At 48.7% G+C, this 279815-nt stretch overlaps 11 protein-coding genes and 1 pseudogene across 21 annotated transcripts; 8 read left to right on the plus strand and 4 right to left on the minus strand.

Annotated features, from left to right (window-relative positions):
• Positions 1-599: 599 nt before the first annotated feature.
• POGZ (pogo transposable element derived with ZNF domain) lies at positions 600-40219 on the minus strand. 5 transcript variants are annotated; one of them, XM_067313221.1, is made up of 18 exons: positions 39839-40219; positions 28311-28435; positions 15789-15964; positions 14701-14809; positions 13578-13757; positions 12465-12671; positions 11583-11692; positions 10828-11162; positions 9873-10027; positions 9255-9355; positions 8161-8307; positions 7051-7185; positions 6321-6493; positions 5574-5714; positions 4879-4938; positions 4424-4536; positions 3528-3552; positions 600-3414 (listed from the first exon to the last, which is right to left on the minus strand). In XM_067313221.1, exons 2-18 carry the CDS (start codon positions 28432-28434, stop codon positions 1845-1847), a joined length of 3861 nt encoding a protein of 1286 aa, XP_067169322.1. In that variant the 5' UTR covers position 28435; positions 39839-40219; the 3' UTR covers positions 600-1844. The 5 variants fall into 5 exon arrangements, with proteins under 5 accessions (XP_067169322.1, XP_067169321.1, XP_067169318.1 ...); XM_067313220.1 differs by having other exon boundaries at positions 7051-7182; positions 13464-13757; XM_067313217.1 differs by having other exon boundaries at positions 13464-13757.
• An 11239-nt stretch (positions 40220-51458) lies between these two features.
• Positions 51459-71185, plus strand: LOC106484821 (methanethiol oxidase-like). 2 transcript variants are annotated; one of them, XM_013943094.2, is made up of 12 exons: positions 51459-51650; positions 58714-58767; positions 59876-59988; positions 61206-61391; positions 63017-63137; positions 64179-64361; positions 64462-64640; positions 65695-65773; positions 68243-68364; positions 68550-68642; positions 69680-69798; positions 70452-71185. In XM_013943094.2, exons 1-12 carry the CDS (start codon positions 51647-51649, stop codon positions 70612-70614), a joined length of 1416 nt encoding a protein of 471 aa, XP_013798548.1. In that variant the 5' UTR covers positions 51459-51646; the 3' UTR covers positions 70615-71185. The 2 variants fall into 2 exon arrangements, with proteins under 2 accessions (XP_013798548.1, XP_067169446.1); XM_067313345.1 differs by lacking the exon at positions 51459-51650 and adding an exon at positions 58123-58142.
• A 12880-nt stretch (positions 71186-84065) lies between these two features.
• LOC106484815 (methanethiol oxidase-like) lies at positions 84066-90695 on the plus strand. Its single transcript, XM_067313103.1, has 11 exons — positions 84066-84069; positions 84913-85025; positions 85799-85984; positions 86528-86648; positions 87242-87424; positions 87744-87922; positions 88342-88420; positions 88763-88884; positions 88985-89077; positions 89744-89862; positions 90533-90695. The coding sequence occupies exons 1-11, from the start codon at positions 84066-84068 to the stop codon at positions 90693-90695; spliced, it is 1362 nt and encodes a 453-aa protein (XP_067169204.1).
• Positions 90696-96220: 5525 nt separating this feature from the next.
• On the plus strand, positions 96221-103293 carry LOC106484816 (methanethiol oxidase-like; annotated as a pseudogene).
• Positions 103294-104575: 1282 nt separating this feature from the next.
• On the plus strand, positions 104576-111283 carry RFX5 (regulatory factor X5). 3 transcript variants are annotated; one of them, XM_067313429.1, is made up of 10 exons: positions 104576-104716; positions 105787-105917; positions 106739-106772; positions 107251-107333; positions 107539-107664; positions 107902-108018; positions 108511-108592; positions 108957-109158; positions 109443-109540; positions 109811-111283. In XM_067313429.1, the coding sequence occupies exons 2-10, from the start codon at positions 105799-105801 to the stop codon at positions 111023-111025; spliced, it is 2076 nt and encodes a 691-aa protein (XP_067169530.1). In that variant the 5' UTR covers positions 104576-104716; positions 105787-105798; the 3' UTR covers positions 111026-111283. The 3 variants fall into 3 exon arrangements, with proteins under 3 accessions (XP_067169530.1, XP_067169531.1, XP_013798571.2); XM_067313430.1 differs by lacking the exon at positions 104576-104716 and having other exon boundaries at positions 105862-105917; positions 106739-106899; positions 107255-107333; XM_013943117.2 differs by lacking the exons at positions 104576-104716; positions 105787-105917; positions 106739-106772 and adding an exon at positions 106815-106899.
• A 1209-nt stretch (positions 111284-112492) lies between these two features.
• PI4KB (phosphatidylinositol 4-kinase beta) lies at positions 112493-149341 on the plus strand. Of its 3 annotated transcripts, XM_067313441.1 has the most exons (13): positions 112493-112583; positions 113169-113291; positions 121142-122111; positions 137616-137660; positions 142514-142741; positions 143381-143608; positions 143886-143995; positions 144346-144450; positions 145080-145203; positions 145340-145605; positions 145828-145960; positions 146338-146458; positions 147534-149341. In XM_067313441.1, exons 3-13 carry the CDS (start codon positions 121170-121172, stop codon positions 147713-147715), a joined length of 2484 nt encoding a protein of 827 aa, XP_067169542.1. In that variant the 5' UTR covers positions 112493-112583; positions 113169-113291; positions 121142-121169; the 3' UTR covers positions 147716-149341. The 3 variants fall into 3 exon arrangements, with proteins under 3 accessions (XP_067169542.1, XP_067169544.1, XP_067169543.1); XM_067313443.1 differs by lacking the exon at positions 137616-137660; XM_067313442.1 differs by lacking the exons at positions 112493-112583; positions 113169-113291 and adding an exon at positions 119397-119415.
• Positions 149342-149878: 537 nt separating this feature from the next.
• ZNF687 (zinc finger protein 687) lies at positions 149879-184817 on the minus strand. 2 transcript variants are annotated; one of them, XM_067313440.1, is made up of 9 exons: positions 184737-184817; positions 161024-163281; positions 157633-157811; positions 156610-156786; positions 155213-155375; positions 154391-154693; positions 153893-154005; positions 153357-153498; positions 152191-152739 (listed from the first exon to the last, which is right to left on the minus strand). In XM_067313440.1, the coding sequence occupies exons 2-9, from the start codon at positions 163259-163261 to the stop codon at positions 152266-152268; spliced, it is 3789 nt and encodes a 1262-aa protein (XP_067169541.1). In that variant the 5' UTR covers positions 163262-163281; positions 184737-184817; the 3' UTR covers positions 152191-152265. The 2 variants fall into 2 exon arrangements, with proteins under 2 accessions (XP_067169540.1, XP_067169541.1); XM_067313439.1 differs by lacking the exon at positions 153357-153498 and having other exon boundaries at positions 149879-152739.
• A 1181-nt stretch (positions 184818-185998) lies between these two features.
• LOC106484829 (putative PIP5K1A and PSMD4-like protein) lies at positions 185999-213158 on the minus strand. The gene is made up of 26 exons (XM_067313104.1): positions 213054-213158; positions 210263-210393; positions 209729-209846; positions 209341-209493; positions 207812-208111; positions 207017-207222; positions 206275-206358; positions 205230-205278; positions 204756-204840; positions 204313-204450; positions 203293-203422; positions 202261-202341; positions 199930-200014; positions 197241-197320; positions 196514-196534; positions 195868-195901; positions 192617-192858; positions 192393-192533; positions 191565-191679; positions 190027-190113; positions 188714-188782; positions 187864-188079; positions 187660-187768; positions 186983-187114; positions 186634-186701; positions 185999-186352 (listed from the first exon to the last, which is right to left on the minus strand). Exons 1-26 carry the CDS (start codon positions 213141-213143, stop codon positions 186185-186187), a joined length of 3132 nt encoding a protein of 1043 aa, XP_067169205.1. The 5' UTR covers positions 213144-213158; the 3' UTR covers positions 185999-186184.
• A 14321-nt stretch (positions 213159-227479) lies between these two features.
• On the plus strand, positions 227480-230797 carry VPS72 (vacuolar protein sorting 72 homolog). Its single transcript, XM_067313434.1, has 6 exons — positions 227480-227782; positions 228732-228884; positions 229282-229399; positions 229557-229736; positions 229839-229980; positions 230235-230797. The coding sequence occupies exons 1-6, from the start codon at positions 227666-227668 to the stop codon at positions 230623-230625; spliced, it is 1101 nt and encodes a 366-aa protein (XP_067169535.1). The 5' UTR covers positions 227480-227665; the 3' UTR covers positions 230626-230797.
• A 646-nt stretch (positions 230798-231443) lies between these two features.
• On the plus strand, positions 231444-236767 carry TMOD4 (tropomodulin 4). The gene is made up of 10 exons (XM_013943092.2): positions 231444-231545; positions 232185-232331; positions 232537-232693; positions 233707-233829; positions 234515-234604; positions 234990-235120; positions 235717-235824; positions 236041-236184; positions 236303-236447; positions 236574-236767. Exons 2-10 carry the CDS (start codon positions 232209-232211, stop codon positions 236594-236596), a joined length of 1044 nt encoding a protein of 347 aa, XP_013798546.2. The 5' UTR covers positions 231444-231545; positions 232185-232208; the 3' UTR covers positions 236597-236767.
• A 1152-nt stretch (positions 236768-237919) lies between these two features.
• On the minus strand, positions 237920-240702 carry SCNM1 (sodium channel modifier 1). Its single transcript, XM_067313187.1, has 8 exons — positions 240567-240702; positions 239436-239506; positions 239195-239283; positions 239025-239122; positions 238855-238949; positions 238467-238639; positions 238190-238322; positions 237920-238117 (listed from the first exon to the last, which is right to left on the minus strand). The coding sequence occupies exons 1-8, from the start codon at positions 240615-240617 to the stop codon at positions 238018-238020; spliced, it is 810 nt and encodes a 269-aa protein (XP_067169288.1). The 5' UTR covers positions 240618-240702; the 3' UTR covers positions 237920-238017.
• Positions 240703-241701: 999 nt separating this feature from the next.
• Positions 241702-244083, plus strand: LYSMD1 (LysM domain containing 1). The gene is made up of 3 exons (XM_067313188.1): positions 241702-242104; positions 243205-243458; positions 243608-244083. Exons 1-3 carry the CDS (start codon positions 241937-241939, stop codon positions 243762-243764), a joined length of 579 nt encoding a protein of 192 aa, XP_067169289.1. The 5' UTR covers positions 241702-241936; the 3' UTR covers positions 243765-244083.
• The last annotated feature ends 35732 nt before the right edge of the window (positions 244084-279815 follow it).

Raw genomic sequence — 279815 nt, forward strand, 5'->3', positions numbered from 1 at the left:
AGGATAGTAACAAAATGGTGTTACATGTACTTCAGATGTTGAATGATGGCTGAATTGGGCATTTCTTAGCCTTATTATTTATGATACTATTTCATTTTAGAATAGTATTTACTACTACCTGAGATAAACAACTTGATCCATTAAGCTCTCAGATGAGAGCAGGGGAGATCCCAAATAAAGATAAAATGCATTAAATATATTTATTCAGTAGAATATTTTATTAATGACTTTTTCAAACTTTAAAAAAAACTCAATCAGGAGAGTAGGTTGTTCCATTTAACCTACTATATAGTTAATAAAGGGCAATCAGGGGTTGCAGAAGTGTGAATTGGTCAGAATTCTGCCTCAACTGTTAATGACATGTAAACACATTTAATTACTATCCCATCTCTGGGTTTCTTCAGGACATGCTAAACAACTCTGTGTCCCCTCACCAACAGAAAACAGAGAATCCAGTCTGCAACCTGGCCACATCTCTGAAATACAGCTCATGTGTCCGGTTTGGTTTCTTGCATGGTTCAGAGGAATTAATTCTGCATTTTATATTAAGCATTAAGCTATCACGAGAGTTAAATAGTTCTTCATAATAAAAACACATGTTTATAAATCCATTTCCCTGGTTTTATTAAATGTTCCACTTATGTACATTTTAAAGATGAACCATTTACAGGTCTGCACATGCTGCCTCCTGCTTTCCTTAGGTAATAGGGAAGGTTTGCAAAACCTCTATGGAAACAGAAAGGTGCAGGTGCTTCTGATTTCTGTATGTCAAAATGCTTTCCGTCTATACCATAATACATACAATTAAAAAACCCTCAAACATGCAAATTGTAGAAAAATTTAAGCTGGCAGTGAAAAATAAAAACAAACGTCTTCTTTTTGTGCACATCACAGTTTGTTTCATTAAATCAGATTTCTAATTCTAAGGAACGTAGTGTCTGATGCCACTGGTTAAAGCAGGTTTATCAACTACTAGTAGTTAAAAGGTCAACGTTTAATGGTCCATACAGTTTAACTCCCATCTACTATACAGGAAGATCAAGACAGACTTGACTTTCCTCTTCCATCATGTACCCTCTGTCAGTAATTCTTTGGAGCAAGGTGGGTGTCAGATGGTTTCCAGGTTGGAGGAATGGAACCATCACACACAGTGTCAGAAAGTCAACTCAAAATCAAGAGCTTTGCTTTAGCACTGCACCTAACTCCCTAAATGTGGATCTCAGTTCAACCCCAGTTCAAATTCTAAAGGCTCCCAAGAATCGTTGCTGGCATTGAACAGGCAAAATTCTTTCGCTTGTGTTTTTACCCCATGTCAAAATTCACAAGCAAAATAATTACTCATTAAAACAAAAAAAACCAACTTAATGGCCAATTATAGAAGGTTCACACATTAGGCAGTAATTCGTATCTAAATTTACCACAGAAACCAAATCTCTGGGTCAAGTGTTAAAAAAAAAAAAATTAATTAATTACCTGTGTTAAGACAACCAAAAAGATTTATATACTGGTTCATTAGCTACATATTTTTTTCCTTTCTTTAGAAATGGTCACATTGACAATGTATAATTCAAAACATTTCTGCACAATAAAAACAGAAAACTATGATACAGTGAGGTAAAGAAAACGCAAAAATATTCACCCACAATATATTTTCAGAAAATACCAACACAGTGATTTTTCTTTTAAAAAAGCACAAAACTTATAAATGAACAGCATAAATGGCTATTTATCTGAGTGATCGCCTACGAATTTCCTAAACCCACAAATCCACAGGGAAGTAATGGTCTCATCCAACATTTATTTAAAAAATAACCCTTTCTGGATCATGATTTGCAGATCAGTGCTCAGATTTCCATCAGATCCAAATCAGCATCTTCAAAGCCATAAAAGGATTCAGTCTCACTTTCCCCTTCAAAGAGCTGATGGAGGATTTCTGGGTCTGCAGATTCCTCAGCCTGGGTCCTGTCCTGGACCTCAGCCTCCTCATCCTGCTGCTCGTCACTCAGCTTCAGCTGCTCCTCTAGAGAGGCAATCAGCTCCTCCTGCATGTCAGCATTGCGTGTGGGCGAGTTGGCTGTGCCATCTGGACCAGGCAGCACACTGGCCACCAGGAAGGACTGCTGCACGAGTTCAGGGGAGTCACTAATGACTTCCAGGACCTCTGCCAGCCAGCATAAAACCAGCTGGAGAAGTATGTCCGAATCACATGTAGAGTCCGCCATTTCCTTGGCTTGCTCTTTCCACTTTTTATGCAAGAAATTTTTCACAGTCCTTTTTATACAAACATCTAGAGGTTGAATTTTGGAGCTGCAGCCAGCAGGGACAACAGCTGGAAGAGTGCTGGATGCACTCAGCAAAGAAAGTACTTCTTCCGATAGGTGTGTTCGGTGACAATCCAGCACTAGCATGCCCTTGCTGTTCTGACACTCTGTGTGCTTCTGCCACACTCTGGATGACCACAACTCCATGATTTCATCATCACCGTATCCGTTTTCCTTTGCTTCCAACATGATAGATTCTGGCACGTTGGCAGGCTGTTGTACATGACCCCTGTAAAAGACTAGTGCTGGGAGAACACTACCATCAGCAAGGATAGTGAGAACAACATCACACCAGGGTTCCCCGGTTCCCACTGTCTGCAAAGCATTCTCCTTTCTGTCATCACTGCTCAGCACCTCCACATCAAGGAAGAGAGAGATTTCATCAATGGCTGCAATCATGGAGAGAGGCAGGTCTTGAGTGTGGATTTGCCGCTGCACAAACTCAATGAAGCAGTTGGCATTTTCCTCTACATCTTTGGGGAGAGGGTGAGCTACTGCCCTTCGGGTATGTGTGCTGAGGTTGTGCCTTAACATGAACCTCACTGCCCACTCATAAGAGATCTTGAAGCCACCTTCAAGGGATCGGCCAATTTTGGTTGCTTTCTGGAAGAGAGTCTCCTCATTTACGGGCAGCTGCTGCTCCCTCTGCGTGAGGACCCATTCTGCTAGTTTCTCTTCAGCCTCTAAACTGAGGTACTTGCCCTCTGACAGAGATGCTAAGTTCTCTTCTTGGAAAGCTTGAAACCTTCGTAGCCAACGCCTGATGCGCCTCTGGGGATTTCGGAAGTGCTCTGCTGCCTGTTCAGTGTTGCAGCACAAAGCAAACAGTACAACTCGCAGCTTTTTCACTGACAGCTGCTCCTTTTTGCTCGCAGGTTCAGGCTCCTTTATTGGCTGTTCATCCTCTTGAGCATCAATATTTAAGCACTCCTCCTCCTGGCAGACTAGAGGTCTGTTGTAGGCTGCTGGTGCCAGTTCAGGCTCCAGGTCATCTTTCGCAGATAACATGGACTTTGTTTTCACAGTAGCAGCTTTACTTGGGGAATAGGTGGGGCATGTATTCTTCATGCTTTTGTCCTGGGGCTGGATGTGCCTTAAAGAGAGAGAACACAGAACCTTCTTATAAACCAAGAAAATAAAACTGTTGAGAAGAAAAAAAAAAAAAAGAAATAGATGATGGCAGACAAGTGTTTACAAATAGTTTACCTGGAATGTGAAATCCAAGTAGGCCCTGTTAAAGAAAAAAAAAAAAAAAGAGAGAGAGAGAAAGAGAGAGAGAGAGATTTGGAGCTTAGCAAACAAACAAAAAGCACAAACAAAGAAAAAAAGTCATCTTAGAGAGATGAGTAACAGTATCCCTATATTGTCTGTTATTCAAAGCATCCCAATATGCTGCAAAAACAACTAATATTCATCCATCCATTCAAACCCCCACCTCCTCCCATAGAGGACTTGCGCTTAAGTAAAGCCAAATTGGAACTAGTATATGAAAACTTCTTATCAGCACAGAGCAGCACTAAACAGCAATCATTAGAGACAAACAGCAATCATTAGAGACAAACAGCAAAACTCCATGTGCCTTTGAAATCACACAAAGAGTTTAGGTAGGAAAGCTCAAGTTTGGCCAGATCACTGCAGGCAGTGCCCCAAAGTTTTGCAAACTGCCATAACTCACAAGAATGGCTGGAATGCCAGTTTTAGGCCCTATTCAAATTCCAATGTCAGGAGCTGCTTAAGGCCTCTTGGTGTCACGGAGGTACAATGATGTCTCAGAGGAACAGAGGAACTCACTGAAGCCTCTGCATTATCTCTCCCTGGGAAGATCTCATGAGAGTGTAGTTACTAGTGACACAGCTGAACTCCAGAGTTGAGTGTCATTTAAAGCTAAACTCTCACATCTCCATAACAATGAAGACACATTCAGGCAGTTACAGAATGTCCATAGCACCACCTTTTACAAACATTCAGGATTCAGTAAGCGCTCAGCCAAATGCTACACTTTGAAGTATTTGATCTTGAGTCTATGAACGGATGTATTATGTCCTACTCTAATCTTAGATTTCAAATTATTGCAATTTTTCTGCTCCTTTTCAAACTCCTACCTCGGAAAATAATGTTACTAAACTCATGCGATGGATTGAAGACCAGATGTTTTGCCATTGCGTCACCTTCAGATGTTACAAAGAGGCAGGAGGAGCAGGACAACTTTACACCACTGGAAAAAGAAAGAGAAAGAAGTGAGCTTAGTGTAAGTATCATATATGAAAATATGTATAGCCTCCCTGCCAATGATTAGAAAAAAAAAAAATTCACCCTCCAGTGTATACAGGCAGTGCCCCCTCCCTGAAGCAACAAACTCCCACTGGAAAGCAATGGGAGTCTCAGGCTCCCATCAGGCAATACATTGTTCTTAATTCAATATATTTTTCTATGTTGAAAAAACACAGCGCAGCTTCTTAAGAAGCAGATCATGAAAGAAAAGAACAGAATTGAAGGGGGGGGAGCAAGCACTTCAGATTCCCAGGTAATTAAAATAAGATGACAAGTTCTCCATTACCAGGCGGTATAGTTTTTAAACAAAGCCAAGTATTTTGGACTCTTCCGAGGAACATGATTGCTGCAAGACAAAAGAGTTTATTAAACGTCAGAATTAGTCTGCATATTTAAAGAGATATAAACACATGCAAAATACAGCATATCTACTCAGATAAACCCAATTCTGGTTTTAATAATATTTTGTCTGCCAATTTTGCTTTCAAGGAAATGAAAAACCTGTGTCTAAATGGAACAGCTTGGTATCATTTCAAAATGCACAGATTTTGGAGTAACTGTTCTGCCATCCTGTTCTATGGTCTATGTGTGGTCCTGTACAGACTACAGGCTTGTAAAAAGGATGGCACGATCATTTTTAATCTAAGATGAAAATTCTGCAAGACATCCTAGAAGCACTGAAAAGGTCAGTTCTTTGCAGCAGCATGAAGTACACACATCATTAGCTATGATACCAGTACTTTAGAATGAGTCTTTCAGCTCTTGCACTCAGTTTTCCCCACCTCCTTTGAAAGCCATCACCTGTGTCTGCTGTTAACAAAATGCAACATGTCTATAGAGTTTTACAAGCCACTTGTAGTAAATTGGAATTTCATGATACCCCTTTCTTGCAGCGTAGGGGACAAAGACATAGGGGTGCTACTGCATTCAAGAAGAAGGAATTTCTACTACAGTGTTCAAAGAAATATTTTTAAGACGTACTTGATCATGTGGTTGGCGTAAGCTCTGGAGCAGCAAGTGCTATAACGACATAGCGAACAGTGAACGTAGGTGGGAAAGTGGTTTGGAAAGTCAGGTATTTCGAAGCTGCACTCCAGACAAGTCTGCCTCCCCAAGACACTCCTGAAGATAAGAGGGGATATTTTCATCAGTGGCTGCACAAGGATCTTCTGAGTTAAAACAATCATTAGCACACAGAAAAGAATTTAATAACACATATAAACTTCCAGAACAGTCTGCAGTCAAACTGGTCCTATCTTCAACCCTTAGCTACCTAGGACACCTCAGTGCCAGACTTAACATTCCCCACTTGCTGTAGCCAGGAGTACTTGATTTAAGAATGGGTCAAAATTGCAGAGGGCCTCTGGATTGTGGTTAAAGAAAAAAGAAATTTAAGACAAGGTGGTGGAACACAGGGCAGGCAGAAAACCTTTAAGGAGATTCCATTCTCTCTATAAAAATGCTTAGCTAACTCTAGATTTCAGAATTTCATCTTAAGGGCTTTCATAATATGACTTAATCCTGGTTTTGTGGCAAGCTAAATTCTCCCGGCAAAAAGACTTCTTGGCAACTGGTGAACTTGTCCAGTGCCAAGGAGCAAATTCCCCATCATTGTGGCATTAAAAAAAAAAAAAAAAAAAAGAGAGAGAGGGAGGGAGGGAGGGAGGGAGAGAGAACTGCATTTCCTTTAACAACTTTTAAATTTGAAACTTAGCAAAAAGTTCTGACATTTTCTTGACCGCTCTCTTCTGGACATTCCTCTGGACAGGTGGGTACAAGAAGATGGGCTGGGGGTCTGTAGAAGATGTCAGTGGAGTGGTTTCCTGCCCAGTGCCCTGGGGCATATCATTTGAAGATATTGGCACTGTCCGTGGCTGTCCTCTAGATGCCCTGATTGTAACCTGCAAAGAACAGATACAGCCATACCTCTTAACACAAGGGCAGAATTGATCCATCCAGATTCCGACTCCTCCCTTTGAAGTAGTCATTAAGAGTCTCAGCTCTTAGTAGAGAATAAACAGGCACTCCTAGAACACAATTCATCACTTCCAAGGGCAATACAAGTACAGGACATAACTTGAGCCCCCAAAGTGTCCATTTTTCCCCTAATGACTACAGAGGGAGTCCCAACAACTAGTTCAGATGCAAATGCCTTCACCTGTAGATATATTAGTTCAGGGAGTTTAATCTCTCTCACGTGCCACTTTCAGCTCCAGGCTCTCTGGCTTACTGTTTCTATGAAGAGACTGATCAAGTAAACATATACCACATGGACAGAATACAAAGTGTTACTTTGTCCCAGTGACTGTGGTTTTTAAGTGATGCAGATGCTGCAATCAGTTTTGCAGCAGTAAAAGCTGCTGGAGGTTTTAGTGAATACACACTGATACGGAAGCCATAGGTGCTTCCCAAGGAAACAGAGGAGGACCGAGGACCATGATTAACTTGGATTTCTTACCTTGGTTCCAGGTTTCAATCCTTCTAGTTGTTTGGGCTTTCTGAAAGTTTTGTGGTGCTGCAGCTTGTGTTCTATTTTATCCTTGGCAAATAGGAACTGCAGTCTACACTTGTTGCAATGATAAACACTCTTCTTCTAAAGCAAATGCAAATGAAATATAGTTCATTTTAGAGAAGCAGAAGTCACAACACAGCAGGTTTGGGTGGGAGTGTTAAAAAACAAAACAAAACAAAACCACTTTCCCCTCTTGAAACTAAATCCATCCCAGGTTTTTAAGCATCAGAAAAATATCATCTTAAAACAACAAGTTACACTAGTAGTCAGTGATACTTCCAGTGTGGAAAGTGCTCCCATCACAACATCCCCCTGCATCTTCATTTTTTAGATCAGCAGGCTCTGCAGAGACACCAAGACTGAAAGTGCCATGGAACAAGTCTTACCCAGCTTGTTTAAGCCAAAGTAAGGCATACTAGTGGAGCAGTGTGTGGGGGCAGCATTCCTTCAAGTTGCCTTGCCTCTACCTCTTCTGGAAATCAATGAAGGACTTCAAGGACAATCAATCCGGCACTTGTTAAAAGCACTACATTTCTATATTCTGAAAGAATGCTTCAGCTAAACCCACACAAAATATGTTGTCAATATAATCAACATATATGGAAACAGAATGCTGAGCTATGAAAATGCATTCATTTGTGTACACACAGTATGACTTATTTTCTGGAGATAAAAATTTTAAATCCCAAATGAACACAGGACTCACTATTGGTTAATCATCACATGAAGCAAACAGTCCAGCAAAACATGCTTTTTTGTGCTAAGTAACAATAATCAATGCTACTCCCAAATGGAGGTGGGGGAGGGGCAATGCTTCTTTTCTTTAGCCCAATCCCTATGAAAATTCTGGAATGAGAGCATGTAAATTGCATTTGTTATGGAGTGAATACAGCATCTATTTAAAACACTCTTTCAGCCAAGTCCCCACCTGCTCCCCAGCACACGCTTAACTGTAATCATGTGCTTAACATCCACCGAATCTAGTGAACCACCTTAAACAAAAACAACAGCAACAAAAAACATACACACAAAAAGGCTGCAACCTTAGCATAGTACCTGATGCCTCATAAAATGCTGTTGGAAAGCATTGCCATTTTTAAAGACTTTGAGACAGTAAGGACAGAGCAGGTGCCGCGTGTCTTCATGGATCATTCGGAAATGGCTATCCACTTCAGAGTAGAGTGACGAACGATACTGACAGACCTATAGGAGTGGACAGAAACAATTAACAGTGAAGTAACATAGGAATCTATCTCACATCTACCATTGCAATATGGAGATCTTTACTGTAATGTCCAGATGCCCAAAGATATTTATCAATGGAGTTTAGGAACCAGGTCCCAAAGAACCTGCTAGCTTATTACAACTGTAAGATACCAAACCAAGTAGCACATATTCAAAGCAGTCTGGATAAAAACCACAACACTGACACCACTCATACAAAAAAGAAAGAAGTGACAATTCAAACTCTGGATCCAAGAAAAAAAAAAAAGGGGGGGGGTAGACAGTCAATACAAAGCAGTTAGAATATATTAAAGAGCAATTTTTTCAAGCCCAATGTAAAACAGAATTTGAAACATAGTCTGTATCAACAGAACATATTTTAGAAGTTTACTCTCTTCTGTGTTTTTTTTTTCTTTCAGTAGGATAGCACTAGGACCTCTAGGCAGAAAGGACACGCTTAGAACCAATGCAAGCATAAATCTCATGATAACAGAGTGACAAGAGAAGGTAACAGACAAGCAGCATAATCTCCTCCAGAGTGACAACTTCTCTTTATGGCACAGCAATTTGCTTGCGGGTCCCAGGAGGAGAAGAAGAAGAAAGAAAGAAAGAAAAAATAAAAAAATGTATTAGGCTCTGCTTCCAAAGCCTGGATGTCACCGGGACTACACAAACGTCTATTGAGGTGATCCAGCTTCACAGTGCTGGGAACAGACAGCAAACACTCCGCTGCTCATGCTGCCCTAATAGCTGCTGGACTCCAAGGCCATACCATTAAAAAAGCGGCAGGCTCCATAGAACTTTCCCATGGGCCAAGTCTATTATTTAGACCACTATGAGCCACACACTTTGCTGAAAAGTGCCAGATTTCCTCTTATACTCTAGGATGCATTTATGAAGTCCAGCTCCTAAAACACTTTCAGTACCTGACAAACATAGGGCATCTCCCCAGGCTTGTGAGTATCCTTCATGTGCTGTAGGAACATTGGTTCACTCTCAAATGCCCATTCACAAATCTTGCACTTTGCTGCAAGAGAAAGGAAAAGCAAGTAACAACTTGGGGGAGGGGAGGGGGAGGAGTTAAAATATATACTACAAGTTGCAACAAGTTGCTTTGATAACAGTCCCTTTATAAAAAAAAAAGTAAAGCATTACTAGCGCTCAACACTTTGAATTGGGTACACAGAAAAAACATATTCCGAAAGGTTTCCAAAAGGCAGCAAAAGTTCCACCCACCATTTTATTTAAGAGAATAAGTAGCAAGATGTCCTGGTGAGGCAACTGCAAGTGATTTTAAAGTCAAGTGCAGAATTTCATTTTTATCAGCAGGTTCACCAAAATGTTACTACTGAGCTTGTTCTTTAAAATATTCTTGACAGTTAAAATTAATCTGAATAAACATTATAGTATAGATGGATTTTTCTACTGGCCTACAAAACAAATGCACTACAGCAGCAAGGCGGAACAGATGTGTCCTTTCTCTAAAGACTTAAAACAAGACAGACCCCCTTAAACCTAAGCACACAACAGCAAAATCAACTTACTTGTTGATTCATAGGGACTGTGAACATTTTCTAAATGACACTGTAGCTGAAACGGAGTGGAAAACTGTCTGTAACAATGCTGACAGATGGTATGGACATCTACTTCTCCATTCTGCTGATCCAGTTCAACATGGTGCTTCATATGATTCATAAATCTTATGGAGGTGAATAGAACGTGTGTGAGCATACATCTAAACATTGTGCATCTGTAATGCTGAAAGCCTCATGAACACTACATCAGAAACTTTTAAACTCATATTAGCATCACTTTTATCTGCACAAAGTATTTAACAATAAAACTAAAGTAACTGTGGTTCCAAAACACTGTTAGGATCAGTTTCCTTCTTGCTTTTCCTATCAAAACCAAGCAAAAACTCCTTCTATCCAGAGACCTCCTGCTCTTCAGGAGGAGCTAGAGAAGAGATCTGGCAGTACAAGGGCTGTAATAGTTGCTTTTGAGCATTTCTGGCCCTAGCAGGGAATGCTATTTGCCACGATAAGGCATTTCAACTTAAAAGAAAAACCACTATTCCAGTTATTTCAGTAAGAGAACATAGTGGCTGGCTGGGAAGAATACACTCTATTTTTACAAGAAGATTTTCTCATCAGCTCCCTCTATTGAAACTGTATTGAATAAAGATGAGGAGAGCAGTTCTTCACAGGAAATAAAATTCCTTATCATCATCTAGTAAGACTAGTGACAAGTAAATGAAACTTCTCTGCTGAAGAATATAAATGCTATTATTCTAACCATGCAACCTTCCAAAAAATTTTTCCCTGACTCAACTGTGAGATAACAGACAACTCATCTCACCTTTTTCTGCTTCAGTTCTGGGCTTAACCTACTGCATGGGGGAGCTGTAGGACTTGAGAGATTGACGCTCACAACTCATTTTAACTTCTGCAGATTAGAGGCATTCAGAACATTTTTTGTGGCACATCACATTCCTCTTACCGTATGTTGTTCTTTAGCCTCTTGGTGCAGTGCGGACACCTGAAGGAAGTCGGAACCTTGGGGAAGTTCAGCAGCTGACTCACTTTGCCACCATCTCTGCCATAGTAGAAATCATCCACTAACATAATGAGCTTACTTTGGGATGAGTCAACTACATTTTCATTTGGCTCTGGAGCTTTAGCAGGTGGGGATAGTGCAGGGATAGGAGTAGAAGAGGGTGGTGAAGCAACAGCTGTATTTTTTTCTGGAGAGGGAGGCTTTGCAGATTGAATATTTGGTTCAGGCTCTAGAGATTTTCCTTTCTTGAGGAATTCAACCATTTCAGGGCAGCAGTACTGAAAGAAAGAAAAGCCACATGAAACATCAGACTGAATCTAGGAAGAACATATATATACTATTAAGGGTAAACAGGCAAAAACTAACCAGAACTAAGAGACAGAGCAACTCTATGAAACTCTTAAGGAAAAAAGTAATGCAGACTCAATATTCAATTTTCTGTGTTGATTCTTTACTGGTAAAATTAGAAAACAAATGCACCTTCTGGCACTAAAAGGACATAAAACTGAGGTCCTGCCTACTTGCAGTGAGGGATGCTGTGGAAGAACTTCCATAGGCCTCTCCTTTGCCTCTCACTTTCCCCTAACCATATTCTTCCTTTTAACAGAAGTCCATGATCTAGGGAGAAGAACTATTCTTTGCACTCCACAATCACGAGCAATTATGAATTAACTGCTCATCTTAGAATGGTTACTTACACACATATGTCCTCTTAAAGCTTCAGTGACTCGAAACTGGGCATTGCATCTTGGGCAGACCTTCCTGCCACCATCTTGCAAATCAAATGTGGGAATAGGAGATGAGCTGACTGTAACAGGAAAAAAAAACCAAAACAAAAAAAATAGAATCCTTACACTTCATCTTAATGCTAGGTGATCTTTTTGGCGTACTGAAATACTTTAGTTTCTAGAGCTGTACTTTAAGTGCTAACTAGTCTGGAAGAAGAGGCATGAAAAAAGCAAAAGTATGCAAACTCTTGATAATCCGTATGATGAAATACACCCCCACTAGCTAGAATAACAGGAGTGTCTCAGAACTATTTTAAAAAAAGGAAAATCTGCTCAATTCATCTCCCCTTCTTCTTCAATCAATTCTTTGGTTTCCTGTCCCCATCCACCAGCTTAAATGCCTCATATCTTCATCTCCAGCAGTGAGTAGAAAATCAGAATCTGGATGATACAAAAGGCACCTTAAAGCAACTTTTAAACTCCCGAACACCTTAAGAAGGTTCTTCCTCTGGAAGAAGAGAAGCAAAGATTTTATCCTTTTGCCTCCTTGTGTAGAGTATCTCTGGTGTGTGTAGATAATTTCCATAACAGGATGCGCAGCAATCATTTTGAATGCAAAATAATATAAGCAAGCAAAGATTCACAAACAAAATAGTCACTGGATAAAATGTACAGATAGCTAGTACACAGAAACTAACAGCATAGCTCTCTAAGTGTTTATCCCTATTATGAAATCTCAGTAGTTAAAAGTTAGTATTTTTTTACTCCGGAAAATAAATGTTTGGACACCTGTACGTTTCTGGATTCTCAGCAGAATCAATCAAGTTATAAAATAGCTGCTGCAGACCATACCTTTTAATGATGAAGATGATGATGATGACTCTGAAACACTAGATCTCTGGGACCCGTGCACGGGGCTGCTGTTAGAAACCACAAGTGGGCCAGGGCTCTGGCCTAATGAAGGAATGGTATTCAGGGTATTCACTAGCTTAGCAACCTCATTGCTGTTCTCACCAGTCACTCCAGGTCTCTTTACAGTCACAAAACTTGCAATACTCACTGCCAAGAGAATAGACAATAGAGAAACAAATTAGGAATAAGTAAGATCTGATGCACTATGTGAGACCCGCCCCCACCTAGCACACCTCATCTCCTGTTCTTCTACCTTGAGTCTTCAAAGATGATGACTAAGCCACCAATTCTGATATCCAGTGACTTGAAGGCTGGTGAGAGTGGTAAAGAACATTTCCCTAACCTTCTGGTTACGCTCTAAGATATGAGCCATGTCCCATGACACAGGATATTGATGGTCACAAAAAGTTTATTTTCTTTTCTAAATGCAGTTTTATATGATTATGACCACTTAAAGCTAAAAATAGCCTGACTACTTGTTGTGTGAAGAAGTATTTTTCTTTCTAAATTGTTTGTCACTATTCCTGAGCAATCATTTCACTCATGAATTCAGCCAACATTAAAAAAAAAAAAAAAAAAAAAAAAAAAAAGGTTAGTTTCTGCTTGTGTTCATCATCTGTTTAACTTCATCTTTCAAAAAATACAGGTGATTAACGAACAGTATTTTGCACTTTGGGGACTTTTAATTGATGAACTCAGAGCATTCTGCAAAGCAGAATTTAACTAGTTTTCAAACCAAACTGGACACTATGGCAGAATTATTTTCATTTTCCATATTGGTAAGAGAGATGAAGGGTGAGTCAGTCACAGAGGCAAAAATAGAACCCCGGAGTTCTGACTCAACTTCTGTATTCTAGCTGCTAAGCCATATGTTTGAAGATCAAATTATAGACAGTGTTATACACTTGAGTCCCCTTGCTTTTCCATGACAAATCTTACCTAATTTGGGGTTAGTAGCTTGACTGGACTGCCCTGGCTGCTGCACAGTTAACTGTCCAAGTGTTGTTGGCTGCGTTGAAGTAGGAGTTGTGGAGGTGCTGGGAGTGGACTTACTTTGCTGTTGTGCCTGGGACTGTGGTACAGTGCTCCTGATGGTAAGCGTGGCCGGAATGACTGTAGTGAAAGTGTTGGTGGTGGGTCGGACCGGCATGGTTGTACCTGGTCTCACCTGGGCCATTTGAGAGAACACTTGAGGAACGCCAACTGTTGGTTTAACAAACTGGGTACCTGGGGCTTCAAAAACAAACAAAGTAGATTACTTAAACTCCATTCCTTGCTGAGAAATTTCTGAGTGCAGCCTATTTTCTGTCACTGTTGAGCTCCTAAAATTCCCAGTATTTTCAGTGGAAGTTGTAGAAGCTCAGCATCTTAATTTCCCTTCCCAAGTGGAATAAAATTGAACATGGATGCAGACACAGTGAAAACTGTATTTACAGTGATTGTTAGGTGGAATTTTCAGGCACAAGTAATTTATGAGCTTAAATCCTGATAACTTTCATAGGGCTCACAGTCCTAGTCACCAGGCCTAATGGAAGCTCATGGCCTTTTATGACAGAACAAGAGTGATCCTATAGATAGGTATTAAAGCTTGTGACGTGAGGCTTTGGAGATTCATTTTGGGGAGAGTGAAAGGTGACTCGATCACTATGCATGGTTGCTTTGTTATGAGGCAGGTATCCAGTGACATATAGATTTTTGACCTTGCTGACGGTGCATGACAGGATCTGGTAGCAGAAGTTAGCATTAGAAAAATCCTCCTCAGGGTGAGGCTTGGTTTACAGACAGTAAGGGGACATGATTTGGGGAGATTTTGAAAAGAAGAAATAAGGGTGGTTAGGAGCTTGTCATAGTCTGGGATTTTAGAAGCAAGTTAAATGGCTTTTTGAAGAGGCTAGATCATATGGAACTGAGGCAGATATTCCTTCCAGCTGGAAGTCCCCTACTCTGCAAAGCACTTCAATACTATGATCAAAGTGCCTACTCTCAGCTGTAAAATGACTTGCAGAATTGGTACCACAGATAAAGAAAATCCCAACTACTACAGAAATGGAAAAACCCCTTCTTCAGAGCTACCAGATATGCAGGTGAAATAGACTTCAAATACAGATTTTTTTATTTTTGCTAGTCTAAAAAGAAATTTGACAGAAATGCAGCTTTAGTTTGTTTCAGCCCTTACCTGGGACTAGGGTAATGGGTCTAACTGTTTGACCTTGCTGTACATTCAGAACAATTCCAACTTGATTCATTGTGTTTTGTACAGGTCGCACATTCCTCACAGGAAATCCCTGCATTTAAACAGTACAGTTATCATTAACATATTGAACATATTTCAAGCACTTCCAGTCTGAGCTTTCTACACCTTAAACACGTTCCACCCCCAAACAGACAAAAAAAACCACACGCAGCACTATCATCCACAAGATCAATTGAACTACAAGGCCATACTGTTCTCTGCCACTCAGCAGACCAGCACCTCAAACAGCAGGGCCACCTTCCTTACCATACTCTACAGCATTCTGATACACAGCCTCCACTCTCAACCTTTCCTTCCCTAAGAACCTACAGAAATCATCTTCCAGGTCTTAAACAACTTAAAGCCATATTTGAGGCAGAAGTGGTTTTCTGGGATAGAAGAAGATAGATTTCAAACAACAAAATAGATAATTTACCTATTTTGTTAATAATACTTCAACAGTTGCAACATGCTAAGATAGAATTTCGACTTTCTTCTCTCCCCCTCTCTCCCTCTTTTTTTTTTTCCCAAAGCAGAAACTCTGGTAAATGCACATACTTCTTTTGTGGGAGCGCTTCCCTAGGCAAATGCTCAAAGACAACAGCGAGCATTTTAAAATTTATCTGTATGCTGCCCAAGAAAATAAAACAGACACATCTATAAATAGTAAGTATCTAGCAAGGTCAAAGCCACACAGAGTGGACAGACCCATCTCACCAGTAGGGCGTAGGCCCTACTGGTAAGACATGAGCATGCTACAAGTGAGAGACAGCATGAAGTCCCATCAGACCTGTGCTGGCTCCACAGGACCTGCTGAGGTGTGGAATGTGGCCAGTAAATCTACATTAAGTTTAAAAAAAAAAAAAAAAAAAAAAAAAGCAGATTTCAGCTCAAGTGTAACATCCACCAAGGTGCACAAGACAAACTGAAACAGGCATCTACTATTTCTAAAGGGAGAATTGTCTTCTTGCACCAGATCTCCCTTCTCAGGGATTCACATGCACAGAAATGGGGACCGCAAGGGCACTCACCTGGGTTGTTATGAAGATCGGCTGGCTGGTCACTGGAGAATTCGTAACATGATTGGCATTCTGCATGACCTGTACAGGCCGTAATACTGGCTGGGTTACCATTGTGCCCAGACCTGAGGTTGGGTTCTGGGTAAGGATTAGCGGCTGTCCACCTTGCTGAACAAGCGGATTGCCAGCTGGAAGAAAAACAGAAATATAACAAAGAGTCATATTTGCCAAGTAAAAATCTGCGCTTTCCTCACACACACAGCTGGCAATTTTAGTCCTCAGAATTTCATCGACTTATCTAAAGCACGCTTTAGAAATAGATTTTTGATAATATCCAACCCTTCTATACATTGTTTTAATATTCATATTTAGACTAGGATTTTCAAAGGTGCCTGGAAACTAGGCGTTCAAATTCCTTAGCTTTGAGCAACCTCAGAGCTTGACTACTCCTGCTCCTGCACGCTCTTCGAACACATCTGCAGCTGCTAAAAACATTACGCATGTTTTTTCCTAGTCCCATTAACTATAAAGTGAAAATTCACCTGCTGGCAAACACTAGGAAAACTTACGCTGAACCACTACAAGCCCCAGCACAGGATGTGTACCTGCAACACTGAAAGTTTCTGAACAGCATTGCTAATCACAGGCAGTCAGGGACATCACAGTCTGAAGGCCTCAATTAACCAGAAACCAGGAGGTAACAAGAATTCTGAGGTAACTTAAAAGTTATTTTCAACAGTCTCTGACAGAAAGAGAACTATGGGACTGAACTTTCATGAAATGCCAGGCAAACTTCAACTTTAACACATGAAGGAAAAAAAAAAAAGAAAGAAAACATCTGAATCATTTTGAAGTCATGATGTACAATCTGTGCCACAAGAATATCTTATAATGGTTCGAAGTGCTTGTTCTCTTGATTCAAGAGTGAGATGTCCTGCTTAAAAAACAAAAGTTAAGATGGGGAGGAGACAGTACCTTGTAACCACTAGAGTCAACATCCTTGATGTTGCACAATATATGAATTATTTCAACACAATTCCTTTGGTCTGAGAGTTGTTCACGTAACTGCAAACAACTAGGTTACTGCAGCTTAGCAAGTTACCACACATCAGCTGAGACCTGCTAACTAACTGTGCAGGTGCTCCTACCTGGCTTCACTCAGAAGTAAAACGTCTTAGTTTAAAACATCTTAATAGTATTTTATACTAAGGGGTTTTATTTAGTATTTGCTCATTTGACAATTACTTGCCTTACACTAAGCAGCAGTAACATCACTTCTTGCAATTGTGCTGACACATCTATAGAGTCCTAACACTGGTGTCACCAACTGTCACGTCCAGATGGATTTTCATTGTATACTTTATTATGGACCCACTGCTTATAGATACAATTGTCTGACACTTCTGTTATGAGATGCTGTCCTCAGTTGCACATTGTTTTGTGACATATTAACTCCTCAACTTAAAGCACCCCATGACTACTGTTAAAGTTACCTAAAGCTTTCCATTTCAGGCAGTCAAAAAGGTATCCTACAATTTTGTAAATTGCCAAGTTTTCTATGATGGAGATCTGCCAGAATGATTTTTTGTGGTAGGCTGCAGAATTGTTCAGTCATTAAAAAAAAAAAGCAAGCTTTACTTCTTCTAGTACTTTTTTCTCTTATTATATTTTCCTTATAAGTTCTAGAACCCCTAGAACTTTTGTGTTGGATCAGAGACTGGGCAGTTGACCAAGGGGCTTTCATGACTACTAGAAGAGTATCTACGGCTGTCCCCATAAAAATCCAAACAATCCGATCACTTTAATCAGCCTCTGATTATTTTAGTTTGCATCAACTCAGCAGACACTTACTAATGGTTGGCTGTGTCCTTCAGTCAATATCTCATTTGTCCCACATGTACTCTCAGTTCCACAGGTTCTTACTTGCCAACCAGAGCAGACTTGCAATATTTGCACAGAATGAGGAAACAAACCCAGGAATATTGCCCAATTGCTTCTGGCAACCTGGGGGCTCATGTAGCACTAAAACAAAGATCAGAAGAATTTCCCATCTACTGCCAACATTTGCTGACACCCAAGAGATAGGGAAGGAATTAAAAGGAAAAGAGAAGAGAGAAAATGACAGGAGGAGACTGAAAAAACATGCTAGCGAAAGATGGAGCAAAGTGGTCTACCACCACCAAAACGCTACTACCAACAAATACTACTGATGCTCAGCAGAACACCCTCCACCTCATTCCTCTTCAGTGGCCAGTCCACTGAAGGATGGCCACAGATCTCTGCTATTGGCCACCACATTAACTCAAGTCTGTGCTGTGGATCAAGGCAAGAAGTAACTATAAAGGTTGCCTATTGCAGTTGTCATACACCCTCTGACAACAATTAATTCCTTGATCATGCACCATATTTTCCACTGAATCCCCACCTCAGTGCACAGAATGGAGGATGGTCAGGGAACAAATCAGAGCTATGTAGAAAATGACAAGATGTCTGCACATGCCTGACTCCTGTATTGTATACAATGGGAAGCATGTAGCAAAGGAAGCAAGGGACCATGGAAAAGAGGGGTGATTTGGTACTTAAGGTTGTTGACTGTCACCCAGAAAAAAAAAAAAAATTGTATCGCTTGTGCTTCCTACTAAGCAATTTACCAAAAATTTTATTTTTTCCACTAGTAGTTACTACATCTTCATTTCCCAAATGCCTACTACAGATGACATGGGCCTGGTCTAAAAAAAAGCCAGAAGCCGATAACAGCAAGTGTTTGACACATATGAAATGTGTTCCTTCTTTTAAGCACCACGAAAAAAAAAAAAAAAAAAAAATCAGACTATGAACATTTCAAGTTGAACTCCAAAAATGAGCAGGATACTTCATCTGGCTTCAATTCCTTCTTCCTCCCTACCATTCTTCCTCACAAAGTTAAGCTCATTCATGTATTTATGTTTGTGCACCACTTGAACTGTAGTGAGCAATGTCACAGAAAATCTCATAAGGAATTATAATACCACATCCAGGCATGAATAGTGTGCAATAAAGAAGGCCCAGGGCTACACAGTGAACGATGAAGATAAAAAGTTTTGAATAGCTACCCATTTGGTCAGCCACACTGATCCTGTGCACTGAATGAGGCAGAGGTCCTGTGGAAAAAACAGTATATGATCATGTAAAGACTTATATGTACACAAAAGGGGCCAAATTACGGCTGTGTGGTAAGCATATTGATTTGAATTCTCCAACAAAATGCTGCCATCATCAGCACCCAAATAAAGAAGTATTTCATGCAGTCATGTTGACAAGTCCCTAAAGGGTCTTCTTCAAATCATTTCTTAAGCAGTATGGAGAGGTCCGTGCTGAGAAAAACAGAATCCTGACTACACATCGACACTAAAGATCCCATTGTACTGCTCATGCAAGAAGAATTAACTTTGGTGTGATGGCCAAAACCAGCTAGGCTAGAACAGCTACTTATCCTACAAGAACACTAGGTCTCTGTGATGTTTTGTCCACATATTTTCTATTTTTTTTCAGAGCATGTATGACGTCTTACGCACAAGACCAGAAGGATGAAATTGCATGTGGCTCAGGGAAGTGTAAAGAAAAAAATAAATTCCTCAATCCTGCTACTAATATAAGCAATGTCTTGAGGACAAAGGACTTCCAAATTAGCAGAGGGAGAAGAGATAAAAGAAGCTTCACAGGAATCTTCCCACTGTAGACTTGTAGTACAGTATGACATGAAACTGACAGAATATCCAGATTATTTCAGGGTTACAAAATGGTCCAACATTACTGAAATTACTGATGTTAAAAAGGAAAGGCATGCTATGCCCAAACAGCAAGTGTTTGCTATGCAACTGTGTAAGTCCAGGAAAAGAACTCGTGCTGTGTGACAAAATGTTCTGACCCAGAGGCAAACAGCTTCTTTTAATGAAAGATTCTTTACACTGACAGTCTGGATGCTGCCTGACTGGCAATCCTCAGGGTATATGATCCAAATATTTTCATGAAGATTATATTAGGCAGAAACAGTAAGGTGATGGAAGAATACATCAAAAGGTTCAGATCCAAGCAACACAACTGCGTGACCCACACTGCATCCTGCCTAGTTTTTCTAGTTCCTTAGCAAGGGAACTGGTGGAAAAAGGATACATCAGTTCCCACTTTCAGAGCATGAAAAACAATATCCATTAGCAAGCATAACCTTAAATTGAGGCAGAGAATGGAAATGTTGAGAGGTCATAAAGGCTGACAGCCTATCTTGGACCATTTTCTTCTTTAGGATCAAAAATAATGAACACAAACCCCATTATGCCTGAACTCTGAGCATGTCTCCTCCAGTTTCCCAGATGAAAAAGATGACATGCTTCTTGCCTTTGCAGTCTTATAAAGGTCTCTGAAGAGGGACAGGAAAAGGATGGAAGGGGTGAGTAGAAACTAGAGACAAATTGACTGAATTTGCAATCTTTAAAATTCACAGACGTAATCCCTTCACAATATTCCTGAAAATAAAAAGATGATTATCAAAGAGAAGAGACAGCAGTTGAGAAAAAAGAAAGGGGGGGAAAAAAAAACAAAAAAAAACTTTGGACAGTTGTATCACGTTCTGAATATTTACATCCCACCCAGTATCTGATGAAGGCCCAATCCAGGGCATCAGCAGATCATTTTCTCCTCCTCAGTGGCACCAGGGTGTTATTTGGCTGACAAGGAGCACACAGTCATCCCCAAATCTTTCAAGGAATGGAGACCTTGCCAAACGCTGAAAGTCTGTGACTGCAAATGAGAGGTCTTTCATTGTCCCTTGAACTTCCATGAGAAATCCTGAAGACTGAAGCTATGATGACCTCGTGGTTAGTACAGAGGCCACTGTGTAGCCTCAAGTGGAGCGTGACAGGTTTCCAACTCCTTCTGGCGCTCCTTGGGAGTTTACAAATCAACTGGGAGGACTTGCACCAGCTTAACAAACAAAAGATGACATTGGGTTTAAGTCCATTTTAAAGTAGAGACCAGCTGACAAAGATCTTCTGGTCAGGTCAGTCCAATGATTTTTGATTCTTTTCTCTCAAATGTGGGCTTGGTAGGTCCCTGCCATGTTGATCTCTCCTGAAATGCTATCATTACTAGACAACACAACAGCAGAAGCATATATAAATACTCTAATTCCTTACCAGAAACCGCAGGTTCTTTTCAGTGTGGTCAGGATGGGCACAGTTGTATGCCAATTTTTTTTTCAGGCTTTGGTAGACTTTCATTAGTGAGACTGATAAGCCTTCTGGTGTAGCATGTCCAAGAGCGTGCAGTACTTCTCTTAGATTGTTTCCAAGGAGATTTGTAAGGTTTCCACAGGTCCTGGAACACTTTAAACTCACCAGCCAAGACAGATGTGCATAGATTCACTATTTCATCTAGGGAGAATGAGGAGACCATGGCACAAATCAGCTGCTGGGAAAGAACAAATTATGTTCTTCTCTCTTCTCCTCCTGCCTCTCAAGTGTATGACTTTCCAAGTAGCTCGCTGGAAACTGCTTAATTTGCTTCTTTGAGGAGTGCGATTTAGACCTAAATGCCAGTTGATGAAGCAAGCTTCCTGAAGTATGCCTGAACATTTAGTCCTGGACAAAGTGATCCTTGTGAATCCTAGGCCTCTTCCTACATTTCTTGAACTCCTCCTTGACTTTCAGTATGCTACCAGGAAGGGAGAATGTAGACATGTAGAAGAGGAGTTTCCTTATCCTCTCTCTCAACTACGCATAGCAAAGACTCTCTCCTCTAAAGGAGATGCCACTCTCATCAGATGTGGCCTGTCTGTTCACAGGAAAGGTTGCAACTGGCAAAACTTCTTTAACCTGACACTCCAGAAACCCCCATGCAGATGATCTGAACTTCACTGCTGAACCTTCCAAGAGAAGAACACTAGTGCTAGGCCCATCAATAAGTTACTTTGCAGTGTAAACAACAGAGGTGCTGAGATAGGAACCTCAAAGTAGAGCGTACCAGTCTATTGCTACAGAGGCCATCAGTGCCAAGGCTCCCATCACTGAGACAATTAACACCAGAATCAGTGATAAACAGTTAGGACTGATGTCGGCATGCCATGATTTAAGGTCACCATACATTTGGACTTTGAATTCAATAACTAAACCTCAACAGAGGCCTTCTCAGGCTTACAGAGGGTAGACAGTAAGCCTGGGATGACTCATTTGTTCGATGACTTTGGTCTCAGACGAATGGCCCTCATCAGCAGCCAGTACTGATAGCTGGTAGACAAAAAGGAGCAATGTAGGGACACATCATTAATGCTTTAACGGCAGGTGATTTGGGTATCAAGTGGAGTCAGCTCACCAGGGCATTCTCAGAGAAGTAAATGCATTACTGGGGCCTGGTGACAGACACTTTTAGGTATCTGAGGAACCTTTCATCAGTCTTATGAGAAGCAAGTTCAGGTGGCTTCCATGCACTCTGAATCCATTTCAAAGTATGACGGGTACAACACTGCTCTGGGACATATCATTCAAGACACAGTAGGCACAAGGAGCAAAACTAAGAGAAGCTTCTGCTGTAACACTACTGCCTAGATGAAAGGCTAGCTGAACTCAGTGCAAACAAACCTATATAATTTTTCCCAACAAGTGTAAGAGAGAAAAATAATACTAAATGTTATATGGAGTTTAGAGGAAAGAGGGGTCACAGGGCAGTATGCAGAATAGGCATACATTGCAAGCATCCTGTCACGTTGACACAGGCAGTAATTTAAACTGGACAGAGTCTTCTCATTTCCTATCCTAAACTGATTTAACTATACACTGTTAGGCATTTGCTGCATATGAAATGGAAGCACAGTATCTCCTTGTATAATTTCTATATTTTCAGCACAAAAAGTGCTTTGTGATTCTTGTGGCAAAAAGAATTGCAGGAATGTAAGTTATATTTTTATCTGATGGTGGAATTATTAAAAACGAGTCAAGCTGTCAGGCTGACATGCAGTGTGGCACCTATCTCATTTTCTTGTCAACAACAACAGTCTTTTTTGGGTAAGAGGACACTGTTGAAACCGACAGACATATATATTATAACCAGCTAGCTATGCAAGTATATATAACCCATAAGAAAGAACCACTTTGAGTACAACACAGGTATAGCTAAAAACAATCAAAGGAAATTAAGAAAAGAAAGAATTAGGCCAAATGTCACTTCAAATATATTTAGCTTTCAGTAATTTTTCCTTTTATGTCCCAGTAATTTGAGACATTTTAAAACTAAACTGCAGGAAACAATTCAGCTCCAGCAGAAAGATGGAAAAAGATAAGCTAGAAGATACTTCCATCTTTAGCTTTGAAATTCTATTTCTTGATTTTTGGATGCGAGTTCATTTAAATCCAGTCCACTATGCTCTTCTGCTCTGCTTGTTCAAAGGAGAGGTGATGTTTTGTGTATTTCAATGTTAAATAGTACAACACCCCGCATGAGAAATTCTGGCACATGGTTTGCTAATGTACAGTCAATTAGCTTTAAGGTTAGGTATTTACCAACATGGATGCTGTTGTTTAAGGAAAGGATAAATTTTAGGCCTGCAGGCTTGCACATGGCAAATTATATCCTAGAGGGAAAAAACAAAACAAAAAAACAACAAAACCTTACACTGAGAGATGGATAGATTTAATGAGTCTTTTTCAACCCTAACTTGGAAGTCTTTTTAATTAAATGTAAAACAAAATGCAAGATGACAGCCATGAGCATAAAAAACAGATTTCTGAAGGCTGGGATGACTCCAGACATGGCTCATTTCATAAGCATTCTACATAGTCACAACTTAAACTGGGATCTGACCCTCAGTTACTGGGCCAGCAAAGACTGCAGGGACTGAAGAGGTAACAGATGTCCCTGTGGCACTTTGCCACTCAAAATCCTCACTGGCAACAAGCCAAAAAGGATTCCCCTGCAAGTCAAAGTCATGTCATACGAGATGGCAGTGGCTTAACAAATACAACTATTCCAAGAAGAAAAGGCCATGCTGTAGGCTGAAGAGTTTTATTCGTATTGGTCCTAAAGTTAATGGGCCAAGCTATCCTCTGCTGCATCAATGTAATCACAAGGAGAATTTACTCCACCACAAAAATTAAACTGCTCCAGAGATATGCAAAAAACAGGCATATTTCTATTCCCCCCCCCCCCCACTTAAAGAATCCATCCCAAACCACTTAATGTCTATCACTAAATTAAAGAGAAAAGCCATGTGGAAACAACCAGGAATACCTAACACATGTTCCTAATGCCTACAGAGATTTCATCTCCACTCCAATGGACACAAAAAGCACAAATATAACCCACATCATCCTTATACTGTAATATACAACCTTAACTGATGTTGACTGCTTTGTTTCAACAATACTAAAGGAACTAACCAAGCTGTGAAGTCATAAATTCTGTGCATTTGGAAAGTAATTTTGTTTTGAGGCTGTAAACGTCATTTCACTCCCACCTGTCTTCCAAAGGATACTGACACATGCTTTTGAGATTTTCAGAATTTTTCAGTAATCTAAGTATAGTTTTCTGACCAAACATTACCTAAGAAATTCTACAAACCCTAAGATGCTCCAATACACAGAAATGCACTGCGGGGCATACAGAGATCCAACCATGCAATACTGCATCATGATCTGAGAAGAGGGCAAAATAAGCACAGCTCCTACAGTCCTGGAAGACATCAATGGCCTACCCAACAAGGCAAATCCTGCATAAGCAAGAGAGACCAGCAAAACTGCACTCACTGCTCAATTCACTTCCACATTGGTAAATTATGATGAAATGACATTCTGCAAGGCACACACAGAAGAAAAAGGACTGTCGAAAGTGATAGATTGAGTCACACCAAATGACAATCCCTACCTGACTGATGTTTTTAATCTACAGAGTAAAAACCTGAAGGTAGTATTTCCCCAACAACTACCACTAATTCTGTTTGCAAATCAGAATTAGAAAAAAAGAGAATTGTAGGTAGCTATGCCTATTATTCCATTCCTCTAGGACAGGCTACAGTGACAAGTATCTGGAAACATACTACCAGCTTTTCAGGGCAAGGAGGCTACTGAGTACAGTAAGGAACTGAGCCACTAGGAAAACAATTCTATGTATGTGTTACAGTTCACAGAAGTACAAAAAAGGAATTTCTAGCTAGCCTACAGCAGCAGTATACCAGCAATCTCTCTAAACCTCTAACTTTCTCAAAGTCCGAAGAGACTGCTGGGCATAGTCAGACTATGCAGCAAGGAACTGAGAAAGGAAGACAAAACCATAAGATTTTGTCTTCTTTTTCTAACCTTCCTCACTTCCTTTCTCAAATCAGATGCTGGAGCTCTGATTCCCAAGGTAAGAGCTTACCATGACTCTTACTTTTAAGACAGCCAAAGATAAATAAATAGAAAGGAACAAATAAGAAAAATTGTTAGACTGTTGCGATTCTGTGCAATCCTTTCAAATTTAAGATGTGACAAATGCCTGGAAATTAGATTCCTGTATGATTCCCATTGGTTCTGAGGGGATTTGGGAAACATTTGGATAACGGCTCCTAAAGAGATATATTTGAACTTGCCAGAAGAGTATCAAAATATTTTACTGATAAATATATTGCTATTAGCAGATTTTTTTAAAATAGCCATGCTCATTTTGCTTTTTTAACTGTTAATCTAATTAGCACATTGATATCACAAAGCCTTTATTAATTTCTTGTAATTGATTTAGAACATCTCTCAGTTCACTTTTTATTAGTAGAGTTATGAAATACTGATCACAGGCGTATTAAGTAGTGATATCTGCAATACACTTGGAGTTGAAGATATTTTTAAGACTTCCCACAAATGTATCATCATTTCAAATAATGTAAAAAGAACCTTTCTCATTACTTGTGTTTCTGATCAAATTATATTAAAAATGGTATGTGGCAACTTTTTAGTTAGTTTGACAAATGTACTTGTACAGCTCCTTAATCCTAAAGGATCCTACAGCATTTTCTATTTCAGTGTATTAAATTAGTAAGTTATGCAGAGAGATTGCTTATGCTATCTCTGAAATGAAGCAAGACAACTCTAATAGCAAAAAACCCCCCAAATTTAAGAAACAGAATTATTCACCTTGGAATTTGGCCAACACACCAGTTTTAACACATCTCTTGCAAAACACACCACAGTGCCCCACAGTGACCATGAGCAGTCAGGACCTTGATTTTACATCTTACCTAAAGGGTGATACTGCCAGTGATAATTTCCAGTAATATGTAAGGACACTGGATTTAATTTTGAACAGAAAGAAACCAACTGCTACTCACTGTAGTCCCTGCAAGTTTTCACAGGACTTCCACCCAAATACCAACCTGACACCTTCCTGTTCAGCTCATGAAAACTCATATGCTTGCAGCACAAGACAGTGTGACTACAAGAGAGCCTCACATTTCCCCTCTGCACCCCAAAGCATTCTAAATACTGAAGGGATTTCTGCTTACCATTGTTGCTTGCAAATAGTGTCACTAGTGACTTCTTAGCACTGTTGCTATTTTGAGCCCCACTGCTACTGACTGACACGGCAGTAGAGAGATTACCACCTGTGGACGCATGGGCAACAACTGACAGAGGGGCAGAAACAGGCTGCAGACTCACTGAAACTGCCAGAAAGGAACTGCATAATCATATTTAGAGAAAGAGAGAGAGAGTGAGCACAATTTGTTTGTAGAGACACCATAACAGCATGCGGCTTGGCTATAGGCCATGCAATCATACCAAGTAAAATTTTTAACTTCAGACAACAGTCTACAGCCACATCCAGCTTCCTTAGGCCTGTATTTTATACCAAACAGCCCAAGCAAGACAAGCTATTCAACTAACTCAAAACCACTGTCAGTTTTATGCCCATTCCAACTCATCTATGAATGAATCTCTTTCTCCTTACTAATATCCTTCTACCTTGGCATCTCTACTAATTTATCAAAGCAAACTCCTTCTAATCTTTTTCTGGTAGGAAGAGCAAGAGGAAACACAGGGCAACAGCAGAAGTGTATTCTTCCCTAAGCAGAAACAGCCAAATTCTACTCATCTCTAAATATCAACTAGCTTTTTAAAGCCCCAAATGTTGACTACTTCCACAAACACCCTTTGTTTACCACAAGATGTGCAGAACAGCTACTGCTAAGAAGTTAAAAACACTGACTACCAAAAATGCTTCCAGAGCACTTCATGCAAGGATTGAAATTTAGGATAGCCGCCATCAGAAACACAAGAGAGAGAATGAATCACTAGTGTTATCCCTGGGCCTATAACAAGACATAGTCCCTTTTCTATTCCAAATATTAAGCTGATGCTTTGCTTGATCTTGACCAAATAGCCAAGAAAACGCAATTCAAATGGCTAAACAAAAGCCTAATTTATTAAACATGCCAGTCTACTTCATCCACACATGTAACTAGGATAAGAATTCTTTTTCCCACACACCAGACTCAAGTAGAAACAAAGGGAAGAATCAAAGGGATAGTGAATAAATTTTTTTCTGAATACAGTCATGTTTCATTTACTCCTGAATTTTAAATGCTCATGCTGAAGTTTTGATTTGTATAACATAGGTATATGCCCAATGGCCCAACTCATTGTGTTGATACCAACTGAAACCAACAGTCAAAAAATACCATTTTTATGTCCTTCCTTAGTTAGGGGTTCCATTACACACAGAATGATTAAATATTATCTGAAAAACAAAAAGCCTCCGATCTACAAATTATTTCCTTTTATGAGTCCAAATTTCTCATAAAAAAGCCAGTGGATAAGATACGCTGATCTACACATTAAATACAAACTCTGAACATCAAAGTTGCACATCTTTCAATTTGCAGAAAATGGTCAAAAATATCAGCTAAAACTCATGACACCAAATCATAGGTTAAAGAAGTAACAATAAACTAGTTGTAATCTCACTGGTTTGACTACGTAAGCTAAGTTAGGGGAAACACAATTCATCAAATACCTGACTTCCTCCTTCATTTCAGAACTGCTGGAAGAATCAAACTGTTCGTCACCACTGAACGTCGATACGCATTAAAGTACTTTGTAAAACAAAAAGTATTATGCTGTTTTTCTTTTATGTGCATTATAAATCCTGTATTTTTAAGGAACTACTACTTTGGCTGTATAACATAAGTACCTGTTAACCAAAGTTCCCGCCTCATTTTTTAATAGGACATCCTTGCTAACACCTACAAAAATCTTACTTCTCACATACAGAGAAAGAGCTCCATTTCCCACCTCCCAGACTACTTTTTAGAAGGACAGCTAGCCTACAGCAGTATCGCCACAACATCAGCTCTACCCAGCACAAGAAAAGCTCTGATCGCAAATACAGAGATCGAAATTTGTTAAATTATTCATTAACAGTTTTTTTTTTTTGTTGTTTCAAATAAGATTACTTACTGGATAGGATATAAGCAATCACTGCAGTTTCCCTTAAATATAACACCCATAACTTGAATAATTCTAGACTAAAATACTTAATTACCCGTAGCAGTTTTATCAACCGAATTATAATCCTCAACAACAGAATCTTCAATCACATCACTGATTTTCTGCCATGGTTCCAGCTCCTCCTCCTCACATTCCATAAAAAGGTCTGTATCCGCCATTCTGTAAAGGGAAAAGAAGAAAAACCTTTTACTGGAAAAAACTGTTTTGTCAGGCAAAAAAACTCTCATTATAAAAATAATTGTAATTCCAGCACTACTTACAATGTTTGTATTTCCCAATATTCCAAAGAAAAAATTTGAGCTGTGTATTTTCCAGTTCCTATTTATTCCTCAGGTTATAGAGCTGAATCCACATTCTAATTTAATCAGTTGTGTTTCCTTTGCAGAAAGAAATCTGTGAAGTTTCCTCCTGCAAACCCTTGTTTTTGCCTTAAAATTTCAGTCTTTATGCCTCTCCTGATAAAGCCAAACCTAACAGCCTGAAATCAGAAGTCACTGCCCCATAACCCATTACCTTTAAACAAATAAAATCAGGCTGAAAGAATGAAGAATTACGTTTCTGCTCGATCTTTGGTTTGGAATATTCTAGGACTATTGCCAACATGCATATGACAAACAGAGATTGAAAATTCAAGCTTAGATGAGTAAAAAATGTGCGTGCAAATGTGCAGGCAGTCCTTGGCTAAGCTCAGGCTCCTCCTCTAATCAAACTCACATATATTTCATCTCCTGTACATTCCCATAGCCCTGTCACAATGAACAATTTTCTCTAGTGTCAAGTGTCCTACAGGACACCTCTTCTCAGAGGGTAGGAGAATTATCAAAGGTCTCCAAAAAGCTTTCATCAATATTATACTGATATCTAATCAATAAACACACATTTCCAATCACACTTGGACAACTTTCAAGCCATCAAGCCAAGTAAACTGAAAGAAGCTTTCTTACTGAACTAGTTTTGTATTGCTTCATTTAAACAGGATTTGGCTGTTTCTAAACTTTGATTCTAAATGATGCTTATGCAAAATTTTAATTCTGCTTAATAATACACTTAGGAGTCTTTAACTAACACTGGTAGTTCCAAAAGCTCAACTGCTTTTTTTAAAGAAACTAGGGATTATAATCAAGACACTACAGAACCTGAATTTCCTCATTTCCCATATGGGTTATAGCAAAAAAGAATGATTCTTTCCAACTACTACAAAATCACTAGAAAGGACTGAGAGCTGAACAAGTTCTGTATTCCAAGTGAATAGGAATTAACATGTCTAGGAGGGATTTTGCTCTTCTTGATTACATTTTGGTGGCAGAAGAGACTGTTATGATTGCATTTTGTCATCTCTACTACCATTTGACAGCCATAAAATCTGATGAGAAATGTTCCGAAACAAACTGGCCAAAATAAACAGCTCATAATAAAGGACAAGCAAGAAAATAATCCAACTCATTTTCAGACAATCTGTGTTTTCAATAGCCACAGAAAACAGTGCTGACCAGAAGGCTTAAACACAGAATAACTTTAAACTGTTGAAAAACTTAAATACAAATAGTTTTAAAATGTAAACTGGATTAAGTAATCACAGAGCAATTAAATAAAAAAAATCTTATATCATTAAGCTGTGCCTTCCCTTCTTATCCTAACACAACCATAATTGTGGCCAAACAAAAGCTGAGCCTGCTATAAACTTCGGTTTGTAAATCAGTCTAAAGCTGGATTTACAAGAGTGGCTGCTAAGACTGCGTGCTACCACTTTGTGCAAATGCAATCTTCAATTTTCATTTGGCTGTTGTGCCACAATACCTGTAAAACACAAAACCATGCTCATCATGAATTTCCTGCAATCCAACATAAGCCAAAACAAAATTCTGACAAATGCTGATCTAAAGTAATTGCCTCAGCCAGGAAAGTTTAAAAACAGTAAGAATCCTAAATACTTGTTACTGTTTGCTAAATCCAAAATAGCTAGTAATTTTTTAAGCAACATATGCAGTTCTTTGTGCTCCCTTCAGAAACAAACACAATCTCTTACACTGCCATTTTTCTGTGCTTTGTTTGGCTAAAAAGGATTTGCAGAACTTACACTGTTATGCTGTAGTAGCATTATGATATTTTACTAACAAAAACTCATTTATGCTTGATTATACAAATACACATAATTCTCATTTTCCAATTATAATTTTGAAACATTATATTATTCTTAAAACAAATATTTAAGAATGGTATTTAAAGGAAGCCCATCGCACCACTTATGTTCAATAGTTGACCTTCTTCTGTTCCCCACTTCCCTCAGCATTCCTATTAATAAAATAGCAAAGGTCATTCATCTCATTCTGCATGCAATTCTGAACGACTAGTACTGCAATTACTTCTACGAACTTCTTAAGATATAAATCAGTAGTTCCTTTTACTAAACTGGTTTGCATCTATTCACATACTACCAATTTGAACTATATGTTTAATATAGCTACCCCCATGCCTCACAATTTTTTGTTTTTATATTTACTGTATCATTTAAGATTCTGCCTTGAAAACATTTATGTACAATTTCACTGGTGATCTCTATGGAACTGGATTTGCCCTTCCCTTATGTAGGCCTTAAACAAACAAACAAACAAACAAAAAAAACAAGGCCCAACCCAACTCTCAAATAACTTCTATCAAAACCAGCTCTTCTACTCTTTTCTTTTTTTGGACCTGAAGAGTTTACTTAAATTGAGGGTACTTGTGGGCTCCTTCAGGTGGCAGGAGAAACCCTCGGTAGAGAAATCTCTCTGCTGCAATCCTGTTAATTTACAAGGAAAGTAAAAAGAATCCTGTTTCTCTGAACATGGGTGCAACAAAGATGATTTCTTTACTCAGTGCTCCAAGTCCTTTTCAGCCAACTTTTAACCCCCAAAGCACTCTTTTTTCAGGGTTTTTAGATGACCTTCCTTCTTCCAGCTGTCTCCCTAGCTCTCTGCTCTGCTATTCTATTGAGGGGTACAAGCACATCTCCACGGCTGTCTTTGCTTTGCTCTTATCACCCTTTCACAGCATTCATTATGAGTTGGAAAAAAAAATTTAAGTGACAGGAAGGCCAGTAACAGCTCCAGCTTGTCATGTTGGCCTGTGGCATCCAGTACTGAGTTGTCAGCAAACAAAGAGACATTTAATGGTTCCTCATTTTTAATGATGAGAATATGCTTTCTATGCCATAACACTGCCTCGAGCATAACACTAAGACAGACACAGACCAAGCAGAGAGTCCAGAAGAGAGCTACAAAAATAATCAAGTTTAGAAAATGTGATCTTCAAGAAAAGATGAAATGACCTGGAGTTGTTTAATCTACAGAAGAGATTACTGAAGCATAATAATCATCTTCAGATACATAAAAAACTGCTGCAAAGTGGAAAGAAATGATCTGTTCTCCACATCTGTAATAGAAACAAGAAATCAAGGGCTCAAATTGAAGAACAGAAGATTCCAAGCTAGACATCAAAAAAAGCTTCTAGGAATAAAGAACTGCAACAGACTTCCCAGGAAACTCATGGAATTTCCACCTCTGGATGCCTCTGAAAACAGACAGAACTGTAAGAAATGGTACATGTAATACTGGGGAAGCAACATAGATTAAATGACTTCTTGGAGGAGCCTTCTGACTCCATTTTTCTACAGTACTGTGCACATTCATGAACTGAATTGGTATTACCGGGTACTACTACAAAACAGCAGAGTATACTTAAGTTGTTGCCACTGAAGTTTACACCAGTAAAAACAGTTAAATACTCCTAATGGATAACTCCTTTCATCTTGCTGAATCTACAAAACATTACTAATGAATATAACACTTAGGCCAAATTATCCCAACCAAACATATCCAAACTCCTGCTCATGAATGCTGTATAAAGCAGTAATTGTTTAAATGTGTCCGTTGAACTTTTCACACAAACATCTGCCTAAAACTGCTCTGTTTAGTAAAGAAAATTCCTTGTCACTGATAAGGGGGAAAAAAATAGCCAATTGATTAAAAAAAAAAAAAAGTTAAGTCTCTTACTTGTCAAATAAAATTATATTACAATAATTTGTGGGGGTTTTGTATACTAATAATTCTAATATATAATTAACCAAGTGTATTACATTAGGCTTCAATACTCCATTAAATGAATTAGACCAGTGCTTTCATAAATCTAAGCAAGAAGCTATGAATGAGAAACCTCCACCATCATCACTTACATGGAGAAGGAGCACATTTATGAATTATTTTTCTGAGGTATGTCACTAATTCTGTTTCTATTAAAAAAAAAAAAAAAATTCATAGCACTCATTCTATATTACCTGCATGCTTCAAAGACATTACATTTCAACCCTGGTGAGGCCACATCTGGAGTACTGCATCCAGTTCTGGGCTCCCCAGGACAAGAGGGATGTGGCACTACTGGAGCAAGTCCAGTGAAGGGCTACAAAGATGATTAGGGGACTGGAGCATCTCTCTTATGAGGAAAGACTGAGAGAGCTGGGCCTGTTCAGCCTAGAGAAGAGAAGGCTGAGGGGGGAATCTTATCAGTGTGTACAAGTATCTGAAGGGAGGGTGTCAAGAGGATGGAGCCAGACTCTTTTCAGTGGTGCTGAGAGACAGGACGCGAGGCGATGGGCACAAACTGAAACACGGGAAGTTCCATCTGAACATGAGGAAAAACTTCTTCACTGTGAGGGTGACAGAGCACTGGAACAGGTTGCCCAGAGAGGCTGTGGAGTCTCCTTCTCTGGAAATATTCAAAACACACCTGGACGCGATCCTGTGCAACGTGCTCTAGCTGACCCCGCTTGAGCAGGGGGATTGGACTAGATGATCTCCAGAGGTCCCTTCCAACCTCAACCATTCTGTGATTCTGTGACTAGCTTATTTATTTACATAAAACCTGCAGTATGTTAAGAATGTTATTACCCTCATCTTAAAGGCGGGAAATTGAGTTCAGTGAAATTAAACAACATGCCCAAGATTCTGCTGGAAGTGGGTGGATTAGTCAGAAATAAAACTCAAAATGCCCAGCTCTCGTTCACTTAATTAACACAAATTCAAATATTGTATTAAAAAAAAAAAATCTGGATGACATGATATGACAACAGATTCCAAGAAATAAGGCTCTGAAATATAAGTTCATGCTAGAGATCTGCTTAGCAGGGAAAAGAAAGAATCAAAGAGCCTTAAATATTATTTTCTCTGCCTGTTAGTACAAACTTTTTTTATAATTACATGACCTTATCAAAAACAATCAAGAACTCAGATGAAGATCTTGAACGGATGACCATCAGAACTGATCCATAACTACATATTCCTACTTTTCAATAGTCATCCCTCACAGAAACATCCAGAAAAAAAAAAAAAAAATCTATGTAAAGCTTCTAGGACAAAGCTTCTCTTAGCTGGCAAAAGAATGGTGACGCTTACAACAGTAACTATTTGTCTGGCATCATATTACTTCATGCCAAACAAGTAACAGTGCCTTAATACTATAGTGATGGACAGTCTATAAATAGTTAGGATAAATAACCTGATCTATTAATTAAAGCATACACATATGTCTATGTAGAAAGGTTAAAACTACAGAGGAAGTCTTTGCACACATTGTAAAAATATATTATTCAACACCTCATAATTATTCAAGAGACGCAAAGACAAAATGCTAAAGAGATTGTAGTTACAAGCTTCTTTTGACACTAACTTGCATTATGCGCATAGCATTTCATCTGTTCATATCAACTGAACTAAGAAAATGTCTTCTCTCTTCTGTAATGTAACAGCTTTGTTTTTCAAAGCTTTGATCTTGAATATTTTTGTATGCAAGAAGCCTTTGCTCAATAAAATGATTAATCCCAATGATAAATACTCTACATTTAGCTTTTCAGCACATAGCTGTCAGATGCTTGGTTGAAAATATGGATGCTAAAAAATTCCCCCCAAATTACAAATTGTTCTAGATATACCACAAGAAATAAAGCCTTTCAGACTGAAAGGTGTTTTCTTCCCCCTCTAGCTGAAAATGGGAGAAGACCTTCAGGGAGCGAGCCAATATATTTTAGCTATATACAGATAACTGGCAGAACTGCAAGATAGAAACCTTTTTTTTTTTTTTTCCTCCTGTCAGCTGATGCGCTTTATGCTCTTTGTTACGCATAGAGGGAAAAAAGTCAACAGTCATTAAACTCTTGTATTAAAAGGCTGGCCATTTGATAACATGTTCTGATCAAAGCGATTACCATTACTGGGGAGAACTTTTTTTTTTTTGCATACAACCAGACAGATCAACTTATGAGAAATGGAGAAATCTGTTTCTTTCCTCCTATGCATCACTGCAAAAAAACCTACCTGACTCCCTTATAATTTCAACTGAATTCTGGAATCTGGTCTAAGATCCAATTGTATTTATTTACCAATGAACAACTTTCATGTAGTTAGACAGATATAATCCCTACAGACTGCCATTATTGTCTCAAGAGAAAATGACGAAACAGCTAGAAAGGATAAAACATTTTACCCTGGTTAAAACATTACTGGTACTTCCAATCTTCAAAAACATGTCAATAAACAAAATACGTATTTAATCCAGGGTCTCCACCTAAATGAGGTGGCAAGCAAAGGATTCAGTTTTCATAATGCAAATTTTAACTCGATAAATTCACTGACTTACAGTGATGTAAGTGTCAGGTCCCAAATGTTTTCTATTATCTAAAGCACCTGTGGATAGCAGCTTTTACATGACAGCTGCAGAGTAAGGCAGCTGTGCCTCATTGAAGTGATCTCTAAAAGATGTGTGGTTATATATTTACGGTTTCATTCACAGCTTGATATTATTTGACACAAAGCAAACAAGTTATGACATACATATGCTGTGTGTGCTTATATACACACACACACACTTCTTTTAAAAAGGGACTTCAGATTAATGAGTCGTTCACAGTGTTCTTCAAAATTCACATGATGGGATGCGCTATTCTTGCTGTTTAAGCTTCACTTTCTAAGGCTTTTAATTAAAAAAATATAAATAAATCAGTACTTGTCAGGGCACTGCTGGTGGCCCAATTTCTGCCTACTGGGTGAAATCATAAGCAATACAGTATTAAGGACATAATAGCAGGTCAGAAATAAGTATGTACTCCATTATGCAGGTGACTTGATAAACAAAAAGATGAATTTTGTTTAAAGACAGAAAAAACAGGAGAGAGAGAGAGACTGTTATCCCAGAATTTCACAACTTTCTTCCTACCACACCATGTTACCTGCAGAGGTATGAATATAGCCAGTTCACTAATAGAAAGACAGAAGGAATAATCTAAGTGTCTTGCTCAGATCAAATACAGAAAGCTTTATTAGAGCAGTGAAGGACCCAGGAACCTTAACTCCTATCTCTAGCTCCCTAGTCTAGACTTCAGTTAGTTATATTGCCTTTTTATAAGATAGGTATGAACTCAACATGCAAAAACATTTATACTCTATCACACACTGACCAGGTTGCAAATTAAGTCATTCTAATCAACAGATACCATCAATCCTTCACAAATCCTAATTTAAATTAAAGCTTTATTCACAAATACAGCTTCAAAAAAAGAATATGCATCTTCATGGGAATTTGCAATGTAAAAAACAAGCAAACATGCAGTTAGAATCAATCTAAGTATTAGCACATCACATTAATATGATAGGTTTTTTTGTTTGTTTGTTTGTTTTTGTTTTTTTTTTAAGACAAAAGTCCCAATTGACTCCATGGGGAACCCACTCACAGTTGACAATTAGTCATGAAGGACTAAATGAAAATTGAAGAAATAAAGGTAGGCCAGGAACACAGTTTATGAACTCTAACTTCAAAGATGGAACTTACATTTCCAAAAGTCTGTAGCTGACTAATTTCAATTTTAGCACCGGGGTGACTCCTCATGCAAAGCTTCCACTAAAGTTAACGGACCTTTTTCACCAATGCTTTATACCAATTTTGGACAGAGCTGGCATGAAGAAGCCAGAGAACAAAATACAAGTCCTTTGCAATATAGAGGCACAGGGAAACTTTGCAACAGCTCCTAGACAGAAAATATTGTGGGTTGGGGATTATAGGGAAAGAGGGAAATATACCCAACACAAATTGCATTTTACTGACTCTATTCAAACACAGAGAATGTAGCTGCCCTATGCTGCAACAAGAAGGTAGAAATAAGTTGTAGACAACCTATTTTCCTGATCCAGTATAGATTAGCTGTTGAAGATGTCATTGTAGCATGGTCATAATGCTATCAAGATATCAACCCTTTTCCCAAAATTCACTAAAGAAAAACATCAGTGTGAAAAATCTATATTAAGAATTAATTGACCCTTAAACTTTCTTGCCCACTTGCTAGAAATCATCCCCCATTCCCTCTCCCAAGGAGGGTCCAGAAAAGAAAATTAAAAAAAATAAAATTGAAAAATTTTTTTTCAAAGACATACAAACAAGCTTACGGAGATGTTTCCCTGCACTCTTTAAGACAGAAGTTAATATATAAATCACCTTCAGAATGCCAGCTTCTATTATGTCTTCCTTTCATGAATGTGCAAGCTAACAGAACTGCTGTCTTGTTTCTTATTTTCTCACTTAGTTTTGATTATATGCACTTAAAGGCAAGGAAGGTACCTTAACTTTTTAAGAACTAAGAAGCCTGATGATGTTACACTACATGTGAATGCAAATTAATCCTATGTGAAGGTTTCTGCTGTCAAGACATGCTGCAATCCCTTCTTTGAAAAAAAGGATAATGCTATTCAGTGGCTTTAATGACTAACTGGCACAGTCTAAAACTGATATAATCTGACCGATGAAAATACATATTGGATGGTGATTTCATTATTGTTTATATGGCTATTCATCAATAGCAACACCTCTGACAGAAGAGGGCAGGTAAAAAGAACCGTGCAAGTTGAATGCCAGAGATGAACAGTTACATCCTTCAGGCCAAGGTAAATTTATTTTTGTTGACTGATGTGGTTGACTTGACTTTGCTAGCTACTGAAATTATTTTAAAAGGCACATTAAATTTTCTATGGATACTATCATCTGAAGTCTTATGTCTTATTAAAGGCTTTGAAGTGTGCAATACCTACTAATTAAAGTGTATTATTATTACACACCTAATTATCATGATTATTATCTACCGTAAAGTTTGAACTGCAGAACAACAAAAAACATACTGCTTTCTGATATTTGTCTCTACAAACTGGCCGAACACTTTGGCATCTTTTGTGAACTTGGGACTACCCATAAACTCCAAGTCTGTGCTTCTAGAGTCCAAGAGCGTGCCTGTAGCAATGCTTGTGCGACTGGCTCTTTTGTGAGCAGTCAGTATATAGCACTCTACTAATTTCAATCTGGACACAGGCTCTACTTGCATGAAGACAGTTGTAGCTTCTCTGACAGTATCTAAGCAGCTGTGGGTATCACGCATACTAACAATGTAACCATATATATCCATAAGCACAAGACCAACCATAAGTAACACTTGCAGAACCCTACCCATAGCTAGAGCTTAAAGTAGCAAGGGAGAGGAAGTTCTTTGGGTGGGTAGATCCACTGGTCAATCTTATGTATGTTAATAATTCTACAATATAAAAGATGTGTATACAGTAAGCTAGACCTTACATTCAAAGATAAAATTTAACATCTGTAACAACCTCAAGCTACTAGATTGTATACACTGAAGTCTAGGGAAGGGATGATGCATAATTTGTATATCCTTGCAAAGTATTTCCTAAAAGAAGGAAGATTCCCCCTTCCTCTACCCTCACTTCTGATCACTCACTTGTGCCCCATTTGGCATGTCCTGGTGACAGCTGCAACTGCTGCCAAGTTAATAAAAATAAAGTGGTGCGTGTTGTCATGTATTGCGTGTTTTCTGCAAGGGTTTTGGGCAGCAGGATTCATGTCTCTCCCACATCTCCATACATGCTTTATGTCACAGCATAGATAAGGGGAAGAAGCAAGGATGCTCTAATGACAGCAGTCTAGGTTTCCCAGATACTAGGAAGAGCAGGACCATGGTAAGGGCTAGGCAAAAGGAAGGAAATGCATTGATGGTACCAAACATCTAATTTTTAATACCAGTAGCCTGAGGAAGCAGCTATGGGGTGTTTTCCATACAGTCTTTCAGTGAAAAAAGTCTTTCTCAAAAGGGAGAAGGGAAGCCCACTGAACTGACTTCCTGACCCAGCACACCAAACTGTGTCACTATGGCCTAGCAACGGGCCAGGCAAACAGGTAGATCAGGGCATGCTGCTGGCCAGCGAAAAAGTGCTGGTCAAGGGCAGCAAAGAATCCAAGATTTCTTTTCAGTATAATGGCATGAGGGACAGCAAGCAAGCACAGTACAAGGGCCTGCAGTCTAACAACAACAACAAAAAATTTCCCCTCTCTACACACTTAGAAGCTGATGTGCTTGGGAAGAGCCTTTTCCACTGAGCACTGGGGACAAGGGGAAGAAGTAACTAACAGTCTAAAGAAGACATGACTGTGGGAACAGGGTCCAACACTAATGTGGTGGCACCTGTCTTGTTCTGAGGAGAGCAAAGAGGACACTGAAGGGACAGGTGGGTGGCAAGTCAAGCAGTCCCTGTTCCCGAGCAGTCACTTGCTGCAGAGAGGGTTATCAGGCAGGTGAACCCAGATCCCCTCAGCCTCAGTCAGGAAGGTAACGTAAAGAGGGAGAATCACTCTCTGAAGGTGGAGAACAGGCAGGCCAAAAGGGGATTCTCTCACCCTCCAAAGAAGTGGACAGAGACTATCCTCGCTGTTAACTTCCCTTAAGAAGGGCAGAAAGGACATTTCTCTGGAGAAGGAAAGCAAAATCCATCCTCAGTTTTATTGTGGCTGCTAAGAAAGAGAGAGAAAAATAATCCCTGTGCCCAACATGGCCGCCCACCCAGGACCAGCCATGGGAAAAGGGGGGGGGTGGGGGGGGGGAAGGTAAGTAAGGGAAGATGCAGCCATCCCCTCCCCCGGGAGGGAGGATGGCAACCCTGCGTGAGCCTGCGGAGGGCACCGCTCAGCGCCGAGGTGTTTTGTTTGCGGGGCGGGGGGGGGGGCGGAAGGAGCTGCCAGGGCCGCTTCACCGCCTCCCCCCCCAGGAGCGTGCGGGGGGGGGGGGGGAGGCGCGGATCACTCCGCCTCCCCACAGCCCGTGCGGGCGAGCGGCGGCGCGGCGGCATTCCACCGCCCAGTGGGAGCCGCGGCGGCTCCTCCCCCTCCCCCGCCTCGGGAGCCCCGAGCCCTCCCTCCCGCCGCCGCCGCGGCGCTGGCGCTCCCTCCTCCCCGCCGCCAGCGTCTCGCGGCCGCTTTGTGTACGGCGCGCGCTGGCCCCAACCGCCGCCGCCGCCGCCCCCCCCCCAGTAGCCCCCCCCCCCTCCCCCAGACCCGGGCGGTTCGAACCGGTTCCAACGGTCACCAACAGCCCCGCGCGCGCTCGGCCCCCTCCCCTCCTCCCGCCACCCCCCCCCGCCCCGCCGCTCCCCCGCAGCCTGGCGGAGCCCGCCACCCCCGCCCCCATATAACGGACTGGCGCCAACTCACCTTCCTCGCTCGCTCCCTCTTTCTCCCGCCGCCGCCTCCTCCTCAGCCGAGGCTGCTCGCACACGCTCTTAAAGTGACACACACACGCCCCCCCGCACGGCACCGCTTTCAAGGCGAAGCGACCGGCAGGGGAGGGCAGGTGGCATGAGCTTCCCAACCCCCCCTCCCCACGGGAACCTCTATTATGATGATGCTGAGGAGGATTATTAATTTTTCTCTTGTAAATATATATATTTTTTTTCCGAAGGGGGCGGCTCCCCGCTTTTCTCCCCCCCCTGCTCCGTCAGAAGGAAAAAAAAAGAGCCCTGCGGGCTGATACACACAAGAAAGCACCCACGGACACACACACACACATACACACACATACACACACACACACAAAAAAAGGGGACCTGGCCGGCGGAGGGATATGGTGACGTCATTTCCTCTTGGGCTCCGGGGCGGCGGGCGGATTGGCGCGCGACGAGGTGACGTCACCGGGCGGCCGGCGCAACCTAGCCTGGCCTTGGCAAAGTTTGCGTGAGGCGCAAAGGCGGCGGGGCGGGCTCGTCCGCCTCCCTCCCACCCCCCCCCAACGCCTCGGCGGCGGCTGCTGAGGGGCCGGCGCGGCCGCAGCGCCCCCCGCCCCGGCCCCGGGGGAGCCGCCGCGCCGGGCGCCTCGAGGCCCGGCCTCCCCCGCGCCGAGGCTCTACCCCGAGGCCAGCGTGGCGCGCCCTGCTCCGCCGGCGACGCCTCGCCTCAGTGGCCGTCGACGGGGCTGCCTGGGGCGGCCTCGAGGCCTGGCTTGCACGCCCAGCGCCTCAGGGTCACCCGGGGCTGCCGGATCGTGGGGTGCTCGGCCGTGGCACAGGCGGGTCTGGCTGAAGTCGCCCCCCTGTAGCGGGTGTTGGCCTCGGAGGGTGGTCTGGCATCTCCCTTTGGTGCTTTTGCCTTCCATAGCGGCTCTCAGACCCGCTGGGTGCCGTAGTTACTGGCCTTTGGTTGGCCATATGGTGAGGACTCACTGTAGATGCAGTGATAACCAGGTGGTTGATGTTATAATTAGGACTGAAAGTCTTAACCATCAGTGCACAGTGTTTTTTGGGTGGTTACCAGTGTGGCCAAGAGTCAAGCCAGCTTAGTAGCTGTCTTGGAGAAGATGGGGAGAACTGTTGGTGTGGTTACAGGGCTGAAACCCATCGGCCATAAATGGTGACATGTTCAGTGGCCAGTGACATTGCTGGGATTCGACTCTGGAGCATGGCCAGTAACACTTATTAGTGGCTGTGTCTCAAAACAACCATCTGCAGAAGATACTTTCAGTGGTTAGAGAGATGTCCAGGGTCCAAAAATTTTGAGGCCTTTTTGATAGAAAGTAGAGATAAATAGCGTCATAGCCCTTCTATAAAACTCATAATTACATCAAAAGTTGGCACTGATTTCATCCTTCAGTGACAGCTTCAAGGGAGAGACAAAGGTCTAAACTGGATAAACTTCTCTAGAGCTTCTGTAGAGATTGCATAGAAGTCAGAACTGACGTGGCAATACAGACCAACCGTAGGAGCTGTCCACATAGATGTAAAGGCTTTGCTTAAGTGGATACTTAAACCCATGCCTAACTTTAAGTATGTAAACAATCCAAATATAATCAAAGCAACTATATAAATGCTTAAAATTATGCATTTGCTTAAGTACCATGCTGGATCAGTGCCATGTAAGTGTCCTGGGCTGTCAAGCAAACAGGTATAATCAGGGACTACATTTCTCTCTAACATAAATTTAAATGGTTTATATCCTTAATAATAAACATATTATTTTGAATAATTTAGTAATGCTAGGACATACAGCTTTTAACTGCATACATTAAAGACTGAATATTGAAGAGAATATGGTTAAAACCATATAATGGTTTTAACCAGATAATGCATGGTTATTATTAATAGTTAATGTATTTAACAAAAATACATGTATAGATTTTAGAATTCTGTTAACCTGTTTTCAACATCCTTGAAATGTTACCTTATTCATTCTTAAAAAAAAACTATTTAGGAATTTGGTAAGTAGTATATTTCCCAAATGAGCCCCCTTGTTGTGATATCCATGTGTTGCTAGAATGTGATTTATTATTCTGCGGTTCATTAAACAAGCACATTAATTTTCTTCTGATGATCTTCATGAGTTACCAGTCATTCTTCCTTCCGTTTACACAGTACACCAAGCTACTTCACCTCATGCTGGAGGGAAGTGTTTTCATTTGACTGTCTGTGTGTCATCTGTAGATCATATATATATGCAATGTGAAGGGCCACATTCTCTTCTGTGGTTATGTCACTGATAATAATAACAAATATTATTATCAGTAGTTATGCATTTGTATTCCTGATTGCACTTTGGAGTCTCTGCCTTGGATGAAGCATTATTTAATTATTTAATATAATACTAGCAGCTTTCACTGTCTTTTTCCAAAAATATCATCTGGAGAGAGAAGCTATGCATGAAAAGTGATTTTTTTCATTGAATGAAAAGGAAAACAGCCACTAATACTGGCATTGCTAGTGATGGAGAAAGTTAAAGTTTGTAACCAGAATTCAGATATCAATAACAACAAAGATTTACTGCTGAAGTTTTACAGTCCTGACTGATGAATAACATTTGTGTTCACCAATGAAAATACTATCACTCACTCATCTCGAATTTCCCAAATTTGATTTCTTCCATGTAAAGGCAATATTTCTTATACCTAAAGTGAAAAAAAAAATTGACCAGGGTGGTTTTGTCTTTATGCAGTCTGTGTACTGCAGATGCCAAATTCAAATTAAATTAATGACAGAATGTAGCTGTTTTAAATCACATCAGAAGTGGTGAGTTATTTTTCTTTTTTTTTTTCATTTACAAGTGGAACAGAAGGAAAGTTCTCTATTTGGGGGAGTACAATAAAATGAGATTTTTTCAGTTGCTATTGAAATGCATAAATTCACTAGGATAGCAAGACAGGAATCTGGTATTCTTGCTCCAAAAAGAAAGTTCCTTTTTATTTATGAAAAAATTATTAGTTACTTTTTTTTTTGCAGTATATAAGTAAACATTTGCATTTCATCTAATAAATAGCAACTGTACATGCATCTTGGAAATTTTACTAGATTTGCTGCACTACAGGTGTTTACATTGATGATCTACAACGAAAAACAAAAAGAAAACAAAAAAGTCTTGAAGTGCAAAGAAAGTAAGTATCTGTGGAAAAATAAAGAACTATTTTCCTTGGTGCTCATTCACCCAAGAAAAATCAGCTGTGTTCAGATCAGCATGCATGAACCAATCTAAGTATGACAGTGAAGCAGGTCCAGGTGTAGATCCCAACATAATCCTTACACATTTTCCTAATGTAATTTAAGGTTTAGTAAAAAGATTGATTGACCCACAAAAACTCAATTGATAAATTACATATTCCAAAAATAGTAAATTAGAATATTTTGTGTTCTGCTTCTGCAGGTTGCCAATGTTTTGGACATTTGCCATGTAAGGCTTTTGCCAGCGGTCTAAGATTAGAACCACGTGCAGCCTACTTGGTGTCAAAGCAAAAAGTGAAAAGTTTTCAATATATGATATTAGAATAACTGAGAAACTCTTTGCAAGGATGTACTTTAGCTCTGAAAGTGGAATAAGATGTAGACTTTTTCCAATTTTTAAGTATATTCAGAAAAGTTCAGCGTGGGGCTGGCCAAAAGAACAAATAAAGATATCCAGAGAGCAGAAATTTCCACTAGAATATGTTTGAATGAAACAAATGTTGAGAATGGAACTTACAATATGAAAACAAAATTATATATATGACTTTTTTTTCTTATGGCAGATGAGCTGAGCCAGATATGTGAAGGCAGACAGATGCTTATGCAGGAAAGCATGCTGGAGGCCCAAAACACTCGAGCTTACTACAATTAAGTCAAATTTTCTCTGATTTTTTCAATTCATTTGTCAGCACTTCAAGTGTAGGACATTTCATTGTTTCCTTTTGATTACAGAACTGTCTTTCCGTTTCACTTATGCCACTGAATTCAAACTTAAATTTAAGGTTTCATTATTATTCCTTAGATCTGAAAGTTTAAAACATCCACATGTTCTATGTTTTACTTACATATAAAGTTTTGAACTTTGCTATTTTTTTTTCTAACAAACATTGAAATAAATGTCTCCAGCTCTCCCTAAAATGCTTTTCCCAACCTCCCCTGGAAGCATCCATGAAGCAGAAATCAAGTGTGTTGTTTTACTTCAAAAGACTGGATGTGGGGAATCCTCCATTAAATGCTTTTCCTTAATATTTTGCACAAATGGGTCACTGTGATGCCTGAGGATACCTATTAATTAGTTCCATGTTCAATTTAATTCTCAAAAACATTATTACTCATGTACATTTGCAAGGTATAATACAGCATACAATTTTTTCAGCTAGAGTTATTGAGTTTATAGCTATAAATTTCTCCCTTCTTTCCAAATTTCTTTATGATAACTAAATTTGTAGAACATTTTTTTCCTTGGTCGCTGTTGTTTCTGTACAGCCTAGTGGATAGAGTAAGGGTAGGAATGAGTAAATAGGGTTTACTTAAGCCATCTTAAACTACATAGCTCCCAAATGTGCAAGAGTCAGTTACCATTTCTGTGTCTTTGAAAAGGTTGTTAAAAATCATTTTAAAAACCCTTAAATTTCTATCTCTAGGGTAAAAATCTGCCAGGCTGTTTTAACATGTTGCAGAGAAGCAATGAGCACAATTTATATTGTTTCTTCTTTGAGGATTCTTCAAAGGTTTTTTTTGTTTTTTAGGTTTTTTTAGTTAAATGAGCTATTACAATATGAGGTCATAGGGGAATTGATTAAAGTTGGAGGTATGCATTTGGAGTTGCATTTATAAATGTATTCCCTTTTGAAAACAAATGAACCCATGAACAAAGGATATCTTTAGAGTTCTTACTGAAGTTTTGGATCCCATTTGCCAAGAAGGTATATCATGATTACAAGCTATTATTTGAATGCATATTTGTGCAATAAGGGTAAATACTGAGGTTTTAGATCAAACCTTAGGAATTCTTTTTAAAAGGCACCAAACATTTGATCTAAGAAATATGGGCGCTAAAGAGCATTAGAGTCCAATTCTTCTGCTCATACAGATCTCTCTTCCTTATTCCTGAGAGAGCCTAACTGAGCAAGAAAGGTATTAATAAGGAGCATAATTCCTTTCTTTAAAAAGCTGCTAAGACATGGCAATATTTACTGACAGCTAATAATACTAGTCCTGAAAGAATGACAATATTATGCACAAAGTACAAGCTAATTACTCAGGCAAGTAACCTACCACTGCAGAAATAACCCACTCAAGGGAGGGCTTAATAAAAATAGAGTTAAAGGCCTGTGGCCTACAGGACTCTGGGATTTGGCCCAGGATCAAGATATTTCTCTGCAGGAAGCTGTTGTGGCTATAATAATGTCTGTCTTTTTAATCATTGGTTTTGTTTGTCTTGTCAAGTCCCAGCTGAGATTTCCTTTTACAGTTTCACTAAACATCTGGTTATTGTCATTTCATTATTAGCAACCTTGAACTAAAAAAACCAGACTTTCAAAGATTATGTAATTTCTTTGAATATTATGAAATGATTTAAAAATAATAAATATATAGGATTTTTCAGTTTTTCATTTCTATGCTTTCATCCAGGTCACACTCAAACTATGAGCTCTCCATAAGCATAAGGCTTAGAATATTACTTCTTAAAAGGAAAAATGGAAATTCCTTCAGACAGTATGATTGTGGCATTTAAGGATTTAATAGAAATCTCTATTGTAAGATTTGTGATAAAATTTGAAAGGTATCACAAGTGTCATTTATTGTTACATGTGTAGATACTTATTTTAACTCTGCTAATTGAATTCCCATATAGATAGTATTTTATGTAACAACTGAAGAACAAAAATATGATTTGTGAATATCAGTGAAATTTGAAGGCCATCAACATTTGCGTTGCAGATGATCACTTTGCTAACTTGACATCAGCTGATGCATAGAGGCCCACTTCCATACTGTTTTAAGACAATTTCACACTCACACTTTTCACTCTGCCTCTGAATTCACATAAGATTGGGATCACGTATCCATATAAATAAACTAAGAAAGATATTCTGAAAACTTTATTTAAAATGCATGGGATATTTCTAGCTTCTAGGCTAATTCTGACAACAGTGGTTTTATTTCAGAAAACAATACCCCTTCCCTTCCAAATTTCTCAATATTTTCATAATCTCGTGGTAATAATGGATACTCCTCCTTTGTTATTGTTTGTAAATTTAAAGTGCATATTCTCTATTTCATCATCTGACGCAGTATTGAAAGTACTTACTAACTATAGGTCTGTAGTAGACTTCTACGGAACTACAGTGCAAACATCCTTCCAATTTGACAGTGAGTCGTTTCATAGCTATTTTTGATTATATAGTTTTCTAAGTACTTTAATGTCAAACTTACTGTTGTTTTATATAAGCTATATGGTCACAGATTAATTAGCAGAAAGTTATGTGGCACAACATTAGACTTCTCACTCTATCAAGATACATGTTCTCCATTGCTCTTTCCCTTTTCATCAAAGTGTTCTCTTATCATAGAAAGAAATTAGCGTATTGCAATTTGTTCTTGATAATGTCATGTCATTTCTCTCCAAGGTATTTTTTCAGGTGTTTCATTGAACAACTTTCCAGGAATTGAAGTGGAGCTGAATGTTTTATGTTTCCCAGTTTCCCCTTTTGAAGGTAGGTTGTGATTGACTCTTTTCTGTCTTATGGAAACTAATTTTTCCTCTACAAATTCTCAAAGATAATTTCTAGTGTCTCCAATGACTCTGAAATGGTTGGGGTTGAGTTGCTTAAACTACATGTTTTCTATTTGGCCAGTAATTAGGTAGTCTTCATTTTTGGGTTCTCAGAAGGAAACATTTGCAGCCAAATTTGCAAAAGGGGTGAGTGAGTGGCATATGTTGCTATGAATAGGCTAAATGCGTTTACTTTTTTAAAAATGGGCATTCAAATTTAGTAACTGTTTTTGACCAAGGTAGCTGTAATTTTCCCATCTCTCAATTCAGCAACTTTCAAATAGGCTAACCGATGGGTGTTGCACAGGTAAATTTAATAGTGTTCATAGAATACTTGTATAGCAAGGTGCATCTACAGTAATTAACAATTTTGCATTTTGTGCTTTGTTGAAATGGGTTTTTTTTGCTAAGCTTGGGGTAATGCGCTAAATATTAATAGTTAAAAATGTATTAACTACTCATGAATTGAATTAGGTAAGTATCTTATGAAAAAATTATTGCTTGTTATTTCATAAATTAAGATTTATAGTGCATGTACGAAAGAGGATTGAATTTAATTTATATTGACATCCTTAATTCTAGCATTTACTAACTAAGCAGTGCTCAACTTTGCAAACACAATTGCCTTGTAATGTAGTTTCCTAACCATAATTCTGTACTGGGTCTTATTCTGCCCTCATCTCTGTAGTCTTCGAAGGGTTTTCCAGCTGTCCGTTGAAGGACCTGACTGTTGCTTGTCATCTCTGTTCTTTTTCTCTCTCATCCTTTTCAGAGGTGATTGAATCTGTCTCCTGTGCATTGCTCTGCTTTGCTGGGCTTTTTGTTTTACAGTTTTTGTTTTGTGTTGCATTTGTTTGGATTTCTTTTCTTTTGTCCTTTGCTTTACTACCGTTTGCACAATCAAGAGAAGAAAGAAATAACACTGCTGATCTAAATCCAATAGTCTTTACTAAAGCAACATTCTCAATGACATGTTTGCCTGAGGTTTGCAAGATTTTGCATATTTTGTAAACATTCATTTAAATCCACGCAGTGTTTTATAAACATTAAAAGGGCAAAGCCCTCGTATCAACCTGCCTACTTAGCCAAACACACAACAAGGAATTCTTATTTCTTGTATTCTTTGACAATGGCTTTTTTTTTTTTTTGTTCACATATTCTCATTTTGGAGAGAGGGTCAAATTATGTTGTTTGTATTAAAGTTATATAACTATAATGAAAATATGAGCGCAATTTAAAGGTCATGACCCTGCTCCTGAAGAAGTTTCGTTCTTCATACCATTGTGGGTCAACTTAAACAAACAAAACGCATAATTTTTGGTTGCTTAATTCCGTAAACATATTACTGAGTTCAAAAAGTCATCAGTAATAAGATAGACAGAACAATTGACAGATGGCCAGTTTGCATCTTGTCTGGGGCAATGAAGAACAAAAATCCTTTCTGAGACTGCAACTATTTCATATCTAATTATTTGAAATTTTTGATACATGCCCAATACAGTTTGTAATGGCTAATAAGTCATTATTTATACTGTGGTAATATATAAGGACCCTCAACTCAAGATGAGGGCCCCAAAATCCTATATATTATGCATACATAGTATTTAGGACATTAGATACATTAGAGAGTTTGCAGTTTATTATTTCCATTATTTCCATTCCACTTATATTGACATAATCTGCATAATTGTTGGTGGACCCAGCGTAGAGTCTAAAGGTTGTGTCCTATCCTGCCGTTATCCTGCCGTTATCCTGTCGACTATGCCAAATTTACTGTCACGCTACGAAGGTTAGATAGTAACAACTGAGACAGTAACGTGATAAAAAACTATGTTTACTTCCTCACGCAAGCTCTTAGATTAGTAACATCCATTAAAATAATGTGATTACTAATTTAGAAAGGATAACCTGAAATAATGCAATTACTGATTTAGAAAGGATAGCCTGAAATCATCAATTACTGATTTAGAAAGGATAACCTGAAATCATTGATTACTGATTTAGAAAGGATAGCCCGAAATCATCGATTACTGATTCAGAAAGGATAGCCCAAAACCGTCAGTTACTGCTCTAGTAATTGGAAGCACTGCTTATCCCTACTTGAAAGCTTTCTTGTTCACTCTCTTAGTGAGAGGACTCTCAACCTCGAGGAGTTCCCTTAACCCAGCATCCCAGGAAAAGGGGAGGGGGGGGAATACTCACGGTCCAGCCGGAGAGAATGGTCAGGTCACGTTCCCGTCCCTGCTCAAACTCTCTTAGCTCCCAAGTCTCCTTTTATACAGCTGGGGCTCTGGGCAAACACTGCTTTTGCTGACTTGTGCGAGTTTCATAATAACAGGACTGTTTGTCTGCTTGGAAGGACCCTGCTAGCGAGGCAAGACCACAACACCTCCATATTGCTTCTCCCCTCCCTGCAGGTCCATGCAGATTCCTCGGCCTTGTCAAGCGGCAGAGTTCTTTAGCCCTGTTAGCTCTTCTAGTCTGCAGCCTTGAGCGTATCAGTTGGCAGACTTTTTCAGTCCTGTTAACTCTTCACTCACTTGACAGGTTGAAAATAAAGAATTTACACATTATATCCACCTTGAAAGAATTATAGAGCAAACACTTGAAAATGGTAGATCAGAACATGAGGACATTCTCTATGTAATGTCAGCTGAGAATGAACTATACAAAATCTCACCAAGACTCTAAATAAAAAGAGCATTTGAAATATTGTGCTTAATACCTGCCCTTATTCAATATTGTACATGAAATCAGGTAATCTATTTTTAGTGAAAAGTTAAAGTGGGACAGGTATCATGTAGTTTAATGGTTCCATGTTTGTTTTGATTATGAAGAAAACAGTTCTCTGTCACATGTAGCACTTAATGGTACCTAGAGTAGAGGAGCTAGGCTTTTGAGGAATCTTTAGTAAGTGAAACAACAGACTAAATAAACCATCTGATCAGATTTTTTGGAACCAAATCAGAATTTATCTCAGCATAATCTGGAGCTCAGAAGTCATTAAAACGTATGGGGTAGAAACAAATATGTTGAGCCACGCACATTTTTTGTGCTGCTAGAAATATAATGATATATTACAGCCATCTCACAAGAGATACAGATGTGTTGATAAAAAGTATTCTACATTGTTAAGGTATGTTTACAAGTCTTAGTTATGATACTTTAATGAGATTGATTTCTAGATTGATACAGGATACGAAAATCAGGCCTGCACTTGCCAAAAGTGTTAACAAGAGTCTGAGCTGCAGCACAGGGTATCGTAGTAGTAAGAGCTGTAGAGAAACTGCAAACAGGTTATTAGAAGCAAGACTGTGAAGGACTAGATGAAAGTAGTCATTGCTACTCTTGTATTTTTTTTAATACTGTCCTATTTTGCTTCGTAGGTTTGATCTCAAGAGCAGTTTGTAAAATTTTCACCATGCTGTTCCTGGGTGCCCCCTTTCGCATGCAGTTCTTTTAATCTTTAGCTGCTCTTTTATAACTTCTCTGCTCGAGGCTGTGTCTGAGTGTTGTTCCAAAGCCTCCATATGTGGACAAAGTGATCATGGCCTTACTCTAATTCTGTGTTTATGATAGACATATCCCAAGTTGTGCAGTAGATCCCAGTTCTTCCCCAGTGGCATGAGATGCGAGCTAAGAGTACTAATGATTTAATACAATGTTATTTTGATACTGAACAATAATATGTTCCTTGTTGAGTCAAATAATTTAAACATGAGTTTAAAAAAAAAATATATTTTTGTTCTGAAGCAGTTAGCAGAAGTCAGCCCATCAAATGAGGAGAGCAAAACATGACTTAGATGGCCCATCATGCATTTGAAATATCTAAATACAACTGCAGAGTGCTTAAAAGAATACTTAGAGAAAAGCATTTCTGAGCAATGTTAGGTTAGATTAGAATTTGTTTGCACAAAATATTTAGCAAGCAGTCTGAAGTGGCAAGCAAATTAACAGACTGCATTTATCTAGTTCTTGTCCAGGAAAAAATGCTAAATTCACTAAATAAATGGTTAGTTATAAGTTGTTTGTCAGCTCTCTCTGACAATCCCTTGGCTTAAGGGAAGGAATTGCTAAAATAGTTGTAGTGTTTCAGAAGCATTTAGTCTTTCAGCTGTTATTGGTGGCTTATATAAAAGAGAGAGAAGAAATGGAACAGGGGAGTAAAATGTAGAATCTGCTCTTGTGAATGTTTTGGGGGAATGGCAGGTTAAGTTGCCTGCATTCTGGAAAAAATACTGTTCTTCAGCAAATCAATGGAAAACAATACACTCATTAGGGACAGTTTAGCAGAATCCCAAATGGAATAAAGAATGAAATCTAGATTTTCAGATGCTCCAAGGCAGCAGTCAGTCTTGAAAGAATCTTCCACAAAAAGTAATTCTGTGAAGTTTTTGTTAGTCAAATTATCTTTCCGTAGCTGCCTTGTGTAGAGGATCGAAGGGCCATAAAAATGTTAAAACATAGCTGCCTGCCAAACTAGACACAATTGAGAGCGCTGATCTGGTCTGGCATGCGTTGCCTCCTGGAGAACTTGAAATATTGCCCAAAATCAAGTGCTTTTAAACAGAACTGTTTCCCCCTTTACTGCTAGAAAGCATGTAGGTTTTCTCTGTATAAGGGCAGTTACTTGGGCACAGAATAGGCAGATAAACACATCTAGCATATAAGTAGGAGTATGTGGAAAGTCCACCAGAATCAGAACCAGGTGCAGCTCCCCAGGGCTGAGGAAGGGGGCTCAAGCAGAACTTCAGAGCTTCCTCCACTATTTCCCAGGAAGCAAACACTGAATTTCTGTCCACGTCCTCCCATGCTCCTGGCTGGGCTGGATCCTCCCCTTGGCAGTTTCTCTCCCTTGTTTTACCCGCCCTCTCACTCTTGTATATATGACCCCCTGGGAACAGCTTTTGCTTTGCTAAATCCAGTCCAGGCAGCTGCGCTTCCTGTTGCAGACACCTAGCAACCCTGAACTTCGGATCCAGCATGGGTAAGAGATCCTGCCAGCAGATCCAGCCTGGATCTGCTGGGGTCCTGCTCTTGTTTGCTACAGTTCTGCACTTCGAAAGCTCCAAACGACTCCTAAGCAGAGTTTAGTGGATTTGTTACTGTGGCAGACTAATAAGGAGAAATGTGGGGCTGATTTCCTCAGACTATTAAGAGGTTTTCGTTCTTTAAGCAGTTTAAAAACAGTGTGATTTTAAATAAATAGCTTTAATGCTTTCAAAAAATAGTTTTAATGCTGTCATTAATTGTCTCTTTTGTACTTCTGCATTTAGAAACTGAAATAAACACCTGGACTTGCTGTTCTTGTTGACTGTGAATGTGAAAGTTACTTTCGAGAAAACTGGCAGGGAACTAAGGACCATAATTTAACTTTTTGATTATGTTTTTATGATAGTATAATTTTTATAAACTTTATTTTGGATGGATGGACAGAAAATGGGGGGGGGCTAAAACAGAACTTTTTTGAATGTGAATATATTCTTATATAATTTTCAGGGCAGACACTGTTACATTGTGTTTTCGCAATACAGGATAAAATTACTTGAAAAATACCTTAGTATAAAGACCCTAATTACAAAGACAAAAACAATGACACTGACTCAGCAAAAATGACTAGTCTGGTATATCTGCCCAGAATGAATGATTACCTTTTTGTACTTTTGTAAGTACTAGTAGCACAAAGTAAACTATTTTGCTTTAGTTTCTTAACAGCCTTTAAGTTTCAATTTATAACCTGTGAAAGGGACAGTTTTGTCTACATTGTCATGACAGTCTGTAGGAAATAACTAGGGAGTACATAAAGAATAAGTTAAATACTGTACCTTAAAGCACAATGAGGGTGGTTGATCACAGGGCTTAGAAACGTATGCTATGCTCTTGGCCGTGTAGAAGATGAAGTCTTGGACTACTCTTCAAAAATTTAACAGAATCGTTAAAGTCTGCTTGAATTATTTGTTACTTGGAGAAAGATTTGCTTTCTAGCAAGAATGTTTGTTTTGTCTCTGTTCTTCTCTAAGGCCTGTATCTTGTCTTGTGTATAGTATAACTCATATTCTCATTTCTGTTTTTTCCAATTTGCATGTTTATTTCAACAGTTTAACTTGGGCACAATCATACCATAAACCAGATTTACCTCCCTTCATTTTTTTAATATGTCACTGTTCAACCCAGGCATACACCTTAACTTGATAGAACTTCCTGTTTACTCAGTCTCTGCAAAAAGCCCAGGTTGGCCTAGATATATTCCAGCTAGATTTATGTCAAACTGTTTAACACAAACCATGAAAAGTATCTTGCCTGTGTTAATAATTTTAATTTACTGAATTTACTATGAAAATGCACTTTATCAGGTAGGATAATTTTTTACAGTGCTATTATCTGTTGTTGTAGGTCTATAAGCCTCATTATGTAGACTACTAGTAACTCCAAGTTAATCTGAGTATAGTTGGCCTTCCTGTAGCTTCCCTCATGGCTTTGCATGTCAATTAAAAACTTCAGCACACTGATTATGTAAGTATAAATAGATTGGACTTTTATTTAAAAAAGATATGCACTTTCAAAAGTTTTTTATAAAAGAGCCTCCTAAATCCCACTTTTCCAATTTTTTTCTGGTGTTTATTGGCCTTTGGGATGATTTGTATTTTCCATTGTTTCTTTGCCCCGAGGAGCTCATAAGAGATAATCAGCACTTCTGAAGACTTTACAACCCTTGAAAAGGTGGAGAGGCATCTCTATCCTCTGTCTGACAAAAGGGAGCATTGGTATTTGGAGATGCAGTGCAACACATTGACTTGGCTCATGTTGAAACGGAGGTGTCTGGACTGCTGCTCTATGCTGCGACTGCTAGACTGACAGATTCAGTTCTCTTTCTTTGATTTGTACAGTATGTGATATTACTTGGCACATTGGTACAACTTGGTGCCCGACAAAACTGAGGGAAACAAAGCTTTTTTTTCCTTGACAATCACCTGAAAAAGTGTGGTGTCTTTGCCACCATCATAGTTCTTTTGACTTTTATGACATTGAGAATACTGCCCCCTTGCCTAAAATTTGATGAATGGATCAGCCGCAGGGAGTCCCTTAGGTGTTATGTGGGAAATTACAGCTTACATATATTCAGTTGTTGTAAATGTAGCAAAATATCTCCAAATATTGTTAATTAGCATAGAGTTTTCCAGAGTGGTCTATGGATCATTGGTGGTGGTTCATGAAATATTGGCCAGTTACCTCTAATTTACTGTCTCATTCTCCAGTAGGAAAAATACAGAGCAAAAGGAAACTAGACTGGATTCCTCAATTCCCTTTGCTCTCCACAAATAAGACTTGCTGTAGACAATGGTAATTAAAAGAATAGTGATATTTTATCAGCTTTTGGGGTGTGTATGCATGAAAAACAACTGCATAAGATCAAAGAGGAATGAGGTTTAACATGACTTTGTGAAAGAATGAAAATAGTACATTGAAGCAGTTAAAGCTAAGTGCATATGTTCTTATTGTTAAATTTACATGCGAGCAATTGTGATGGAACAATGTTCTGTGATGTTCTGTGATCTTCTCAACCAGAAGAAGGAAGTATACAGAAAGTGGAAAGGGGGACAGGCCACTTGGGAGGAATATAGGAACGTTGTCAGAGTATGCAGGGACGCGACGAGGAAGGCTAAGGCCCGTTTGGAATTAAATCTGGCAAGAGATGTCAAGGACAACAAGAAGGGCTTCTTCAAATACATCAGTAGCAAAAGGAAGACTAGGGAAAATGTGGGCCTGCTGCTGAATGGGGTGGGTGCCCTGGTGACGAAGGATGCAGAGAAGGCAGAGTTACTGAATGCTGCCTTTGCTTCAGTCTTTACTGCTCAGGCCAGCCCTCAGGAACCCCAGACCCTGGAGGCAAGAGAGAAAGTCTGGAGAAAGGAAGACTTTCCCTTGGTCGAGGAGCATCGGGTTAGTTTAGGCAAACTTGACACCCACAAATCTATGGGCCCCGATGGGATACACCCACAAGTGCTGAGGGAGCTGGCAGATGTTATTGTTAGGCCACTCTCCATCATCTTGGAAAGGTCATGGAGAACAGGAGAGGTGCCTGAAGACTGGAAGAAAGCCAATGTCACCCCAGTCTTCCAAAAGGGCAAGAAGGAGGACCCAGGGAACTACAGGCCAGTCAGCCTCACCTCCCTCCCTGGAAAGGTGATGGAGCAGCTCATCCTGGAGGCCATCTCTAAGCATGTGGAGGACAAGAAAGTGATCAGGAGTAGTCAGCATGGCTTCACCAAGGGGAAATCCTGCTTAACCAATCTGATAGCCTTCTCTGATGGAATGACTGGCTGGGTAGATGAGGGGAGAGCAGTGGCTGTTGTCTCCCTTGACTTCAGCAAGGCTTTTGGCACTGTCTCCCATAACATCCTCATGGACAAGCTCAGGAAGTGTGGGCTAGATGAGTGGACAGTGAGGTGGCTTGAGAACTGGCTGAATGGCAGAGCTCCGAGGGTTGTGATCAGTGGCACAGAGTCTAGTTGGAGGCCTGTAGCTAGCGGTGTCCCCCAGGGGTCAGTACTGGGTCCAGTCTTGTTCAACTTCTTCATCAGTGACCTGGATGAAGGGACACAGTGTACCCTCAGCAAGTTTGCTGACGATACAAAACTGGGAGGAGTGGCGGATACACCAGAGGGCTGTGCTGCCCTTCAGAGAGACCTGGACAGACTGGAGAGGTGGGCGGAGAGGAACCTCCCGAAGTTCAACAAAGGCAAGTGCAGGGTCCTGCACCTAGGGAGGAATAACCCCATGCAGCAGTACAGGTTGGGGGTTGAGCTGCTGGAAAGCAGCTCTGCGGAGAAGGACCTGGGAGTGCTGGTGGACACCAAGTTAAGCATGAGGCAGCAATGTGCCCTTGTGGCCAAGAAGGCCAATGGTATCCTGGAGTGTATTAGGAAGAGTGTTGCCAGCAGGTCGAGGGAGGTGATCCTCCCCCTCTCCTCTGCCCTGGTGAGGCTGCAGCTGGAGTGCTGTGTCCAGTTCTGGGCTCCCCAGTACAAGAGAGACATGGAGCTACTGGAGCAAGTCCAGCGAAGGGCTACAAAGATGATTAGGGGACTGGAACATCTCTCTTATGAGGAAAGACTGAGAGAGCTGGGCCTGTTCAGCCTGGAGGAGAGAAGGCTGAGGGGGGAATCTTATCAGTGTGTACAAGTATCTGAAGGGAGGGTGTCAAGAGGATGGGACCAGACTCTTTTCAGTGGTGCCGAGCGACAGGACACAAGGCAACGGGCACAAACTGAAACATGGGAAGTTCCATCTGAACATGAGGAAAAACTTTTTCACTGTGAGGGTGACAGAGCACTGGAACAGGTTGCCCAGAGAGGTTGTGGAGTCTCCTTCTCTGGAGATATTCAAAACACGCCTGGACGCAATCCTGTGCAAAGTGCTGTAGGTGACCCTGCTTGAGCAGGGGGGTTGGACTAGATGATCTCCAGAGGTCCCTTCCAACCTCAGCGATTCTGTGATTCTGTGATTCTGTGATGTAGAAAGACAGGGAAGGTGGACTTTGTGGAAGGGGGCTATCCACATGACAATTTCTCTTTAGAAGTGTGAGAAGTGCAGGAAAAACTCTCAATGTTTTTCACCTAGTTGGAGTTTGCAAACCACCTCTATGTGGTACAGTATCCCACTTCCTGGTATTCAAAACATTTGGTCAGCTGCCAGATTAATGGGAGATCTGGAATGTAATGAATAATATTAACATGTTTAAGCATGGTTTATTAACATAGCAATGTAAATATTATTGTTAACATGTTGCTACAAGATGGTACAAATCAATTTCATGACAAAACCCTTATTTTGTGTTCACAGATGAGCTTGGCATCTTTTAACAGGGAAAGATTTGCATCGTCTTCAGATATCTTGAGGCAGTTAGATACAATGGCTTGGAATAAAAGAGCATTTGAACAAGATCAAACGAAAAGGAGAAAAAAATGTGTTTGAGGAGAAGGAAAAGGAAATGTTCATCATCTTGCTATATGTTTTTCCTAGAAAAGAATTTGGCACAAATAATCTTTTTCTCAAAATAATCTGCAGAACACTGCATTTGCAATGCTAATTAAGTTGCAGTCTAATGCATCGTGAGCTCCTGCTAATTTAGGTGATTGAGAAAATTAGAATAAAGTTTAAATTATGGCTTTTTGTGGAACTTGGACCCAAATGGAACAAAGCAAACTTCTTTTTCTCTATTTTCAGATAAAATATTTCATAAAGAATGTGGAACTAAACCTAAAGTACTAAATTATTATTTTAGAGAAGATCCTGTTTTTAATGTTATGAACCTCAGAATGCCGTGAGTTGATTGCATGAAGCAATGACCAAGTCGTCTTTGCCTCCAAAGAAAGGCTCTGTAATTAAATGGGCGATGGAACTATCACTACCTCTATACCTCTAGTTGCTACAACCTTCTATTTTTAAATACAGTGGTATCAGAGAATGGCAAATATTTGGCTGGTTTCCTCATTTTTATTACAGACACTTGAGGCACTGAGGGAGGCAACTGTACTATGTCTTTGCTCCTGTCAAAATGTATTTCACTTCATGTCATATTGAAAAAATATACTGGCATCCTGATGCACAGTGCTGCTAAACTTTTATGTTTTAAACAGCTGATTATATGCTAATTCCATATATGAATGGAATAGAAGCTAGAATCCTCCTACATGGAGGAATGGATTCTGCAGGCCTGAAACTTTGTGATTATAGAAAAGTAGAGATTTATGTGCTTCACTTAAGCCTATAAACTTGCAAAATGTTGTATATGCCTTTTAAAGAAATATTTCAAGGTAATTTTTTTTAATTCTAGCCAGTAGTTTATTGATACAGACCTGAGCATATACATTGACTCTGTTAGAGTAGAAATTGCTGTATATGAGGCTGTTTTAGTATTTTTACTTAGCTATTGATTAGGATCCAAACTGGTACAAAGGAAACTAAAACTCTTTACAAGTAAGCTGAAACAGTTATAAAAAATTGCCAGGTAGTAGTTCTGGATGAATTAATTAGCGATCCTATTTTTTTGGAAGTGAACAGATTGCTTTCCAGATAGAGAAGGTTTAGATAACAGTTGCTACAGTTCCTATTCCCCATCCAAATTTTGAGGTTTTGCACAAAGAGACACCCAGATTTAGTGGTTGGTTTTGACTCTCACAGCACAGAAAAGCGTTGCTGCTTCGTCTTCTGCCACTTTAAAATGACTTGTTCTTCCCACCTAACAGAGAGCCCAGCCTTCAGCCAGATATTGTCCTTTCTTCTGCTTTGAGGGATTCCCTTCTTTGATGAAGTTTAGATTCCTTTTCAAGCTTCCTGAAATTATGGGTTCCCCACCAAGCTGTCTTCCATCTGCTGATTCATGGTGTAGATGCTGTGTTGGAAATGGTAAACAAGGAATGCAAGCTGGAATTCAAGGAGGGTTTCTGACAGCTGGAACGCTGATGGGAAGGCAGAGGTGGGGACCTGAGTTTCTAACAGAGAGGAGGTGGAATGGTTCATAATTCCCCTTCCTCCCATCTTTTCTGGTTGTCTGCAGTATTACCTCTCACCCAGGTTGTAAACCCGTAAGAATAACCACTTCAAGAATTTATATGCAGGAGAAGACTGGAGGCTTTCCAGTAATAATAAAAAGTGGTATTCAGACTGGTCAATCTATCTACTTACTCATCTGACTGCTTCAGCAGCTATTTCTAAACATTTAACACAATCAGTTTTCTTTAAATCCTAGCCCCTTGTCATATATGAACATAATGTGAGGCTGAAACAATTGTGAGGCTGAAATCTTTGAAACCAAGGCCCAAATTTTCCGTCATTTTTGAGTGTGGAGTGTCACATCTGGATTTCCAGAAACAGAACCTCAGCACTGGCTGGAGTTCAGTGAGACTTATAGGGGTTTGGCAAAGTAAAATTGGATCTGAGGTTTCTCAATCTATGAATGCAAAGCTAATGTCCTGTTAAGAAAAATGTTTTCAAATAACTTGGAGATTAAAACTTTCTTTTTCTTTTTTTCTTTCTCCTCAAATCAGCAAAATGTGGAGCATGTGGTCCAGGATATGCAACTCCTTTGCATGCCATGAAAGGCAAGTACTGTAACATATTTTCTGAAGTCCAGGACATCAGTAAAAGAGTTGTTTTCAAGTTAAATGAAGATCAAGTACATGTCTTCCGGAGAGGCTTATTGACTAGCAAGATTGAGAAAACTTTAAATATTAAAAGAGATTTTATTTCATGTTGGGCCCAACTCTGGGCAAAGCATACAAGCTATGTTATCATGAGTTAACTGAATTGCATTACTAAAGCAGAGTAGAGCTGGGTTTAAATAAATGCAATGGTATAGAATGCTAGCATGCAACAAACTGTTCTATTTCTCTATTTTGCAAAATAGAACTTTGCTTTAAGAATATTGGGGGCAACTTACTGTAATTTAACCTGAAAAGAATGTTCTATTGGTGTTTTTGGATGGAGACCTTTATAGACTTCCCTCTTAATCTCTCATGAAAACAAGTGTTTTTCTAGGATAGAAGAAGGAGTAAAAGAGGGAAGGGACTATAGGATATTCTGTGTGACATGGCAAGCTTTTCATCCACTGGTAGCTATAAAAAAGTTGCAGTCTGTTCTTCCTGGATGTGTAGTATTGCTGGGCTAAATCCTGAACCTCACCAAAGCCATTGAGGCATTTTACTGTAGTTTTTAGTAGTGTCAGAATGTCACTGTGAGTCTTAATATATTTTAAAAGTCTCCATTTTAGAAATTGTAATGAGTAGAATGTTGGCATAGATAGGCCCAAATCTGGGCCCTGGCGGTAGGGAGTTCCTGGTGTAACTGGAGAAAGGAGAGGTTTGACATAGCCTTATAGGTGGGAAGGTGGTCCCCAGCACTGTCCTTCAGGAAAACAGTTGCATTCCCAGGACCCCTCACATCAGTAGGACAAGGGGAGTGGAGAAGCCCCAGAGCTGAGTAAGAACTTTCTCCTGGCAATTTCTGAACTCTTCACTGCTCAAACTATATACTACTTAGCATTTCTCCATAGACTAGAAATACTGAGGTCTGGCTTCCTAGTTAGTAATGAGGAAGAATCCCAATTTACAGACAGAGAAAGTAAATCCCAGGACAGATTCTTGTCAGGTTTACCATAGCTTGCTGTGAAAATAATTTCTTTTGACTCATTAAACTTTTCTGCCTTGAAAGGTCCCCGGGAGGAGATTTTGTACTTGCCTTGTATCTACAGAAACACTGGGATAGAGAAGCCTGACTATTTGGCCACAGTGGATGTTGACCCCAGATCTCCACACTACTGTCAGGTACCTGTGTGTTGAATGGCTCTAATGCTCCATATCCTGTGGTAGTGAATATTTGGGTTTGCATTCTCAGCTTCTACTTTTACTTCTTGTCACCCAATTTGTGACCCTTTCAGTCATGAACTTTGGATCCCAGCCAATGTTTTCTTCTCTGCTCTGTATTTGACTTTTTCTTCTTTTTTTTTCATAATCACTTTCAAATAGAAATTTCAGTGTTGAGTATCAATCAAATCCTGTGTTGTTTTTCTTAGTTGGTTACTAAAAGCTAATATTTATCTTGTTAGTCTCAAGACACTTTCAGAGCATTTTTATGCTTAGTGTTTTAATAGTTCTCTTTGTAACACTATTGTTGATTTATATTGAGCATGAGTATTAAGCTCTAGAAGGTTATATTTCCTCAGGATGTGTCAGAGTTTATAATGAAGGAGCTCTGATACCCCAGGAAATTCTGTATTAGGCACTATGAAACTAATCCATTTACATCATAAATGGAAAGCTGTAGCTAGCTAGCTACCAATAGTACCAGATCCCAGTTATTGGTAAGCCCCTTTCTTTAAACTGCATTTAAACATTAAGTGCTTATATAACTCAAATAACTGAAGATATTTTGGATGCTCCAGCCCTGCAGTGTCTTTAAGGAGCAGTAAATCAGGTTTGACAACAAAGACTTTCATAATTTGTTCTAGCTACTGTTTAGGATTTCATTGCAGGGGAGTTGAGGAAACAAGTTTCTTAAAACGTTGATAAAACTTAGCAGGGATCATTCCACTTTTCTTAGTTATATAGAGGAGAAGTAGAGATATGAAGCAAGGGTGCAAATTAACATGTCAGTTTGCTACAGTCAGTCCCGTTTGTAATCAGGTAACTCTTGTAAAGCCAGAGACTTGTAGCCCGTGGACAATTGATGTATTTTTTTCTGTTGTTTTTTTTCTGTATCATCGTTCCATGTCTCCTTAATTAGATGGAGTCTTTTAAAGATTTGGATGAATGTAATAGCATACCACATTTTACAAATCCTATGCAATCATGATATCCAACTTTCTTTTCCCACTTTACTGTTTTAGCTCTGCATGTCTTGGGCTGAATCAGCTTGCTGAATAACAATTAGCAGTTTCCTTCTGCTCTTTACTAATTTATGCTTGGACATAAAGACTCATTTCTTTGCATAGGGGAAAAGCTATCTCAGACCTGAATCTTAAGTCTTGTCTTTGACTTTGTAGGTGATCCATCGTCTGCCCATGCCCAACCTTAAAGATGAGCTCCATCACTCAGGATGGAATGCCTGTAGCAGCTGCTTTGGGGATGCCACAAAGAGAAGAAATCATCTGATTCTACCAAGTCTGATCTCTTCTCGCATTTATGTGGTAGATGTTGGAACAGACATGCGAGCTCCTAGAATCCATAAGGTATGTTTAAATGACTTTAAGATGTCTTTTTACGTTTTTATTTTGGCCAAGAGATAGAGATTTTATGGATTGTAACATCAAATTAGAACAGGAGAATCAGAACAGTTTTGGAAGCTTTTGTCAAATGTTAGGAACTTGTGGGAGTTTTGAGACTCTTACAATTTATTGATAAATTACACACAAAAACCTTGCACTCAAGAAATATGAGTAGTTGCGAACACTGAAAATTTAGGCGGTTCCAGAACTCAGCCTGCCTGTGCAATATGACTTTCAGTCCAAGTGTTTGTGCACTATAATATTGTTTTTGACTGAGATCACAAAACAAACTCCTACCTGACACAGTCAACACATTCAGCTGAGCATTTATGAATTGTATTTTTTTTCAGAGATCTTAGTGAGTTCAAATTTGATTGGATTGTCAGTGAGCAAAAACAGATCTTTTCTATAAAGGACAATGCCTCCTTGATTTGTAATCCCTAGTTCCTAAACATGGTATATCTAGATCTTTTTTAAAGAAAATATAATAAAATATTTTAATATGGGGAAATTAACATTTTTTTGTTATATCTTGTTCTTGGAAACAACGGAAATTTTCCCAAAATAAAACTGCCACTGCAGTAATTCATTTGGCATAAATTTAGCTCTGATATAGACTTATACTTTGTGCATGTCTAATTGTTTATGTTCCCTTTACAGTCAGTGGAAAAAGAAGAGACATTGCTGGAGTGAGATTTGTCTAACCTATTTTAAAAGACTGTTTTAGGATGAAGGAATTGTGTCCTAAAAGTGTTTATTTCTTTTCACTGGCTATAAAGTAAGCTAGAGGATTAGTTTAGATGTAAACATATATACCCTCAGTGTCTTGTTCAGATGAATCCCACCTCAATGTGTAAAACTTCACTACAAAGTTACAAGTTTGGCAGAGACAAATTTAGTCTACTGATTAAAAAAGTCTTATGAAGACAGGTCATAATGTGGAATGCAAGGCAATTTTAAGTGGTCTTTTGTCTTGCTCCACCTGCCTGTAAATACTCTCATTGATAATCTTACAGTTTTGAGTAACAATGGTAACTAAGCAGTTCTTTAGAACTTTGCCAGACTTTAGCTATTAATGCAATGAAATAAACATACACACATACTCACACATACACACACACACACACACGGGTCTCTTCTTGTACAGTGAGTTTTGTTTCAAAGTGGGTCTCAGGCAAAGAGATCCACTCAACGATTTTTTTCCCCTCCTCTGAATTGCTACTACTCTAAATGAGAGCCGACATCTGAAAATTGCACAGTAGTGTTTCTCCAGTGATACTAATTAAAGCAAATAAAGATTTCACTGTCTTGCTGATGCATGAATTATCCATTTAACTCTTGCTATTTATATAATTGAGAAGAACAAATCTGTAATGTCATGGATGGTACCATCTTATTGGGCAGGTTAGAAAGAGGGAGGTGGCAAATACGCAAAAATCAGTGTGACCAAAGAAACAACTCCCCCCACCCACCCACCCACTCTTACTACTGCTTCACCACTCTTTGAAGCTTGAACTCTTAGACAGGGGTGGAATTGACATTCTGTACTAATCTGAACAAAGGTCTGACTATTCATATACTCATTTTAGATTGTTGAGCCAGTGGAGTTATTCTGGAAGGGTAATGTGGCTAATCCTCACACCTCTCACTGTCTGGGCAGTGGTGAGATTGTAATCAGCTGTTTGGGAGACCCTTCTGGCAATGGAAAAGGTATGAATCCCCTTCATGATGCAAGAAAAGTATCCACGGTAAGAAGTATTAGGCTCCCAAAGTATAGGCTGCAAAGCTAGAAACACTGTTAAGAACTCACAGTTCTTTTGTGCACATAACCACTGTAGCAGCTGGGAACCTAAATTGTTTATTTAACTCTAGAGTAAATACTTCAGTTAACAGGTAGGCTGTATGGACATTGCTCCACCACAGCAATTCAAACCTGATGTGGAGGAACCCATTTGAACTGTTCAGCTTCCGTGTCTCGGCCTTTCAAATGCATTACTAAAGAAGATCAGCTCTAGTGTTCATAACATGAACAAGAAACCCATTAACACTTCACTTGAGCCCCTTCAGCTCAGAGCTGAGAAGAATTGCTTTTGAACATAGTCTGTATTGGCTCAATACTTGTGATTTGGGCAAGAAAGTTTCTGTTACCAACCTAAATCCTCTTTTGTCTAATGAAGATGGCAATTCCTTTTTAAAACTTGCACATAAAGTTTGTTACCTATTCAGATGTAAAACACCTGACATCTAATAAAGAGAAATATTAGCTATTAGGGGGAAGATACTTTGGATGATTAAGTAGTGAACCCCGCTCCTTTTCAGAGGGTTTTCTCTTCTGCATCATGGGCAAATATGTTCTTGAATAAGATGTGTATTATGTGCCTGATCAAGGATACCAGTTGCAAACAGAGAAAAATTGAGGTGAATCCTCCAGGATCTTCTCTAAGACATCCCTTAGTTGAAATGTGCTCTAGGAGAGTCAACTGATCTACTGAAATGAGTCAAGCAGAAATAGAGCAAAACTGGAGCATAGAAAATTCATAAAAAGGTGGTAATGTTCATGGAATTCCCTTTATAAACCCAACTTTTATTTCATTTACTCCACCAAAGCAATACCAAAGGAATCACAAAATTTCCTTGAAGCATGGGATAGTAATTTACAGAATGTTTAGGAAATAGATGTTTTCATATTAATATATTACTTATCTTATTTAAAGCTGAAAATCTGTGTACAAATCTCTGTTTTAATATCAGGTGGCTTTATTTTGCTGGATGGAGAGACCTTTGAAGTGAAGGGAAATTGGGAGAAGGGGGAAAAAGTACCCTCAATGGGTTACGACTTCTGGTATCAGCCACGGCATAATGTCCTCATGAGCACTGAATGGGGAACCCCAAAAGTCTTTGCAGGAGGGTTTGACCCAGCTGATTTAGAGAAAGGTGAGGAAGTGTTTGTTTAAACTTCAAAAGTAAAAGTGATTGTTCTGTAAAGTTAAAATAATCTCTTCTTTGCTTATTTTTGTTTGATCTGATCCATTAGGTCATTACGGCCGCCACATTAATGTGTGGGACTGGAACTCTCATACCTACATTCAGTCAATTGACTTAGGGAAGAACTCTGTTCCTCTGGAAATTCGATTCCTCCACAATCCAGATGCTTCAGAAGGATTTGTTGGATGTGCTCTGAGTGGTGCAGTGCATCGTTTCTACAAGACTGAGGTAAATAATGAAAGCCATGACAGAAATGAAAGCTCAGACCTAATTGTTTCAGAAATCCACTGATCACTTAGAAAACAGTAGGATTCCAATTAAAAAAAAGGCTCCTAACTCTAGTATAATGCTAATCAAGCTATAGCATTGTGTCAGAGCAAACCTTTTAATGCCAGTGTGTGTACAAGCCAATGCAATGGCATTCTGAAGCTACTATCTAATCCCTCATCTTTGAACAATTGCAGTTGGTCAGTGTTTTGAGTATTTCTGCAGCAGTATTGTGGATATCCAGCATGCAAATCCTTCAGTAGCCTGTTTCTGAAAGGAAGCAAAGCTCAAAAATCATGGGGCTGAACTGTCAGTCCTACTCTCAACTCTTCTGCCCTCTACAATAACTTTGTAACATGTTGACCAATTTAATCAAAATTGGTGAATCATGAAAGTCTCAAAGAGTGGAAGTTCTTGCCAAGGATAGGAACATTGGTGATCAGGTAAACATGAGGCTCCCTAACAAGCACTCGCACAGAGGAAAAGGCTGCAGCATTAGCTCAAGATCTTTCTGGCCTGCAAACTGGCCAAAAATATGTGGATTGGACAGCTAATCAGAACATAATGTATACCTTGTTACTAGTGACAACATGTACTGCCTCTTGCTCAGCTAGTATTTGGGAGCACAGGGAGGACCTTAAGGTAGAAAAAGGAAGAGAAAGTGATGGGATCATGGACAGGGGAGTAGAGTTATTGCAGTTTTAGAGGGAGTGTGGAAGAAAAATAGGACACATTTATAGGAGACTAGCATTCTTTAGTTCTGCTGCTGATAGAGCAATCTGTTTGAGATGTTGTTTCATAGTATAATCATTAACACAGCTCATTCTCACTGGCTGTATACTTACCATCCTCACTCCTTGTTAACACTTAATTGCAGTGTATGTATCACCTCTGTACAGGGCCAGTTAAATATATAGTAGTATTTGCTTTTCCTACTTCTGTCACGTAAAACTGAGCCCTCTTGGCTAACATCAAAGCAATAATAGTGCTGTGTTCTCTCCTGTGCCTCCTGCAGAAAGGAGACTGGGCAGCAGAGAAGGTGATTGAAGTACCCAGCAAGAAGGTGAAGGGATGGCTTCTCCCTGACATGCCCGGTTAGTGTGAGCATGTTTGGGGAAGAAATGGCGTGTTTTCCTCTTCAGTTCCCTGGTGCACTGTAGCTTTTTGGAAAATCTAATCCTTAAATATCAAATGCTTCCTGTGTAAAAGAGCAAGTTTTTGTCTGAGTTCTCTGTGTACCACTTTTGATGTAACCAAACTAGCCACCAAGTAGGAGATCTTGTCAGGCCTCTGCTCCCACACTGGCTGCTCAATGCTTGAAGTCAGTCTCTCTAGAAAAGTACTTTGAGTTTTGGTCTTTCAGCATGAGCCCCATTGCAAGGGGGCAGGAGACCTGCATGGATGAACAAGTAGCTCCTGGCAAAACTAAACAGAAGAAGGAAGTGCACAGAAGATGGAAGCAGGGACAGGCTACTTGGGAGCATTATAGGAATGTTGTCAGAGTATGCAGGGATGTGACTAGGAAGGCCAAGGCCCATTTAGAATTGAATCTGGCAAGGGATGTCAAGGACAGCAAGAAGGTCATCTTTAAGTACATCAGTAACAAAAGGAAGACTAGGGAGAATGTGGGCCCGCTACTAAATGGGGCAGGGGCCCTGGTGACGAATGATACAGAGAAGGCAGAGATGCTGAATGCCTTCTTTGCTTCAGTCTTTACTGCTAAGACCCAGACCCTAGAGACCATGGAGAAAGTCTGGAGAAAGACTTTCCCTTGATTGAGAAGGATTGGGTTAGAGATTGTTTAGGAAAACTTGACATCCACAAGTCCATGGGCCCTGATGGGATACACCCACAAGTGCTGAGGGAGCTGGTGGATGTCATTGCTAGGCCACTCTCAATCGTCTTTGAAAGGACATGGAGAACAGGAGAGGTGCCTGAGGGCTGGAAGAAGGCTAATGTCACCCCAGTCTTCCAAAAGGGCAAGAAGGAGGACCCAGGGAACTACAGGCTGGTCAGCCTTGCCTCGATCCCTGGAAAGGTGATGGAGCAGCTCATCCTGGATACCAATTCCAGGCACCTGAAGGACAAGAAGGCGATTAGGAGTAGTCAGCATGAATTGACAAAGGGGAAATCATGCTTAACCAATCTGATAGCCTTCTCTGATGGAATGACTGGCTGGGTAGATGAGGGGAGAGCAGTGGATGTTGTCTCCCTTGACTTCAGTAAGACTTTTGGCACTGTCTCCCATAACATCCTCATAGACAAGCTCAGGAAGTGTGGGCTAGATGAGTGGACAGTGAGGTGGATTGAGAACTGGCTGAATGGCAGAGCTCTGAGGGTTGTGATCAGTGGCACAGAGTCTAGTTGGAGGCCTGTAGCTAGCGGTGTCCCCCAGGGGTCAGTACTGGGTCCAGTCTTGTTCAACTTCTTCATCAGTGACCTGGATGAAGGGACACAGTGCACCCTCAGCAAGTTTGCTGACGATACAAAACTGGGAGGAGTGGCGGATACACCAGAGGGCTGTGCTGCCCTTCAGAGAGACCTGGACAGACTGGAGAGGTGGGTGGAGAGGAACCTCCCGAAGTTCAACAAAGGGAAGTGCAGGGTCCTGCACCTAGGGAGGAATAACCCCATGCAGCAGTACAGGTTGGGGGTTGAGCTGCTGGAAAGCAGCTCTGCGGAGAAGGACCTGGGAGTGCTGGTGGACACCAAGTTAAGCATGAGGCAGCAATGTGCCCTTGTGGCCAAGAAGGCCAATGGTATCCTGGGGTGCATCAGGAAGAGTGTTGCCAGCAGGTTGAGGGAGGTGATTCTCCCTCTCTCCTCAGCCCTGGTGAGGCTGCAGCTGGAGTGCTGTGTCCAGTTCTGGGCTCCCCAATACAAGAGAGACGTGGAGCTACTGGAGCGAGTCCAGCAGAGGGCTACTAAGATGATGAAGGGACTGGAGCATCTCTCTTATGAGGAAAGGCTGAGAGAGCTGGGCCTGTTCAGCCTGGAGGAGAGAAGGCTGAGGGGGGAATCTTATCAATGTGTATAAGTATCTGAAGGGAGGGTGTCAAGAGGATGGAGCTAGACTCTTTTCAGTGGTGCCCAGCAATAGGACGAGAAGCAAAGGGCCCAAACTGAAACACAGGAAGTTCTGTCTGAACATGAGGAAAAACTTCTTTACTGTGAGGGTAACAGAGCACTGGAACAGGTTTCCCAGAGAGGTTGTGGAGTCTCCTTCCTTGGAGATATTCAAAAGCGGTCTGGACACAATCCTGGGCAATGTGCTGTAGGTGACCCTGCTTGAGCAGGGGGGTTGGACTAGATGATCTCCCGAGGTCCCTTCCAACCTCAACCATTCTATGATTCTGTGATTTAGGAATGGTCCTGGGAATGCTGATAGAGCCTGAACCTCCTTTGAGCAGGTGCTGGGTTTCCAAGGGTGATTGTGATTGTCCAACCCATATCTTAACGTACTTTTCTGAGACTACTATGACTAGAATTTTGAAAGATACAGCAGCTTGTTTGCTGCTGCTCCTGTCCATTTCCTGACTCTTCTAATGAATGTTTTCTTGAAGGTCTTATTACCGATATCCTCATCTCACTGGATGACAGATTCCTGTATTTCAGCAATTGGCTGCATGGAGACATCCGTCAGTATGATATCACCAATACCCGTAAACCCAAGCTGGTAGGACAGGTAAGCCAGCATCAGAAAAGCTGTTATGCACAAGGGCAGTATGGTCTTCTTTTTATTTATTTCTTTTCTTAAAGGAAGAAATGTCTGACAGTTACTCTTGAGTGAGAATTGTCACTATATAGCTTTCATGTTGCTTTGACATCCTGAGATCCTGAGTTCTTTCTCATACATTTCCTTGGTTCCAGGTGTTTCTGGGAGGCAGTATTACAAAAGGTGGACCTGTAACAGTAGTGGAAGACCAGGAGTTGCAGTGTCAGCCAGAGCCATTTGTGATCAAAGTAAGTTTCCTAACACACGTGTTATAATTTGTCAGTGCTCTGCTAATTCCCATCTGTTTTGAAATATGCCTACACCTCAACCAAAGGTGACAGTACAGCATGCATAACCTTTTCTGAGCTAGCTTATGTTTTGGCTTATAACTTGTCCTGCAGGTGTCACATTTCAGTGCGGACTTGAGCTAGTATACCCTCGTAAATGTTCTGGGTCCCTGATGGAATTGTACAAGCTGTTCAACTGTACTGAAACCTGTGTAATTATATCTTCCCTGCTGTTGTTAGCTAGCAAATTTAAAGCTGATACAGTGTGCATTCACCATACTGGCTTCATTTCTTCTGATGTGTCTCAACGATTGATAGTTGAAGCACTAAATTAGTAGTCATATACAATATATTTTGTAGTGTTTCTTTGTGTCTGTGTGCAAACTTTCAGGTAAAGAGTTCAGTAGCACCTGGCATTGTGATAAAAAAATGAAAGAGCATTAATTGTCTCTGGTCATTTTTGGTGTGCATTAATATTATCACTTTCAAGGCAGCTACCTACGGAAAGTCTTGTGGAACATGCAAGAACTGAATGTAGTCATGAGTAAGATTCACTGACCACCCAAGACAGCTTCAGGAAGTTCCATATACTCCTTTTTTTCATAGTGCAGGTTGTTACCTAGTTGCAGTGTAGACATCTTGTTTGCAGCAATGTTTTGCCAAGCACCTCATGCTTGATTTTGACTCTTCCATCCAAGTACAACAACCTGATCCCCTCAGTCCTTATTTTCTGACATTACCAGTTCTGTGAACTAAGCAGAATTTGTCTGAATTGGCTTTGAGACTCCCTGTTAATAAGGGATAAGATTCCTAATAAAACCTGTTCCCTCTCCAAGACAGGGTATTTGGGGCTCCTGTATCAAGGATTTCAGAGAGCTGGATGTTCCTCTAAGTAGCAGGAGTGCCATGCTGTTTTGTTTTTTCTTGCCATTGCATTTCCTTCATTTGACCTCTGCGGCAGCTTGTCTTGTGCACCTTGTTCCCTGTTATAATTTTAGGGGAAGAAGGTGCCTGGTGGACCTCAGATGATTCAGCTTAGTTTGGATGGGAAGAGATTGTATGTCACCTCCTCTCTCTACAGCGGCTGGGACAAGCAGTTCTACCCAGATCTCATCAAGTAAGAAAACTTCGGCTGTACAAGCCCGTTTTCAAGATGTCCTTGTTAGAAACAGTGATGTATGTATACCACCTGGCAGATACAGCACAGTTCCCAGCCAGGGACACTGATTCCAGTAACTTCTTATACACAGCTCACCAACCTAGAGGTGTCACCTACTGGCTAGAATCCATCCTTACTTAATGGGCACCAAAAACTCTGGGGCTGCACACACTATTTGGTATTGTTGGTTGAAATCACGATCTGTTTGGAGGTAGGTAAGAATAGGAAGAAACCATTGAGCCTGATCTAGCTTCCTGGAGTCCACAGTGCTTCCAAACTGCCCTTGAGTGTATCAGCATGACAGTTTATTTTTTGGAATTAAAGAAAGCAGAAGATGATCTTCCAGATGGCCGCAGGAGAGCATAGTGCAGCTTTCCCATTACTTGATAAGTAACAACATCTATTAATTTTCACTCGTTCATTGCTAATTTGAGGTTGCAGATTTCACTGAGGTGGTGTAACTCACTTTGGAGAGCTGCTAAGGCCTATTTTGAATCTGGCATTCATTTCCCTTCTATATTAAAAGAAGAGCAACCCTGCCCATATATGGAAGAGAAAAGCAACAAATGTGAATTCTTTTCCCAATGTCTGTTTTCTTGTCCCTTTTTCAGGGAAGGCTCTGTTATGCTGCAGATTGATGTGGATACTGAAAGAGGTGGATTGAAAGTGAATAAAAACTTCCTGGTGGATTTTGGGAAGGAACCTGATGGGCCTGTCCTAGCTCATGAGATTCGTTACCCTGGTGGAGACAGTACTTCTGATATCTGGGTGTAATTGTTTTATGAAGCTGTTTTCTTTGTTTCTTTTTTTTTTTTCCTTTTTGCTCTCTGTCTCTCTCCTCCCTACCCTCCACTTCCCTTCTGTAGAGGCAAATCAGTTCAGCATGAACCTTGTCCACTATCTGAATTTAGACTTCCATTAGGGGGAGCCACAGAAGCTCCACTTTCTTCTGATTCTTTGAGGAAGCCAAGTGGATCTTTCTGAACCATGATATAGATCTATTTCTCCACTACTTCCCTTTTCATAAAGTCTTGTATAATCACTATTGACTGCAGGTTTCTAGGCAGAGGTCACCAGTCTTTTAAGGATTGTTTGCCCAATGATGGTGGAGAAGCTGTTTCTAAATAACACCATAAGAGTATATTCCATGGGCTTGTCCTGGCGGAAGAGTGTCTTTTTCCTGCAAAGTTTAATTGCTGATAAAGTAATCAGTGCTTTACAACACACACAGCATAAAAATGGTGCATATCTAATCTGAAGCCACATGTTTCCATAGCTGGGTTACATTTTAACTCTTGTGCAGTGATGCTATAAAAAATCAACAATAAAATTGTTCTGCAATTCAGGTGGAGCCTCACATTTTTTTTCTTATTAACATTTCTGCTGTTTTTGTTACTTTCTGAAAGGATCTTATATTTTCTCCTCTTTGAAATAATGTCATTTGTCTAAAAATTCTTTGGTGAGGAATCTATTTTCACTGAAGCCGCCTTTGTTCCCATTATTGCAAGCAGAGCTTCCTTCTATCCTGTTTTTTTAAGACTGGAGAAAACTGCAAAAAACTTTTCTGCACAGTATGTCTAAGCCAGATGATGTTAACAACAGGTGCCTTTTAGTCTCTTGCTTTATGATTGCAAATTATTGAAGAGACAAGAACTCACAAACCTACTCCTTCTTCTATTGACAGTTCCTGATGCATCTTCCTGAGCTGTTTCTTGGGTCTGGTCCTCTTTCCTGTCTAGATCTGTTGCTTTCCTATCTGTGTCCGTTGCCAGTCTCTACCATTTCCTGCTGAGCTTTAGCATTGCCAGTTGTAACATTAGACTCACATCAGCAGTGTCTGAGAAGCAGCGTGTTAATGGGACTTCCTGATGGAGCCTTTTGGCTGTTTCTTCTGACTTTCCCTGTGCTGCTAGAATGAAACCCCACCTATCTGACAGATCTTACTTTATAATCCAGACTGCATTCTGTACATAGCTGCTCACAGTCTTGCCTAATATATTTGGAACTAGGCTTTGAGAGTTCCTTTTTGTGTGCTTTTAATGTAGGGCAGCTAGATTGCAGTCACCCCAGCCTCTTTGAAACCTGGGACAAGCAGTTCTGTTAGGACATTGTAAAGCCAGAAGGCTTTCCTGAATGGCAGGGGGTTGTAGCTACCTGCTTTTGCAGTAAAAGCCCATTTTCAGCAGCTTCTTAGAAATGGATGATGTTTAAATCATCCTTCTGCAAGGACCTGTGGTTTTCTTTGTGAAAGGACTGATTTCAATAATGGACTATACAGTGCTAACCCACATAAATGCTACTAATAAATATTCCATACTGAATGGGTACAGTGGGTGCTCAGTTTCTAAACAAGCTCATGTTGTCCAGCAAAATCATTTATTTGATTTGTTAGGAAGCAGATGGATGGAACAATACATTTGCTACCAACCAATAATACTGGAGGCCATATTTTTTCCTCAAATATTTCCAGCTATACCACTATGAGTTTTTAAAATGACAAAAAGTGCATGATTTTCCACATGGCCACGTGAGGGCAGACTGCAACCTGTCTTCATGCAATACAGAAATACAATGCAATACAAAAACTTGGTGTAGAACACTTCTGAGGGTGGCCCTTGGCCTCTTCTGGATCTGACAGTGTACTGCAGGATGACTGAGGTCAGTCATCAACTACAGTGGCACTCCAGTCAGGGTCCCAAACTGAAATCCAAGTTTGAAATGCCCCTGAATGCAGGTGTGTACAACTATTGAAGGCAGGGCTTGCTTCTATTCTTTGTAAAAGGCTAATGTTAAATGCAAAAAGTTGCCTAGATAAGGAAGAGAAAAGCAAAGTGTGGGAATCACTTGAATTAGAATATTATCCTGTTTTCCTAATATCTGCTAATCCAGACACTGGAAAAGGTAAGATCTGAGTAGAAGTATTCTAGTGATTCTGGAAAGAAATCTAGTGGGCCTTGGCATGGTCATGGGATCTGTGTCCATAGGTGAGATTCTGCTTTTAGTATGTGTGCCTGTTTGGGTCTACCTTATTGCAAGATGAACTTTAGTGTGGACTCACTTGACTGTACCGACACCACCTTCGTTGGCTATAAGGAGGTCTCTGAGGTGATACCCTCATGGCAAATGCCCACAGTCAATCAGAGGAATCCTGCTCCAGATAACCCACAGACTTCAGCTAGGAACAGTGTGCCATTGGAAATGGACCTATGAATTTCAGACACTAGCCAAATGCCTACTTTTCAGAGCATCTCTGAAAGGTGTTGTGAAACCTTACCTTATTAACTGACCATCCTCTCTTTCATGCCTGCCAAAGTGGAAGTGAAACATGAAAAAGCATACAGTGAAACAAAATAAATTGGAGGATGCAGACTTGGCCCAGATCTGTGGTGGATCAGAAAAGATGTTAGGTATTCGTTCAGTAATATTAAAGAGGCTTTACTGGCCAGAATGCATCCTTACTCAACAGGCACCAAAACCTCTGGGTCTGCCACATTATTTGATGTTGCTGGTTGAAACCATGGTCTGTTTGGAAGTAGGTAAGAATGAGAAGAAACCACTGAACATGACCTAGCCTTCTGGAGCCCATAATACTTCCAAACTGCCTTTGAGTATATCAGCATGAATTTTTATTTTTTTGGAATTAAAGCAGAAGACGATCTTCCGGATGACCACAGGAGGGCATAGTGCAGCTTGCCTATTACTTGATAAGTAACAACACTTCTAGTTTTCACTCATTCATTGGTAACTGGAAATTGCAGATTTCATTTATTTTCCTGCTACCAAGACATACCCAAGACAACTAACTGTGTTTATCTCACTAAAATGGGATGCGCATGGGATGTGGCTATGGAGGATCCTCTTGTATCCCTCCTGGGAAACCTGCATGCTCCATCACCTCTCTGAAATGCCTGTACACCAATGCATGCAGCATGGGGAACAAACAGGAAGAACTAGAGATCTGTGTGCGGTCACAGGGCCATGATCTCATTGCCATTACAGAGACATGGTGGGATAGCTCGCATGGCTGGAGTGCTGTCATGGATGGCTACGTGCTTTTTAGGAAAGACAGGCCAGGAAAGCGAGGTGGTGGAGTTGCTCTTTATGTGAGAGAGCAACTGGAATGTATCGAGCTGTGCCTAGGGGTGGATGAAGAGCGAGTTGAGAGCTTATGGGTAGGGATTAAAGGGCAGGCTAGCATGGGTGACACTGTGGTGGGTGTTTACTACAGGCCACCTGATCAGGAAGAGGAAGTCGATGAGGCCTTCTACAGACAGCTGGAAGTAGCCTCACGATCCCAGGCCCTGGTTCTCATGGCGGACTTCAACCACTCTGATATCTGCTGGAAAGACAACACAGCTAGGCACAAACAGTCCAGGAGGTTCCTGCAGAGCATTGGTGACAACTTCTTGACACAGGTGGTGGAGGAGCCAACAAGGAGAGGTGTGCTGCTGGACCTTGTACTAACAAACAAAGAAGGACTGGTGGAAGATGTGAAGGTCGGGGGCAGCCTTGGCTGCAGTGACCGTGAGATGGTGGAGTTCAGGATCCTGCGAGGAGGCAGCAGGGCACTAAGTAGGATCGCAACCCTGGACTTGAGGAGAGCAAACTTTGGCCTCTTCAGGGACCTACTTGGAGGAATCCCATGGGTTAGGGCCCTAGAAGGAAGGGGGGGGTCCAAGAGAGCTGGTTAATATTCAAACATCACCTCCTCCAGGCTCAAGAGTGGTGCATCCCTATGAGTAGGAAGTCAAGCAGAGGAGGTAGGAGACCTGCATGGATGAGCAAGGAGCTCCTGGCAAAACTCAACCAGAAGAAGGAAGTCTACAGAAAGTGGAAAGGGGGACAGACCACTTGGGAGGAATGTAGGAACGTTGTCAGAGTATGCAGGGACGCAACGAGGAAGGCTAAGGCCCATTTGGAATTAAATCTGGCGAGAGATGTCAAGGACAACAAGAAGGGCTTCTTCAAATACATCAGTAGCAAGAGGAAGACTAGGGAAAATGTGGGCCTGCTGCTGAATGGGGTGGATGCCCTGGTGACGAAGGATGCAGAGAAGGCAGAGTTACTGAATGCCGCCTTTGCTTCAGTCTTTACTGCTCAGGCCAGCCCTCAGGAACCCCAGACCCTGGAGGCAAGAGAGAAAGTCTGGAGAGAGGAAGACTTTCCCTTGGTCGAGGAGGAGTGGGTTAGAGATCATTTAAGCAAACTTGACACCCACAAATCCATGGGCCCTGATGGGATGCACTCACGAGTGCTGAGGGAGCTGGCAGATGTCATTGCTAAGCCACTCTCCATCATCTTGGAAAGGTCATGGAGAACAGGAGAGGTGCCTGAAGACTGGAGGAAAGCCAATGTCACCCCAGTCTTCCAAAAGGGCAAGAAGGAGGACCCAGGGAACTACAGGCCAGTCAGCCTCACCTCCCTCCCTGGAAAGGTGATGGAGCAGCTCATCCTGGAGGCCATCTCTAAGCATGTGGAGGACAAGAAAGTGATCAGGAGTAATCAGCATGGCTTCACCAAGGGGAAATCCTGCTTAACCAATCTGATAGCCTTCTCTGATGGAATGACTGGCTGGGTAGATGAGGGGAGAGCAGTGGCTGTTGTCTCCCTTGACTTCAGCAAGGCTTTTGGCACTGTCTCCCATAACATCCTCATAGACAAGCTCAGGAAGTGTGGGCTAGATGAGTGGACAGTGAGGTGGATTGAGAACTGGCTGAATGGCAGAGCTCCGAGGGTTGTGCTCAGTGGTGCAGAGTCTAGTTGGAGGCCTGTAGCTAGCGGTGTCCCCCAGGGGTCAGTACTGGTTCCAGTCTTGTTCAACTTCTTCATCAGTGACCTGGATGAAGGGGCAGAGTGTACCCTCAGCAAGTTTGCTGACGATACAAAACTGGGAGGAGTGGCGGATACACCAGAGGGCTGTGCTGCCCTTCAGAGAGACCTGGACAGACTGGAGAGGTGGGCGGAGAGGAACCTCCCGAAGTTCAACAAAGGCAAGTGCAGGGTCCTGCACCTAGGGAGAAATAACCCCATGCAGCAGTACAGGTTGGAGGTTGAGCTGCTGGAAAGCAGCTCTGCGGAGAAGGACCTGGGAGTGCTGGTGGACACCAAGTTAAGCATGAGGCAGCAATGTGCCCTTGTGGCCAAGAAGGCCAATGGTATCCTGGGGTGCATCAGGAAGAGTGTTGCCAGCAGGTCGAGGGAGGTGATTCTCCCCCTCTCCTCTGCCCTGGTGAGGCCACATGTAGAGTGCTGTGTCCAGTTCTGGGCTCCCCAGTACAAGAGGGATGTGGCACTACTGGAGCAAGTCCAGTGAAGGGCTACAAAGATGATTAGGGGACTGGAGCATCTCTCTTATGAGGAAAGACTGAGAGAGCTGGGCCTGTTTAGCCTGGAGGAGAGAAGGCTGAGGGGGGAATCTTATCAGTGTGTACAAGTATCTGAAGGGAGGGTGTCAAGAGGATGGGGCCAGACTCTTTTCAGTGGTGCCGAGCGACAGGACACAAGGCAACGGGCACAAACTGAAACATGGGAAGTTCCATCTGAACATGAGGAAAAACTTTTTCACTGTGAGGGTGACAGAGCACTGGAACAGGTTGCCCAGAGAGGTTGTGGAGTCTCCTTCTCTGGAGATATTCAAAACACGCCTGGACGCAATCCTGTGCAAAGTGCTGTAGGTGACCCTGCTTGAGCAGGGGGGTTGGACTAGATGATCTCCAGAGGTCCCTTCCAACCTCAGCGATTCTGTGATTCTGTAAAAAAGTCTATTCTGGAGTACCCATGACATGTGAGCAAGGACAACGGGAGATCTTATATCCCGATTGTTAGCTGGGAAAGCTATAGCATGGAGAACAGTTCCTGCTGAGGTAAAGCCAAATGAGTCATGATGAGAGCCACTGTCCAAGAAAAATTTTTGGTCTGCCACCTTGAGCTCCCTGCTTTTCAGGGGAAAACTGAACTCCTACTTCTGGGGCTAAGAGTGTAGGGAAGCGCCTTGTTATGTACAGAGAAGTGAACAGTGACTCCTTGGAGTGGAACCTGAAATGTTTAGGTAGACTGCTCAGCATAGGTAATCATTGTCTGCATTTCCATCACCACCAGTGGAGAAGAGTGAAATGTTTTTGTTTTGATTTGTTATAAGCTAGGAGTATGATTCATAGTACACGTAGGAACTCTTGAAGGAAAGTTGCTCATGCTTATCTTTAGGCAGAGGCACAGAGGAGATCATTTTCAGAGTGCATCTGCTGCAGTGTAAGTTGGCTGCCAGCAGAGAAAGCAGGTCCCACTTGTTGTTCCTCCCCAGCTGCATGTTCCTGCCGCTCCACTTGTGCCAGATCTAGTGATTGTACAGTTGCAGGAGGGGTTAGATAAATGAGCTGATCCGACAGAAAACTACGCTGCCAAAAAAGCGACTCACTGTCCATTGGCATGGCCGATTTCCCTGTGGCGGCACATGGCAGGGCCATTTGGTGGCAGCCTGAAGTTACTTCTCATTACACGGTGTGTGAAATCACAACCTAAGGATGTGGGTTTAGAGTGGGTTTGTCCAGTTGTAGCTGCGGGCTGTAGTGGTGAGGGGTGATAATCCCATAGTTCCCATGCTTCTGGTCACATAGTTCTGCCCCTTGCCCTGTGACTACTGCTCCAACAGAAAGCAAGTCACTTGGAGGGGAGAGGGTGGCTGAAATACCTGTGGAGGAGAAAAGGCAGAAGAATGCCACTGAGGAGGAGAAATGTGTTTGTGCTCTGCTGACGTTCCCTCCAGCAAACCTAGTAGCCTGTACAGTGTGCTGTTTTTCGAAGTCATGTGCTGAAGGACACAGCATCTACAAGTATGGGTCTAGTAGCGCTCTGACTTTTGGTTTGTGTCCGTTAGATGAGGTGATCGAGACCACCAGTGTGGATCGTAGCTTTGCATAGCTTACCTGCTTTTAATAATATTTGCCTCTGCCCTGCTGTGTGTTGCGTGCCACTCGTACCAAAGTTCTGGGCGCTCTCTCCTTCCATGTCCTGAGCATCCTAAGTGGACTCTTCTCCTCAGCTGCCTCCTGAGGCGTTCATGCCTTGCCACAGCCTATGAGCCAGCCCTCTGCGCGATCTGCTGCCTCAGGTCTACTTCTTGCTGCTCCCCTGGGGATCCACATCAGTCTGGGAGGCTGTCTGCCAGGAATCTCAGCTTCCTGCTCCCTTGCTGCTGTCCCCTCTGTGCTGACACGTGGTGAGCTCAGCTGGCTTTGCTCTGTCTTCACCTGAACCTACCGCTTCTCTGTGGCTGAGGCTGGGGACGGTGTCCATGGTGCATGGTTGACGATGTCTTTTGGGTCAAGTGTTGAGGGCACTGGAGGAATCCTATCTCTGGCCTTAAAAGGCACATTTCCAGAGCATATTTATTTAGATAGCTCTTGTTAAGGCTTTTGATGGCATGGGCTGAGGAATCCAGTTCCTGAAAGAACGTCAGACTTCAGCTTTGACATCTCCAGTGTCTTAGCTGGACGTATGCTGCCAAGAGAAGCAGGAAGTGCAAGTGACGGTGTTAGCCTCAATGAGTCTCTAGGGGCAGTCCCACCTGCAGTCTGATAAATGCTGCAAAGGCAGAAGTGGCTCCTTGCGTTAAGATCCCCTTTTCTCTCTGCCTCCCTGAGGGAAATAATTGTGCCTTTCATGATGGGTGGTGGATCACCTAGGCAGTGATTCACCACCCATCATGAAAGACAAGCGTCATCACTCAGGGTGTTAATGGTGGCATCACATGTTTTGAAGATGTGTCAACAAGGAAAAGGAACAAGCTGATTCTTCCGTGCTTAATTTCTCCCTGAATTTGTGTTGTAGATATGAGAATAAGCTTCCAGGATCCCAAATTATGTAAGGTATGCGTGAGGTGACTCCAAGACATGTCTCTGGGAAGAACACAGGAGCTTTTGGAAAATGATACAAGGAAGACAGGTTTTTGATTAACCCTCAACATTTGTGTATGCAAATATTAAACTAGGACTAATGCCTATTCACTTATAATGCAAGTTGTTTAAAAGGAGATCTTTGCTCAGATCCGCACAGAAGTTCAGGTAGGAATGAAAGGTGCAACTTGGGGCTGACTCCATGAATTTCAGATTTGCCAGCAAATGTCTGCTTCACAACGTCTCCAAGATAGACTGGATGCTGCCTATAGGCAGACTCCTTGCACGTCAGGCTCTTACTAATGTTCAGAGCTTCAAGCTGGCACTCTCTCAGTCACATCCTGGAGAAGCTAACAGTGAATTTTGTTAACGTTCCTGTACCACGTCACCAGCTTGCACATTAACCTCCAACTCCTGTCTTGCCCTTGCCATTTGAGGTGGAAAACTGCGCATTTTGACAGAAGGGTTGGATGGTGTGTTTTTTTGTCTTGCTCCTGAGGAGGGGAATGGACAAGTATGGAGTCAAGCGCAGGAGGGATCTGGAGCAGGGGAAGGGTCTGGACAATGTGCCTCTGCTGGCATCTTTTGCTGCGGCACTGGTGCTGACTACCCTCTTTGCAAACCCTGCTGTTCTTGTGGTGCCTAGTGCCTAGCTGAACTGTTTGACTCTGGTAGAAGGCTGCAGAGAGAGTATGGAGGCCAGGTCAAAAGTATAGAAAAGGGGGTTTTGAGAACCCAAGCTTGTGAGCAATGCTTAGATGTCCTGGGGTACCTCCAGTGTTACATGAGAGGGTCAGATGGGAAGAGATGGAACCGCCATCCTGGAGAAGTGGGGGAAGGTTAGACACTGCTCCTGCAGTCAAGGGAGTTGTAATCTGGGTGTTTAGAGGAGACCTAGTGTCCTTGCTGAAGCAAGGTCTTCTCCTGATGCATCTACTGTGTTATGCCAGGCTGCACCGGATTGCATAAGACGGTCATGCCCATTATCAAAATTATAGCATGTTCTTCCCCATCAGGGTTAGAAGTGATAGGCAGGAGGAGGGGAGGAGATTCCACCTTGGTGCGGGCTGTAACATCAAGCCTCTTGATTGCTTTTCCATGCCACGGCTTCCCCTCTCTGCCTGCAGCAGGGAGCTTTTATTGAGCTTGGTCACGATACTGATTTTGTTCTCCGCTAACCATCCTTTTCTTTCTTGCTGGTGCTGCTAAGCCTGCTCTTATCCTTCCTACTATCAGTTTTAATTAGAAAACATTACGCCCCACAGCTTGGTTTTGTGATGGATGCCGAGGACATCACCAAGGCAAACCAAATAGGAGCAGAGTGAGCAAGCAAACTTAGTTAATGAGTAGAAGACTAATGATCTTTTTAATTAGCAGGTGTGCAGGTGCAAGAAGCAGGTGCAGTGAGACATGCACATCGTGACAGCAAAAGCATGCACAGAGGCAGCAGCTGAGCACCTGAATTTGCCCCTAATGGAGCATGCCCTTCTCGTGCTTCCTCGGGCCTGGTTGTGCTTCATGCCAGCCAGGCAAAAAAGGTCCACATGAAATCAGGTACAACATCTGAAACTCTTCTTTTATTTTCAGTTGGGGAAATACGGGCTGTTCTGCTCACCTCAGACCACTATGAGTGAGCAGTGTTGAGCTCTTTCGAGTGAAGCAGAGAACGAGGAAAGGGCAGCTGTAGTCACTCTGGGGGGATCTACAGGCCCTGCAAGAGACAAGTCCCAGGCTAACGGGAGCCCTGGGCAGGCAATACTGAAGGCAACTGAAGTGCTGCATTTTACAGAAAAGGTGGAACCAGCTCTTGCCACATCTCTCTGCAGCAGGAGTTTCCTGTTGAAGGATGGGATGTGCAAGCTGCTTCAAAAACGGTTTCCCCAAGTCCCCTTTGGAAGCACATCTATGAAATAAATTCCTTTGTGAATACTCTAAAAGGGCTGTCACCGTTCGTAATCCAGAGGGAGAAATCCAGCAATATCCTGCTAGGCTTGCAAAGTGGTGCACAGCCCTAGGGAGGCCTCACTGTGTCCATCACCCTTGGAGCATGGTTGGCTCCATGCAGTTGTAATTGAAGGTTTTGACGCTGCCCTGAGTGGGGAAAGACAGCCATTGTTCAGCACTCCAGGTCTTAGGGCATTGGCCAGCCAGTCTTTGGTCCAGTGTGGGGGATATGTAGTGGTCTTTCATCAAGCCTCCGAGGGGTTTGGAGACGCTGGCATCTTGGACACATGCATATTATGCTTAGCTCCCAGAAGTCTGTTGTGTTATCTTGGAGTGCTTTAGTGTGCTGAAACGCAAAAAAGCAAGAGCAGCCGGTGTGATACCAGGTGGCTGTAATGCATCTCCCATGACACCCGTGGTTTCAGGAAAATTAAAGGATGACTCTGCACCCTGTGACCTCTGCCCCACAAACCAGTCGCATAATCCAGCTCCTTGACACATCGCGGCACCTCAGGTGGGGTCTGACATTTGGGAAACGCCATCCAGCCCCTCTTTTCCCACAGGTCTCTGTTAGTCTTTCAGCCCTGTGCCCCTACCTCAGATGATGATAGAATGTGCTGAGTTCTGCTCTGCCTTTTGCCTGAGATGTTTCTCTGGTGAGAAGGGGAGCTGTGAGGTTGCCCAGGCAGTCATGGGTCTCAACTAGCAGCTGAGGGGTGTCTAGAAAGCTTCCTCAGACCCATCTGAATGATAACCTTTCCCTGTCTTCAGCTCCTGTGTCCCCTGCGTTTGCCAAGGCAGAGGAAGAACCATGGTAGGTCCTCTGGCTGCGACTGCTGCTGCTGGGCTTGTAATTCTCATTGCTGGCCCAGAACTGCAGCTGCACTGTCCCATCAGGGCCTGAGTGTCTTTCAGTGGGCACTGTCCTCTGCTCCAAAAGGACATTGCAGCGTAGGCTAGTGCTGTGATTTTAGCTCACGTGCTGTCATAACTGCTTCCCCAGTGCTGCAGGACAACAGGCCGTCCTTGACTTTGGGCACTATGGCTTCTCTTGACCTCTCTTGGTATTTGCAGAGGACGTCATTTCTCTCACCATAGTCCCCGTTGTCCAGGATCTTGACTCCTGAAAATAAGCCGAGAAAATAAGGTTTGGAACCATTCCCTCACATTTTTTCCCCTCTCCCCCGTGATATTTTAACACCTTCTCCTTGTTTTGTAAAGAAACTTGACATACCGTGTAGCTTGTCAGTAACAACCGACAGTTCTTCCTACCAGCCTATTAACCATACACTGCCTGCATGGAAGTGTCTGGCTGTGGTAGGTAACCATGCCTTTTCCGGCTGGCTTTGCCCCTTGCCCTGCAAGTCGCTAGATGGAGTTCTGCTAAAGAAATTATGAGTTCTTCCAAGAACCTGTTGGCACCCTAAAAGACCAAGCATTTGGCTGCTCCCTGCGCCTGCTCGTCCCATGTTCAGAGAGCTCTTTGGAAACCAGAGAGTCATTAATTACAGCCCTAGCGAGATGGGTTACGCTGTCCTCTCTTCTGATAGAGATCTCCTGAGGGCTTCTTTAATGGCTCTGGCAGATGTTTCTGCATTCCTACATGGAGCAATTAATTACTCATCCCATGGAACTTGCCCACTGATTGAGTGAGCTCTTCCACAAGACATGGTGGAAGAACGTAAAGCAGTTGATGTTCCATGATGCCTGGCGTTTTCTTCCTGCTTTAGTTTGGCATCTGGCAGCAGTAAGGCTTGTGGAGGTCTCAAGAAAGGACCCTTCTTTCCAAAGCGCTTCTCCCCAGCCCTTGAATCCCTTTAACTGAGGTCTTCGCTGTTCCCACAGGTATTTTGTGGCAGTTGGTCCAGTTTGCATGTCATCCATCCGCACTGGTGCCAGGCAGTGTTAGTGTCTGCCATGGGGCTTTGCATTTTCATTGAGCAGAATGGCTAGCTGAGCACTGTTAATAATTTGTCCGCTAGCTCTCAGTGTCTAGCTACTGAGGGGATCACTGAACATCTTGGAGTGGATTTTCTTTCTCTTTCCCAAATGGAGGTTTTGATGCCTTCCCTCTCTTCCAGCTACCTGCCAGAGTGCAACCTGCCCCCCAAGGAAAACCCTGGGTGCACTTTCCCAGTGGCCTGATGGGAGGCCCACTCTCTGGATCCAGCCATTCATTGTAGGGTGTTCCAGCACCCAGTCAGGTTCATATTGCAAGCACCCACTGGAGCTGTGCTTTGGGGCAGTGGGCAAGGAGGGAAGACTGCTGTGGCCAGAGGCCCTGAAGCAGGCTGGCCATGTTCCTGTCGCTCAGAGCTGCAGTTCATCCAAGCAGCTGGGCATGGAGACATCTCTGTCATTAGTTTTCCATGGCATTATTCTACTTCAGTGAGGTAGGGAGAGTAAGTGGCTTATGCTTAGGCAAAGTCTGGCAGTGCCGAACTGCCCCCAGTCCTGCAGGTCCCTATTTTTCACAGATGGACTAACTTTCCCATATGCAGACGCAAACTTGAGAAGCAGCAGCCATATCTTGACCTTGTAAGTGCTACATCAATATGGCAGAGATTGTATTTCCTGAGGCACCCGTTTCTAGCCTAATGTGTTTCCTAGCAGTTGTTTGGGAGATGTCGGCAGCTCCTCAGAAGCTCCTGACTTCTGACTTCAGTGCTATAGGAGTCTCTTGCCCCCCTGAGCCCTGCATCCGAGTCCTTGGTCCCTGGAAGCTCAGAATGTTTTCTGCATGGGGAGAGGAAACTCTGGGCCCATCTTCGTGAGTTGATGGCAGGGGGGTCCATAGCTGCAGCTCAGTTCTCAGGCAGAGACGTGGCTTCTGTCAGGGTCCAGATGTCGGAGGTACCTTTGGCGGCCTCTGTGCGTTCAAGCCCCGTAATTTCCAGGAGGCTGCTGGTGGGGCCCATTATCTAGCTGCTCTTCTCATCCCTAGTGTGGAATTCGCAGCCACTGCACATTTGTATTGTGAGAGCCTGGGCTTGGGGCAATGGCTTTAATTAGCTTGTGTTTCAGCTGGGACATGGAGGCCTCTAGAGCGCAAAGAGGTCCCCTTGGAAATCATCAGAGCACCAGAATCAGATATGGGTGGCCTGTGTTTAAGGAAAGGACCTGCACGGACCAGCAGATTTTTCCCCTAGATTGGTAGCTACCAAGGCGGAAACAAGCCACAGCACTGGTCTGGCACCTCCCAAACGCTTAGGAGTGTTTGCTTCTCCCTTGGCAGCTTGCTTTCTCCTCCCCACCCCTAACACTGGTATATAAGGCCCCCTCAGAGCAGCCTCTGCACAACGCATCCCACTCCAGCGAGACAGACAGCAAGCTGCACCTTCAGTTCCAGCACCTCTGCTCTTGGCAAGAGTGAACCCGAAGACCTTCAGCATGGGTAAGAAATACTCTGCAGCCTCCACTCAGCCTCCAGCAGCTCAAAGCTGTCTAGCGTTGATTTATGCCTCCATGCTGCATCTTGCTCCAGCCACTGCCTCAGGGCTGCAGACATTGCATCCTGAAACTCAGTCCCACTTGCGGACCGGTAGCGTTGTGCCTGGCTGGTACGGAAGGTTCGTTTCCTCTGGTTACTATCCTGGTTCCAGGGGCTTATTTGTGCCTTGAAAAGCACCTTCCACTTGGCTGTAGCATCTGTGCTGAGGGGAGCCTTGCTTTCTTCTGGGGAATTGTCAGGGAGACGAGATCCAAAACTTACTTTCCAAAACTTACTTTCTCAGCCTTACTTTCCAAAAGTTCCTTTCCAGGCTAGACCTTTAGACCTGGTTATTAGTGTAAACTCTCTGTCCCTCCCAGTCGATGGGGAGGGGATCGCTGAGGAGCTCAGAAGATGCAGAATGGAGCTGAGCAGTGGTTTTATCTGTGAGCCACCCCCTGGTGGCTCTTTAAGGAGGATTCCTGTCTTTTGTCACTACTGCAACAAAGGCAGATGCTGGTCACAGAGGGCCCCCTCGAGAGCCAGGGTGGGAGAGGGTCCATCTGGTGGGACAGAGCCTTTTGAAAGGGCATCCTTAAAGGAGGTGGAAATCTCATTTTCTTCTTCTCTTCTTCTCAAATCAGACCGGTGCAGAGTTCAGTGCCAGACGTACACAACCTGCCCGGAAGCTGTGAAAGGCAAGTCCTCTCAAGCGTCTTCGGAATGGAGGGCATTTGGGAAAGAGCTTTTCTTTTCCATTCTGACTGATTCATGGCGTGTCTTAACACATTTTTTTTGGATAAAAAGGTCCCAGAGAGGAGCTTGCATACGTGACCTGTACCTACAGGGAAACAGGCATCGACCAGCCTGACTTCCTGGCCACCATTGATCTTAACCCCAGATCTCCACACTATTGCCAGGTACCTGTGACTAGACTCTGTTCTTCCCGGGCTGAGTGCTAGCTGCTGGCTCTGTGCTCCATAATGTCTCTAGATCCGGCACATTTACACTTTCTGCTGTTCCCTGTATGCTTGGCTCCAGCTGAATCATCTCCATCTCTGTGTCCCTGTGGACATGTCAACTGTGACTCACTTGCCAACTCATTTCCAGAGGATCTTGCTACTAGCGAACATTAGAGCCCATGCACTGAACCACCCTGTCAGAGGCTGTTCAGCATGGAAGATGGTCTCTAGTGGCAGATGGGTTCAGAGCAACCAGCACTTTTGCAGCGTTGAGCATGTTTCTATTACACTGCAGATTCAGAGGTGTTCTCTTATGCACTGTACCAACCTGTCTGCTCTCATCCTAAATGGGGAATCAGCACCTGCCTGCCTCCCAAGGTTGCAAGTCCAGGTTACCCACATGAACCAGAGCGGTCGTGGAGTCTCCTTCTCTGGAGATACTCAAAACCCGCCTGGACGCGATCCTGTGCAACGTGCTCTAGGTGACCCTGCTTGAGCAGGGGGGGGGTTGGACTAGACGATCTCCAGAGGTCCCTTCCAACCTCAACCATTCTGTAATTCTGTGAATAGTATATCTCTGAACTGATTAGCCACATATAGGCTTTGACCTATCCACAAATCTGCACCAGTGCAGGGAGCAGTGTTATCCTCACTAAGTAATTGCTTGCATTTAGGTCCCCTTTTCTCCCTGCCAACCTGAGTGAACTCTATTTCTGCCTCTGACTGCCTAGGTGATCCATCGCCTGCCCATGCCCAACCTCAAAGACGAGTTGTATTTCTCAGGGTGGAATGCTGGAAGCACCTGCTTTGACAATATCACAACGAGAAGGAACAAGCTGATTCTTCCCGGTTTGATTTCTTCCCGCATTTACGTGGTGGATGTGGGTACACAGTGCCGGGCTCCCAAACTGTGTAAGGTATGCCTGAGGTGACTCCAAGACAAGTTTCTGAGGAGGAGTTGGGAACTGGTGCTTCTGGAATAAGATGCAGGGAAGAAAGGTTCTCTTCACCTTCTCTTCCATTCTGATTTTAAGACCTGGCTCATGCTTCTCTTTCAGCTGTTTCCTTTCTAGACCAAGAAAGCCTTACACGGGATCTGGTCCATGTTTCTGATGATCATTTTGTTGCCTTCTCCATGCCTGTTTCGTGCAGGGAATGTCTTCTAGCTGGGAAGTCATGTCACACCTGTGCGTGACCCCCACCCAAATAGTGAGGTGGACCATCAAGCTGTCACAAGTTGGGTGTTGCTGCATTCATGTTTGTGTAAAGGAGAAGCTCAGAGGCATCTCTGCTCCTCTCTGAGGAGGAGCACGGTCTGTCTGGTGTGAGTTCCTGGGCAGAAAGCACTTCCTGCAAGTGTCAGAGATTTTCAGAAATCTCAGGTGGCCAAAGGCTCTGCCAGGGAGTGTGAAATGAGCTGAGCAATCAGGGGCTTAAGTGTGCGCGTAAACTTTTTTCAGGTGATTGAGCCAGTGGATGTCTTCTGGAAGTGTAACAAGGGCCACCTCTCTGCAGTTCATAGCCTGCCTAATGGTGATATCCTGATTTCCAGCACAGGAGATCCAGCTGGCAATGGAAAAGGTATTTTCCCTGTAATCATTCCAAGAGCGTGATTCTCATTAGAAAAATAACAACCCTCAAAACTTCAGACGTTCAAAATTTCCAATAGCAAACACAGAAGACTTGTTAAGAACTCCCAGTCCTTCTGTGCTGATATAAGAACAAAACCCGTCCACAAGCCTGAGGTCCAGAGTGGGGACATGAAAACAAGTGATGGAGAAGTACCTGGTCTCCTCCACACATTCAGCTATTTAATCTACCATTCAGTCACTTAATCTTAGTTAGGGGTTCATCCACGACCACTTGAGAATGGGGCAGGGGGTTAAGCCCTGCCAACATATGTAACCTGAGCCACCAAATGCACACTTAGGTGAATATTAAGTTGGGATCATTTTTGGTTCCAAACCCTTGTACTTAGCCCATATGGAAAGCTGTAATACACATCATTTTGCCCAACAAAAGCCACTTGGTAGAGCCTTTGCAGCTGAGTATCTCAAAGGAGAAAATCTTTTGAAGATCATGCTTGACCCTTTAAGTGAGGCTAACGCACAAAGCATGACATCAGTTTGGAAGTGAAGTGTGTGATCCGTTGTGCTTTTCTTCCCGTGCCACAGGTGGTTTTATTGTCCTGGATGGGGAGACCTTTGAGCTGAAGGGGAACTGGGAGAATGAGTGCGGAGTCCCCCCCAACGGACATGACTTCTGGTTCCAGCCGCGCCACAATGTTCTGATAAGCTCTGACGGATTAGTCCCCAAACGTGCAGGACTTGGGTTTAATCCAGATGACCTGAAGAAAGGTGAGGGGGTATAGGTGCAAATGGTCTTGGGAGGATGCCTTTGTGGTCGGGGAAAGGATTAGTGCTGGAGAAAGGGGGCAGGCCGAATTCTCCCAGAAAGGCCCATTTTGCAGGCACTGCTACAGGTAGTGCAGCGTCTGTCCTTAAGAGCAGCCGATCCCAGTCTTCCCCCACTGTTCCCTGGACTACTCAAATTCTTCTGCTACTCCTGGCTGCGGCTGCTGTGGCTCTCCCTGCCTGTTAGCCTTCTTGGGAAAGATTAGTCTACAGGGCTAGCACCACCTCTTCTGACTTGTTTTTTCCTTTGACCTGAAACCAGGGGTCTTTGGGCACCGCCTGAATGTGTGGAACTTGTCCTGCCGTACCCTCATCCAGTGCTTTGACCTGGGGGAGGACTCTCTGCCCCTGAAAGTTAAATTCCTCCACAACCCCGATGCTGCCGAGGGATATGTCAGCTGTGCCCTGAGTGGCATTGTCTATCGCTTCTACAAGAACGAGGCAAGTATTGTCCCACAGTCACGGGAAGTAACGCGAGACCCAATCATCACGACCTGCAGGGTGATTTAGAAACTCTGGAGAGAAATTCAGGGTCGCATCCTCCTGCTGTGTGTATGCTCAGAATGAACTGAGACTCTTCACGTGGCAGCTACACTTCTCCCATCAAGTCTGAAGGGCATCGGATGGGGTTCTTGTTTGAAGATCTTGGAGATTATGTAGAGTGGTGAATCCCAGCCTTGCTGGTGGTGTCAGAGGGTGCTGTCCCTAACTCTGTCTCCTCTTAGTGGGTGGGCCTTGTGTGGTGGCAGCCTTCCTAATGCAGATTTGCCTACCCGTGTGCGCGCGCGCGCGCAGTGAAGCGTTTTCACACCGAAATGCTCAGAAATGCTCACACTGTAGTGCTCCTGTTTCTTGTACAGAGAGACTGCTGGGCAGTAGAGGAGGTGATTAAGATACCGGCAAAGAAGGTGAGGGGATGGATTCTCCCTGAGATGCCAGGTTAGTGTGCCCTGATTCAAGACGAGTATGTGGGGGGGGGTTCTTTTGTTTGTTTGGGTTCTTTTCCTCCAAGAGCCTTAGGCTGTGCAGCCTGGCAAAGCCCACTCGCTGACCCTCAATGCCTTGCTGCATAAACATCACGGAAGGGTTGTCTGAGTGGCTGTGCACACCTCCAGAAATGTGCTGCTTCCCCAACCGGAGCCTGTTCTGCTTGGGCAGGTTTCCTGTAGTGGACTCACTGCATACAGAATGGCAGGGAGAGGTGTGAGCTGTGGCTCCGTGCGGCACACGTTTTCTGCTGGTGCTGCCTTATCCCCATAGCTCTTTGCTTCTCTGTCCTAGCTCTCACAGCCGACTCCGTCATCTCGCTGGATGACAGGTTCCTGTATCTCAGCAACTGGCTGCACGGAGACATCCGCCAGTATGACATCTCCAATTCCTGCAAGCCCAAGCTGGTGGGACAGGTAAGCCAGCACCAGAGAGGCTTCCTCCGTTGGGTTCCTTAGCAGTATCCAGTGGTGGTTAGAGGACAAGGCAACGTGTCTCCCTGTCCCTTGCTTACAGGTGTTTGTGGGAGGCAGTATCCTCAGAGGTGGGCCTGTAATTGTGTGTAGAGATGAAGAGCTGAAGTGTCAGCCGGAGCCCTTGGTGATCAAGGTGAGTTACGCGGCCTCTTTCCCCTGCTGTGTCCTTTGCAAATTGCCTCTGCTCTGCTAATTCTCTTCCCAGGGTTCCTGGGGGCAGTCTCCACTGCAGTTGCCAGTGTGTTTGCAGCGTTTAAAAGCCTGACCCCAGATGGTTTTAACCTAGCAAGCATGGAAAGCACAGGAGGGCAGTGCGGGCACACGAGATTCAGGCCGGTGCTTTCTGAGTAAATATGCCGGTGCCCTGGCATGTGGCGCAGTCCATGGTGAATTCTCTGTAGGCTTGTGCCTTGCAGGGTTCCTTGCTTGGGCTGAGTGGGTTGGAGCTAGCTGAGCCATGCCTGCCGATGCTGTGATCGCACTGCACTGCCTGGCCACAGTGAAGAATTCCCTTGTGTCCCATCCAAGCACAACAGGGGTTTTGCTGGAGCATGGTGGAAACATTCTCTGCAGCTGAAAGAGATCCCAGTTAACTCAGAGGCTGCAGGTTCTGTCTGTCAGGTGAACGTGCGCCTTGACCAGAGGAAAAGTTCAGCTCTCCTTGCATCAAGGCGAGCCCTGCTCCAGTGTCCCTGTTAGGAGGAGAGCCAGCTCTCCTGCTCTGCTTCTCTGCTCCTGTTTTGCTTCTCTGCTCAAAGAATGAGGCCAGTAGAGTCACTGCTCTCTGTTGTGCCTTCAGTGCAAGAGAGTGTACAGCGGTCCTCATAGAATGCAGCTCAGCGTGGATGGCAAGAGGCTGTACGTTACCAACTCCTTCTACAGCACATGGGACAAGCAGCTCTACCCGGATGCGGTCAAGTAAGAAATCTTCGGGAGGAGGGAAGTTGCAGCACTGTCCCTCTGCATGTGCAGTCAAGGCCCATTTGCAGGGCCTCCCTGTTAGCAAAGGGAGAGGTGCCTCATCCAGGGGGCTACAAGGACCCATTTGTGGTTGCAGGGAGACAGATTTTCCTAACCTCATACCCACAGCTTATTTGCGTTGAACTACAAAGGCAGCTGACTTGCACTCCTCTCTGGCTGGACGGGGTGAGCCTGCTCCCTGCGTGGAGTTGCGGTGCCATGGTTTTGCTTGGGAGAGTGTATGTTTATCAATCTCCTCCGTGGCATGAATCCATCCGTGGATCTCCTAGAGCCAGGCTATGCCTGTGCTGCAGCATCTCCCAGTGCAGCCACCAGAGATGTCTTTCTTAGCAAAGCTGATGATGATCTCCAACACAAAGGCAAGCTCCAGCCTGTCTTCACACCATGCCTAGTGGTTTACTCACAGCCATTGCGGATTCGGTAAAACCCCTAAACGCTGGCACATGCAGCTACTGCAACTGGGCCTCAGCTGTGTTCTCTGTAGAAGACAAGGTGTTAAAGAGAAAGCCTTTGCCTAGATAGGGAAGAGAAGAGTGAAGTGCAGGGATGTCCTGAACAGGAGCATGGTTTCCTTGTCCATAATATCTGCTCTCTTGTTCCTTTGCAGGGAAGGCTCTGTCATGCTGCAGATTGATGTGGACACTGAGAATGGTGGCCTGACCGTGAACAAGAACTTCCTGGTGGATTTTGGGAAGGAACCCTGTGGGCCTTGCCTTGCTCATGATATCCGCTTCCCTTGTGGAGATTCCACCTCCGATATCTTGGCCTAGGCCCCATGTGAAAGACTCCCTTCTTCTCTCTCTCCTTTAGTGCAGGTGTCAAAAAAAGAGTGTCGGGTAACTGGGTCGGGGGTCCCCATTCACTACTGGAATCTAAATTGCTGTTAACATAAGCTGCAGAAGCTCTGCCTTGTTGGGAGGGTTTGGTTCGGACAGACCAGTGAACAAAGCCACATGGCCTGGGATTAATCTTGCTGGACTGTGTATCTGAGCAGTGAGTCCAGGCACCCTCTGTGTTCAGTGCAAGGAAATCCCAGGGCATGGTTCAGAGCCCAGGGCGCTCACTCAGATATAGAGCTCTGCAGCATGCAGATGCCTGCCCACCCACCATTCCTTGCTTCCTGGCTACAGTCCTGTCAGACGGCTGCCCCGATGTTTTCAGCCTGTTAGCTATTGCTGTACCGGAGCCTGGTGGGAGACTGTTGAATCCTCTGTTGTGATTCAGAGTTTGCTCACATTTGAAAATGAAGGCAAAAGAAAGTCAAGCACCCACTCCATTGGAGTTACTGTTCTTCAGCCAGGTCGTTCCTGAATAGTCTTCCCCTGGCACGAGAGTGGTTTTGACTCGCGTGCCAAGTGTTTGGGCTGAGGTTGGGCCAAGTGCGTTGGAGCTGGAGGAGGGTGTGCATGTACTCTGAAAAGAGATGCCTGTTTCCTGACACTGCTTTGTACAATGGCTTTTGTATTCTCCTGCTTTAAATACTAATAAAACTGTTCTTGGCATCAGCTACATCTTCCCATGTCTTGTTTCACTGAACCTTTCTATATTGTTTTCAGCAGTGGTTAATGATGAGGTCAGGGTTTTGGAAATCCCTGAGACAGGAATATTGATTATGCATAGGTGCCTGTTATCCTGAATATTTCTAGTAGAAATTGTCTTTTGTTACAAATCATATTTTTTGTGCATTCCTGCAGGCACATGTTTCATAGGGGAACTTTGTCACCATTGTCCTGGTTTTGCCCCAAAGAAAAGTGCCTTGTCAATGCAGTGTAGCATTGTCATCACCCAAACCAACCATTCAGTTTTCATAGGGCTTTCCTCAGGATGGGTAAAAGGTTTGAGAGAACACATTTACTAGACACTCCATTGCAACCCCTGGCGTTTGTTAAGTGACTGACTTGCTACCGAGGAGAGCTTTGCTTTCGGTTTGATCAGTTCAGATGCATAGCATAGTCCCACATAGTGCAGGCAGAGTGGAGTTAGAGGATTCAGCTGAGGTACCCTGCATACACTTAATGCAGCGTAGGCAAAATGAGCTTAGTCCCATGGTAATGCTCAGTAGTCAGTCCTAACTCACTCTGAGATACACCAGTACGAATGAGATGATTGAGGTTTTTCTCAAAAGGAAGATGTAGTTGTTGGTGTTATAGATTCCCCTCCTCTTTGTCATGTGCTGTGTAGGTCTTTATATGTGGGTGTCAAATCCCAACCACACAAAGTAAGCCTGTTTGTTACACAGGACAGCAAGCACTGGCCCCCAGGGGCTCTGCAGGGGAAACCCTACTGCTCACCCACACATCTTCCCACTAGGCCCACTGGCCTTGGGCTTCTCCACCAGGGCGCAATTCGGAGACAAAAGCAAAATTAGTTTGGCGGTTGCAAAAATTAGGCTATAAAGAGGATCCTTTTGCGAGTTAGCCTTTTATGTACTTGCCTTGGAAGAAAACATCTTCATTTACTTCCTTCACACTTCACATGGACAAATGTTCTGCTACAGCTCTCCTGTGCACACTTACTGCTCCCAGGAGAAAAACAGGCCCTTCTGGAGAACAGTTTCATAGCTTTCTAAACAAGGTGTCAAAGAGGGCTGGGAGAAACAGCCCTCCAGGGTGTCCTTTTCTCCGCATTGGCTAGAGAGGACAAAGTTAGATGAGAGTTTCAGGCGATGCACTTTGGTTGAGAGGCATCCCAGGGCCGTTGCTCTCCCTGGTCCCACTCACTCGCGTGTGACACCCCATTCTGATCCTCTGGGGCTCTCAGTGACTTCCTTTTTTGAGGGGCTTCTCAGCTGATGTCCCTGGGGTTGGGGTGGTTTTGGAATGAGGTTCGTCTCCCCTTCCTTCGAATGTCTACAAAGCACGTGTCTCACTAGAGTTGTCGCCTTCTTTTTGTTGGCTGAGGGAGAGTCTGGACAACAGACATCCCTACATCGGCCTGCGGTCCAGATGGCAGGAGTTAGATGAGGTGAATACACTCTGGAAACCTCTCCTTGTGGTCAGGCTGGGCCCTACACAAGTCCATGCAGGGAAGGACTCACTTGCCCAATGGCTGCATTTTGGGGGTTGATGCAGAAGGTCTGCTGTGCCTCATGCTATTGACTGACCACCGTCTCTGACTTGCAGGTGGTCGCACAGTGAGGCAAGGACACAGCCTGGCCTTGAGCCTTAGCTGGGCCAAGAAGATCTTCAGGTGCTTCTTCAGCAATGCTGCAAAGGCAGCTCAGCTCCTCCTTCAGCAACGTGCAGTCCGGTTGTGCTCTGCCCAGGCCGAGATGGAGGAGGGCACATTTCTTCTGGCATGATCCAACTCTTTGGTCCTCTCGATGGCCTGTTCCCAGGCATTTGGGTCCTGGTTTCAGTATATCAGGGAGCGTGGGCCTTTCCTTCTCCTTGTGCGTGAGTTGTCCTGAGGAATGTGAAATGTGGGTGCAGCTGTAGCAGTGTGAACGTGCCTCACCTTGACAGGCAGTGATTTTGGGTGGCTGAAGTGGGATGCTTCGCCTGGTCCCTCTAGCGGTTATTTGGAAGATATGTGTCTCCCTGCACCCTTCAGGTCCTCTGCAGCTTTCAACAGCTCCCCTAAACCATGGGAACAGATGCCACTGGCCTCATCCCTCTTCCCCAAGGGAATAGCCCCATTAAAGCTATCTTGCCTGAATTGCAGCAGAGACATTTCTATGGAGGATGACTGGAAGTTGCATACCTACCTGGTCTAGCTAGACTAGTCCAGCTCGACTGTTGTTTAGCCTTGTCTTGACCTTTGTGTTTGTTTCCTGAGGTCCCCGGGAGAAGAAGCCTTCCCTGGTCAGAGGTATGGTGCGATACAGAGGGACGTAATGACCCTGTGCAATGTGCTTCTGTGGTGAATTGAACTCCAAAGAGCTCGGCATGGTGCTTGGCATTGAACACAAATGCAAGAGCCCAAGCGGGTGAGTGCGGGGCAGGTAGGCATTGAGCAAATGCCATCGCTTTGTTTGCTGGCCATCTTCAGGTCCTATGGGCACACTCTTTGAGCTGGCTGGTTTCTGAGTCTATAGCTGGGGTGAGCACTAGATAGGTCAAGGCAGCAACCTGCCTGCAAGGATGTGCCTGTAAAGGCCGAGCATCCACTGCACAGCCCTTACATGTCAAACCAGCTGACGCCCAACTTTACAGCCAGAAGCAGTAGACGACACTCTGACTAAGTTAGATGTGCCATGGGGAAAACATCATTGCTTCTGCCCTCCTCCCAGCCAGCAGATTAGCATCCCACAGTAAACATTCATCATGTAGTTAAAAGAAACCCAGTCCTCACTTTTCATTTTCACTTGTGATTAACATCTGCAACCTCGTAAAATTATCTCTGTGGTTGGGAATGTAGCGCTTGCCCATCTCTCAAAAGGGACACCTCATTAGGTCCATGGGAAACAAGACAGTGCTTCCAGTAAAGAATTAAGAGAAGCAGAAGAGCCTGCTTTCTCTTTATGGCTAAAAGCGCGTGTGCAAGAACATTTGCATTATGCAGTGCAGCCACAGCCACAGTCCCTACCCCTCTGGGAGGGGAGGAGGCTCTGACAGCACTGCAATAGCTTCCCTCAAAGTTTTCAGTGTTGTAAGAAGCTAAAAGGCTGCCCTGGTACCTCCCACACCCCTAAGCATGTGGATCCTCCCCTTGGCAAGCTTTTTCCTCCTTCTCCCCATCCAGCTCCCTATATATTTGAGCCCCTGCAGAGCTGCATCTTCTCTCTCGACTTGCTCCTACCAGACACAATGCAGGCAGGACCATCTCTTTCCACTTCTCATCAGCAGCTGAGACCCAACCCCACCTCCAGCACAGGTAAGAAATCTCTCCCTTGACAGCAACCTGCTCTCAAGAGAAGAAGGCTTGGGACCGATCAGTGACTTGTTGTCTAGTGGCTGTGGGCTCTGTTGAGTTCTCATAAACTCTTCTTGAGCTGGATCTTGTGGTTGTGTTACTGTGACACCTAGACAGCATAAGGTTAAAAAAAACATGGAGCTGAATGTGCTGTTTTCTCTAGCCAGAAAAGGGTTTCTTTTCTCAAGCTACTAAAAGTGCCAGGAAGCACTTAGGTAGCCTGATAATTAAAAGCCTTCTGAGCTATTCTCTCATTTATTTATCTGCAACTTGTACTCATTATACAAGCTGTACTTGTTATACTCAGAGGCAACATGGCAGGGAGTCTTTGGTGCAGAGTTTGGGTTTTTTGCAGGAGTCATTTAAGGGAAAAGGTGAAGAAAGCTGGAGGGATGGTTTCTTAGTGCTTCAGGTGGTAACATTTCCTTGGAGGAACAAGGACCCAAATACTGGTATCTTATGCTTTTCATAGAACGCACTGTCCTTGGAGACTGTGGGAGAAAAAAAATAAGAAACTGTCTCAGCAAAGCTGAGTTCTACAGTTTAACTGGAGGTTTTATTCCCTTTCCTCAGGCCTGCCATGCCAATTGGGGAAAGTTATCCTTTTGGTGGTGGGGGTTGTTTTCTAAGAAACTCTCCCTTTCTTCTGTTTTAAGGACAATTTTCTCAGCAGCTGTAAAGTCCTTTGGAGAATATGTCAGGTAGGGATCAAAGTGCCCCAGAGACAGCTGCAGCAGTGTGATGGGGGCTCAGGGGCTTCAGGGACCCCCCAGGACAGTGTTAGGGGCTGGTGAGGAGGCTGAGACCTTGAGCACTGAATTACTTGGGTGGAGTCAGGGCTCATCTTAAATGCAAAAGCTTTGCATTAATGGCCCTAAACTGAAGCACAGCAAAATGTGGCTGTCCCAAAGACGGTCAGGAGGAGTCACAGAGCAGAGCCCAGGGGCCAGTTCTCTCCTTCCAGGCTCCTCAGTGAGGGGATGCTGTTTCCCTGCTGCAATGCATGCACCTCAAAATAGCCACTTCACACACTTCACAACATAGCCCTCAAAGCATGAGGTCAGGCAGCTGAGCTCGGTTTCTCATCAGTCTTGGTGAAGTCAAAGAAGGACCCTACCTTCTCTGACCATCACTTGCTTTGCCACTGTCTGTAGAGGGTTGGTCATGTTATGGATGGGGTGGTGGACAGTGGGGTTGAGCACTCACTGAGCTAATCCAGAGCTCTCTCCAGGTGCTGCCCTTTGGGAGGGGGGGCTCTCTCCCACAGACTGGGAGTGTGTAGCTCTCACCACAGCTATTGGGATGTGGGGCTACCACATGGGCCTGCAGTTTCTCCAGCGAGGCACCCAGACCTGGTGTTTCCTTTGCAAAATGGGCATTAAAACAACTCGGTGTCATCTAATTTTTGTTTGGTTTTGTTTTTTTCCATGCAGAAAAATGTGGAGCATGTGGTCCAGGCTTCGCCTCCCCTCTGGATGCTATGAAAGGTAAGTCTGAAATCCAGGGCACCCAGGGAAGAGCCCTGAGCTGTCTGCAGTTTAGGCAAAGATTAAAATAATGCTTTCAAGAGGGTATTATCAATTAACTCCCTTCTCCAGGGCTCCCAGCAAGTGTTAGGAAAGCAGTGGTTTTGCTTCTGGCCTGTCCTGGGGCTGAACATCAATTGCATAATGACAGCTTGCTGTCAGAGTAAACTCTTTTAGGTTTCATGATGGCTTGGGATGGGTCACAACTCGCAGAAAACTCACTTGTGGCTTCACTGTGCAAAACCAAATTTTTAAGCTTCTCACAGGCAGTGGTACCATAACAGCCCTTTGACACCATCACTGAGAGCTAAACCCACTTGGATGTCCAGGGAAGAGGCAGGGCTGGGGAGGAAGGGGAGACCATTCTAATTTCTCTGGAGTCCCTCAGGAACATGGCATTACACTCTGCTCCTGATGGCTGGGATCACAACATGACATAGCCTCCTTTTATAAAAACCAGCCTCACAGGCTGCTTCCTCAACCATTTGGGCATTTTGCCTGAAAATACCTCTTGCTGCATTGCCAGAACACTAGTGCTATAATGTCAAGGGACCAATAACTGCATTGTCTCCCACTGCCCATCCCTTAATCCTCTTCTCGGGGGTTTAGAAAACATGCCCTTGAAACACTTGCCTCTGGCCTTAGAAAGCTCCGGAGCTTTTTTGGAATTACTCCCAAACTTGCGTGATGAAGCATCTTTAAACAGTCCCCCCAGGGTCGAGGGCGCTGGGGAAAGGCGGCTTCCTGTGCCTGCCTGCACTGCAGAATGGGCATCTCACTCTTTTTTGTGGCCACATTTTCCCAGGCTCTTTCAGGATGTTCTTTCAGATTGGTTCCTTCTTCTCTGGGGACCAGTCTCTTACAACCCAGTTAGGTCACTCTTGCTCTCAGATGTCAGAGTGGGGGGACGGGCCCGGAGTAACGATGAGTCTCAATATGAGTATGGTTGTTCTCCCTTTATTCAAGCTTTTACAGAGTATATATAGACAATGAGCAGAAGCTTGCATTAGTAACAATGCTACTATTGGTTAAGGCCCCCTGTATACGCGCGATGTGCCTCGACAGGATTGGTGTCGGGCGACTGCTTGTGTTACTAGCTTTGCGGTCAGAGCTGTGTGCTGCCTCCCCTTTTCTTGATGTCGACACCGGCGATGTTCCTGATTAGAGGAGACTTCAAGGACAGCAGCTTTCCCACACGCTGAGCCTTATTCTATGTAATCGTAGGCGGGATTGCTCACTTTTAACAGATCATGGCCCTTTTGGCCTAACCATTCCTCCACACTCAGAGACTTTCTACCTGTCCCAGGCAGAAGCTGCCTGGGGCTGAGCCTGCCCTGACTTCCCCTTTGGTCCTGCAGTGGTAGCAATACCGCCTGATAATCGAGGACACACCCCACACTGGTGCTACCTCAGTCTCAGCCAGATATGTCCCAGGGTTCTTTACTGGCAATGTCTGTGTTCCCAGCTGGCTCCCTTTTACATATTTCACTTCTCAGTGCAGTCCTTCTGGCAGGTCCTTGCTCTGTTCAGATGGCAGGGACCCAGCTGTGACCACATCCTTGGGGGTGAGCTGCCCTCTGCCAAGTGAAGCCCATTGTGGTCCCTCAACACCTCTTTGCGCTTGCCTGCTGAGCTGATCCTGAGACATCCTGGTCCATGGTTCCCACTCCTGAAATGTCCATGAAGCAGGCAAATGACAGCGAAGAGCTGAGTCTTTAAAACAACCCTGGGTGCTGGTATGGCTGGACTGCAATTTAAATTAATAGCAAATAGCACAAATCCCACTGACTCTGCTACTCTGACAAATTCCCTCAGGACTTTTGAGGTTCAGGCTCTATCTGGTTGTTTTGTGGTGCTGAGTAACTCCGGCATCTGTAAAGCTCTCCCATGCAGCCAGCTGTGGGATTGTCTTCCCAAGCGGGCAGCGGAGCTCCTCAGTGTCTGTTGGATGCCTCGGGAAAGGGCCTGGGATGTGAGCTCTTATAAAGGAATCATGTCGAAAAGCCAGCTAATGGTTTTGATCTGCTTCAGATCAAATCCAAAGGTCCCAGTTCACCTCTCTCCTCCTCAACATTTCTTAGACCAGTTCTTCCCCCCCTAGTTCTTGCTTTGGCAGTACTTCATCCCATGTACAACCACAAGCGAATACCACCTCCCCAATGGCAAGGCAACCATGGGAGACCGAATGCCCTTGCTCAAGAGCTAGGCAGCACTTGGAGCAAAGCTATTTTATAATATAAACTGCTAATCACCCCTTATACCATCACCCAAACAGGAGGAGTGTGTGCAACACCGCAGCGGCGGCTGTTCAGAGATGAGGGGTTGTGGTCGAGCAGGCTCACAAGCAGGGCTCTCCTGCACCGCTGCCTCATGGTAGATTTGCACTGCTCAGTATGACTGTACTGGAGTTACTGGGACTTTTTGCCTTTGATTTCAGTGCTGGCAAGCTTTTACCTTAGCCCTTCTCATGTATTTTTAAAGCTTCTCCTGGACTTGTGTAGATGTGATGGAAGTAAGACATGACATGGTTTCATTTGCGGGACCAATAGAACTGGAAGGGCTGGCATGTCCTCATGGTCACAGAGCGATCCCAAAGCTGTGGCCTTCTTAGAGACTTGGAGGCAATCTGGAGATCCAGGATCCAGAGATCCTTTCCAAGAGCAAGAACATCCTAAACCAACCAAGCCCAAATCCCCACGGGGCAGCCTCCTCCAAAGTGAGCACAGCCCAGCGCCTCTGGTGTGGTGGAGAGCTGCACATCCGACTGCCTGTGTGTGCCCGAGGGAGCCCACCAGCTCCCCACAGGGAGATCTGGTGTGGCCAGTGACTCCTGCGAGGCTCTTTTCCTGCTGGACATGCTTTCTGCTGATGCTCAGACAAAGTTTCTGTGTTGACAGGTCCCCGGGAGGAGATTGTGTATGTGCCCTGTATCTACAGGAACACCGGGAGGAAGAAACCAGACTTCCTGGCCACTGTGGATGTCAACCCTAAATCCCCACACTATTGCCAGGTACCAAACCCCTTATCTCACTGCTAAACTGGCCTAGCCAAATGGCAGCACACCAGCAAAGAGAAATATTTCAGTGTTCATCCCCTCACATTACCCAAATTTGCTGGCTCAGCCCTGAAGGCTGATGCCTGCCCTGCTCTTCCCAAGACTCTGAGCCTTCCTGTGCTTAGAAAATGTATATAAAATCCCCTTTACAGCCCAAAGATCCCTTGCACATCACCACTCACCTCCGTAGGGTCAGGCTTGCCCGAGGCATCCTGACGCTTTGGCAGATGCCCTGAGCTCCCTGGCCGAGCTGCGAGCCGGCACTCTGCAGGGGAAAGCCCAATTCATTCCTCATGCAACCAGGACTCGGACTTTGCAGGTGATCCACCACCTGCCCATGCCCAACGTGGGCGACAAGCTACACCACTCGGGCTGGAACACCTGCAGCAGCTGCTTCGGCGACATCACCAAGATGCGCAACTGCCTGATCCTTCCTAGCCTCATCTCCTCGCACATTTACGTGGTGGATGTGGGAACCAATCTGCGAGCTCCCAGGCTTTATAAGATACCTTGAAGATGGCATCAGTGCGTGTTAATGACTAGAGGATGGGAATTGTGGCTTCCTGCTGGGGTGATGGCTTGGTGAAGAGGCTTTGGGGTACATTTAAGAGCTTGGCAGGATGCTGATGTCTAAATGGCAGTACCTGAAGGCTGGGGAAGGTGATTGTTCTTCTGCTGATGTTCCAATGGTTGAGTTCTCCATCGAACTCCTGGAGACAGCCCAGGCTGTGACAGTGCATGTGAAATTCCCTGCAGGTCATCAGCTCCGAGGACGTGTTCTGGAAGTGTGACCTGGGTTACCCACACACCTCCCACTGCCTGGGCAGCGGGGAGATCATGATCAGCACCCTGGGGGACCCAGCAGGCTGCAGAAAAGGTGCTCTTCCTCCTGTAACCTCCCAGGAGAGGATGCCATGGCAGGAATAACACCCACACCCAGTGGCTGTCCTGGACACCTTGTCTGGGACTGTCCATCCATTTTTCAGACTGCTCTGAAATGAGTCGATCTGTTTGTCTTACAGCACTTAAACTGCTAATCTGGGTGATTTCCTCACTACCAAACATGCTTTTGTTTTTGCATCAGGCGGTTTTATTCTGCTGGATGGAGAGACTTTTGAGATCAAGGGGAATTGGGAGAAAGGAGACAAGATGCCCCCAATGGGTTATGACTTCTGGTACCAGCCACGCCATAATGTCCTGATAAGCACTGAATTGGGAGTCCCAAAATGCCTGGGATATGGGTTTGACCCAAATGATCTGAAGAAAGGTGAGAAAACATTTGTTTGAATAATCCAAGAGGGAGATGCTCAGCAGGACTTCAGTAAGGCCAAACTTCAATCTGCTGCCTTTTCTGTTGCTAGTGAAAGCTGAAAAACTAAAGGGTGTAGATAAAATTGTCCAAGACAGTTTGTCTATAAAGCAAATTTTACACCAGTTCCTAGAGATCACATAGCTTCAAAAAAAGAGAAGCCCAGCCCACTTACTGTGAATACTTCAGTTGCAAACTCCAGAAGTTCAACCCAAGATGGTCCATAAATGCTGCCATTGAGCTGCACTTGGTGTTGGATTTTGGCCATAGCGATGAAGGATGGAGCCCCATCAAAGCCCAGCCCACCCCCAAAGTTACACTGTCCTTCCCAGCTGCCTCCTGGCGAGATGGTTGCCTGGCTGGATACTGGGCACCTTCACGTGGCTTTTGCCAAAGCCCAAAATTAACCGAGTGTGCCAAGATGACAACTCTGCAGATGGCCTGGCCCTGTCCCCTGCTTGAGACTCTCCACCTCGCAGATCCCCTCTGACCCGCTCTGTCCATCCGCCTCACAGGGCGCTATGGCCGCTGCCTCAACATGTGGGACTGGACCACCCACACCTACATCCAGGCCATCGAAGTGGGGGAGGACGCGGTGCCCCTGGAGTTCCGCTTCCTCCACAACCCAGATGTGGCTGAGGGCTATGTGGGCTGTACCATCAGCAGCGCCATCCACCATTTCTACAAGACCGAGGTATGCGCTCCCGCAGGGCAGGGGACGTAGGAGACAACGGAGTTGGTGGAAAAAGTCGAAAAGATGAAAAGCCAGGTCCGTGTGGTGGTGGCTCCCAGTTACATGAGCTGCACAGCTCTGCAGAGCACATGTCCCACGTTAATGTCTTCCACAGCCCTGCTCCCATACGTACAGCCTCTCCGTCCTTTGCAACAACTTGTTGGCAGGTTGCTGTAAATGCATACAATCTCCAAAACTTTAGCTGGCTTGGGATAATCTCACCAGAGAACTTCTTCTGGCTGGCAGTGATTCACGCTGCAATGATTTCCTTGAAACAAGATTTATTTATATCTTTGTAGTGGGTTTATAACAGCTTAAGTAGCATCGAGCCAATACTCTTCTCAGAGTCTGTTGTGTGTAATGACAAACCATGCAAGCAGAGAATATCTTTCACCAAACCATCTAGGCTAGCTGAAAAATTAAGTTTTCAACCCCCAAAGCCCTTAGATCACGGAACCTCTGTTCCCGATGGCTCTGCAGAGATCGGGATTTCTGCAGCCAGCAAAGCAGCTGAGCTACAGCCCTGGTGACAAGCAGTGCTGACCACGGGGCGAGTAGCATCCATGCCAAGCACTGCACCTCATCTGGCCTCCAACCCTGCACTGAGCTCTGTCACGTGCCTTCTGCAGCAAGGAGACTGGGTGGCGGAGAAGGTGATCCAGGTCCCCAGCAAGAAGGTGGAGGGGTGGCTTCTCCTGGAAACGCCAGGTCAATGTGCTCCCAAGGTCCCCACTGGTGCGGGCTTCATTTGCTGCCGCTCATTTCATGACTCCGCCATGCCCTCCCACAGGCTTCATCACTGACATCTTCATCTCGCTGGACGACAAGTTCCTGTATTTCAGCAACTGGCTGCATGGGGACATCCACCAGTATGACATCTCCAATACCCGCAAGCCCCGGCTGGTGGGACAGGTAGGCCAGCATCAGGCTGTCTCCCATTGCTTTTCCTCTTGCAGGAGGGTGTGATCACCCCTCTCCGATCTCCTGGCTGCCCCCTCAGCTGCCCAAACCTTGGCTCTGCTTTCAGGTCTTTGTGGGAGGCAGCATCAGCAAAGGCGGGCCAGTGACTGTGCACGAAGACGAGGAGCTGCAGAGCCAGCCAGAGCCATTCCTGATCGAGGTGAGCTGAGTTGTTCCCCCAACAGCACGTTGCCATCCATGCCCTCCACTCAGTCCCATCTCCACCTGGACCAACATCAGCTGGGCACCCAGAGGGACAGCGACTCCCATAGATTCGCGAGCACCGGCTCCAAGCCAGTGCATTGGGTGGTGGCAACGCATGGGGAGGACACCCAGCTGGGGTTTCTGCTGTGCCAAGTTCCCCAAGAAGACCACACAGGCAGGTAATCGCATGCCAGCAGCACGTCTTGTTCTCCGTGTACTTCCAGGGCAAGAAGGTGCCTGGGGGACCTCAGATGATACAGCTCAGCTTGGATGGGAAGAGGCTGTACGTCACGACGTCCCTCTACAGTGCCTGGGACAAGCAGTTCTACCCTGACCTCATCAGGTAGGAGACAGCGTAGGGAGCCGATATTTGGGTGCTCATTAGAAACGTGCACAAGTGTTGACTGCCCAGGGCTGGTGGACAACTAGCTTCAGACACCAACACTTGGGCCACCCGCTCTGCCATAGCTCATCCTGAACCTGGGCCAAGACGTGGTGAGAGGAGCCATGCAGCCCCGACAGCCCCAATCCCAACCCCGCATCCGCTCTCTCGTCCCCGCACAGGGAGGGCTCCGTCATGCTGCAGCTCGACGTGGATGCAGAGCGGGGTGGCCTGGCTGTCAATGAGAACTTCCTGGTGGATTTTGGGAAGGAGCCCGAGGGGCCCTGCCTCACTCATGAAATCCATTACCCTGGTGGGGACTGCACCTCCGACATCTGGGTTTGAGCACCCTGAGGACCATGTGGGAAGGGGAGCCAGAGCCCTCCCAGCAGCAGCGTCCTGCGTCTCAAAACCCCAAGAAATTGTATATACACCAGGCAGCAATTTCAGGTTTAAAATAAAACAGCCAAGTTGTCCCCTGCACCCGTAGCTCGCCTCATTTCTAATTTCACGCTGTCCTATGTTTGCAGGAGCCATGAAGCAAATGTGTGGGAAAATCAGGGCCGCTAAAATGTCCTTAAAGGAAAAATCAGTGGGGGGGGTGGGGAAGAGCAGTGGGAAAGGGGCAGGAAGGAGGGCTAGTGGGCACGGAGATGCTTTTCTCTGGCCGCCAGCTTTCCTTGGGCCATTGCAAGAGGCCCATGACCACAGAGCAGGAGCCGAGGGGATGGGGAATTGGAAACTCCACCAACCGACTGTGGTCGCTGGCTTTTGAGGCACCAGCAAGGGAGAGGCAGCAGCTTCTCCGACAGAGCCCAGCATGCACGTGGCTGGAGGGGCCACGGCAAGAAATGCCCTCCCCAGCTCTTTCCCCAGGGTTGCGCATATATGCACGCACGCAGACTTCATGCACACAAGATACATGTACAGACAAGCACTGCATGTCCACTGCACATGTTGCACACTGCACACATTGCATGCATGCACACACACTGTATGCCTGCAGGCACATCACACACTGTGCACACACTTCATACACACACACACACTGCGTGTGCATGCACTGTGCGAACACATACACTGCACACACATGTACACATGCACATAGCACACACACATTGTATGCACACGCTGCATACACATAGCATGTGCACACACTCTGCATACACAAACACTGCATGCAGATGTACACACTGCATACATATGCACACACATTGTGGGCACTTACTGCACGCACATATATTGCATGCACATGCATACATTGCATGCACGTACTGTGTGAACACACACATTGTGCACCCATGCACACACACACACACACACTGCATGCATGCGCACGCATTGCGCGCGCGCACACACCCACACTGCGCATCTACTGCGCACTCACTGAACGTACACTGCACGCGCACACACCCGTTTACACTCGCGCTTCCTCTTCCAGCCCCCCCCAATCAGAAGTCTGTTACTAGGCAGAGTTCAGCTCGCGCCCGACCAGTCAGGAGCCCAGCCCCGCTTGTATCCGGGTAGGAAAGCCAGCAGCCACCAATCGCATTAAAGTAGAGCGGAGTATCCGGGCTGATCGGTGGTGCCGCAGCCAATCAGAAAAAAGCGACGAGCGGAGCCCGCTGCCGCGTCCCGGCGGGCCACAACACTTTCGGTTCCTGTTGCGCGTGGGGTAGCGGCACGTGGCGGGGACCGGACCGAACCGGACCGACCCAGCCTGGCATGAGGGCACGGCGGGCCGGGTCCCGGCTGTAGCCGCCCGCAGGTGGGTGCGGGGCAGGTCGCCTCGGTTCCCCCCGGCCGGTTCGGAGGGGCCGGGCCGGGCGGGGCCGGTCCAGGCGGTCCGGTCGGGGAGGGGGGATCCGGCGCGTCCCCAGCCCCGCCAGGGACTGCGCCCCCCTCGGGCAAGGCTGTCCCGGTGCCCTCCGCACCCCTGTCCCCTGCCCTGGCACCCCCTGTCAGGGTCCCCCGTCCCGGCCCCCCAGCATCCCAGCCCCTGCCCCAGGACCCGCGGGGACCTGCTGTCCCGGTGTCCCCCGGCATCCTTGTCCCCATGTCTCCGCGGGGACCTGCTGTCCCGGTGTCCCCCAGCATCCCTGTCCCCATGTCTCCGCGGGGACCTGCTGTCCCGGTGCCCCCCAGCGTCCCTGTGGGTACCTGCTGTCCCAGTGCCCCCCAGCATCCCTGTTCCCATGTCCACGGGGACCTGCCCTTCAGGTCCCCTCCTCAGCATCCCTGCCATGACCATGCCAGGTCCCTAGGACCTGCTCTGGTCCTTCCCAGCATCCTTGTCCCCCAGCTCTGGACACATCTGCTTCCTAGGACCCACAGGAACCTCTTCTTCCAGCATCCCCATCCCTCTGTCCTGGGCACACTGGACCAGGGCCTGCTCTCCGAGCCCCCTCAGCATCCCTGTTCCCTCTGGGTCCTGGTTGGGAAGCCAGAGCAGATCTCAGTCTTCATTGCTTGAAGCACCCTTCCTGGGACCGCCAGGGCTTTTTCCACAGCCCCGTCCATCAGTGGCTTGTGGCTGACTGATACTCCAGCCTCTTCCTGGGATTTCAACCCCTTCAGACAGACATGGGTGGGCATTCAGACCAGAAGGGATGGGGCTGAGAACAAACAAACCTCAGGGCTCAGCTGGGCCATGCATCAGCCCCACTCTACCCACGCTCCCAATTGCTGCATTCGTTCTTCCCAGAGCCCCAGCCTGGGCTCTGGCAGGGAGGGCAGGTGGCCAGAACTCAACCCTGTGGGTGCCTGTTGGTGCATTTATGACTCTGAAGGATTTGTCTTCCCTTTTTTGTTGAGTTTTTGGTTTCCATCCCCCAACAGCAACCAAATGTCATGGCTGATGAAGAATCGAGTGCCCGAGCCACCAAAAAGGGAAGTTTGTCACCTGACAACTCCCAGAGCAACACAACCGAGTCCAGCATGCTGCTGCAGAAGCTGAAGAGCACCATCTCGTAAGGGCAGCGCTCGCCTTTCTTGGGGCAGCTTTTCTTGTTAATCTGAGCACTAACAAATGCAGGCTAATTAATAAGGTTGATTAATTTGCAGCCTTGGGGACTGACAGGATACGTGTGGTCCTGTGCCTGCAACTTCCTTTATTAGCATTGGCACTGCAGAGTGGCATGACCTCAGGCGTGCCTTGTTAAGTCCTGTGGTAGGTGCTGTACAGACACAGAACAGTGTCCCACACTGCACTGCTGGTAGCTTGCTGCCCGTTTTGGGTGCAAAATCAGCTCAGGACTTTGCTGTAGCACAGAGAGGTCTGCTACAACCCAGCAGGATGTGGTTTTATGCCCACTGTGCTTTCACTGGATTGGGATAGAGCTTGCAGTGGTCCTTGCAGACAGACAACCAGACTGTTGGAGAGTGGTTGTGGGTGCACAGTGAAACCCAGAGCATCAGGAGAATAGTGTGAGTGCCCAGCAGGCCACACTTACACATATGCACAGGCAGACTCCAGCTCTTGGTACTCCATTATCCTCCTCTCAGAACTTGCTTCTGAGGCTCAGCTGACAGGTAGTAGTCTCCTGGGTGCTGCTGACCCTGGGAGCATGTATGGGTGTCCGGAAAGGCCTCAGGCTAGAGCTGCCAGGTGTGAGCACATCCCCTGTCCTGCTCAGGAACATGCCACAGTGGGTGTCCCCAAACAGTGTCCATTCCATGACAGAGGAGCTGGGCTAGAGCTGGCAGGTTGAGAAATTGCCCATGGCTCTGTCCTGGGCGCTCTGACATCGTCCTTCTCTGTGTTAATGGCTTTTGTCTCTGTCCCACACAGCAAATCCGTGCAGAACAAAGTCGACTCTATTCTGGTGAGTGCCTCTGCAGCGTGTTGTGCTGAGGGTTAGGGAATGACGTGTCTTCACTTCCCTTACGTGCTCCCACCCCTCTTCAAGTTGAACTGGGCGCTGGTTTTTACCCAGTCTCATTTCCCATCAGGTAAGAATCTGGCTGCAAGAGTTAGCACTGAGTAAGCACTAATTGTCCTGTTCGAGGAACAGCACCTGCTTTCCCCCAGCCCTGTGTGGGGGACAGAGGAATGATGAGCCTTTCCAGTCCCCTTGAGGGGCAGTTCCTACCTTGCTCCATGTGACTTCACTTACCCTGTTCCCTTGTGTGCAGGCTGTGTTAGTGCTTACAAAGCTGCTTTGGTTTAAATGCTCCATCATTTACTGCCATTAAGAAGGTAACGCAGACCACTGCCTACATCAGCTGTTTCTTCTTTTGGATCCTTAACCTTTCTTTGTCTCTGGTCCGTTCTCCTTTTCCCCATGGACCCTTTGACCGTAGCAAGATGTGCAGAAGTTCTCCGACAACGACAAGCTCTACCTCTACCTCCAGCTGCCATCAGGGCCGAGCCTGGGGGAGAAAAGGTGGGTGCTGGGGTGAAACAGGATCGTGTTTGTGAGCTTGGTCAGGAGAGCAGAGGCTCTTGGGATGATGGGTGGGAGATACGGATTGCAAGAGGCCAGGAGTGAAGAGTGCCACAGTCCTGTCTTCTCCTGTCCTGCTTACGTTGCCTCTCTGCTAATTAAATGTTTGTCTTTTATTGGATTGCCTGGGTTCCCTTTGGAGCAGCAGTAGCCTGGATCTGAGTTCGCTGAGCGCAGCCGAGTACATGCACGCATGCAACTGGATCCGGAACCATCTGGAGGAGCACACTGACACCTGCCTGCCCAAGCAGGACGTCTATGATGCATACAAGTGAGCACAGGGGCAGGAGCATCTCTTCCCCAGGGCTGCACTTGTCCAGCAAAGCCCTGCGGGGAGGTCAGTTCGGAGGGCAGTGAGCATCTGGGTTTGTTTGGGAAGGCTTTGCCCACTGTTGGGTACCTAAAATAAGCCATGTCAGTATGGAAAACTGGGTGCATCTGGAGGGCAATGAGAAGGGCTTGATGGTTTTAACCTGCAACTCTCTCTCCGGCTTTGGCTCTCTGGCAGGCGATACTGCGATAACCTCTGCTGTCACCCTCTCAACGCTGCCAATTTTGGGAAGATCATCCGTGAGATCTTCCCAAACATCAAAGCCAGAAGATTGGGAGGCCGAGGACAATCAAAATATCCTTCCACACACACTGCTGGCCTGGGAAGCCATGGGAGCCGGTCCCCAATGGTAGTTGGCAGTTGGATGGGCAAGCGAGAGCTGCTTGTTCTCCAGTGCTACGCGTTTATAAGTCTGTGTATGAGATGGTGTTTTGTAGCTTCTGGAGGGGGTCCAGTTCCTGGTTTTTCAGCTCCCGAATTTCAGCTTGGTTGTCTGAGCAAGGTTTCGAGTTGCAGGGTGTATGGAAAGGACGTGGCTGGACTTACTAGCAGCCTGGGGTTAGCTCACAGATGCCAGGAAATGCAACGAGCAGGGAACAGCCCAGGTTGGCTTGGGGCTGGCTACTGTCACCATCTCAAAGACGAGTCCAGACCCATTGGCTGTAGCAGGTGGCAGTGGTGTGAGCCCGGCAGCCGCATCCTTTCAAGTTTTAACCTGTTGCCTCTCGTGGCTGGAAAGCATTGGCCATGTTTATGTGGCACTGAAACACCTTAACCCTGCCAAACATACTGCTACAGCGGGATCCGGAGGAAGACGGTGGTCAGCTTGCCACCCCTGCCTAGCCTGGATCTCAAAGTGACAGAGACCGTAAGTCCTCTGGTGCCTTGGCTGTTTGAGTTTCATGAGCTCCTTGTGCTATTGTTTAGGTAGGATAACAGACCTCCTTGCTGCTGTGGGAGAGGTCTTACTCGTTATAGCTAATGAAGGCCATGGTTGGTGGTGGGGAACCCTCTTCTTTTGTGCTCCTGGGGGCTAGTGAAGCTGGGAGCAGGTTGTGCTCTGTCCCACTAGCTTTCCAAAGCGGTGGAAGGAGGACGTGCCTGGCCATCAGGCCTTGTATCACTGAGGTGCACGGCCTTGTGACTTGCTGGGGATAGCAGGATCAGGCCCTGTTTGCATCCAGGGAGTCCTGGCGGGTGCCATGAGGGCTCACAGCTTGTCCTACCAGCAGCAGTCGGAGCTGACGGATCTGGTGCAGTCCTACAACAGCGAGGTGATGGAGGCGGCCTGCGCCCTGACTTGTGACTGGGCCGAGAAGATCCTCAAACGCTCATTCAACAACATTGTGGAAGTGGCCCAGTTCCTTATCCAGCAGCACATCATCAGCTCCCGCTCAGCACAGGCCGACCTGGTCATGGCCATGGTGGTCTCAGGTGGGTCACCGGGGTGGGATGGAGCCGCAGGCCCCACAGGACATGGTGAGGGGAGGCCCAGAGAGCTCCCTCCATTGTGTTCACTTGCTGCAGAGCCCATTTGGTGTCCCACAGGAGTGTGGAGGGTTTGGGGCTGCAGGTGGACCCAGGCTGATGCCAGGGGACATGATTTCCCCCATCGGCTGCCCACAGAATGGCTGAGTTTCTCTGACCGCCGTTTGGCTGAGCACAGAGGGGCTCAGGGAGGGGTTGACTTCACTTGGCCACCTCCTGTGCTTTCACAGAGAGCATGGAGAAGATCCACCGTGACAGTCGGTCTCTGCTGACAGCAAAGAAGAATGGCCTGGAAACCTCGGAGAGCAGTGACAGGAGCCAGGGGCAGGTGAGACACGGTTCTACCACCCAGAGAGCCCTCAATTGGCCTGGCCAGATGCATTGGTGGTTGTTCCTCTGAGCCAGAGCAGGGCCTGTTGCCTAGAGAGGTGGGTTGGGAGCTCTAGGACTCCTGGGTTCCTACCTCAGGGTGGGGGCACTTAATCTTTAAACACAAGCAGGGAAGGCTTCGGGAGCAGCCCGGCCTGGTGTGAGGCTCTGCTGGGCTGGATGGAGTGCAGATGACATCTCTCCTGCCATCACCTCTCTTTGCCCACAGAGCAAGAAGGAGAGTGGCTCCAAGCCCTCTGTCCTGCCCCGGCCTGAGAAGAAGAAGCCCCCTGAGGCTCCCAAGCCCATGAGCAGCCCCCAAGTGAACGCCCTGGTCGCCCGCCTGCCCCTGCTCCTGCCTCGCATCCAGCCAGGGGACAGACTTGTGGCGACTGGGGCTCCGGCTGTGCGCTCGTCCCCTCCTGTCCTGGCCCCCAAAATCACAGCCACCCCCCTCGGGGGCACCGTCAAAGTGGCTGCCCTGCCGCTCCCGATGGGCACAACATCACCATCACTGCCCCTGGGCCTGGCCCCGGGGGTGAACGGGGCAGCAGGGCTGGTGAGCCAGCAGGCTGCTGTGCCCGTCATCAACATGCTGCTGCCCAATGTGCCGCCTGGCGTGGGCCTCCCCATGGCTGAGAGCCCTGCCAACCCCCGGAGCGCAGGTGGAGAGGGCCAGGGCCCCAGCCTGCAGGACTCACAGCGCCCCAAGGCCACCAAGCGTTCCCCGGAGCCACCCAGTGATGCTGTGCTGCAGAAGCGGAGGCGTGGGCGTCCGCGGAAGAAGCTGGACGAGGGGAACGCCCAGTCCCCAGAGGAGGCTCTGTCGGGCACTGAGGAGGCGGCAGGAGGGAGCGAAGCGCTCCGGCTGGGCTCCGCGGACAGGGCAGAGCAGGAGCAGACTGTGACGCAAGGCTCAGACATTTCAGCGGGCAGCCAAGGGGTGCCCAGCCCTGTATCTAGAGAGATGGGAGACCATTGCCACGGAGCGTCTCCAGGTGCCGAGTCCAGGAGCAGCACACCTGGTGATGGCACTGCCACCAGCCATGTCAGGGACAGCCTAGCGAAAGCCTCCCTGCCCTCCCAGGTGAGCGTCATCCAGGATGGCAGGTCCAGCATGAACGTCCGTGCCAGAACTGGCACCCGGGAGCTGGAGGAAGACATGCAGACAAGCCCAGGCAAGGCTGGGTCCCACCTGGATGGTGCTGCATCTGCAGTGGGGTCCTGTGCCGCCCAGGAGGGGAGGGACCCCTCTCCCGCCCCCTCACACAGCGACAGACAGGCAGAGGCCAGGAAAAGTCCCCTCTTGCTGCCCCTTCCTGCACTGCTGCCCGGGAGCAGCGCTGCAGCTGGCTTGCAGTGCTTGGACACGTCCCCGTGTGCCCTGGCGCCCCAGGGGGGCTCGCAGAGGCTGCCAGAGCTCCACACCCGTGATGCCAGTTAGGAGCCCAGCAGCACTGCCACTCTGCAGTCCAGGATGCACAGAGCCCACCGCCAAAGTCCACGCGCACCAAGGCTGCCCCCCCCCCCCCCCAGCCATGCTTGGAGTCCGCGCACACCTCAGTCACTGCTGCAATCAGTCACAGGCCAAATTCAGCACCTCATGGGGCGAGCGGAATTGTGGTGTAAAACTGCCTCTGCCGCTTCCCAGCTTGCAAGCACCATGCCTGCCCCTCCTGCGCCCTGGAATTAAAAACCAAACCGACCATGCCATCTGTGTGTCCATCTGTGACCCCAGCAGGTTCAGCAGCCTCCCTCGCTGCTCCGGGGAGTGTGGCATTGGGAACCATGCGCAAGGTGAAGGGCTCCCTGGAAAACATGCAGCATCAGCCAAACCCCGCTGTGGCCCCACGTCCTGCGCGGCCAGACCCTCAGCGTGGGTGCTTGTGCCACACAACGGTTTTAGTGCTCCTTGTACCCTTCTGTGTGACACCTGCGATTGCATGGCCACATCCCCCTGATCCTCGCTGTCCCCTCCCCACTGTGGCCTGTCCGTGGGGCTGCCGTGTCCCTGCTCCACCGAGGCCAAACCCTACTTCATTTTCCAGCTGCGAGGACCTGAGCCCAGTGTTGGGAACCAGCAGGAAGGGGGCCTGCACGCCCAACCCTGCAGCAGGAGCAGGTTAAACTTCCCCGTTGGCGGGACAAGGACCCCCATACATCCAGTGTCCCAGGAGTTGATGAAAAAGGGCAATTTTAGAGTGAAAATGCTGGTTATTGCAAAAGGGCTCCGGGTGCAGAAATGGAGCCACCCTCCTGGGGTTAGTGGGTGCCCAGGGGGTGAGAGCCCCTCTGCTACAGCCCCTGGCCCATACCACCCTGTGTGCCCCACTGTGGGGTGTGAGTGTGTACGCAGATGCCTGTGCACAGTGTGTGTGCGTGTCCCTGTCTTCTGGGAGGAGGGGGGGGGGGGGCCCTGTGCACTCTGTGTGTGTGCGCGTCTGTGAATGTATGGATCTGTGCACACATCCCTATGCACTCTGTGTGCACGGGTGCGTACCCAACTCCCTGTGCTCTCTCTGTGTGTGCATGGATCTGAGCATCGCGTGCGTATATGCAGATCCCTGTACGCTGTGTGCAACCCGCTGCTCCTTGGCCCCTGTGGATGCCGACAGACCTCGTTAAGTCCTGTTCCTGGTAGGCCCCGGTGCTGCCGAGCCGAGCCAGGCGGTGCTAGGTCCTGCTGGACCGGGCTGGCCCAAGCCAGGTCCCGTTGAGCTAGGCCAGGCCGTGCTGAGCTGAGCCGAGCCGGGCGGTGCTGGGTCCTGCCCAGGCAAGCTGAGCCGGGCCGGGCCGGGCCGGGCCGAGCCGAGGCGGGCGGTGCCGTGTCCCGCCGAGCCGGGCGGGGGCGCACGCGGGCGGCGGCCCGGCCCCGCCAGGCCCCGCCAGGCCCCGTCAGGCGGCGCCGCGGGCAGCCCGGGCGGCCGCGGCCTGCGCCTGCCGCGCCGCTGCTCCGCGCGGGGCTCGCTGCTCCGCTCCGCTCCGGCTCCGGCACCGCGCAGGTGAGGGCAGCGCCGCGGCCCGCCCGGGCTCGGCTCCGCCTCGCCCCCCCCCCCCCGGCTCGGAACCCCCCCGGGCGCCCTCAGCGCCCTCGGCCCTTCCCCGCCGGCCGCGCTGGGGCCGCCGGCACCGTGCGCCCCTCCGGGGACCTCCGCGGTGCCCCCCCGGCCCCCGCTGGCCTCTCCCCCAGCCCGGGGGGGGGTCCCGCGTCCCCACCCCGCGCCCGGCCCCCCGCGGCCGCTGCCCGGGCGCCGCCGGGTCGCCGGGGCCGCGCTCGCCCCGCAGCCCGCAGCCCGCCGCGACGCTCGGGCTGTGAACGGGGGGAGCCCCGGGGCCGGACGGAGCCCCGCGCCCGCTGCCGAGCGCGGGGAGACTCTCGTAGCGGCGCTGCGTGAAGGGTTTCCTCGGTTTTTCGGTTTCGGTTGGGATGCAAACTTGTAAACATCGCTAATAATCGTGCAAACAGGTCCGAGTCAGCGGCGGCCAACCAGACAGGTTTTTTAGTATAAGTTACACCTTTTTTCTTGTTTACGTACAAAAAGCATCTCTTTCATTTTTTTCTCCTCCTTCTCCCTCCCTTTGAGCAGCCGATACAGATCATCTCTGAGCACCCCACTGAGCCCACATCGCTGAAGATGAAGAGCCCACTCAGCTTCCTGCATGTGCATCCGAGCGGGGAGACGCTGCCGTGTGGGGTAGGATTACGCCAGGTATGCTGCAGCCGGGCAGCTGGGGGTTTGCCAGTCCGTATCCTGGTCATTCAGACCTTTCAGGTTAAGCACATAATAATCTCCCTGCAGCACAGGCAGCGGTGGTGGACCGCGGAGATTAGTGCCCTCTGTAAAGCCCTTGGTGTGATACAAACCTTTTTGGCTTCAGTGCTGACCTAAAAGCGCATCCCCTCTTAGGGAAAGGTGCAGCTTTGCTCCGAAACCACTCAGTTCTGGGGTGTAGGCTGTTTGGATAAGTTTTGTTAAATTCATTTTCTTTACACTATTAGATTGTCATTTCTGACCAGGCTTTACCAACCCGTTGAGCCAGCTGATGCCCCTTGTGCTTTGCAATTGCATAAAAAAAAAACTACTTAAAGACTGGAGATACTATGTAATATACTCAGTCAGTGGGCTATGGAGTGGTAATTCTTCAGGATATGGAGGTTGTATGGTGGATTAGTAATCTGTCAGTGCTTTTTTTTCCTTTCTAAAACTTCTGTTTCAGGTTGATAGTGAATACAGCCAGATGATTGATAACTTATATTTATAGTCCATTCACCAGCCCTTACTTCTTGTAACCCACAGTGAAACTTGGAGAAACAGCGTGGTGAAGTAACTCAGTACAAATGTGGGTGGAAATGCTGATTTCCAGCTCTTTCATGCAACTCTCTTGCCTTCCTTCTCTCAGTATTGCCTGGAAGAGCAGGGGTTTTTCACTGCCTCTGATGTTTTGAGCTCTCCTTGGCGACTTTGTCACTCTCTCTGCAACCTGGAGGCCATGTCCCACAGTGACTGCAGTCCTTGGTGCATGTGCATGCCAAGGGATCTGCTCCTGCAAAGTCAGCCATGGGACTGGGACTTCATCTGCTGGCTCTCCTCGGTGGAAATAGTAGTCTGACTCCTTGCCTGGAAATCTGAATATGGTTCCAGTCCTGGGCTCCTTAAATCATAGCAATTTGAAATCATGCAGTTCAGGTCTCTGTTTTTGGAACGACAGTAGATCAGCTGCTGCTGTTGTCTGCTGGCTGGAGATAGAGCAGGGACCAGGGAGGTGGGCTCCTGGGTTTTCTCCTTCACTTTCCCATTAACTCTAGACAGCCGATCTCAACCCTTGCTTTAGTTAAAGGCCCAGGCATTACTGTGGGTAATGACAGCATCTTTGAATTAAAATTGTAGATTTACGTACATAAATGAGTGTGGGAATGTTCAGGCACAAAGTACCTTGTGATCACTGGGAGGAGGAGGAAACTTCCCATGATGGCTGTGCCAGGACCACTTGCTTAAGGGTTTCTGCCTCAGGAGGGTTTGGTGCTGCTTGCTGTCAGGAACAGGTTGCTGGGAGAGGCCAGGTTTGCCCTCACCTGTCGAGGTTCTCCATGCTTTTTGCTGGATTGTAAGTAATGTTCCTCAGGGGCCGAGAGGTGAGAGAGCGACGGATGAGCACAAAAGGTTGGCTGTGGTTTTTTTAGTGGAAGAGTTGATTTCTAAGTAAATCACTGGATTTAACTTTTTCCCATGGGGTTATGTAATTTGCAGAGGAGAAAGGAATGAGGGAAGCGCACACAAAATCATTTTGGGGCTTGCAGGTTGTGGCTTTCCCTTTTCCTTTTGTGCTGTTGTCTCCTCTGCAATGTGGAGACTGTTGCTTTGCAGTTGGGAGGGCTGAACAAAAATTCTTAGGAAAGTTGCCACAAAGACAAAAGTTTAAATAGTTTGCCATGGACATTTGGAGTAGGGAGTTAGTGGCAAGCTCTCTCTGAAGGAGCTAATGGGCCAAGGAGTTATTAGGACTCAGCCTTTAGTATGTCATGTAATTTGTCATGGTTCCTGCCACATTTCTGCAGTGTCATTTTTATTTTGTTCCAAATTTAGGAGTAAGTAATTGTCCTGTTTGCATGAGCCCCAGAGCTGTTGCTATTTCGGTCATGCAGAGTCGGCTGAATCCAACTGAATAAAACGATGCCGTATGAAAGCATGGAGGGATGTGCAGTCCTTTAAACGAGAGCATTTTTGCGAGGTCAAACCCTGGAGCAAGCCACTTGTGCCCACTTCCCGAAGTGCCTGAGCTCCCATCCTGGAGTGGCGCGTTCCTGTCACCGAGCTGCTGAAACCGGTGGCAGTGCTGGAGACTGGGATGGATTTTGTGAGCTGCCTGTATTTGTTGCTGATGATCACTCTGCCTCTGGTGTAGGGCTTCCCTTAGCCCTTTTCCTTGCAACTTCGTGTTTTTGCTTTCCCTCTGCTGTCTATTCTGCTTGCTCTGCAGCGCATCCGCCTTTTGGGAGGAGAAAGAAGCTGCACTTTTCTTTGGGAGAAAAGTCCAAAAATAGTTTTGTTGTACGACGGGGCAGGTTTCTGGGCAGAGTCTGTCTCCAGGGCATGTCTGGATCCTGCTTTTTTTTTTTTTTTTTTTTTTTTAAAAACAGAGTGAGGTGCATATACCATGGATAGACTGAATCTGGTTCAGCCAAGTGTGAAAAATGGGTGGCAGTCCAGCTGTGTCAGTGTTGAGTTTCTCTTGGAAGGGGGTTTCGCAGAATCACAGAATGGTTGAGGTAGGAAGGGACCTCAGGAGATCATCGAGTCCAACCGCCCTGCTCAAGCAGGGTCACCTAGAGCACCTTGTACAGGATCGCGTCCAGGCGTGTTTTGAATATCTCCAGAGAAGGAGACTCCACAACCTATCTGGGCAACCTGTTCCAGTGCTCTGTCACCCTCACAGTAAAGAAGTTTTTCCTCATGTTCAGATGGAACTTCCTGTGTTTCAGTTTGTGCCCGTTGCCGGGCACCACTGAGAGTCTGGCTCCATTCTCTTGACACCCTCTCTTAAGATATTTGTATACATTAATAAAATCCCCTCTCAGTTTTCTCTTCTTCAGGCTAAACAGGCCCAGCTCGCTCAGCCTTTCCTCATTTCACACGTGATTCTTCCTGGGGAATGCTTCTTCCTCTTTCACTTTTCCTGTCCTTGGTTTCAGTGGAGCTCGCAGTCCCTTTGTGCCTCAGTTTCCCCACCCTTTAAGATGAATATCACCCAGTAAGGAGCATTGAGTCACTCCATTTGCAGAGGGACATTCAGCGATGCAGTGGCTCTCCCGTTAATGCAGTGAAGGAGAGCTGCAAATAAGTCTTGTTTCGGTCTTCAACACTGCTATAATATATTTTCTCCTGCCTCGTCCTAACTTATGTAGCTTTTTCGAAAGCAGAGCAAGATGTAGTAGTCCATCAGCACTGAGCAAAACAAAAAGTAATGCAGTGTAATAGAGACCAGATGTCTTAGTGAGTCTTCATCCTGTATTCTTGGTTGTTTGCCAGGGCTAATATTTCTTATTCAAGTCAGGCAGGAGTGAGACTTTTTTTTCTGTATAGCCACAGATCTGTTCCAGTAGATCTCCCTTTGCTTTTGTGACTTTTTGAAAGAGCTGTGCACTTGAAATGCTTCGCTGACACGTCGCTGCTTCATCAGTAGTTTCTGTGCTAATAGGGGCTTCCCTTGATTTTGTATTTAATCACCAATTGCAGCACAGTTCCACCACAGAGAGAAACTTGGCCGTTATGGCTGTGGGTGGAGGATGAACCAGATGAATTCAGCTCAGCCTGTTTTCCAGACTGTATTGCTTCATTGTGTGTAGCTGATGGTTTTTTTATCCCTGGTGAGACCAGTGATTTGGAGCCAGAGAGTTATACTGAGCCTTGAAGCTGCAAAGAGAGGTAAATAGTACATTGCAATATATTTAACAAATGATGATGTGAATCACAGAAAAATGTAGAGAGATGCAGGAGGTGGGGAATGAATTCCCTTACTGGGAATTTAGGGAGCACTAGGAGTAGAGATGTTTCCCCAGCAGGCTCCAAGCTGGCCCCGTTGCTGGGATGTTGCGAGTGTTTGAGGGGGCTGAAGAGCAAAAGCAATGCAGCACACTGATTTTGAAGCCGTGTCTGCAGTGGAGAGGTAACCCTACAGGCCTGTGGGTGGATTTGTCTTGCGCAGTTCCTTAATCCCGGTTTAACCCACTCAGCGGTCACAGGGGTCTGGCTGCCTCTTCCTTCAGTGCAGAGGTAGCAGCATCATGCATGGAGCCTCCTAATGCATTGCTCCCAAGCAAGCCTCACTTTTCGGAGGAATGTGGCGAAGGCATTTGGGAGTTCGGGTTGTCCATGAGGAATCACTGGTTGCATGACCACATTTTGAAGCATGGGTGCCTAGAAATAATCTAGATAATTTGTTCAAATCTGATTTAGATGACAGGTTGGATCCAGGCTTTCCCATGGATATTAAGGAGGTTTAGCTGTCCAGGACCTGGAGCATGTGCTTTCTTGCTACGTGAACAGTTCAGAGGAGAACTGGGACTTCTCCTGTGTATTTGAGTCTGTCTGAATAAATAATAAGTCTCTAAATATTTTTTTTTCTCCTGGAATTTGTGATCTGGCCACCTGTGCACCTCTCTCATCACTTCTTTAGCCCAAGGACCACCTAAGGAGGTGGGTGCTGTTGGGAGAGGAGGGGGAACAGTCTGGGAAGTCATCTCCCTTCATGGGCTTTTTGCTACATGCTTTATTGCTCCTTCCCTGTTTTGCATCTGATAAACATGTTTCAGAGCTAGTCTAAAAAAAACACCAGCTACTTGGCTGGGCTGAATAGTGGTCTTCACCGAGGAAAAAAAAAAAAAAAGGATTTACATCCTCACTGGCGTGCTGGACAAGAAAGAAGAATAAAAGGGCAAAATTGGTGAAACAGAGGCACAGTTAGCCTCTTTCTATCCCTTGCTGAAAAAAGAAGCTAAAGAGCTGAAGCATTTTGCCCCAGGCCTTGCAGCAAGGCTGTGGGAGCTGGGAACTAGTCCGAGGTTTCCTAAACTAGGAGGTCGGGTTTCCTTCCTTGCTTTGGGTAGCTGTTTCAAGTGAGTGTTTATGGGGAGAGAGATTTAGTGGGAACCCCCACGCTTTTTTTTTGTTTTTTTTTCTCCTCCCTCTACTGCCTAATGAGAAGGTTGTTGAAAGTGCTTCCGTGCATCAGACAAAACAGGCTGGGGCACTGAAAGCCCTCTGCGATTGCACTGTTAGACTGTGATATTAGCGAGGGATGACTGAGCAGCCGGGTGTAAAAGGTACTTTTGCACCCAGCGTGTGGCTGCTGATCTACGATGGTGACTCCGACAGATGTCACAGCTTTTTTTCTTTTTTTAATTAGTCAGCATTTGTCATCCCAGTTGCCTTCATGTGAACACTTTAAGGATTCCAGAATTGCTCAGAGAAGCAAAGACCTCTTGCATCTCCTTCCTTCCTTCCTTGTACCTGGTTTCATAGTGGGTTTCTCTTCAAATCTTTCTTTGCCGAATTATGCTAGAGAACATCCTTTTTTTTTTTGCAGGTATGGGGTTAATTTAAAAATTGGGGCGTTTGGGATTTTGTGGGCAAGGCAGGACTCACTAAGGAGGAAAAACAGTTTCCTTGTGTTTGCAGGATCTTTAGGATCTAATGACCACAAATATTTGAAGCATGCAGGATTTGTACCAAAGGGAATGGCAAGCACAGAGGAAAATGTTGTGTATTACTGCTGTGCAGACAGAGTGAAAGATGCTATTCATATTAATTCAAACTGCTGAACTTTGGTCAAGCTTTTTTTTTACCTAGTAGTTAGAGCTTAAGTGCTTTTAAAACAAGAGGAGGAAATCAGTCTCCAGAAACTGGCAATCACTTCTGGATCTACCTATGTTTTTACTCAGCTGTAGTATTTAGAAAGAAATGTCATGGATGTTCTTTCTCCTGTCTTAAGCTTCAGTAATTGCCCTCCCTTTTTGGCAGGCAGAGCTAGGCCAGCACGACACGAACTGAATTGTTATCACCGACAAAAACCCATAATAATAATAATAATAATAACCTGGTGCCTGAGAGACGGGGAGTCAAATCCCTCCTGGCTCCGCCATGACCTTGGAAATGTCCCCGGTGCCCAGTGCTGTGCAGTGATTGATACCTGAGCTGACCCAGATAACGGAAGTGGTGCGGTCCGGTTATCCCGGGACTCCGCCTGGCCCAGTTAGCCCCGAGGAGCGGCAGGATGCAGTGCGAGCACCTCCACTCCCTGTTTGCAGCTCTCACCTATCTTGGAACGGTTGTCAAGGTAATTGCAGGTAAAATAACAAAATACTTCAATCCCGTGATGTCAGCAGGAGGGAACCTGGCATTTGTCTGCTGCAGAGAGAGAAAATCATCCCGACGACTTTGGGTAAATAACCAGCTATTAAGACAAAGAAAATAGGATTGAAAGGCCTTTTCTCCCAGTGCAGAAACTTTTAGCTTGTAAGACAGAGTTGTACAGTAAATCTGCTATTTAAAAACTGTTTCAAAAGTGCCCCTTATTAGTTTGTTCCAGGATTATCTCTGGAATTTGCAGCCAGCGCTATTTTCTTTCTTAAGCCTGTGTATGCAGGTGCAGGGTGGGGAGCACGCGTCTTCTGCAAAGCTGTGACTGTAGCCATACGCATGCTTGTCCTCAAAAGGTTTATGTTACAGGCTAGCAGCTGAATCTAGTATTCACTCGGAAGAATAAACAGATAAAACAAGGTAATTAAATTAGCTGGGTAGTGTCTTGTTGCAAGCCTTGCAACCTGCCGGTGCAGGTTCTGTGGATGAAACATGGGCTTGGGGTCACACAGGGAACAGAGAGGCACAAAATTGTTCAGTGAACTTCTTCTCCAGAGACAGTAATTCCTTCCACCATGCTGGATGTGAAAAGCAGGAGGGAATTGGCAATCCGCTTGCAGTGCTTAACATTTGCGAAAGGCATTGTGCCCTTATGCTGATCACAAGCTGCCTTGTTGTATCGTATGAGCAATAAAGGAAAGCAGTCAGGACTGCAGTAATGATCTTAGATTGAATAGAGGGCCTTATTTTATTTTTAGAGGACAAGTTCACTTGGTGCTGGCCCTCTTTATTCACACTGGTTATCTGTAGAGATGCACTGCTGTGCTTTTTATCGAGCTGGGAAACCGGGAAGTGTTTTCAATCCCCAATTTATCTGACTTATTTTTAAAAAGTCATTAAGCGCTGATCGTCAGAGAGGGCTACATAATCTGGGCGTTGGTGTCTGTACTTTGAAAAAAAGGGCTGTTGTCACGGCAAATTTGGGGTTTGCTCTGGAGCAGCGTGCCATGGCTCTCCGGCTGGAGTGTGGGCCAGCACTTGCCTGCCTCCTGGGACCATTGGGAGATTTCACCTTCAAAATGCTAAGTATTGATATCAGCGTCAGTCCCAAAGGGAAGTTAAATGCATAAAAGCTGAGCACAGGGTATATTCAAGCAAGAAACGGAGCCCACCCGATCCCCCCAGCTGGGCCGGTGAACCTTTAATCCTGTTAGCCCCCGTGTAACCTGGCAGCAGTCCTTTGGGGCAGCATGTGGAAAACAACCTGGTTATTTTGCTTGCTCTCATTCTCTTTTTGGCTTGCCTTTTTTTTTTTTTATTTTATTGTCATGGTAACGGGGTGAGTGGAAATTTTGTGTAATGGAAAGAGAGCTGTAAGCATCTCTCAGCAAGTCTGAGTGGAAGGGGTGCTGAGGAGACCTTTAAAGTCCAACGTGGTCACCTCGGTGTCGCGCTGGCAGAGCTTGCATTGTGTACATTGACGTGGCTGTATGGGTCCGTTCCCCGTCTAGGGGTTGAGGAGGTGTCTAGAGGTTCCAAACCTTTGGAAAAGGTTTGCACCAAACATCGTTTCAGTGCTATATATCTTGAGGTATATTCCAGAGTGAATTCCTGCTTTCCCAGCCTCAGACCAGTGGCCGGCTAGAAGTGCTCTCCTTCTCAGACCATGCCTCTAATTCCTTTCTGTGTTGCTTTCTTTGCAGCTCTGAAGCGTGCAGACCCGCCACTGCTATGGGAGACTCTGTTGCAGACCTGGCCCTAGGGACAGGCTTGGATCAGGCGCCCAGCTCGGTGTCGCAGGGGAATGGCGGGACATCTCTCAGCGTCATCACAGAAGGGGTCGGGGAGCTGGCAGTTATCGACCCTGAGGTGGCAAAGAAAGCCTGTGAAGAAGTCCTGGAGAAGGTCAAGTTGATGCACGGCATTTCCTCGGACAGCTTAGCAAAATCGGCCGATGGCAACGAGGCAGAGCGCACCCTGCAGACTGCTGCAGATCTGGCCAATGGAGACATTGGAGAGGGCTGTGAAATCAAGTGCTTGGACGATCCACCCGACATGGCCTCAAGGATCCAGGAGGAGGACGAGACCACGGCCAACACGGTGAAAGTTGCCCGGAGGCGGCAGAAGAATAACTCTGCTAAGCAGTCCTGGCTCCTCCGCCTCTTTGAATCCAAACTCTTTGATATCTCCATGGCCATTTCATACTTGTACAATTCAAAAGAGCCTGGGGTGCAGGCTTACATTGGGAATAGGTTGTTCTGCTTTAGGAACGAGGATGTGGACTTCTATCTGCCGCAGCTGCTGAACATGTATATCCACATGGATGAGGATGTGGGCGATGCGATCAAGCCCTACATTGTGCACCGCTGCCGGCAGAGTATCAACTTCTCCCTGCAGTGTGCCCTGCTGCTGGGTGCCTACTCCTCGGACATGCACATTTCCACTCAGCGACACTCCCGCGGGACCAAGCTGCGGAAACTCATCCTCTCGGATGAGTTGAAGCCAGCCCACAAGAAGAGGGAGCTGCCATCTCTGAGCTCAGCACCTGATATGGGGCTGTCCCCTTCCAAAAGGACTCACCAGAGGTCCAAGTCGGACGCCACCGTTACCATCAGCCTGAGCAGCAATCTGAAGCGCACAGCCAGCAATCCCAAAGTCGAGAGCGAGGAAGAGGTAATGTTGGGGGTCCCCAAAACCAGCCTGCCTGGGAAGGGATGCCCACAGGGACATGCTTGTGTGGTTTGTTCTCATCTCGTATTTTCTTTGCTACAGAATTTTTATGCTAGTTACTACAAAGGGTAGAAGTTTTGCTTCCTCTGTGTCTAAGCAAACTGGTGTTAAAATTCCCACAAAGGATAATCACGCTAAGGAGAGCTGGTAGTCCAGCTCTAGTGATGTCTAGGTACAGGCCAAAGTTATACTTGTGTTTCGTACCTATACGTTGTTCTGTGCGGTTGTATAATGCTCCCTGCAGCCCCTTCGCCCCCATGTCCAGGGCATTTCACCTCCCCAGCTGCTTCTTTCATGAACCTTGCAAACCTTGACTCTGCCCCTCTGAGATATCTCTGGGAGGTTTATCAGGGAGGAATGCACAGATGGGTGCACACCGGCTGGGTTTCTCTTAAATCTCATTTCCACGGAAAGCCGGGTTCAAGGATACGTTGCTCTTGTCTGAGGCTTTTATCTGAAGGTGCTTTATGAGCGTGGGTGTGCCATTCCTCTGGTTTTACTTGAGGAAGTTGAGGCTCCAGAAGGGGAATTTTCTCGGTGTTGAAGGGAAGGGAGGGTGCTGGATGGCTTCGCAGATAAGGCAGAAAGCTGGATTAGGAGAAACAAGCCGATTCCTAAGCTGCTGAATTCCCACAGGATTTGGGCAACTAAGTTGGTGTCTCGGTGTTGCAATCTGCAGCCATCTGATCAGTGTTGAAAATCTCATTTCCTCCTTGTCCTGACTTGTTCAGATTTAGCAACAGGGAGGCTGATTAGGAGGTGGAAAAGGCCCTTGGCAGTTAAGTGTCGAGAGCAGGTTGCAGGTTCCTCTTCTGATGCCCAGGGCTTGCTCTGCCAGGGGTCAGACACTCTGAACCGGAGCAGACACACACAGAGATGCCAGTACCTGTTGATAACTGCAGAGATGTTGCAGTCGTTGCTAACACTGAGGTGATAAAAATATGATGAGCGTTTCTGGGTAAGATGGGCAGGGAGTCTCACTCTCACTGGAAGTTCTCCTTGCTGCACGGGAAGGTCATCAGAGGGGGTATGGAGGTGCAGCATGTAGAGTAGATCGTGTCTCTGCAGAAATTTTTCCCCTTGTTTGCTTCAAGGAAGGAGCTGAAGAGCAGTTCAGAGCCTGGTGAGGCTGATACATAAGATAGCTGGAGGCACGAACGCAGAGGTGAGGGGTAAAGCGACCATCGCAGTTACCGCCGAGGAGGAGAGGTCCCTCTGGTCAGGTAAAACTATCAGCTCTGCCCTGTCCCAAACGAGTCTCTGCTGCAAACGCCCTTCTGGATATCGAGACCAGAGCTGCAGCTGTAGTGTTTGTCCGAGGCTGTTGCCCTTGTCTACTGTGATGGCCTCCGCTTTTCAATTTTGACTTTTTGCATAGCTCCAAAATCGTGCAAAGCCAAACTTTCCCTGCTGGAGGGGCTTGGCTGCATGGAGGGGGCACTTCCAGTTTACGGTGTTGGGTGCTAATGCAGTTTAATGCCAAAATGAACCGGGATTAAATAGGTGAGCTTGGGTGTACCTATGTTACATATTTCCCAAACATGAATAGCTCCTGTAGGCCTTGTAGCATTTATTTTTAAATATTGAAAAGTTAAAGCTTTGCCACTGAGCTGTGATATCAGTGCATGCCGCGAGACCGTGCATGCCACGAGACCGTGCATGCACTCGCTGGATAGTGAATCATTTTGCTCGAGTGTGGTTTCTCACAAAGAAAATACAGATACATTAATTTCATGTTTGCTGATAGACTTTGGGAACAAAAAGTTAAGTAGCGTCCTTGATGGTGAGGATGTAGGGCAGGGGGGGAAAGAGCTAGGAGCTGAAGGTGTTTTTATTTTGCCACTTTGGTTTTAAAGAACTGATGTCTTCAGCATGGGTCTGTTGGACCGAGATGATGAGAAATGCAGGGCTGAGGCCTGGATGCTGAGCAGGAGAGGAGGACAGGGGTGGTGAGCTGGGGCTAAATGCACTAAAACAGGAGAAAATCAGCTCTGCTTTCCCTGTCTTGACTTGAAAAACTGAAATAGTCTCCGAGGGAGGTGGTTCACTTTGGCGGAAGGGATGGTTTCGCAGGCTCGGAAACAGGCTCGTTCGACCACGATCCTAAAGGTTCATCCCGGTGGGGCTTAGTCAGCGTTTCACCTGGCACCGCAGCCGCGAAAACCAGTTCCGTGAAACTCCTTCGCTGGGTTGTCCCTGTGCCCTGCATAGACAAGACCTCGCAAACCAACTTCCCTACTGCTCCGTCTAGACTTTAAAGATCTCCTGATGGTTTTCGTAATGGTGGAGTATTTCTTGGCTTTCCTGCCTTGCCTAAGATTCCCTCTTTCCCTGGGCTCTGCAGCATGCAGGAAATAGCTGGAAAGGGCCACAGGATCTGCCTGCCTGTAAAATTTAGTAAACACACATTTGGAAACAGACTTGAATGAGGTTTTAGAGGCATGAAGTATCATTTGTCTGGGCTGGAAGTGTTTTGTCCGGTTAAAACCACCATGCTCCCCGCGCTGGTGCTGCTCTCCTGCTAAATTCCCCACTGTGGCTGCCTGCAAGCCATGGGGTGCATGTCGTTCACAGGTGGGTAAATGAATCTTTTATGTTGCTACCCCTTGACTCTGGTCAAAAACAACCATCCGATAGAAAGCAGGATGTGCGGAGGTCTCTCGTGCTCACGCTGGCTGCAGCTGCTGGAATCATGGAAAATGAAGCTTTACATAAATTATAGATGAAAGCGGCACTGAGGATAGTTTCTCTTGGCAAGGTTTTAAATGTATTTTGATCCAGCGGTCTTGCAAGCTGTTTAAATGTTGTACAGCAATGGAGATACTCGAGGCGCTGCAAGAACTTTCATGGCCTCTGAATCTCCCTTAACCAACTTCCTGGACTTTTATTATTTTAAGTGCTTAATGTTATTGCCTAGGATTTGAAAGCAGCAATCCCCTCTGCAAAAGCACCTTCCTTGGAGCCAGCCAGCTGGTCGCCAGTTTGGCTCTCAACGTGCAGGAAAAGGAGCTGGACAAGTAAATCTGTGCTTGGGTAGCGCTGGAGCTAACTGTGAATTCCCTTCCCATCCTAAAAACTTATTATGGGACCATGCAGAACCTGTCCAGCCCTCAGCATCAATTCCGGCAAACTCAGGGCTGCTTTCAGCTCCGATTTACTTTTCCTTTCTTCCAGGAAAGCAGGCAATAGCCAACATACGTTGTACTGGGAGCAGCCCTTAGCTTGCTCCCCGCAACCTAAAGATTTTGGAGCAATAACCGAAGGGCAGTCCCCACTGCTCACCTGGGAGTTTTCATTCTCTTTCTGCCACTGTATTTCTGTCGCCAGTGTGTGCGCCATCCGGCTGCAGGTCGAGACCCCACCGCACAAGGCACTGTATGCTCGGAACAAAATAATCAACTTCTTGATACCGAGAGCTGATGAGAAAGGCTGAGGATGTGCCTTGGAGGCTCCTCAAAGCGAAAAGCAGCGTAAGAGATCATTTAGAGAAACAAATCGGCCTCCGAGACTTCAGTAATAATTTGCTGCTTTTCTCAAGGAGGTTTTTTTTCTGGCCGAGAGCAAGCGCCCAGCGAAGCAGCGGTCATGCGGATGGATGACAGGGCTGGTGAATCCCAGCTGTCCCCCTAGCTGCTCGCATTCAGCCTCCGACTTTGGTTTTTGTTGTGCCTCCAGAGAAACGTCCATTTCTCGCTTTGTAAAAACTGCAAAGCTTGAATGTAAAACCAAGAGGTCGTTCGTCTGGATTAAGGCAGGCTGCAATGCCTGAATCTCCTGGTCAAGCACTGTCTGAAATGTCTGGCCTTGCATTGCATTGGCCTCAGCCTGCTAATTTGTTGAGTATTCAGCTATACTTCTCTCTTTCTTTCCAGTCTGTAAAAAATGCCACATGCAACCAAGTCAAGGGTAAAATATTAAATTTCTTCAGCTGTCCTGTATTGCTAATGCAACATTTCAGTGGCACTGAAAACCTGGACCTGTTTTATGAACATAGATAATTCATATTCTGCTGCAGATCAATTCAGAATTCAAATAAGCTAGGCCTGGGGTGACAGTCCAGAAAGAGGAAAGGATCTTAGGATGGAAAAGAGTACCAGGTCTTGCAGAGAAGGCAAATATTTCTAATCTATGACTGGAGGCTGTTTAAAAGCAAAAGAAAATGAGGAAACTGTCCAGAAGAGCTGCAGCCAGAAGTGTCAGGCTAGCAATCTTGCATTTGGGGATGGATCTGAAACACAAAGGTGTCTCTCTCTGTGCTTTAATGGAAGGGCCTCCAATACCTTCAGTGCCTGGATTAGGTGAGTCAGACCCAAAGCAGGTATTAATACTATTAAAAATAAATAAATAAATCTGCATTCCTTTTAGAGCATGGTATATTAACACAATCCAATCAGTCGCCAGGCAGGCTGCCGCTGGGGGATTTGCAGTGCCGGCCAGCAGTTGCTGCAAAGGTGATGGGTAAGGAAGGAAGGCGTCCCTGGATGTGCTGTGCTCTGCTCTGAACAAATACAGTTCTAGGCAGAGATCATGGATATGAGTGCAGCTGCCTCTTTTTATGGTGGGGAAACTCAGCGGTTTGTTTTTTTTTTGTTTTTTTTTTTTCTGTTGCAGCAATAATACTTCAGTTTCTGTCTGTCTCTAAAGCTTTTCCTGTTTGTCTTCCCACTCCCAAATTAATGCTGCAGTATCTTTATGTGATCTGCTCTCCTCCCCACTGACTAGGGAGTTGGTTTATAATTCATCTATCCTACTCCTCCGATGGGCTTGTGGCTGTGTTTTCTCCTTCCTCCCTGGGGCACTCGTCTCCCTCTGGCCCCCTCCTGTCCCATGTTATCTCATTGTCCAGGAAAAGAGAGGCTTTTTCCAGCTTTTTCGATAACGCTTGCTGCCTTTCAATCCGACTTGCCTTGCATCTGGCGTTGCTGGGTCGGACGGACCCTTGCGAGACATCCCAGTGCTAACGTGGGAGGTTACGAGCATTAGAGTAATCCGTTGCTGCGGCACCTTCACAGCTCGTTGCTGTTGTGACCACACCTTGTAGAGCTGTTTGCTTTAGGTTTGCCTCTAAATATATTATACAGTCAGAGTGTTATTTTCTGATGGACCAATTGAAGGTGATCCAGCAGAGACTCTGTCCGAAAGCGTTCAGCATGAGCACAGGCGGTTCCTGCAAAGCCAGGAGTTGCTCCAGGATTGAATTTGTCCTTTTCCCCGCAGTTACCTGTGAATGTGGCGTTTTGTTTCAAATGTATAATTCTTTCTGTTGAGTTCTTTATGTTCCGGTTGTCACTTCATGATGCATAACCACGGTAATCACAGACAGGAGGGGTTTTATTGCAAGTGCAGGTGGCAGCATGGGCTTTGAATCCTCGTCAGGTTATGTGCCTGTAACATAATATCATGATATGGTTCTAATGTTGTGAATTTATTTTGCATTTGTTACCTTTCAGTTGGCCCAAAGGCATACAAAGCAAGAGAGGAACTTTTTGGCTGGTGTCGTCTTGCATCTCTCCGGCTTGAGAGATGGATTTAGCATTTCTTCCCCTCTTGGTTGGTTGTTGCTAGGGTAGTATTTTATTGCCGTCCCTGCTGTGGAGTCCAGGTGTGTCCACCTCCCTGATGCGTTTAATGTAGCTTTTGTCTTTAAATGGGCTGAGGCTGCTCCCCGTTGAATTTTCCACCTGAAAACCCGAGACCTAGATACGAGATAACTTGCTGTAACCTGATGCTTGAAGCCAAGCTGTTAGAAACCAGCGGAGAAGTGCTGCTTTATCCGCCTTCTCCTCTGTTGCTTCTCTTTTGTGCCTGGGCTATATGAATTGTGAGCCTCCAGGACAGGCTCCCCTCCTACAGCACAGCGCGAGTCAGTCCCGTTTGTGGTTTCTGTCATGCCAGTAATAACATTGTTACGTACTGGCTTTTGGGGCATGTTAGTGGCTTATGCACGTGCACAAAATGGGATTTGTCAGGGATGAGCAAATGCTTTTGATACACTAAATGCATCGCTGGTAGTACAAGGTGCTGGTTTCTTTAGCATTGCTTTGCTTGCTGATGGCTGACAAACCCATTTTCTTGTCCTCAGCCGTATAAAGCCACGGGCAGCAGTGAAGTTCCTGTTTTTCAGAGGCCATTTTCCTGCCACCTTCGCCGTGAGGTTTCGGTGAGGAGCAGCTGGCGGGGCAGCCTTTGGCTGTGCGTGGGAAGTCGTGTCCTGCTCCTGAGGTTTTCTGGCCCAGCCGCAGGCAGCACTCGCCTCCTGGAAGCAGAAACCCATCTGCCTCAGGGCAGCTGCTTAAATTTGGATAAAACCCTTTCTTTCTTGCAGCTCAGCCAAGCCACGTCTCCTGCTGACCCTGGAGGCAGAGAACGAAGGAGAGTTGCGCTTGGAGCAGAGAAAGCAGTCTTGTTATCTGATCACCTTCATTTCTGACTGGGTTTACAAAACCCAAGTCTTCCTGTGTTACTTTTTTTTCATCAAATCTCCATACGCCAAGCAGGATTTACTGTAAAGTTGCAGAGGGTTCTCCCCGGTGTCCATGCCAGATTTGTTGCACAAACGATATGTGCTTCCTTTGCAACATGCAAATGCGTTTACAGTGGTTCCTCCTCTAGGTCAGCTCTGAGCAGTGTCGGTGGCAGCGGAGCATTAACCACTAACCCGTTCCCTGTTCTCAGCCTGCTCTTGTGACATGTCAGGGCTGCAGCCCTGCTCAGCCAGCAAGAGAGGGATCCCTCCCTGGCAGTCTGCGTTCCTTGAGCCAAGTGAGGGCTGGCTGTATTTGCATTTTTGGGCATGAATTCTGCTGCAACGGTGCTGTAAGAAAAGCTAAGAGATGCTTTTTAGAAACACTTTCCAAAGATTACTCCCCTCAGAGTAAAAGCTGAAGCTGGTTGTGAGCTATTCCAGCCCTGCCAATCCTGATTTTTCCTGTCTGGCAGGCTTTGCAATCCCAAAGTTTGCGCTGTTTGCTGATACTCCAGCCTTTATCACCCCCACGAGCTGTGCCAGGGCCCCACGATTTGACCCCAGCCTTCCTGCCAGCATGGCAGGGTGTGGTGCTCATAGTGCCCTCCGCGGGAAAAGTCCAGGGCTTTCATGTTGCAAATCCTTGTCTTTAAATAATTTTAACATTAGGGCAGGTGTGCCAAAATTTATCGTGAAAATCCTGCGCCTGGATGAATCTGTTTTTATTAATTTTTTAGGGTTTAAAACAATGTACAGTTTAAAACAAGTGAATTCAAACCAGCTATGCTAAATGGAAATGCTTTTCTTTAGGCTCTAGCCTGAACCCAGAGCCTGCAAGCGCCTGCTCTGAACCGAGCTGACAGCACCGTGAGTCGGACAGACTTGCGTCACTACGTGCATGTGAACAGCAACGTTTGGCCAAACTGGTTCAACTAGTCCAGGAAAAAAGTTTAATTAGAAAGCTGCTAATTGAATAATGGGTTGGGAATCTAGGCTGGCTGCTGGGAGGGAGCGCTGGAAACAGCAGCTCCTTAAGCACCAGCCTCTCGCTGTTAACTGCTTCAGGCCATTTTGGCTCTGGTGATGGTGGAGGAAGAGTGAAGCTCTCAAGCGATTCGAGTGCTGCCCACGGTGTGGGGGTGAGAATGCTGCTTTTTTTTTTTTCTTTTTTTTTTCTTTTTTTTTTTTTTCACAGCCGCATCAGCAATATTTTGAGAAATGGCAGCAAGGGTTTATATGCAGATCTGTTTACATCTGCGTTTCTGCACAAATTCATACGTCAGCATGTACTTGCACATGATTTCTGAATGTGAAAACTGCTTTTTTTAGAGGTTGAAAGCCTTTCCCTCACTCCTGCCCAGCATGAGCTGCCTTGGACTTTTGCATATTAAAACCTCTTTGGGGCCCTGCCTTTACCAGTCAGGATGTGGAGGCGTGTGGCCTTTTACCTCTGTAATTGCACCTTTAGTGATGCTGGCAGAAGTGCTTTTTTTCTTTTTCTTTTTTTTTCTTTTCTTTTTTTCTTTCTGGTGGGACTTGTTTCCCCACTTTTCTCCTACAGTAGTGATAAGAGCAGTGCATTTCCCAGCGATTCACCTTCTGGAGAACGGTCTATCCCACAGCGGCTGGTTGCAGTGAACGCAGCGCTGCCAGATGTGCTGCAGTCCGACAGATGGGGCAGAGCTTGGAGCATCTTTTCTGCATCACCTGCTCGACTTTGGGTAGGATGTTCATCCGACTGCCTCAGTGTCCACATGGGCACAGTGACAACAGGCACAAGTTTGGCAGCCGAAGCTGAAAAGTCTGGTGGTCTGAGTCTCTTGGGCATCCTGGACTCGTGTCTTTTGGCTAAAGCTTTTAAATCCCCCCATAATGCAAACACCGTCGCAGAGCGGTTGCTCCTCTGAAGATCTCCCTTCATTTTGGTGTAGGTTTTTGTTTTTTGCTTTTGAGATGTCAAGTGCAATCTGTAGTATCCACATGGCAATCCATAGTATTCAAAAATGTTCATCTTTTGGATACTGCGCTGGTTTTATAATAGGTGCGAAAGTCCTTCTGTGAAGCATTTGCAGAAGCAAAAGTGTTGATATGAGGCAAGGCATGCCGAGCTCGCTTTCAGACACTTTACGAAGTTATTTTTATCAATACGATGGTATGTGTTTACCGGGTGAAAACTTGTGCTGAACAGCCTTAAATCTTAAGAAGGACCAAGAATTTTAGCCGTAAAAACCTAAAGCAGATCCTCAAGAAGATAAGCAGAGAACATAACTGCTTAGAAGGCTTGTCCCAAGTGCGGAGCAGAGAGTTCAGTAACCAGGAGCGAGCAGTCGAAGGCCACAAGTGACCATAAATACGCTTTGCACTTCAGATTTGGCTGAGAGAGTATTAAATGTTCAAAGCTTCTTGTTGCCTGGTGACAAATCTGGAAACTCGCCAGCAGCTGGCAAACAGCTCCTTCATATGTTGAGTTTGTGAAGGAGAGGAGTTGTGTTTTTGGCACACTTTGAATGTGTTCGTTTTCCCGCTCCTTCTAGCCTGCTTTTCTATGAAAATGAGTCTCGTGTGATCTGTGTCTCCTCCACCCCAGGAGGAAGTGTTGACCAAACACTGCAGAGAGGAAGGGGCCCGAAACGCACCGCATTTCTGCCAACTTTCGGAAAACTGGCAGCTGTATGGAAAGAGGAGATTTGTTTAGCCCATGCTGGCTGACCCACCACCGCATGCCTGGCGCCGAAGCAGCCTGGTGCCTGATGTTGCAGCCCTCAAGGGGCTGCGTGAGGTGGACAGAGGACATGGAGGTCCTCCTTCCTCCTCTTCTGGGAGGAAGGTTGTGGGGATGTAGGACACATCTGGAGGAAACCAAACCTTGCTGCTACTTCTCACAGAACAGCTATTATATGTTCACTATTACAGTTTTCTGGCTGACTGCCATAAAATTACCTCCTCTTCGCCTGGCCTTGCTCTAGTCTGGGGGAGATCATCAGATATCAAATAGAGAGCCCAAAACATGTCTGTCTTTGGGTTGCCAAGCTGGGGTGTAGATGAATGGCTGAGTTCATCCCTCCCTGATGGGCAGCTGGGGTCAGTGCCAGTCCCCGTGTGCTGCCCTGTTGTGTCCAGGTTGTGATGACCCTGACCCTATCGAATGCACTTGGAGGACAGTGCAGCTGACTTGGGTTTGGCCTCATTTTTTGCTGGCCAAAGAGTTTAGGCCAAACTGCCCCAAATTTACATGCTCCTATAGCTTTCAGTCCTTTGGAAGTGGAAGGACCGAAGTTGGCCATGTCCATGAAATAACATTGCTGAAAGTGAGGGCAGGTGAGGAGGAACACAATCTGAATGTGTCCAGAATTGCTGAGATTGTGCCAGAGGGTTAGACACTTTGTAAAAAAAGATGCACTTAATTTCCCCTCTCAGTTCATTATTCCTGTTTGCTAGATCCCGACTCTTAGGCTGAGCAGGTTTTGTGTCACTCATGCCACAAACACGATCCAAGATCATTGGCCAAACTTCCTTTCCCCTCTTGCCTTTTGACCACCAGTCTACAGTTGCTTCCACCTTGCTAAACATGATGGTGGCGTGTGTCATGTTAGATAACATTTGCTGCATTAGACATGTCACACGGCACCAGCTGCCGCTACCGCCAATCTCTAGAGATAACCACCTCCTCATGTCCTCATTCCTGTGTCCAAAACTTCTCCAGGCTGCGGAGCTTGCAGCCATCGTGTCAACTTGGGCTGAAACCTTGGCCTTTTAACCTCTTGTTCTGGAAAGGCAGCAGAGTTGCCGGTATCTGTCACAGCTCAAATAACCTGCTCGCCCTACTTGCATGTTCAGTCAGTGGCTTAGTTAATACCAGACTAAGAGCTGAACTGTTGAGGAACTTGGCTTGCCCTGTCAGGTAGATATCCCTCCCTTTAGTCAGCAGTGACTCATTTTCTGCACGATGGTGCAAATGTGGGTTGCATCAGTGCAAGCGCGAGTGCACTCTGCCTTCCTCCTCCAGGCAATATCATGCAGCGCATCCCTGGTCTTTAACAGTTGTGCATGATGCTTACCTGTGACAGCAGACGAGAAAGCCAGCAAAAGCTGGTAGCTGGTAACCTTTGGGGTATGATAGCGATATATGATTGCTGTGGAGAAATCAGGTAAAGCTGGCATCACGTTTTATGACTGCCACCTACACACTCATTCGCTGTACTCTGGCAACATGCCACCGTAGCCTCTCCTACATGTGACTGTTTCTGCGTCATAGTGATTTTTGGGCTGGAGAGAGAGCTCCTCTTGGCCCTCCGAGGAGATCCTCTTCTTCTCCAAGCCTCTCCTGAATTCTCTCTCCCATTAGGTTTACTGCTATCCCAGTTGTCTGTCTACTTGCTTCTGTCCGTGATAGTTATTTTCATAAAATCCTTGGTGTTGGCATGACAGATGTCAAACTGAGCAGCTAGTCTGCTTGTGTGTGTGTTTGTACCCTCTGTATCTTGTCTGCATGCTCTCCACACTCCTTGAGATGGGAATTCCTGTTGTCTTTGATGCAAAGGGTTCAGAAACACCTTCAAGTGGCTGTCAGTAAGATCTGGTGTCTCCATGGCCAAAGACTTCTATAGAGCTGGCATTTCCCTTTCTGAAGATCAGAGTCTATATTGGTACAAGTAGCTTTTAGTGTTTTATGTGCTCATACACTTAATGTAAGCTGGAAGCTGCCTGATACAACTTAAAAATTGCCAACATTGTAACGTGTCTTCAGAAAAATCAAAGCTCATGATCAAGATGTGGATGCGCCTGGAAAGCTGAAATACAACAGCAAGAAACCCCTGCTTTCTTGAATCCTGCCCACGTGAAATGATAGTTCAGGCTGGCCTAATTAGGCTGTCTGATGTGTAGGACGTGAGTTTGCTCTTTCCTACAAATGAGTGTCATCTTACCTGCTTTCCTAGATGAACAGTGCTTTGAATTGTCCTTCATGCCTGTGCTGCTTATTCACCTTCCTGGCTGATCATAAAGAAATCCAGTGAGTCAGATCCTCTGTGAGCATTGTGTTCAATGACTGCTGTGGTCCAGATTTCTAACTGGATGGGGTTTAGAGGTGGCTGATCTTCCTTTCTTCTGTCACTCTGGGCAAGCCTTTTTTTGGTGAGATTGCCGGAGTTGCCTTTTCCAATTCAGACTTTCTCTCTGTGGGGAGGTTGTTGCATGTGTTGCACCATGTGCAGCCATTTCTGTTCTAGCCTAACAGGTGTTTTTTCAGTGTATTTTGCAATTTGGGAATATATTTGAGACCCCACAACCACACACAAATGCAAATAAACCCTTTCTTTCGTGGGACACGCTGCATGTGGAACAGAAACAGTTGATTATTGAGGATATTAAGCTGATATAGCTGATGAGAGCTCTCCTGCATTGACAAGGTCCATCAAAAAAGACCACCTCTTGTTCGTTAGGATGGAATCTGAACATTGGACAAACTAAATTGGGGTTTATATTTCTGAAAGTCCTAGATGCCAGATTTCCTACAGACTCCTGGAGGCACCATTGCAGCCAGCTGGGCTCTTTTACATCTCGGGAGGCTAAATTCAAAGGCAAGGTTAGGCTCATGAGAGTTCACGAGCTGAGGGAAATCTGATGATTGGATCATTACCACGTCATTTGCCTCCTAACTTGAAAGTGTAAATATAGCGACACCTCTTAAATTTACCAAAGGGCTTTGGTTAAACAGTGTATTTTGCTGAGCCGCACAATTCCTATGTGGAGAGGTGTGTTCAGCTTGTACTCAAAGGCTGAGATTTGCAGAGCTGGAGTTCTTAGAAAAGGTTTGTAAGACACTTTTTAGAGGTTTCTGGTGGGATCTAAGTCCTTAAGAACAAGATTGTACGCAGTGAAGGAGGCTAGTTCTCATCCGTGCTCCTGTGCCGAGCCAGCGCGGGAACCTGTTTGTATGTGACCTTGAAAGTTGGGGGGATCAAATGCATAATTAAAATTGGGAGCTTGGTTTCTAAATCTGGGAGGAATTTGGAAACTCTGCCCTTAATCATTGCAAACTAACATAGCTTTAGTGCAATATGCTCTGTTTTCGAGCGTACCTTCCTCTGGACGGGATGCTTTGAAGTGTTCAGATATGCTCCCAGCTGCTGCCAGTGTTGGGAAAGGGACATGGAATATGAGTCTGGATCTTTCAAGTGGTGCCTTGGGCTTTTAGTCAGTGCTTCCTAAAACTCCACAGTAATTAACCAGCTGCCTGGGCCTGTAATTAGTGTATTTGCTTTGGTTTATATCTGTTTAAAAAAATTAAAACGATACTTGCTGTTTAATATCGGAGAGGAGCTAGCCAAACGTCGCCTTTCATCTCCCAAAAATTCGCCGCATCCTGTTGACAGCAACTCGGCTCAGGGGTAATTTCCAGCCTCTCGTTGACTCATCTGGGCTCCAGGTCTGTCCCGAGTCACGATCACTGGAGCCGACTTATTGTCTGACTAGGAAGAGTCTAGTGTTAACCTCAGCAAAAAAAGTTATCCCTGGGACGTGGAAGGAACATGTTTTATCGTCCTGACCCCCGAACAGGCAGTGATTTATTCTCCAGCCTGTTCTCGCTGCTTAGTGCAGAGGAAAATCTCATTAATGTATAATTCCAGGCATTGCGTAGTTCAGTTGCTGCTGACTTTCAAATGGATAATTTAATAATAATGCTGGATAATAATGCTGATAGATTTGCTCTGCAGCAAAGGAAATAAGAATGCTGTGAGATGATGAACTTCTAAAATCTTGCTTATTTTAATGGGAATTGAGAAAGGACTCAGCACTTTGGCTAAAATGTCTAGTGGGTGTATTTCTGAGGTGGAGAGTCTTTTCTGCTTAAGAGTGAATTGTGGCAAAATGGTATTTTTAAAAGCTTTTCTGCTTAATTTTTGAATTCTTAAATTCTACCATCTTACAGCCTAATTCCCTCATCTTCTGATTATAGGTGGTTAATTAAAGCATTTTTCAGTAGACAGCAGGGTAGTTTTGCTACTCATTGCCAGACAAATTCAATATAAAGAGCTTCTGTATAAAATACTTCTTGCTTTGTGGCGGGACTCTCTCTTTAAATGTGAATATCTGTTAAATTATTATACCAGCAGTCGCAGTTTGACTGAAGTCTCCGGCTTTTACCTGCTGCCTGAGTCTAGGAAAAATCCATTTAAAACAAAACAGGAGAAACTACCTCAGTGAAATCTCTTGATCTGAGAATAAGATTGATCCGAGCGGAGAAAGCCGATGGAAGCGGATGCCACTTGTGTCCCCATCGAGCTCTCCAAAAAGGAGAGTGCTTCATTTTAAACCTGCCAACTTTTTATGGCAGCGATTGGAGAGTATCAGTTCTTACTCAGTGCAAGTTTTAACCCCGAAGAGTGAGGTTTTGGCTCCACGCTAAAGCCGAAGTGCAGCACCGAAATGTTTCCGCGCTGCTTCCCTTCCAGTTTGTCCAGTGGTTCTTTGTTCCAGGAGAAAAAACAAAAAAGTTTTTCTCCTTCCCAGAGCAACTGCTTATTCGTCCTGCGGTGAAACCATTGTGCCAAATTTAAGGCGCCGGAATAGCTCATAAGTCGCAATGCAGGACTCCGATTCTCCCGGGGAATCTGAGGCTGGGAAAAACACTCGATAAAAGGGGGCAAGCTCTTCATTTGAGTCAGGAACAGAAAATCTGGCTTTGGCAGTGTGGCTGGTTGGTTGGTTGCTGCTCCTCAATATATGCCCGTATATGAGAAAATCCCTTATTAATATTCATACCTATGTAGTTTGCTTATTTTGCACTCAGTTTGCAAGCAAATATTTCTTTCTCGATGAGCTGGGCTAGGTCTCAGTACTGTTAGGGTTTTTATGTGGTCACATGGAAGCTATTAATTTAAATGCTGTTATTTCCTATAGTAAGCTTAAGCCTGGTGGAATTAGCATATCCCTGTAATTAACATGCTAAAAACAGCCCTGTTTGTTTCTTTTTGGGAAATGAATTATAAAACCAATTACACACAGGTCTCCAGGGTGTGAAGCTCCATTATCATCTCTTTTTGCATGAAAATAATGGATTTAGGGGTTTTAAGTGAGACGTTTCAAAAAGGCCGAGGTTGCTCTTTGGCCTTCGCTGAATGTTGTGTGGGAAGTCGCAACGGTGAATGGTCTGTGCTTGTGCCGTATTGGTAAAAAAAGAGGGTTTGCTGGATTGTAGAGCAAAACCACTTCTACAAAATACTTGCCTGCTGGTTCAAATTCCATCTCATCACCTTGATTATGGAAATAGTTGAATCATTAGGGTTTTTTTTAGTTTTTAGGAAAGTTGCCTTTGGAGGGGAATTTTATCCAGGGAAAAGACTGGCTAAATTGGGTCCATAGAAGAAAAATAAGTGTTTTTGAGCATGGTCTTGGGGCAGGGAGAACGTGCTGTAACCACAGCAGAGCCCAGCATGAGAGTCCCTGTCCCCATCAGCAGCTCCCGTCACTTCTGCAGCTAAATAGCAACAGCTTGTTTGGGCTAAAGAGTCAGCTGAGGTGAACCATAACTTTAGTTACAATTCTGGGGCTAGAAAAATGCTTTAAGGGCTGGAAATGAGGAAAAAATGTTGCTTTCTGGATATTTAATAATAGCAAATACTGATCTGCTGTGAGCCTTCTGGGCCCGGGAACCTGCTGGGTGTTCGGTAGCTCCGAGGAGTTGTCTCGGGATGGAGAGATCCATTGGATCCGGGAAATCCCAGTCACTTTGTGGAAGCATCCCGCGCCTGTGTGGTAAGCTGAGATTGCAGGATGTGCCGCTTCCCGTCGAAGAGGAGAAGGTAGCAAAATTGCTGTGGAAAAAATCCAAAGCGGTCATTATGAACCTGGAGCCTTAAACTATTGCCTCCTCCTCCCGCCCCCTTCCTCTCCTTTAATAATAAATAAATAAATAAATAAAAAAAACAAAAAGCAACACATGCAAAGCACCAACAAAAACCCTTTCATCCCTTTCCCAGGAGCTCTCCTCGAGTACGGAAAGTCTCGAGAAATCGTTCTGTTCCGTAAGTGGCCCGTTTCGTGCTAGCGCCTGGGCTGCCTGCCTTCCCTGTTACAGCAGCATTTCCTCTGTGCCCTCAACTACTAAACTCCCGGCACCTGGCAATGCCCCACGAGCAGCTCTGACATGAAGCCGTCCCCCATAATGTACGACTTTTTTTTTTTTTTTTTGCATTGCTTGAACCTGCTTTCCCAAAAGCAAGCCTCCCTGCCAGCGTTTTGCACCCGTTGCATGCACCCCGGTTGCATTCCCTGAGCTCTGGCTCGCTCTGCCCCGCGCAGAGGCAGCGGCTCTGCAAAGAGCTGCTGGGTTTGACCCGAACGTTCATGGATTTTCCTTGGGCTGATGTGGCTAAAATAAACCATGAAACCCCCAAAATGGACTGAGGGTTTGACCTCATCCATAAAAGCCAGCTAGGGAGAGAGAAACCCTCGTACTGAAAACCCAAATGCAGAGGCGGGGAGTCCCTTGGCTGCTGCTGCTGCATTTTGTTTGAGAATTCCCTGACCTTTGTGTCGTGTCAGTAGCGGATGAAAGAGGAAATGCTGTTTCCTTTAATTTTGACTTAAAAGTTCTCTGCCAAATGGGATTTATTTTGCTTTTTCCACCAATCTTTTTTTTTTTCCTCTGTCTGTCAAGCTGATTCTTTCAATCAAAAAAACAATGTTTGCCTATTAGAGCATTTTTCTTTTGAAATGAACTTTTTTTCTGCTTTTAATCAATAGCGTCTTTCTCATTTGTGTCATTTTTCCTACCTCTGTGTGCACATGTGTGTTCTCGGTTTTGGATTTCCTATGGGCTTCCACATGTTGCATATGTAGTCCATGATCAAAACCATTCACCCCAGGCAGCGAGGCTGGGAATTTACTGCAGTCCCTTGCGTGTCCCACGTCCTCCATGAAAGGGTTTGTCTGATGGTGAACCCCAGCATTTTTTAAAAGATATTTAATATATATATACCCAACTCTCTCATCCCTCTGCAGTCCTTTTGTGTCCTCAGTTTAATACCAAAATTTTAACACCTTTTGCCCATGGCTTGGTAAGAGCAAGATGCAGACAGAAACTTTGACTCTGTAGTCGTGTGTGTGTGTGTGTGTGTGTGTGTGTACACGTGTGTGTACCTGTATATATTTATCTACACAGAACATGAGGCTTTTCCCCCTAAGTCCACTCTGACGTAGGCTCTTTTTTTAATCTCCAATTCCACTGTTTTTAAGAGATGCCAAGGACGGTAAGGTGCTCTTCTCAAGAGCCAGTGCGTGCTAGCAGTTAGAGCAGGGGGTGGGAGGTTGGACGCCTGGGCTGGATTCCTGATTTGCTCCCTGACTTTAGGTAAGTTGCTTTTTTTTTTTTTTTTCCTTTTTCCCCCCCCCCCCCGTTCAACATAGTCTCATCGAAAGGCAAACAGCGACATCCCTCCCTCCAGTGGTTTTCTGGGGCTTCGTGTTTGCAAAATGTGGGCAGGTTCCTTGATCTGAGGGGACAGCAGGAGCCTTCTTGCAGCTCTGTCTACAGCGGCTGTTGTTGCCATCACATCGTTTGCTCCACTTTACGAGTTTGGGTTGGTGACACCTCGACCTTGCCGCCCGCTCAGCCTCACCCCTATCTCCATACTCCAGGGTCTGGGTGGTAGCAGGAGAGCTTTTCTTCTAGGCTTTGCTAACCCTGGTTATTTATCCAGTGCTTGAGTGTGGCAGACCGTTACTACAGCAACTCGGGCTCTTTGCAAGCATTTATGCCAAATTTATAAATCTGCGGCAGGCACCTGCACTGAGCTGAATTGCCCAGCCTTGATAAACACGCCTGGTAATTATTATTGACACTGATGCTGAAATCCCACTGGTCGGCAGCTAGCCAAAGGGGCTAGGACACCAGCTCTGCTCTGCCCCTCTGGGGAGTTTCCAGCTCTGAGCATTTCGGGTAGGTCCTGCTCCCCTAACGGGGTAGGAGCAAGTGAATGCAGGCAGCGGAAGGTGGGTACAGCCAAAATTTTGCTGAGCAAAGTTCTGAAATGACAAATGTGGTTGTTCCCCCCCCCCCCCCAATGCGGTCTGAGCAGGGAAACTGGGTAGAGGAGAGCTGGGGTTGCCCAGGAGTAAAGGACCAAAGCATGGCCTGTGACAGCCTGCCAGGGTCAGCCATGACTCCGGTGGGCTCGCAACCATCTCATGACGTTCGAAGGACAGGCAACAAGCATGGAGGATTGCTTTGCAGTGGAGAAAGCAAGGTATGACCAGGCATGAGAGGAGGATGTTATAAAAAGTAGGTGGCATAGGGAAAAAAAAAAAAATGCATCCCAACTGAAAGCCTTGTTTCTCAAGATGCTTAAATCTAGTGCAGGCAAAAGGCTCTGAAGCCGTCGGCCAAAGCAGAGCAGCTGGCTCAAAGTTCTGGACCAGAACCTGTATCACCCCGCTCCTCTGGCTCCTCGCACACAACCCGTGTCTGAGACTGGGTCTGAGTTTTCACCATGGCGGCACTGCCCGATCCCAGGAAGCGGTTTGATTCCCACCTCTGGAATCGGCACTGGGAGAAAGCCCTTCGTGGTTATTCCTGGCTTAACAACAGTGTGTGTCTTAACAAAACATAAATAAAAAGCCTTACCTAAGAGGCTTTTAAGAGTGGATATTTTTTTTTTTTCTTTCAAGCCCTGTTGGTTAAATGTTTTGCTGTAGTAGAAAGTAAATGGTAGAAAGTAAATGTTTATATTGGTGCTGAGTAATAAAATGGTCCTTCGGGTGGTCGGATGAGGGAAGAACGTGTCCCGTCCTCTGCTCCTCTCTCAGCTTCAGTCATCCGATATTAATGATCCAGTGCAAAACTGGGTTTGCTGTCATGGGCTTTCTGCAGCTCCTAGAGGCCAGACTTCCTGCAATCACTCTGGTCCCAGGCGACCTGTGTCGAGCTGAGGCCGTTTTCCAAAGTCGCCATGCCGAGCTTGGCAGGATGCATTTGGCGCCGCACGGGATGGGAAGGCTGGTTCTCAGCAGCGCATTTCTGGCTGGAGGAGCTGAAACTTGACAGCTTTCATCTGGGATGCGAACTGCAGAGGTGCAAAATGGGACGTGGACGGAGCAGGGAGCTGCCAGTGCCTGGGCAGCTTCCCTCCTCTCACTGTAAGGCAGGGAAGCCGATGCTTCAGAAAGAGTTTTGGAGAAGAAGAGATCAAAATGCCAAGCGTGCCATGGAAGGAGGATTGATTTCTGCTCGTGATATACGGATCAATACAGGTCTGACCCAAAAAGGAGGATTTTTGCTCTTGGCCCGCAATTGCATATGGACTCCTTGAATTTATTGCCTCTCCCATTGGGCACAATCCCAAATTCCCACCACATCTTGTATTAAGTTATTCTTCTGAGGCAAGCAGCACATGGAAAACTCAGTGTGCAGCAAGGTGGCACATGGCTATTTCTGTGACATACATCCCAAACCAGCTTTTACCAGGGAGCAAAAGGCCCTTAGAGGAGTGGCTACATTGCACCCTTTGGTGTTTCCACTGAAAACAGTGGGAGAGGAGGAGGTGTTGGAAAGAGCAGAACAGCCTTTGGAATACCTTTCTGCTTTTTGCAGAGATTGCAATAAGCTCAATGGTGCAAAGTGATCCTGGAGGCCATGGGTTGCTGGGGCACAAGGGTGGACCAGGTGGCAGCGGAGGAAGACTGCTGCTTTGAAGGGCAGGAGCTGGCGTTTCTGGTCTGCTCTTGGCTGCAGCCGAGGTCCCGGTGGGACCAGGCTCTCTCCAACCCACTGGAGGATGTAACATCAGCTGGTGCAGGGTTTTAAATATTCATCCTCTGCCTGGTAGGTGCAACAGATACCACTGGCTTAGATGCTGTGCAAATCCTTCTCTGGGTCCTGAGGACACCTCTGCCACACTCACTAGCATGGGAAGGAGAGCAGTGCTGCCCGACAGAGCCAGGTCAGCCTGCTCTGCAGGAGAGGACAGTGCTTACCCCCACGTTCAGAAGGATTTTTGATGTGGACTACAGATCCAAACGAATTCACACCTGCCCTTTCTCAGAAGGGACTGGCTAGACTGATCCTTCTCCTCTTACCATTCTTTTATTTTGCTGCGTGGCCTTTCATGGCTCCCCGACGTGTTTCTTTGCTTCCTTTTTTGCACGCTCCGTTGCTTTTTGCATGTGCGTTTCGAGCATGATTGATTGTACAGTGAGCACTTTGCAAGTTTAATTTCGCATCTTTAACGGCAAAAATCAACCCACAATTGTTTGTTGTTCCCATTTAAAAAGATGATTGACTGTGAAAAGCACAGCAGAGAGCCCAGCTTAACCCACAGGATACGGGGCTTGCACTTGCAGACTGTGGGTTAAAAGGGGCTTCAACAGTTGCAATCTGATTTCTGTAAAACACTCGGATTGAGGAATGAGCCAGGCTTTGCCTGGGGAAAGCGGGAGAGAGTACAGTTAAAAAAAAAAAAATAGTGCAAGGCTGGGGAAGAAGCCAATTCGTGCTCCCTCTGCTGGCTGCGGCCTCGCAGGTGCGCTGGGCTCTATCAGGGCTGGAAAAGCAGCCAAAAAGAGATTCGGGTATAGTGGGGGGATGTGGAGAAGAGAGTGCTGGGGAGGAGGATCTGTGCCCAGCACAGCAGGAGGAAAAAAGCGCTTCGGCTCAGCCTTCTGTTTCTGGATGATGAGCCTGCGGCTCTGGTCACGGGAGCATCATCTGAGTGCGGGAAGGGGGCGGGATGGGAAAAAGCTCTTTTTCTAAGTGGAATTTGTCCTGGTGGTTTCAGACTGAGGAGCCTGATGGCAAAAGTACCGGTGTCTTACCGAGCTGCCGCCTGTTTAATGCTCTCTTCCCCCCCACCCCCCTCCCCTCCTTCCTTCAAATTTTTAGCCAGTCAGACTTGCCCCGGAGAGAGAATTCATCAAATCACTGATGGCCATCGGGAAGCGCCTGGCCACTTTGCCCACCAAAGAACAGAAGACTCAGCGGCTCATTTCAGAGCTGTCGCTGCTCAACCACAAGCTCCCGGCACGTGTCTGGCTGCCGACGGCCGGCTTCGACCATCATGTGGTGCGAGTGCCCCACACACAGGCGGTTGTGCTCAACTCCAAGGACAAGGTAAGAGCCAAAGGCCAGGAGTATCAAAAGGTGGATTTTGGCCACGGCCCAGGTTCTGTTTGCCCTCCCTAGATGCCTAGCTAAATAAATATATTGCACGTGTGCTCCTGGCATCTGGACTGGGTCTGTCGTCGTGGCCTGGCTGCTACCACGTGCACGGAGAGTGAAGCAGGGCCGCATTGTTTGCTGCTGCCAGCTGGGAGCGATGGGAATCCACAGTAACTAAGAGGGAGAGAAAAATATCCTTGAGAGTAAAGATCCCCTGAAACTTGTATTGTAGAAGTGTCTGGGAGGTTCAGCCCTGGCCTGGTGGCTCTTCCAGATCTGCTGACAAGCACAGCCTTGCCCCCAATAGCATATCACAGAATGGTTGAGGTTGGAAGGGACCTCTGGAGATCATCTGTTCCAACCCCTGCCCTTGCTCAAGCAGGGTCACCCACAACAGGTTACCCAGGACCCTGTCCAGATGGCTTTTGAATATCTCAAAGGATGGAGACTCCACAAAGCAGAAGGTGGCAGAGCACGGACCAAGCAGCTGACGGATGCCCTGCAAGGCCTGAGAGCATCACACTGCCTCCTGTAGCCACTAAGTCCTTGCAGAGCCTGTGCCCCAGTAATGCTTGGTTTTCCTTCCCCCAGGCTCCCTATTTAATCTACGTTGAAGTACTTGAATGTGACAATTTCGACACAGCGAATGTGCCGGCTCGCATCCCCGAGAACCGCATCCGGAGCACGCGGTCGGCTGAAAACCTCCCTGAGTGTGGGATCACACACGAACAGAGGACCAGCAGCTTCACCACTGTCCCCAACTATGACAATGACGACGAGGCCTGGTCCGTGGATGACATCGTGGAGCTGCAGGTGGAGGTGAGGCTGGGGGGGGGGGGGGGCAGGCAGGGTTTGGCTCTGCACCACACGGTGGTCCACAGCCCCCCTCTGTGGGGCTCAGTCCCTTGTTGGGGCTGGGAGATGCTCCCAGGATCTGTCACAGCAGCATGATAGGATGGACAGGTGCTTGCACGTGGCAGCACAATCCTACCTTGGAAGGAGCATCCCTTTGGGATGGCAGACAAGTAGGAGCTCCACTTCATTAGCACAGGGAATGTGCCACTGTATCGCCTCTCACACACCTCTCCTCTTCCAGCTGCCGGAGATGCACACCAACAGCTGTGACAACATCTCCCAGTTCTCTGTGGACAGCATCACTAGCCAAGAGAGCAGGGAGCCCGTGTTCATAGCTGCTGGAGATATCAGGTGAGCTACTTTGGGCTGGTACAACCTCCTCTGCTCACTTGAAGAGCTGCTGGGAGCCATCTCACCTAAATGAGACTCATAGCTGTAGCTGTTCCCAGGCTCACAGTCTTTGCTGCCCTCATCCAGTCCTTGTATTTTCACTCAGATGCTGGCATCTTGCCTGCTGGTGAAGCAGTGGATGTGGCCCTGTTAAATGACCCTGGTTTGTGTTTTTCTCCGAGCAGGACTGAATCTGTGAGCTTTGTAAAAGGCTTTGAATCAGTCTTGCGTGTATGTGGTGATGGTGCTTTCCCACCGAAACTTTCTCCCTGGGCAAGCTGAGTTCGCTGCTTAACGGCTCTGTCTTGCAGACGGCGGCTCTCAGAGCAGCTAGCGCACACCCCCACGTCCTTCAAGAGGGACCCTGAGGACCCATCTGCTGTTGCCCTGAAGGAGCCTTGGCAGGAAAAAGTCAGGTACAGCTGGAAAGGGGCGCATGAGCGCTGGGTTGGTCACAATACCGTGAGGAGTTTGCACACCCTGGAAATGCCAGGAATGGGCCTTTGAGATTTGCTCAGTAAATAAATGTGGCCTTGACTTTAAGCTCTGATCATCCCCAAGGGAGGGAATATTGACTTAGGACACAGTGAACGGGGAAGCAGAGCGCAGCGAGCAGGCGGGTGAGAAAATCCACAGCTAGAGTTGCTGTGTATTTACTGCCTTGTTTCATGTCAGAGCAGTTTGGCCTGTCCCAAGGTAAACTCATCCGTGTTCCTGGCCTCCGAGTTGTATGTCCAACTCCCAAATTTCTCCTTGAGCAAGAGGGAGAGTGCCCTGGGTTTTTCTGGGCTCTGTAAGTTTGGGGTTTGTCTTGTCTGGGTTTTCATGGAGAGTCTGGGGATTCAAGGAGAGAATGGGATTAATTTCCTTCTGCTCTTCTGAGATGTCTTGTGGCTTAGATGAGATCTGATCCATAGTTTGGTCAGGGACTCGGTATGTAGTTGTTGCAGTCCTGGGCTTTCTTAGCCCCCAAATTCCTGTCTGGAAACCTGGCTGACTTGCTGCTGCCATCCCTTGTGCTCTCAATCTTACCCATTGCCTGCAGGAGGATCAGGGAAGGGTCACCCTACGGCCACCTGCCCTCTTGGCGCCTCCTCTCTGTCATTGTGAAGTGCGGGGATGACCTCCGGCAGGAGCTGCTGGCCTTCCAGGTCCTCAAGCAGCTGCAGGTGAGGCAGGGAGAGGCACTGGCCATGGCAGCTGTGGCCCTGGAGAGCCTCTTTCATGCCCTAGGCCCTGAGGGATTCTCTCTCTCTCTCTCTCTCTCTCTCTCTCTCTCTCTCTCTCTCTCTCCCTCTCCTGCAGTCCATCTGGGAGCAGGAGCGGGTGCCCCTGTGGATCAAGCCATACAAAATCCTTGTCATCTCCGCCGACAGTGGCATGATTGAGCCAGTTGTGAATGCTGTGTCCATCCACCAAGTCAAGAAGCAATCCCTGCTTTCGCTGCTGGATTATTTCCTTCAGGAACACGGCAATTACACTACCGAAGCCTTCCTGACTGCACAGAGGAACTTTGTGCAGAGCTGTGCAGGCTACTGCCTGGTGTGCTACCTACTGCAGGTCAAGGACAGGTGAGTCCCTGCGCACCAGCACAGGAGCAGTCGCAGTGTTGCTAACGTTGTCTGCCTGCTACCAGGACGCTTTGTTGTGTCCCCTCTGGGATCCTGCATATGACAGGGAAATCCTGGGAGCAGAGAGATGCCAGCTCAGAGCTTCCTGCTTCAACTCTGGGCGGGGGGAGGTCAGGCAGGTGTTTGCGATGCTTAATAGAAAGTTTCCCTTCTCTCGCTCAGGCACAACGGCAACATCTTGCTGGATGCAGACGGACACATCATCCACATTGATTTTGGGTTCATCCTCTCCAGTTCTCCGAGGAACCTGGGCTTTGAGACGTCTGCCTTCAAACTCACCACTGAATTTGTGGATGTAAGTGAGCCAGGGACACAACAGTGAGGGCCCGGGGGTGTGTGTGTGTGTGTGTGTGCTCTTTTACAGTTTCGGCTGGCACAGTCTGACCTTGGCAGCAGCGACAAAAAGGCTGGGGTGACACCAGTGACAGTTCTTGGCCAGCTCTGCGGCTTCAGCCCCCTCCCCCCCGCAGCTGAGCTGTTCTCAGGATCCAGCAAATGAGATTAAAGCTAGAGGGGCTTTGTTTGCTGTGTAGAGGCACTCAGAGAAGTGAAATTCCCTAAATAATCCCCTCTTGACCTTCTGGGTGATGATCCTTCTGCTTGAGGCATGCCGTTGTTCTGGCTTTTCTGTTCACTGTCCTCCACCCACACCACCTCTCCTTTACCTTCCAGGTGATGGGTGGGCTGGATGGGGACATGTTCAACTACTACAAGATGCTGATGCTGCAGGGGCTCATCGCTGCCCGGAAGCACATGGATAAAGTTGTGCAGATTGTGGAGATAATGCAGCAAGGTAAGGGGATCCTGCGGGCCCAGAGCTCAGCTTTTCACTGGGTGCATGCTCCTGGAGATGCCACATGCAAGTTGCGTTGCTCTGGGTTTGGGCAGGGCTCAGATGGTTTCTGTAGAAAGCATCACCCAAAAGCAGCTTTGTGACACGCCAAGCCATTAAGGAAACCTCTGTTGACCCTGATGCTCTTCCAGCCCCACACAGAGGACAGGAGTCAGCGAGTAACTGCGTGCGGGTCAGTTTGTCCTCCAGGTTGGCAGAGATGAGGTGGAGGAGGTCATCAGAGACAGCCCCATGAGGTAGCACAGGTTGGCTGTGTCAGCACGCTGACTAGAGAGTGGCCAGATAGGTCTCAGATCACGAGAGGTACCGGGCAGCCCATGTTAGGGTCTGGGAGCCACATGGGGAGCTCCTGGCCAGGGGAAGGTGGCTGGGGACACCAGCTGCCATCAGGTCCCATGAGACAAAGGGGAGCCAGTGTCCTGCCTGGCTGCATCAGCTCATCCTTGGCTCGCTGCTTGTGTGAGTGCTGTGCAGATCCCAGATGGTTTGGCCCCACTGAGATGGGAGTGTGGCGAGCATCATGGAGAGCTGGTCTGCCTGTGTATGGCCGTGTCATGCAGAGAATGTACGGCTGAGAATGTGCAGACACTTCCCTGGTAGTAGGAACCATATCCTTTTCCAGCATGAAGGGTGTTGGATACCAGGAACTTGTTGCTGCGGAAGGGACAGGGGTCAGGGCATTGCACACTCTCGCTGCGCTCCTGTGCCAGGGGAGACCTGTCAGCCACCATGTTCCTGGCAGCTGAGAAGGCACCAGTACTGAGCCCGGGTCTGCCCAAGCTGGCTTGTGAAAGTCGAGGCCAGAGCTGCGACTGAAAACACAAAATATGGCTAAACCCAGCTGGGAAAGTCCTGTGCTGCAAACCAGATTCGAAGCTGGCGATAACGGAAACCGCCCCACTTGAGGCCCCAGAGCCCTTCAGGGCTGCATGCGCCTCTGCTGGTCCCACCTTGCTGTTGGTGGGGCCAGGAGCTGCAAGGAGCCCTGCCACCTTGTCCCTTCCTCCCCTGGCAGGTTCGCAGCTGCCATGTTTCCATGGCTCCAGCACCATCCGCAACCTGAAGGAGCGTTTCCACATGAACATGACAGAGGAGCAGCTGCAGCTGCTCATCGAGCAGATGGTGGACGGCAGCATGCGCTCCATCACCACCAAGCTCTATGACGGCTTCCAGTACCTCACCAACGGCATCATGTGATGGCCCCAGCCCTCCTGCTCTGAGAACAGCTCTGCACCCTCTGTGGCACCCCAGGCCTGAACCTTGCCCCTGGGGACCAGCTCTGGCTCCTCAACGGTTCAAGGACGCTGAGTCTCAGCATCTCCCAGGGCTGCTTTCGCCAGACTTGGACACACACACACACACACACACACACACACAGCGCCCCCCCCCCCCCCCCCCGAAGAAAAAGCAAAACAACAAAAAAGGAAAAACCGATAGAGGCAAGGGGGGGGGGGGAAAGACCCACTTGTGGAAAAAAAAAAAAAACAAAAACAAAAAAACAAAGCAAAAATGATCATGCAGTAACTGTTGATTGTGTAACGTGCCCGCAGGGGTCCTGCAGCAGCCGGGAGAAAGCCAGCGAAGGGTCTCCAGACGGCGGTACAGCACCAGCCGCCCACCTTGGCCTCCTGTCAGTATTATGCCGGCTGGCCTGTGAACTCTCCGGTCGCGAGCCGACCGTTTCAGGCTGGGGAGGGAGGGCAGGGGAGGGGGGCCTGGCCCCTGCCCTGCGACAGCTGCTGCCCGCCCCCCTGTCAGCCCCTTCCCTGCATGTTCCCCCACTGCGGCCTCAGCGTTATTTGGCTCCCACCGTCAACCGCTTTCTTTCTTGCACCCTCTTGCCCACCATCCCCCCCGGGCCCACCTTTTAATGTAAATTGAATTTGCTGTTGCACAAGTGATCGGTCCCTGCACCAGACTCCAGCGCAGCCCCGGAGCGCCATCTGGCATCTCCAGCGTTGCTGGAGCTCGGCGTGTGCATTGCAGCGCTCCTGGGTGGCTGTGTGCTCTCGCACACCCTCCTTGCGAGCGCCTTTTTTGACTCTGTTCCAGGAATGTGGGACTGTGAAACATTCTCCCTTTCCCTTTTGCAATAATTTCTCGTCTCGCTTTGCACCACAGTGAAGGTCAAGCCTCGGCTCCCCGCCGCAGCCCCGTGCAAGGGACGTGTGGCTGTGGGCCAGGCTGGCAGAGGCAGTTGCCCCTCATATGCGTGGAGCCCCAGGGCAGCTTTGACCAGCAAAAGCACCGTGGTCGGGGCTGCGCTGGCCATGAGCAGCCCCAGGGAGTAAGGAGGAGGAGCAGGGCAGCGTGAAGTGCCTTCCACAGGGCCCCTTCACGCAGGGCGCAGTGCCCCGCGTCCCCTCCTGGGATCTAGAGCCTTTTGGTGGCCTCCTGGCATGCAGCAAAGGACAAGCTATTGCCTTGCCAGGGCCATGCAATTGTGGGGCAATTCCAGTGCTGAGCTGAGGCATCCCCAAGGGTTAACCCCCCTCCCCCCCAAAAAAGAAAAAAAAACCCAAACCCCACCATGTTATGCTGCCCAGCCTCAGGGCTCTGGGAAAGGCCCTTGGATTTTTTGATTTAAGTGCTGCCCCCCTGTCCCCCCACCCCCACTCCACCCCCCAAACCCAGAAGAAATCTCAGCCTGTCCTGCTGGTCAGATGGTGCCACCCCCGTGAGCCAGCGTGAGTGGGTCCTGCTGTGTCTGTAGCCACCACCACCACCCCCCCCGTATGTAACCTCCAATGTCCTCAGTCTGTTTGTTTAGCACTAATTATTTGTCCTGTTGATTATTTAGCATTAAAGAAAGAAAAAAAATTATTTTAAACCACTGTTATCCATGAGCTGGGCAGCGCTTTGGAGGCAGGTTGGTGTTTGCTGACACAAACCCCCCCCCCCCCAAGGCATTTTGGGTTGGGGGGAGGGGCACCAGCACCCAAAACCACTGCCCTTGGGGTCACAGGCAATTGGGGGGGGGGAAAGAGGAACATCTCCCCCACCCCTAGCTTTTGGGGGGGGGATTTAGTTGCCCCCAAACCTGATTTCAGCCCCCTCCAGGGAAGACCAACACCTCGGGGTGCAGAGGGAGGGGTTAAAAGACACCTCTGCCCCACGATTGGAAGCGGGACACCACCACCACCACCACCCTCCTCCCCCAGATACAAGCAGGGCTGGGCAAGTAACACAGGGCACAGCAGGGGTTAAACCACTAAAAGTTTAATTGCATTATTACTACAAGAATAAAGGATACCTGAGAGCCTCTTGCAGTGCCCGTATTTTTAATGTAGCATAATCAGTTTATACCCCCCCCAAAAACAGGTGTACAGACCCTCCCCAACTTTAACAGAATTCAATCTAAAGGCACTGAAGTGCTTGAAAACCAAGAGATTACAAAGCAATTTGTTTTGTTTCCTTCCTCTAAAACTCGTAGAAACTTTAGGTGCTTCTCTGGTATGAAACATCATTTACACGTTCACAGCCCCACATGCATACAGCTCTGCTGGGGAGGGAGGGGTCGGGGAGCTGACTCCCATGCCCCCCCCCCGGGTGGGGAGGAAGCAGGCCCAGGGACAGGGGGACCCCCAGCAGGGTTGAAGCTGGGCAAGGAGCTGTAGGAACTACTTCTTTTATTTTTTTTCTCCTTCTATTTTAAAAACAGCCCCCCTCTCCACCTCCTTTTGGGCCTTGCAGCTGAACCCACTTGCAACTAGGGAGGGGGAAATCACCCCCCCTTGCACTTAAAAAACAAACAAGACCCAGCAAACCATCTCTCCACCCCTAAGGGGGGGGTAAAAAAAAAAAAGAACAAAACCCAAATCACAACAGTAGTTTTTTTTTTGTTTTTTTTTTGTCACCTTTAGTGTATGTTACAACTTTACACAGCGTGTTAGAGGTTATTCACAAGGAAATAAGGAGGAGCCCAAAGTTAAGTTACTGAAATAATTACTCACACAAACACCCTACCCCAAGCACAGGCGCTAAACAAACAAAACGAGTAGAAAGTTTTTCTGGCTGTTTTTTCTCCTTCCCCGACCACAATGGCGGGGAACACAGGAACAGCCTCGCTCTGGCTAGCCCCGTGCTGAGCCCCGCTGCCAGCTCTTACTGTGGCCTGGTGCAGGCTGTGCACGCTCTCGCACACGCATGTGCACAGAGAACGTGTTTCACAGGGGCCGAGCGGAGAATGAGGCGCTGTATATCCACATGGGGAGGCTGCAGCAAGGCTTTGCACTCTGAAGCCATCATGGCCATCGTAGCTGCTGCCCCGGAGCCACTTGCTGCCGGGCCGAGGGGATTTCCAAGGAAGAGGAGCAGCAAATAAGGCCGAGTCCTTCTGCAGGTCGGGGGGGGGGGGGGAAGGGGGGTAGCAAAACCCTTAACCCTGGGGACCAGGGAGGGAAGTGGGGAGTAGCATTGAGTGACAACATTACCCCTTTGGAAAAGACACCCGAAATCTTGCTGTTAGTATCAGCATTTCAGTCTGTAACGGGATTTGGCAGAGCTCTTCCCTCCTCACCTCCATGCGGGGATACCAGCCCCAGGACCGGCTGCATCTCCTCAGCTCCTACACATTGGCGAGGACAAACAGACTCGTTGCATCTTCATTGGGGGTGGCCACGCCACCAGGGTTCGCAATGATCTCATCACCAGCTTATTGCTTCTGTTTCCCACTGCCGACCAAAACCAGCCTCTTATTCCTCCCTGCGGGGAGGTTGGGGCCTGGTGCGTGGCCTTCCCGGGGAGCGAAGCCATGCCCATGCCAACGCCAGTGCTGTCTCAGGTTAGTGCAAGCGGCAATGAGAACAGCCTCGTGCATCCAGCCATCGATGGGAGCTGGGACCAAACCGAGGAGGGGCTGAGAGTGTAGTGTGTCTCTCTGCGAAGCCAGGGACTAACCCTGAGTTTTCTCCCCGCATCTCCAGCGAAATACAAAATAAGCGACGGTAAAAAGGTAAAGAAAGAAGAAAAAAAAAGAAACAAAACAGAACAAAAAGGTGGTGGATCTTGCTGTGATGCTATTGTCAGCACAGAAGTCTCTGTCCTGGGATGGAGAGGTCTCTCCCCTGGGCCCCCAGGCCCTGCCCAGCTCGAAAGCTCCCAGAAAGGAGCTGCAAACCCCAGTGGCTGCCACCGCCTCAGCAGGATTCCCAGCATAGTGAAACACAGCTGGGGCGAATTCCCAGGACACAGGAGACACTCCCAGAGAAAGAGCAGACTCGGGAAGCGACCTGCCAAGCAGCAGTCCAAGGTCCAGGCGATGTAAAAGTCGAGATTGGAAGAGTCTGGGTGAGAGAGGTCACCTTCCCTCCCGGCAGACGTGAGTGACTGCAGGGCAGGCTGAGTCCCCGCATGACAACAGAGCAGCGGACAAACCGTTTGCCTCCATGTTCGATCTCCCCAGGGGCAGGGCAGCAAGTCTGGACTCTGCCCTTTGTCTGCTGTACAATAAGGCAGCCAAAATCTCACGTTTGCCCTGTTCTTGCTCACAAAACAGGGTGGGCAGAGCACCCAGTTTAGCAGGGATGCCAGCCAAGCAGATCCAGTGAGCCAGGCACGTGGAGTCAGACCAGATGTCATAAGCCAGGCTCATCTCTCTCTTCATGGCTACTTTATCTGACCCCATCTCAAAACATGGCCAGGAGGAGGGAGGGAGGAAGGGGGAGCCCAGGTGGGCACCGGCAGCCTCCACTGCAAAGAGCTGTGTGCTGATTATATACACGTCTTGTTCCCCCTCCGCTGGGGCCCTAGTTCTCGGGGCTCGCGTTCTGCCTGGCGCGGATGAAGGCCATGCCATGGGTGCGGAAGTGCGTTTTGAGGTTGAGCTGACTGTCAAAGCACCGGCCGCACACCTTGCAGGAAAGCTTGCCGTCAGCCATGTGCTGGACACCTCCCTCGAGGGGGCTCCGGGGCCCTGGCTCCTCTGTCTCGCCTGCTCCCTTCTTCTTCTTGTGGGTGATGAAGCGGTGGCGGTTGAGGGAGACCTGGGAGGTGAAGCAGAGCCCGCACTCCCGGCACTGGTGGGAGCTCTCATCAGTCCGGTGCTGGGGGATGTGTTCCTGGAAGTCGGCCGAGCTGCTGGCAAGATAGCCACACTTACGGCATCGAAATGGGGCCTTGCGGTCGCCCTTGGGGTTTTTTGAGGGAGGGGTGGTGCTGTCGGGCTCTTCGCTGCATGAGTCACCCTCGTCAGAGGACAACTTCCGCTTCCGGCTGGACACCTATGGAAAAGGTTCGGAAAAACTTTAATCAGTGCTCGATTTGAGCAGCTCCAGGCATTCCAGGGTGGCAGAACCCCAGGCTGCTCAGGAGTTTCCCAACACACTCCTAGAGATGGTATTTGCTGAAAAAGGCTGAATGGGGCAACTCCCCAGGTCTTGGCCAGCCCTGAGGGCTGTGGCCCCCTCAGCCAAGGGGCTCCTACAAGCTGCCTTTGACTTGCCGGTGTCCCTTGCACCAGGCCCTTTGCCCCTTGCAGCCTAGGGACAGCTCTGGGGCCACCCCAAGAAGACAATGCAAGTTTTGCATCTTCGTCCAATCCTACAGCAAGACTGATCCAGCCAAACTCAACCCCAGCCACCCTCCCTCGCTGCACTGGCAAGGACAGGCGGGAGCTAAGTAAGTTATGCCCAGACGGGGCCTGCACCCATTCAGCGGGTGCTGGGCCTCACAGCAGGAGGGAGCTGCCAGTCCCAGACACTGCATGATACGTGGAGGCAACAGCAAACTCGGATCAGGGCTCGCAGGGATGTCTTCAACTCTGCCCGAAACCTCCACAAGGCTCCAGCCCGCACAGATCTCCTTCGCGAGCACCCCAAGGGACTGGAGAGGCTCATACCTGCGTGGTGCCAGTCCCTATCCGGGCGATAACAACCTCCTGGCTCTTCGTCTGGTCAGTCACCTTAATCCCGTGTCGCACCTGGATGTGTTTCTCCAGGATAAGCCGACTGCTGAAGGTCCGTTTGCCTTCTGTGCAGTACCTGCAGCGTCAGAGTGGCAAGGCAGTGAAGCGATGCTCTGTGAGGCAGAGAGCCAAGCCCCAGGACAGCTCCAGCTGGCACGGCCATCAAGCCCTGGCTCCCCTAGGAAAGTTGGCTCTGACATCCTAACCCGTAATTCCCTCTTCTAACTACAAGAGTGCTCACCCATCCTCCCCTACAGGATATAAAACCCTTCCTCCTGATACCTCCCTTCCTTCCTACTTCCAAGACACCAGTTAAATCCCTCTTCACAGAGAGGATCCAGGTGTTCTGCCCTCCCCATTGTGCTTTAACCATCTACAGCTTTATCCTCCCCACAACAGCCTGGTTGAGGGAAAGCAAAGCCAAACGAGACCCCCTTTTCCCAGCCAAACCCAGAAGGTGGTGTGGGTACCGGCAGGGATAGACACGCTTGATCCCTTCGTGATTCACTCGCACATGTCTTCGGAGGCTGGGAGCAGAGCAGAACGAACGCTCACACAGGCGGCACGGGAACTTCTTCACTGACTGCAAGAAACAAAGAGTCAGGTGGGTACTGCTCAAGCAGCCAAGAGGCCAGGGAACAGGGCTTTCCACTAGAGTGGAGAAGCTGGCTGCTCTGGAAAGGATATGGAAATTCAGCACAGCCTCAGATTTCCTCTCCTTGACAAGTATCTGCCTTTGCTGTTCACAGAACAGGTAACATCCCTGCTCCCCTGCAGCCCAAAACCTCAATACGCCAGCAGACCCCTAAATTCATAGCCAGGGAGAAGTAATGTCCAGACCGAGGCAGACTATGCTCCCACCCCAGCACACAGGCATCCTGCCCTGCTGCTCTGTGCCATAAATATTCCCTTCCCACATTCCTGAGAGTTTGGCAGAGCTGGAGCTGTCACCCTGGCCTTCTCTTCACCTTGCCATGATCCTTCTTCATGTGAGAGACGTATTCATCACGCTCCGGGAACCAGGAGTGGCAAACGCCACATGTCCACCCGCTGCCCTTCGACTTGCTGATGGTGTCCGTCTTGCGCTGGAAGCGGCTTCGCTTCGTCTTGCGCAGCTCTGGGGAGCTGGGGGGCTCATCCTCCTCTGTGGAGGATGACGACTCCTCTGAAATCTTGGACACGGGGGTTTCAACAGGCTCCTGCTTGGGAGTGAGCAAGACGGCTGCTTTCTTCGCCAGGTCTTCCTTGGGCTTCTGGGGCTGATGAGTATTCTGGAAAGTGAAGACAAGAGTGTTGGCGGTTGATCGGGCCTGGAACTTTCTAGCTCAGGGCCTGCCCATCCTCAGGCCTCAGTCATGCAGAGAGACTCCCATTCCCTTGGCCTTTGAGATAGGGGTGTGGAGGTGACAAGGGGATCAGATCTTAGCATCCAAGCGCCTTGAACAGAGCTCAGGGCCCTGTTGTGTCAGTGACGAGCCATAATCCAGACTCAGAAATATCCCTGGTAAAGGGATGCTCCCACAGGGCATGTTAAAAACTCCAGTTTGGTCCCTCAAGCCCCACACAGTCACAGAGGTGGGAGTGTGGATCCCCCAACATCACAGGACCTCAACTCCAGCAGCAGTCAGGGCAGAACCAACACAGTGCAATCTCCCCCGTTCAGCCCTGACAGCCAGGGACTGAGGGATCCCCAAAAGCTCAAAGCATTGTGTTTATCAGGGGTGAAACAGGGCACTAAGAGGGATCAGTGGGTTGTGTAAAAAAAGCACTGAGCCTGGCCGTAGCATTACCTTGAGGTGCTCCAACATGGTGCGTTTCTGGGCGAAGAGCAGCGGGCAGTCTGGACACTTGAAGACGCTGACCCGCTGGTTGAGCAGATGCTGGTCAAAGTGGGAGGACAGCAGGGGCTTATGGGTGAACACTGTGTCACACATGGCACACTTGTAAATCATCCTGCAGGAGGAGGGAAGAAAAAACACAACAGTCAGCACAATCCAGGTGTGGAACAAGAAACCCTTGGAGGGATCCCTTTGGCAAGGAGTTAAGAGCAGCCCCAGGCATAGTCTGACCCCTGCCAAGCCATAGGAAGGTACAAAGGAGACGGATGCAGCTCTTGCACTGGTGCTGAGCACTTCCTTCAACTTCCCACTCACCTGATTTGCTCTCGGTTCACAAAATCACAGAATGGTTGAGGTTGGAAGGGACCTCGGGAGATCATCTAGTCCAACCCCCCTGCTCAAGCAGGGTCACCTACAGCACATTGCCCAGGATTGTGTCCAGACCGCTTTTGAATATCTCCAAGGAAGGAGACTCCACAACCTCTCTGGGAAACCTGTTCCAGTGCTCTGTTACCCTCACAGTAAAGAAGTTTTTCCTCATGTTCAGACAGAACTTCCCGTGTTTCAGTTTGGGCCCTTTGCTTCTCGTCCTATTGCTGGGCACCACTGAAAAAAGTCTGGCCCCATCCTCTCTACACCCTCCCTTCAGATACTTATACACATCGATAAGATTCCCCCCTCAGCCTTCTCTCCTCCAGGCTAAACAGGCCCAGCTCTCTCAGCCTTTCCTCATAAGAGAGATGCTCCAGTCCCTTCATCATCTTAGTAGCCCTCTGCTGGACTCGCTCCAGTAGCTCCATGTCTCTCTTGTACTGGGGAGCCCAGAACTGGACACAGTACTCCAGATGTGGCCTCACCAGGGCTGAGTAGAGGGGGAGGATCACCTCCCTCGACCTGCTGGCAATGCTCTTCCTAATGCTACCCAGGATACCATTGGCCTTCTTGGCCACAAGGGCACATTGCTGCCTCATGGTCAAATTGTTGTCCACCAGGATCCCCAGGTCCTTCTTCGCAGAGCTGCCTTCCAGCAGGTCAACCCCCAACCTGTACTGCTGCATGGGGTTATTCCTCCCTAGGTGCAGGACCCTGCACTTCCCTTTGTTGAACTTCAGGAGGTTTCTCTCTGCCCATCTCTCCAGCCTGTCCAGGTCTTTCTGAATGACAGCACAGCCTTCTGGTGTATCAGCAACTCCTCCCAGTTTTGTATCATCAGCAAACTTGCTGAGGGTGCACTCTGTCCCTTCATCCAGGTCATCAATGAATAAATTGAACAATACTGGACCCAGTACTGACTGGAGGACACCACTATCTACAGGCCTCCAACTAGACAGGGGACATGGACCACTTACTTGGATTGCTGGTTGCTGAAGCCGGGGTGTTGCGTGTAGACATGCGCGTGGGCGCTGGGGGCTGACTTGAATGCCATGGGGCAGATGGGGCACTTGTGAAACACCTCACAGTGGGAGGTCTGGATGTGGGACTTGATGGAGTTCACTCCGCCGAATACCACAGCACAGCTGGGACACCTGGAAAGGAAGGAGAGCATGAGGCAAGGGCTGCAAGACCAGAGAGGTAGAACAGCACTGGGGAACTCACCCTCTGCCAGTGGCTCACTGAACGATTACACCCCTGCCAGGAGATGCAACCCTGGCAGAGTTCAGAGCAGCTACTGAGTCACCGGTAAATGCCCAGCTGGAATTCCCCACATTTGCCAATGAAAGAAATGTACAAAGTTGCGTGCTGCTCCTTCCAGTCTTCTGTTTTTTGCTCCCCCTCTCCCGGCCACAGCTCTGGCTTTTAGTGTCCATGTCACTGCAAGCAGTGCAAGCCACTGCCTAAGTGTTAACAGCAAAGAGCAGCAGAGCACAAGGGCCATGTCCATTGCAGGGGACAGGACTTGGGGGACACTTGGGGGCAGGACAGGGGGCACAGGACTTGTGAAGAGTCTCTGCTCCCACAGACATATGATCCAAACCACTTCTGGGCTTTGGGAGACTCCAGTCCAAAGCAACCAGTCCTGCCCGTCACTGGTGGAGCCAGGGCCGAAGCAGCTCATCAGGAGAAGACTGTAGGAGGTCTGATGCTGTCACCCATACCTGAGTTCAAACCAGTGGCCAGGAGGCCCCAGCAGGAGGAAAATTCCTCAGGGATTAAAGGGGAGAGAGCCAGAGAAGAGAGGCAAAGTGGAAAATTCATCCTCAGCTCTGCACTCAACACCACCAGGGAGAAGGAATGTGGATTTCTGCCTCTTGTGCCAAATCTCCAACATGGGAACCTGCATCAGACTTGGACCCTCCACCTTTTTCTCTTGGGCATCTATCCTGGTTCCCTGTGCCCCAGGCAGGACCCGAATCCAGGCTGCAGTGTCCTACCTGTACCCCACTCGCCGGGAGAAGTGCAGGCAAGCCTCCTTCAGGTGGGTCTCGAAGTTTGCTAGCAGGAAGTTCCCGCCGCACTCAGGGCAGACATGGGGAGGCCGGTTCTTGTGCATCCGCTGATGGGCATTGAAGCTGCAGCGGTTGGACATGATCATGGGACATGTTGTACAAACCTGGGGGTAGAAGGGCATCGAGAGTTACAGCCTGGCACGCACCCATGCTCACAGAGCGCTTTTAAGCCTTTTCCAAGACAGACTGGGCCATTAAACAGGCAGGCTAACCTACAACACCCCTAACAGCCCAAATCCACCTGCCTCCAAGGTGACGGGGGAAGGCTCAGGCCATGCTCAGGGGGGCACTGGGCATGGGCCGTTCATCTGCAGGGCACATTTCAGGAGATAGCTGCTTGCACCAGCTTGCTGGGTGATTGTTGAGGCATTTTGCACACAGATAAGGTGCCTTTTCCAGGCTTTTCAGCACAGCTGGATCCCAGATGCTGCATTGCTAAGGTTAGCCAGGGACCGGCCGCTTTGCAAGGCAGCTTTATCAGAGGGAGTAGGGACTTATTCAAACCAACTTTCCCAAAACCTTTCAAAACTACTTCCACCTCCGCATTAGATAGGATATAGACATGAAGATGTTGAGGGGAGAAGCTGAAAACAAGGGCTCAAATAGGAGCTGCACTGACAGACTTGAGCAATAACCAGAGCAAAGGTGGGGCAAGCAAGGAAGGGAGCAGCAAGCTGGTGCCCACACAGGCGCTGCAAGCACTCAGCCCAGAGGAGGGACGTGGGAAAGGCCGGGCTTGGATCCTGCAGCAGCTTTCGGGGACCAAGCATGGATCCTGCAGCACAGGGAGGTGCAAAGGTGGCCTGGGAGCTACCGAGGAGCCAGAGCTGGAAGGCAAAAGTCATCTGTGAGGTGCCAAGCCACCTTTGGAGACTTGCATTCATCACTCACGGTGCCCACAGCTCCCTGAAACACTGCCCTGTGCTTGGAAACCACCAAAACCAAAGCAGGGCGGCATAAACACAGTCCAGAGCCAGTCGCTGCATGTGGCAAGCTGTCCAACGCAAGCCCCTGCCATCTCTCCCCCACAAGTCTTATCAAAACTTGGGTTCAAAGTGCTGCCAAGAGAGGCCCAAGGGTGATTCTGGCAGTGGGGAACAGCGGGGAGCGAAGGACTGGACAAGATACAGCAGCTAAAGCCAGTTATAGACAGCCCAAGAGGCAGAGCAGGTACAGGGTGACACTTAGGGAAGGGAGAATGTCCAAAAGGTAGCTGAAGTTGAGGAAGGGTCCGGCTGCAGGGATACGGAGGCATTTCAGATCTCAGTAGATGTGAAGAGGGAACAGAATAGGAGGAGAGGGAGGATAAAGACATCATTACACCATTGGACAACATCTGCCATGGGCCTAGATCCCCCCGGGCGCTGTGAGGGAGCGGAGCCCAATGCCAGAGGAAGGTGGCCACAATAGGCCGCTCCAGGGTATTCAGCGTGAGGCTTTTTACTCAGGGGAAGCGATGTTTACAGCTCACAGCTTCAGCTATCCCCATCCCTCACTGTGCTGAAGAAAGTCTCTGGGTCTTTTTTTAAGGAACAGGAGGAAGAAAAGCTGTTTGTAGGCGGTGTTGGTTTAGGGAGGAGTCTGTCTCGCGGGTACAGGGACAATGTTACTGTGACTAGGCGAAAGCTGTTAATAGATTTTGCCCTGCCAGCAACTTTGCTGTCAAATTTCCAAGCTCAAGCACTCCCCATGCCCGGGCTCCCTGGGTGCTAGAAGCATTATTCTGCCTGTATTCACAGGCAGCAGGTGCATGAGGGGAGATACAGGTGTCTTTCCCCCAGCACCAATCTCCTCTTCATTCCCTCTCACTGCTCCTGCCGCAGACCTGGACAGAGCCAGTGCTCCAGGCGGGATGATCAGAGCGAACGCCCCATCGCAGATCACTTTGCTACATCCTGTGAACCCGCCAGCCCTCAGCTTTGCAGCTCAAACCCTCCGTCAACACCAACATTGGGATAGGAGATGTGCATAAGAGATCCTCTCACATTAAAAGGATGCTTCCCATGACCTGGTAACACCTTAAACCATCTCAACCGTCTGCAGACAGGACATAAGGTTCTGGCAGTGTAACTTTTTCCAAGCTGGTTCCTTCAAGGGGGCTGCGGGTCATGCCAGACAGTGCAGGATTTGGCCATGGTTTGGGTCTCATAGAGACTATCCTAGTTTAACAGCATTCTTTTCAGGGGATTTGGGGGAGGGTGGTTCAGCTGTGCCACAGAAATGTCTTTTGCCTGACTGTCCCACATCTCCTGAGGCACAGAAAGCTGGGGACAATCCATATAAGCATGTGAATCTCAGCACTCTCGGTGACCTTCAAACAGAAAGCAGCCCTCCTCTGTAACAGCAGGCCTGTAATATCTGCATTTGAACAGCGTCCTGGCTATAGCAGTGCTTCAAAGTAAACAGAGTTACCAGGAAACAGCAAATTCCTGCTATGCAAAGGAAGCTGGGGGTCTGAATGATACCTTCCCTTTTGTCTGTTGGGAAAGACAAACGGGGTGCTGTCATGCATTGGACAACAGGACTCCTCTGCGGATCCCGATTTTCTCTCCTTGCCTTTTAAAGGTCATCTCTCTCCAGCATTAATCCTGTAAGTTTGCTGGATGTCGCCTGCCCAAACAAACCAGGATGTGTTGGCAGTAGCAGGAAGCACACGGGGTTTCAAGGTTGGCTCTCGAAGAAGGAGAAAAACACAGCCTGGTTTCTCCAGACTCCATTTGCGCTGCAAGCCCACAAAAGAGGAAGCAGTGCCCACAGCTCTCACATGGCTCTGCGAGGCCTCCTGCCTCCCTCCTTCCCATTGCTCTGCCCTCAAGGCGGCTTTCGCATCCACTGACAACCACCTCCATCCTGACACCTCCTAGGCCCGAACCGAACAGACTCTCATGTTTTCCTTCTTGCATGATTTTACGCTGAGTGGAGTAAGGCCTTGCCTAGCTCACATTTGGAGAGTCCTCCACTGCTGTCCCACAATTCCCAGGGCCCGTTTGTCCCGGATTTAATGTTTTAACTTCCCACTGCCCTTCCACAAAGTGCAGGTAGCCTCTGCTGCAAACAGGCCATGGGCTGTCACTCTTCATTGCAGTTTCCAGCCCAAAGCCAGTTCTGCCAAGCAGGTTTCCTGCAACACAGGCTGGAAAACACCCAAAAGGGGAAGGGATTTTGCCCTGAGGGTCGCCTAGTGAAGCCCCACAACAGCCAGGAGCAGATTCTCCTGGTACTCACCCCATCTCCCTCACCACCAGGTCATGCTACCTATCGCAGAGCATTGTGTCAGCAAGCTGAGAGAGGAGCCCAGCCTAGGCCACCTACGTACCGTGCTGCTGGTTGTTCCCGTGGTCACTGCCTGCTGGAAATGTGCAGCCAGTCCGGCTTTGTCTTTGCATTGCTCTTTGCACTCCAGGCACCGGAAGCAGCTATAGTTGGTTTGCTCCGAGCTGTTGCTCAGAGGGAGGATGGGGAGGTCCTGAGCCCCGTTGGCTGCAGCCAAGGCATCCTGAGCCACGCCGGCCACCTTGCTAGTGGGGAAGGAGGTCACCGAGACCAAGGGGGTGATGTCCGGCTGTCCGATCATTTGATCCAAAGCAATAGGCCTCATGACCAGGTGGGAGCACTGCATCACCAGGCCTTTGTCCTTGTGCTCCCGGGCGTGCAGGAGCAAACTACACTTGTTGAAGAAGACGAGGCGTTTGGTGCAGTGGTTGCAGGTTACTTCAATGCGCATGCTTCGCCGGTCGTAGTGGCGAGCCAAGCTCTTCTCTAGGGCAAAGGAGTCGCCACACTCCAGGCAGCGGTAACCAAACGGAGGCAGGGTAAGGCTCGCGTCGGCCGGAGGATTCAGGTTGGGTTTGTACGTCGGCAAGAGGTTTTTACTGTTGAGAATCTTGTTGAAAGCTTCCACAAGGCTGGACTGGCTCCTGGAAATGACCGTGCCCGCAATGGTTGGGGAAGGCTTCTGCGGTTGCACCATCACCACTGTGGTGCCATTGACTTTTTGGTTCGCTGTGGTGGTGATGGTGGTGGTCTGCGTCACCGTGCTGATGTTGGTCCTGGTGTCAGCTTTGGGCAGGGTCTGCGGCACCAGATTGATGATGTTCTTGGCCACAGCTTTGCCCGTCTTGGCTGGCAGCACCACGGATTTTTGCTGAGCCACACTGGCAGCAATCAGCATGGCGCTGCTAGCGTTCTGGATGGTGGAGACTGGCAGGACGGTGCCTTTGATCTTCGTGCCGTTGCCAAGCTGAACACTGACGATTTTTGGCCCCTCGATGGTTTTCAAGGGGCTAGAGAGCTCCAATTTCTCCTTGGGCATATCCAGCCCAATTCCGTCTTCTTTCTCTGCTGCAGCTGGATAGCCAGCACCCTCAAGGGAGGTCTCTTGAGAGCTCTGCTCAGTTGGCCCCTTGGTGGAGCCTGGCTCTGAATCTGAGGAGACCCTGGTTACCGTCCTGGTGATGCTGCCACAAGACGTCTTGATGGTTTTAATCCGCACTTTCAGGGGCCGCGAGGAATTGGAAGAAGGGGAATCATTATTGTCATCTTCCTCCTCCTCCTCCTCAGCACTGGACATACTCTGTGGACTTCCCATTGACTTCTCCAGAGCTTCTTGCTCTTCTTTGAGGGGGATGTTGTCCAGCTGCTTCGGAGAAGTGGGGAGCCTGGGGCTTTGCACACCTGGCGAGGAAGGCTTGAAGAACGGCTCCCGGGGGCTGGTGGGCGAGTGTTTCACTTCAGGAAGGTTGCTGGTGCTGCTGTCAAGGTTTGGGTCAGGCCAGGATGTGATGGGAGAATCATCCGCAGAGTAACGTACAGTGACTGATTTCAGATGGTCCAAGGGACTGCTGCCCAAGGCTGCAGCCAGACCCTTTGGGCTGGCTTCGTGGTCCACCTCTTCCGAGTCAGACTCCTCTTTCTTGATGCAGGGAATGGTAGTAGGGGAGTTGCTTGCACCCCCTGGCTGGCTGTTTTCGAAGGGCTGTGGGAAAGCTGGGGGCAGGCTCTCTGCACTGTCTCCCATGGGCTCTTTGCAGTCCAGTGATGGGGTGGGAGATGGGGAAAGGGAGGGCACTGAGAGGGATTTGTCTTTTGGCTTACACTCCCGGGGTCTGTCAATCAGGTTGGCAGTGTTGTCTTCATTGGGATCAGGGCTAAAATGGGAGAAGATATCCAGGGGTTTGGGGCCTTTTTCTTTCACCCAACACTCCCCATTGGAGGAGGCCACGGCTTCCACAGACCTGGAGGTGGGGGACCTGGGCATCTCGGTGGCCCCAAAGCCATTCTGCAGCAAGCGGGGCCCAATGACGTGCCCATCTTTACTGCGTCCATCCAAGGCATCGAGCTGCTCAGGACAGACTGTGTTCTTCACGATCACGCTGACAGCGGTGATGTCTGTGTGGGGGAGGACATGGTCAGGGGCTCCCGGCTCCCCAGGGACCTGCTTGATGTGAGCATCAGCTTCCTCGTGGCTGGAATGAATGGCCTCATTCGTGTCGATGTCAGGAATATCGAAAGCTGCCAGGAGGTCATCAAAATCTGGAGTTTTCATGTCACCCATGGTGGGGAATATGGAAGAGTCTGCAACACAGCAGAGAGAAATATTAGCACCGAGACCTGGGGATCAGATGAAGCTGTCACAGCACCCATGTGTCGTAAACCCACTTACACACTCTCTCAAGTGCCACAATCTTGCTACAGCCCTCTGCCCCTGCCCAGAGGGAACCGGCGTAGCCAGGACGTAGCTGAGCTTATAAACCCGTGGCAGAGGAAAGGATGGGAACCTGGTCCTTCCAAGCTCCATGCTAGCGTCAAAATCCCCATGCCTCCTTCCTTTGAACTCCAGCCCTGATCCCCTGGGGCAAATCACAATCCTCCTCTGCCTTTTTCACTTTGTTTATTTGCATACCATCATTTGATCCCCAGCCAGGCCAGCAGAAAGTTCAAAAGGATCCCAACGCCCTGGGAGAGCAGTCTGAAACCAAGGGATGCAGCTCGGCAAGGACAGCGCTACCCTGAGGCCAGAGCAATCGGCTGCATAAATACAAGGTGGAGAAGGGCGATTGGGGAACAGCTCCGCAGCAAAGGATCGGCGGGTTGCAATGAATCACCGAGTCGCAACCAGACAGCTGCAGAAAGAGCAAACGTCTCGCTAGGGGAACATGCGGTCAGGGGCATCCACCACGCAGGCATCGTCCTTCCCCTCTGCACCAGCGAGGCCTTCCCAAGGCCAACCGGTCTGTCCAGTGCTGGGCTGGCCCTGGAAGGAGGATACCGCTCACAAGGGAAGAGTCCAGACAGTAACAAGACGACTCAGACAACGTGGTCTGAGAGTAAGGGAAGAAGAAACAGGGTCTGATATGCTAGGCAAGGTTGAGGGGAGACGCGGCAACATGCAATAACGTTCCTCCCGTCACTGCAGGCTGGATAATAAATCCCAGGATTATACTGCAGCCAGGGAACATGGGTTAGACAGCAAGAAAGACTCTTAACTTCTAAGGATAACCAGGCAATGGATCCAGCTGGCCAGGAGGTTGGGGGATGTCCTGCATGCTGGAGAACAGCTGGACGCGTATCAGCCAAAGGGGGAGCAGATCCAAACAGCCTCTTGGGGATAGTTTTGGGGGTATGCTGCCCTCAGGGCAGGTAGGAAAGTTTTCAGCCATTTACATGGAGAGTGGATAGCTATTCATAATTATCATTTAGCAAAAGAAAAGAAACCTTCAAGTCAAAGGCTTTGAGCGAGCCAGCAGAAGGAAGGACAGACAGTGAGCGGCACTCAATGAACGGTCACATCAAAATCCTCTGGCAGTCACGGCCCTAGGGGACACAGCAGAACAGACCATGTGGGATGGATGAGGAAGACGCATATTGCCTCATATGGATAAATCAGCTTTTTTGCGAAAGTGAGGGATTCTTTCCTAGAGAGCCCAATTCAGTCAAATCAAAATCCACCAACTTTGACGGAAAAGTTCAGCTTGGGTGTCCAGCACCTGGGACTTAGAGCCCCACGCAGTTCTGGAAACCCTCGACTTTGCCACAATTTATGCCAAAAACAAGTCACTGAAACCTGCCAAACCACTGACAGGCAAAAAACCTGCAGCTTTTGTCTCCAACCAAACCAAAGCGTCCTAATGGGCTGATGGCACATGAGAGGCACCTTCAGCTGTCAGACCTTCAGATTGTATCATCTGTCACCTTGTACTACTGGTGGCTGTGGAAGGAGTAGTTGCGAGTCCCTGCTGTCGGACCCCGCAGCTGGCTACTGCACCAGAAACACACTGCTGCCACCCAGGAAGCTGCTGCCATATTCTATATTCATTCAATAAAGATTTAATAATCAGCTAATCCCTCCCACTATTTGTGAGAGGTGGGACGGATGGATGGATGCACAGCATCTTGATGTTTGCCAAATGGGCAGCAGCACCAACAAAGCTTGTTTCCTGAGGATCTCTCATGTCTAACGAGGGATGAATGTCGACTGCAGCTTTCCCCTTGCAGCAATAGCAACTCTCTCCAAACACCCATGTCCACGCTACCTGTAAGAGCCTTGTATCTTTGAGGTCGCAACATGTTCACCCCTGCCCCTATGCAAACTAGTGCAGTTCATTCAGCATCTAGGCCCTTTATCTCGGGTTGACTGCGATGCTGAACAGAAGGTGATGCTCCGATGTCCTGCTGGCTACAGAAAGGCTTGTGCTGACGGCTGCAGTCTGGCAGCACGCAGCATCCCCAGGAGAAAGCACGGCGGCGCAGGCCAGGAAAGCATTCCTTGCATTCCCACGCCTGCGTCCCTCAGGGGAAGGAAGAGGGTCACATCCTTGCAGGAGCTCCTCTTAGCCTCCACGGCCATCTCCATTTTGAAGACCCCCGTGACATATGTTGTGGGCTGGATGCTCTCTCATTTCCAAGAGCTCCATTCGCCAGCATTTTCCTTCCCCAAACTGGAGGTGGATCTCAGCAGGCAGCAGAGGAAGCAAGCGGAGCTGGGAGATGCCACCCCAGCTTGCAGGGGAGCCAGACAGTGCCAATCGTCTTCCCGGCAGCATCTGGCCTCCGGGGAACAACAGCTCCCACTGAGCCTGGGTTTCACATGGGATCGCAGCTCACCTTCACTTGCATCTGAAGCAAGAACTACCTCGTAGCAAAACAAAACCAGGCTACACAGGCAATTTCAGCCATAGCTATATCAGCACATCTTCAAACGCTGGATGTTAAAAGATTTTAGACATTGAGGGCGCCAACTGGCTCAGATCACCTTCACATAACATTTCTTTCTGTATTAAAACCTGCGCAATTAATTGTAAGTCTCCAAATCAGCTTTCATCCATGCTCTAACAATAGTAGCTGGCAACAAAGCAGTTTGGAGGCCAAACTGGGTTAAGAAACAGTCTTGGGACTATTCGCACACACTGTTTGGTTGGTCTTTTTCATATCTGCCAAACCCCCTCATACCTCCAATTCAGCTATTCTTGGGCTTAAGCAGGGCTGCAAGGACTATGGTGGTTTTCCTGACAGACAGCTTAGTAAGGAGGCTTAGTCTAGCTTTATTTTTAACTCTCACCATAGGTCACTCCAAGGGGATCTCCACTGGCTGCAGCATGGGGTCTGTGGGCCACCAAGGAATCTGCCACTCCATGGAGACACTCATATTTAAAATGCTAAGTGGCATTTCTACTGCCATCACTCCTCCAACCAGCACCTCTCTTAACATCGCGCTCCAGCAACGGATTCAGCAAAGCTGACTCATTTCTGCAAGATTTCGAGAAATTTGCACCACCTTATTAAAAAAAAAAAAAAAAATTCTATACAGCTCCAGAATGAGAAAACTAGCTTTCTCCTCCAGATGATGCAGGACTTCAGCAGCAATCTCAGAAGAAAGATGGGCCAGAAGGAAAAGCACCAGGCTTTAAAATACTAGGGGGGGAGGCAGATACCAAACACTACAATCCTGTTCCAGTGCTGCCATCTGGTTCCTCAGCACAGGATCTCTGCTGAGAACGGCATGATAACCACGAGGACATTTGTTTTTCAAATGACTTTTCTAATCACCGTTTAGCAGGATACAAATATTTACAGTAAAGCAGAGAGGAGCAGGTTGCTGTGCCAGAAAAGGTTCCCCAGAAGAAGAGAGAGAGAGCCCAGCAAAGCAAGGAAAATCCATGTCTGAGAAGCCACCTGGATTGTCAACGGGAGAGCACTGTGTGGAGGGATATACTACAAAGAAGGTAACAGCTCTGTCCTCAAAGTGACCTCGGGTCGGTGATGACGACAAATCCATCTTCAGCCTTGATGTTGCTACTTCCAGGGCCAGGGGACGGCTGGCTAGTGCTCTGGAGGAGGAAGGCCATTCCCGCACAGTCCAGCACCTCTCGCCAGGCGATACCCTCCACCGTGCCTTCTCCAGCAAAAAGAGACTGAAAGCACCCAGCTGTGAAGGAGAGATGCTCACCTTGCACAGAAGGATACACAACTGAAGGAATCCCACATGCCCGCACGTGCGGAGTAACTGTGGCTGGAATGCACAGGTCGAGCAGAGCCCAGCCACGCTGGCAGAGGCAGGGCTGCCCACAGCCGCCCTGGTCTGGGCACGAAGAGGTCGCTCCCGTCTCCGCAGCGCTGGTTTGCGTCAGCCCTGGCTCCTTTCGCCTTTGATTAAGGGAAACAGCGCTCTCGCGTGCTAATGCCACAAAGGGCCTGCCCAATGCTTGGCTGGGTTTGCCGCTGTTATTTTGTGCAGACAAGTCGCTCAGCGCCTGCTCTGCTGCACACCCTTATTTAGTTTCATCAGGGTCTCCAGTGGAGGGGAGGAATGAACCAAGCTGCAGCACTTCATCTCTCCGTGCTCATATACTGGTTTTAAATACATTGCACTGATCACCTTTGTTTTGTGTTTCCTTCCCAGTCCCCCACTAAAAAGTTTCTTGCTTTTTTGCACCCTGCCTCTATCTTGGCCAACCTTCTAGCATCCCTGCTTTTACAAGCAACACCGATTACGGATTCTCTCTCTCCCTCTCTCTCTCTCTCTTTTTTTTTTTTTAAAAGCTCACAGCTTCAAGACATGAATAAACTCATTTAAGAGCCATTCATAGCTTCCAGGCCTTCAGAGATGCTCTTTAACTCATTGCTTCCCATCAAAAAGGGAGGCTCCCCTTTGCAGGAGTCTCTGCACAGGACTTATTACAAGGGTATTTCCTCCCTGCTTGGTGTTAAAGGGAAGGTCTCCACCCCAGAGGGTTTTTTTGGTTGTTGTTCTTAGAAAACCTGAGTCTAAGATCCCCTGTTCAGCCCTCTCTGAGGATAGAGGAGAGTCGTGCTCTTGAATCAGTAACTCTTCAGAAAGAGGAAAAAGCAGAGATGGGAAGAGCTCAGCGTCACCTTAATCTCTACCAGGCTGACACAGGGAGTTATTTTGGTAGCTCAAAACACAACTATTTTCTTAGGCAAAAGAATTATTTTTCTTAGGTGAAGCAAAGCCAATGGGAGTGGGGCAGCAGGAAGGGAAGTGTATTTTTACCCTTACCAGCTTAAGTGGCGTTAACTGTGATGCATTACAGAAAAATAAGAGTTTACAATGTGGATCAGCTTCACACAAAGACACCCAAGGCATCCCACTGTGTTCAACCCCTCCAAATGCAGGTGGGGTGGGAAGGACCTGTTCATGGTCCTGTGGCTCGCAGAGCTGCTCTGATTGCCCCGTGGTGGTCACCGGTCCCCTTGCTGTACAGCGTTGGAAACTGAGGCACAGCAGAGAGAAAGAGTCAAAGATCCAAACCCTTTTTTGGAAAAAATCCAGAAAACCTCTCTGGATTCAAAGAGGACAAGCTGCAGACTGAAGGCTGCCGAACTTGTTTGCCAGCCTGCCCTGAACATCACAGCCTGAGTTTTAAATTAGAGGACAGCAGACTCCACATCTAAAAGTCCCCCAGTCTATTACCCTGTCTGCTACCAAAAACACATCAAAGGATGTAGGTCACAGGATCACCAGAGACTACTGATCCTGGCATTCCCTGAAAAATCATCCCACGGAGATGGTTTTCCTGACGCAAAACACAACCGAGCACCATCCACCTCTGCACCTCTTCTCCAGGGCTGCCAGCTACCACCATGGGTAGAAATCGCACACTGGCGAGCCACATGCTGTTTGCGAGCAGCTTCAATGGGTCACCCCATGTCGCACAGCCAGCAAGGGCTGCAATGGAAGCTGCCGGGTAACCCAAATCCCAGTTGAGAAACAAAGTCCCAACGGGCTCCTGAGCCCACCACCACTGAGTCACCTGCATTCCCTTTCCGCCCAAACCACTCTCTGCCTCCCCAGCCATCTCATGCCCCCAAGCTGTAACCTTTCAGCAGGTGACTTCTAAGGTCAGGAATGCCACACGTCACTTCTCTACAAGCTACCCCAAGGTTATGCAGGATTTCGAGCTGAAATCATCAACACCGCACTGAAACGAGCCCTTTCGCCAGCAAAGGCACGAGGCTAGAGAGACAGGCCTAAAGTTGAAAAGCAGGGCAGCTGCAGCCAGCTATTCGCATTAATATATACACACAAAAACCCTAGCAGAAGCAAGTCACACCAATAATCATCAGGCTTTCAGTTTCAGGCAGAAGGATATGGTTTCTGGTTAACCTGCTGTTCACAAAACCATCCCCGGCCAGCCTGGCTGCCCGGGGTCTGGATGCCCAGTGGAGACACGGCTCACACAAGGTTGTTCTTGCTTTGGATCAGTTGCGTAATCACTGTTCAATCCTACAAGGGACATCAACTGGATGCTGAGGTTGCTCTAACTGCAATAAACAGCCCAACATGCTTATTAAAGGCAGCACAGGCTCATGGCAGCACAGATACCCTGAATATAACAGTGTGTGGCTGGCACGCAGTGGAGACACATTTGAGCTGGTGTCTTGCAGGAAGGGTAAGCAATTTTAATAATGCTCTGCTGCAAGATTCAAGTTTCTGCCTTTTAGGAAACACGTCTGGAACGGCTCCCCGCACAACCATGGCAGAAATGGCTGGGCAAGAAACAAGTTTTCAGGTGCTGCCCCCCACAGCACAGAGCAAAGATGGTAAAAATCCACGAGCTTTGAAATCACCCATAAGGAAGTGCAATTCCTCTTTCCAGATCCAAGTCCACTGATCTTCAGCTCCAAGTCTGGAACAACCCAAGCATTTCTCCACCATATCCAAATAATACAAAAGTCAAGGACAGATCAGCTGGTCCTGGATAGTCCAAAAGCCCTTTGCACCATCTCCAAAGGGGACAGAAACACCATGTCCAGGCAGGTAGAAAGATCTGCCTTCCCCCATTTGGTCCTGCCAGCCCATCACAGCCTGAATGAGGTTTAAAAACATCAGCTGGAGAGCACAAAGATGTGCAGTGATGGGAAAGGAGGTGCTTCAGGCCTACTTCTGGGCTCTGCAGGGACTTGGGGCCTTGCATGCATGTATTCAGGGCCTCAAATCCCCACCAGACTCAGCTAAAAATGCCTGTCCTCATGGTGCAGTGCCTGGAGCAAGTTTCAGAGAGCAAATCTGCTTTTTGAGACTTGTGGAGTAAGAGCCACATTGCCAACTCACCTGCAGCCCCCACTGCAACTCCGAGTTGAAGAATAAAAGCAGGTAAATATGGATCAGAGTCTGCCACCAGCACATTAACCCCCAGCACAGAAAGACTGTCATCGATGAGGTCCCAACAAACCAACCTGAGCTCATATTTACCAATTCAGAAAAGCTGGCCCACAACTTACATCAGCTCCGTAATAATTGCTGAAATTCCACTGTCATCTTTATGGCTCTCATCTGCTTATTTAGGCTACCACAAAAAGATAAAATAATATAAAAAAAAAATTCTCCTCTTCAGGCCTGAATCAAGCCTGCCTTAAAAGAGCAAGCGGTTTTGCTCATTAGGAGGTCAGCTGTGTGGCTTGCTGCTTTTCGGAAGGACGCTGACACCAAAGCTGGCCACAGCACAGCACAGAGACGACACTACTCTCCCTTCCCCAGATTCCCCCTGCTTCAAACCCCCCAAACCAGTGCCAGACCTGGCTCATGCAGTGACGGGAGCTTGTTTTGCCACTCACCTACGGCCACGCCACATCCTCCGTTGCGCTCCAGAACCAGGCCCCAGCTCTGTGCGTCAGTCCTGGACCGGGTCCTGTTCAAATGCATTCAAAGGAACCTGCCCTTACCATCTGTCAGCCCTGCCCACCTCACCCCCCAAATCCCGCTGGCCCTCCTGCTCGCATCACTCAAAGGTTTTTTAGATGCAGGCTGCCCCTCTGCAACGGGCAGAAACTGCTTTTTGTGCCTTGGTATCGCAGGAAGCACCAGGCACCGTCGTCCTCTCCAGGCAGCGGGGCCAGCAAGGAGACGCCATCGTGGGGCGGACACAACGGCACACATGGTTCAGCCAAAACACATACTTCAGCCAAAAGAGACCCAACGCGGGGACTATTTCAAGGGCTTGCTATTTTTAAAAGCTGCTTTTCCTGTTTCCCTTCCTGACCCTGGCAGGGGGAATCGTTTCCCTGAGAGCCAAGTTTGCGCGAGAATGGCAAGAGAAACCGCCCCTCGCCTCCAAGAGGCGATTTTCAAATGAAGTTGTTCGGCCACGTTCACAAAACACCCCCGCGCCACCTGGCTCGCATACCCACGCGCACGGTGGCCCTGCCCGCCGCCGAGGCCAACTGGAGCGGCGGCGCTCCAGGCGTCACGTGACGGCAGATTAGCTTCCGAGGCACGGAGGAAACCTTTGACAAAGCCTGTCCCCGTGCTGCTGCTCCCAGACCTCGAGCTGGCGGCCACCCTCAGGGTGGAGAGATGCCCGGGGGGGGAAAAAAAAAAAAAAAAGGTTGGGGTGGTTATTTGCAGTTTGGGGGAAAAAAAAAAAAAAAAAGACGGGTTCACCTGGCCAGCAGACTGGGGGACAGGAGCAGAGCAAACTGCTCCCTCTGTTTTCTCCTAGGGCTGTTGGAGCTATTTTGAAACTGCTCCCCTGCTAAAAATCGCCAGCCTTTGTGCAGAGGAGCCGACGCCAGCAAGAACAACTGGTTTTAATGAGCCAAACAAGCACTGGGGGTTATATAACCTCCCTCCCCAGCTTTCGCGGCCAGTCTTTGGAAGAGGGGGGAAGGCCAGCAGGGGCAAATTCCCACAGCAACCAACTTGAAGCACCTGGCGCAGCTTTTCCACATTTCATTCCCTCCTTTCGCTCTCTAAATCTTGCTCAAGCCCTGTGTTCCCAGCAACTGGTGGAGAGGAGGAAAGCAAACCCTGCAGTAGCCCTGCTTTCTGTTATTTATGCAGCAGCCGGTGCTCATCTGCTCTCATTCCCTTCTCTCCCGGGGCAGCTCCTCCCGCCGCCGCGCTCCAGCGAAACAGCCACATTAATGGTCGACACAATTCCCAGCTGGTGCCGGCAAGCACTGCCGAGGGGAGGGACGACATCCGCAGCATCGGCCCTGACTCTGCCCTGCTGAGGTGTGGGGAATAAACGGTGCAGCGGCATCGTCTCCCTGCACCCAACAGGGCTGAGAATGGCACCGAGGGCTTTGCAGAGCCGCTAACCCTGGGGTTTTGTGGTTGAGAGAAATCGTGCAAGATAAAGGAAAGCTGCAAATTTATTTCAGAGTGAAGACCGTAGTTTTCATGAGTGGTGTCCAAGCTGGTATGAGCAGCCGTGGCTTTGTAGCATAAAGCCACTTTAAAATGTTTATTTTAAAGTTTTTATTCGGGCGTATTAATTTAAGTTGCTCCCTGCAACATGCACAGTTCCCTGCTCTAACCATTCAACCACTCCCTCTCCCAAGTGACAAGACTGTCTTGCTCCTCAGCGGGGGAATCTCCCAAACATAAAAATTTCCAGAAGATATCCAGATAGACATCTTTCCCCCAACACTTTGCCTTTAGTTAGCACACAAAACCCAAGAAGCTGAAACCAAGTGATGCAGAAGAGTACAATTTTACTGTCCAAATTGAGTGAAGGCCAAAAAGTAAACAAGATTACAGAGATGGGAGGATTTTAAGAGATATTATTAGTCTGACAGCAAACTATTAAAAAAAAAAAAACCTCAGAAGGATTGCTTGCTCAGAAAACATAGGTTGCACTGCTGTCAACCGAGCAGAAAACTGTACGCTTAACCTCCTGGAGTTATTCCCAGGACTTTGTTTATCTATCTCCAAACAGCATCTCCCTCTCAGACAAGACCTGGCGTACAGAAAACATCCTTATGAGCGCATGCTCTTGGTGAAGTTGGGTTTTTAGCCCCTTTGCCCTGTTATGCATGAGGAAACCAAGGCACAGAGCGATCAAGCAGTAAAACGCCGGCAACAGGGTGCAGACACGAGAAGTACAATGACAGCTGACACATGTGCAAAGCTTCATGCTGGATTTTTAGAACTGGCCAGTGCGCATTTCCCAGGGGTACACTTTCAAACCCAGATTATCCGAATAGCGACAAGTCCCCGCTGCGCCTGTCCAGCCTCTCAGAGTAATTAGCCCATTTGACCGCCGCACCAACAGAGCTGGACCAGCGGTAGCATCTCCGATTGTTTCAGGCTCATTTGAGCACCGAGGGATCCTACCCCACCAAAACCCCATACCTGTGGGAGCTACATCCTTCCCCTCTCGGCCAACAGCAGCTTTCTTGGCTTCTGTGCAGGCCCCAGCTAGGCTGGCTGTGGCGGGGACCACGCTCCAGCATCTAGCACAGTGCCGGGCAGATCCTCCAACTTCAACGTTCATTAGCCGGCCTCACTACTTTCCAGAACTATAATTAGCTTTGCTAATATAAAAGCCAGGAGGGATTCAAGCAAGCTTTGGAAGAGATAACACAGGTCAGAAAAGAAACAGAGGTTAACGTTAAAAATGCCTCTCACGCATCAAAAGAGCCTTTAATTTGCAGATCCATGGCCATGGAATTAAACCTCCCACACCACTTTTTCTCTTCCCCAGAGGGAAGGAAATGTCACTTCCCCCTCTTAAGGATGGGGGAAGCAAGCAAAGAGGAAAAGTATCAAGGGTAGCAAAGCAATTTGGGGCACAGACTGCACAGAGCGTGGCATCCCCATGTCCCTGGCTCACGAGGAGCTCATAGGATTTCTGAAACTGGTAGCCCCTGCCCCATGCCTTCCCACAGATGTCCGCTCTTGCTTGTCCCATGTTCCTCAGCAAACCCAAAATGCTTTTCCACCGCTCCCCATGCAGCATTTACACCTCCGATGATCCACCGAGTCCCTTGGCCATTCCCCGGGCGACACACCCCTGCTCCAACTAGCATCCACTTGCTCCGTAAACGCAGTCCAAACCCACACAGCCTATTGCCAAATCGCATCACCCAACCTCTTTTCCAGCGCGAGAGGTTTCTCTCTCCTGCCTCTCTGATCTCCTGCAAATTTGCTTATCTAGCAAGGCTTTAGCGGCGCAGTTTGCAAACACAGTCCCCATTACATTTCTGGAAAGGCAGTCACTCTGTGCCAGGGACCCAAGCCCGGTACTAACCTTATGGAAAGGAGCTTCACGATGGAGCGGAGAGGGAGGAAAAGCAAAAAAAGGGCGGTGGGGGGAGGAAGGGACGGAGAGTGGTCTCAGATTTCACATGTAGGAGAGGGTGTGCAGGGAGGGGAGAAAATGATAGAAAGGCAGGCTGGTTAAACAAGAACCAGCAACACGTCCTACTCCCAGCATGACATCATGAGGTCAGGGCTCAGCAGGGACGGCTGCAGTGGGAGGGGAGGCTCAGGGAAAAAAAAAAAAAAAAAAAGGAGAGAAATAAATAAAATAACCCAGCACCCAACTCCTCCATCTGCCAGTGCCGGGATCCAGCAATGCACCAGGGCCAAGCTGGCAGCCCGCGGCCAGGATCCACACACATGGGGCACTGCAGGCAGGGAAAAAAAATGGGGGCAGCAATAACGCACGGTAACTACCAGGATGCCAGGGCTCTGCTTACATCAAACCAGGTTTTTCAAACTCCTTTGACAATGTCTGCATCCTCTTAAAACCAAAATCCTCAAGGATTTCTGGGGAGAATCGTCTCTATTTCACCATGTAAACCCAGCTGGGTGAGAGTCATGGCCATTTCTGGGGAGCTTTTGGGCCAAGATGGGTTTGCATCTCTTGAAGCAGCAGCATCTGCAGTCTCCTAATCTGGGCCAGACTCAGATTCACCATGTAGGGAAAAAGGGGATGTCTAGTTTTAGGATTTTTAGAGATCCCAGAAAGGGGGAAAAACTCCAAACCCCAGACGCATCCAAAGGCCTGAGTTGATCAGTCTCCCCCCCTTCCTTCACCTTAATGGGAGTGTCGAAGCTTCAACGGCTCAGTTAAAAGCCAGCATTGTGAAGGTACGCTTATGACAAAGCAATTCAGCGAGCGTCTGAGCACTTTCATAAGCCATTATCTCTACGCCAAATCCCCCAAGCTCTTTCTGCTCAGGGGGAAAACCCACACAAAAGATCGGAGGTCCTGACTTTGGGAGATAACCTGCAATTTCCATTTTTTTAGCAGGGAAGCTGCCATTGGCAGCCCAAGTCCACCCAGACCTACCAAGAAACCCTCCAATGGGTACTTTGCCCTTTGCCCCCTTCCGGACGAAAACGCACAGCACTCGAAGAAAGAGAGAAACAACATAAGGTCTAAATTGTCTCCAGCTTACAAGCCAGAGCCTAGTCTTAACCAAAAGCACCTAACACTGCAAGAGGCAAAGCAGGAATGAAACCCAGGCGTCACTTCCACCATTTTCTTCATGCAACCATCCACGGTACGGAGGCACCAGCAGCTTCTTCCATGCCACAGAGAGGTGTGACCGCCCATTGCTTGCTCAGGAGCAAACTTCCATCTCATTTTTCACCCAGCAATCTGGGTCGCTCTCCTGCCCAGCGGGGCCTCCACCTGCCACATCCAGTTCTTTGTTCAGCTGTTTTGCAGGGTTATCACTCACCAATGGTATCATTTTTCTCCCCAGAGCAAATGCCCAGCTCTGCTTGATTTACTGACGATGCGGGGGACAGACATTTGCTTCACGCTTTCCAAAAAAGAGCTTGCACCTCCCTCATTCAGCCCAAACAAGGAAAAAGGATCATCCCCAAAAGCAATGTTTTTAGAACTGGCTCAGCATGGAGGAGAAGGGAAAACAGGGCCGGAGGAGCTGGCAGGGGCTACAGTAGGGCGAGCAAGTGAGGCCTCAGCATGCCAAAATGCAAAATCCTGCCTGCAGAAAACTCAGGAGCTCAGCACCTCCACAGAAAAAGTCTCCCCCAAGAAACACTCTTGCGCTCAGTGCATGACAGCCGTCCCCTTCCCAGGGTTTAGCCTGATGTTAAGCAGCAAATAATACTTGGCCATGTCAGAAAGTCAAGGTTTATTTGCTTCCAAGCACTCGAGAAGTGTACATGTCCCTGACATGCATGGACCCACGTGTGGGCTTTGGCACTCAGGCGGTATTTCCTGCAGTGGGAAAGCGCTTATAGCCAGTGTGGCTCCCACGTCTCGGCATTTCCCAAGTAACACTGCAAAGGGCTGGACTCAAAAGCAACAATGGCTGCAAGATTTAAAGGGGAAAAAAGAGCCACGATGCCCAGACAATCCTGGCAGAGGTTGCTCCAACGCTTGTGGCTTTTTTGTCATCTGTTGAAGGCAAATGTACGCGGATACCTACAATAATGACAAGCGCTGCCACTGAAACAGCTCCTGACAGGGTGGCGAGCTGATAACCCGTCACACAATGGCCGGTCTGTGCAGAGCAACCTGTGGCCGCACCTCACCACCACCCCGTCAGCGAGGCAAAAGCGCTGCTGTGCTTGCAGCCTTTGCAAGACGGATTTGATTTCCATCGATCCCAGCACCCGCTGCGGCTCACCTCCGGGCACAGGGGTACATCCTTGCCACAGGGCCACCCCAGCACGGCTGGATACATCCCCAATAGCTTTTATCAAATCAAGGTAGGAAACGTTGCAACATTGTTTTTGATGGAAAAAGCCACGCAGGTATTGAGGCCTCCAAACATGAGTATGGGCAGTGGGAGCTTGCCAAGACATTGGGTACACGTTCATCTTGGGCAACCAAAGCCCACCGCTGACCTCCTGCCTACCAGAGCCAGCTAGAAAACATGACTGGTGTGACACCTACCAATTTCATTTCCAGCTTCCTGCCCTTTCTGTTCTCTCCAACACATCCAGCCACACAATTCAGCTCCTGCTGGAATAAAATGCTCTTCTCCCTCATAACCTGCTTCTCCATTTTCACTGAGCTTGGGTTTTTTTTTGTTGGTGGTGTTTTTTTTGTTTTGTTTTGTTTTTTTAAAGAAACTGTGGGGTACCTCTCCAGGCTTAGCCACTTTGTCCCTCCATGTTCGTGGCCTTTCAAGGCCCGGGCTATTTGGCTTAGCTGGTTTCCATGGGGTCACTCCCTCTTCGGCTGTAGCAGGTCCCCTCTCTCCTTCATCAAGATTTTGGCTGCTGAACCGGCTCTTCCACAACAGTCGGCAAATAACCGGCACGCTTGCCGAGAAAGGCGCAGCCAGAAGCCCAAACAGATCTGGTTCATTCCACATTTTCCAGCAAAGCCCAGCTAACATGAAAGGAGAAGGTGTTTCACTGCAGCATGGTAAGATGCTTGGCGGCTCTTGCCAAGCCAGGCTATTAGCTCACTGACAGACAGGAAAAGAACGGTCACTTTAAGGCGCTCCGAGAGTTTAATAATTAATTTATCCCAATGAAATCTACTGCCTCTCGGGGAGGCACGCTGCCTTGCCCAAAGTGCAACCTGGCCCCTGCTGCTCACCCGCCTTGGAAAAGGCTCCTTCCTTCCCCCTTTTTCCGCTCATAGCGCATGAAAAGGCTCTCTGGGGGGACCAGGTAGAAAATAATACTCTGCCCGGGCACTCGATGGGCCATTTGAAACCCTCGACATTGTTTTCCCTGCTCCAGGCAGCAGTAGGAGATTAAAACTTCAGCCATTATGCGCATGTTTTGTGCTCCCATTGTGCTCCGCTCAGCCGTCCCTCCACATTAACATCTAAACAGGTCCCCGCTATTCAACCAGAGCGTGAGGTCTGGGGGCTCGGAGAAAAGCTCCAGCACCTCTCCCCACGGTGTAGCTCCCACCAGAGCTGGCTGCCCCTCTTCTTCCCCCGACCTGCTTCCCTCGGCAGCATAAACCAAATTTTACACTGAAGCAGCCGAGCAGAGCAAGCAGGACGTTTCCATCTGCCAGCCAGGAGCAGAGCAGAAACACAGGAGCTGGCAGGGATTTTTTTTAAATGGCCACGCCAATCTGATCGCCTGGTAGCAGCCGCTAAAGCTGTTGCGTGCAGTGGCCAGGCCTGCGTGACAAAGGCATCTCTGCTGGCCAGGAGCGTGGGGACAGCAGGATCTCTTCCCGCAGGGAAAATGCAAGCAGGCATCCTTCATACATGGGCGCTATTTTGGAATAAGCACATCCACACAGGGCTCGCTACCTCTACAGCTTATCCCTCTGTAGCTATTCCTGCTGATTTCCCCCGGCAGAAAATCCCCAAACCAAGGACTGCAAATGCCGTTGCTGATCCAGGTGGCGAGCAGCATGTCTGCACAAGCCAGCTAGCACTGTTTACGTTCAGCTCAAGGAGGAGGAGGAGCGTTGTTTGCAAACCCCTTCCTGGCTCCATTTCCGTCGGGAGAACAAGTCGTTGGGGAGCTAGGCCCAGCACAAGGCCCGGCCTTCGCCCAGCAGTTGCACCGAGTCTGTAAGCAGGTGCGATAAAGCACTACAGCCTTAAATGCCATCACGGCAATATGTGTATGCCGTGCTCTGCTGCCTGCCTCCAACTGCATCAACAAGGAGAAACTATTCCCCTAATAGAAATAGCTCCAATGATGCAAACACTGTGGCAAATCCCAGCCTCTAGACCTGGTGCAGAGGCCATCCTTGTGACCAGACCCAGCCCGGACATGCCTGACAGAACTGGCTCTGTGTGGGAATAAAAACCATGGGAGGGGGAGCAAGGAGCAGGAAAATTGTACTCAGATCAACAGACGAGGCCAGCAAAAACCTTAGGCAGCTGCAAAAAATGGGTTTTTGCGTTAGCACGTCTTACTCCAGTCAGGCAGAACACCAGCCACATCAGGGCACTCGGAGTGGCCAGTCCACATCAGGCTAAAGTCTATTAGCCAGGAAAACTCCCTGAAAACACCAAAAAACCCTTGCAGCTAAAAGAAAAGATTTCCAGCCATGCAGCATCCTCGGCTGCAAAGTCTCCCCGCTGCCTCGGATTTCAAGGAGGCTCTGGCTCTGTCCTACTGTTACCATTTTCAGGCACAGGCTCTTGGCTCCTGCACATTATTCACAGCAGTGCATCAACCCTCCCGGATATGGAAGAGGTATCTGTCAAGTTCAGGCTATCCCATCATTTCAGGCATCTCAAAACGCTTCGGATAGAAGTTAGGTCTCACCATCCCTTGCAGAGGGAAGCGAGACAGCCCTGGTTGACACACAGGGAAGCAAACAGAATAATCCTCCTGCCATGCACCCTCTCAAATTGATAGGCATGTAGGGGTGAGCCTGCTTCAGTCAAGACCTCCCTAAATCAATCCTGTCGACCACTCGCTTCGACGTGCAAAGAAGTTAAGTCAGCAGTGCCCAATACCCCCCAAAATAAACCGCCCTCCAAGGACGGCCTGGTGGTAGGAGCCCTGCTGGAGGCAGGAAAGACAGGTCCCATTTCCCCCCTCAGCCCAGGCTTGCAGGGCCATGGTTACACCTTCCTGACCTCAGCAAGCCCCATGGTCCCACCAGGGAACCGCCGTCAGTGCCAGGGCACCACCACTTGCAGCACTGCCTTCGCAACCGAAAAGCTACTCGTGGAAAAGCTCCTCAGCATGACCGCAGGGTTTCTGAAAGCCCGTTCCTCCTCAAATAATAGTAATACGTAAGCTGGCTTAGCGACTTGGACCCGGTGACAGGGCAGGGGATGTTTATACCTAAAAGACTGAAAAATCTGAACCTCTTCTCATAGGACAGATTTTATGATTGTTCTAATGGAAGCATATTTTGTTCCCCTTTTTCTATACACTTACTCTGTCCATTTAACCTTGCTTCTTAGGGTTCCTTGCCCCTTGTTTGAATTGCACAGAGCAAGAGCAAAACTACACCAGATCTCCCTGTAGGCACGGGGTGGGGGGGGTGTGGAATAAAAAAGGAGAGAGTAGCATTTACATAGAAATAAAAAGGAAGTGCTGGTGTCAGACCCAGAGCTGGCAGGGAGACACAGGGGCATGTATCAACACTGGAGCAAGCTGTGCTCATTTTTAAACTTTTAGTGGGTTTTGCGACAGCAATTGACTCTTTAAAATGACTGTGCAACTTCTAAAAGCAAGAGGCAAAACTAAACTCCACAGTGAAGTGGGGGGCGGGGGGGAGGACACAGTCTCTCACCAACACACAGCAAACACGGATCCCCCCCCGCCTGGATATTAATAGCTAACTCACAACTTTCACTGAGTTCAAAACATGCTTATTTGGGGAACCAAGCAGGAAACTCGATTCTTCCCCCCACAACCCGGTGCAAATCCACCAAAGCCGCCATGAATAGGAGCCCAGCAGTCCAGTGCCAGTGACACGGTACAGTCCCCGAGCAGAGCCCAGCTGCCATGCACAGGGATGACACACATCCTGAGTGGAGGCTGGTCGGGGATTAAATTCCCATACGTTTAACAGAATTAAGTCTCTACCATCTGCTAACTTCTGGAGATATCAAAACAAACAAGCGGTGGATGAGATCCAGCAAGCCCGACAATTTGGCCAGCCTGAAAAATTAAGTTTTTAAACACTGGCAGACATTTTTGTAGCACCGATCAGCAGAAAGCAGCCTTGATGTCAACACGGGGAGGTGGCGGGGGGGGAGGGGGGATGAGCCCCAGGCTCTGCACTAACATCTAGTGTGAGGTGCCTAAAACCCCTCCAGGGCTGTACATTACTGTACATGTTACTGTGTAACGCAGTTTTTGTTCCCAGATTAAGCACTGTAAACTGGATCCACAGTACTGTAGACAAGGGTTTCCTTGATTCAGCACAGACATTTCATGGGAGAATCGACAAGCTCTCCCCAAGCGTTCAGCCAAACAACGTCCACCTCACCTAGGCTCATTTCCACGTCACGATTCGAAACTACAGGCTGGAGGGTAGGAGCAACTTTCCCCAAGGTGACGCAGGGCAAGGTCCCATCCAAAGGTGAGCACAGACATTCCAGAGCAGACGTCTACACGGCTGCAAAGCACCAGACTCCTGCGCCAGACAGGCTGCTCAGTTATAACATACTTGGACGGTTTACCCCAGTGGCAAGTCACACAAAAACCTGTTGCAGTTTAGCCCAGCACAGTTGCAGAAAGCCAAGAGCGGTGGTGTAGACGCTCAGGGCGGAGAAGGGACAAGCTCCAGGTGGGAAAAGGAAACACAGCTCAGCCTCCTCACGCTTGCGGCATAAATACCCTGCCCTGACAACACCAAGAACAGCAATGAATGACCCAAGCACCACGAGCTTCCTCAAATGAACACTGCCATTTTCTAAAACATAGGGAAGGGAAAAGACAGCCCCCAAAGGTTCACAGGTGAGAACGGAGGCACAAAAGGGAGCAGCGATTCACCCAGGATATCCATGTTCCCAGACCAGCCAACACTTAACGTGATGCTTTTCCCAAGACCATAAGGCTGTTCGGGATCTAGAGCAGGTAATGACCCCTATTATGATCTCCAGCAGCATTGCCCAGCAGTGGGAGCATCCTTGTTTTTCTTCTGACATGACCTGCTGGGCTCATCCTTCCTCTGATGCTAAGCCACAGAAAAGACCTGTGTGCTTGGTAGAAGCACTTGGAGATCTCACAGGCAGTGCACACTATTAATAATTTCCAGCTAAGCCATCCCCCTGCCAGATTGAGTGCTCTGAGATTTTCAGAAAATCGAAACAGAGTTATCTCCATCCTGATGTGATTCACGCTATGTCATCATGCTGAGTTTTACAAGGTGAAGTTTCCAAACTCAGCCAGGACACCCCATTTATTCTAGCAGTATAAAGAGAAAATCTGCCATGCAGGATGCCAAAAGGAAGGAAACACAGAGTTCCCTCGCTCTCGTCACACACTACAACAGCCCCGCGCCATCACTGTGTTTGCTTGCTATTAGTACGTTATTATTTTTATAGCACCCAGATGTGTGCTTAGGTGCAAATAAATTAAAGCTCTACAAAATGTGTTGCAGGGGACAATCCCACATTAACAGAAGCATGGATTAGAATAGATGACCTAGAAGGACTTAATCAGAGGAGAATAAACCCAGAAAATTATAGACAGACTCCATTCCTGCAAGATGCTGAGCACCTCAGGCATTGTTAGTACTACCGCTCTCAACACCAGAAAGATCTTCCTGGTCGTCAGAGGAGTTTCTAAATACCTCCACACTCACACCACCTCTCCAACAACTTGACCCTCTCGTTTCTGCAAGGTCCCATTGATTTAAATTGGTCTCTGCAGGGTAATCAGGGCCCCAACAAGTCTCAATTCCTAAATGCACCCCTTAAACAAACCTAACTGTCAAGGCTATTGAACTTTTTCTCTGCTCACCTTTTAGAGAAAATCTCTTACTTTGAATAAAACTCACTGTGGGAAGATAATCACAGCACCCAAGGACTGCCTGTTACACAATTACATGCAGACAGACCAGCAGCAAGTAATTAAGGGACTTTTTGGGGCAGAGATCAAGAAAGGGGAGGAGGGAGGAAAAGAGAGAAACGGGGTTTGAAAGAAAACAATGCACTCTTACTACCAAACCAACCTCACTCTCACAAGCAAAAAACAAGAGGCCCTTAAGGAAGTGGCCAAGGCCCACAAGAAACAGCCACGCCGAAACGCTTGACTTCCCTGCACGAGGTTCATCCCCCCGGCCCACGACTCCTCTGCTTTCTCCTCTTCCTCCCCAGGCCTTCAGGAAGAAGCTCCCAGTGCAGGATCACCTCACTGCCTGCAGTACCAAAGCAGCTCCCAAACCTGTCCAGCCTCCCCCAAACTTCACGGAGCACCTCAAGAGTCTGCGAAGCAGCACCAAGAACCTCTCGTGAGTTTTCACTGCTCCCAGTTGTCCCCTGCTGGAAGTCAGGGTGGACCGAGACACTGAATCAGGACAGAGCCCACCTCTCCACAAGCCTTCTCCCAGCTCACTGCCCTCACTTCATTTTCTTGCATCTGTATCCACACCAAGCCCTCCTAGAGGGCTGGCCTGTGAGCTCAAACCCTCTCAACCATCCCAAGGCAGGGAGATAGCTAGCACAGGCCATCTTCTTTCTTCCTAAAACACAAGTGTTGCCATTATGAAGGCTGAAACAAGATCCTCCCCAAACCTTCCTTATTCTCTCCAAAACTAAAACCAGGACAATAGCGAGATCCTTCCTCCCCAAAACCTAAGCAACAAGGGAGCCACAGCACCCTTCTTCCAGGACATTGGGAGCGTGATAAGAGACTCAGGCACCTAATTCTCAACTGCCATCTTTGGATGTGGGTACATAGAGAAACCAAAGAGGCTCTGCATGGTTCAAAGCCAGACCAGCCTCTTATTCACACAGTTGCTCCTCAAAAACTGGAAGAGCAAGAAACCCCCTCCAGAAACCAGGGCTCCAAACCAAGACACCACCTTATTTGTAAGGTCCTTTCTGCCACATGGACTGGCTGAGGCCAGGACCCATCCCCTTATCCACCACATCCTTCTGGGAGGGCACAAAGAGATGCTTCCCTCCACATGGAGGGGCACATGCTTTAACCGTTGCCAGCACATGCAAGGTGGGGAGATGAAAGCTCTTCCAGGAGCTGGAGGGGAAGGATCCCATCCGTAAGCAGCCAGGAGCAGGAGAGCACAATGCCACTCCTCTCTTGGGCACGCACTCCTCCCAAAAGAGATGTGGGATGAGTATTACACCCAAGGAACCAGAGGGCCCACAGCCAGTCCCTCACTGAGCCATGTGCTGGCAGGGGAAGGCTGCCCCCGCTCAGCCCCCAGGGCAGGAGGGAAGAAAGCCAAGACCAGCAGGTCCCCAGAACTCTGGCAGGGTGTGACAGCTCCCCAAGTCCCAGAGCTGAAAGGGGGAAGCAGGACCATGCCCCCCCAGGAGCTGTAGGGGCACACAACCAGAACCCCCCAAGCTGGAGTAGGGTAGGGGCAGGATGAGACCCCCCCCCAGGAACTATAGGGGAGCCTGGCCAACCCTGCCCATTCCCAAGGCCTCCCCAAGAGCTGCAAGGGGGCATGGTCAAGCACCCCCACCGCCAGGGCTGGGGGAACATGGCCAGGTTCCCAAGAGACTGAGGGGGGGAAGCCAAAACCAGCCCCCCCAAAAGCCCCAGGGCTGGGGGAAGGGGTGTGACCAGGCCCCCCAGAAGATGCAGGGGGGCATGACCATTTATGCCCCCCATCCAGAAAACAAGGAGGGGGGATGAGCGCTACCCTCCCATAATCCTGGTGGGGGGGCGTTACCCCCCAAATCCTGGGAGGAATGACGACCATTAGCCCCCAAACCCTGAGGAGCGGAGGGGAGGACCATTACCCCAAATCCTGGGGGTGAGGGGTGACCTTACCCCCCCACACACACCGAGGGGGGAAGGGGTGACCGTTGCCTCCAAATCCTGGGGGGCAACCACTTCCCCCCCCTAACACCGAGTGAGGAAGGGAGGACCGTCATCCCCAAATGCGGGGGCGGGGGGAGAGCATTACCCCCTAATCCCGGGGAGCGGGGATGGCTAAGCCCAACCCCCCCGGGAGGGGATGAACCCTCTAAGGCGGAGGAGGGCGGAAGGGGTGGATGCCCGTCGCACCCCCACAAGATGCCGGAGGAGGTAACGGCCGCCCACATCCCGGGGTTGGGGGGGGCCGCGCCCAGCCCCGCTCAGACCGGGGCGGCCCGTCCCGCGCCCCGCGTCCCCCCCCGCCAGGCCCGGGCGCCCCCCGGCCCCTCCCCACCACGCCGCCCCCCCCCCGGGCCGGGGGGGCCTCTCGGGCCGGGCCCGGCAGCGGCGGTACCTGCTGCTCCAGGCAGGGAGGGGCCGCCGGCTCCCGCCCCAGGCCCCTCCGCGGCGACTGCTTCGCCTCAGCCACTTCCTGCTTCGCTCGCGCCCCCCTCCCTCCGCCGGCGGTCGCTCGCGCCCCGCGCGCCCGCCCCCCCCGCGCCGCGCCTTTGGCGGGGCCGTCCGTCACTCGCCGCCGCGCGCCTTCCCATTTGTCGGCGCGGCCGTCGCTCTCAGGCGGCCGCGGCTTCTCGCACTCTCCATTGGGAGAGCTGGCGACTACTCCGCGGCTGGGGCCCGCCTCCCGCGGGGTGTGCTCATTGGGGTATGGGGATGCCATTCAAAGGCTGGTCTACGCCCAGCCTCGCTGTCGCGTTTCCTATTGGTCGCTGGCGATGCCACACCCACGGGGCAGCCTCGCTGTTTATTGGCTGGCTGTTGGGCTCATCATACCAGCCCTCCCACTGCTGCTCCCCATTGGCTAAAGGAGGCTGTCCTTCAAGCAGCGATTCTCGCAGCTATTGGTCACGAGCGGTGTCCGTCTAGGGGTCTCCCTGTTGTTGCATGCCTATTGACCAAGAGGATCGTCGATCAACATGATGGCCCGCCCCCTCCCCGTCCAATTGGTTGAAGGCTCTCAGAGGAGGGCTGACTCCCATCTCCTATTTGCCAGGGATGCTGTCACTCAGGGAAGGGGCTGACCAGCCCACCCCACCCACCCACCCACAAGCTGGCGCGGGAATGTCAGGGCCTAGCCCCATTGGCAGAGAGCCCTGTCACACACATGCACCCCTCCCTCTCAGCTTTGCAATTGGCTGGTCTGCCTGTCTTTCATGACAAAGCCATGCCTCCCATGGAGCTGCATGGCTGTCACTCAATAAAAAAGTTCACCTCATCCCACCCTCCCCTGCTCATCTCCACCCCCCATTGGCCACACCCAGAGTCCCATGAACTAAAATGGTCCACCTGCTCACACTGCTGATTGGCTGACTCCACTGCCCATCAACAGTTCAGGCCACCCCTAGGGCTCAAGGTAAACAGTCCCCCAGCACTGGCAGGGGCTAGAGCATGGCATGCTGGGAGGTGGTACAGGGGGCAGGGCTTGGGCACCCAGGCCCCACCCCCAGGCACATGTGCATGTGTTTTATAGGGGAGGGGAGGTGCTGCCCCAGGGCCCAGTCCCCCCAGCACTAGGGACACTAGGGTAGTGGGGGAGCCCCTTCCCCCGACTCCCTGCCTGCAGGGGGAGCCCCAGGCCAGCCCAAAAGGGAGCAAGAACAACTTTAAATGCTTTTATTAACCTGTTACATCAAGAAAACCCAGCCCTACCCCTGTCCCCTTGTGGTGGGCTCCTCCACACTCGCCCCAAAGGCGACGGCTACGCTGAAGCTACGAGGTTACGTGGCCAGAACATGCGTGACCGACTCATCACCCACCCGTTAGCGAGACCCAGCCCCAGCGCTGTCATTTCTTCTCCTCCTCCTTTTTGTCCTTGCTCTCCTTGGAGGCCTGCGAGGCCAGGGAGCCCATGGCGTTGCGGATGGCCTCGTTGTTGGGGTCCACGCCGGGCAGGTTCTCCAGCACGCTCTGCAGGAACTCGGGGTCCTGCATCACGTCGTAGTCATCTTCCTCCTGCAGGGAGATGGACAGGAGTCGAGAACAGGCTGGTACATGGTTCTGGATGTGCCTCACCTCTCAGTGGGACAGGCTCTGCCAGGGAAAGGGTGGGTTCTAGTGACCCGGGAAGCTGAAGCTCATGGCAGGTCTGTAGCATGAAAGGACAGGGGCAGCCCAGAGCGAGGAAACTGACCCTGGCGCTGAGCACAAACAGAGAGGGACTCTCGGACGCTGGGAAGGCGTCAGGAGAGGCTGGGACAGGCCTTTCCAGATAGATCGGGATGATAAAGCATCACCTTAGTGGGTTCAGACGTGTCCATGGCTGTGCTGCTGTCTACTTCCGCTGCCTCTGCCTGGGCAAATTCTGTCAAGAGGAGAGAAACAGCTCAGGATGGAGGATTTACACACCCGCAGCCCCAGTCTGGACATGGTGGAAGATACAGGTTACGGCTGAGCGAGCCAGGTACATACCCCACAGGCATTCAGGGAGATTCAGGCCCTGCCCAGGTGACAATTCCCCATTTCAGGGCATGTTGGTGTGTAGGGGACAGCAGTTCTAGATGGATATGGAGGACTTGCCCCTTTCCCCTTGTTCTGGGAGAAGTCAGCTGAGAACGAGCTGAGCGCCGGCACCCAGCCACTCACCCGCTCCCTGCAGCGACATCTGCATGGCATAGGCAATTTGTTCCTCCTCTGTCATGCTGCTGAGGTCGGGCAGCCCAGCTCGGCCAAACTCCTGCTGAGTTATTGTCATCTTCAGCAAAGCATCGTCTGAATCTGCACGGACAAAACCCCGCACTCAGGAACTGTCCAGGAGAGCTGCTCTGCATTGCTAGGTGACAAGGGCAATGCCATGGCATGACCAGAAGCACAAGACCCCCTTCTGCTGTTGTAAATGCAGCCAAGCTGGGGAAGGGGACTAGAGCAGAGCAGCTCCCTGCAGCATTCATGAGAGACATGGGGATCTGTCTCCATTTGAGAACTGAGGGAAGTTTCAGAAGAAGTAGGATGTAGTTCCCAAGCCTGGATCTGCCCCAAATGCTGTGGCTAAACAGCCTGATTGGAGACAAGTTCAATGATTCAGGCCAGAAAGCCCCTCACGTTTCACCGTGGTGGATCTGGGAACTGCAAAGTTGCGCAGAAGAGCCCTGCCATGAACAGAACCCATATGTCATGGTGTCGGGGCAGCCCCACACCTCTGAGCGCAGCCACAGGAGCCCAGACACCCCTTCCCGCTGGCTGGATGTAGATGTGCTCCTTGGGGAACTTGCTGCCTCACCCTACCTGCCAAGGGCAGGTTCATTCCCTGTCCAGTTCATTACCATCCCCTCCAGTGGCTGCGATCCCAGCCTCAGCTGCAGAGGCGGCTGCAGCCCTCCTGGCCTCCTCCTCTTGCCGCTGCCTCTGCTCCTCCATGGAGACCCGCAGGGCCTGCGGAGACAGGGACAGCACAGAGATGAGCTGGGCAGAGCTCCAACAGACCAAGCTCAGCGCTCGCCATCACCCTCTGTCTCCTCATCGCTTACCAGAGCCAGTTCCGGGTCCGCGCTTGGATCCACACCAAACTCAAAGTCGCTGGCCCCGAGGCCCAGCATGGCACCACCCTCCCCAGCCAAAATGGGGGAGCTGATGAGGGCATCGGCTAGGCTCGGCCCCGGAGGCACTGTCACCAGGTGGGAGCCAGTCCCATCCTTGCCGTTTAAGGTGTTAATGAAGGCAGTGAGCTTGTCTGTGTTGGCTTCCTATGGTCAAAGAGAAAAGCTGGGATTAGAGACTGATCTGACTCCCTCCTCAGCTCTGTGAGGGACAGGCAGCAGGTTGCTCCACACACCCCAACATCCCAGTCCTCTGCTCGCTCTCCACAGCTCTCATGGTACGGGGGAACTGAGAGCTGTACAAGTGGCTCAGAGTTATGCCACACTTCACTCCTGGGGGTTGCCATCTGTTGCAGAGGCCCAGCAGCGGGTGGCTGCGCAGCCCTCCCAGCAGGAAAGCCATGCCTTGGCTGTATTATCCTCTCACAAGCTACTTTTCTCCCCGCGAACAAAAACCCCCAACAGCGCCCAGATCAGAGCAGAGCAACACGTGATGCTGATCCAAGACAAGGAGCGAGGGGTCAGAAATGCCACTCAGAGGCACATGAGTGGCTCTGGTATTTCCTTTAAGGAGAAAAGCATTCAACGATGCTTTCAGTGAAACGGGAGAGGTCTCTTACTCCTGACATTAGCATTTTTATTGAGACAGCTGCTAAAGAGACCGAGGTTCAGAGAACTGTTCGTTCTCTTCACTCACGTGCACGAGTAAGATCTTCAGGCTGGAAAGGATACAAAATCATGGCTTGGATCTGAATTACAAGGAACAGTAGAGAAGTCTCACCTCTTCTCCAAAATTGATTATGTCAACGTTGACTTTCTCTTTCTTAAGACGCTTTGCCAGTTTCACCAGCTGCAACAAGGAGAAACTGCAGCATTAGCTTTCCATGGCTTTGATTTCAGTTCTTAGATATATTCGGCTCATCAGAAACCAGACAAGAGCACTTGGGATTCACTCCTCGAGATGCGGAGCCCAAAATCTGAGCTTCCCAGATTCTAGCCCTCACAAGCTCCAGAGCTATCTCCCAGGAGTAAAGCATTTGAGACAGTCCATATGTGGGACAGGCACCAAACAGTGCCCAAGTTACTTCAGGGTGGCACAACTGAGGAAGCTCTTGTTGCCAGAGGAATTAACTGTCCCCATCGCTTCTGCAAAGATGCAAGCGAGAGCTTGGAGCAGGGAACATCACCTCCCCCCTGAAAACAGACATGTTTTTGACTTGCTCTTTCAGAGAGACTCAGAACGTCTGGATGAACTTTGTTTGCCTTATTTCAAGCGCAAACACACAGCACCTTCCTAATGTTCAGAGCTTTACTTCTGCTAAGGGATCCAGATATCTTCCCTTAACTCCTCAGACTAAAAGCTCACAGTGGTCTAGGTGACAGCAAGAAGTCAGGAGGCCCAGGACACAACAGAGGCTCCCTCAATAGACAGAGCAGCCTGAACTGGAGGAAGGAAGAGATCCTACACAAAACAGTGAGAGATCTGGATCTCTGTCCTTGGCTCAGGCCCGGCTGCGCCCATTCTGCCTGGCAGCTCTGGGCCTGCCTCAGAGGCTAAACACTCAGCCGACCCTGAGCCCTACGTCAAACGATAAACAAGGTTCTCTTTTGAGTGTAAGTGTATCACATTTCCCTGGGAAAGGAGCCAGCACTAATGCACCAAGTTCTTCGGAGAAAGCCAGTTGTTCCATTGCATCAGCCTTCTTCTATCCTTTGCAGAGATGCCTGAAGAACTGCATGGGTTGGGCTGCTCCTGTCTGCGTTAGGTTCCCCCCCGCACAGAAATACCCTTCACGCCTGTCTGGCTCAAGCTGTCACACTTCAGGCCCCAGCCCCTCTCCGTGTCCATTCCCCCAGGAGACAAGAACCCTGGCAGTGCCTACAACAGCCCTTCCTCACCCTCTCTATTCCTCCACACTCAGAACCGCTTTGCTAGCCAGTGCGTCTGTCAGGCAGTCTCCCTGCTGGCATATAAAGCCTTATTTTCAATACAGAGCAAGGAACTAACCAAAGAAGCCGATTTACAGTTCAAGGTATTCAAGGCAGGGTGAGAAAGAGACCCAACATATTTTCATTTGACTTGTCATTACTCACATCTTTCTCATTATCTTCTACAGGACTCCCAACAAAGGCAATGATTCGCATCTTGTGATTCTTGCCTTGACGATGTTTTAAAGCCAGCTACAAAACAAGAGTCATATGGTGCTAAGTGAGCAATTCCCAGAAAAGAGGAGAGGGCCATTAGTCACTTCTCTTGCTTTCAGGTGTATACACACAGGGAAATTTAGGCTAAATATCCAGGAAGACTTTTCAGTAGCAATTTTCATCAAACTGGGAGACAGCTGAACAGTGGAAGCCCTGAAGGAAGTTAAATCCACATCAACAGAGCAGCAAAGAACCAACTGGGCTGAGGGCAACTCGCAGTTTCTCCTCTTCCTCCCCAAACTCACAGTCAAGTCTGTTCTGTATTAGTGATTCACGTCACAGCGTTATGCTGTTTTTCATTGCAGCTGCTGCTCATACAGAGAGTTTCAGGTAGAACAGCCACTAATGATGACACTGTTGGCTGCTCCCAGTAGGGATCACTGCAGACTCAGTTTTGCACTCATTTTAGGCCTGCAGCAGAAGTGAAAGGTATGTTCATGTGACTGTAAGTCCACAAGCAAGCATGCTTTAAGGACCTCCCCTCTGCTGGAAGCTATGGCTCAGCTGGGAGCAGGTATGTGCTGCCGGTTTGTTGCTACCCAGTCAAGTAAGCTTGCTTAAAACTTCTTTTCCCACTGAGGAATGCTACTGTCTTAAAGTGCACTAACTAGATTGATTCAAAACAAAGCTTTCAGTGTCTTGAGATCAGAGGAGCTCTAGATCAAAGCTTGGAACAAGCTCAAGAGGCCTGATATCATGTCTTTTCCCTCCTCTGCAAGGGCAGAGGAGCCACGATGAGAAACATATTCCAGGACAGAGCAAAAAAACAGGACAAAAGGGTGACTGTGCCCTGGTGGAGAGTCCTCAGTTAAGGAGCCTGCTCTCCTTGGTGGGAAGGGCTGGACTCAGCACATCAGCTCAAGACATGCCGTAGTCAGAGTCTAGCTACAAATCAAAAGTTTGCCATCTCCCTCTAACGCATATTCCCCCTTTTTCCCCTTCACGAGATAGTCATGGGTTTTCCCCAACCCGAGCTCCAATACAGTTATTTCTCAGAGTAGCAGGTGACAGCTGAGCAGAATTACATTAAATGCAGCACCTTGGCCAAATTCCAACATGGGTTGTTTCAAGCCACCTGCCTAAATTCACTTTACATGTCCAGATACTGATTCAACGTCTTAAGCTGCTGTGCAGCGTGGCTGGATTTCTACAAAGCAGCTGCCAAGACTGATTCATCTCTGAAGCAAACTCTAGGACCAGACTATTAAACTACCAAGCTGTTACGTAGGATTTTCTAAAAGCTTCATCTGCATTTTGCATTTGGCAAAAACAAAATGATTTGCTCAGCACTGCTTAACCATAGAGGCAGAAACAGAACCATATTCCAGCCATCAGAAGGACAAACAGTTTAGCAGGACTCAGTAAGGCAAAAGGAGTTACAGAGAAAGGCAGAAACTCACTTGTGAGAAACCAACAAGACCACTTACGTGAGCAACTCTGATCCCTGTACAAAAGGTAATTTTCCCTTTGGGTTGCACCGTGTGTAGCTTTGAAAGGATCCGGCCTGTGTCTGGGGTGAGCGTGGTCAACACTTCACAGTTACTACAACAAAAATACATTTAAATCGGTGACCTTTTATTTGCAAAACCCTTCATTTCCTGTGGGAGTAAGAGTACCCTCCCTGCAGTAAGCCTGTAGCTCGTGGGTACTCCGAGAGTCTGCCAGCATTCAGCCTGGATGGGTCAGTGCGTACAGGGAGCAAGACTTTTAGCCTGGATTCCTAAAAAAACAAAGCATGTAATCTGTCTGTGTGAAGGCTTGCAAGTGTCTGTCCCAGCATCCTTGAGCCCATTGGCCGATTTTAACCAATTCCGGCCAAGAGGCAGCTCTCAAAGGCACCGAGTTCCTACAAGCTTCAGGAAAACAGAAGAAATGTTCTCTCAAGGCTGTCCACGAGCTGCAGTGACAGCTCAGTCGTTATTAGCCACCCTTTGGGACATAAGGCCTCAAGAGACAGGTCTGGAAGAGAGTTCCAGACTAGAGAGAAAAGCCTCTGAAATCCTTCAGTGTCATGATGCAGGAGTGAGCCCAACAAGCCAGACAGATGTCAGAAACCAGGCTTTCTCTTACCAGTCCTCTTGGAAGAACTAGTTTGGTTTTAGACTGTGCTACTGCTGCCCCATTTTGCAATAATCCCCTTAGTCCTCCCCCACACACTCTCCCACACATTCCCCAGCCCCCCCTCAGCATTGGCACCCGCTTGTTGCAAGACCTTGCATTGGCCCCTGAGGCTGGAGTCCCCCCAGCAGTCGTACTTGGCTAAGGTAATGAGCCCCACGTTGTTCTCGGGGTTGCTGCGGGTTTTTGAGTGGCACACAATGTTGACAGCATCTTGCTGGGCTTGCAGGCGAGTGGGTAAGAAGTCCCCATTTCTCATATACTCACTGTTGTCCACACTGAAACACAGAGAAGAAGGTATCAGCTTGGAAGCAAAGCAGGTGAGGCTTATCCCCAAAATGTGCTTTTCAGGATAGCACACCTGAGGTCACGCAGCTGGGGATGCACAGCAGGACACAAACACTTCCCAGAGGCAAAGGGACCTGAGTCCAGGCTACCAAGAGCACAGTGAGTCACCTCTACATTTCCACGAGTGTTCAGATCAGACCCATCCTTCGGGGAGGAGGGACACATCACAGGGATTGTCCTTTGGGTTGCAGGACAAACACTTGCAGCCCCACAATGGTCGAGGAGCCTGAGCCAAGCTGGAAGCTCCCACTCTTGCTGAAGAGCATGAGAGGTTGTTCTGGATGCTGCAGTCGCAAAAACTCAAGCCCACAATCCCCAAAATGTTCACATGCCTTCTCCCATCTCCACAGGGCCACAACAAAAACCTGCCAGGAGACACCACTCCGCCTTAATGTACATAGCTCTGCGCTCAACACTACTAAGGAGAAGCTTTCCTCATGACAAAAAGCAGCTTTCCACTCGCATGCAAATACATGCATGGGAGACCGCAGGGTTTCCAGGGCACGGGGAATGGACTGCAGAGCTCTTTGCAAACCCCGCTTCCAAGAAAATCAGCATCTCTGCTCCACGGGACAGCAGTGCGATGATCTTCTCAAGGCAAAAGGGCAACACTGCAATGAGTCAACCCCCCCCGAGTCACACAGTCCAGCTTCCTCACTCTAGCTTACAACACACGATGGGTGTCACGGCCTGGACACCAGAAGAGGCCCCAGGCACACACAACTGCCCAGGTTTATCCCCGTGCAGCACACAGGCGACACTGCCCCCCAGCGCCTAACTGCAGCAGCCACAACAAAACAATGCCGTAATTAAATCTCTACCTTCCACTGTTGGCTATCACAGACAGCAGAGAGGGGACAGAAAAACCTCTGCTCTTACACTGGCCTTCAGAAAAGCGACTCAAGAGAGAAGTATTAATTTAAATAAAAGCTTGAAAGCTTATCTCCGCCCCAAATTAAGACTTCCCTAAGCAGTACTTCCACATTTTCAGTTTTGACACCAGTGAGAACGTTTCTTTTTGAAACAACCGCTTGCTTGTTGTAACTGTTTTCCTGACACTGCAGCCATGGGTTCCCTGTCAGGACCAGCAAGTGCTGCTGGCACAGGGCTGTTTCTCCTCCTGTCCCATGCTGAATATCCCAGCACAACCTGTGCGCTGGCCTACGCGGCTGGAGAGCAGCAAGAAGGCAGCAGCACAAACTTCATCTTATAACGTGGACAAAGGCTCAAAGAAACAAGGTGATGTATGCCCAAGCTGTCTGAACTTCAGTTTACTGTTCACAAGGCTCATCACAACTTCCCGCTCTCCAGGACAACACAAGGAGTGGTGACACGTTTTAACACCCTTAAACACAAGTAAGCAGAGAGTTGCCTAGATAAAATACCAAGGACTTAATATACAGTCACCAAATCAGACTAAGGTAATATCTTTATCCAAACAATCACAGAAATATGTAGAGAGCTAAAGAAACAACAGAACCTGTATATATTTCAAGGATTTGCTCTACTGTGGCCTCCTTAACCATCAAAAACAAAAGGTATCAGATCTGAGAGGCTGTAGCTGTTGTGATAGTACTGACACATCAAAACAGCAGGTTTAGCACGTAATCTGAAATCAGTTTCCTGCTTCCAGCGCCGGTCCCAGCTTGCGTTCAGCACACAGGGCCCTTTTACCTTGAAACTGATGCTGAGCAAGAGTAAAACAGTAAAAGCCAGATTACAGCTGCGCTAGATGCAGCATCACTCAAGCACTAACCCCTTCGCTCCCGTCCCAGAGGCATGGGGTACAGCCCAGAGCACGAGCAGCTGGCCTCATTCAGGTAGCAGGTTACAGCCGCACAAAGCTGCCCCAGCCCAGGCTGGCAGCACTGGGTGCTGTAGGGGGCTGGGCCTGAAGCCCTGCCAGGTCTGCATCCCACCTCTTGGGTGTACTACTTTGATGTGGAATTTAGTCCAGCCAAGTTTACTGATACCCATTTGTTGTCCCAGTGCTGCCTGCTACCATATCACCCCAGCAGCAGCAGCTCTCCCCAACTCATTCTCCATCATCCAGCTTTCCTTCTGCTTACCAAGTGCCCCCTCACGCCCCCATTAACTCCGTTAACAAGAGCCTCTTCATTGTTGTCCTGCCTCCTTAATCCCCCTGCTTAGCCCAGAGCCTTCCCCACCAAAAGACCCCTCCTCACCCCAACCTGCCCCCTTTAACTCCCCCCAGCAATAATCTTCCCTCCCCACCTTACTTTCCCAGACAGCCTCCAACCTAAACTGCTCCCCATTTCACCCAAACTCTCTCCCAAGCAGCCACCACCCAAAATCTTCCCCACCATCTCGATCCCAGCACCCCAGCACCACCCCAGCAGCCATCCTCTCCCCAACCCAAACACCTCCCGCTACTCCAATTCCCCCTCCCAGCTCCCCATCCTTCCCTCCCCTCCCCACACACCTCCTCTCATATATCCTCTATCTCAAACTTCTCCTGCTCAGGCCCTGCCTTGCCCACTCCACACGCATCCCCCGTATATCCCCCAGGCCAAATTCCCCCTGCCCCAAATCTCTCCCTATCTAGGCATTGCCTTCCCCACCCCACACACCTTCCCTTGTATTCTCCACACCTTTCCTCTCCCCCCCCCCCCCACAGGCCTTGCCTTTCTCGCCCCCCACACCACACCCTGTGCATCCCCTGCCCCAAACCTTCCCCTGCTCAGGCCCTGCCTTGCTCATCCTTTGGTAACAACCCTACACATCTTCACCTATATATTCTCTGCCCCAAACCTTTCTGCCTCCACACAGGTCTTACCTTTCTCACCCCCCACCCACTTTCCCCTATATATCCCCTACTCCAAACCTCCCTCTACCCCAAGCCTCTCTCCTCCAGGCACTGACTTCTCCACCCCACACACGTCCCCCTACGTCCCCCTCACCCCAAACCTCACAGACCTTCCCCTATATATCACCTACCCCCAGACCTCTCCCCCCCAGGCACTGCCTCTCCACCCCACACACCTCCCCCTACCCCAAACCTACCTCCCCCCCCAGACCTTGACTCCCTCAACCCCCTCAACTTGCCCCTGCCCCAGATCCTCCCCCGTCCCCAACCCTGGACCCAGCCCTGCCCCCGGCCGGGATGACTCAGGGAAACGCGGCCGTGGCCCCCAGCCGGACGCATGGGCATGGAGCCCCGCCGCGGTGCGGAGCAGAGGCGGACGGGAGACGAGGGCAGGGGAAGGAAGGGGAGGCCACCCCAGCCCGGCCCGGCCCGCTCACCACACCATGGTGCTCTCCAGAACCATCTTGCCTCCTTCCCTCAGACCGGCCCGGGCCCGGCCAACAAAGCGCTTACCGATTGGCTCGAGGATTCCGGCCAATCCCCACCACCCGTCTTCAGAGGCGAACAGCAGCCGCAGGGCGCGCCGGGAGCTGTAGTCCCGGCCGGCTTAGAGATGGGCACCGGGGCAGGAAGTAGTTGCCGGGGGGGGGGGGGGGGGGGGGGCAGCTGGGGTCCTAACCCCCAGGGCAAATAAACCCCAGTGCAGCAGGGGAGGGGAGAGTTCCCCGGGGCTGAGAACGACCCCAAGTGACACTGAACGTGTGCCCCTTCCAGGCCTGGAGACCCTCCAGGACCATTCAGCAGCTTGTCCAGGGCTTGAACCCCTGTCCCAGGCATGGAGATCTTCAGGGGCTTGGAGACCCTCTGGGACCATCCTGCTACTTACCCGGGGCTGGGACCCCCATCCTGGGCACAGAGACCCTCCCAGCCCAGACCCAGCCTTCCACCCCACTGGCACAGTTTGGAAAATGGGGCCTTTCTACCACCTCTAATTACAGGGGGGAATACCCCCCCCCCCCCCCCAGCACGGAGGAGCAGAGACATCCACATCCTTCTCTACTTCAGCCTTTGCCCCTCACTCACCGTACTCTGTTGACTACTGAGCTACACGGGAGGCAAAGCAGATGAGTCCCACTTCTCCCCCCCCCCCCCCGCCATCCATGGAAAAAACAAGCCTGGACACTTTTGTGGGTTTAGTAGCATACCGTATATTGCGTCTCTGTGCAAGACAGGCTGAGAAGAGACAGCTTTGTTTTTCAATATCCATTTTAACAGCAGATGATGGCAAAAAACGTTACACAGTTAAAATGACAATATTCACGACACGGCACAAGTTGTTCCACGTGGATGCGCTGGACAGGGCAGATCCCTCCCTGTTCAACCGAGAAAGCGGCAACAGATCCTGTCGTGTGGAATCAAAGTGGCGTCAACACGGAGCAGGAAAAAAAAAAAAAAAAAAGAGGTCCGGCCTCCCTCAGCTCTCAATCCCTTTACCCAGCGTTTCTGTCCAGGGGCGCTGGGGACTGCAGCGGAAGATCATTGCACCCAGGAGCCAGGCGCGACATTTCAGCTGCTCCCTGCTCTTACTCGACTTGCCAAGCCGTCGGCAAGAGAACTGAAGCCCCCGTGATGGAGAAAAGCCACTTGAGTTTTTAAAAACGTTAAAACTAGTTACTTGCCACTTTTAAATGAAAAAAAAAAAAAAAAAAAAAAAAGCAGTTGTTCTGAAAAACCATTACAAAGCAGAGGTTGATAGTTCTGATATATAAATGCTACCCCCACCCCCCCATTTCCCTACTCACTGAATAACTATCCCCAGAATAAAACACTTAAATACAATTTCATAAATAGTAAATCATGAAAAAAATTGAGACTTTGTTTTCTTTCCTCCTGGTAAAAAAACAAAAAACAAAATATGAGTTAGGAGGGAAGATAAGAAACAGTGTCTAATATAGACAGTTACTTCAGCTATAAAGTGTAACCTGCTGGATAGAGTCAGAGGTAAAGGGGAGGGAGAAGGGAAGATCCAACAGAGACATTTCCAGTAGTCCCCAAGCTGATCTTCCTTCCAATCACAGGTCTTGTTGTGATGTTAATTGGCGTTTAAAGGTTTGAGAGCCCTTGAGAACCAGACAGCCGGTTACTGAACAGAGACTGTTCTTGCACTCCACCAAACCCCTCTGGATCTGGACACCCGGAATAAGGCCGTTCCACTTGGTCTTTCAAAAAAGTTTTTTTCTTAAAAAATATCAGCTTGTCACATCCACTTTAAAAGCTTGAAGTGGAAGGTGGGAAGAGACTTGGCTCTGAAACATCAACTAAAAAAATCCCCTTCTACACCACTACATTCTTTGTTTCCTTAGCAATCATTGCTAATTAGTATAGAAATCCCTTGCACTACTGCAAGGGCAAAAATTTCTAATTTTTTTTTTTTTTAATATACAAAAAAGAGGATGGAGGATTCTAACCCACTGGGAACACGGGGAAGACTCACTTCATTTCTTAAAAAAGCATTTAGTGAAAATAAAGATCAGGCCAACATTTGCTCTGAGATCTCTAGGTAAGTGTCCGCAGCCAGTGTCTGCAAGGCATCACCCCAGCCTTGTGCGCACACAATGGAAACGGCAACAACAGGACAATGCCTCCTTTCAGTTTTGTTTTTTCTAAAATCGGACACAAACCCTCAGCATCCTCAGGTTCGAGGTGCACCATACTTTTGCAGAGGCAAAAATCTGTCACAATGCATGGAACAGGCAGCCAGTTATGTAGGAATCTCAATTTCAAGCCATTGAGAGCACTGGTGTCAAACACAGCTCCACAATACTGTCTAAGATATAAGTGGAGTTATCAAAAGGGAGCCAAGCTATAAAAACTGTGAGGTTTTTGCAAGTGGTGTCCACAAAAGGACATAACAGCAAAGTGGAGGGCAGGGGAAGGGAACCGAGCAGGCTATGTTTGGTCCACTTGCTTAAGAAATACTGAAGGCTTAAAAGAAGTGTGCCCCTTACACAGATCTCTCTCCAGGGAATGGGGAAGGGACAAAAGGTTAGTCTAAAAAACGGGACAAAGCAATCCAAGACCTCCCTGACATCTTAAAAGCTTTGCACATTCAAAGTCCTCTGAGGAAAACACCATGATGAAGCACCTAGCTCTCCATGTCGCTGTCTCAGGACAGTGCAAGGTTGAGAATCCTGCAACCGAGAATGGCTGGTGGAGGGAAAAAACAAAACAAAACAAACTTCATCTGTGGTCAATATAGCTTCCCACTCCCCCTTTCTGCCTCTCTCACATGGGATACTTTTTTGGTGGAACACCAAGAAGCCTATTTATTAAAAAAGAAAAAAGTGACTACATTGCAGGAGTAAAAAGAAGTTGATATGACTGAATTCAAAGGAACATTTAAATTAAAAATTTGTTTTAAAATACAAAATAAAACCACATTGCTCTGTCGCAACCTGCCCCAACAAGGCTTTAATGCCCGTTTACCCCCAGGACTCTGAAGAGTTGCCCATTCTGGCCAGGTTTGTGATGCTGGCATCGTAAGCATCTAACTCCCTGAAAGTCAGATCAATCCCTTTTCCAGAGAACTTCAGCCCATGCAGAGCATTTCCTCCTCCTCTCAACAGCCTGCTTTGCTCCCACCAGGCTTCAGAGAAAGGAGGACACCACAGATACACAGTCACACCTTGAGGGCTCTGCTGTAAGGAGACTTCCAGGTGTCCGAGGCTCAGCTGTGCTGACTCGGTCTTTGTTAATACTATTCCACTAAGTGCAGACCAGCCTTCCAGCTTCTAGCTTTCTGTCCAGATAAGATTTCTAATAAAATAAAATAAGTCAGCAACAGGGGCTGAATGTTTGTCAGACTCCACAGACCACGCAGAGCACAGAACAATCTGCTTCCATCACAACTGTCTCGGTGTTGCTTCACTGTGAAGAGAAAAGAGGGGAAATGCTGGAGAGGAGCCTGCCCTCCTCTGAGGAAGGACAGCACAAGGTCTCCTTTGCCTTCCCCACCCTGGGAGAGGCAAAGTGAAGGGAGCTGTTGAGTTTAGTTGTGTTCAGGCTTTTGTACCCTTACCTGAACCATCCCCTTACATTAAAACAGGCAGGTCTGAGTATTTAATCATTCTCCACTGGAACACCAAGATGAGTCTGGTCAGATTCACCCAGTTTTATCTCTGCCATCAGACCCACTCTGCGACCTCAGGAAAGTGAACTGCCTCTGCTTTGCCTCTCTACTTATCTAATTTAAGGCTTCTGGAGGCAGCAGATCCCACTAAGAGCATGAACAGTGCCTAGCACAAGGCAGCCTGAGCCTACATGTACCAGAGGGGAACAAATAACATCTGCTTCCTGCTCTGGTTGAGTCACACACAATCAGCAATGCCAGTGCTCCTAGCACCTCTGGGGAGCAGCAGAACAAGAAGCCAAAGTAACCCCTGTAATTGTCTGTCCACCTACAGAGCTGCTCATTTCCTCCCTAAAAGGGAAGTACTCACAAAGCTTATCTCCGTTTCTTGCAGGTCTTCAAACTGTTCTCTCAGTTCTGAGGAGCACTCTGGTATGGAAGGCCCTGGGGAACCGCTGGGGAAACAGAAGGGAAGAGACCTGTAAAGCAGTTTTTAAAATGAGCCATCAATAAGTCACATTTCTTGGCTACCCTGCTTTACCCAGCAAACTGGAACATCCAAGCACTGCATAAAAGCTTTTGTTAGGCAGATTTATTACAGGGTCACAGGCAACATTATCCCTACTGGCCCAGGCATCTAAAACAATACGTAGAAAACCATTCCCCCAGTAAACATTACTTCAAACATTAGGAACAAGAACCTTTTGTCCAGCTAAGAAGCAACACCTCTTTACAGAAGTCTTCAAGCACATCAACATGAAAATGGTCCCAGCACTCAGCCCACCTGTGGCTAACACCCAGGATTTGTCACAGTCTGCTGGAAGTGGATTAATTGGTAGTACTCCATCTCCTGTTGCCAGCATGCAGAAGACATCAAGCTGTTAAGATCAGGTTACACAGAACCCCACACAGATGCCCTTGGATCAACAGCATCTGTTTAACCCAAATGGAGACACGAGTGACCTCACCAGGAGCACAAAACTCCATCTCTCTGCCTAGATTAAGCCTCACCTACTTGCCTGTTTACTCTCAGCTGCTCTGGCTACATCTTCTGTTGAGCTTTCTGACTAGTAACTCCCTGATTCTGACCTATGCAGAAATTAAAGGCAAGGATGCTCAGTGCTAGTTACAGTGCAAAAATTCCTTTCAAAGCTTGTGTAAGCAGCAGTATCCTAATGCAGGGCCAGGTGATCAGGTATAGGGCTTAAGAGAAAAAGAAATGCCCCTCTAAAACAGAGATCAATCTCGAACTCCTTGCCACAGGATGCCAGACAGCACATAGGGCTAGAAACTTACCTTCCCAGTGGCACATGGTGATGTCTAAGCATCTCAAACACCAGCACACTTCTGCCAGTGAGGTTAATGACAGAGCTGGGCTGCAAACCAGGGGAATCCCAACTGTTCTGCCCTTCCCATGATGAGAACAGGCTATTATCAGAACCTTGCATATGGAGGGAAATCTTCCTCACTTGTTCAGCATCACACCCACCTCTCTAGCCTTGGGCTCTACTGCCAACAAGAAGTAATCAGACCTCTGAGATTTGCTATGCTGGATCAGTCACTAAATTGGGCCAAGTAACTCCCTACCTGGGTGGCAGGACAGGGAGAACCAGCTCTGTCAGCGCTAAGCAACGGGTCTTGGCTGTCCACTTTGTGAGGGCACCCACACCTGCATGGTATTGCTTACACCACCATTAAGAGCACATCTTCAGCATGCAGCAAACAGGCACGTGGCAATGCTTCTGAGGACCTGGGGTTGTGCTGCAAAGCACAGGCTGAGGTTGTTGTAGCACAAAAAAGAAAAGGCTGAGCTCATGTTTCAAAGGCAGGCCTGGAGCAGGCCAGATCCTGTCCAGCCCCCACACCCACCCCTACAAGGGCAGAAGTTGAGAGCTGCTCTAGCTGGAGAGATTTCAAGTGACATCACTCTTCTTTGTACAGGGCTGCAGAGATTTAAGAGCTTTTCCTTCCCAAAGGGTGGTAAATACCCCACTAGCCAGGCTAATTCCACAGAGAGGAAGAAAATCCCTGTTTAAAGCCATTCAACAAGTTATGTTAGAAACCAGTAGTCTACAAACTGCTTTCATTCTTTGCTGGGTTTGCAGAACTCTACATATCTTCCAGGGCTGCAAAAGTGGATGGAAGCCTCTGACAACAGGCTTGCTTTTAGCAGCTCAGAGTTCAAGGGTCCTAAGGACCCCATGTGAAAAAGCACTGGCCTGTTCAGTGACCTCAATTTCAGTGCCACAGCCTGCTGGCACTTGTTTTTATGGGATGTCAGCAAAGAGCAACCACACACTCGTGTGCCTGCAGGCGTTGCCCTCCCCTCCAGAGGGGAACACAGCAGGCTTTGCATCTGGGGAACCACCCTCAGGAGTCAACTCAATGGAGCAGGCAGGTTTAGTCTTACATACCTGAGCAGAAAAGGATGCTCAGCACCATGTTGTATAAGGAGGACACCTCATCTTGAAAGGTTTTTTCATTCAGCCATTTTACAGCAAGCAAACACGCTAAGGATTGCTGTGTCTCGGCACAGGGCCCAATGTGCTGAAGTGCTGCATTTTAGGAGCAAACTGACTGTACAAGAACTCTGTAACCACCCGCCAGCAACAAGCACGAGGCCAAGTCTCAGAATAAGTCTCACTGATTACACCCTCTAGACAGGAGAAGGTTTCAGGCAAAGTCTGGTTCCTCCCCTCACCTAGACAAGAAGATGCCGGGAGCTGTTCTAGGCAAATCCTTTGCTGAGCTGTCAGCTTTATGCACTTGTACGCCCACTGACCTACGTAGAGATTGAAGGAGAGAGACCTGCAGTTAAGTAAATAGAAAGAAAGCCTCAGGCATGCTGACGTACTGGAAAGGAGCAGCTCTGGTTTAGGATCCCTACCAAGAAGTTTCCAGGTTTTAGAGGGGGAGTAAGAGGTGTTAATTATAAGTTAATTATAATTGTATCTTGTCTTCCTGTAGCTCAGGCAGAGCAGACACCTTAATCAGTGCCATTCTGCAGGATCAGGAGTAAGGAAAATGGTTTCCAATCACTTCCAGGAAGAGAAGTTAACACCTCAGAAAGGGATTGTCCTCTGACCACAGCTCCTCCTCATACCTGCTAGTCTTTCCCCTCTGACAACAAATGAAACATTCAAAGGCAGCCATAAGCTCCCTCACGGCTCTCCATGCTCTTGTTTCTGAGATATTTTGAACTGCACCTGCACACATCCCCGCAGCCTCCTCTCCCAAGAAATTGTAGGAGCTCGACGCTTATCAAATCACTAAGATGCAAGAGAGCCCAATCCTCTGAGAGGAGCAGCAAGCAGGACACTTTCAGGATCATCCAACACCACATCAATGCTCTTCACATACATTTTCAGAGTGACACTTTCACTAACTCGTTTTAATTAACACAAATCCTTCAAGTCCAGAACAAAGCCATTAAATACAGTACAAGGAACCAAAAGCCACTGCAACCCCCACACAGCCCAAGCAGAAGATGCAAGATCACATCATCTGTAAAGGACTGCACACAGGAATGGTGACACGGTGCTCTCCCCTTGCACATGCTCGAACTGACAGGACTGAACATGCTCAACACAAAAGGACCACTCAAACAGATATTTCTGCAAGCATGCCAAAAACCCAAACATCCCATAAAGCAACACAGAGCCCTCCCACAGCTCATGAACCTAACCTGCAGGAGCCACCGGCCTACCATGTGCTGGAAGAGTGACAGTCTTACCTATTCACAGGTGAGTTGAGGCCTCCGCTGCCCAAGGAAGAGGTGGACAGGGTCGTTGCGACAGAGTCGCTGTTAGCTTCATCTACTGGCAGTGTCCTGGGAAGGAGATCTGGACGACCAAGGTGGGAACCTGGGTTAAAGCACAGACTGTTCCATCATCACTTGTGTGGCACAGGTTCCCACACTAGCCATGGGTCGAGATCTGCGCTGGATCCCATCCAAGATGTCTAAAATACCCAAGGACAGAAGAACCAGCCCTGCATTCAGTTCTCTGTTCTGAATCTAAGCCTCCACAGTACTATCTAGTTCAGCTTCTCCACTGACTCAAACCCCGAGGGCCTGTGCTGTTGGGAACAGACCATACACACAGGGACTGCCACACAGTCTCAGCCAGTTTCCCATGTGAGTGGGGGCCACTGGATGCTTGGAGGAAGCTGAAAGATCCCGTGAAGACGGATGAAGTAGTACCTGGTCTCATCCTGGTTGTGAGCAAAGACTGGCTTTTACTGAAACATGAGGTTCCTCACCCTGTCCTGCATTTGATGCAACAGGATACTTGGAAACAGCCAAGCCCCTCCTCCTCCTCCCTTTTTTTAATCTTGTCAGTTTCTTTGTCTCAGCAGCTTCCTGAGGCAATTAGTTCGACAAGATAATTATGCCGAATGGAAAACCATCTCTCTACAGTTTTCTTCTCCTCTTCACATCAGGGAAATCGGGTTAGAAGGATCCTCCCAAGAATGCACCAATGGGCTGTGAGGGGCACAAACGAAGGGCTCAGGGCTCACTGCCCCTCTGGACCTCCTCGGCGCCCTCAAAATGCACCATGGTGTATAACAGGTTTTGGCCCCCATCTGGTTTCACACACCCCCAGTCCCAGAAAACAGGCCCCCTAGCAAGTCTGCAAAACAACAGGGAGGCGTCTTGCCCAGTTCAGGAGGCAGCAAGCTTTGATGACACAAATACAAGCTTAAGAGCAGCTTCTCTTTTTTTTGTTTTTGTTTGTTAGGCCCAGGCACCAACCTTGCTCCACATCCACCTCTGTTGTTACTTGTGCTTTTGTCTCATATGAGATGTGTGACAGGGAAGGCACCCCTCCTTGACAGCTCCTCCGAGGAACTGTTGTGCCAGACCGGCTCTTCTTAGAAGGAGAAGGCTTTACTTAAAGACAAAAACCAAGACAGCACTTTACTAACACATTCCTCTCAGTAAAAGACCCAATACAGCAACTTTTCAGTGACAGTCTGACATGAAGGCTGTCCTCTGAAGGAACATGCTAAATGATGAAACAGCTCCCGTAAGGTCACATCTGTGTGGCAAGAACAAACTGGGAGGAAGCAAGAGGTGACACAGCACAACAGACTTCCAAAAGCTCTTACATGTTGTCATTCATCTTCCCAAACCACAGCTGCCGAGAAGCAGAATTGACAGAGATTGTGGGGGTGCATCTGCACAGAGGTACTTACATGGTATTTTCTTGAACGCTGTGTTGCACATGAACCGTTGGAACCTTTCAGCATAGAAGCTGGGTCTGTGCACAGATACAGTGTCCTAAGAAAGTCCAACGGACAAACATTAATATGCAAATCTGAATTAACAGGTGTTCAAGGTTAATGTGAGCTTCTTCAGACTGTTAACATTGCTGTGTTGGAGTAGGAACAGTCAGGGGTTCTTGTATCTAGTGACTAGCAGCTGTGAGAAGCAGGTTAGATTCAGAAGTATGCACTGTATTCGGAGCAATCAAATACTTGTTGATGTAGATGAACAATACTATTAACACCCATGTTTTTGAGGGTACCTAGAGAGCATTCCTTTTATGTAAAGGGGCAACCACAGACATGCCTTTAAAATCCAGGATCCTATGCCCAGAAGGACCAAGACAGTTTAAAGAGACATTGGTATTACTGCTGAAAGTTAGAAGGTGTATTTTTGCTACTTACTCCGTCATGTACAAGGGCCTTCCAAGAGTGCTCCAACTTCTTGATAAATCTGACAAAGGAGAGGATTAAGAACAATTTTAACCCCAGGTCTCCATAATCTGCATTATATCATGCTCACTCAGTGCCAAGCCTGGCTTCTGACCACAGTGGCAGACACATCCCAAACTACTAATTATTTTGGCTTTAGATTCTCTTAACTACCCCATTTTTCTAAGACTGTTCCACAGACACCTGGACTGATCTCTGGGCATACCTGGACACTCTCACAAGGTGGGTGGTTTTGCTTTCCTGTCCCTGCCACACAGTCTCACACTTCCCTTATACCAGCTTTCCTCACTGCACCCTTCTGAGAGCTGACTCAGCTTATTAATTCAGTAGAAAACTGTCCTGTCTTTGCTGGCTGAGTGAACCGAGTGACTCTGAATGCAGGTCCAGAAAGCAACAGAGTCAGCATAAGGTGAGAGAGGACAGTTGGTGCAGAACAAGACCTTCCCCTTACGGCTGTTAGATCAGCCCCTCACATCTCATGAAACCACAGCTTTAGTGTTTCAGGGCAAGATACCCAAGGGGAGAGTTTCCCAGGCATAGTTAACATGGGTAGTTAATTTGCAGTGACTTTGATAGGGACTTTACATATGTAACCTTGCACATTTTGCATTTTAATAGAAATAGAAGTCTTGCAGCTATTTTTCGTTTCAGAGGGAGGAGTGGTTATAGCCATTTTAGGCCACCATCTATTTTTTCCTTGCCACTTCCTGCACACTCCTGGTGTACAATAACCACAGCACAGAAAAGAATTTCATGAGAATAAATTTATTCTGGGAACATGAAGTAAACACAGTAAACAAGACCCACAAAGTGATCCCAAAATGCCAATGCCAAACAAAAAAAAATAAAGAAATGAAGGTGGTTAATAAAAAAAAAAGTTTATTTGTGTCAAAACTATTTCTTGAAAGCCAATCTTGATACCCAAGCAAGGGCAAACAATGCTGTAAAGTGGACTTCACCCTTTGGTGATACACAGCTGTCATTAAAGGTTTCTTACCTGTAGGACTGCAACACATCAATGATGCCAATGTACAGAAGCAGTCTCTCCCCCTTCGCGTTGCGGGCTGGAATGCCTCCCATCCTAGAAAAGGACAGGGCAAAAAACATGAAACTATTTTCACACCCCACTACCTCTCTCATGCAGCCTGGCATGGGCTGAGTACTATGTAAACTATTTAACAAGTGTCAACATGCAGGAGGCACCTACTGTTGAGCTAAGAAACTGGAGAAGACAAGTCAAAGCAAAATGCTATTTTGGTAAGTTAGCTAAACCTCTAAGAACTGATCCCCTTTTCCCTCTGTATGCAGATTTTATTGAAGATGAGGATTGATTAATCCCAACTCGCCCATGAGAAGAGATGGAGAAGCAGTAAGTGCATCTACTACTGTCCATACTGAAGATGGCAGCTGGACTTTACAGGCCATTAGTCCAGCAAGGCAATCACTGTGCCTCAGAAACAGATGGAAATAATTGTTTGAAGCTGCAAGTAACCATTGGGCAGAGACAACTCAAAAGCCACCTGGAAATCCAGAAAGCATTCTGTACATTAAGGAAGAGGAATTGAAGCCAAATGCTTTGCACGAGAAGATTGGACATCAATACTTCTCTGCCCAGTGTCACAGCAATCATATACAGCCCAGTCTGCATCTAAATTCAGTCTCCATTAGCCAAGCTTAGATTTTACACCCCTCACTCCTCGCAATACTTTAGTGGAGCAGCAACACCAACACAGACTTACTGGTCATCTGTTTCTATGGTGCCACCTCGTCGGGCCTCTCCTTGGATAGATTCCATGGCTGTAGAATAGAGGGCCTTCTGGGCAGCTGGTCGTCGTGTATCAGTCTGGGATGTCCCATCTGCCATCGCATGCTCTCTCTGTGCCTGATCAATGTTATGGATTGCCACAAGCAAACTGTAATCCATGATTTTAAAACTCTGCAGGACCTGGGAAGGAAGTCAACAAAGGCTCATTCAGTGTTGCAAAAGCCCAGGGAAACTGTCAGAGCAGACAGTTTCACAAGTGTAGTCAGCATTTTTGCTGAGAGCCCTGAGCGTACTGAGGGCATGGCTTTTAATCCATAGATTGTGCACACTCATCTCATCTATAGGTGCCAAAAAGGATTACAGGAAAGACATCGTTACTCTTCTTGTGCAGACAGAGACCCAAGCTAGAAGACACCGACTTCTGCACAGCTACTCAAAGGCAGTTCAGAACTTGAAACTGGACTTAGTCTAGCAATCCTGCCCCTCTCCCAGCATCTTGCCCTACTCCAGAGCACAATCTTGGCAGAGGGAGGGAAGACTGCTTCCTCTCCCTCTAGAGGCTGTGCTGAGCTTAATTCAGACTGGAAGCATGGAAGGAAACTGTGCTCCAGGTCCTGTTTCTTGTCCATGCCACCACAAAAGAGAAAGAGGTTCTCTAGTCAACACCCCAGGCAGAAGCTGCAAGGATAGTGGCTGCTGCCCACTTTTCTTGGGAAAGGCTCAGGAAAGGGAAAGAACTCTCCATACTGCCCCTCACCCTTCCACTTACCAAACAGTCTCTCTGTAATGTTTTGCACAAAGCATTATACATGTCAGAGTCTAAGAACAGGCCATCAGGGATGTCCTGCATAAAATCCAGGTCCTTGTAGGTTGGGAAGACCTTCTCCCGCTCCTTCTGGGATGCTCGGCGTTTGTAGGTGGAGCCCTTCAGGTCATATTTGAGGTGCATTTTCACAGAGCGTGGCAGTAGGTTGTTCATCACGACAATGCGGATGTTCTTGCCCCCGGCCTGGACACAGTACAAGCCGTAGAACTTTGGCAGCAGCGTCCTTGGGTTCTGGTTCAAGTTCTGAAATGCCAGAGATGCAAAAACATTTTCAAAGCCATTCTGGTTATTCATGTGCCAGTTTGAGGAGTTATTTGCTCCTTCTTGTGCCTCTAAATTGAAACACAGCTGGCAAGGAGTTGAAGCAATTGCTAAAGAAGCTAAGAGGCAAGGTGAACACAGGGAACAGATGGGTGATGCCTACAATTATTAACAACCTCTTTGCAAAGCTGAATGGTTCAGATAAAGCTCACAAATGCAAAAGGAATTTGTTGCTCACTCACACAATCACCTGCCAGAGGCTAAGCCAGGGGATCTTCTTGATAGAGGATGGTTTTGTGCTTAGCCTTTTTAAATTTGGCACTTAGGTCAAGCTAAGCATATCAGGATAGGGATTGATCTAAAACTGATGGCTGCAGAAGACACTAGACAGAATTTTGAAGAAAAACAATGTGGCTCCGGGATACAGTCAAAGCAAAAATACTTGTGGGTCCAGAAGCAGTTTAGGGAATTCAGCTAGCAACCCCAACAGCATTAAAAATTCCAAGGCACTTCTGTAAATCAAGGATATCTCCTGGCTAAATTCCCATTCACAGAGGTGGCTTATAAGGGCCTGGCTGAACACCAAAACAGAGCAGTCAGATCACACACATATCACATTTCAGGGTGGGATCTGATTTTGCTCCAGGACCGAAAAGGCTTTTATTGCTATAACCACATTTATAAAATTAACATGCCTTTATTCCCAAAGCTGCTGCCTCTGTATACAGAAACTTTAAATCAGAGTTCATCAACAGGATACTTCACCTTTGCAGACAGACCCAAGTATAGCCCTGAGAACAGGAAGGGAAACAGAAGCGCAGCTTTGCAAGACAAAGTACCACGGGCATGACCTTGTGTGGCAACGACCTCGAGGCAGCAATAAGCAGTTCACAGGTGGTCACAAAGCAGCCCGCAAGCCTCTAGAAGAGTCCAAGTTACAAGGTGTAGTGCAAGACTCCTGTGCAGCACGCAAGGCTTGTGATACCCAGGTAGCCTGTGTTACTCAGCAACTGTCTTTGTCACCATCGACACTGGGCAGTTGAGACGGAAGAAGGATTGGCACCCAACTTTGCACAGCCACTCTCAGATCAAACACACAGATCAAACTTCCACACACATCTACCAGGCAATACGTAGCAACATCTGTCATGTTCGTGCCTTTGGGGACCCCTCTCCTAGCCTGCAGAGGAAGCCCCACCCAGGTGACTTACCATGTAGTAGCCAGGTAGCAGCTTCTGTAAGAACTCTGCCTCTTTGTGCTGAACCGTTTTGATGATAAACTCATCGTCACTGGATACATAGAAGAGGGATCCACTGGCCCCAGAGTTTGAAAGTTCAATGAGTGGATCATTGCAGAGTGAGTACTGACAAAGAGAGGATGAGAAAAGTAGAGGTGAAAGAGATCAACAGGAAACCTGAGTGCACGGCCTCTTCCTTTTAAACATTAACAGAGGCAAACCCTAGGGACATACACAGCATCCACCACTGTGCTTGCCATGGGGCCACACAGCGCTCCAAGGCACTGACAGGGCAGAAGAGGACAAACCACCAGTCACAGAACACGCAACAAAAGGGAACCTAGTCCAACCAACAACGTACCAGATAGTCATCCGGTCGGATCCCAAACAGCTCCCGGAAATAACGAAATGCCACTGGAGCATAGGTTTTGAACCGGAAGTCATTGTAGTGATGAGCTGGGGTCAGGTTACTCCCTTCACTGATCAAAGGGAGAAGCACACACACAAGTATTTGTATCTGAAAGGTTTCTTAAGAGACTGCCCTAGAAGCGATCACCCACTGGCTGGCTGGCTCTAACATACCCAAGGGCTAGAAAGCACCCACCCAAAAGGGACACATCTAGGCACACCCAGGAGCACACCGGCATTTGTTCACACAACCAACAGCCTGTCACATACAGGGAAGAGCCAGGGTTCTTCAAAAACAGGAGACAGCAGACAGGAACCAGAGCTGATCTGTAAGCAGTATGTCAAGTAGCTCTGCTCAGGAAAGCTGTGCTCCCACCTGCAGTCAACTGTTCGAGTTTGGTGCTGCTTCCTAACATGCAAGTAGGGTTAGGAACTAGTGCTGCTGCTCACTGTCAAGTACAGCAGAGAGGAGAACACAAGTGCTGACCTTGGGAAGAAAATACTTTCTACTACGTAGAAATCTTGCATGAGAACATCTCTTTCGGGTTTGGTGCTCAAGCTTCCAACTGTGTGTGTAATGCCCAGCTGAATGGCACCTTTCAAGGCAGATGAGGTTGTCTGGAGGGGCAGGAAACAAATGAGTTAGACATGATGTGGAGCAGCATATTGCAAACAGGTATGAATGGAGCTTCAAGAGAAGAAAAAAGAGCCACAAGTTTAAATCAGCTAGGGTATTTTACATCTACTGGCTCCAGCTTCTTTTATTTTTCTCATTGACTAATGTCACTTTGGCTGCCTTGTCCCATAGCAGTTTGAAAAGGGTGCATGGATGACTAGACCTCAGTAAGCTGTGATGACAGGATGTTGAAGCTGCTGCCAAACTAGGGAATATCCTATTCACCTAGGAACCCATCGATATCCCTGACCATATCCTACTTGATTCTTCTGCTCTGGGTGGCAGAGTTGTAAAAGACTGGAATCACCATGCAGCTGGTCCTCCAAAGACTGGATTTCCTCCTCCCACAGTGCTCCTCTCAACATCCTACAGTCAGAAGGAGAAGATATCCAGGGACAGGTTATCTTGTGCCTCCTCTGCGAATAAAACATGCTTCCTGTCACCTTGGTCTGTCAGGTCTCAGGATGACATGTTTTGAAGTTTGACACTCTTCAGCTTGGGCACAGACTCAGGTCTTCAACAGGGCCAGGCAGGCACAGTCACATGGCCAGCACACAACACACTTCTGCTCCAGCATTATCTCATCCCTCTGACTCTTTTGCTAGATTGTGGCCCTTTAACGCTAAACAGCTCACTGTCATTTTAAAATAAGGAAAAGCAAAGACATGAATTCCACTCCTGCATCCTCTGCACAGACTGTCCAAGAACAATGTAGGGCTGTGTTCTTGTAACAGCTACTTACATCAAGAGTGCTCTTCTGTCTATAAAGCACATGACCCCTTCTCAGACCAGAGACATGCCTTGATCCAGCTCGTGCTATGGGCTGTCCTTCCCTGAACAGCCAGCTAAGACCTGCCCAACATCCCTGATATTAATTCCCTGAGCATGGAGACATGAACTCTGCTGTAAAGCTTGCTGGAAATGTTGAGGCTGCAGAGCAGGTGCAAGTTGGATTTGTGTGCTGCAGCTCATGGATATTTCACTTGGCTTATACATAAAGCAACTGAATCCAGAACAAGATCCAGGACTCATGATCCAAATAGCTTGTGTTTTCCCTTAAGCTAAAGAAAGCTCAGCCCCCTACCACATGCAAGGAATCACTGTAGATCAAAGCATTTGGCGACAGAGGGATACCTCAATATCTAAGACCAGATTTGAGGGATAAAAATTTCATGCTTTTTCCCAGACACACATCTTCCATGAAACCTTGTAAAATGGACAGGAACATTTCACCCACTTAACTGTTTCTTTCCTATCATAGCTACAAGATCTGCTTATGGTTACCTGAAGAGAGAGCAACAAAAACTTGCAGCAACCCCAGTTTGCCATCAGACAACATCCTCTTCTACTTCAGCTGTTTTACTTCAGTATATGCTGGGGAAGGAGACAGAGTTTGATTCCACCTTCCTTCCTTAACTCTCTTCAGGCTGAAGTGGCTTGCAAACAGATCTGAGTTCAGCACACTCAGCCCACCTAGTCCTACTTAAGCCCCAAGGACAGTCCTACTGTTGAGAAACCTCAGTTATGAATGCAGCACAGCATTGCTCCCCTGTTTGTGAACACAGAGCCACAGGGTCAGGTTGCCAAGGAACAAGTATTTTTCTCTTCTATTAGCCAGCAAGATCAGCGGAGCAGCTGGCTGCCTGTTTACAACTGCTTTTACACAGCAAAGAATTATAAAAACAACTTACAACCTCTGAAGAAGGAGAGGGTGAAAAAGGACAGACTGTCCATTAGTTTTGTTGCCAGATAAACCCCATGTAGTGTCCCACCAGGTTTCTGAGATCCTTGCAAGCAAGCATTTCAGGCATTTACATTGGCTTCTATCTTCTCTCTCTCATTACATTGCTGCCAACTTTCTACCTCTGAACTTGCTGGGAAACTGGAAGCCAGATCCCAAACTTAAAGACACAAACAATTTCAAAAGGCACTGTAAAAAAGCCAGCTTCTGTAGAAACACCACTTGAATTCCTCCCATTCACTCTGATTCCTTAACAAACAGACAGGTATGTAAGTACATCTGGATTAGAGATTTCAGACCGGAAGCTTCACTTATATAAAGCAATGAAACATCCGTACCAAATCACTATCCATTTAAAAACACACCATAAAACTAATCTCATTTCAGAGAAAGTTGGCACATCCTGATGAAGCCCAACAACCTGGAAGGAGCATCCACAAAATACCCACATTTATGGGCTTGTTTAAAAAAAAAAAAAAAAAAAATCCAGACAATCTCCCCTTTGTAAAGCAAATTCCAGTAATGCCACAAGATCTGTAGAAGCTATTGTGCCTGAAGAGCATAGAAAGCACCCAGTAAATCAGAAGAGGCCTAACAAGTGTTGCTAATGGGCAAAGTTTAAAAATAATCCCCTCTTTAGAAGGCTACAGCAGAGAAGCTGTCTGTGAAGTACACATTCAGTCCTTTGACTTTTTCAAGCTTGGAAGGCTGTGCTCCCTTTGAGATCATCTTCAGCAACTCACAGGTATTACCTACCACCTAACGCTGAACTTCATGAGACATGCTGGTGTTCTGGGCAGCATTTGTGTTGCAAACAGGAGAAGGACAACATTTAGATGAGTTGTGCAAGAGGCAACCCACCTTTTTATAGGTAGTCTCCCCTGTGGAATCCACTCCTCTATGCCCCTTCTTTATCGTCTGTGAGCCCGGCTGTCCAGAAGAACCTGGCATCTAGGATGGGAGAGAAAGATAGTAAGAACTAAGAATTTAAAAAAACAGTGTCTTAGAGGCCTACGTCTGCCCAGAACCATGTGGTGTAACTTTGCTATTCTCAAAGATGGAAACTGTAAAGTGCATGCTACTGAAGCCCCAGGTCCCTATGTGCATGCGAAAGGAGGATATCGAAAGAAGGATATTGTATAGGCTCATCTTCAGAATAACAATGGCACCAAAAGGCTTTCAAAGAACTGACTGGCTCTTCCTGTATGATTCAGGCCTGGAAACTAAGCAGAGAAACACCTTCATGTAAGACCATCTGGGTTTGCTGTTATACAAGGAAAGAGTCTGGGGTTTTGTTTTACTTTTTCCTCATCACTGGCATCATAAACAGACTGGCTCTGAGTTCAGACCAACCATGACTGCTCACCATGCTTTCCTTCACCTCAATTCATGCCCCATGCCATTTCACGCCTGACTCATTGCCTTCTGTTTAACGCATTGTTTTAACTGGTGTTTCTTGTTCCAAATGAATTGAAATTCTTGCTTTCGGCAGGGTACCTATCCAGTGTTTTGGTGGCACAAAAGTGTTCAACTTCAGGATAAACTGGATTTTTAAGTGGTGGCTCTCTTTGTAAGGAGAGATCCTCTCATTTCCCAAACAAGCATCTCCACCTTACTGCAACCTTACCACTGCCTGGTCTGCTGCTTGTGCTCCATTCATATTTAAGTCTGAAAGGAAGCATTTTGAGCCATACCTTACAGGGCATTCTCTTAGCTAGGGAACATGCATCAGTTTGTCAATCAGAAACTTACCTCTGAGGTGAGTGATTTTTTGAAAGTAGATGATCCTGTCAAAACAATAAAGCCACATTTAGAAAAGAAAGAGTTAAACACTATTACGCATCACCAAAAAGCTTGACGTTCTGCTTTGGTTTGAATGTTTTAAACCGTATAAAAAGCACTGACTCATGTTTGATTTCTTCCCAGCTTCTCCTCTTACAGCAGCAAGAATTTTTGTCAAGCCACAAGGAAATGCTATTCTGCTTACCACTTGCCCATCCAAACTCATTTTTGTGTCAATACCACAGCACAACCCTTGGCTACCATCTGCTCTCCCCAGGTCAGCTGGATTGCAGGAATTCTCTGGCTGTGCATGAACACACAGGACCAAATTCAGAGGTGGTATCAGCTGAAGCAACTTTCCCAACTTCCATGGAGTTACACAGCTTTGCAGAATTACTGTCATCTATTAATTAGAACTGCTGCATCCCATGAGGGCCAAATACTCTTCAGTCAAGTGCTGCAGTGTTACAGTAGAGGTGACCACACTTTATACTGAACTTATCTCCAGGACATTTTAGTAAAAGGCCCAGATCATCAACCCTTCCACTTGAAACCAAGCCCAGGGACTTTCAGACAACAGTGGTGTTAAATGACAGTGAGGTGATGTACTAACTTATATCTTTTAAGCCTGGATTCCAGTCTTGGTTTCTTTTTTTTTTTTTTGTGGGGGGGGGGGAAGCAATTACATGATGCTGACCCTTTGCGAAGTTTGCCCACACCACAAAACCACGAGACAGATGGAGACCAGCACTGGTGAGGCCAAGAACTTGCAGGACAGAGACACTGCCCTCACCAGGCAGATGCATAAAACAGTCATTTGCTTTTTGCCCTCAGTCCAAAAAAAGGCAGACAGGCTCTTTGTTTTTCTTTCTGCTTCAGACCAACAGCAGATTCTTTATGTGGGAGCCATGACCACAGTCTCATAAAACTGCCCTCCCCCCAAAAGTGACATCCACATCACACCAAGGGATAAGCGCAGCGTTTCTTTCCCACAGATGCAGTAATTGTTTTACCAGGTTTTAGCATTACTCCATTACTTCATTACAGCAGCTCTGAACCCACACACTACTCCTTTAGCAGAGAAGTAAGCCCCTTTGATTTGACTATTACAGGCAGTGTAAAGACTTGTGCTGTGATTTCATCAAGTACCACAGCTCTATGAAAATTGCATTTCAGCAAAAGGAACAGAGGTACTTAATAGCAAAATCCAGCAGCCTTCTGATCCCCTTATCAAATGATCAAAGTTCTTATTTCAATACATATTAAACAAGTAAACAAGAAAGAAAAATCTGTGACAAGCACTTTTTACTAAACAAAGCAAGTGTGGCTTTAACCATCTTTCACTGCCTCATGATGTCCCTTTAAAGACAAGAAAGTTTGTCCTGAGAAGTTCTAATTTCTAGGTTTGAAGTCTCTCACATTGGGCTCTCCTTCCCCCTCCTCACAAACATATTCTGTGCTCTACAGAAAGAGCGAGCACCGATGCCACAGCTTCACGTGCTTGCAACGGTTCGCGGCTATGCAGGCCTGCAGGACAACAGATGGGCAATTCCACCCTTGGCTGGAGCTGCCTGTGCTGCCAAGGAGGTCTTGCCAGACTCTTGCAAGCTCTTGCAATCTTTTGACACTGCTCAGTTGGGCATTTGATGCTCCCAGAATTTCTGTGGGCTCAAATTTGGGGGAACTTCATTGTTACTTCAGTGGTGGACGTCTGGATGGGGATCTTGACAAGACCTTAGGCCTGCTCAAAGTCCACTGCAGACAGTAGCTCAACGCCATGAGTATCGCTAGCATCAGACCTACTGTTCTCCCACCAGGAAGCCCCGAACAAAGCCACCAGCCAGACAAGAGCCCCAATAAATCACTTATTTTCCTTCCCCTCGTTACAAACCAGAACAGATTTGGGAGCAGTGAGCATCTCCCAGTAGAAGGAAGCTTCTGCACTATTACAGCACCCCGTTTTAGTGTGTTAATAAGACACTGATAAAGCCCAATTCCATTGCCTTCCAGCACAGGAGACTGCTTTGCCACAAGGCTTTTGAACTTGCCAAGATCCGTCAGGACACAGGGAAGGAGGAAATGTCCCAGGCATTACAATGTAACACCTGTTCAATAGCAATTAAACCCCACTTCCTTTTCAAGCAAGGGATTACATAAATCAGAACCTCCAAAAGCAATCCTGAAGTAGCACTGCCAGCCTCATCACCTTGGAGATTAGCTGGGTTAATATTTAATCTTCCACACAAAATTGTATTCCGTTAGGATTTGACTACAGTGCTCTCATCAGAAGACCCAGCAGCAAGTCTTTTCTATACTGCCTTAATCACATGCAACAAACATTAAAAGAATATAAAACAAGCCTCAGCTGAAAGAATTAGCATCCCAAAGCACAGAGGATTCAAGCAGTATGCCAATTTGAACAAAAACATACAGTGTATCAGCAGAGTGCTGAGAGCCTCTGCTTCACCTACCCCTCTTTCCTTCCCTCCCTGCTAGAAAGACCACTTTCATTCTGGAGAAAGCTCTTCTTTCACATAATTATTTGGGAAAGGACTCCAAAGAGCCTCTAAATCAGATGAGAAAAAGTTAGTCAACAAAGGAAAGTCGCTGCATGTGGTCACAAGCGTCGGTCCCAGTCCCAACACACCCTGTTTCCGAGGCAGGAAGCACCCCTCCCTCCCATTGCTTTCCAGACGAGTTTGCTGCTGATTGGGAAATAGGCAATTCCTGTTTGCCCATGACAAAAGCGCTTATTCACACTTGAGTGCAGGAACGAATGTGCAGCTGATGGAGGTCTGGGCGGCTCCAAGACCTGACCGGAGCTAGGGACAGGTCTATCACCCGTCTCTGCAAGCGCTGGAACTGCCTGCAAACACAAGCTTTCTCGGTTATTGAAAGTGTTACTAGCTGAGGTCAAAGAACAAAACTCAGAGGTTTCCATATGAAAAGCTGTCAGTTAACATCTCCACCCTTTTTCCTCTTTTTATTATTGAAGGCCAATAATAAGTTTGAAATAATATTGAAAGCCAATAATATATTTTTTTCTACACTGCTTGGAAAAGTGAAGGTGTTAAATTCAATGGCATAAAAGCAACAAAACAAATTCATTTCAAAAAAGCTTAACCTGATACTTCTAGAACTATTTATATGTATCTTTAAGATAAGAAAAAATATATATATTAAAACATTCCTTTGACATAATTCTGACTTAGACTGGCCACTGAAAAATGGGTTGAGAGATCCAAACAGTTAATTCTGGCTGGTCTCTTTAGGACAAAGGAAACAGACTGGGGTTAGAAACTCATTATGTCCAAAAATGAATTCATTATGTACCCAAAAGTTTCCTTTTTCTTTCTTTCATGATTCTGGGACCAATCCCTAAGGACAATTTCGGAGCATTCCTCCAAGCTGTTTACTGGAAGCTGAATCAAGCTAAGTAAATAGCTGTCTGCCTTCCTCTGGCCTTAGCTGTCCTGGATCATTTTCAGCCAGCACAGACACTATATTCTTACCATCCATGAAATAAATACTAGAATAAAAGCTAAACAGAAGTTGTGGTGATGGCACCTAGTCAAGTAGTTTGGGCAAACATTTCGTTGAAAGGAGCATGTAGCAAGACATTCAGGTCAGATCCTCACTTAAATCATTTTTTTCTAGTAAACAAACACACTAATTCAATTTAGCCAGGACAAATATCCACTTCACTCTATTTTTAAATAGAGCAGCTCTGGCAAATTTTAGCTGCGCCTCATGTTTTAGACAAAAATAAAAAGTGAAAACATTAGCACACCCAAACACATCATCAGCTCAACTCTCCAGTGGCTGAGCATGACAAGCCGAGCGCCAGAACATATCACACTGCCATGCACCTCCTTTTCTTCTTCAATCTTCCTCCTGACTTTGGGGTTTCATCTCACCCAAACGAATGGCCAGCACAAGAGAGGCTGCACCCTCTGCAGATACAAGGCAGCTGGGTTTTCCCCATACAGGTCCTCTTTTAATGCTCTAAACTTGGAAGATTCTCTCTTGGAGTCTCCCTGCATTTCGTAGCACCATTGAGGAACACTTCTGCACACGTACAGAAGTCTGTTGTGACCCCAAAATATTAGGTCTGCTGAACAATAACTGGCAGACTGTAGTAAGTTGGAGGCTTCCCAGAAACGTCCAACTCGCTGTCCGCACACAAATACTACCACATATTTTTCTGCCTGTGAATCTCCCAAACAGTCTGTTGGGATCAGTCCCCCAAATCCAAGGCTGTCACTGCAAATGGAAATAGCAGAGATACTTCTTTTTGTCAAAGTGCAAATCAGGCAGAAATGAAAGCAAAAAGCCCCACTGGAACAATCCTGCTGGTGCACACAGAGATACACAGAGCTGTTTAGATGTCAGGAGAGCGCTTACACAACACACTTCAACAAAACAGCAGCCTTCATTGAGAGCAGTAGCAGCCTTCCACTAAGCTTATTTAGAAAAAGACACCAAGTTTTGTCAGTTCTCAAAAGCCAAGACAGTTATATTATATGGCATTTTACTGCTGGTTACTAGAGAGGAAGAAATCATGCTTTTAAAGCATATATATGCAATACATCTACCTCTTCGAAATGATACCACTGAGCAGCACAAAAAGCTGAAATCTATACAAGGAAAAAACAAAAAGGTTATACAGTTGTTGCAAGTGAATTGGTACTTCAGCTACTTGAAGAAACAGTAGATATTTTTGTCAAGAAAGTTACACAAACATAAAAAGAAATCCTATTTCCACTGGTTAAGAAAACAAGGGTTCGAACTCCACAAGCACAATGCTTCATTTCTGAACACAACACCTTTGCACGGCAGAGGTCATGAACAATAAAAACCTCTTCCACAGCTCTAGAAGATAAGAGCCTAAGGATTTCATTTGTTTCTCCAAGGAAGCTCTTATGGAAAACTGTTTAAGTCTGGCCTGAACTAAACGTCTAAGCCAACACTTAATCATAGCAGCTGGAGATGGAAGAAAACCCCTTAGATCATTCAGTCCGCCCCTGCCAACGCAGAATACAGACCTCCAGAGGAAGATAAAACACTTACAAACACTTGAACTTGGCCAGAAGAAAAAGTAGTGACTAATATTTTGAAGTTCTCTGCATCAATGGATTTGTCCCAATAAATTATGTTAAGTACATTAAACCATCAGAGTTGCTCTGAGAGAGCTTGTGGATTCAGTTTCTAGATAAAGAATTCTTATGTTTTGCAGATTCCTCTTCAGAGTTATCTTTCCTACCACCATTTGATAGCTGTCAGCAGCCACAGTTGATGTATGCATGACTGATTTTACCGCCTTGGATTAGTTCATCTTTCTCCCTCTCTCATACACTTGTTTTATCAGCTTGTTGATGAAGGCATGTGACAAGACATTTCTGAAAGCTACTGGATACTGCTAACGAGTCCACAACAGCAAGCAGGTGACTTATTGGGAAGCAGCCCAGAGAAAGATGCATAAGACTCAATCTTCGTAATTTTATTTAGACACCTCTTGCTGCTTTGCAGAAATAGTAAATCCTTCCTCAAGCTCTCTTCACCAGCAAATTGCCAAATGCTTTTTGAGGAGGTCAGCACACCTAGCCACACAGAAATAAAGCAACTTTTTATCCAACAGGTCAGTTCATTTCCAAAGCATTCAGTCTAGCGCACTCCCCCTTCATCACACTGCCCTACTACACAAGGTTACCAGTACTTTGCAAGTATCCAAAACAGAGCTGAGGCCAGGTGTGACAACATCTAGAAAATGATGAGAGCATGGGCAGCCCCTCTGCCTTCTATACAACCAAAGGTGAGCAGAAGAGAAGAAAATATACCAAAAAGATGGGTTTTGAGCTTTCATCTTCATCACCTAGAGGTCTATGAACATGATTAAACGCTTACATTAGCAGACAAGCACTGTAAACTCACTGGAATCCTGGATTTGTAGTTTGGGAGCTGGAACAGTTATCTCAGCAATTCCAGGAAGAGCCATGCTTCATGGCAACTAGCTATTCGGGAGCTGTAACCCAAAACCAACATAAGTCACTAGGGCTGGGAAGAAACCCATTTTACTTCATTTCTGATCAGCACAGCAAAGTCCTTGACCAAAACCAGTTACTCAGTTGAAAGATGACCTCAGTAACCAAGGCTTCGTGAATAATTAGATTTGATAAGTAACCTCTTGTATGTACCCCAAGGAAGGTGGCAACTTAAACTCGACATCTCCATCTACTCTCAAGACGGCTTTGAAAGAAAAAAGAGCAATATAATTCCAAGATCCCCCTACCACACAGCTAGTCAAATAAATGAGACTTGTATCTGTGATGGTTTCAGCAGCAGGGAAGGATGGAAACAGCCCACAGACGTGGAGTAGGCAGACTGTAGGACTGAACAGTGGAAACTGAAGACGAGAGAAGTGGGCACGAGGCCTGAGAAAAGGACAGTGAGCTAGAAATATCTAGCATCTGTTCCTGACTCTCTTCCATATTTCTTCCCCCACCATCCCTCTCAGAATACCTACACTTTGGCCTGAGCCATGCCTTTCTCCTCCCCCAGTTCAAAATACCAACTTCAAGATAGACTGGGCATGCAAGCTCTTTGGTCCTCATTATCGAACTGCTTGGGAGTCAAAGAATACCCTGGAACTGCAAATATCACAATTAAAAAAAAAATTAAAAAATATATATAATAATAAAATCAATGAACAAACAAAGCAAAACTACCTTATACTTCAGTGCAAAGGCTGGAAAAAAGGGTGAAAGAACAATGGCTAAGCACTGCTAACAAAACTGAGCGAAATGCCAGCCTGCACTGTATTCATTTTCTTGCTTTTCCTTTTGCTTCAGAGCAAAAACATCTTTTTTTTTTTCTGGGGGGGGGGGGGGGGGAATGAGGTTATCTCAAGTTTCCCAGTAGAAGACAGTGGCAGACTGCAATATCTGTTGAAAGTGTTTAGCACCTCTGAATCAATGAGTTCTCAGATGAGAACACTCTCTAGAACATTTTATAGAAAATTCTTCCCCTGTAACCTGTAGAAAAGCTGGAGAGACCCTTATTCCCTTACAGCAGGCTCTTCTGGCACAATTACTTTACACAAGATTTTGCCATTTGAAAATTAATCCTGCAGTTGGCCTAAGACTGTAGATTTTATAGCTCTGCATTACTATAGCTTTCCACAAAAACAACTCAATGATTTAAAATTTAAACTGATCCCTGCCCCAAACAGCAATGGCTCTTCAAGAAATACAAACTGCGAGTTTTTTCATGGTGCTGATGAATTTGAAATGCAGGTTTATGGCTACCAGAGCTACTTAAGGGATACAAATCTTTACAATAAACGCTTAAAGGATTCCTTTTTCAGCTTGCTCTGCAAACATTAACTAGCCCTCATGGCAGCCCTAGGAAGAGAGTATGTAAACAGCCTGTATTCCACAGAAGAGTTGAAGCTGAGAGGTTAAGGGACTTGTTAAAATCAACCCCAGAGGGAGCTGGTGACAGAGAAACCAGAATTAACATTCAGTCTGCTGCACCGCTTTCTTAATTTTGGGGAAGATAAACAATCATTTTCCAGAAGAATAAAATTTAGGTCAGAGGTAAGGTATCTTTCTGCCCTGGGAGCGCTCTGCTTTTTAAACAAGGCAGAGTCCATGGGGATGTGGCAAGATAACATATTTAATCACCACTATTACATAGTAATCAAGAAAGAACTTATGTTTGTCATCATACTTTCTAGTTGGGGGAAAAACAAAGCACCAATCCTGGAGAATGAAGCTTTGTATGAGTAAAGAGAAGCAGAACATGCAGCAGCATTAACACGCCTCCGTCTCCAGTTGGAGAGACCCACGGCCTAGAGGAGGGAAAGAATTCAGCCCTCAGCTCCCAGCTCAAACAGTCCTCAGAGGCAGCAGTTTCCTAAGATAACCATCAAAAAAAAAAAGGGTCTGGGAGGAGAGCAGCAGACAGACTAAGCAGAGACAACTGTTAGCTCCTACCATGTAGGATGGAGTCGAGGCAGTTGCCAAAAAAGGCTTTTCAACCCTGCATTTCCCATAGGACTAACTGGGGTGGCAGCGAGGGGAAAAACTGAGCCAGCCTTGTAACAATACATGGTGAAGCTGGAGAGAGGGAGGGGCGGCTTTTACTTTCCAAAGGGAAATTCAGTTATAATTCAGGAAATGGTACTATGGGTCATCAGTGCTCCCCCCAAACCACATGATTTTCACTTACTTTCTAGCTACTACTTTTCTAGACAAGTTTCCCTCTGACAGATGCATTTGTCATTTATTTAGACAAGCTAGCTCATATCTTTGTTCTTTCAACTGCAGTCTTTCGTCGCCATCTTAAAGAAAAGGGAGCTCTGCCCAGTGCCAGGATGATTATCACAAACAAGCACAATTCTCACATCATCATCATATTGCCAAAAGAGATGGTGACAGTTTAGACACCAGGACCTGGTTTAGGATAGCAATCCACAACACCCAAAGAGACAGTTTTACATTTCACAATTGATATTCAGGAAGACCTCAAGAGACTTTTATAACTGAGAGATAGGACTTGAGAAGTCACTTGATGTCTGATTTTAAGCTTAAAGATGATGAGCCATTCAGATGTTTGTTTAATAATCTGATCTTTCCTCCTGCACTAGTTTGGATCAAGAAAGCAATGCCCCTCCTGCAGGAATTTGATGGTGGGGTAGATGAGACTTTCTAGAGGTTTTACACCTATATTTAGGACTGAGCACTTCAGGGGCCTGCTCTCAGCTCACTTCAGATGTGTCAGAATAATTCTCTGGCCCCCAGAAGTGACTGAGACATTTTGAGAGCAATTCTTTTGTCTGTGACTTCAGGGAGGGGCCCGAAGCCAGGGTGACAATGAACTCTCAACTCGCTCAGATCTGTAATTATAAAGCGGTCACTGCACCAGAGGCACAAAGAACCAAACAACTGAAATCCCACATTAGCATTTTTGGCACATGCTGCTTCAAAGCAAAAGCAGCAAAATGAGAAAACCTCTTGGGTGTTTCCCCAGTGAGTTAAACACATGCCGAGGCAGGGCTCCAGCACAGTCAAGGAGAGAGGGAAACGCTGCTTGCTTGGCCTGGGAGGAGGAAAGGGTGGAAGTTTCAGAATCATTCACATTCCCTTTATTTGAGCTGAAAGACATCAGTTAACTGAGTGATCAGCCCCAGGGTGAACTGCAACATGTGCACTGAGGGTGGACACTGCCCCAACAAGCCATGGCAGGACTGGAGATGGTTTAAGGTTTACCGTGGAGAAAATGTAAAACCTCATGTCCAAAATAACAGGCTTCCACCACCAACTACTGGCCTCCTTCTGTCTGCCCTCTGTCTTCTGTGGAGCTGCTCCACTGGCATTTGAAGGGGTTGCTGGGTGGGTAAGCAAGGAGTACCTGAAGCCTTCACACAGTCAAGCTGAAGCAATAAGTTGCCATGTTCTGGCCCAAGACTGATTTTGGTGCTCTACCAGCTTCTGCCCAGGGCAAAAACAAAAGCACTAGTTACTGCTCTAACCTGCAGCTTGCTCATGGTCTTGTTATTACAATGCAAAAATGAGAAAATGCGCTTGGCAAGACAGTCAAATGCCTCTGCTTGGCAGGACTGCAAGGTAATGATAAACACAGGCGTTGCAGGCCAGGTCTCTCTGTACGAGACATTTTAGGAGGGGGATAGGCACAGTGGGATCCCTCTAGAGACAGCTCTTTTACAGCCATGTTACCCAACACGTCTGATGAGCCCATTTAGCGCTGGCAGCCACATGCCCATTTCAGGATCCCTCTCCTTAGCCATGCAAGGACAGTGGCTCACAGATCTCATTATCTCCAGCTCTACCTGTTCTCTCAGGAAGCTGCAGACCAGATCCTACCCAAAGCCCAAATCCTGCCTAGAGCAGTCCCAGTCCTGGACAGAGGGAGGCAATGATCAGTGTGCACAAGATATTCCTCTGTGCTACCATTTGGAGAGAGGGCCTGAGTCTCACAGAGACTGGACCAACAACAGAAAGCAGAGATTTAAAGCCTGTGCCGGCAGAGATCAACCAAGGTGAACATACGTCACATATCACGAACGTCACAGGGTTGAGGCTCTGCAATAATTAGGATTCAAATTCTGTGGGAAACGTGTGTTAGCCAACACCTAGCTACCCTGAGAAGCAAACAATGGCAATTATTCCAACAGGAAGAGAGAAGAGATTTACTTGTGCGCTTGCATATTTTCTCTTAAGTAAAGCTCTTGAAACCCTTCAAGCCCTAAGAGCCTTCTGAAGCAGGCTCCTCCTTTCCATATTAGAAAGCAAGGAAGCATAGGAAAAGATCAAGATCTCAAAGGAAGCCCCAAAGCAAGGCAAGAAAAAGATCCCAAGGGTCCAGCCCCCAAATGCTCAGCCCTCTGTGCTGAAACAGTATGACTGCCATAGCCAAAAAAGATCCAAGCAATCTCTTCCTCACAAAACAGGCTCTATCAGACCAACAGGTACTACTTTTCCCATACCTAGTCATAAGGTGAACAAACATGAAGTGAACATGTTAGAGATCCATTTGCAAAACCACCCAGGGGTCACCTCTAAGAACCCAGGAAGTCTAATACCCACACACAGCCCTCCCAGGTGACACCCAGACAACACTGCCTTATTGACTCTGCTGCAATTATTAAAATAATCCCTTTTACAGTGGTGTTCAGAATCCAGGGATTTACACGCACAGCCTACTAGCTACAAAGGGGAGTCCCTAGGGATGGTTCTCATTGGGATCTGCCCCTAAATGCTTCTACAAGAGACTCGGGGTAGCAGACAGTGGGGCTTAAGGTACAAAGCACCGACAGACACACTGAGAGCACCACATGAGGCTCAGGTTCAGCTGGAAGTCTTCCCTTGGGTTTTGTTTCCTTGCTGCATTTCAAGGGACAAGAGCTTTCTTGCTGACCAGGAAGTTCCAGCATATTGCATTATAGCAAATGAGCATCCTCACTCGCCACCAGAGCAACTCAGGAAGGATGGATGGATCTTACCAAATGCAAATTAAAAGTCTTTTAGAAAGTCATTTCTGTTTCTAGCCACAAACTAGCATGAGAAAGCTGGTTTGGGGACTGTATTCAAGAGGGAATAAGACTTTCAACTTCCTCAAGAATGCTGCAAGAACACTACCTGTGAAACGCTGGAGGAGGCAGAGTTGCAGGTTTAAGAACCAAAAAGTACCTTATTTTATCCCAGGCATGGTTTCCACACACCTCCACTTTATCATTACTGGATTCTTCAAGGATGAGAGCTGTGCCAGTTTGAATCCAGCATATTTCTGGTTCAGCTAGGATTAGCAGATACCCTCTGACTACAGATCCAATGCAATTTAAATCAGCTGAGCAAAAGAAACCTTCAGGCTTTGGAGGACTTCAGGACTTTTCCCTTGACTTCTATCAGATCTGGTTTTAGTCATTAAAACCAATCTAACCAGAAGATGTTTACATTCCCATATCATCTTGCCTCCCACAGGTGCCAAATAGCTTTGATGAGCTACCTTCACATTACCCAACATGAAATGCAGCAGAGAAGAGGGTGCCTCCACCAGGGAGATGCTATCCTCCCCCTTCCCCAGCACCGCAAAACACAGTCCTGCCTGAAGGAAGACATTTCAGCTACCCCCCCCCCCCCAGCAGCTGAGTAAGTGAAGCCAGCATCCACTGCTCCCCCAAGGAAAAGCAACCTGACTCGGGGGTCAGGCTCTAGCAATACAAGGGAAAACAGAGTCAAGTTTCCCCTCGCAACAACCTCTTGGGTCCCCCGCTGTAGCAGGCTCAGCCACCCCCCCATCCCATCAGGGCCCCCTTAAATGTAACTCAATCCCACCTCCCCAAGGTCCTCTGTGAACCCCCCACTATCTATTTGTGGGAGGACTTCAAGCCCCCATACCCGCTGCCATTCATGCTCAGAGGACCCTCACCACACACCTATGAACGCCTTGCCAGGAAAGGGTCAGCCCTACGGAGATCATTCTCCTGACACCCACGGAAAGTCCCACCCTGGCTCACCCCACAGAGCCAGCCAGGCTCTGCAGAGCTTGGTGCACTCAGAGCTTGCCCCATAACCCTCCTGCTCTCACTCCCCCATGCCCTGCAGAGCAGGCATCCTCAGCTCAACCTCCCCAGCGCTGTCCCCCACACCCTGCTTTGCCCCACAGCACTGAAGACCCCACTGCCCTGGAGTCCTGCCTCCCATCCTCAGCCCCAGGCAGCACCCCCAGAGCCTTGCCCCAGCACAAGGGCTTCCACTCTCCCACCCCACACCAGGAGGAGTCCAGGACCCAAGCGCCTTCCTGTACACACCTAACCCCACACCCCCCAAGCTCCTCCCAAACCCACACACCCCGCAGCCCTCACTCCCCTAGAAATCCCCACAGTGCCACATAGCCCTATCCCCCTCACATCCTCTCAGCCCCACACACCGCCAGAGCCCACCTCAGCCCCACACATCCCTCACTCCCTTCCCAAGCCCACCTCAGCCCCACCCCACGACCTTCATTCCCCCTCAGAGCCCGCTCCAGCCCCACACACCCCATGGACCTCTCCCCACACATCCCACAGCCCTCACCCCCCCCCCCAGAGCCTACCTCGGCCCCACACACCCTACAACCCTCCCCCCCCACCCCGCAAAGCTCACCTCAGCCCCACAAACCCCACGGGTCTCATCCCCCCACAGAGCCCACTCCAACCCCACACACCCCACGGACCTCTTCCCCCCCAGAGTCCACCTCAGCCCTACACACCCCTCACTTCCCTCCAGAGCCCACTCCAGCCCCACACATCCCACAGGCCTCTCCCCCCCACACTCAACGGCCCACCCCTCCCCAAAGCCGAACCGAACTGAGCCCCTCAGCCCCCTCAGAGCCCAACTCGGCCCCACAGCTCTCTCGCCCGCACCGGCCCAAACCCCGTACCCGCCAGGCCGCCGCTGCTCCCGCTGCTGCCCCCCGACTCGGGCCCGGCCGACGCCATCTTAGTGCGCTCCCTCCTCCTGTGGTGGCCGGCGGCTCGTGCGCTCCCCCCCCCACCCGCCCCCCAGGCTGGGTCCGGCCCGCGCCGCCCCTCCCGACTTGGTACCGCCCGCCCCGCCGCTCAGGACTGCACCATCCAGCCGCAGGCAGGGGAGATCGCGGCGCCCACACGCAGAGCCAGCGCGACTGCCCGCCTCCCTCTCCCCCCAACTTGGACGCGCCCGCGGACGCAACCACTCAGCACAAAACAAGAGAAGAAAAAAGACCCGCCGCGGCAGCGGCCCCGCCTGTTTTAATGCCGGCGGAGGTGGCGGGGAGTGCGTAGGGCGCATGCGCACAAAGGTGTGTGTGTGGGAGGGTGGTGAAGCAGGCGTGGAGGCAGCCATGGATCACGTGACGGGGCGAGCCAAAACAATGCCGGGGGGGGAGAATGCCGCGGGTGACGTCACGCCCCTGACGCCATAGGGACCCCCCCCCCCCCCCAGAGCCCGTACCTATACAGGAGCCCACTCCAGGTCCCATAGCCCACAGGGGAGCTCACCCCAGACCCGCATCCTGCAGTGCCCTCCCCTAGCCCCTAGAGGGCGCGCCGTCGCCATCGACCGCTCGGCGCTTGCTCGGCCCGGCCTGCCTGTGGCGCGCGGGCGGGGCAGGGTGGGCAGTGGCGCGCCGAGCGCGGCGGCGGCGGCGGGATGAGCTTGGCGGAGGGCAGGGCCCCCCGGCGCACGGCCGGGAACCGTCTCTCGGGGCTGCTGGAGGCCGAGGAGGAGGATGAGTTCTACCAGACCACGTACGGCGGCTTCACCGAGGTGCGGGGCCGGGAGGGCGGCCTGGGGAGGGGCGAGGGGGCCCTGAGGGCGGCGGGGGCCTTTGGGGGGGCATTGGGGGGCGTGGAGGCCCGGGGAGGGGATTGGGGGCGTCTGAGAAGGCTCTGAGGGCTTTGGGGGGCTCTGAGGGGTCCCTGTGAGGGTATTTGGGGGGCTCTGGGGGGTCCTGGGAGGGTATTTGGGGGTGTCTAAAGGAGCCCTGAGGGTGTTGGAGGGTTTAGGGGGGGGCCTTGGGAGGGTGCTGGGGACGTCTAGAGGGACACTGGGGGGACAGAGGGCCCTGGAAGGGTGTTTGGAGGGGGTCCGAGAAGGTCCCAAGGGCATTGGGGAGCCCTAGGAGAGTAATGGGAGCCTCTGTGGGGACCTGGTAAGGTTGGGGGGGGTGACAGGTCCCAGAGGTTGTTGGGGGGCCTTTATGGGGATACTGGGTGAGGCGGGAGGCCTTGGGAGTATATTTGGGAGAGTTTGAGGGGGGTCCTGGGTGCCTATAAGAGACCCTTTAGGGACCCTGGGAGGAATGGGGGCCCAGGAGCTGTGGGGAGGGAGCTGGGGGGTGCTGGGCATTTTGGGGGGCTCTGAGTGGGTATCGAGAGCCTTTGGGAGAGGGCACATGGGGGTTGGGGGCACATGGGGGGTTTGGGGGATCCCAGTGCTATGAGGGGTACTGGGACCATAGGGGCTGCTGGGGGTTGCAGGGGGACCCTCAGGGATAGTAGGAAGCCTGGGGGTGTCTGGGGAAGGGGATGGGGGTCAGCAGGGAGGTGGGGAGAGCAGTAGGGTCTCCTGCCTGGGGGGCACTTAGAGAAGCTGCCCCCATGGAGACAAGGGTCCTTGTCCCGCGGGGCAGGAGGGCGCTGGGGCTCGGGACCCTGGCCTCGTGGGGCAGGGAGTGAAGCCCTGCAGGGGTGATGTGGTCCCTCTGTCCCCACAGGAGTCAGGTGATGACGAGTACAAGGGCGACCAGTCAGACAGTGATGACGAGGTGGACTCGGACTTTGACATTGATGAGGGCGAGGAGCCAACCAGCGACCAGGACGAGAGCGAGCCCAGGCAGCGGCGCCGCGTGGTTACCAAGGCCTACAGGGTGAGGGGCATGCATGGCGTACTGGACGGGATTGGGCTCAGGACTCCTGGGTCCCCATCCGAGTCTCAGGAGGCACAAAAATGTCCCAGGACCTCCCTGCTCTGTCCTTGGGGAAGGACAGAGGTGCTGTGAGGACCTGAGCTACTTCCAAACCGCTGGGAGAAGATACAGGCATCCCCGGAAAAATAGGATAACTAAGAAAAGCTAACAATTGCTGCTGCAATTAACAATGTCATTCGTTGGGGGGGGTGGGACATGTTCCTTTCTGGGGCTGTTGGTGCTTCAGTGAGGACCACTGTATGGTCCCCAAACAGGTTCTTGTTTAAACGAGGCTGAAACCTTAGCAGGGAGGGAATTTTTCTCCTTTCTCACATCGCCTCACATCTGATTCCTGTAGGAGCCCATCAAGAGCCTGCGACCGAAGAAGCCGGACACTCCCAGCAGCAGCTCCCAGAAGGCCCGAGATGTGAAATCCACCCCCTTGGAGCTCCAGGATGAAGTGGGAGACAGTGAATGTATGTGGGCCAGGATGCATCCACCTGGGCGGGCCAGGAACAGGTCTCTCTGAGGCCTGTTTCAAAGCTGGGCCGGGCACTGGGGTCCAGCTCAGGCTGTGTGGGGTGGCCCGTGCCTCACAGGTGCCCCCAGTTGACTCCCATCCACTTGTGGCAGGCCGGAAGCACATGCGGCAGTCGACAACGGAGCACACACGCCAAACCTTCCTCCGCATCCAGGAGCGGCAGGTGCAGTCCAAGCGCAAGAAGGGTGGCCCCAACTATGACCGCCCGCTGACGCAGGAGGAGCTGCTGGAAGAGGCCAAGATCACGGAGGAGATCAACCTCCGCTCCCTGGGTAAGCGGGGCAGGGTGCCAAGGGGCTGCCCTGAGGCGGCATGGGCAGGCGAGTGAGGGCCTCAGTGAGGTGCTGAGACACCATTTGTCCCCACCTCTGCAGAAAATTATGAGCGCCTGGAGGCTGACAAGAAGAAGCAGGTTCAGAAGAAGCGGAAGTGCGTGGGGCCCATCATCCGCTACTGCTCCGTCACCATGCCCCTTATCACGGAGCTGAGCAAGGAGGAGAATGTGGACGTGGAGGGGTAGGTCGCCTTGCAGCATGCAGCCAGGCCCCTCTGGTGCCAGCTCCTACCCCAGAATCCCTCCCTGGTCTACGTCCTGTCATGCTGAGGGGGAAGAGGGTTTCAAGCAGTGTGTTTGACCCCCTAACCTTGCACTCCAGTCCTGCGGGGGGGGGATTGAGCGTAGGACTTGGCAGCTTTGACTCATCTGGAAGTTGCCTTGGGGTTTTCCCAAGCCCAGTGTGTCCCGTCAGAGCTAATTGTGGCCTTTCCAGGTTGGATCAAGACCCACAGCAGGCAGAATTGGCGCCATCCGTGGCTCCGGCCTCCGCTGGTAAGTGTTCCCGTACCTTCATCACTTTCAGCGATGACGAGACCTTTGAGCACTTCTTCCCCAAGGCGAAGCAGCCCCGGCTGCCTATGCGGGAGATCTGCCCTGTCACCCACAAGCCGGCCGTCTACCGTGACCCCATCACCGACATCCCCTACTCCAACATCCGCGCCTTCAAAATCATTCGCGAGGCCTACAAGAAATACATCACGGCACACGGGCTGCCCAGTGCTGCCGCCTCTGCCGCCCTGGGGACCGGCTCCCCAGGCCCTGACCCCAACATCCGTGCCACCCGCCAGAAGATCATCATCAAGCAGAGCGTACCGGCAACCTGAGCACTTGCGGGGGTCTGGGGGGGCTCGTGGCCATGTTTGGGTGGCTTTGAGTAGAGACCTCTTGTCCTCTCTGTGTTCTGACTCTTCTGGGCGATGGTTTGTTGTTCTATTTATCTACTTTATACTGTTTTTATATAAAAGAAATAAATCCTAGTAGCAGCTGTATAATAAAGCCAGTATCTGCTGACTGTCATTTCCACCAGTAAACAAGCAGCGTCTGCAATTCTAGGAGGCCCTACAGTAAACAAACAGTGTGTACAACCTCTTGTTTTCCAGGAGACCCTATGATAAACAAGCAGTAGCTGTTCCCAATCTCCCCAATGTGGCATTGCCTCAGGAGTGCCTGTTCCCTGACAGTTCTGGTCTCACGTCTTCTGACTTTGGTCCTCCTGGATTAGGGGATGGGGGATGGGGGAGCAGAGTCACTCCAGGCAATCTTGGAGCAAAGAGGGGGATGACATCCCCACAGGGAAGGGGGAAGTTGGGGGGGATCTGCAGGGCCCCAGGGGACACAGCTCAGCCTTTCCCCGTGTCCCTACTGCGCTGGGAACCGACCTGAGCCTCGTCCCCGGAGAGCACAGCCCCAGGGAGCCCTCCACCAGCCCCCAAACTTCCGCTTTCTCCCCCAGCCAGGGTAGACACAAACAGCAGCGAGCCCCTTGCCACTGCCCTGGCGCCCCAGGGGGTGCTCGGAGCCGCCAGCACGGTTGCAAGGGGCCCCCAATGGCCCGTGGCACTGGGGTGGAGCTGGCGCGGGGTGCTGGCAGGGCTTGATAACGCGCGGGGATATGTGATCTCGCCCCTCCCCACCACCGGCTCACAGAATAAAATGCTGATCTCATGCCCTGCGCGGCTGGAGCCCTTGGCTTAGCACCGGGGCTTGCGCCCAGGCAGGCTCAGCAGCCCCAGCCAGCGGCGAGGTAGGGCCCTGGGGTGGGAGGGGGCCCTGGGGTGGGGGGGGGACCAGGCCACCCCCAGGGACACCAGCTCGGTGTCGGCTGCCAGGGGAGTGGCCCTGGGCAATCCCCCAGCCCTCTCCCATGAGTGTCTGTCCCTCCTGGGGGGACCTGGGTGCCCCCTCCTCCTAGGGTGCCCCAGTTCTTGGGACCCGGGTGTCCAGGGGCAAAGCCTTACTCATGCTCCTTTCCTCGAGGAGGAGCAGGCCTGAGTGTCCGGGGAGTCATGTCCCAAGTGACAATCCGTGTTTCCCCCCAAGGGGGGGGGGTACAGGTGTCTGGGGGCAGAGGGGTGTTGGGCACAGATGGGAGGGGGGACAAAGGGCACTGGGTGCTTCCCCCCCTACTGGGGCTGCCCAATTGGGACCAGTGGGGAACGCTGCTGGGGTGGGGGGCAGAATGCCTAGGTCCCAACTCTGCAGAGCACCCTAGAGCCATGCCTCGGTTTCCCCAAGAGATGGCTGGGGGGGGATTCTCCCTGCACCCACACTGGGGTGCCCCCTGGTACTCTCAACCTGGGGACGGTTCACCCTGGCATGGGGGTGTCCCCCTGCCATGGGGACCATCCCACTGTCTACTCAGCCCCCCCCGGTCCCCCCCCAGGCCACCCCCCTCCGGCCCCCCACCATGACGTCCTACCGGCAGGAGCTGGAGAAATACCGGGATATCGACGAGGACAAGATCCTGCAGGAGCTCTCGGCCGAGGAGCTGGCGCAGCTCGACCTGGAGCTGCTGGAGATGGACCCTGAGGTGGGGGGTACATGGACGCCTGGGTCCTGTCCCCGGCGCTGGGTGGGGAGGGAGACCCCAGTAGTTAGAGCAGGACGCGGCCCTGGACACCCAGGTTCAGCCCCCAGCGCTGGCGTGGAGTGGTGGGGGGAGGGTGTCCCTTAGGGGGTGACCGCCCAGGGCAGCTGGACGCTGGCACCCATGGGTATTGCGGGGCCATCCCCAGAATGTGCTGCTGCCAGCGGGGCTGCGGCAGCGGGACCAGACACAGAAGAGCCCCACTGGGCCACTGGACCGGACAGCCCTGCTGCAGCACCTGGAGAAGCAGGCACTGGAGGCCGGCGAGCGCGACGACCTGGTGCCCTTCACTGGTGAAAAGAGAGGTACGGGGACATGGGGGACATGGAGGGGCTGGGGCCCCGCAGCACTGAGTATATTTAGCTCAGCTCAGATGTCCTGGATGAGCTGGGTCTCCGCCAGCCCTGTGCATGGCCACCTTCCCCAACAATGTCACCCCCCCCCCAGCAGTGTCACACCCTCCCCCTTCCCAGCAATATCACCCCATATCACCCCCCCCCCCCCAGCACTGCCATCCTGCAGCAATGTCACCCCTCCAGGCACTGCCCCAGCCCCCAGCACAGGGGCACGAGGTTCCTGGGCCCAAGGCTGGTGTTACCTGGTTTGCTGGGCCCTTGCAAGGCAGCACGAGGTTATGCGAGGCGGTGTGAAGCCACTTGAGGCAGTGCAAGGCTGTGCAATGTGGTACCAGGCTGTGCAATGCGGTGTGAGGCGGTGCAAGGTGGTACAAGGCGGTGTGAGGTGGTACGAGGCAGCACGTGGCAGTGCAATGCAGCACAAGGGTGCAATGCAGCACGAGGTGGTGCAATGCAGTATGAGGCAGGACGAAGCAGTATGAGGCAGTGCAATGCAGAGCAAGGCGGTGTGAGATGGTGCAATGCAGGACAAGGCAGTGCAATGCAGCATGAGGCTGTGCAATGTGGTACGAGGTGGTGCAATGCAGGATGATGTGGTGCGATGCATGATGAGGTGGTGCAATGTGGGACAAGGCGGTGCAACGTGGGATGAGGCAGTGCAATGCAGGATGAGGTGGTGCAACGTGGGATGAGGCAGTGCAATGCAGGACGAGGTGGTGTGAGGCAGTACAAGGAGGTGCAACGCAGGACGAGGCAGTGCAATGCAGCATGAGGCAGCACGAGGCTGTGCAATGTGGTACGAGGTAGTATGAGGCAGTGCTATGCAGTATGAACTAGCATGAAGCGGTGCAATGCAGGGCAAGGCAGTGCAATGCAGTAGGAGCTGGTACAAAGCTGTGCAACAAAGTATGAAGCAGTGTGACACTGCATGGTGACCCCCCCCCCATGTCCCCCATGCCCAGGGAAGCCCTTTGTGCCCAAGAACCCCACAAGGGAGATCCCACGTGAGGAGCAGATCACGCTGGAGCCGGAACTGGAGGAGGCGCTGGCCAATGCCACTGAGGCAGAGATGTGTGACATCGCAGGTGGGCCTGGCACTGCACTGTCGTGGTGCATGTGGGTGGCACGGGAAACAGGGGGAGTGTTGCATGCACGGGGGGGGGAGGGGCACAGCCACATCACACAAGGGCCACGCGCGTGTTCCCAGCTCCGTGGGGGCAATCTCTGGCGGTGCACACGCGTGTGAGCCACCAGGTGTGTGCCGGGGCTCCCCACCCCCATGCTGGGCCCCAGCCAGGGCCTGGCTAAAAGCAGCACCCGGCCTCATGCTCGGCTTTCAGCGCTGGCCCCCAGCCACTCTGCGCTGCCCCATGCCGCTGCGTCCCCACGGGCAGAAGGTCCTGCGGCCAATTGGGGCCCCCCCCCGGGGGGCCCTGAGGGTAATTGCAGAAGCTCTGGGGAATCCTGGGAGCAATTGGGGCAGTTCTGGGGGGCCCTGGGGGCAATTGCAGCAGTTATGGGAGGTCCTGGGGGCAATCGTGGCCACTCTGGGGAGTCCTGGGAGCAATTGCAGCTGGTTTGCAGGGGATGGGGAAAATTGTGGCTGGTTTGGGAGAGCTGGGGACAATTGGGACTGCTCTGGGGAGTCCTGGGGGCAATTGCAGTGGTTCTGGGGGGTCCTGGGGGTAATGAGGCCACTCTGGGGGATCCTGGGTGCAATTGGGGCTGATCTGGGGCAACCTGTGGTCCTGACTGACTGTGGCCCTGCAGCCATCCTGGGCATGTACACACTGATGAGCAACAAGCAGTACTACGACGCGATCTGCAGCGGGACCATCTCCAACACGGAAGGCATCAACAGTGAGTGCCCGCACGCATGGACATGGAACACAGCACACGGACACGGGCCGGGCTGGGGTGGGGGAGAACAGATTTGGGAACAGTGGGGCCAGCGGGGGGATTGGGGCCAGGGATCTCTCCTGGGATGTTGTGGGGTAGCCATGTGCATGTGTGCACACATATCTGTGTGCATCTGTGTGTCCTGTGTGCGTGTGCATGCCCATGCTTGTGTACACATGTGGCCATGCCCCTGCGTGCATGCTGGGGTGTGCATGTCCACGTCTGACCATGCATGGCCCCATGCACGCAACTGTACTTGGCTATGTGGCCCCACGTGCACATGTCCGTGTCTGGACACGGGGGAGCCCTGTGCGCCTGGGTCCGTGCACACACATATCCCACCCAGGCGTGGTGAAGCCAGACAAATACAAGCCAGTGCCAGACGAGCCCCCGAATCCCACCAATGTGGAGGAGACGCTGCGGCAGATCCAGGCCAATGACGCGACACTGGAGGATGTCAACCTCAACAACATCAAGGTGAGGGGCCTGGCGCGTGTGTCCCTGGGGTGTTCCCAGGGTGCTGATCCTGTCTGGGGGCATCTCCAGGGAGCTGATCCATGCCTTGGAGTGCGCCTGGTGTGTCCCCAGGGTGCTGGTACTGCCCTGGAGTGTACCCAGGGTGCTGGTCCCTGTCCAGAGCATCCCTGAGGCACCATTCTGGGTGTCCCTGGGGTGCTGGTCCCCATCCAGGGGTGTCTATGGCATGTCCCCAGGATGCTGGTCCCCAAGGTGCTGATCCCTGTCCCAGGGACCATAGGGTATCCTGGCAGGGCAGCCAGTCAGGGACAGGGCAGCGCTTTCCTGAGAGCAACTGGCTTCTGCCACCTGCTTGTTTGTCCATCCGTCCACACATCCATGTCACCCCCCCCGCCTTCACATCCCCAGTCCTTGGTGGTACCCCCCAGGCCTTGGCAACATTCATATTCCCTTGGTGATGCCTATGTCCCCTTGGTGACATCCCACATCCCTCAGTGACACATCCCCTTGGGACATCCTGCATCCTCTCAGGAATGCCTGTATCCCCTTGGTGACATCTACATACCCTTGGTGACACTCCTGTCCCCTTGTCACAGGACATTCCCATCTCCACGCTGAAGGCCATCTGCGAGGCCATGAAAACCAACACCCATGTCAAGAAGCTCAGCCTGGTAGCAACCCGCAGCAATGACCCCGTGGCCAGCGTGAGTCCCGGCTCCCCTCCACTGTGTCCCCAGACATGGAGGGGACATGGTCCCCTTCCCCTAGCTCCATACTGGAGGCACAGAGCTGCCAAGACCACCCAGCAGCGGCTTTTCCACAGTTCCCCAGCACCACGGGGGTGTTGGCAGCCCAGGATGTGCCAGTGGGAGAAATGCTGGCTCCTGGTGACACCCTGAGGTGACACCCAGCTCTTACAGGCTGTGGCTGAGATGCTGATGGAGAACAAGACCCTGCAGAGCCTCAACATTGAGTCGAACTTCATCACCAGTACTGGCATGATGAGCATCATCAAAGCCATGTATCACAACAGCACCCTGAGCGAGCTCAAGGTGGACAACCAGGTAGGGACGGGCACCCGTGGGTTGCCCAGGGTGATCATGAGAGTCCAATATCCCACTGGTGCAGGGTGGAGGGGTGTGTACTGGTCTCAGTATACCCAGTTGCACCCATGCCCTGCAGTGCCAGCGGTTGGGCGACACAGTGGAGATGGAGATGGCCACAATGCTGGAGCAGTGCGCCTCTGTCATCCGCTTTGGCTACCACTTCACACAGCAGGGCCCACGGGCCCGTGCCGCCAGTGCCATCACCAAGAACAACGAGCTCCGTGAGTGCCCCAGCTGTGCCTGCTCTGGGGCAGAGCAGCCTAAAGCCGATTGCCCGCAGCTCTGGGGTAGAAATTAGGGAAGGGGGGGGGTCCCACCACTGACCCGTTTCTCTCTCTGCCCCGCAGGTCGCAAGCAGAAGAAAATATAATCGGCCACAGCTCCATGTCCCCATGGCTGCTGCGGTGCCCCAGGCACCATGCCTCAAGGCAGCTGCCTGGAGCCACGGGCGCACGCTCAGCTGCTGACCCCGACACGGAAACAAGCTCAGGTTTCTGCTCCTCAGGGGTCAGATCCTCTGTAAATAAAGAGCACGGAGAGATAGGGGCTCAGGGTTCTGCTCGCGGCTGTGGGGATGGGGTCGGACACTGGTATGGGGTGCAATTTGGGGGTGCAGGGAATCCTATGGATTAGCTGAGCAAGGGTGAGAGTGCCAGAGAGGTGCAGGGTCTGGGGCACCCTCTTTTTGGGTCCCCCCCTAGCCTCAAGCCATTAATCCAGGACTCATTAGGATGGGGAAAGAGGCTGAGCTGGACACCTGGGTCCCTGTGACGCAGGGTGCCACGGCTTGGGAGCTGGCAGACCCCATGGCTGGTGTATTTATACCCAGGGGATTGGGTTACAGGCTGCGCTGAGCGGGGGGAGCAGGGCACCCCCACAGCGAGGAGCTGGGTGTCCCCTGCCATGGAGCCACTCACCCGGGTTCACAAAGGCCGGCGAGGTGGGTGGGGGGGCTGCAGGGATCCAGGAACAGCCCCCAGGCCCACACCGGCCTTGGTCTGGCTCCCAACAGTGCCTTGGCACCTGGCCCATCACCTATTTATAGATGAGGGTAGATCCCAGTGCCCAGGTGTAACGTCACCCCAGGCAGTGCTGTCAGGGAGCCTGCAGCACTCCTCGGGGTTAGGGTCTGGCCCCACACTGGACCCTTCAGGAGGTGCTTCTCCGGGAGTGCGGGTGCCTGCTCGGGGTGCTGGGAGGGGACAGGCTCTTAAACAACAGTCTCATGGGTGCCATCCCGATGTGGGGGCACCCGCACGACCCAAGCACTGGCAGGCAAAGGAGGGGTGGAGAAACTGAGGCAGGGGGGAGTGGAGGGCGACAGGGTCAGGTACTTTCCGAAGGACTAGGACAGCTGCTGGGGAGAAGGAGGAGGGAGCCTAGTGCTGCCACCCCGAAAGGGCATGACCTGGGGGCACCTGCCAGCAGGCAAAAAAGTGAGCATGACTTGAGTCAGGGACAGGAGGGAACAGGGTGGAGGTGAGCCAAAGTCAGAGCTGAGGTTGACGGCACTCCCAGCTGCTCTCAGCGCTCTGGCCACGGTGAAGACACCCCAAAAAACACACAGCACTGAGTATTCCAGGGTGCCAGAATGATGGGATCCCCCAACACCACCTGACTCTTCTGCACGCCGCTCACGCCAGTGTGCCCCGGAGCTTCCCCACCAAGAGACCCCAACGGCTCGGACACGTCCTTCACCTCCAGCTGCCTCTATTAATGCGGAGCTTGGGGAGGGCTGGGGGTGCCCCTGGGGTGCCATCCCTGTGGGGACCAGCAGGACAGACAGGAGCCTCAGGCTGGCAGCAGCACAGGCGGCTCATCCTCGTCAGAGTCGAACTCGGCATTCTCGTCCTTCACCCACTTGCCGGAGCGGTCCTGGATCCAGCCGGCACTGGGGATGGATGGACAGACAGTGAGATGTGGCTTGTTACAGGGCTCCCTGCACCAATGGGGCCTGACTCACCTCCGGAGCTGCAGGTACTGCTCCAGGGCCTGGCATCTCTCGGGGTTGAGGGCTTCGGGCTGGCTTGCAGGCGACGACGAAGCTTTTCCTTTGCCGCCTCGCTGGGTCTGGGTGGTAACTGCCTTTGGTGTGTCTGGGAGAGCAGAAAGGAGTGTGAGCTGGCAAGACACAGAAAAGAGAGAAACCAAAGCAAGGCCAGGGCTGTGAACAAGCCGAGAACCTGGTGATCTGCGTCACTGGCACCAGCGCGGCCCCAGAGCTGCTGTCCCACTGTTACCTGCTCGCCTGCTGCAATGCCCTGGCAGCAGGGCTGCCGAGGTGGTGTCCACAGCCTCTCTGTCCTTCTGCAAGGAGACCCCAGGCTCTGAAGGCACCATGGCAGCGACACGCGCAGGGGCAGTGCTTGGCTCCATCCGGGTCACACCCGCTCTTGAGCCATTTCCATCCACCCTAGGATGGGACAGGTATCAGGCCCAGCTCCAGCCATCACCCCCAAATGTCACCCCACAAGCGCCTGTTATCAGCTGGGGGATGGCGACCAAGGAAGGGGCATTCCACAGAGCGCGAATCAGTAACGGGGACCATGACAAAGCTGCACAAGGTGGAAAGGTGGTGCCTGCCTCCTTCGTTTGCCCCCGAGAGGGCAGGAACCCCCAGGGTCTTACCCCATCCTCCGGCAGCGGCTGCTGTAGGGAGCAGCTTTCAGCAGAGCACTCTGGGCTATCCTCCTCGTTCGGACCAGCAAAGGGGCCGGGGAGCCCTGGGGGAAAGGGGCAGAGCTCAGGCCAGCCTGGCCAAGTGTCTGGCAGGAAGGGGAAGGGGTGTCCACACGCACCTGTGTGCCCGCCTCCTCCGCCCGCATGAATTCCTCATGTTGTCGCTTCTGCACCTCATTCTCAAGCGAGCGCTTCCTGCCGTAGAAGCTCTGTAGGCCTGGAAGAGAGTGAGGGTTGTGGGCTGGCCCAGTGCGGTGGCAACCTCCCCCCACCAAGCCTGTGCACTTACTGGCGATGTGTTTCTTGCCGGCCCTGTGGACGGCCAGCACGTCCAGTGTGTCGAAGATGGGGCGGTGGGCGCACACGGTGCAGGCATACCTGTGCCAGGGAGGAGGCCCCATCAGGTTTGCCCTGCCCTGTGCTCTGAGACCAGCAGAACAGCCCCCCGGCAGCAAAAGAGGTTCGAGTTGCTCCTGCTGCCCAGGCCCATGGGAGCTCAGGGTTTGCCCACCCACAGGGGTCCCGCTCACCTCCCACTCCTCAGCAGCAGCGCCTCATCCTCAGGGATGTAGTTGGCGAGCAGATCCGCGACACGTCGTTTCTGAGAGGGATGAATGAGGCCACATTAGCTGCTGCCAGAGGGGGTTTCTCCCCCCAATTCACCTTGTGGTCTCACCAGCCCAAGTGGGACAGACCAGGGGACCAACCCTTGTCCTCAGCCCAGCCACACCATGGACCCACCCACCCCTCGGTCAGGAGACCTGGGCACCCTGGGGACCTCCAAAGGGAGCAGCGACGATGGGGGCTGCTGGGAACGGGGTGCAGGTGGGGGAAACTGGGGGGTCGAGGTGGGGGAGAAAGGGGGCTGCTAGGGGGGATTTGGGGGGAGACTGGAGAACAGCACAAGCTGAGGTGAGGGAAGGGGGTATTTTGGGGGTCAGGTATGGGGCAAGGAAGCATTTGGGAATCAGAGTAGGGGAAGGGAATATTTGGGGGACAGGAGGGTATTTTCAGAGACAGGTCTGGGGGCAGGAGGTATAGACAGGGGCATATTTGGCAAGGGTGAATAAGGGGACTGGGACTGGGGGTACTTGGAGGGCTGGTCTGGGGGCAGGAGAATATTTGTGGGCAGAGGGATTTGAGGGCTGGGAGGGATTTGGGGGCAGGTCAGGGAGGCATTTGTGGAGGCATTTGTGGTGGGGGGAAGTCTGGAAGTAGGGGGATGTTGAAGGGGTTAAGTCAGGACAGAAGATAACTGGGGGGCAGGTCTATGGCTGGGGGCATTAAGGGGGGGCAGGGGATGATGAAGGGCAGGAAGAAGGAGGGGGAAGTTAAGGTGGGGAGTAATTGAGATAGGGAGAAGGGGGAAGAGGTCTGAGGTTATCTGAGGGGGGCAGAGGGGTATTTAGGAAGAAGTATTAAATATTATTTAGGTATTTAGGATGGGGGGCAGGTGTGGGGGGGCATTTGAGGGCAGGAAAGATGGGGAGCGGGTCTAGGGGGTATTTGAGGACAGGGAGGACGGGGGGCAGGTCTGGGGGGGCATTTGGGGGCAGGGAGGACGGGGGCCAGGTTTGGGGGGGCATTTGGGGGAAGCCGTGGTGCCGGGGATATTTGGGGTCCTGGGCTTTTGGGGGTCCCGGGGGTGCTGGAGGTCCCACCTGCAGCACGCCGAGCTGGCTGGGATCGTCTCCCTCCCGCTTGAAGGACATAGCGGCCGACAGCGCGGCCCGCGGTTACCATAGGAACCGCCACCCACTCCCCACTTCCGGGACCATTTTCCCGGCGGGCCCTGCGCCGGCGTGGCGACCAATAAGGAGGGGAGGGGGCGGGGCAGGAACACCCACAGAGCCTTGCGGCAGAGGCGGTGGAGGGGCCTGCGCGGCATGCTGGGAGCTGTAGTTCTCTACCCTCAAGCTGGGTTCCCAGAGGTGGCGGGGGTTGAGGGGGATGAGACCCGGGACGGGGCAGAGAGGCCCACGGGGGACAGGGGAGGTCCATGGAGAGGCAGCGCCTAGGGGGTACAAGGATGGATCCTGGGTGGCAGGGGCATTTCGGGGGATCAGGGGTTGGGGGGGGAGGGCAAGGAGGGCCCTTGGTGGGGACAGAAAGGGCCCCTAAGGGGGGAGGCAGGAACCCTTGGAGGGGCAGAACCCTGGGGGGCAGAGAGGACCCTGGTGGGGGTCGGGGACTCTTGGGGGGGCTCAGGGACTTTGGGGAGGTTCACAGAGGGACAGGGGGGGAATGAGGGCCCTAGGGGGGGGCAGGTACCTTGGGGGGCAAGGAGGACCCTTGGGGGGGGAATCTGGGGGGGGTAGGGAGCACCCTGGAGGAATGGAGAGGACCCTTGGGAAGGGCAGGCCTCTGCAGGGGGACAGGAACCCTGGGGGAACAGGAAGGAACCCTGGGGGGGTGGTAAAGTCCTTGGCGGGGGTCAGGAATGACCCTTGGGGGGGTCAAGGAGCCCGGGGGGGGCAGGACCTTGAAGGGGCAGGGAGGGACGGGGAGGGCCAGGAAGCCCCTTGGGGGGCAGCCCCATGGCAGGGGGATCCCATGCAGGGGGCAAACACTGAGACTGGGGCTGCCAGGGGACTCCAGGCTGCAGGGCCGTGGGGGGAGGGGACGGGGGAAACGACATGCCGGGTGCCCCCTGCCGCCAGGGACTACATCTCCCAGAGCCCTTTGCAAGGGCCGGCCGGGCCTGGCGTCTCCCTGCCGAGTCCGCGGCCAGACTGGGATTACAGGGGGCAGGGGGAGGGGTGCTGCTGGGGGGGGCCTGGCGGGCGGGCGGCGGTGCTGAGGCAGGGCCAGAGGCGGGGGGGGGCCTGGAGACGTGGCCAAAGGCCCGCCTGCCCTTAGCGTCATCCCCACGGGCGGTGCGCCAGAACGCCTGAGCCCCCCGGGAAGCCAGGGTCCCGTTCCCCCCCCCCCCCCGAGCCCCAGCAGGGGGGTGTCAGGGTGCAGGGTGGCCCCAGGGGTGGGTTGGGTGTGGGGGGTGTTAGCATGAGACCCCCCAGTGCGGGCCGAGGCGATGGCGGGGGCCAGGGGTGAGCTGGGCCGCCCTGCCATGGCAGCGCCCCCCGGGCGGGGGGCGGTGGGGGGCGGTGGAGGGCCGGGGCTGGGGGTTCTGCCGGGCCATGAGCATCGCCTGGAGCCTGGGGACACTCTGGCGGGCCTGGCGCTGCGCTACGGCGTCACGGTGAGCGGGGCTGGGGCTGCCATGGGGCAGGGACACTGCTGGAGGGGCTGCTGGGGGGCTGGACAGCTGGGGTCTGTGGGAGCCAGGGGGTGCTGGGGGCTGCCATGGGGTAGGGGGGCTGCTGGGGGGCTGGGGCTCCTATGGGGCAGGGGGCTGTTAGGGGGACTGCTTGGGGACTGGACAGCTGGGGTCTGTGAGGGCCAGGGACTGCCGGGGTGCTGGGGGCTGCCATGGGGCAGAGGGCTGTCGGGGGGCAGGACATCCAGACTCTGGGGTCTGGGGGCTGCTATGGGGCAGGGGGGGCAGGATGTCCTGGGGCTGGCCAGGGGGCACGGGGACAGGATACCAGGGTCAGAGGATGGGGCTGTCCAGGGGGCGTGGGGGCCCCATCCCCTTCCCTACCCTATCCCTGTCCCCATCCCTACCTATCCTGTCTCCATGCCATCTGCCTCTCTGTCTCTATCCCATCCCTGTCCCCATCCCTGTCCCATCCCCATCCTGCCCCCATCGCTGTCCATGTCCCCATACCTGTCCCATCCCATCCCATCTCTGTCCCCATCCTCATCCCACCCCTTGTCCAATCCCGTCCCATCCCTCATCCCTCTCCCATTTCTATCCCATCCCTGTCCCATCCCATCCCCATGTCTGTCCCCATCCTGTTCCATCTCCATCCCATCCATGTCCCCATCCAATACTGTCCCCATCCCTGTCCCTGTCCCAGTCCCATCTCATCCCTGTCCCATGCCTGTCCCATCCTGCCCCCATCCCCATTCCTGTTCCATCCCCATGGCTGTTGCTGTCCCCATCCCATCCCTGTCCCCATTCCATCCCCATCCCATCCCATTGCATCCCATCCCATACTGTCCCCATCCCTGTCCCATCCTCATCCCCATCCCTGTCCCCGTCCCTGTCCCCATTCCATCCCCATCCCATCCCATCTCATTGCATCCCATCTCCATCCCTGTCCCCATCCCAGTTCAATCCCCATCCCTGTCCCAAACCCATCTCATCCCTGTCCCATCCCTGTCCCATCCCATCCCTGTCTCTGTCCCTGTCCCATCCCTATCCCCATCCCATCCCATCCCTTCTGGTCCCCACAGATGGAGCAGATCAAGCGTGCCAACCGCCTCTACACCTCCGATACCATCTTCCTCAAACCAACGCTCCTTATTCCTGGGCAACTTGGCCCTGAGGAGGAGGAAGAGGAGGAGGAGGAGGAGGGAGCCGCAGGCCCAGCCTGCCCTGCCACATCCCGCCATGACCTCTCAGCCACTGATTTCCTCCGGCAGATCGATGCTGAGATCCTCCTCTCCAAGGCTGCGGCAACCCGCCGGCTTCGCGAGGGTGACACAGGGTGAGTGCTGTCCCCACATCCCTTGCCCCGGCATTTGGGGCAAAACCCAAAGGTTTTGGAGGGCACGTTCAACTCGGGGATGGGTGATTTCGGTGAGTGCCCATGGGCGTGGCCACCCTGTGTTGTCACCCTGCTGTCTCCCCCTGCAGCAGCGTCACCAAGGCTGAAGGTACCCGGGCACCTGACACTGGGGCCCACCCGGCACCCCAGGGTGCCCGGCGCGCCCTGCTCGGCCCCCGGCCCCTCACCAGGACACCACGGGCAGCCGCCCTGCGCGATGCCGAGGACGAGATCTTCATGCTGTGATGGGGCACCCTGGGGACACTCCGACGGATCAGGGACACTCCCCTGGGCACCCAGCTCCAGATGCCTGGATTAGCAGCCAGGGGGCGCGGGGCACTGGGAGGCACTGGAAGGTACTGGGAAGTGCTGGGGGGAGGCCATGCGGGCCAGATTTACCAGCTGATATTTTTCCTCTGATCATATTTATTGGTATATTTTTGTTCTTGGGTTTTTTTTGGGGGGGAGCCCTCCCTCCTCTGTGTCAGCACCTGGACCCCAGCAAGTTTGGGGCCTTCTGGAGATGGGGATGGCGTTGGTCAACCCCTTTGCCTCCCCCCCCCCCCCCCCCGAGCCTGTGAATAAAATGGAGCACTGTCACCCGGCTCTGCCTGCTCTGCCACCCCCCTGGGGACACAGTCATCCCCTTGGGGACGCAGTTATCCCCCTGGGGCCATGGTCACAGCCCTGGGGACACCAGCACCCCCCTGGGGATGTGGTCACCCCTGGGGATAAGGTCACCCCTCCCCCAGGGATGTCAACCCTGGATACATGTCACAGCCCTGGGGATGTGGTCACCCCACTGGGGATGCAGTCACGCCCCCAGGAACATGATCACCCCTCCGGGGACACGGTCATCCCCACTGGTATGGTTGCAGCCTTGGGGACATGGTTGCCCTCCCAGAGCCCCCTTATCCCCCAGGACCCCCCAGTGTCACCCTGTCCTCCAGCCCCCCTGGGATGTCCCCAGAGCCACCTTGTCCCCAAGGACCCCCCGGGTCAACCCATCACCCAGCCCCCAGGATGTCCCCAGGGCCTCCCCTAGGGCCCCCCCAGACCCTCTTATTCCCCAGGGTCCCACTGTCCCCCAGGACCCCCAGGGTCAACCCTTCCCCCAGGGCCCCTGGGTTGTCCCGTGGGCCACCATGTCCCCAAGGACCCCTGGGATGTCCCCAGGGCCACCCTATCCCACTGGTCCCCCAGCCCCAGTGGTCCCAGTTCTCCCAGTAGCTCCCAGTGCCCACTGGGACACAGTCCTTGGACACACACATGCACACACACACACAGATACACGTGTACTCACACGTGTGGGCATAGCTATGCACACACACACACACAACCATGCATACACACTCACATACCTGCACACAGGCACCTGTGCAGACAACCACGGCTGCCTGTACACATGTGCAGGCACAGCTACATGTACGTACACACATATGCACACAAACAGGCATGCACAAACACATATGTGCACAACCAGGCAGGCACAAACATGCTTGCACACCCATACTGCTGCACACACGTGCAAAAATTCACACAGAGACACATGCACACACAGACGTGAGCCTGGCAAAGGCCCAAATGAGCCTATAGAGCCCAGCACAAGCTGGTACAAGCCTTTAGAACCTGGTATGAGCCCGTACGAGCCTATAGAGCCCAGCACAGGGACGTTCGAGCCCATAGAGCCCTGCACGAGTCCATACGAGCCTGTAGAGCCCAGCATGAGACCATATGAGACCGCAGAGCCTGGCACGAGCCTGTAAGAGCTGATAGAGCCCTACACAGGCCTGAAAGAGATCATAGAGGCTGTCACAGGCCTGTACAAGCCCATACAGCCCAGCAATAGTCTGTACTGCTGTGTCAGAGGCTTGGACCCAGACAGACCCTCTGTCAGTAGATGCAGCTCTACAGGTCTCAGGCTGCAGGGAGTGCTTGGGGCCTCTCCGGGAGGCCTGGTCTGGCAGTCAGCTCTCCTGCAGGAGGTGTGCTGCTGTTGACGAGTTGTGTCGTCAGGTAAGGGAGTTACGGGAGGAGGTCAGTAGGCTGCACAGCATCCAAGAAGATGAACAAGAGATAGGGTATTCTTGGAGACTGTGCAGCTTCGGGAGTCCCAACCCCCCACAGCAGTGGAGTTGCCAGAGGGCTCTGTGCCGTGTGAAACGGTACATCATAACACTGTAGAAGAAGGCTGGAAACTGGTCACTGCTTGTGGGAGGAGAAAGGCTCCTACTCCTCCCGAAGACTTGCAGCTGAAGAACAGGTTTAGTGCCCTCCAAGATGAGGAGGAGATGGTCATGGCTGCAAGGGAAGTAACTGGAACAACAGACCCTGTGCCTTGCCGGAACACCCGGAAGAAGCGGCGGGTGATTGTTGTGGGGGACTCCCTGCTGCAGGGGACGGAGGCATCTATCTGCCGACCTGACCTCATGTCTAGAGAGGTTTGTTGCCTGCCAGGGGCTCGTGTGAGAGATGTCATGGAAAGACTGCCAAGGCTCGTCCACGCTTTGGACTGTTACCCACTGCTGCTCTTCCATGTGGGCGCCAACGACACCAAGGGCAAACTGGAGACCATCAAGCAGGATTTCAGAGCTCTGGGGATGGTGGTCAAGGGTCTGGGAGCCCAGGTCATCTTCTCCTCAATCCTGCCAGTGAGGGGGATGGATGAGAGGAGGAGGAGACGGACTTTCCAAGTTAACGACTGGCTGCACCGCTGGTGTTGGCAACAGGGTTTTGGTTTCTACGACCATGGGACCCTGTTTGAAGATCGACAAATGCTGGGGAGAGCACGAGGCGGGGGCATGTGTGTCTTTGCCAACAGGCTGGCCAACCTGGTAAGGAGGGCTTTAAACTAGGAAAGATGGGGGAAGGGGAGAGTTACAGTGCCAGGGTGGCTGGCAAAAGACAGCTCAAGTCAGGATGCCTCCAGCAGGTGAATGCAGCCAGGGAAATGCGCATGGGATGTGGCTATGGAGGACCCTCTTTTACCCCTCCTGGGAAACCTGCATGCTCGATCACCTCTCTGAAATGCCTGTACACCAATGCACGCGGCATGGGTAACAAACAGGAAGAACTAGAGATCTGTGTGCGGTCACAGGGCCATGATCTCATTGCCATTACAGAGACATGGTGGGATAGCTCGAATGACTGGAGTGCTGTCATGGATGGCTACGTGCTTTTTAGGAAAGACAGGCCAGGAAAGCGAGGTGGTGGAGTTGCTCTTTATGTGAGAGAGCGACTGGAATGTATTGAGCTGTGCCTAGGGGTGAATGAAGAGCGAGTCGAGAGCTTATGGGTAAGGATTAAAGGGCAGGCTGGCATGGGTGACACTGTGGTGGGTGTTTACTACAGGCCACCTGATCAGGAAGAGGAAGTCGATGAGGCCTTCTACAGACAGCTGGAAGTAGCCTCACGATCCCAGGCCCTGGTTCTCATGGGGGACTTCAACCACCCTGATATCTGCCGGAAAGACAACCCAGCTAGGCACAAACAGTCCTGGAGGTTCCTGCAGAGCATTGGTGACAACTTCTTGACACAGGTGGTGGAGGAGCCAATGAGGAGAGGTGTGCTGCTGGACCTTGTGCTAACAAACAAAGAAGGACTGGTGGAAGATGTGAAAGTCAGGGGCAGCCTTGGCTGCAGTGACCATGAGATGGTGGAGTTGAGGATCCTGCAAGGAGGCAGCAGGGCACTAAGTAGGATTGCAACCCTGGACTTGAGGAGAGCAAACTTTGGCCTCTTCAGGGACCTACTTGGAGGAATCCCATGGGTTAGGGCCCTAGAAGGAAGGGGGGGGTCCAAGAGAGCTGGTTAATATTCAAACATCACCTCCTCCAGGCTCAAGAGCGGTGCATCCCTATGAGTAAGAAGTCAAGCAAAGGAGGTAGGAGACCTGCATGGATGAGCAAGGAGCTCCTGGCAAAACTCAACCAGAAGAAGGAAGTCTACAGAAAGTGGAAAGGGGGACAGGCCACTTGGGAGGAATATAGGAACGTTGTGAGAGTATGCAGGGATGCGACGAGGAAGGCTAAGGCCCGTTTGGAATTAAATCTGGCGAGAGATGTCAAGGACAACAAGAAGGGCTTCTTCAAATACATCAGTAGCAAGAGGAAGACTAGGGAAAATGTGGGCCCTTCGCTGAATGGGGTGGATGCCCTGGTGACGAAGGATGCAGAGAAGGCAGAGTTACTGAATGCCGCCTTTGCTTCAGTCTTTACTGCTCAGGCTGGCCCTCAGGAATCCCAGACCCTGGAGGCAAGAGAGAAAGTCTGGAGAAAGGAAGACTTTCCCTTGGTCGAGGAGGAGTGGGTTAGAGATCATTTAGGCAGACTTGACACCCACAGATCCATGGGCCCTGATGGGATGCACCCACGAGTGCTGAGGGAGCTGGCGGATGTCATTGCTAAGCCACTCTCCATCATCTTGGAAAGGAGAGGTGCCTGAAGACTGGAGGAAAGCCAATGTCACCCCAGTCTTCCAAAAGGGCAAGGAGGAGGACCCAGGGAACTACAGGCCAGTCAGCCTCACCTCCCTCCCTGGAAAGGTGATGGAGCAGCTCATCCTGGAGGCCATCTCTAAGCATGTGGAGGACAAGAAAGTGATCAGGAGTAGTCAGCATGGCTTCACCAAGGGGAAATCATGCTTAACCAATCTGATAGCCTTCTCTGATGGAACGACTGGCTGGGTAGATGAGGGGAGAGCAGTGGATGTTGTCTCCCTTGACTTCAGCAAGGCTTTTGACACTGTCTCCCATCACATCCTCATAGACAAGCTCAGGAAGTGTGGGCTAGATGAGTGGACAGTGAGGTGGATTGAGAATTGGCGGAATGGCAGAGCTCCGAGGGTTGTGATCAGTGGCACAGAGTCTAGTTGGAGGCCTGTAGCTAGCGGTGTCCCCCAGGGGTCAGTACTGGGTCCAGTCTTGTTCAACTTCTTCATCAATGACCTGGATGAAGGGACACAGTGCACCCTCAGCAAGTTTGCTGACGATACAAAACTGGGAGGAGTGGCGGATACACCAGAGGGCTGTGCTGCCATTCAGAGAGACCTGGACAGACTGGAGAGGTGGGTGGAGAGGAACCTCCCGAAGTTCAACAAAGGGAAGTGCAGGGTCCTGCACCTAGGGAGGAATAACCCCATGCACCAATACAGGTTGGGGGTTGACCTGCTGAAAAGCAGCTCTGCGGAGAAGGACCTGGGAGTGCTGGTGGACACCAAGTTAACCATGAGGCAGCAATGTGCCCTTGTGGCCAAGAAGGCCAGTGGTATCCTGGGGTGCATCAGGAAGAGTGTTGCCAGCAGGTTGAGGGAGGTGATTCTCCCCCTCTCCTCTGCCCTGGTGAGGCCACATGTAGAGTGCTGTGTCCAGTTCTGGGCTCCCCAGTACAAGAGGGATGTGGCACTACTGGAGCAAGTCCAGCGAAGGGCTACGAAGATGATTAGGGGACTGGAACATCTCTCTTACGAGGAAAGACTGAGAGAGCTGGGCCTGTTTAGCCTAGAGAAGAGAAGGCTGAGAGGAGATCTTATCAATGTGTACAAGTATCTGAAGGGAGGGTGTCAAGAAGATGGGACCAGACTCTTTTCAGTGGTGCCGAGCGACAGGACATGAGGCAACGGGCACAAACTGAAACACAGGCAGTTCCATCTGAACATGAGGAAATGCTTTTTCACTGTGAGGGTGACAGAGCACTGGAACAGGTTGCCCAGAGATGTTGTGGAGTCTCCTTCTCTGGAGATATTCAAAACACACCTGCACGCAGTCCTGTGCAACGTGCTGTAGGTGACCCTGCTTGAGCAGGGGGGTTGGACTAGATGATCTCCAGAGGTCCCTTCCAACCTCAGCGATTCTGTGATTCTGTGATTCTGTATGAGCCTGAAAAGCCCAGCACAGGCCTGTACAAGCCTATAGAGCCTTACATGAGCCCGTACAAGCCTGTAGAGCCCAGCGCAGGCCCATACGAGCTCGTAGAGTTCCACAGGAGCCCCTAGAGCCCGGCAGGGGCCCATACAAACCTTAGAGCCCGGCACAGGCTAGTACAAACCTGGAGAGCCAAGCACAAGCCTGGCACAAGCCCTTAGGAGCCCAGCACATGCCTGTACAACACTGTACAGCGTGGCACGAGCCCAGCACAAGCCTGGCACAGGCCCATACAGGCCCGTAGAGCCTGGCATGAGCCTCTAGGAGCCCTCAGAGGCTGGCATAGACCCGTACGAGCCTGTAGAGCCCAGCACAAGACTGGCATAAGCCTGTAGAGCCCAACATGGGCCTGTATGAGCCTATAAAGCCCGGCATGAGCCTCTACGAGTCTGTAGAGCCCAGCACAGGCCTGTACAATACCGGCACAGACATGTACAAACCCATATGAGCCTGTAGAGCCCACACAGGCCCATATGAGCTTGTAGAGCCCTGCAGGAGCTGATATGAGCCCATCAAGCCCGGCAGGAGGCTGTATGAGTCTGTAGAGCCTGACATATGAGTCTGTATGAACCCACAGAACCTGGCACAAGCCTCTAGAAGCCCGTAGAGCCTGGCACAAGCCCATAGAAAACTGTAGAGCCTGGCAGGAGCTTCTATGAGCCCAGCACAAGCCCATATGATACTGGCACAGGACTGTATGAGCCCATACAGCCCAGCACAAGCCCATATGAGTCAGTAGAGACTGGCACGAGTCCATACAAGTCCATAGACCCCAGCACAAGCTCATAGGAGTGCATGGAGCCCAGCACAGGCCCGTATGAGCCCATAGAGTCCTGTATGGTCTGTATGAGCCTGTCACCGAAATCAGGAGTAAAACTCCTTAACACCAATGTAGCATTAAGAAGCAGGCATTCTCTTTATTACGGCGCTGCACGAGGGAATCGCTCCTACCAACATGCACACCATACGTTGCATTAGCCAAAGTTTATATTGCTTTGTTATATACATATGCCTTAAATTTCCTGGAATGATTATACATATTCATTCTATTTCCTGGAACTAATTATCATATTTACATAGTCATTATGCATGCGGTCTGAGTCTCCAGGGGGCTTCTATGGGGGTCCCTGGTGGTCCCTGGTGGTCCCCAGTGGTTGCTGAAGAGGTGCCTTTTCTATGAACTCTGAGCTCCTTTTCCATATATGGTCTCAGCTTGGCTCATTTCTTTGTTTGGGAAAGCTGTCTTGTTCCTAACCTTGGTTTCGACTGGTTTCTGCTGGTTTATCTGCACTCCTCTAGGATGTATCAGTTACAGTTGCGAGAATTGTATCCTTGGGTGCATTCTTGTCTGAAGCTCCTGGTAACAGTTCCCCCCTTCCCCCCCCCCCCCCCTTTTGAGAAGCTGCTGAGGCCCCTGGTAACAAGCCCACTGAGCCTGACAAAGGCCCGAATGAGCCTATCGAGCCCAGCACAGGCCAATACAAGACTTTAGAGTGTGGTATGAGCCCGTAAAAGCCTGTAGAGCTCAGCGTAGGGATGTATGAGCTTGTAGAGCCCAGCACGACCCCATAGGAGCCCGTCAAGCCGGTCACAGGCCCGTGCAAGCCCATAGAGCCCATCATGAGCCTGTACAAGCCCACAGAGCCTGTCACAGGGCTGTACGAGCCCACAGAGGCTGGCATGAACCTGTACGAGCCTGTAGAAAACTGCATGAGTCAGTAGAGCCTGTACAGCCCAGCACGAGCACCTATGAACCCATAGACCTTGGCACAGGCCTGCACGAGTTCGTAGAGCCCAGCACAAGACCAGCATGAGCCTGAAGAGCCTGGCACAGGCCCATACCAGTCCCTAGAGCCCAGCACAAGACTATACAAGCCTGTAGACCCCAGCAAAGGTTCGTACAAGCCTGTAGAGCCTAGAATGAGCCTCTATGAGCCTGTAGAGCCTGGCACAGGCCTATACAAGCCTGTAGAGTCCAGCACAGGCTTGGCACAAGCCCTTAGGATCTCAGCACCTGCCTGTACAAGCCTGTACAGCATGGCATGAGCCCGTACAAGCCCATACAGCCTGGCAAGAGCCCGGCACTGGCCTGTATGAGTATGTAAAGCCTAACAGATAGGCCAAACGGATTGTGTGTACCACAAGGGAAAGTCCTTTCCTACATTTCCCAATTAACCCAGCAGACTTTTTTTCAGGACCCTATAATGTGTTGCATGATGAGACAAAAAACTGGTAGGATTTGTTGAACTGGTTCTCTGTCTTTTAGCCCAGGGAAAGAAAAGGTGTCGCCTATGACAGCTGTAGTCTTACAATGAATAACCGAAAAATGATTAATGAAAACAAGCATCTTAACAACTGTTAAATGCAAGTTTTTCTTTCTGTGGCTCAGTCGTCTGAGGGGATAGGACGAGAACTTCGACCCTACCTGGGCACACCTGAAGTTTCCATCCTATGCTGACTTAAAATCTTTTGCATACCAGAGTTGACAAATCGGCTGGATTATTAGTGGTTTGTTGTTTGGGTTGGGTTTTTTGGCCTTAGGTTTTGATGATCATTCATGTGATTCTATTAAGGCAAATTTGTTTGTGCATTAATCCTGCTAAATTATCACAGAACATAACTGTTCAGTTTGAGTCACTCAGAATATTTTCCTTTTCATGCCTATTTCAAAGCTGAAAAAAATCCCCAAGCCCCAAATCCATCTCAAGTGTATTGAGGATATACATCATTTGCAGTATATCCAGTTACACTCCAGCACCATTTTCCTTCTTTGACTCAACTGCTCCAATTTATTGTTGCATCTTAGAGTCAAAGGAAGTTCAGCCTCTGATTTCTGTGTCAGCTGTGTCAGGCTACAAGTACAATGTTGCAGGATATTTGTGAGATGACACCAGCAGCCTTTGTCTTGCTTAGGTCAGGCTTCACGGTGAGTTCTGCTTAAATAAAAATCCTCAAATAGAGGATTTTTCTAGTCTTTGTCTGCAGGTACCACAAGAGCCAGTGATTTCCCATCCCATGTGACTCTAAAATGAAAGCTGAAAGAAGGGTAGGCCAATATGTGAGTTACAGCTGAACATTGTCACACTTACAGTAAGCATAATGTTAGATGATGATCAAGCCTGTACATCAGTTTCTGCACATGAATGTTCTTTTCTCCTGCCCTTTAGCAAAACCACTGGATGGCCAGATCTTCTGTTGGTATAAATCTGCTTACCGTCAGTGCTTTCTGTAGAGGGGTGCTGATCTGCAGCTTCTGAGGCTCTAGATCTGGAGGAAAGACACAACCTGCAATCAATAAAACAGAGAGTGGAAAGATAAAAGCCCAGAATAAAAGACTTCTAGTTTGCATTTTAGAATATTTTTAATCAGAGCGTCACTAAAAGAACGTGTCTTGTAACTGAGTCAATTAAATGCAAGTTTAATTGGATGGTCCCTCTAATGATGTTATAGTAAAGCTACACAGTCAGAAATTACTTTAAACTCCTTTTGATTGACTGGATTTCAATTAACTTTAGGTATTGCACCTGCCCTGGGCCAGTCTTTGTGGTTCAAGAACTATGGTCTCTTCCTTTATAAAACGCTTCTCTTCCCTTTGTTGGGGTATGAAATGTTCACGCACACAAGGGCAGCCAAGTCCTGCACAGGGAAAACAGCTGGATGCTGACTGCCATCAGGCTGAAAAAAACAGCAGTAACATTAAGGCTCATTTGTTACTATGACTTTAAAAACATTCCGGCAGAAGGTGATGAGGGGGTGGCTTTTTGGGGATTGTGCTATACCTCCATGAATAAAATTCAAGCAGCTGCATCCCCTAGGTTTTTGGCACAAGAAGCTTGACAGGTGCTAAGCTATGGTTTAGCAAGGCTGGGCCCAACTCTGCAAGCCTTCCCCTAAGGCAAATGGTCAGCAGAAAAGCTAGACACTGTATGTGCAAGTCAGACAGACTGAAAAACTGGAAGAAAAAAACCTATGCTTTTCTTCTGACTGAAATGAAAGACGGTAGCAGACAACAAAGAGCTGTTCGCTGCCCAGGACTCAGGAGACTGCTGTGCTGCTGTGTGTCTTGGTAATGAAAAACAGCCTGTCTCTGTGGGGCTGAGCTGTGCGAGCTCATATTGTGACTTTACAGACAGTCCCAAGCTGATGTACTGGCTGCCTGTGTTGTAACCTTCTCACCGTCGGCCCGCTCCTTGGCCTGGTGTCATTGGGATGCTCGGAGGTTGCCACAGGCTAAGCTGGAGGCAGGCCTGGATGACCAGTGGGCAGCAGGCCCTGCAAGGAGAAACAGGTGCTGGTTTCTGATAGGTGTCTTTTGTAATAGTTGCAAAGATAAATGTGTCCTATACAGTTAAGTGTGACAGCGGTTGCTAATAAAAACAAACAAAAAAAACAACCCCCCCCCCCCATGCAAACTCAAACAATAAAGCTATCCAAATCTAATCTTCAGTTTGTGGAGAACTTGTCACAAAACAGAATTCATACAGCTTTACAAGGCAACCTTGGCTACATGACAACACTTGCAATTTCTTTCTTCAAGGTGAAGTGGCTGGCGATGAGTACCACTTTCTCACCAAAATCACTGCCTTTACAGCATTTTCAATGTCCAGTACAAGGCTAAATGCTCTTGAGGTAGACGCCCCTTGTCCTCTGTAGAAAGATGGGAGCTGCTCAGCAATACTTGAGGGCTGGATTTCTCTCTGTCAGAAGAGCCCCCAGACTATAGAAATGCAACTAATAAATCAAGAATATGATGATGTTGCACAGCATCCGACACTAGCTTTTATTCCCTGACATCAGAATGAATCAGTGCTACTACATTTGAAAAGATGTTGATACTCTTGGCTGGCTGTGGAAATAGAGTAAAAATTTGCAGTCAGTGTTAAGGAAAAGCTTATGACTGGATCCAGTGAGGCCATGCCAGCATGGATTTTATAGTCAGCTAAATAAAGTGACCATTTGCATTAGTGACTATGTGCCCAGACCCTAATAACTCCTGATTTGCAGGGTCTGTCTTCTGCTGAAATTTTCTCCTGTCCAATAAAGGGGAGCTTGAATTTTCCTTTAAGATATGAACTGTCTCTCTCCTTCACCTGACCACCTGTTCTTATGGCATGTTTAAGACTGTAACAGGTTTGAGGTCTCCAATTTTTGGTTCAACTTTGTTCTGCTTGGAGAAGGAGTGCAAAACTTCATGGAAGAAGCAGAGAGAATGACACAGACAAGCATGTACACAGATGTGAAGCCTTCTTTTTGGAGAAAGTCAGGCAAAAAGGCAGAGGAAAGAAAAGGCCAAGCCAGCCCCCTTGAGACCAGTCACCTCTGGCTCTGGGGGCAGGAAGCCGACCTGTGAGGGGCTGGGAGCTGCTGCTCAGACCAAGTCAGTGACCAGACCCCTTCAAGGAAACCCAGCGGATGGAAGTGATGGAGGCAGATGGGGAAATTGGGCTTTGGCACCTTTTGGGGACCTTTGCCTGCTGCTGTATCTGGTCCCCCTGCCCTGAGTGGGTGTGGCCCTGGAGCACAGCCCTTATGGGCTGGTAGTCCTTTGTGATGTGCATGGGCGGGTCCCTGGGCAAGCCTTAATTGGCCAGCAGCCTTCTGTGATGTGCAGGGGTGTGTCCCCAAGCAGGCTCTCATTGGTCTCAGCCCTCTGTGATGTAGGTGGGCGTGTCTGGGGCAGGCCCTCATTGGTCTCAGCCCTCTGTGATGTAGGTGGGCGTGTCTGGGGCAGGCCCTCATTGGCCACAGTGCTCTGCGGCAGTGAAGGTGGTGCCTACAAGTAGGTCCCCGCGGTCCGGCTTGGTTTCCGCGTGGGGCTGGTGCAGCAGTGCTGTCCCTGGCCTGACGCCATGAGGAGACTCTGGGCGCTCCAAGGTGAGGGGCTGGGCCGGGGGGCTGGGGCCCTCAGGAGACACCCCCCCCAGCACTCAGTGCCGCCGGACGGGTGGCTCGGGCTGGGCCAGCTGTTCCTGACACTGCAGGAGCTCCCCTGAGCCATGCAACTGCACCAGCTCCTCGGGAGAAAGCCTCCTCTTCACTCCTGCATGGCTCCCTCCAGGCCCCTGTTTGACGGACTTTCTGCCCAAGGAAATACTGTGCCTTGACCATGAGGGAGACAGGATACGGAGCAAAGTGTGCAGAACAGTCCCCCTGCCTCGGGCTCACCCCCAGCACCGCAAGGGAGCTCAATGCTGGCTCACGCGGAGTTGGGCCTGATGGGCCTGGTGGCTCCAACACTGCCCCCCATCAGCTAGCAGAGGCCCTGGCTCCAAACCTGGTGGGCTCTGAGTGTTACATGTACAGGATGACTGAGGGGGGATGGGAACCTGTGGTGTGGGGTCTGACCTTCGGCTCAAGCAGGGCCTCTTGGAGCAGGGCTGCACGGGCCGTGTCTTGTCAGGATGGGAGTATCTCTGAGGATCTTGTTGGAAGTTGTGGGCTTTCTCAGGATCCCCGAGGAACTAGAAGGTGGTTGCTGTGAACAGAAAAGGGGAAGCTAGGCAAGGACAACTGCAGGAGGCCTTGACTTCTCCTGGGAAAAACTCTAGCTAGGGGTGGCTGCTGCTAAGGAGCTCTCTTGATTGCCCCTGACCAGAGGGAGTTGGGGCCTTTGATCCAGGTGGCCCTTGATTAGGGTGGGTCAAGCACCCTCTTAGCCAGTGCTAGGGAGAGGCCTATATAAGAGCCAGGCCTAGAGCGCAGCTAACAGAGGCAGCAGTTTGCACAGCAGTATTTGGGCTCTGCCTAGAACTTGAGGATCTTGTTGGAAGTTGTGGGCTTTGGGAGGACCCCCGAGGAACTACAGAATCACAGAATCGCTGAGGTTGGAAGGGACCTCTGGAGATCATCTAGTCCAACCCCCCTGCTCAAGCAGGGTCACCTACAGCATATTGCACAAGATTGAATCCAGGCGGGTTTTGAATATCTCCAGAGAAGGAGACTCCACAACATCTCTGGGCAACCTGTTCCAGTGCTCTGTCACCCTCACAGTGAAAAAGTATTTCCTCATGTTCAGATGGAATTGTCTGTGTTTCAGTTTGTGCTCGTTGCCTCGCGTCCTGTCACTCGGCACCACTGAAAAGAGTCTGGCCCCATCCTCTCGACACCCTCCCTTCAGATACTTGTACACATTGATAAGATCTCCTCTCAGCCTTCTCTTCTCCAGGCTGAACAGGCCCAGCTCTCTCAGTCTTTCCTCATAAGAGAGATGTTCCAGTCCCCTAATCATCTTCGTAGCCCTTCGCTGGACTTGCTCCAGTAGTGCCACATCCCTCTTGTACTGGGGAGTCCAGAGCTGGACACAACACTCCAGATGTGTCCTCACCAGGGCGGAGGAGAGGGGGAGAATCACCTCCCTCAACCTGCTGGCAACACTCTTCCTGATGCACCCCAGGATACCATTGGCCTTCTTGGCCACAAGGGCACATTGCTGCCTCATGGTTAACTTGGTGTCCACCAGCACTCCCAGGTCCTTCTCCGCAGAGCTGCTTTTCAGCAGGTCAACCCCCAACCTGTATTGGTGCATGGGGTTATTCCTCCCTAGGTGCAGGACCCTGCACTTCCCTTTGTTGAACTTCGGGAGGTTCCTCTCCACCCACCTCTCCAGTCTGTCCAGGTCTCTCTGAATGGCAGCACAGCCCTCTGGTGTATCCGCCACTCCTCCCAGTTTTGTATCGTCAGCAAACTTGCTGAGGGTGCACTGTGTCCCTTCATCCAGGTCATTGATGAAGAAGTTGAACAAGACTGGACCCAGTACTGACCCCTGGGGGACACCGCTAGCTACAGGCCTCCAACTAGACTCTGTGCCACTGATCACAACCCTCGGAGCTCTGCCATTCCGCCAGTTCTCAATCCACCTCACTGTCCACTCATCTAGCCCACACTTCCTGAGCTTGTCTATGAGGATGTGATGGGAGACAGTGTCAAAGGCCTTGCTGAAGTCAAGGGAGACAACATCCACTGCTCTCCCCTCATCTACCCAGCCAGTCATTCCATCAGAGAAGGCTATCAGATTGGTTAAGCATGATTTCCCCTTGGTGAAGCCATGCTGACTACTCCTGATCACTTTCTTGTCCTCCACATGCTTAGAGATGGCCTCCAGGATGAGCTGCTCCATCACCTTTCCAGGGAGGGAGGTGAGGCTGACTGGCCTGTAGTTCCCTGGGTCCTCCTCCTTGCCCTTTTGGAAGACTGGGGTGACATTGGCTTTCCTCCAGTCTTCAGGCACCTCTCCTGTTCTCCATGACCTTTCCAAGATGATGGGGAGTGGCTTAGCAATGACATCCGCCAGCTCCCTCAGCACTCATGGGTGCATCCCATCAGGGCCCATGGATCTGTGGGTGTCAAGTCTGTCTAAATGATCTCTAACCCACTCCTCCTCGACCAAGGGAAAGTCTTCCTTTCTCCAGACTTTCTCTCTTGCCTCCAGGGTCTGGGATTCCTGAGGGCCAGCCTGAGCAGTAAAGACTGAAGCAAAGGCGGCATTCAGTAACTCTGCCTTCTCTGCATCCTTCGTCACCAGGGCATCCACCCCATTCAGCGAAGGGCCCACATTTTCCCTAGTCTTCCTCTTGCTACTGATGTATTTGAAGAAGCCCTTCTTGTTGTCCTTGACATCTCTCGCCAGATTTAATTCCAAACGGGCCTTAGCCTTCCTCGTCGCATCCCTGCATACTCTCACAACGTTCCTATATTCCTCCCAAGTGGCCTGTCCCCCTTTCCACTTTCTGTAGACTTCCTTCTTCTGGTTGAGTTTTGCCAGGAGCTCCTTGCTCATCCATGCAGGTCTCCTACCTCCTTTGCTTGACTTCTTACTCATAGGGATGCACCGCTCTTGAGCCTGGAGGAGGTGATGTTTGAATATTAACCAGCTCTCTTGGACCCCCCCCTTCCTTCTAGGGCCCTAACCCATGGGATTCCTCCAAGTAGGTCCCTGAAGAGGCCTAAGTTTGCTCTCCTCAAGTCCAGGGTTGCAATCCTACTTAGTGCCCTGCTGCCTCCTTGCAGGATCCTCAACTCCACCATCTCATGGTCACTGCAGCCAAGGCTGCCCCTGACTTTCACATCTTCCACCAGTCCTTCTTTGTTTGTTAGCACAAGGTCCAGCAGCACACCTCTCCTCATTGGCTCCTCCACCACCTGTGTCAAGAAGTTGTCACCAATGCTCTGCAGGAACCTCCAGGACTGTTTGTGCCTAGCTGGGTTGTCTTTCCGGCAGATATCAGGGTGGTTGAAGTCCCCCATGAGAACCAGGGCCTGGGATCGTGAGGCTACTTCCAGCTGTCTGTAGAAGGCCTCATCGACTTCCTCTTCCTGATCAGGTGGCCTGTAGTAAACACCCACCACAGTGTCACCCATGCCAGCCTGCCCTTTAATCCTTACCCATAAGCTCTCGACTCGCTCTTCATCCACCCCTAGGCACAGCTCGATACATTCCAGTTGCTCTCTCACATAAAGAGCAACTCCACCACCTCGCTTTCCTGGCCTGTCTTTCCTAAAAAGCACGTAGCCATCCATGACAGCACTCCAGTCATTCGAGCTATCCCACCATGTCTCTGTAATGGCAATGAGATCATGGCCCTGTGACCGCACACAGATCTCTAGTTCTTCCTGTTTGTTACCCATGCCGTGTGCATTGGTGTACAGGCATTTCAGAGAGGTGATCGAGCATGCAGGTTTCCCAGGAGGGGTAAAAGAGGGTCCTCCATAGCCACATCTCATGCGCACTTCCGTGGCTGCATTCACCTGCTGGAGGCATCCTGACTTGAGCTGTCTTTTGCCAGCCACCCTGGCACTGTAACTCTCCCCTTCCCCCATCTTTCCTAGTTTAAAGCCCTCCTTACCAGGTTGGCCAGCCTGTTGGCAAAGACACACATGCCCCCGCCTCGTGCTCTCCCCAGCATTTGTCGATCTTCAAACAGGGTCCCATGGTCGTAGAAACCAAAACCCTGTTGCCAACACCAGCGGTGCAGCCAGTCGTTAACTTGGAAAGCCCGTCTCCTCCTCCTCTCATCCATCCCCCTCACTGGCAGGACTGAGGAGAAGATGACCTGGGCTCCCAGACCCTTGACCACCATCCCCAGAGCTCTGAAATCCTGCTTGATGGTCTCCAGTTTGCCCTTGGTGTCGTTGGCGCCCACATGGAAGAGCAGCAGTGGGTAACAGTCCAAAGCGTGGACGAGCCTTGGCAGTCTTTCCATGACATCTCTCACACGAGCCCCTGGCAGGCAACAAACCTCTCTAGACATGAGGTCAGGTCGGCAGATAGATGCCTCCGTCCCCTGCAGCAGGGAGTCCCCCACAACAATCACCCGCCGCTTCTTCCGGGTGTTCCGGCAAGGCACAGGGTCTGTTGTTCCAGTTACTTCCCTTGCAGCCATGACCATCTCCTCCTCATCTTGGAGGGCACTAAACCTGTTCTTCAGCTGCAAGTCTTCGGGAGGAGTAGGAGCCTTTCTCCTCCCACAAGCAGTGACCAGTTTCCAGCCTTCTTCTACAGTGTTATGATGTACCGTTTCACACGGCACAGAGCCCTCTGGCAACTCCACTGCTGTGGGGGGTTGGGACTCCCGAAGCTGCACAGTCTCCAAGAATACCCTGTCTATCTCTTGCTCCGCTTCCCGGATGCTGCGCAGCCTACTGACCTCCTCCCGTAACTCCCTTACCTGACGACACAGCTCATCAACAGCAACACATCTCCTGCAGGAGAGCTGACTGCCAGACCAGGCCTCCCGGAGAGGCCCCAAGCACCCCCTGCAGCCTGAGACCTGTAGAGCTACATCTACTGTCAGAGGGTCGGTCTGGGTCGCAGCCTCTGACACAGCAACTCCAACAGCCATTGGGGAACATGCTGTGCAGCGTGTCACAACCATGCTTGAGGAAACGTACACCACAGGGAACAGAAACGAAGGTCCCTTCGCGTGCCCTTCTGCGCAAACTGCTGCGTCTGTTCGCTGCCTCTGTTAGCTGTGCTCTAGTCCTGGCTCTTATATAGGCCTCTCCCTAGCACTGGCTAAGAGGGTGCTTGACCTGCCCTAATCAAGGGCCACCGGGATCAAAGGCCCCAACTCCCTCTGGCCAGGGGCAACCAAGAGAGCTCGTTAGCAGCAGCCACTTCTAGCTAGAGCTTTTCCCACGAGCTTTTCCCAGGAGAAGTCAAGGCCTCCTGCAGTTGTCCTTGCCTAGCTTCCCCTTTCCTGTTCACAGCAATCACCTGCTAGTTCCTCGGGGGTCCTCAGAAAGCCCACAACTTCCAACAAGATCCTCAAGTTCTGGTCAGAGCCCAAACACTGCTGCGCAAATTGCTGCCTCTGTTCGCTGCCTCTGTTAGCTGCGCTCTGAACTAGAAGGTGGAAGAAAGCAGTCTCTACTTCTGCCTCCCATCCGATTTTGGTCACACTACTCTATGTTCCAGTCCACCTCAATTACCTGCCACCGTCCTCAGGAGGCTCCTCTGAAAGAGACATGTTACTGACCCTCATGTATGGTGTTGTAACTCCTGTTTTAAATCCTTTGATCTAAACCTTGAGAAATCAGGAAGTAAAATCTGCTATCGAGAAAATGCTGTGGAGAAAAATCTTCCTTGGAAAAGACTGAAGAGAGACAATGGGTACAAGACACAGAATGTGATGGCTGAGTTCCATTTTTATTTATTTATTTATTTAATAAAGCAGCTAGAAAAATGGTGTGGAAAACATAGTGCTATGAGCCATTCTAAATGATCATGGTCAGTTTTCACTTGAATTTATTACACCAGTGCACAGAAACTGACCGTGTCTTAATTTCCTTTTCCACACAATGAAATGAAAAAGGTAAATGGCAAATTGTCATAACTGTGTTAGAAGGATGAAATTAGGTATGGTTCTTAAGCCCCAAAAGACTTCAGCAGAAAAGAGGTCCAGAGATCTAATGGCAGATTTCTTCCCTCAGCACTTTTTATTCTGGTGTGGTACAGAAGGGGTTGCAAATGTCAAAGAACACCAATGTTAAATATTTGCAATTGTTTCTTTTTCCTTTTCCTACATCCATTTTAACAAAACTACGTAAGATCATTTGTTCTGACTTTTGTCCTGTACGTTACTTTAAATAGAGTAGTTAAAAATGACAGCAATACCAATGAAGTTCAGAATGAAGTAACTACATTTTATTTTGATGCTTATGCCATCTTAATGTGTATCTTACCCTATCCTTAGCCTTCTGGATATTACTTGTTAAAGCCAAAGATAGTCCTTTTGGATACTTCTCTAGTCAGCAGAGCAGAGGGGAACAGGGTGGAGTGGTGTACCTCCAAAGAATGACTGCACCCAGCTCAGTCTAGGGTACAGTGTACGTAGGTTCCGTCACCTTCTGGAGGTGCTTGTTCCTCACCATTGACTTTGGAGGCAGCCTAGATTACTAGCCTAAGTGGCCAACAATCAACCTAATGCAGACATTCCGTCTACGTTATGGAATTTTAAATATCACTAGAGTTAAATATTTCGGCAGCTCATTCTACTTCTTGCAGTTAGACTAGGTAAATCCTAGGTCTTGGGTGGAATACAGCTCTATATGTAACTAAGAATATGTATTTTAGCATAAAACTCTACATGGACATTAGTCTACTTATGCTCTCATTACAGTGATGAAAAAAGGCCATGTCTAACTGAAATTTCTCTCATCCTAAAATTATAATTTACTTTTGATTAGATCACTACCCCCATGAAAGTGCCTATGTATTGCCAGGAATGATTAGCTACCTTTTTAAAGACTAGCGCAGACATCTAAGGGCACTAAGCAGGATCGCAAACCTGGACTTCAGGAGAGCAAACTTTGGCCTCTTCAGGGACCTACTTGGAGGAATCCCATGGGTTAGGGCCCTAGAAGGAAGGGGCATTCAAGAGTATCCAAGGGGGGCATTCAAGTGTATCCAAGAAAATAAGGGAGTGCCTATGGGACCACATTATGGGGAAAGCTCTCATGCCTTTTCTAGGAAGATGGCATGCTGGGGTGCCTCTCTGAAGTGCCTGTGCACTCATGCAGAGACATGAAGACTAAAGACAGAGATTCCACAGTCTCTGTCGGCAGCCTGCTCCAATGCTCAAATATCCTCATGGTAATTTTTTTTCCTTGTATTGAGTCACACCCTCTCTTGTTTCAATTTGTGACCATTGTCTCTTGTTCTCCCACTATATGCCTTTGTGAAGAGTCTGACTCTGTCATCTCAGTAACCTTGCCTCAGGTATTGGAAGGCTGTTATTAAGTCCTCACTAACCCTTCTCTTTCCAGGATCAACAAGACCTGCTCTCTCAGCCTCTCTCAGGTCCTTTTCAGCAAAGCTGATTCCTAGCTAGTCAATCCCAGCCTCTACTATAGAAGGGAGTTATTCCAGTCTAGGTGCAGCACTCAGCATTGTCCTTGTGTTATGAGACTTCACCCATCCACTAGCTCCGCCATCCTGATCATAGCAGTCTGACTTGGATACAAGTGTGCTGTGGGAGAACCTGTTAAAATCCTGTATCTAGTCAAGGTAAATGACTCCTCCACTCTCTCCTTATTCACAGGGCTGTGAGAAGAATCTCACCTTGAGCTTGGGACTAACTGCACAAAGCCAAGAATGTCATCCACAAGACTAAGCAATGCATTATTGAACGTTGATCACAGTGGAAATACATATCAGAATAAAATAAACAACTTGATGGTAAAGATAAATGTTCATTCAGAGGAAAAAAAAGTGATTGTCCTCTTTTTTTTCTCTCATACTGGTAAAAGAAAAGATGTATGTATAGTGCAACTGTAGGTTATGGGAAGTCACAAAGCTGCATGTCTAAATCGTGAAGAAAAAAAGTCAGAGAGTTTTGCAAGTTCAGGGGGAAAATATTATAAATTTTCTTGTTGTTATTTTATATGTACTGCTATGCCTCTACAGATTAAAAAAAATCAGACCACGGTCAGTGATCATTTTCTCAAGCCTATCACTCTGTGTCTCCAGGTTTTCCTCTTCTTTGTGTTTCTGTTTATTTATATCTTCACAGATATGTAGGCCTAATGTCATTAACCACTTCGGCTGTGAGCAACACCATTAGGAGCTGCTGAATCCGGTAGCCCAACAGAGGTGAGGCTGCCACAGATCCCTGTCCCAAGGTCCAGTCTGGCCAGTAGCAAGGCTGAGCAAGTATCCCCAACAGACATGCATGCACACAACACTTATACACACACAAACACACACACACACACACACACACACACACACACACACACACACAATATATATATGTGTGTGTGTATATACATATATAGGCATATATATATATAGGTATATACATATATATATACACATATATATATATAGGTATATACACGCTTGACCAGCCACACAGATAACACAGATAGGAAATGCAGCCTTCACACAAACACAGATAGCACCAACAAACACAGATAGCACCAATGGCCTCATCCTCTCCTTCTCTGGCTGATCAGGATGAAAGCTCAGTCTGCTCAGGAGAGCAGACGCTGGCCTGTTCAGGGACCTACCTTGAAGGACCCTATGGGAAACAGTGCTGGAGAGAAGAGAGGTCCAGAAGAGCTCATTGATTTCAAAGATCACCTCTTCCTCAAGGAGGAGCCTCCACATGCTGGAAGACAAGCAAAGGTGGCAGGAGTTGTGCACGGACTAACAACGAGCTTTTGACAAAACTCAAACATAGAAAGGAAGCACAAGAGAGAGAAGGAGGGTCAGTTGACCAGGGAGGAATATAGAGACACTGTCCAAGTGTGTAGGCCCCCCTTCAGTTGCTGGTACTACAGACTCCTTGCAGAAACACACACACAGATACTACAGATCCCTCCAGTAAATGGTGTCAGACACTCAGGTCTATCCAGTAGCAAGACCCTGGAAACTGTCATGTCCCCAGTCACTAGCACCTGAGTATGCAAACCCCTGAGGCTTGCAGCCCCAATTCAGTTGTTGATACTCAGACCCCCTTGCACAAACACACACACAAATACACACACACACACACACATATACGCACGCACACACTCTGGATCCCTCCGGTAACTGGCCTTAGACACTCAGGTCTAGTCAGTAACTGGCCCGTGGATCCCCTGGTGTCCCAGTTGCCTCATGCATAGACACACCCACGCAAATAAGTCTCTCTCAGGTAGCTGGTCCAGACTTATGACCTTACCAGTAGTTGACCCCTGGGCCCCAAAGTCTCTCCAGTAGCTGGCTTGGACCCCCTGGTCCTTCCAGTAGCCAGTTCTCAGGCCCTCTGGTCGCTCCAGTAGCCAGACCCTCCAGTGGCCCAGACTTATTATTGGAGTGGACACTCCAATATTAGGCTCCCAAACCTCTTATCCAACTCATTGGCTTGATGTTTGCTAGTGATTACATGCTAAAAAATGCACCCAAATAATATGCACACACTCCCGCCTCTCCAGTTGCTGGCATCACAGACACACAGGCCCTATGACCCATGGCCTGACTCCAGTTGCTGGCACTTACTCTCCTGTCTTATGAGCTATGCAGTGACTGTGGTCAGGATCATTCTCACTATTGTGCCAGTGGTAGAAGATCAGTATCTCTGTATTCCTGGGCTTTGGAGACTTGAATGACTTCTTGCATGACTTCTATTATCCTTTCCCGGTTGCTGGCCAGCTCTGCTTCTGGGGATAGAACCACCTCTGTTCAGGACTACATGACACAGCTCTGAAATTTGTCTGAAGAAAGATGGAAAGACTGAAAAAGAAGGAAGAAAGAAATACATTCTGCCCCTCTGTTCAATTATGGTAAAACTGTAGGGAATCTGGGCATGTGGAAAAGGTCCAACAGACAGGATCTAAGCTTCACAGCTCTTAAAGGAATAGGACACTCCATTCCATACAACCTTACAAGTTTCTTTTGTTCCCCATAGGAAAGAAAAAAGTAACCTAAAATAAAAATAAAATGAATCATATGACTTTATAAATACTACAGGATCTGATCAGTAGGACAGCTTGTCCAGATGTGGCTCACTGTTCTTGTTCTTCGGGATTCAGAGAGAAGACCCTTGCTCTTAGAAAGGTCATGGTGATTGGAAGAGGTTCCTGAGGTCTGAAAGGGAGTAAATGTCACTCCTATCTTCAAGAAGAGCAAGAAGGAGGATCTGGGAAACTGCAGATAGGTCAGCCTCACTTCAGTCCCTTGGAAGGTGATGGAGCAACTAATCCTGGCTACCATTTCCAGACACGTGAAGGACAGGAAGGTGACTGGGAGCAGTCAGCATGGATTTACAAAAGGGAAATCATGCTTAACCAACCTGATAGCCTTCTACGATGAGAGGACTGACTTGGTGGATGAGGGGAGAGCAGTGGATGTTGTTCACCTTGACTTTAGTAAGGCTTTTGACACCATCTCCCATAACATCCTTGTAGACAAGCTGAGAAGTACTGGTCAGTGAGGTCAACTGAAAACTGGCTGAACTGCTGGGCTCAGAGAGTTGTGATCAGTGGTACAAAGTCCGGCTGGAGGCCAGTCACTAGTGGTGTCCCTCAGGGGTTAATATCGGGTTCAGTACTGTTTCACATCTTCATTAATGACCTGGACAACGGGACTGAATGCATCCTCAGCAAGTTTGCAGATGACACAAAACTGGGAGGAGTGGCTGATACACTGCATGGTTGTGCTGCTACTGCGAGGGACCTCAACAGGCTGGAGAAAAGGGCAGAGAGGAACCCCAGGGAGTTCAACAAGGGGAGGTACAAAATCCTGCAGCTGGGGAGGAACAGCTCCATGCACAGGTACAGGTTGGGGGGCAACAAGCTTGAGAGTAGTTTTGCAGAGAAGGACCTGAGGTCCTGGGGGACAACAAGTTGAACATGGGCCAGCAATACGGTGCCCTCATGGCAAAGATGATCAAAAGTATCCTGGGCTGCATCAGGGAGAGTGTTGCCAGCAGGTTGAGGAAGGCCATCTTTCCTCTCTCCTTAGCATTGCTGAGGCCACACCTGGAGTCCTGTGTCCAGTTCTGGGCTCCCCAGGACAAGAGAGACATGGATTTACTGGATCAAAGAGCCAGAAAGATGATGAAGGGACTGGAGCATCTCTCATAGGAGGAGAGGCTGAGAGAGCCAGGACTGTTCAGCCTGGAGAAGAGAAGGCTTGGGGGCAGCAAGAGGGATCTGATCAGTGTGTACAAGGATCTGATGGGAGGGTGTCAAGAGGATGAGGCCTGACTCTCCTCAGTGGTTGCCAGTGGCGGGCCAAGACACAATGGGCTCAAACAGAAACACGGGAAATTTCATATGAACACAAGGAAACACTTTTTTACTTTGAGAGTCTCTGAGCACTGGAACAGGTTTCCCAGAGAGGTTGTGGAGTCTCCTTCTCTGGAGATATTCAAAACCCATCTGGACATGATGCTGAGCAGCCTGCTGTAGCTGACTTTGAGCTAGAGGGGGAGTTGATCAGAGATTGGACCAGATGGTCTCCAGAGGTCTCCTCCAACCTCAGTTATTCTGCGATTCTGTGATAAGTTGTTTTTCATGGAGTCAGAGCTTGTGATTTTTTCCTCATTTTGTCTTGGATTTTGCTTGAAGACACCAGTTCTGTGGTGCTGTAGAACGTATAGACCACCTTTTTTACCAAGGAATAGCCAAGGGTTACCACTTACGGTGGGTGAGCAATTTAAGCAGTGTGGTGCTTCTTTGGGGAATCTGTTAGTAAGCAAGGTGTCATTTTTTGGGAAGAGGGAGGAAGCGCAGAGAGGCAGCTGTTGTGGGTCTGGAATGGGCATGCCAAGGGAAGAGCAGGGGGCAAGAGAACTTGTCTGTGAGCATTTGTTGGTAGGAGAGCCAATTAACCCTGGTGCTTATTCTTGTAGGAATCTGTTAGAAGGCATGGTGTCATATTGGGAAGAGGGAGTATGTGCAGAGCGGCAGTTTTTGTGGGGCTGGAGGAGGAACGACATGCCAAGGCAAGTATAGATGCCAATGCAAATTTGTCTGCAAGCACTTCTTGTTGGTGGGAGAGCCATTTTACCAGGGTGGTGCTTCTTGTGGGAATCTGGTAGTAGACAAGGTGCCATTTGGGGAAGAGGAAGGAAGTAATGCAGGGATGTTGTTGTGGGGTTGGTATAAGCATGCCAAGGCAAGAGTAAGGGCCCAAGAGAACTCTTCTGCGAGCTCTTGTTGGTGAGTAAGCCATCTTGCCAGGTGGTGCTTCTTGTGGGAAGCCATTAGTAGGCATGGTGTCCTATGGAGAAGATGGAGGAAACACATAGGGGCAGTTGTGAGGCTAGACTTGGCATGCCAAGGAAAGAGCAATGGCCCAAGAGAACTTTTTTGCGAGCACTTGGTGGGTAGCCATTTAACCAGGGTGGTGCTTCTTGTGGGAATCCATTAGTAAGCACGGTGTCATTTCAGGAAGAGGGAGGAAGCGCAAAGGGGCAGTAGTTGTGGGGTGGAGTAGGATTGCCAGGAGAAGAGTAGGGGCCCAAGAAAGCTTATTTGTGAGCACTTGGTGGGTGAGCCATTTAACCAGTGAGGAGCTTCTTGTGGGAATCTGTTAGTAGGCATGGTGTCAGCTTGGAAAGAGGGATTGAAGTGCAGACAGGCAGGTCTTGTATGGATAGAAGAGCAAGAAAAAGGGAACTCTTGCACCCAAAAGAACATGTTCGCGAGCACGTGTTGGGGTCTGAACCATATAACCAGGGTGGTGACGTCACTAGCACAAACAGCAGCAATGTGCCTGCTCCTGACCTAAAAGGCACTGAGGCAGAAGTGACCTCACAATCACTTTGAAGCCAGGGACCTGTGGCTGACCTAGCAGGTAAGGAGGCAGAAGAGACCTCACAATATGCGTCAAAGTCACATGAGTGCTGCTGGCCTATCAGCACCTGAGAGTAGTGACCTGGCAAGCACAAACAGCAGCAATATGCCTGCTGCTGGTCTAACAGCTACGAAGACACCAGTGACCTCCAAAAAGCATTGAAACCTTGTGCGTGCTACTGGCCTGTCAGGGCCTGAAGCAGAAGTGACCTCATGATAAGCATCGCAGCCACAGACCTGCTGCAGGCCTTTAAGGGAATTTGACAGACCCGACCTCACAAGCACAAACAGCAACAATGAGCCTCCTTCTGGCCTAACAAGTATTAACCCACAAGTGACCTCCCAATACACATTGAGACCATGTGCGTGCTACTGGCATATCAGGTGCTGATGCAAAAGCGACCTCACAAACAGAAATAGCAGGAATGTGCCTGCTCACGGAGTTTTAGGGACTGAGGCAGAAGTGAATTCACAATCAGCGTCAAAGCCATGTTATTACTGATGGCCTATCAGGGCCTGAGACAGAAGTGACCACAGAAGCACAAACTGCAGCAATGTGCCTCCTGCTTGCCTTACAGGTATTAACACACAAGTGACCTCACAATAAGCATGGAAGCCATGTGCCTGCTGCTGGCCTCTCAGGAAGTGAGGAAGAAATGACCTTACCATCGAAGCCATGTCCCTGTTAGGGGTTAAAGCAGAAGTGATCTCACAAGAACAAACAGCAGCAATGTGCCTGCTCCTGGCCTAGAAGGCACTGAGGCAGAAGTGACCTCAGAATTAGCATCAAAGCCATGACCATGCTTCTGGCCTGTCAGGGACTGAGGCAGAAGTGGCCTCACACTCAGCATCGAAGCCATGTGCACGCTTTGGGCCTATAAAGGAATGTGGTAGAAGTGACCTCAAACCACAAACAGCAGCAATGTGCCACCTGCTGGCCTAACAGACACTAAAACACAAGTGACCTCCCAAAAAGCATTGAAGCCATGTGCGTGCTACTGGCCTATCAGCTACTGAGGCAGAAGGGGCATCACAATTAGCATCGGAGCCATGGCCCTGTTGCTGGCCTATCAGGGACTGAGGCAGAAGTGACCTCACAATCACCATCGAAGCCCTGGTCCCGTTACTGGCCTATAAGGTACTGAGGCAGAAGTGACCTAACAAGCACAACCAGCAGCTATGTGCCTCCTTCTGCACTGTCTGGGACTGAGGCAGAAGTGACATCACAATCACCATCGAAGCCATTGGCCTGCTGCTGGCCTCTCATGTTCGGAGGCAAAAGTGACCTGACAATAAGCACTGTAGTCATTTGCCTGCTGCTGGCTTATCAGGTCATGAGGCAGAAGTGACCTTACCAGCACAAACAGCAACAATGTGCCTCCTGTTGGCCTTACAGGTATTAACACACAAGTGACCTCCCAATAAGTATTGAATCCACATGCAAGCTACTGGCCTATCAGGTCCTGAGGCAGAAGGGACCTCACAATTAGCATTGAAGGCATGCTCATGCTTCTGGCCTGTGGAAGTAAACGACAATCAGTAGTAGGAAGACTAACTCCATTTTTTACTAATCGCTATCTTAAGGTAGAATAAAGAAAGAATCCCTGAATTTCATATGAACTCATCAATTCCTGCCTGGCTCGCCAGGAATTCAGACTGGATAGAACTGGTTAGGAGCTGCAGAGCTTTCCAGTGGAAATTTTCATTTTCTTTGTTCTTTACCTTGGATGCATAGTCAATCAAGAGAGTGTTAGATAGCAACTATTTCAACCAAAGAAATGTATATAAGTCATCTACTTATGCTAATCGGAGAAGCTTCTGCCTGATCTTACTTATGCTAATTGGAGAAGCCTCTGCCTGACCTGTGCATCAAACACGCTCCCTCTGCAGCTGCCGGTGTGTGTGTGAACAAAGGCTCTCTCTGAACTAAATTACTACAAGTAGAGTTTTTCTGCAACAGGCCTATCGGGGCCTGAGGCCAAAGTGACCTCACAAGCACTAACAGCAACAATGTGCCTCCTGCTGGCCTAAAAGGTATAAACATACACCAGTACCTCCCAATAAGCATTTAAGCCATGTGCATGCTACTGGCCTATCAGGGGCTGAGGCAGAAGTGGCCGCACAATACCAGCAGCAGCAATGTTCCTATTGATTGCCTGTCAGGGACTGAGGAAGAAGTGACATCACAACGAGCATCCAAGCCATATGCTTCTTACTGGCCTAAGGAGGGACTGATGCAGAAGTGACCTAAGAAGCACAAATAGCAGCAATGTCATTACTTCTGGCCTATCATGGCCTAGGGCAGAAGAAATCTCACAAGCACAGACAACAGAAATTTGCCTCCGTCTGGCTTATCAAACCCTGAGGTAGAAGGAGGAAGGAGCAATGTGCCTGCTGCTGTCTTATCAGGTGCTGAGGCAGAAGTGACCTCACAAGAACAACCAGCAGCAATGTCCCAGAGCTGGCCTATGTGGTGCACAAGTGACCCCACAAGCACTACAAGCAGCAGCAATGTGCCTTCTGGCGGCATATGATGTAGGAAGCAGAAGTGTGCTCACAAGCAGAAATTAAAGCCATGCGCCTGCTGCTGGCATATGAGGCGCTGAGGTAGAAGTGACTTCACAAGCCCAGCCAGCAGCAATGTCCCCGATGCCAGCCTATGAGGGCTTGAGGGAGAAGTGACCCCCACAAGCACAACTAGTAGCAATGTGCCTGCCACTGTCCTCTAAGTTGCAGAGGCAGAAGACACCTCACAAGCAAATCCAGCTGGAACACGCCTGCTGCTGTCCTTTGCGGTGCTGAGACACAAGAGCCCTCACAAGCACAACCAGCATCCCTGATCCATGTGATGGCCTCTCAGGTGCTGAGGCAGAAGTGACCTAACAAGCACACCCAGTAGTAGTGCGTCTTCTACAGCCAAGAGGGTGCAGAGGCAGATGTGACTTCCAAAGCACAACCAGCAGCACAGTGCTGATGCTGGCCAATGAGTTGCTGAGGCAGAAGTGACTTCTTAATCATCATCAAAGGCATGTGACTCCTGCCAGTCCATAAGGTGCTGAGGTGACCTCCACCTGCTAGAGTGGCCCATGCACCTGTTAGCCCCAGCCCAAAAAGGAATGTGGAAAAAGAGGCTGGTGATGACAATGCAAGAAAAGGTAATGTAAGACCCGAGAGGACCTTTCATAGAGCTTTCTGGGCCTTCGCTTTATGCTTCTTGCCAGGGAATTCTAGCCAAGACGCAAATGCAGTGCAGGAACTAGTACAGCTGATGAGCTCTCTCCTATCCTCCTTTCAGGGAGTCTTCCTGGGAAGCACCTGTTTCCCCATCAGAGCCATTCTTCCTGGACCATAAGTGGGCTCACGGTGCCAGCAGAAGGGAGGGAGAAGAGCAAGTCTCCTGTGAGGTGAGAGCCTTGTAGAAGGCAATTGGACTGATGCTGTGCTCTGCTACTTGTGGGAGGGGGATGTGTCGCAGGCTTGTTACCTCCCGCCACCATCCCTGTGCTTTCTTGCTGCGTGGCAAGTGTTTAGCAGCATCCTGTGAGACTCTCATGCCATGCTCACCCTTGTCTCCATGTTTCCCAGTCAAGCCTTTGGATGGCACCTAGAAGACCAGCTTTGAAAAGTTCCACTCTTCTCACGAAGTCCTCCCATGCGAAGAGCACAGCAGAAAGGGAGAGTACATCCACAAGGATTAGCAGGAGGAAGTGCCTGACTTACTGGGAGACACTAAAGGAACTAGTTCCATGTTGGGAAGGGAAGGCTAAGGGAAGCTGGCTTTATTGCTTTCTTTGACACACACTTACTCACACCCACTGGTTTGTTATAGAGAAGACAGAGTCAGAGATTTCTCAGGGGTACCCAGGGATGGGTCAAGAGGCAACAGAGAGAGGTTGCAGGAGGAGAAACACACAAAGGAAAGAAATTCACGGAGAGGTCATTCAAACATTAGAAGAGGTTGCCAGGAGAGGCAGTGGAATGGCCATCCTTAGTGATACTCCACACTTGGCTGGACATGAACCTGAGGACCCTGATCCAAGTTGGCCCTGCTTTCTGAAGAGTTTTCTCGTTTCACCCTGTCAGGGAGCCTTCCTCTAACCCCTGCCTGCAAGCGACTCCTTGCTCGAAAGAGGATAATGCCTCAGAAATTGGCGGATAGAGCTAACAATGTTAAGGAAGAAATGAGGAAGAGTGCCTATAGAGAAGAGTCTCCTGTGAGGTGAGAGCCTTGGACAATACCATACTTGTACATGGGCAGAGATGTTTCCCTTGGACACAATGTCTCCCTGAGCTCTGGAAGGTTATTACCACTTGTCACAATGACCTGTGTTTTCCTGCTGCATGGCAAGCAAGTGCAGAGCAGGTTTCTGTGAGACTCTCCTGTTTGGTCCATCTTGATCTGCTTCTTCTTTCCAGGTCTGAGCTTGAGATGGCACCTAAAAGAGCAGGCTCCACATCTACCATCCTCCATGCTACACCTGCCCAAGGTAGTAAGCCACAGGAAGAAGGGAGCATGGCCACTAAGGTCCCTAGGGGACAGGCACACATGATGTTCAAGGAGATGCTGGGAGATGTGGGTTTGTTCAGTCTTGAGAAGAGAGGGCCTTGGTGGTGTGAGGAACACTGTACTGCTGTCTTCAGCTACCCAGTGGGCAGCTTCTCCTGATTCATCCTTTCAGGGAGTCCCGCAAAGTGCCTCCTTACCCTAAAGAGGCTTCGTCTTCACAAGCAGTCACAAGTTCACGTACTGCCCACCCTCAAGGAAGAAGCAAGGGAGGCAGCCAACAGAGCAGTGCCTTCTGTCAGGTGAGACTCTTGGAGAAGTGGTGTGGGGTGGCCCTGTGTTTTTGTATTGTGTGAGGGAGCTGTTTCCCCAGCACACAGAGTCTGTATTAACTCTGGAAGGTCTTTAGCACCTGTCACAAGTGGTGGGCATAGCTGCATTTTCTTGTTGGGTAGGAAGTGTGTCACAGGTTGTCATGAGACTCCCATGTTGAGCTTGTTTTTCTGCTGACTGTGCTTCCAGTGCACGGATCTCTTTGGGAACTAAGTGCAAGTAACCATTCTAGAGGCTTAGGATCTTCTCATTCCTTCTGCATTTAAAGGAACTTGATCCTTTTGATTCACGAGAGCCGTCTTCAGGATCTATAAGCACCTCATGACAAGGGGAGAAGTCAAAACGCTCTCTAGATAGCTTCTCAACAGGACAGTTGCCTGAGCAATGACCCTGCTCCTATTCTTGGTCTCTCTTAAAGAGAGGGCCCAGGCCTGAGCTACCTGCACTATACTTGGGGAGTGTTGGGGCACATCTGAGTGTTACAGCTCGGGGTTTTGCCTTCCTCTTTTGGTTGATCATGCTCAGTAAAACACTCCCACAGAAGCACCTCCTGCTGCAGAAGCAGGTGCGCAGCTTGTGAGCAAAAGGGGGAAAACAAACTCACCCCATACTCACATGAACTCATCTCCTTGTGTACTTTCACCATATGCCAGTGGCTCCTGAGGGCAGGAAACCCCTGAAGCCCAGCGCCAGGCAGCACACCCTCTTTGTGAAGGATGTCCAACATAAGGACAGGTACGTTGTGTGGATTGGTATGGTTCTTGTGTCAGACTGGAGACAGCTCTATGAACAAACTTGAATGGGTATTGAGGAGTGAGCCCTTCCTACATGCTCATTGTAACAGCGGTTACTTCTTTTGGCTCTTACTTTCAAAGATGCCAGTTGCTCCATATTTTTACAGAGTATTCTTCATGCCTATAGTCTCAGACAACACTTCAGAACACTTTCTTTGGAAATTGTTTATCCTAGACATGTTAATTGCGAGGCTTTTATGGGATAGAAAATGTGCAGTTTCCTTGTAGATCACTGATTGTTTAGATCTCTGGTCAAAGTAGAGGGGCCTCTCAGTTGTGCCTTGAGAGCAAAACACTGCTGACAGATAGGCCAAAAGAGAAGGGGCAGAAGAGAGAATGAGCACTAGCTACCTCTCTAAAAAGAAAAAAAAAGAAAAAACAGAAAGAAAAAACGCTGAGACTAATACTGTGTGCTATTGCCTTTCTGTGGCCCTCCAGGAAATGTGCTTCCACTGCCTGCAGGAGGAGCAAAGAATCTTCTGGGCTTCTGTGGCTGCAGATATACGAAGGAAAGAAAAGGAAGAAAGAATGAGATGGCAAAAGAGGTGGAAAGCAATATAAAATGGAAGTGGCATTCAAAGAAAGAGCATGCTATCCTTTGTCCTTTCCCATTCAAGTGTTTCCTGCTTGTGAGAGATGAGTTAGACAGCTTTCTGGCTGAAGGGCATTGGTGTTACCTGATGCTCACTGTAATGCCCAACCAGTGGCAACAAGGAGTTCTGAGGTCACTGGGGTACCTGGGACCTCTGGGACAGAACCTGGGCTAAGGGAGGACATCCTGGCCTTAGGGGCCATTAGCGTGCTTCCACGCTAAAGAGAAAGGTTTCTCTCGGCACTATGTCAAGGCCCCACATAAACATCTGTAAGTATAAATCTCTCCGTATGCATGTACGCATTAGTACATGTATAAATAAGGGAGAGATACCTCATTTTATTATCTTTCTTATAGATATATATTATAGGTGTGTATATATATATATATATAAGGGAGAGCACATATAAAAAAGCATATATTTATCTACATTTTATGTATATATGCATATAAGCCCCCACTGTTATCCTCCATTGCCCTCAGAGCAATTTCTACTATGCACCTCCAGGTGTACTCAGATCCCCACCATTTCCCTCCCTGTGCTTTCAATGCTTCAAGTGCTGCTGCTGCTGCTGCTGCTGGAGAGTGAAATGCAGAGGTTTCCCTCTGACACAGACTCACTTCCCTGTCCGGCCGTCACAGTGTCACTTCAGCAGGAGAGCAGGATCACAATGGGGAGAGAGGAGAAGGCTGAAAACACCCGAGAAAAGGAGTTGAGAAGAGGTCTTTCCACAGGGCTCTGTCTGGCCCCCCTTTTCCTAATAGCTGCTGGGAGACATGTAAGGCTCAGAGAGGGCTAACTAAACCATAATCAGTGTTCTTAAAAACACCATGTGACATGTGGGCCTTTCCTGTCCAACTGTTTCCTGCCTGTGAAAGGGAAGCTTTCCAGCAGACAGCTGATCCAGTGACGATCTCCTTCTTCTCCCACCTGCACATGGTTGCCCCCTTCGGACCTCTCCTGCTGAGGGCTGGGCACTTGTCTCGGGGGGCAAATGCAGCACATACAAATGGCAGCCCTACCATCTCTCTGCTGCATCTGGCCAGGCTCTTGCATGGCAGGAGCTGGCCCCAGAGGCACAGACAGCTGACTGCTGCAGCCACTGCTGCAGCTCTCCTCAGAAAGTCCCTAGGCAGGAGGCTTTGGAGACAGCTCCCCTTGGTCTTCCCAGCACTCCTTCAGTTGGTGCTAGCATAGAGCTGGGGGCTGCCAGAGAGGCCGTGGCCCTGGCGACTGGGGCTGTCTTCAGCATGATTGGATCTCTGGCTCTGATGCCATCATCCAGGCCTAAGGGCCACCAGGGGCCTTGACTGGAGGGCTGAGACCACCCTGACACACACTTTCCGCCTCTTCTTTCCTAAGCCCTATCCTCTAGGGGCACGGGACCCCCTTCAGCACCTGGAAATGACTCCACATTTTCCCACATGTATTGTCTGCAGTGGGAGCTGTGAGGGCAGCCACCTCTGAAGCCCAGGAGGCAGTGAGCAGTGTCCAGCCTCCAGGCTCTAAGCCCATGTGGAGGTCTGCATCAGGCAGGGCACTGCTGTTCCTGGAGGACGCAGACACACAGAAGCCAACTCTGCCAGCACAGGAGCTCCCCTCCACACTCCATCCTGTGGATGGCAGGCATACACTGGGACCTTCCCCCTGCCACACGTGGCATATGCACCCTGGCCGCTCCCCTGGCCTCTGCGTGTTACTTACACACTGTGTACCCAGGCACATTTGTGCATGGCATGTCTCACAGAATCACAGATTCACAGAATGGTTGAGGTTGGAGGGGACCTCAGGAGATCGTCTAAGTCCAACCACCCTGCTCAAGCAGGGTCACCTAGAGCACGTTGCACAGGGTTGCATCCAGGCGCATTTTGAATATCTCCAGAGAAGGAGACTCCACAACCTCTCTGGGCAACCTGTTCCAGTGCTCTGTCATCCTCACAGTAAAGAAGTTTTTCCTCATATTCAGACGCAACTTCCTGTGTTTCGGTTTGTACCTGTCGACTCTTGTGCTGTTGCTGGGCACCACTGAAAAGAGTCTGGCCCCATCCTCTTGACACCCCCTGTTTAGATATTTGTATACAGTGATAAGATCCCCTCTCAGTCTTCTCTTCTCCAGGCTAAACAGGCCCAGCTCTCTCAGCCTTTCCTCATAAGTGTTACAAAAATATCGTATGCTCACTGGGTCTCTGAGAGTCTTAACACGCTGAGTTGAGAATTCTCTGTTTAACTCTTTATTTCAGTAAAGTGAACAGCTCGAGCTGGGTGCCTCATCAGAAGAGGGATCCCGAATGGGAAATTCCCTGGTTATTTATACCCCTACAGTCTCAGTTACCCATCCCTCAAGCGATCGTCTGATCCAATAGAAATAGCAGATCTGGAGTCTTCTCACTCTCCATTGGTATCTTCACTGTCTCTGGGCAGGGTTAGCTTTCTTCTCACCTTGTGGTTACAGATAAACAAGCCATGTGGCCATAGCCTAATGGTTTCTAGAATTTTCCAGTACAAACATGCTTGACCATTCTCTAATCAGCTAGGACTTAACACTACTATTAAATTTCTTAACAATAAGAGAGATGCTCCAGTCCCCTAATCACCTTTGTAGCCCTCCGCTGGACTCGCTCCAGTAGTGCCATGTCTCTCTTGTAGTGGGGAGCATCCCACCGGGGCCACTCTGCCGGGAGGGCTCTGCTGGCCCTGGCACGGAGGAGCAGAGGTGCCAGGACGAGGCTTGTGTACTGGGCCCAGGGCCGGGCTGAGGCACTGGTGGCCCCGCGGCGGGGCAGGAGGTGGGAGGCTACCCTCAGCCTTGCTCGGCCCCGGGGCACTGTATCGGCCTCAGCTCGGCCGCTGCTCGGCACCTCCGCCCCTCAGCCAGGCGGGGAGGGTGCAGGGCTCGGGGGGGAGCGGGGCTGCTGCATTTTTTTGAAAAAAATATTTGTTTTGCTCTCATAGTGTACTATTAATGCCTCTGGCAGCCTGACTGATGCTTTGCTCTCTCTTAGTTTGTCCCTGTGCTGTCTTTCAAGTTTGTCTTTGGTGACTGTAAAGGTCCAAATTACGGTGCTTCATGATATGAGGATGTTGAATCTTGTCTGCTGATTGGCATGTGTTGTCTGTTTTTGGCAAGCAAATCTCCTTGTTTCATTGGTAATGAAATTGGCAAAAAATATAATAATATGTTTCTCCAGAATATTAGCAAAAAGTGTTTGGGACAATTCATAAATTGCTATGCTTCACATTACATTTTTCCCTGGAAGTTTCCCCAGTTCTCTTCTGAGTTCTTACCTGGGTGAGGAAGACAGGAGAGAGGACACTGACACTGTGGTGACTGAGGGCTGGTTGCCAAATGCGTTTGCTGCCTTCGTGCCCGCCTGGCATGTCTCCGGGAATGTCATGATCCCGTCCATGATCACAAGGAAACGTGTTTTTCTTGCTAAACAACGCAGTTATCAACAGCAAAAAGAATAACAACAACAAAGTGGGAGATGAAGGTCCCTGCTGTGCAGTGTTGAACCTGGCTCTGCTGCATTAATAGAACTCTGCTCATTGCCCTGGCAAAGGTGTCCAGGGCTGAGCACGGCCTGGTTGGGCAGCAGCATCACTGCCCCATCCATGTGTCTGAGGGCAAATGGCTGTTTGCTGTGTTGGTGCTCAGCTCAGTGTGGTGGTCTGAACTCCACGGAGTTACCTGCAGGGTGATTTTTGTGATCGTAACTTTGAAGTGCAAGGGCTGCAGGGAGCCTGACTGCTGAAGCAGGCCCCCCCAGTGCCTCTTCTGCTGCTGCAGGTGTGATGGCTCCCTAGCCTTTCCCACGCTGAGCCCCTCTGAGGGAGGGAGCTGTGCTGTTCTCCTGAGAATGTGTGTGTGCAGGGTCACCAGGCTGGTTTATTCCAGTAACACGGGAGAACCAGAGAGCCCTCCTGGTGGAGTCAGAGGGACTAATTGTGTTGATGCATCAGCAACCTTGAAAGTGTTTTATTCATAACAAGTTGCTTTTGTGTGTGGCAGGGTAAGGAGTTTTGCAAGGTCTGGGCAAGTGAGAGACCCCCCTGGGAGGTGGTGTATTGGTGGTCTTTAAAGATGCAGGATGGCCCAAAGGTTGGAAGGGGCATGAGGGATCTGAGGTGGCCTGAATGCCTGTATTCCCTTCCTGTGGCAGGAGACGCCTGACCTTGTGACGGTGAGCTTATGGAGACTGGTAACATATCAAAGAAGGTTCTTCAGTGGTACCTTATATTAGTGTACCAATATAATGAATCCTCTTTCAGCTGTGCTCAAATGAAGCTTTTACTGTGTTTGTAAGAGTATTCCTTGAAAAGGACCTGGTTAGCTCTGTGGGAGCTGACACCTGTTAGCTGTGTTTGTGTATCCCAGAGGAGGGTGAGAGTTGAAGGAAAGATCTCCAAAAAGGTTTCTGCTAGCAGGCGGCTCTTTGACTGCTAGACCAAGACTGTGGCTGGGAGCTGTAGCAAAAGAGACCCTCCGAGAGATGTGAATTTGTAAGCGAGAGAAGAGTCTCCCTTGGAAGAAGGTGTGAAGTGTGCTGGCATTTCCCTCCTTTGCCCTTTCCCGATGAGGAGCAGCTGTCTCTTCCTAAAAGGTAGAGTTGAATTGGCAGCAGCAATTGCAAAGTTGGATTCTCTTGCTGAAGCTGTAAAGGACATGCTGAGCTTGTCCCTTGAAGTGCATGAAATGGTGCTGCTCTCTTGAGTGAGGCAGGGGGAAATATTAGAACTAGCAGGGATGGGTGCTTGTCAGAGCACACGACACAAGAGTGTATGTGTGCTTGCCCTTGTGTCCTGTGACTCTGGCCCAGAGATTGCTAATGGCCTGTCCAAATTTGCCTTTCTTGTGGAACTGGCAATTGCCATGTGTGTGTGGATGCCTGAGCAGTTCCAGGTTTGTGGCTGGCAGCAAGCTGCTCTTGTTGTTCTGACTTGTGATGTCTGAGCCGTTTCTGCTGAGCTGTGCTCTTGAGTGGCAACTCTGTGGATTGTGTGATGGCCAGTGTGAGATTTTCCCGGGCTTTGGTGGGGCTGGGAGACATTGCAGAGGAAGCGTGTGTGCCCCTGCCCCAGGTGGGCTGGGGGTGGTTGTCCCTGAGGCATGGGCATCCACATGAGGTTCACTGCCTGCCAAACTACCTAACCACTCCGACTCTTCCCGGCCTTGCAAACGGAACTAACCGCTGCGTCTCTGTGATGCCTCGCAAAAAAGCACACTGCTATGTCTCTTCGCTGCCTCGCAAATAATCACACCTCTGCGTATGTTTGCTCCCTCGGAAACTAATTAACTATTGGGTCTGGTCGCTACCTCGCAAACTAAGTACTGCATCTCTTTGCTGCCTTGTGAAAAAGCACATCGCTGCA

The sequence above is a fragment of the Apteryx mantelli genome, chromosome 31 (assembly GCF_036417845.1).
Source record: "Apteryx mantelli isolate bAptMan1 chromosome 31, bAptMan1.hap1, whole genome shotgun sequence".
Classification (NCBI taxonomy): domain Eukaryota; kingdom Metazoa; phylum Chordata; class Aves; order Apterygiformes; family Apterygidae; genus Apteryx; species Apteryx mantelli.

What these genes read in the sequence shown, in the direction of transcription:
- LYSMD1 (XM_067313188.1), top strand. Translation starts at nt 241,937, where the DNA reads ATGGCGGGGGCCAGGGGTGAGCTGGGCCGCCCTGCCATGGCAGCGCCC. An exon ending in CGCTGCGCTACGGCGTCACG is followed by an intron (nt 242,105 to 243,204) that starts GTGAGCGGGGCT and finishes TGGTCCCCACAG; the next exon opens with ATGGAGCAGATCAAGCGTGC. An exon ending in CTTCGCGAGGGTGACACAGG is followed by an intron (nt 243,459 to 243,607) that starts GTGAGTGCTGTC and finishes CTCCCCCTGCAG; the next exon opens with CAGCGTCACCAAGGCTGAAG.
- VPS72 (XM_067313434.1), top strand. Translation starts at nt 227,666, where the DNA reads ATGAGCTTGGCGGAGGGCAGGGCCCCCCGGCGCACGGCCGGGAACCGT. An exon ending in CGTACGGCGGCTTCACCGAG is followed by an intron (nt 227,783 to 228,731) that starts GTGCGGGGCCGG and finishes CTGTCCCCACAG; the next exon opens with GAGTCAGGTGATGACGAGTA. An exon ending in GATCAACCTCCGCTCCCTGG is followed by an intron (nt 229,737 to 229,838) that starts GTAAGCGGGGCA and finishes CCACCTCTGCAG; the next exon opens with AAAATTATGAGCGCCTGGAG.
- LOC106484815 (XM_067313103.1), top strand. An exon ending in GATTCTCCCTGAGATGCCAG is followed by an intron (nt 88,421 to 88,762) that starts GTTAGTGTGCCC and finishes TCTCTGTCCTAG; the next exon opens with CTCTCACAGCCGACTCCGTC. An exon ending in CGGAGCCCTTGGTGATCAAG is followed by an intron (nt 89,078 to 89,743) that starts GTGAGTTACGCG and finishes TTGTGCCTTCAG; the next exon opens with TGCAAGAGAGTGTACAGCGG.
- POGZ (XM_067313217.1), bottom strand. Translation starts at nt 28,434, where the DNA reads ATGGCGGATACAGACCTTTTTATGGAATGTGAGGAGGAGGAGCTGGAA. An exon ending in GATTGAAACCTGGAACCAAG is followed by an intron (nt 6,494 to 7,050) that starts GTAAGAAATCCA and finishes TGTTCTTTGCAG; the next exon opens with GTTACAATCAGGGCATCTAG. An exon ending in TTTAAAAACTATACCGCCTG is followed by an intron (nt 4,537 to 4,878) that starts GTAATGGAGAAC and finishes TTCTTTTTCCAG; the next exon opens with TGGTGTAAAGTTGTCCTGCT.
- PI4KB (XM_067313441.1), top strand. Translation starts at nt 121,170, where the DNA reads ATGGGAGACTCTGTTGCAGACCTGGCCCTAGGGACAGGCTTGGATCAG. An exon ending in TCACCACTGAATTTGTGGAT is followed by an intron (nt 145,961 to 146,337) that starts GTAAGTGAGCCA and finishes TTTACCTTCCAG; the next exon opens with GTGATGGGTGGGCTGGATGG. An exon ending in TGTGGAGATAATGCAGCAAG is followed by an intron (nt 146,459 to 147,533) that starts GTAAGGGGATCC and finishes CTCCCCTGGCAG; the next exon opens with GTTCGCAGCTGCCATGTTTC.
- LOC106484821 (XM_013943094.2), top strand. An exon ending in ATCGTTTCTACAAGACTGAG is followed by an intron (nt 64,641 to 65,694) that starts GTAAATAATGAA and finishes TGCCTCCTGCAG; the next exon opens with AAAGGAGACTGGGCAGCAGA. An exon ending in AACCCAAGCTGGTAGGACAG is followed by an intron (nt 68,365 to 68,549) that starts GTAAGCCAGCAT and finishes CCTTGGTTCCAG; the next exon opens with GTGTTTCTGGGAGGCAGTAT.
- RFX5 (XM_067313429.1), top strand. Translation starts at nt 105,799, where the DNA reads ATGGCTGATGAAGAATCGAGTGCCCGAGCCACCAAAAAGGGAAGTTTG. An exon ending in CCGAGCCTGGGGGAGAAAAG is followed by an intron (nt 107,334 to 107,538) that starts GTGGGTGCTGGG and finishes CCTTTGGAGCAG; the next exon opens with CAGTAGCCTGGATCTGAGTT. An exon ending in GACGTCTATGATGCATACAA is followed by an intron (nt 107,665 to 107,901) that starts GTGAGCACAGGG and finishes GCTCTCTGGCAG; the next exon opens with GCGATACTGCGATAACCTCT.
- ZNF687 (XM_067313439.1), bottom strand. Translation starts at nt 163,261, where the DNA reads ATGGGTGACATGAAAACTCCAGATTTTGATGACCTCCTGGCAGCTTTC. An exon ending in TTCAGCAACCAGCAATCCAA is followed by an intron (nt 155,376 to 156,609) that starts GTAAGTGGTCCA and finishes CTCCTCCTGCAG; the next exon opens with GATGATTTACAAGTGTGCCA. An exon ending in AAGCGTGTCTATCCCTGCCG is followed by an intron (nt 152,740 to 153,892) that starts GTACCCACACCA and finishes CCTTTTCCATAG; the next exon opens with GTGTCCAGCCGGAAGCGGAA.
- LOC106484829 (XM_067313104.1), bottom strand. Translation starts at nt 213,143, where the DNA reads ATGCCAGGTTCTTCTGGACAGCCGGGCTCACAGACGATAAAGAAGGGG. An exon ending in ACCATAGAAACAGATGACCA is followed by an intron (nt 206,359 to 207,016) that starts GTAAGTCTGTGT and finishes GTCCTTTTCTAG; the next exon opens with GATGGGAGGCATTCCAGCCC. An exon ending in CCCGGCATCTTCTTGTCTAG is followed by an intron (nt 200,015 to 202,260) that starts GTGAGGGGAGGA and finishes CTGTTTCCCCAG; the next exon opens with CGGTTCCCCAGGGCCTTCCA.
- TMOD4 (XM_013943092.2), top strand. Translation starts at nt 232,209, where the DNA reads ATGACGTCCTACCGGCAGGAGCTGGAGAAATACCGGGATATCGACGAG. An exon ending in TGCTGGAGATGGACCCTGAG is followed by an intron (nt 232,332 to 232,536) that starts GTGGGGGGTACA and finishes GGCCATCCCCAG; the next exon opens with AATGTGCTGCTGCCAGCGGG. An exon ending in AGAGATGTGTGACATCGCAG is followed by an intron (nt 233,830 to 234,514) that starts GTGGGCCTGGCA and finishes GTGGCCCTGCAG; the next exon opens with CCATCCTGGGCATGTACACA.
- SCNM1 (XM_067313187.1), bottom strand. Translation starts at nt 240,617, where the DNA reads ATGTCCTTCAAGCGGGAGGGAGACGATCCCAGCCAGCTCGGCGTGCTG. An exon ending in CGGAGGAGGCGGGCACACAG is followed by an intron (nt 238,950 to 239,024) that starts GTGCGTGTGGAC and finishes CCTTTCCCCCAG; the next exon opens with GGCTCCCCGGCCCCTTTGCT. An exon ending in CAGTACCTGCAGCTCCGGAG is followed by an intron (nt 238,118 to 238,189) that starts GTGAGTCAGGCC and finishes ATCCATCCCCAG; the next exon opens with TGCCGGCTGGATCCAGGACC.